Source organism: Leopardus geoffroyi, chromosome C3, assembly GCF_018350155.1.
Source record: "Leopardus geoffroyi isolate Oge1 chromosome C3, O.geoffroyi_Oge1_pat1.0, whole genome shotgun sequence".
NCBI classification, from domain to species: Eukaryota; Metazoa; Chordata; class Mammalia; order Carnivora; family Felidae; genus Leopardus; species Leopardus geoffroyi.
This window is the reverse complement of record NC_059338.1, coordinates 49,769,100-50,057,457: the sequence shown is the minus strand read 5'-3', so window position 1 is coordinate 50,057,457 and position 288,358 is coordinate 49,769,100. Positions and strand designations below refer to the sequence as shown.

The 288,358-nt window shown below is 41.5% G+C and overlaps 5 long non-coding RNA genes across 5 annotated transcripts; 2 read left to right on the top strand and 3 right to left on the bottom strand.

Moving 5' to 3' along the window:
• Nucleotides 1–51,135: 51,135 nt before the first annotated feature.
• Nucleotides 51,136–176,891, bottom strand: LOC123585029. Its single transcript, XR_006705859.1, has 6 exons — nt 176,565–176,891; nt 170,087–170,156; nt 165,677–165,846; nt 82,867–82,930; nt 52,047–52,166; nt 51,136–51,768 (listed from the first exon to the last, which is right to left on the bottom strand). It is a non-coding gene; the product is annotated as an uncharacterized LOC123585029 (long non-coding RNA).
• Nucleotides 176,892–195,450: 18,559 nt separating this feature from the next.
• Nucleotides 195,451–209,154, top strand: LOC123585018. The gene is made up of 8 exons (XR_006705849.1): nt 195,451–195,523; nt 196,118–196,185; nt 197,720–197,773; nt 205,833–205,918; nt 206,035–206,280; nt 206,361–206,429; nt 208,614–208,709; nt 209,060–209,154. It is a non-coding gene; the product is annotated as an uncharacterized LOC123585018 (long non-coding RNA).
• A 13,440-nt stretch (nt 209,155–222,594) lies between these two features.
• LOC123585017 lies at nt 222,595–237,380 on the top strand. The gene is made up of 2 exons (XR_006705848.1): nt 222,595–222,890; nt 236,385–237,380. It is a non-coding gene; the product is annotated as an uncharacterized LOC123585017 (long non-coding RNA).
• Nucleotides 232,240–238,052, bottom strand: LOC123585016. The gene is made up of 4 exons (XR_006705847.1): nt 237,969–238,052; nt 236,761–237,690; nt 236,536–236,628; nt 232,240–232,535 (listed from the first exon to the last, which is right to left on the bottom strand). It is a non-coding gene; the product is annotated as an uncharacterized LOC123585016 (long non-coding RNA).
• A 24,313-nt stretch (nt 238,053–262,365) lies between these two features.
• Nucleotides 262,366–279,177, bottom strand: LOC123586476. The gene is made up of 5 exons (XR_006706816.1): nt 278,925–279,177; nt 277,288–277,381; nt 268,142–268,270; nt 266,131–266,259; nt 262,366–262,693 (listed from the first exon to the last, which is right to left on the bottom strand). It is a non-coding gene; the product is annotated as an uncharacterized LOC123586476 (long non-coding RNA).
• Between the last annotated feature and the right edge of the window lie 9,181 nt (nt 279,178–288,358).

Here is a 288,358-nt window from a genome sequence, read left to right as displayed (position 1 = left end):
CATCAGGCTCTGCACTGAGCATGGAACCTGCTTAAGATTCTCTCTCACCCTCTGCTCCTCTCCCCCCTCACCTCTCTAAAATAAAAAAATAATTTAAAAAATGTTTTTAATGCTGTGGACTGCCTAAGAATGTACTTTCTTAATTACTATATTAGAAAAACATCTCCCAAGCGATATGCTAAACAATAAAACAAAATAAAACCTTAAAGAGATTATGTCATTATATAAAGCCATGTGTCAAAAGGCAACTTCATTAAGTACTCAGAATTGGATGAGCATTAAAGATGATGGAAGGTCTTGGTATGCTTGATAGCATGGAACATCTAACCTGATGTCCTGTTTCTGACCACCAAAAAAAAAGGGAATAGGTCTCTCAAAATAAATATCTAGATTATGCAAGTTAGGGTAAGGCACACAGCATTATTATAGCAAACCAATTCCAAAAATTCAGCACCCTTACAAAATAAAAGTGCATTTCTCACTTAAATAGCAAATCCAATGTAGGGGTTCCTAGTAGATAAACTGCTTTTCTCCATTTGGTGAAAGACCCAAGTTCCATGAAACATCTTATGCATTTGTTATTCCTCTAGAGCCTTGAAACCATCTGTTCTGCTCTGGCAGATGGAAAAATAGAAGGCAGAAAAGCCTCACCTCTTTTTAATATCCTTGGCCTTAAAGTGACATCATTATTTTTGTTTGTATTCCATTGGTGAGAACTAGTACATGGCCTTCCTAGATGCAGAAGAATGGAGACATGTAACTCTCAAATATGGAGCTGCTTTACAGTGACAACCCAACAGTATGGAAGCTCAAGCAGGAATTTTGGTTTAGCTTTTGCCATCTCTGCCACAGAAATACATACCAAAGCAAACCACGATAATACGACTTGGCCAGACTGGAAGAGTAATGGTCCAAGTGTCGTTATTTTGTGTTAGTGAAAAGGAGGTGACTCCAGGGAAGAGGTAAAACAGATACTGAAGTAATCCAACATATTTTAATCGTTTGGCTTTTCCCACAATTCTTATTCCCAAGCTGGTTACTCAATTTTGATAAACTGTTAAGCTAGTAAACATTGTAAGGGGATTTCCACGTAAAGCTGGCAGAGTAAGGAAGGACATTTTTATTCATAATCTCTTTAACTCCAGAAAACAACAACAAAATTTTTAATATTTTTTTAACGTTTATTTTTGAGAGACAGAAAAAGACAGAGTGTGAGCAGGGGAGGGGCATAGAGAGAGGGAGACACAAAATTCGAAGCAGGTTCCAGCTTGGAGCTCTGAGCTGTCAGTACAGAGCTCAATGCGGGGCTTGAACCCACAAACTGTGAGAGCATGACCTGAACCAAAGTTGGACACTGAACTGACTGAGCCACCCTGGTGCCCCACAACAACAAAAAAATTTTAACTCTGGGAATAAGAAAACAACTGTAAACAATGAAGCATACATGCCAAATAGTTGAGAAACCCAGACCAAGATGAAGGAGAATTCTAGGAGCTGGCATAACTAGCTCCTCAGTTCCTCAATAAGACCCTTAAAAGTAATTATACAGGAAAGGCTAGTTAACCAACTACTGGTCAAAAATGTTTGGGGAACTTGAAGAAAACAAAAGCAAAAATAAACTATTGGGGCCACATCAAGATAAAAAGCATCTGCACAGAAAAGGAAACAACAAAACTAAAGACAACCTATGGAACGGGAGAAGATATTTGCAAATGACATATCCAATAAAGGTTTAGTATCAAAAATACATAAATAACTTATAACACTCAACACCCAAAAACCAAATAATCCAATTAAACATGGACAGAAGACTTGAACAGACATTTCCTCAAAGCAGGTATCTACATGGCCAACAGACACATGTAAGGATGTTCATCATCACCATCAGGGAAATGCAAATCAAAAGATATCACCTCACACCTGTCAGAATGGCTAATCAAAAGCACACACACACAAGAGTGTTAGCAAATATATGGAGAAAAAGGAACACTTTTGAACTGTTGATGGGAATGCAAACTAGTGCAGCTATTCTGTAAAAATAGTATGAGTTCCTCAAAAAGTTCAAAACACAATTACCCTACAATCAAGCAGTTGAGTATTTACCCAAAGAATATGAAAACTAACTCAAAGGGATACATGCACCCCTACATTTATAGCAGCATTACTTACAATAGCTAAGATTAGAAGAAACCTAAGTGTCCATCTACTGATGAAATGGATAAAGAAGATGTGGTATATATACATAATGGAATATTATTCAGCCATAAAAAAGAACAAAATCTTACCATTTGCAATGACTTGGATGGAACTAGAGAGTATAATGCTAAGCAAAATAAGTCAGTCACACAAAGACAAATACCATATGATTTCACTCAGTGGAATTAAGAAAACAAGGGGCACCTGGGTGGCTCAGCTCAGGTGGTTAAGCATCCAACTTCAGCTCAGATCATAATCTCATGGCTAGTAAATTCAAGACCTGCGTCAGGCTCTGTGCTGACAGCTCAGAGCCTGCAGCCTGCGTCAGATTCTGTCTCCCTTTCTCTCTGCCCTTCCCCTGCTTGCACTCTGTCTCTCTCAAATATAAAAAAAACATTAAAAAATGTTTTTTTTTTTAAAGAAACAAAACAAACAAGCACGGGGAAAAAAGAGAGAGAGAAATTGAGAAACAAACTATTAACTACGGAGAACAAACTGACGGTTACCAGAGGGGAGGGGGTTAGGGGAAGGGTAATATAGATGATGGGGATTAAGGAGTGCAACTGTCATGATGAGCTCTGGATGGTGTACGGAATTGTTGAATCACTGTATTATACACCTAAAACTAACACTGTATATTAACTAACTGGAATTAAAATAAAAATTTTTAATAAAAAAATAAAATGATATAGAAATGTTTGGGAGAAGCAGATGAATAATACGGTACTCAGGGGAGGAGACATTTAAGGAAAAACAATGCCGACATCTCATTTTATTGTTGCTGACCCTAACCCCTACCGAGGGAAATCACTGAGATGAATCCAGTGAGGAAGACACCATGATCAGTAGTCACCAGATCACAAGACAGAAAGCCTGTAATTTCTGAGACCTTCCTCTAAGCTGAACCAACATCTTAGAAGCTGAAAACTGGGGGCAGCTATGACCCCCAGACCAAAATAAAGAACTGAGTAAAGGGACATGAACAAAATCACATGAAAATTACATTATACATTTGAAAAGGAATCACCAAAAGAGAGGGAATACCATTTTAAAAGTAATTCCTTTTTTAAAAATTTTTAATATTTGTTTATTTATTTAGGAGAGAGACAGACAGAGACAGAGTGCAAATGGGGGAGGGGCAGAGAGAAAGGGAGACACAGAATTTGAAGCAGGCTCCAGGCTCAGAGCTGTCAGCACAGAGCCCAAAATGGGGCTCAAACTCACGAATCATGAGATCATGACCTGAGCTGAAGTAGGACACTTAAATGACTGAGCTACTGGTCACCCCTAAAAAATAATTCTTATCTTCAAAAACTTATATACTACTGACATCTCTCTTACCAAATAATAATTTAAAAAACTGAAACATACATTCAAAAGAGAAAAATAAGAGTTTGAGAAAATATTATAAAACAACAAACACAAAATGTTCTGGGGGGTAGGGATTATGTTGGTGAAGTTCCTCCAACTTAGACCTCATAAACCTCTCATAAAATGTGTTCCAATAAGTATAAGTTCACAATAAAAGTCACAAAATTCAGGGTAAAAAAGCCACCATTTGTGAAAATCAGCTAGGAATAATAGTGACAATAATAAAAGACTTTAGATATTGGAATTATCAGATAGAGAATTATAAAATAGCTATTTTAGTATGTTAGAGAATTAGAAAAGGAATTTATAAAATAAGGAGCAACATGGGGTGCCTGGGTGGCTCAGTCGGCTGAGTGTCCGACTTCAGCTCAGGTCATGATCTCACTGTCGGTGGGTTCGAGCCCCATGTCAGGCTCTGCACTGACAGCTCAGAGCCTGGACCCTGCTTCAGATTCTGTGTCTCCCTCCCACTCTGCCCCTCCCCCACTCACACTCTGTCTCTTGAAAATAAATAAATGTTAAAAAAAAAATTTTAAATAAGGAGCAACAGACTATCAAACATGACCAGGCAGATTTTAAAAACAACTAAATATAACTTCTTGAAATTAACAATGAAACAACTGAGAAGTTAAACAAAAGTAACTGGAAAGAGACCAAGAAACTTTTTGCAGTAATTGTGATGTTTTCTATTTTGTTATGGGTGGTTGTTAAATGATTATATACATTGTCTAAACTCATCAAATGAATATCTAAGAACTGTGCAGCTCATTGTACGTTAATTACACCTCCATTAAAAAAATCTCAATGAAAGGATTAAACAGAATAAATACATCAAAGTGAGAGAAAATAAGAAATATGCAAAATGCCGCTCAGAGATATGATTAAAATAGCAAACATTAAATAGAAATCAATAAACTCAAGAATACAGATTCAGAAGACCAAACACAGATTTAATGAGTCCAGCATTCAGAAGGACACTGAAACTAGAAGGCAAAAAAGAGCCAATATTCAAATGCCAATGAGCAAGAATTCTCCAGAACTGCTGAAAGACATGAAATCTCACTTTAGGAATCTTGACAATTGCAACATTAACCACAGTAAAATTTCAGAACACCAAAAATAAACCAGAGACCTCAAAAGAAACCAGAGATTACTTGCATAGTCATAGTAATTAAATTGATAGCTAATATCCCAACAGCAGCAGTGGATTCAGAATATAATATTGTAATTTCTCCTGTGATGACAAAAAGTAAGTACAGTAAAATCTCCAAGCAGTAATGCATTTCTTCATAAGTAGATACACATATAATACAATTGAAGATAGGCTCCTTCTCTCGCTCCAGTTCTTATCATGTACAGATCAAAGATTAAAGAGGTAAGGAAAATGGAAAAAAGATGATTCTCAATTTCCCCAACTAAATAAGAGATCCTTAGAATCATGGTTACTCTCTTGGAAATCTCAGCCTACCATGGGGCCCAGAAATGTCCCATCAATATTTAAGCTGATAGACACATCTGGCCACCAGACTGTGCCTAAGTAATTCTGAGATCTACACAGATTTGCATCATACAGCTACAACTAGGGAAACCGTAGCCAGTTTGGTTCAATCAAATTGTCTCAACCTGAAAATAATGTGACCCTGCATTTTATAAAAAATGAATATTTGGGCTCATGCTTAATACATCATCCTAAAGTTGTACACTAATATGAGCTATATCTCAGGAACAGAGATGAAATAAAGATATTTTTAGCTATAAAAATCTCTTTACCACTACTAAATCTTTACTAAAGAAAATTTTAAAGTATGTGTCTCAAGAAGAAAGGAAACAGCAAGAAGATCTAACATACAAGAAAGAATATGATTGAAATAAAAAGTAAATATATTGTGTTCATTTTGGCAGCACATATACTGAAATAAAAAGTAAATATATATGTATTTATATTTATCTAAAAACTGACTCTATAAAATGATAAAAAAGTGTCTAATTTATGATCTAATAAAAAAGAGAGCTAAAAGGGTGGACATCTAGACAATGGTAAGAGGTGACTAAAATTAAACCATTCTAAGGCCTTATATTTTGGGGGAGGGAGGTAAAAATATTAATTAAGTTTATATTGTGTTAAGCATATATTTTAAAAATTTCAAAGGTAGCCACTTAAAAGAAATAAAAATCTTCAAAAGCAGATTTTATTCAGATGTGGAATTTAAGAAACAAAACAGATGAACATATGGAAAGTAGGGGATACAAGAGAAGAAAGGGAAATAAACCACAAGAGACTCTTAATGACAGAGAACAAACTGAGGGTTGATGAAGGGAGGTGGGTGGGAGATGGGCTAGATGGGTGATGGGTACTAAGGAGGGCATTTGTTGTGATGAGCACTGAATGTTTTATGTGAGTGATGAATCACTGAATTATACTTCTGAAACTGACACTGAACTGTATATTAACCAACCAAACAAAATATAAATAAAACATATATATACATACACATGGCAGTAGAGAATAAAAAAATACTTGCATCAATTAAAATAAAGGCAAGAAAGGAAGGAAAAAAAGAACACAGCAAAAGCAAAACAAAAAGGAATCATAAGGTAAAATAGAAAAAATAAAGCTAAATATATCAGTAATTACAATAAATAAAATAAACTCTGGTTAAAAGGCACAGATTGTCAAAAAGGACCTTTTAAAAAGACTATGAAGTCTTTATAAGAGATATACCTAAAACATAAAGGCACAAAAGACTGAAAGTAAAAATATGGAAAAATTATATAAGACATAAACATAAACCAAAAGAAAAATCCTATAGCTGTGTTCATATCAGGCAAAGATAGACTTTAAAGCAAAGGAATTACCAGAGATAAAGAAAATAATTTCATAATGGTAAAAGTATTTGCTTCCCCCAAAAGATACAATTTTATATTTGAATATACTGAATAAAACAGTTTAAAATGCATAAAACAAAAAATGAAAGAACTTCCTAGAGAAAGAACATCTATAATGGTATGGCAAAATTTTAACACACCTCTCTCAGAAATTGATAGAGTATGAAATATTTGGACAACACAGTACACAAACTTGGGTTATATAAGACATATATATAGGATATGCAACCAATAATTTGGTAACTTTTTTTTTTTACAAACATACAGGGGATATTTATGAAAACTGAGCACATACTAACTGAGCACATATTTATTTATTTTTGAGAGAGAGAGCAAGAGAGCGACTGAGCATGAGTGGGGGAGGGGAAGAGAGAGAGGGAGACACAGAATCTGAAGCAGGCTCTAGGCTCCAAGCTGTCCTCACAGAGCCCGACGCAGGGCTCAAACTCATGAACTATGAGATCATGACCTGAGCTGAAGTCAGTCGCTCAATTGACTGAGCCACCCAGGCATCCCCCTTTTTTAAATTTTTTTTTTAAGTTTGAGAGAGAGAGAGAGAGAGAGAGAGAGAGAGAAGGGGGGGGGAGAGAGAAAAAGAATGAGCAAGGGAGGGGCAGGGAGAGGGAGAGACAGAATCCCAAGTAGGCTCCATGCTGTCAGCACAGAGCCCCATGTGGGGCCAAAGTCGGGGTCTGAACTCAGGACCGTGAGATGTTGGCCAGAGCAGAGGTCAAGAGGAGGATGCTGAACTGACTGAACTACCCAGGTGCTCCAACATGCAACTGTTCTCAATAATTACTATCACAAAGGCCAGATATCTCTGACCACAATGCAATTTAAAAAACAAACATATGAGGGGCGTCTGGGTGGCTCAGTCGGTTAAGCATCCGACTTCGGCTCAGGTCACGATCTCGCGGTCCGTGAGTTCGAGCCCCGCGTCGGGCTCTGGGCTGATGGCTCGGAGCCTGGAGCCTGCTTCCGATTCTGTGTCTCCCTCTCTCTCTGCCCCTGCCCCGTTCATGCTCTGTCTCTGTCTCAAAAATAAATAAAACGTTAAAAAAAATTTTTTTAAATAAAAAACAAACATATGAATGGAAAACAAAGGTGTGCACATGTATGTGTGCACACACACAAGTTTCTAAATAATTCACGGGTAGAGGACGAAGACCCACAATCAAACTACCAGTCATCAAACTTTGTAGGTCATAGGCAAAGTGATGCTTAGAAAAAATTTTTATATATTTAAATACTTAGAAAAGAGGAAGGGGTAAAACCTCGTAAGGTAAACAACCCAGGAAGTGAGGGAGAATAAAACAAGAGAATAAACCCAAAAAAAGTACAAGAAAGTAATTAATAAAGAAAGGATAAGTTAGGAAACTAGAAACAAAGTTATTAACAAAATTCTTTCCCCACAAGACATCTCACACTCTTTGGCCAACAGTGATATTCAAAGTTGAAAACCCACCAAATGCTGAGAGCTTCTAAATAGATTTTTAGTCTCTGGCTCTCAGTCATTAATATACAACCAATGATTATCAGATATACAAGAAAGCCTCTAACATGAAAGGCAAATAAAACTGAACAAATGGGAGGGGGGGAACTTAAATAAAGCAAAGATTTCTCAGAAAGGGAAGAAAAAAAGTTTTAAGTTACCATTAGTATCTTCAGAGATACAAGAAAAGACAAAGTTTTAATGAAGTAATAGCAGAATGTGAGAATAAAAGGAACATGTAGGAAACAAAACTGAATGTGTAATAGCAGAAGTAAAACTCAGGAAGGGGGACTGCTAAATAAATTTAAGAAATTTTACCATAAAGTAAAAAGATAATAAATTATTCCGAGTAGAAAAAAAAGATAATCTAATTACAAATCCATTTCAGTATGTCCAGCATCCAAACAGAGAGAAAAGATAAAGCAGAATATCATCAATGAAATAATTCAAGGAGATTTATCAAGAATGAAAGACACAATTTTCAAGACTGAAAAGGGTACAGCACAATGGATGGAAGCAAGCCCACTCTAAGGCATATTGCTGTGAAATTTCAGACCACTGAGAAGAAGAAAAAGATCTTAAAACTTCTCTAGGGAAAAAACAGGTAACATAGGTAGGATCGAGAATCACAATAGCTTCGGATATCTGTATACCAATATGGAAAACTAACAGACACTTAAATAATGACTTCAAAGTTCTAAAGGAAAATGTTTTCTACATTCTATTTCTATACCAACCAAATACCAATTAAATGGATGGGAGAAGTACAGATGTCTTCAGACATAGATACTCTAAAATTTTTTCCTGCTACAGACACTTTCTCAGAATACTACTAAAGAATGTATCCCATCAAAGCTAGGAAGTAAATCAAGAAAGAGAAATACATGACACACAAGAAATGAAAGCCCGGTGCAAAAGAAAGATGAAATCATCCCCAAGAGGATATCAGATGAGGAGGTGTAAGATAGGAAACAATTCAAATTGTATCATGTTTGAAATTTCTGGACAACAAAAATTAAGGACTGCATAAAAATAGCTCCTCTTTCTTCTAAAGTATATGAGTGGGCATAATAAAAGTCAATAGAGGACATTGTCCTGGTGAGGTCCAAAGGTATTAAGGCTAAATCTGAAAGACAACAAAGAGATTCTTAAAATAAGTAGATTCACTAAACCTGGTAATTCTTTTTTGGCCAAAATAATAAGCAAAACCTTTTAGATACCCACAAACTGAAACGCAATCTGAAACAGAAGTTATCCTACATATGCATATATATTTGTATATACCTAGAATATCTCTGGAAAGAAACGTGATTGTCTCTGGGAAGAACTTGGCAAAAGGGATATGGGGAAGATTTATTTTTCACCATTTACCCCTTTGTTTCTTTTGAATTGTACACACATGCATATTTGGTTTACCCAAAATGAGTAAAATAAAATATATTCCTGTACCCTTTGATCTAATAATTTTGCTCCTAGGAATTTATCCTAAGATACATCTGCACAAGTGTAGAATGACAAATGTTCAAAGTTAGTAGCATAAGATAGTATAAAATTTAGGTCCTTTGACCAAAAAAAAAAAAAAAAAAAACCCTGATAAAATAAACTACATATATCCATATAGGATTATACTATGTATCCACAAAAGAAAATGAAAGCATTGATCTTTCCCGATATGGAAAATTACTATTCCATATATTATTGAGTGCAAGAGTTTAGAAGAACAAAAGCATATTTCCAATTAAGAAAGTGTTGAACTATTTACTTATATATACTTATTTTTACATATATGTATCCTTATCTAGAAGGATATGCAAGAAATTGATAACAGTAATTAGAGGGTAATTTAATGGCAGAAAAACAAGAAAGAGAGAGAGATTTTCCACTGTATATCCTTCTTGGCCTCCTGAATTTTAACCACATAAATAAATACATTACCTATGCAAAAAGTACAAAAAATAAAATTAAGATAAAGATATAAAAAGAGAGTAATAATATTTGAAAGAGGGATACAACCAGTAATACAGCAAAGAGATAAACGATATCAATTATCATTAATCGTATACCAGTGTATGTTAAAATGTAGAGAAAATCCACAAATTCCTGAATCATTTATCAAAAATGGCCCAAAAAGAATAGAAAAACACTGGTCATACAAGACACTGAGCCAGCAATTTTTAAATATTCTACCAAGTAAACACTGGTCTCAAAATGTTTTATAGGTAAATTCTGCCAAATATTCAAGGAACAACAAAACATAAGAAAATAAAGGTAAGGATTTTTATCTGTTTTGTTCTGTGCTATATCCCCAATCTCTAGAGCAATTTTTGGCATTAGTTCATTTTATGGGATTAGTATGAACTTAATTCTGAAGACACACATGAACAGTACATGTATACAGTATCTTCCTAAACCTAGTAAATGACATCTTACCAAAAACCTGGAAGAAACATCACCTCAATAGAGAATTGTTAGTATTATTTTCTGTAGAATCAGTAACAGGATAAAGTTTCCTAATAAAATAACTCCTATTTAGCACTGGAGAGCCTAATCCATATATTATTAAAGAAAATAAAAGCTATAAAGATTGGAATCATAGAAACAAACTGTCATTATTCACAGATGATATGATTATCTACACAGAAAATCCAAATGATTTTGCAGACAAATTACTAGAATTAGTAAGAAAATACGGCAGCAGCTAGACTAAAATTCATATACAGATATTCTACTTCTCTGTAACAGCAGTAAACAGAAAATAGTTTTAAATATTTGAAGTACCATAAAAACATATAAAGTACCTGGGCATAAATATATCAAAACGTGGGCAATGTTTTTATGGAGAAAGTACAAACCAAAAGTGAAAGACAATAAAGAGTTAACTACATAAATGTAAATTTGTACCATATTCATAGTTAAGGATACTCTCTACCATGAACATATCAGTTGTCCCACATTATATATAGAGATTTATGCAATCTCAATTAAAACATTAGCAGTCTTTCAAGGAATGCAAAAGTGACTCCAAAATTCACACGGAAATGCAAAGGAGAATACAGAAGAGTAGAGACTTCAGACAGCACAGAAAAAATAAAAATCAAGGAAGACTTGAGCTATACTAGCAGCCAACTTGATCTGATATCTACAGAACATTGCAACTCACAAGAAGAAACAGAGACAAGGGAAACAAATACCATATGACTTCACTCATATGTGGAATTTAATTAAAAAAACCAAATGAGCAAAAGGGGGGAAAAAGAGAGAGGCAAACCAAGAAACAGACTCTTAAGTATAGAGAACAAACTGATGGTTACCAGAAGGGCATGGGTGAGGGAATAGATGCAACAGGTGATGGAGATTAAGGATGATCCTTAACGACCCTTGCCATGATGAGCACGGGGGTTGTATGATGTGCTGAATCGCTATATTGTATACCTGAAATATTACACTGTATATTAACTAACTAGAATTTAAATAAAACTTAAAAAAAAAACAAGCAGATTATCAGAGCAGACTTAGTGTAATATATAAATAATGTAAATATAAGCAGTTCAAACACACTAATCACAAGACAGAAATACAGTGTATTAAAAAATTTCCCAACTATATGTTGCCTATAAGAAACTTACTTTTTGGTTTTTTTTTTAATGTTTATTTATTTTGAAAGAGAGAGAGTGTGAGCAGGAGGGGCAGAGAGAAGAGAATGAATCCCAAGCAGGCTCCATGTTGTCATGTCAGCACAGAGCGAGATGCACGGGTCACGACCTGAGCCAAAATCGAGAGTCAGACACTTAACCAACTGAGCCACCCAAGCACCTCAAGTACCTCACTTTACTTATTTAAAAAATTTTTTTTACATTTATTTATTTTTGAGAGACAGAACACAAGTGGGGGAGGGGCAGAGAGAGAAGGAGACACAGAATCCGAAGCAGGCTCCAAATTCCAAGCTGTCAGCACAGAGCCCAACTGGGAGCTCGAACTCACAAATCGTTAGATCACGACCTGAGCCGAAGTCAGATGCTTAACTGACTGAGCCACCCTGGTGCCCCAAGAACCTCACTTTAAGTACAATACAGGTATCTCGAAAGTAAGAGAACAGAAAAAGAGCATGCTAATGTTAACTGAAAACTAAACTAGATGAATCGGTTAAAAGTAAAACAATGAAAAAAGGTATCTATCAATCAGAATAAAATATCTAATGTAGTTAGGGCACCTGGGTGGCTCAGTCTGTGCTGACAGCTCAGAGCCTGGAGCCTATTTCAGATTCTGTGTCCCCCTCTCTGCCCCTCCTCCATTTACACACTCTCTCTCTCAAAAATAAACATTAAAAAATTTAAAAATATATAGCTATATTAATTTCAGAAAAGGGGACTTCAGAACAAGGACTATTATCATGAATTAGGAAGGACTTTTTTAATGGTAAGAACTTGAAGAAGAGAGAACAATCCTAATTGTGCACATATCTAATAACAGAGCTTCAAAATTCATAAAGCAATGACTGACAGAACTGAAAGGAGAAATAGACTAACCTCTATTGGAGTTAAAACTTCAACATCCTGCAAGTGTTTTAAGTAGTTTCTAAATATAAATAAAGAAACTAAGAGAGGAATGAATAGAAATCTTTTAGTAAAATGATTCAAGAGGGGCACCTGGGTGGCTCAGTCAGTTAAGCATCCGACTTCAGCTCAGGTCACGATCTCATGGTTCACAAGTTCAAGCACTGCATCGGGCTCTGTGCTGACTGCTCACAGCCTTGAGCCTGCTTTGGATTCTGTGTGTGTTGTGTCTCTCTCTCTCTGCCCCTCCCCTGCTTGCATTCTGTCTTGCTCTCTCTCAAAAATAAATAAATATTAAAATTTTTTTAAAATGATTCAAGAGTAGCTGATAGCTATGGAAGACAAAAGAGATCAACCATACACATAATCAATTGTTTGTAACAAACAGAATACACCAAATGGTACAGAATACTTTAAAAACTCTCTAATTAATTGGAAAATGCTTGAGCCTGAAGATTGACACTATACAAGGGAGAAAAATATTGAGTTGCCTACAAGGATACTAGAAACCCATATTATCCTGGATGGCTTCACAGCCAACAGTCAGTGCCAGAAGACAACAGAACATAATTCCTGGCTTTTTACTTTGTATTAGTCTGTGAAGCTCAAATTAAAAAACGAAAAGTGTATATCTTATTTACAGCTTTATGGGGAAATAGAATGAAGGCTAGAAGAATGTGCACTCTGCTGAGTAACAGAATTCTGGGGCCCATGTCCCAGATCTCTTTTATACTGTTTGTGTCCTTGAGCAAGCTACTTCACCTGTCCTAACACAAGGTGAAAACTATGAAAAATTACACCCTCAAAAGTATGGTGATGGACTGGCTGCCAAACCTGGTCCTGAGGAGCAGGTCAATGGCTCCATACCCTATGTCCATAAGGAGTAGTTACATCAGGCATGATCCAGGAGAATGCCTGTATTAGGAAGATCCAATCTGGTGAGCAAAGAAAGTGCACCAGGAAAGGTGAGCAGATATGGGCTATGCCTGAATGGCAACATGAAGTAGGTAAGAACATAAAATTTAGGGTTAAACCTTTGCGTATTAGAATCAGATGTCTGCCACCTTACTAGCTCTGTGACCTGGGGTGAATCACAGAGCCTCACTTTCCTCATCTGTAATATAAAAATAATAATCCTGCTCTCATAGAATTAAGTTTCACAGTGTTTGCAAAACACCCATAATAGTGTCTGCTACAGAACTGGCACTTGATAAACCATGACTATCATTATTCAACAAATTCTAGGCCTTCCCAGATGTGAGCCAAAGACTGTTGCTAAGGGTCTTGCCCTAGTTTATACTGGCTTAGAAATGGACGGGGTTGAGTCTGTTCATTTCCTTATGCCTCTGCAGGGACCTAGGTAAGGCAGGAGAAGACACGCTGCCTCTTTGCTTCAATTCTGTCATTCTGCAATAAAAGGACTGAATCAGACAATCTCTAAGGCCTTCATAGCTCATAGCTCTAAAACTCTTTGATCTGTGAACCAAATCTAATGCGTATTCTATGTTTAGAATTGATATATTGTTAGATCAGCTGGGAATTGCTAAAATCATATCATCTATTGATTTATATAAAGGGTTATGGTAAATGACCTTGGATAAAGAATATAATCTAAAATGGTATTTGTAACATCAAATGGAGTGTAAAGATTTAATGGCTTACCCTTTGGACTGAGGACCTCTTAGACTCATATATTCTTACAGTTTAAAGTGATCTCAGAGGCTAACTTGTCAAACCTCCCAACCATTGGAGGAACCACTTCAGCAGCATCTCTACAGTGCTCACCACCTGCCTTGAATATATCTCACGACAGGGACCTTACTACCTCATGAGATGCCTTTTCCATTTCTGGAATTCTACTATTAAAGCACTCTTTATGTTTATCTTGAGACCAAAGCGTTTTATTCCTCAAACTTTTCCTTCTCGGACAAATTGGCCCTTCATGTTTGAAACAACTGTCAGCCTTCTCCTTCACTTCTTTCCCAGGCTAGACATCCTTAACCACTTCAGTCTTTTCTATATATGTTCCAGACCGCACAGCATGCTGTCTGCCTTTCTGGGGACGACTCTGTAGCTCAGTTACAATGCAACCCCTGAATTAAGTACACTATTCCAATGTGGTGCAAGAAGGAACAGTCATCTCTGGTACGTGGAACGCAATGCCCTTTTTAATGTTGCCAAAGCCCTGAATAGACATTTCTCCAAAGAAGACATTCAAATGGCCAATAGGTATATTTTTTTTAAATGCTGTCACTAATCTTTAGGGAAATGCAAATCAAAACCACAGTAAGATGTTACTTCACTCTTATCAGGATGGTTATTATCAAAAAAAGTTAACAAGCATTAGCAAGGATGTGGAGAAATTAGACTATTTGTGCGCTGTCAGTTGGAACAAAAATGATGCAGCTTCTTTGGTAAACAGTATGTAAAATTAAAAATAGAACTATATGATCCAGCAATCCTACTTCTGCGTATTTATCTAAATGAATTGAAATTAGAATATCAAAGCGATAATAGCTTTATCCTATGTGCATTGCAGCATTATTTATAACCACCAAGATGTGGGAAGAAAACCCAAATGTCCATTGACAAATAAATAGATAAAGAAAACTGGGATACACATACAATGGAATACTATTCCACCCTTAAAAAGAAGGAAATTCTGCCATGCGTGACAACATAGATGAACCTTCAGGACATTATGCTGAGTAAAATAAGCCCATCAGAGAAAGACAGATACTGCATAATTTCACTTATATGAAATATGTGAAATAGTCAAAGTCACAGAATCAAGGAGTGGAATGGTAGTTTCCAGGTGAGCCGGGCAGGGAGACACAGGGAGTTACAAATCAACAGGCATAAAGATTCAGTTGAGCAAGAGGAACAAGTTCTAAAGATCTGCTGTATAGCATTGTACATATTGCCAACAATAATGCACTGTACAGTTAATAATTTAAGAGGTTAGATCTCACTTTAAATGTTCTTACCACAATAATTTTTTTCTAAAAAATGGAATCATACTAAAAAAAAAAAAAAGAATGGGTTTTATGTTCAAGAAGGCCCCTTTCACTGTTAGCTCATATTACACTCATTAGTTTGGCCATGGCATCCTCATGAACAATACAAGTGCTTAGGCTATAAGGTCAAAGGCACTTCTTTAAAAGAGTTGTGTAAACTCTTACTTCAAATGGAACCATATTTGTATCCTCAACAGGGAAACAGAACCAATGGAAGTGTGCTGGTTTTGTTTGCCTCATTGGATCTCTGCCCACCCAGTTACTCACCCCACTGCTCTTGGAGGGGACCTATAAAGGCATTGCCCAGAAAGCGCAAAGAATCCATGAATATCCTGATCTCTCAATTTCCTACAAGCCCTGTTATTCTAAAATGTTCGCGTGAACTGCTACCACGGAGTACAGCACAGTAGTTACCAGTGTCAGTTCAACCCTACCTCTACCATTCTGTGGGTATATGACATTGGGAGAATTCTGGTGCCTGTGGAATGGGGAAAATAACTTCCCTTATTCATAGGGATGCTGTTAGGATTAAATGGTTTCACTTACAGAGAGCTCTCAGAATGGTACCTGGTACTTAGTTAGCTTCCTATCAGGTGCCAGCTCAAGCCCCCCCTCCGCAATCTTGACTCACGTAATTAAATTTCTGAACCTACACTCAGGACATTAAGCTTTTCTGCATTTAAATTTTTTCTTCTTGGTGTAGACTCAGCATTCAGGATTCAGGCTCAGGATCATTTTGAATCTTGATTCCTTTGTCTTTTCCCTTGGCTATCTCTCCCAGGATTCTGGCACCTGCATTTTTGATAGGCCTTTATCCAGGTCACCAGTTTCTTCCTAAATTTCAAATTTGACTTTATTGAGTAGCTATGATCATAAAGATAACATGCCAGTATCTAACCAAAATGTATGTGGATATCATAAAGATGATATTTGGGTAAAACGCAGTAAATTCCTATTTGGACTTCCAGAGGTCAGACATTCTGAAAATAAGGTAAAAGTGAGCATATTACTTATCACAGTGAATTAGAAGTACATAAGATTTTAGATACTAGTAATTACCTAAACTTTGAAGTAGCTCAATCAATTAATTTTTTGAATTAGTTAGAAACCAAAGGAAATTTGAGAACCCAACAACTGATAAGCCACAAAGTGTTAAGATAATTTCTTATGGAAGCAATGAGTTTTTGCTTCTTTTCAGTCTCCAAAATTCCATTCAATCCAGAAACCTTTCTTAGCACTGATAGAGTATATCTCAGTTCCCTAACATGGCTCATGGCATTTCTACAACTCACCTGCCTCTCTTAATATTCCAGTCACAAAAAAAATTGTTCTTTTTATGAATATACCATATACTTTTATACTTATGACATCTGATATACTATTCCTTCTGCCTCTTAAATTTCCCTCCTTTTTGAGTGCTGATGTATAGGGACACATGTATCCCAATGCTTACAGCAGTGCTTTTAACAATAGCCAAATTATGGAAAGAGCCTAAATGTCATCAACTAATGAATGGATAAAGAAGATGCGGTTTATATATACAATGGAATACTACTTGGCAATGAGAAAGAATGAAATCATGCCATTTGCAGCAATGTGGATGGAAGGAAGGTATCATAATGAATGAAGTAAGTCAGAGAAGGACAGATACCATATTTTTTCACTCATATGTGGATCTTGAGAAACTTAGAAGATGACCATGGGGGAAGGGAAGGGGAAAAAATAGTTACAAACAGAGAGGGAGGGAGGCAAACCACAAGAGACTCTTAAATACAGAGAACAAACTGAGGGTGGATGAGGGATGGGGGAGAGGGAAAATGGGTGATGGGCACTGAGGCACTTGTTGGGATGAGCACTGGGTGTTGTATGTAAATCAATTTGACAGTAAATTATATTCATAAATAAATAAATAAATAAATAAATAAATAAATAAATAAATATCCCTCCTTTTCTAAGGCAAACTTTCATCCATTCTTACAGACCCACTTCTTTTGTGAAGTTAACTCCAATTCCAAAATCACTCCTCCTTCTTCTGAGCTTCCCACTGGATTCGATTCTGCAATTCCTCTTTTATAGCCCTCACAACACTATACTGTGATCAATTGCTTCCAAGTATATCTCAGTGGCAAAAGCTAGCTAGGGGACATTGTGTGACACCTCAACAAAAGCCCCTCGTTTTAGGCATATTGTAGAACTTAGATTTTGAGCCAATGGCATAGGACTGACTTGCCATGAGTATCATTACTTCTGTGGGAAAATATGAACAATGTTCTCAATAGCAGAATTTCAAATTACCTTTGGGAACACAATCCTATCACTGATTTGCTCTTCCATTCAACAAATGTTTCTTGAGCACTTACTATATCTCAGGCATTGTTTGAGTCACAAGAGCAAGCAAATCAGCCAAATATCTTACCCTCATGGAGCTTCTACTCCAATGGGGAAGATAAAATTTAAAAATAAAATTAGTTTAAGAATATGGTATGTCTGGAGGCACCTGGGTGGCTCAGTTCGTTAAGCATCCAACTCTTGATTTTCGCTCAGGACATGATCTCATGGTTCATGAGATCAAGCCTTGTCTCTCCTGACAGTGCAGAGCCTGCTTGAGATTCTTTCCTCTCCTTCTCTCTCTGCTCCGCTCCCTTCACACTCTCTCTCTCTCAAAATAAATAAATAAACTTAAAAAAAAGTCGGGGTGCCTGGGTGGCTCAGTCGGTTGAGCGTCCAACTTCGGCCCAGGTCATGATCTCACAGTTCGTGAGATTCAGCCCTGCGTCGGGCTCTGTGCTGACAGCTCAGAGCCTGGAGCCTGCTTTGGATTCTCTGTCTCCCTCTCTGCTCCTTCCCTGCTCACACTCTGTCTCTCAAAAATAAATAAAGATTAGAAAAAAATTAAAAAAAAGAATATGTTATGGCAAGAGGGAAAATAAATCATGGTAGAGGGACAGAAAATATCAGGGAATTAATTGAAATTTTTCAATAAGTGATCAGGAAGTGATCAGACATGCTGCACTTAAGTAAAGATATGAGGAAAGTGAGTGAGCCATGTGAATAGCTGGGAAAAGAGCACACCTGGCAGAGGAAACAGCAAGGTCAAGACCTAGAAGGGGAAGACTGCCTGGCATATGCAAAGTGGCTGAAGTGTAAAGAGCAAGAGTACGAACAGAAACAGCCAGGAGCCAGGAGCCAGGTCACACAGAGCCCCACAGGTGATCGTGAGGACTTTGGGTTTCAGTCTGATGACAATGGAATCCAATGACAGTAATAAGCAGAAGGATGATATGACTTGATTTATATTTTCACAGGGTCACTTTGGATGCTTTGGTATGAATAGATTTAGAGGGAGGCAGGAAGAACAAAGACACAGGCAAGACATCAGATAGGGAGTTATGTGATAACATAAGTGAGACATAATGGGAATTGTGACAAGTGGTCAAATTTTAGAAGAATTTGTCAGGATTTTCTGATGGATCAATGACTGTTGTTGAGAAAAAGGGAAGAGTTAAAGCTGAGTATCAAGATTTTTTTATCCTAGCAATTTAAAAACATGAAGTTCCATGAAATGAAATGGAGAAGAGAGTAAGAAAACCTGGTTTAGAGAAAGATCCAGAGCTTAGCTTTGCAGATGTTAAATTTGCAGCCCCTATTAGACATCCAAGTATAGATGTCAAGTGGGGAGTAGGATGTATGAATCTCAGAGAAGACAACTGGGTTGAAGAATTTGGATGACATCAACACAGAGATGCTATTTAAAGCCATAAATCTAGACTAGATCACCTATGAAGTGACAATGGATAGAAAAAAATGAAGAGATCCAAGGTCTAAGCACTGCGGTACTCAGTTCCTTTAGATGAGGAAATAAGGGGTAAAACAGGGGAAAAAGGAAAATAAAAAGACTGAGAAAGAACATTTATAAAAGTAGATGAAAAACCAAGCAAGTGTGATTATCTTGGAAGCCAAGAGAAAGAGTTTCACAGAAAAGAGAGTGAACAGCTGTGTGTCAAGTGCTGTTGAGATTTTAAGTAAGATGAAGACTGAATGTAACCATTGGATTTAGCAACACTGAAATCAAAGGTGACCTTGACAAATACAGTTTCAGGAGAATAGCAGTAGTGAAGGCCTGATTAAGGTACTTTCAGGTGAGAATGGGAGGAGATAAATTAATTTTTAAAACTTAACATGCTTTGAAGTAATAAGAAGGAGATTAAATAGTTACTAGAATGGGAATTGAGGTCAAGAGGAGTTTTCTTTTAGGATGGGAGAAACAATGAATGCAGTAGAGAGGGGATATTCAGTGGAGAGGGGAAGTTTGGTGATGGAGGAGAATGGAAGAATTGCCAGAGTGATGTCCTTGAGCAGGCTTTAGGGAACACAGCAGCATATGCTATCTGAGAGCAGTGATATGAGCAGAATATGGACAATGGTCAGATATTGGGAAGGCAATTACAAATCAAGGATGTAGAATGAAGGGAAGGATCAGGGTTGTAGGTTGAGGTTGGGGACCAAGTCAGGAACATGCAGGCCAAGCACAAGTAAACAAGAGGACCAGAGTCAGAAGAGCAATTTGAGACTAATCCAGGAGGTGACTATAAAGTCAAGGCAAAGGAAACTAGAAAGTATGCACTTATGACTAATGATACTTCACAGAGTGCATTTTGTGCCAACATTCCTTCTGAGGGCCAGTACTCCTTTCCCATGGATCTTCCTCCTCTGGTTCCTGAGTCTCATGGCCAATATATCTTTTCTAAGAGATGGCCTTTATCGTTATTTTAATGAACAGTTATATTTGTATACAAAAAGTATTACTGAATGTGTAATGTACCAAGAGCTCTGAAAATCAATTGGCTATTCCAGAAAGTCTCATCAGTGCTTCCAAAACCCACAGAAGCAATCACACAGTGGCAAATGCTAGGGTGGTCACCAAACTATTTTTGACTTCCTGGGCACTCACCTTGCTATCTTTTCTGCCTATGTGCATCTGTTTGTGGTCATATGACACTGAAATGTTAGAGTTGCAAGAATGAAACCGTTGGGAGTCCCGGAGTCCCTGGGTACCTGGAAGACAGCAGCATGGGGTGGTGGGGGGGTCGGGGCACATTCAACCTGCATCAGATTCTGATAAAAATAAGAAATCAACCTTTGTTGCATTAAGTCAATGACACTTATTTTTTCCCACAGCATAGCCTACCTAACATGACCCTGACTGTAACACAGACACACCATCTTAGAACAGAGACAACCATTTGGCCTATAAATGCCAATGCTTTAAGTCATAGCAAGCATCACAGATGCTTAAATAACAAGTTCCCTTAGGATATAAAATGTAATTTGATCCACAACAATTTGGCTTTCACACAGCACATCTGGTTTTCAGGAATACATCTATGTAAATTGAGTTACCTCCATAATGATATTGTATTTGCATCTGAGGAACTGAAAAGACAAGACTGACTGCAGGTTAAATAAAAAGCACCTAGGTCTATCCTGATTTGCTCTCCAAGCTCCTGTGATAACATGTGTAAATACCCTGCGGGTGATTAGATTTTAAATTCTTCACTGTAATGATCCAGGTGTCACTGGAACGATGGTTTTAAAAAAAGGCATTTTTCCTACAGAAGGTTACAGCATATGATTTTCCCCCCTTTTTAATTAAACCTCTGCATAGTGAATAATGCACCTGATTTAGACGTTCAAGCCTTCCCAACCACCACCCCCACCCTAACTCGGCTAAGAGAGCTGGTCTAGCTGATTCAGTCAATTGTGTTGCCTTATAAAACACTGTCCCCAAAGAATCCTTTATAGCCACTCAGAGCTGACACAGAGTCAATTATTAAGGTTTCTACCTGTATTGCTCAGTCTGCACTTCAGCCCTTAGTATTGTCCTTATTAATCTGCTCAGGAACCACTTTGCTATTTCTGATGCTGAGGTAGGGATTGTTCAGGTATCTGTTTTGATTTTCTTTGGTTGTTTAACACTAGAGGAGAACAGAAATGGTAGCAGCAGGCTGATATGTGGGTTCAGACCATGCCACCTCCTCCAGATGTTGAAGACAGGGTTTCTGGAATGTGTCCTGCATCATGAACCCCTTATTGAAAGTACTTTCTACTCCATTGACAAAATGACAGGATTTATTAACCAGAATTTATCTCTACTGGTTCTTTTATCACCGACAGTAAGTTCCCATAACAGCTTCACTGTCCCAAATATTTGTTAAAGGCTTAAACAGTTTCAAATATGTGCTCCTTTATTTAATTTACAGCTGTTTCTGAAAATACACCATTCAGTATTAGATGAAATTGCTTCTATCTCCTGTCATATTTCACATTTTGTTTTATGGTCTGGTAGATTTCATGGTGATCTCTTTTTAACCAGTAAAATTTGTTTTAGGGACGATGATTCATTTTCTTTAAATAGTCAAGCTGCAGAAAGAGTCCTATATCATGAAGCCTTTTCACTGCCTACATATCAACAGTAAGTCCTGTAGACCTTTAAAAAAATATTTGGGCCTCTTCATTCTCAGGGAGACTGGTTGCAGTCTCTCACGGCCTCATTTCACAAAAGCAACTGTAGTGCAGTAAAAGGCATGCTGGACCTGAGCTCTGTTCACCTGGTCTAAATCCAGACTCTGCCACTTACAAAATTTTTGACAAATTACTTAACTTCTTTAAGTCTCATCACTCTCATCTGTGAATTGGGGCTAATCACACTTGTTCACAGGGGTATTCGAAGCAGTCCATAACAGTACCCATGTAAAAGTGCCTAGCATTGAGCCTGGCCCAAAATAGGCAATCAAGATTCATTGTTAGAATCTCTAGGACACATACAATTCATCTAGTATGAGATCACATGAGTTAATAGCTTCCAAAGAGTCTGCTAAAGGAAAATAATATGGAGCACTCCATGGAAATTTAAGGTGTTCTGGCCATTTTATATTTACCAGATTTATATCCAACCTCTTGTACTTATCCTTCAGTAACACAGGTCTTGAAGTTCTACTATTTTGTTTTGAGAAATTTATTTTTTACTCTCCCCACCAAGGAACAGCCCTGCGGATTATCCACCAGTGTTCTGGTTTCCTGTCTCTCCCTACTGACCTGGCCTCACTCAAGTGTCAGCAGAGCCCAAGAAGTACCCAGCAAGACTTTGCTTTTAACTCAGACATGCAGGTGTCTGGGGCTGGAGTGGACGGCACTAACCTACTTTCTTTTCCTAAGAAAATCTGCTTGGATGAATCCATGTCTGGAGTACAAAGGAGTCTCCTCCAAACATTCCCTGTAAGAATCTACTTGCTGCCAAGCTCAGGGCTGTGGGAAGGAACTTGGGTTCAGGGCCAACAGTGACACTGTGTTCTCTTCCTTTCAACCTACAGGCAAGTCCTTCTGGGGCAGAGAGCACTTCTGTCCAATCTGTACCGAGCTAACATACAATCCCCTAACCCAACGAGTGCCTGTGGGCCTGTATCTAATGTAGCTTAAATAATTCTCTCCTCTCCCTCTCAACATTCTCTGCCATGTAAGTGACTGGCTTTCAAACTTTGTTGACTAACCCACAGATAAGAAATACATGTTACTTTGCAACACAGTATTCACACATACATGTGTGCACACACACAAAGCAATCAAAAATATGATGACACAATTATTCCCCTTGCTGTGTATGGGGTACTTTATCTTCCACTCTATTATATTTTATTTCATTTTTTAAAATGCTGGTCATGACCTATCAAATCAATTTTATGACTCATCAGTGGGCCACAGCTTGTAGTTTTAAAAATACTGATCCAGATATTTAATAAGGAGCTACTAGTCTGGAAGAGGAGAATATGAAAACCATACTTTGAAGTATATGGAAAGTTTAAGTATTACTAAAAGTATATGGACAGTTCTGGTAAGACAGAAAAGATATGTTTTAACCTATTCCCCTAAGTACAACTAAAAACTCTAGAAATTATATATAAAATAAACATAAAATTCCCAATGATGGAAGAAGGGATACTGACTAGGAACTAGAGAACCCAAGGAATGACACACTGTTGTTGAGTTCTCTGGTCTCCTTTTGGCCTCATATATCTCAGAGTAGGAGCTGAAGAAGCTGGCAGTCTGGAAATGCCAGCAAACGCAGACAAAAGTCAACTCTCTCTAAACAAAGGACCAAGAAAGGGGAATACTACAAAGACAAAACTTTTAGACAATTATCACTCTATGCCAAACACAACAGGTAAAACTGTGGCCCCATCCCCACCCATTTCAGCAAAGGCCAAGTGGAAAGCCTAGACAAGGCTATAACTCACTTTAACCCACAGGACACCTTAACCCACTGAATCTGGGGATGTCCAAGAAGTATGAGTAGGGGCTGCAACTGCCATCCCAATTGGATGGTAATGAGTTCCTCTCACCCCTGTGAACAGTGACACCAGAGATATCATAAGGAGTCTGGACTTCAACCTCCACCCAGAAACACCAAGACAGACCTCCCCTTCCCACGAGGGTGGTGTCAGCAGAAGCCTAGTGAAGGGTCAGGACTTTCACCACTGTTCAGTGGTAACAAGGCCACCCCCACTAGGTAGTACAGACCACGTGAGGAACAATAATGGGGAACTTTTATTTCCCACAGCCAGAGAGGTATCAGACCGAAGCCAGAATTCCCACCCCTGCCCAGCATTAACAAGGAGCCTCCACTCTGCTGTCTGTGGAAGGTAAGTGGGAAACCTGAACTTCCACCTCCACATGGTAGTAATGAGTTTGTGAACCTCCCTCACCTTCCAGAGGGGTTTCATAGGACGTCAATTAAAACTCAGAGTTTTAATGAGTTCTAGAGTCTTCTAACTGAATACCCACAAGGTCCAGGTCTAAGTAGAAAATCACTCATCATAACAAGAAACAGCAATATGCTGAACTGAATAATAAAAAAAGATGATACATACCCTCACTGAGATGACAGAGATGTTAGAATTACATGATATGACAAATATTTTAAAGCACCCATCATAAAAAGTGCTTCAATTACAGGTTACAGACATACTTGAAATAGATGAAAAAATATAAAATCTAGACAAAGAAACAGAAATCCCCAGAAAATAAACAAGATACAAAGAAGAACCAACTGGAAACTTTAGAACTGAAAAGTACAAAAACCAAATTAAAAAAATTAACAGCAGAATGAATAGGGCAATGGAAAGAATCAATGAACTGGAACACGGAACAGAAATAAGCCAGTCAGAAAAAGAAAGTCATCCATATGTGGAATTTAAAAAACAAATGAGCACAGGGAGAAAATGAGAGAGAAAGAGAGGGAGGGAAAGAGAGAGAGAGAGAAAAACCAAGATACAGACTCTTAGCTACAGAGAGCAAATTGATGGTCACCAGAGGGGAGGTGGGTGGGGGCACGGGGGAAATAGGTGATGCAGATTAAGGAGTGCACTTGTCAGGATGAGCATTGAGGTGTTAGATTCACAGAATTGCTGAATCGCTTTATTGTATACTGAAACTAATAGAACACTGTATGTTAACTATACCAGAATTAAAATTTAAAAACAATTTTAAAAAAGTTAAAAAAAGAACATCTTTGACTTCCAGTTTTTGGTCCACCATATAATAAGCTTGTAAGTTGCCACTGCATCTTAACAATAAGTAAAAAGGCTGAACAAACCAGAAAATCAATAAATCTTCTTGGATCCAAAAGAGAAGTGAGGTTACAGGACAAACCACTGACCTCAAAACTGCAGAGATTGATGCGTGAATACAGAGAATCATGATTAACCTGAGCAGAAACTCAGGAGTTTAAACCTCCAAAGAAACAGGTGCTCAGAAGGAAAACCTGAAGTGTAGTTGACAACTGCTGGAGGTTCAGTGTGCACAACTCTTGACAGTTAAAAACCCCAAGGAGATGCATTCATAGGAGACCTCACATATTTCTGAGTTTTACCTCCATGAGCTTGACTTCGTTTTCACAGTGAGCAGCAGACAAAATCCTTCTCATGCTTCCAGCAAGGGGCAGAGAAAAGGAACCATTTTGGAAAATGCCAGACGGCTCTATTCTACCTAACAAGGTCTGCCCTCAGGAGAAGTTATTTAACCAGAGCCTAACCTGTTGAGGTTTTATCAGAGCCTAACTCAGTGGGAAGAGAAATATTAAAAAACAAAACAAACGAGAAAAAAACCCAGCCATTTTTAGTCTTCCACATGGAGGAAGGGAAATACTCAACCATCCCCCTTTAACCTTCCCTGTGAGAAAAGAGAAGTATCCAACTCCCAACACATTCTAATCTTCTTGTCTCAGTATAAGGCAGCAGGAGGGAGGCAGAGTGAGAAATACATGCGGGGTTTACAGCCTAGAGAAACTAAGATTCGCTAAAAGGCTGAGACCTAATCATAGGACTTAGAACTCTCCCCCAACTGCACATTACTAACAGCCCATTTGTGGTACTCTCTTTTACCTAGCACATCATGTCACTTATATCAAGAAAAAAATTTTTTTTGAAAAAATTAAGCCAAGCATCAAAACCAGACTCCTATATGGCAGGAATGTTGAAATTATCAGACCAGGATTTAAAACACTATGATTTATATGCTAAGGGCTCCAACAGATAAAAACAGCATACAAGGACATACAGGCAATGGAAGCAGAGAGACAGGCATTCTAAGAAAGAACCAAAAAGAGATGCTATATATAAAAAACACTGTAAGAGAAATGAAGAACACCCTTGATAAGCTTATTAGCAGACTGGGTATGCTGAAGAAAGACATGCCGTGCTTGAGGATATCTCAATACAAACCTCCAAAACCAAAATGCAAACAGAAACAAAACAAAACAAAACAAAAAACACACAGAAAAAATCAGGACAGAATGTCCAAGAACTTGGGATAACTAAAATAGGTGTAATATATGTGCAATGGAAATACTAGAAAAGAAGAAAAAGAAAGGAACAGAAGAAATATTTGGAACAATAGGGACTGTTAATTTTCCCAAATTAATGTCAGACACCAAACCACAGATCTAGAAGCTCAGAGCACACCAAGAACAATAAATGATAGAAAAACTACACCTAGGTGGATCATTTTCAAATGACAGAAAATTAAAATCCTTAAAGCAGAGGGAAAGAACACTTACAGTATAATAGAAAAGAATTATACCTGACTTCTCAGAAACTATGTAAGCAAGAAGAGAATGAAATAAAATATTTAAACTGTTGACAGAAAAAATAAATACCAACCTAGAATTCTGTGCCTTGCGAAATTATCCTTCGAAAGTGAGAAAAATATTTTCTCAAAAAAAATTGAGAGAATTTGTTGTTGACAGGCCTGCCTTGCAAGAAATGCTAAAAGAAGTCCTTTAGAGAAGAAAAGTGATAAAAGTCAGAAACTCAGATCTACAAAGAAAGTAACAGAATCAGAGAAGAAATAAGTGATAAAATAAAAATATGTTATAAAAGCTTTTTTATTCTTGGGCTCCTGGGTGGCTCAGTTGGTTAAGCATAGAACTTCAGCTCAGGTCATGATCTCACGGTTTGTGAGTTCAAGCCCCATGTGGTGCTACTAGCTCAGAGCCTGGAGCCTGCTTCAGATTCTGTGTCTCCCTCTCTCTCTACCCCTCCCCCACCTGTGCTCTCTTTCTCTCTGAAAAATAAACATTGATTAAAAAAATTCTTAAAAAGCTTTTTCATTCTTAACTGATATAACAGATACATTTGTTCAAAATATTAATAGCCACAATGTTTTTGATTATTGTGCTTTATAGTTATTTAATATACATGTTTAATATTAATATATTCAAATATTGGTAAATTTAACATATACAATGAGAACTATGTATGCTTATGTATAAGTGACATGAATGACAACAAAAACAAAAGAAATAAGAAGGAAGAAATCAAGATTATTTTGTTACTATAAGGTACTCACACTGTGAAATGACAAAGTGTTATATGAAAACAGACTTGAATTAGCTGTAAATGTATATTTCAAACTCTAGGGCAACCACTAAAAAAAGTAACAAAAAAAAGAACTAATATGCTAAGAAAGTTAGAAAATTATTTAAAATGCTCAATTAAACAACAAACTTCAGAAAAAAAAGTGGAAGACACAAATAGGAACAAAGAACAAGAGCAACAAATAGAAACATTAAAAATTAAGGCAAATATTAATATAATTATATCAATAGTCACTTTGAATGTCAATGGTCTAGATGCGTCAATTAAAAGACAGAAATCATCAGAGATAAAGCTCAATTACATATTACCTACAAGAAATCCACTTTAAATCCAAAGACATATAGTTAAAAGTAAATGGATGGAAAATGTATATGCCATGCTAACACTAATCAAAAGAAAGCATAAGTAGCTACATTTAATTTCACACAGAGCAGATTTCAAAGCAAGGAAAGTTATCAGGGATAGAGGGGGCATTACATAGTGATCAAGGGGTCAATTCACCCAGAAGACATAACAATGCTTAGCATGTATGGACCTAAGAATAGAGTGTCAAAATATATGAGACAAAAACTGATAGAACTGCCAGGAGAAATAGATGAATCCATTATTATAGTTGGATATTTCAACACCCCTCTATCAGAAGTGGACAGACCCAGCAGGCAGAAAATCAGTAAGGACATAGTTGAACTCAATAGCACCATTAATCAACTGAATATAATGGATATCTATAGACTATTTCATCTCAAAACAGCAGAATACACATTCTTCTTAAGCTCATATGGAACATTCACCAAGATAGAGCCCATTCTAGGCCATAAAACACATTTTACCAATTTAAAAGAACAGAAATCATACAATGTCTGCTCTTAGGCTACAGTGGAATTAAACTAGAAATCAGTAACAGAAAGATGGCTGGAAAATTCCAAAATACCTGGAGATTAAAGAACACATTTCTAAATAACACATAGGTCAAAGAAGAAATCTTAAGAACAATTTTAAAATATTTTGATGTAAATTTAAAATAAAAACACAGCTTATCCAAACTGTGGAATGCAACAAAAGCAGTGCTTAGAGGGAAATTATAGCAATGAATGCATACATTAGAAAAGACAAAAGATCTAAAATTAATCATCTAAATGTCCATCCAAGGAAACTAGGAAAATAGTGAATTAAATCCAAAGTCAGCAGAAGAAAAAAATAATAAATATCAGAGTAGAAAAAAAATCAGAGCAGAAACCAATGGAATTGAAAATAGAAATCAATATGGGGAAAAATAGAAATCAATATGGGGAAATCAATATGGGGAAAAAACTGAAACTAAAGCTTGTTCTTTAAAAAAATAAAATCAGTAAGCCTCTAGCCAGGTTAACTAAGAGAAAAAGAGAGAGGACACAAATCACTAATAACAGAAACAAAAGAAGGGTCATCACTACAGACACCATGGACACTAAAAGGATAAAAAAGAAATACTATGAATAACTCTATGCCCACAAATTTGATAACCTAGATGAAATGGATCAATTCCTTAAAAAGCACATCCTGCCAAAATTCACACAAGAAGAAATAGGCTACCTGAATAGGCCTATAGCTATTAAAGATATTGAATCAATAATTAATAACTTTCTAAAATAGAAAGCACAGGCCCAGGTTGGTTCACTGGTAAATTCCACCAAACATTTAAGGGAAAAAATTATTCCAATTCTCTATAATCTCCTTCAGAAGGCAGAAGCAGAGAAAATACTTCCTAACTCATTTTATGAGGACAGACAGCATTACCCTATGACTAAAAGCAGACAAACAAATTACAAGAAAACTTCAAAATTGTATGAAAACATTCCATAAACCTAGATACAAAAACTCTCAACAAAATGTTGACAAATTGAATCCAACAATGTAAAAAAGTAATTATATACTACAAGCAAGTGTGATTTGCCTCAGGTATGTAAAGCTGGTTCAACATGTGAAAAACAATTAATACAATCTACCATTTCAAAAGGCCAGAGAAGAAGAAAAATCACAAGATCATCTCAATATGTGCAGAAAAATTACTTGACAAAATCCTACATCCATTGATTTTTTTAAAATCTTAGTAAACAAATAATAGAAACCTTCTCAACTTGATACCGAATATCTATATAAAATCTACACAGAACATTATACCTAAGCATTAGAAACTCTAAGCTTTCCCACTAAGTTCAGCAACAAGGCAAAGATGTCTCTGCTCACTATTGCTTTTCAATATCATACTGGGATCCATAGCAAACGCAGCAAAATTAAAAAAAGAAAAAAAGATACACAGACCGGGGAGGAAGCAATAAAACTGTCTTTGCAGGTGATATGACAATCTAGGTTGAATATCCAAAAAGATCAATAAAACATTCCTCAAACGTTGTATACAAAATTAATACACAAAGGTTATTTGCTTTCCTATATATCAACAATGAACAAGTGGAATTCGAAATTTAAAACCCAATATTATCTACACTTGCACTCCTAAAAATGAAATACTTAGGTATAAATCTAACAAAACATACACAAGATTGGTATGAGAAAAACTATAAAACTCTATGAAAGAAATCAAAGACAAACTAAATAGAGATAAATGTTCATGGGTAGTAATATCTCAGTAATGTCAAAATGTCAGTTCTTCCCAATTTTATCCACAGATTCAATGTAATCCAAATCAAAATCCCAGCAAGTTGTTTTCTGAATGTTGACAAATTCATTCTAAAGTTTATATGGAGAGGCAAAAGACCCCAAATAGCCAACACAATACTGAACAACAACAACAACAAAAAAAGGCCAAGGACTGACAGCATTCCATTTCAAAATTTACTAAAAAGCTAAAGTAATCCAAACATGTTGGTTAAAGAACAGACAAGTAGAAAGAATAGAGAACCCAGAAATAGACCTATATAAATATAGTCAAACTAACTTTGACAAAGCAATATAACGGAGAAAAGATAGTGTTTTCAGTAAATGGAGTTGGAATAACCAGACATTCACATATGACAAACTTGAGTCTAGATTTTTAAAAATGTAGAATACCCATCCAATGGAATATCATTCAGCCAAAAAAAATGAATTTCTGATACATGCTGTAAGATGGATGAGCCGTGAACTCAGTCAGACATAAAAAGACAAACACTGCATGATTTCACTTCCATGAAATATATAGAACAGACAAATTCATACAGACCAAAGTAGATTAGAGGCTACCACAGGCTGGGAGGAGGGGGAAAGGGAGGGTGCTTGCTTAATGAATGCAGAGTTTCTGTTTGAGGTGAAAAAAAGCGTTTAGAAATACATAGTTAATATGGTTATACAACACTGTAAATGTAATTGATGCCACTGAGTTGTATACTTAAAAATTATTAAAATGTATTATGCTAAGCAAAATAAGTCAATCAGAGAAAGACAAAAACCATATGATTTCACTCACATGTGGAATTTAAGAAACAAAGCAGATCAACACATGGGAAACGTGGGGGAAGAGAAGAGAGGTAAACAAACCACAAGAGACTCGTAATGACAGAAAACAAACTGAGGGTTGATAGAGGGGGATTGGTGGGAGATAGGCTAGATGGATGATGGGTATTAAGGGCGGCACTTGTGACGAGCACTGGGTGTTGTATGTAACAAATCACTGAATTCTACTCCTAACACCAATATTGCACTATATGTTAACTAAAATTTAAATAAATAAAATTATTAAAGTGGAAAACTTTATTATATATGTTCCACTACAATAAAAAAGAATTAAAGTAAATCCCCAAAAGGATAAACCTAAAGAAAACTACACCAAGGCATGTCATAGTCAAATTCTGAAAACTAAAGACTAAGAAATAATCTTAAGAGCAGCCAGAGAATAATACCTCATCTACAGACAGAAAAAACATTTGAACGACAGCATATATCTCTTCAAAAGTGATGGAGGTGAAAGGAAGTAGCACAATAGTTTTCAAGTGCTGGAAGAACAGAACTGTCAATACAGAATCCTATATCCAGTGAAAATATCTTTTAGGAGTAAACAGAAAATCATGACATTTTCAGATGAAGAAAAACTAACGATTTGGCACCAGTATATCCATCCTAAAAATAGCAGCTAAAGAAGTTTTCTAAACACAAAAGAACTGATAAGAAAGGAAGAAAGGGAGAAAGGGAGAAAGGGAGAAAGAAAGAAAGAAAGAAAGAAAGAAAGAAAGAAAGAAAGAAAGAAAGAAAGAAAGAAAGAAAGAAAGAAAGAAAGAAGGAAGGAAGGAAGGAAGGAAGGAAGGAAGGAAGGAAGGAAGGAAAGAAAGAAAGAAAGAAAGAAAGAAAGAAAGAAAGAAAGAAAGAGAAAGAAAGAAGGAAGGAAGGAAGGAAAGAAGGAAGGAAGGAAGGAAGGAAGGAAGGAAGGAAGGAAGGAAGGAAGGAAGAAGGAAGAAAGAAAGAAAGAAAGAAAGAAAGAAAGAAAGAAAGAAAGAAAGAAAGAAAGAAAGAAAGAAAGAGAGGGGTAGGGAGGTAAGCAAAATACAGTATCACATTGATTACTTTTTTATTGAAGTATACATAGTGGACACACAATGTTACATCAGTTTCTGGTGTACAACATAGTGACTTGACAACTCTATACATTATGCTATGTTTACCATAAGTGTAACTATCACACCATCCATGGATCCCTGGCATGAACTCCATTTTATTAATATTTAATATTTTAATATTAAACCGTCTTATGTATCCCTGGAATAAACTCCGTTCGGTCATAGAATATAATTCTTTTTATATATTGCTAAACTATATTTGCCAATATTTTATTAAACATATTCTCATGAAGGATATTTGTCTGAAGTTTTATTTTTTGTACTTTGTTTAATTTTGGTATCAAGGAAATACAAGCTTTAAAAAATGAATTGGGAAGTATTTCCTCTTTTTCTATTTTCTGGTAGAACTTGTTGAAAATTGTTTCATTCCTGATACTGGTAATTTATTACTTCTCTATTTTTTGTCAATATTGTGAGAAGTGTTACAATTTTAATGATCTTTTTAACCAGATTTTTGTTTCTTCTATTTCCTCTATTATTTTTATTTTCCATTTCATTGATTTCTGCTCTTATTTTTATGATTTCCTTCCTTTTGCTTGCTTTGGGTTTATCCGCTCTTCTTTTTCTAGATTCTTGAGCAGAGTTTTGACGGCTGATTTGAGACTCTTCCTCTTTTCTAATGTATACATTTAGTGCTATAAATTTCCTTCTCAGCAATGCTTTAGCTATGTCCTACATATTTGACTTCCATTACTCTTATTCAAAGTAGTTCAAGAAGTTCTAGCCAATGCAATAAAGAAAATAAAGTTAATTATAAACTTATTGGAAGGAAGAAATAGAACTGTCTCTAATTTTTAGGTGATGTGACTGTCTTCATATGAATTTCCTTTTCATATGAAAACACTCCATATTAAATACTTTTTGAACATTTTAACTCAAAAAATGTTTTAATTCATGTAATAAGTGAGCTCACCAAGGTTGGAAAATACAAATAAACATACAAAAGCAAGTGTATTTACATATCCCAGCAATAAACATGGAGACACCAAAATTAAAAACACAATACCATTTATAGTAACTCAAAAAAACTAACAAAATATATGTACAGAGTTTATATACTAAAAACTGTAAAATTCTAATGAAATAAATCAAACAAGATCTAATTAACGGAGAGACATACCATGTTCACAGATTGGAAGAGTCAACATAGTATAGATTCCAATTTTTCCCAAAGGGATATGTAAGTTCAATGAATTTTCTACCAATTTTTTTTAAAAAATCTGGATATAGAGATTATTGTAAAATTTATATGGAAAAGTGAAGGAACTAAAACAGCTAAAAACAATTGTGAATAGTAAGACTATTCTACTTGATTCTATGACTTAGTATAAAACCCCAGTAGTCAATACTGTGTGGTATTGGTGGAGAAATCAGCAGATGGATCACTGGAACAGAAAAGAAGACCCAGGTATAGACCACATAAATATGCCCAACTTATTTCTGATAAAGGTACAAGAGTAATTCAATGAAGGAAAGAGTTTTTTCAACAAATGATACTAGATCAAATTAAATCAGAATTCAACAACAATAACAACAACAACAACAACAACAACAACAACAACAAAACCCACTTTGACCTAGGTCTTACCCCTTCCACAAAAGTGAATTCAAAATATATCATAGACCTAAATGTAAAATATAAAACTATAATGTTTTAGAAAACAATATCAGAACATCTTTGGAATCTAGGGCTAGTCAAAGAGTTCTTAGACTTGATACCAAAACATGATGCATATAAGGAAAAAGTGATAAACTGGACTTCATCAAAATTTTAAAAATGATGCTCTGCAAAAGATCTTGCTAATAGGTTAAAAACACAAGCTACAGGCTGGGAAAAAAATACGTACAAACCACATATCTAATGAAGAACAAGTATCTAGAATATACAAGTAGCTTCTCAACAGTCAAAATAAATAATAAAAATAAAAACAAACAAAGAGAAGGCAATTAGATAATAAGCAGAAGAAGACATAAAGGGATGTTTCATTAAAGTGGAAATAGAGATGGCAGATAAGCACGTAAAAATATGTTCAACATAATTAGTCATTAAAGAAATGCATATTAAAATCTCAATAAGATCATTACATATCTATCAGAATGACTACAATCAAAAATAGTGACACCAAAGGCTGGGAGGATGTGGAAAAATGGGATCACTCATGAATTGGTGATGGGAACATAAAATGGTACACCCAGCTCTGGAAAATAGTTTGGCACTTCCTGAAACAACTAAACATGCAACTATCATAGAAGCCAGAAAATGCGCTCCTGGGCATTTGTCCCAGAGAAATAAAAACTTACATTCATACAAGAACCTACAGAAATGTTTATAGCAGCCTTATTTTGATATTCCAAACTAAAAACAACCCGCATGTGTCCTTCAATGGATGAATGGTTACACATACTGTGGTGGTACCTCCATAACATGGAATGCTAGTCAACAATTAAAAAAAAAAAAAACTACTGATACATACATCAACCTGGACACATCTTCAGAGTATTATGCTAAGGGAAAAAGCCAATCCTGAAAAGATGAATACTACATTATTTTGTTTATATAACAATTTATGAAATGACAAAGTTATAAAAATGGAGAACAGATTAGTGATTGTCAGAAGTTAAAGAAGGGTTAGGGGAAGGAGGTAAGTGAGATCCACGAGGTGATGGAAATGTTCTGTATCTTGACTAAATCACTGTCAATATCCTGACTGTGATACTTTTGGAAGATGTTACCATTGAGGAAAACTGGGTAAAGAAAGGTAATATAAATCTTTGTGTACTACTTCGTACAAATAATGTGAATATACACTTATTTCAAAATAAAAAAGTTAATTTTTTAAAGCATATTGACAGCATGAGCTTGAGACCTGAATTTTTTAACTTTCATCCATTAGGCATGTCACTTCACCTCCCTAAGCTTCAGTTTTCTTACCTGTGGAGTGGAATGGCAAAGGCCTGCTCAAAGTTCACTTGATGTTGACGTATAAATATAGAAAGCAAAAGCAGGATGAAGGAAGTGTGCACAGAGTGATATTACCAGCCTTGCCTACTTTATGGGGCTGTTTTGAAAATGGTATGACAGAGAGTATCCTGAAGTGAACTGAAAACCACAAAGTACTATGCTAAAATTAGTCATTATTGCATTCTTTCTAGGGGGGGCAGGGGAGGGGATCTGGATACATTCTGAAGGTTAAAATAATAATTGGGTTAAATTGCCTTGGATTATCATGTAGAAAGAGTAACACTTGATATGGCTTTATTGCCTCTTTTCTCTACCCTTCTGCCTCCTGAGGCTGGACAGAGACTCTTACAGCCCAAGGCTGTAAGCTCTGGGAGTCTCCCACATCCACACAGGAGCAGGGAGGACAGGTATTGTAAGTAACAATAAGCAGACTCCCAAAAGTTAACCATAGGTGTTGGCACCCATTCTCAAGACACAATGCACTTCATCCTCTTCCAGAAAAAAAAAAAGAGAATAATATTTTATAGATTGGAGGTGGGAGAGAAGCGGGAATAACAGAGTAAGAACTAGGGACCTTAAGTCATCCAATGACCACTGGCAACCCATAAGATGAGCCCTAGAACACTCAAGAAAGCATTCTCTTCAAGGTCATCACAAAGCCAGGGAGACAGATAAATAAAGGGAGCAAGGAAAGGCAAAGGTAACTGAGCACAGCAGTCTGGAGAATGAGAGGCTTTTTCTGATACCCGGCATGTGGGAAAAGGATAGTCCAACATCAACAGATAAGAAATTAATTTGCCACCCATCATAAAAACACAGCAGCAGCCGCTTAGAAGTACATTTATAACCCCTTAATTTCAGAGAGGTATGTAGCAGAAGACAGAAGGTCCACTCTGTCAAAAAAAAAAAAAAAGGAAAATGGAAGGGTTGGTTTCATTTCTAATAGGGCACCTGAAGTAAAAGAAGAAAGAGAAAAGAGGCCTTAGGACACTAATGAGACAGAAATAATGGAAAGGCCCCTGACCTTCTTTGAAGATGTGAGGTCTTCCTAAGCCTAGGACCCTCATACTTCCAGATAGCCAAGGACAGGGCTTCAGGCAAAAAGAAAAGAACTGGGGCAAACTGGTAGATAATTGTGTACAAGACAAATCCCTTCGTCTCCGTTGGTTGTGAACACTACTATTCAAATAATATCCACAGTTCCTCACTTGCTGACACTTATTAGAACTTTTAGAATTTTATAGAAGTACCCTACAAAAAGAAAACACAATGCCTTTCTAAACAAAAATTAGGATTTGTCAGCAAAGGGCATCGTTTAGTAAATGGCCCATTCCTGGACATAACAGAGTATTCCTAACAATGTAACTCACAGAGAACAAAAAAAAACATTTACTTCCAGATAGAAGATTCTTCTTTCTCCACCCGCTGCCCCATGCTCTGCAGCTTTGGTCTGATGTAATTAGCATATAACACTGCATAAATCTAAGGTATACAACGGTGATAATTAAGTGTACATATATAATGTTAAATGATTACCACAATACGGTTACTTAACAACTCCATCATGTCACATAATTACCCTGGGTGTGGTAAGAGGATTTCAGAACTACTCTCTTAGAAACTCTCAAGCATATAGTATCGTTAACTACTGTCACCATGCTACACATTAGATCCCCCAAACTTATTCATCTTGTAACAGGAAGTTGGCACCCTTTGACCTACAGCTCCCCACTTTGCAGTCCCTGGAAACCACCATTCTATGCTCTGTTTATGTGAGTTTGACTTTTATACATGGAAGATTGTTCTTAAGTTCCATTGCTAAATCACACATTGCTAAATCATACATTGCTAAACAATTAACTGTATCTAAATGCAACAAGTTTATAATTAAGAAAAAAACCAAAGAGCCCTGTGTATAGTGTACAGATGATTAACTTACAAATTTCAATCTATTAAAGTTAACTTAGAGATCACATATATGTATGTGCACAGAATATTTGAAAATGGAATTTTCTCCTTGTTTCCAAATCTATCCATTCAATAAATTTACATGAACTACTGAGGGGTCAAGATGGAGGAACAGCATGGAAGGCTTTTTTTTATTTTGCATCCCTGAAATACAGCCAGATCAACACTAAACCACCCTGCACAACTAGAAAACTGATTTGAGGATTAACACAACAATCGGCACAACCTGAATCACAGAACTCAGAAGGTATGCAGCACAGAGAGGTCAAATGGGGGAGAGAGAAGCCACAAAGAACAGGGAGCTGCTTTTGCTTGCAGAGAGAAGACAGAGATGGGTGGTGGGGGAGGGAGGTGGTGGGATGGGGTATGGGAAATCATCCACCCCTCTGCCCAAAAGCAGCTGTAGAGAAAAGAAAGAGTACATGAGGGACTGAACAAAACAAGGGAAAAAGGAGAAAGAGGATTTAAATTCCAGTGAGACTCTATTAACAGGGGGAGTGCAGACTATGAAACTGCATAGGTCAATACCTGGCAGTGCTCTGGTGGGAAGGGAAAATCCCCAGGAGCAGACAGCGAGATCCAAGGTGTCCTTGGGCCACATGGGAGAGGCGATTCCCCTGCTGGGAGGACATTTGATAGAGGCTGTGCAGCCACCCCACAGGCAAAGGTCCCAGAAGACCCTGGAGAATAACCACATTCACTGGTGCTGGGACAAGAACAAGCCTAGAGCCAGATATGTGTTGTGATTTACCATAATCCCAGAAACTATGCTGCTAAATGATCATGTGAACCTTTTCTGGGGCGGGATGGGACCTAGCCACAGTCTCCACGCATCAGAAGCAGCATGGTCTCATGAACATTCCTGGGGGCAAGGGGACACATGGCCATTGCTCAGTGAGACCCTCCCCCAGGGCGTCTGAACGGGTCAAAGCCGCAGTCCCTCAGAAATAATGGGTTGGGAAACAGCCACATCTGAAGTAAAACTCAGGAGGGAGGTGCCGCCTGACAACCTGATGGCTTGGTCACAGACAGTGTAAAAGCGGGGAATGGACTCAAGCCAGAGACAAAGGAGGGGTGCGTGATTGCTGGTCAGGGAGAAGAGAGTTCTGATACCAGAGACTGGGTGCCACTTTCACCCTTCACGCATGCACATAAAAACCTACATGTGCCACAACAATCCACCCCAGTAAACTAAGCAGCAGCATCTAGTAGACAATGGTTTAGCCGTTACACTAAGCCCTGCCCAGCTGGGCCAACCACACTCTTCAGAAACACCACAAGTCTCTCCACCTGCTTAGTTTATGGACTATAAAGTGCTTCATAGCTTGACTTCTAGGAGAAACTGATGTAATTTCAATGGTATTTCAGTATGTTCGCTGGTCCATCTATTTAATTTTTTTCTTTTTCTTTTCTCATTCTTGAATACAGAAAGAGAAAAAAATTATTTTTACTTCCCATTTTTATTAAAAATATTTTTCTTTAATTTTTTACTATATTTTTTACTTTTTTGTAAATTTCCCACACTCTATTTTACTTCCATTTCATTTTATTTTATTTCATTGTATTAATTTTTTCAAATTTTCAAACATTTTCCTTTTTTTCTTTCTTCTTTTTTTTTCTTTTCTTATGTTTCCCTGTTTTTCTCTAATCTATCAAGCTCCTTTCAATAGCCAGACCAAAACACACCTAAGATCTAGCATCATTTATTTGGTTTTTTTATGTGTTGTTTTAAATTTTTTAATTTTTTTACCTTATCGATTCCTTTTCTTCCTTCAAAATGACAAACCAAAAAATTTACCCAAAAAGGAAGAACAGGAAGAAATGACAACCAGAGACTTCATCAACACAGATACAATCAAGATGACTGAACCAGAATTTAGAATCAAAATAATAATACTAGGCTGGGGTTGAAAACAGATTAGAATCCCTTTCTGCAGACATAAAAGCTAGGAAGGATGAAATAAAAAATGCTAAAACTGAGCTGCAATCTCAAATAGATGCCACAGTGACAAGGATGGATGAAGCAGAGCAGTGTATCAGTGTTGTAGAGGACAAACTTATGGAGAAAAATGAAGCAGGAAAAAAAAGGGAGACTAACGCAAAAGAGCATAACTTAAGAACGAGAGAAATCAGTGACTCATTAAGATGGAACAACATCAGAATCATAAGGATCCCAGAAGAGGAAGAAAGAAAAAAAGGGGTAGAAGGGTTATATGAGCAAATCATAGTGGAAAACTTTCCTAACTTGGGAAAGACACAGTCATCAAAATCTAGGAAGCACAGAGGACTCCTATTAGATTGAGCAAAAACCGACCATCAATAAGGCATATCATGGTCAAATTCACAAAATACTCAGGCAAGGAAAGAATCATGAAAGCAGCAAGGTAAAAAAGTCCTTAACCTACCAGGGAAGATAGATCAGGTTTGCAACAGACCTATCCACAGAAACTTGGCAGGCCAGAAAGGAGTGGCAGGATGTATTCAATGTGCTGAATCAGAAAAATATGCAGCCAAGAATTCTTTATCCAGCAAGGCTGTCATTCAAAACAGAAGGAGAGATAATAATTTTCCCAAACAAAAATTAAAGGAGTTGGTGACCACTAAACCAGCCCTGCAAGAAATTTTAAGGGGGACTTTCTGAGAGGAGAAAAGACAAAAAAAAAAAAAAAAAAAAAAAAAGCACCAAAGACTAGAAAGTACCAGAGGCCACCACCAGAAACTCCAACTCTACAAGCAACATAATGGCAATAAATTTGTATCTTTCAATACTCACTCTAAATGTCAATGGATTCAATGCTCCAATCAAAAGACACAGGGTAACAGAATGGATAAGAAAACAAGATCCATCAATATGCTGTTTATAAGAGACCCATTTTAGACCTAAAGACACCTTCAGATTGAAAGTAAGGGGATGAAGAACCATCTATCATGCTAATGGTCACCAAAAGAAAGCTGGAGTAGCCATACTTATACCAGACAATATAGACTTTAAAGACTGTAACAAGAGATGAAGAAGGGCGTTATATCATAATTAAAGGGTCTACCCACCAAGACCTAACAACTGTAAACATTTATGCTCCAAATGTGGAAAAACCGAAATATATAAATCAATTAATCACAAAGACAAAGAAACTCATTGATAGTAACACCACAGTAGTAGGGACTTCAACACCCCACTTACAGCAATGGACATTTCATCTGAACAGAAAATTAACAAGGAAACAATGACTTTGAATGACACAGTGGACCAGATGGACTTAACAGATATAGTCAGAACATTTCATCCTAAAGCAGCAGAATACACATTCTTCTCCAGTGCACATGGAACATTATCCAGAATAGATCACATACTGGGACACAAATCAGCCCTCACAAGTACAAAAAGACCGAGTTCCTTACTGTGCATATTTTCAGGCCACAACGCTAGGAAACTCAAAATCAACCACGAGAAAAAAAGTGAAAAGATAACAAATACTTGGAGACTAAAGACCATCCTACTAAAGAATGAATGGCTGACCAAGAAAAAGAGGAAACTAAAAGTACATAGAAGCCAATGAAAATGGTAACACCACAGCCCAAAACCTCTGGGACACAGCAAAGGTGGTCATAAGAGGAAAGTATATAGCAATCCAGGCCTTCCTAAAGAAGGAATAAAGGTGTTAGATACACAACATAACATTACACCTTAAAGAGCTGGATAAAGAAGAGCAAATACAACCCAAAACCAGCAGAAGACAGGAAATAAACATTAGAGCAGAAATCAATGCTCTCAAAACCAAAAAAACAGAACAGATCAATGAAATCAGAAGCTGGTTCTTTGAAAGAATTAACAAAAGTGATAAACCACTAGCCAGTTTGATCAAAAGGAAAAAGGACCCAAAGAAATAAAATTAAGAAAGAGGAGAGATCACAACCAACACAGCAGAAATACAAACAATAATAAGAGAATATTACGAGCAATTATATGCCAATAAAATGGGCAATGTGGAAGAAATGGACAAATTCCTAGAAACATATACACTACCAAACCTGAAACAGGAAGAAATAGAAAATTTGAACAGACCCATAGCCAGTAAAGAAATTGAATCAGTAATCAGGAATTTCCTAAAAAACAAGAGTCCAGGGCCAGATGGCTTTCCGGGGGAATTCTACTGAACATTTAAAGAAGAGTTAATACCTATTCTCTTGAAGCTGTTCCAAAAAAATAGAAATGGAAGAAAAAATTGCAAACTCTTTCTATGAAGCCAGCATTACCTTGATTCCAAAACCAGAGACCCCACTAAAAACGAGAACCACAGACCAATTTCCCTGATGAACATGGATGCAAAAATCCTTAACAAGATATTAGCCCACCAGATCCAACAATACATTAAAAAAATTATTCACCACAACCAAGCAGGATTTATACCTGGGATGCAGGGCTGGTTCAATATCCACAAAACAATTAACGTGATTCATCACATCAATAAAAGAAAGAACAAGAACCACATGATCCTCTCAATAGACGCAAGAAAGCATTTGACAAAATACAGCATCCTTTCTTGATAAAAACCCTCAAGAAAGTAGAGATAGAAGGACATACCTCGAGATCATTAAAGCCATATACGAAAGACCCAATGCTAATATCATCCTCAATGGGGAAAAATTGAGAGCTTTCCCCTTAAGGTCAGGAACAAGACAGGGGATGTCCACTCTCACCACTGTTATTCAACACAGTAATGGAAGTCTTAGCCTCAGCAATCAGACAACACAAAGAAATAAAAGGCATCCAAATTGGCCAGGAGGAGATCAAACTTTCACTTTTTGTAGATGACATGATCCTCTATATGGAAAACCCAAAAGATTCTGCCAAGAAACTGCTAGAACTGATCCATGAATTCAGCAAAGTCACAGGATATAAAATCAATCCACAGAAATCAGTTGCATTCCTATACACCAACAATGAAGCAACAGAAAGAGAAATCAAGGAATCGATCCCATTTGCAGTTGCACAAAAAACTATAAAATACCTAGGAATAAATCTAACCAAAGAGGTGAAAAATCTACACACTGAAAACTATAGAAAGCTTATGAAAGAAATTGAATAAGACACAAAAAAATGGAAAAATATTCCATGCTCCTGGATAGGAAGAGCGCATATTGTTAAAATATCAATATTACCCAAAGCAATCTACATATTTAATACAATACCTATCAAATAACACCAGCATTCTTTACAGACCTAGAACAAACAATCCTCAAATTTGTATGGAACCAGAAAAGACCTCGAATAGCCAAAGCAATCTTGAAAAAGAAAACCAAAGCAGGAGGTATCACAATCCACAATATATAGTTGTACAATATATACAACTATATACTGTATATAGTTCAATATACAAACTATATTGAATATAGTTTGTATTCAAGCTATATACAAAGCTGTAATCATCAAGACAGTATGGTACTGACACAAAAACAGACACTCAGATCAATGAAACAGAATAGAGAACCCAGAAATGGACCCACAAATGTATGACCAACTAATCTTTGACAAAGCAGGAAAGAACATCCAATGGAATAAAGACAGTCCCTTCAACAAAAGGTGCTGTGAAAAATGGACAGTGACATGTAGAAAAATGAACCTGGATCACTGTCTTATACCATACACAAAAAGAAACTCAAAGTAGATGAAAGACCTAAATGTAAGACAGGAAGCCATCAGAATCCTCAAGGAGAAAGCAGGCAAAAACCTCTTTGACCTTGGCCACAGCAACTTCTTACTGAACACATCTCTGGAGGCAAGGGAAACCAAAGCAAAAATGAACTATTGGGACCTCATCAAAATAAAAAACTTCTGCACAGTGAAGGAAACAATCAGCAAAACTAAGAGGCAACCAATGGCATGGGAGAAGATAGCTGTAAATGACCTATCAGATAAAGGGTTAGTATCCAAAATCTATAAAGAACTTATCAAACTCAAACCCAGAACACAAATAATCCAGCGAAGAAACGGGCAAAACACATGAATAGACACTTCTTCAAAGAAGACATCTAGATGACCAATCGACACATGAAAAAATGCTCAACATCACTCATCATCAGGGAAACAGAAATGAAAACCATGATGAGCTACCAGCTCACACCTGTCAGAATGGCTAATATTAACAACTCAGGCAATAACAGATGTTGGCGAGGATGCGGAGAAAGAGGATTTCTTTTCCACTGCTGGTGGGAATGCAAACTGGTGCAGCCACTCTGGAAAACAGTGTGAAGGTTTCTCAAAAATTAAAAATACAACTACCCTACGACCCAGCAATTTCACTACTAGGTATTTTTCCAAGGGATGCAGGTATGCTGTTTCGGAGAGGCATATGAACCCCAACGTTTATAGCAACACTATTGACAATAGCCAAAGTATGGCAAGAGCCCAAATGTCCATCGATGGATTAATGGATAAAGATGTGGTACACATATTCAATGGAGTATTACTCGGCAATCAAAAAGAATGAAATCTTGCCATTTGCAACTATGTGGATGGAACTAGAGTGTATTATGCTAAGTGAAATTAGAAAAAGACAAATATCATATGACTTCACTCATATGAGACTTTAAGATACAAAACAGATGAACTTAAGGGAAGGGAAGCAAAAATAATATAAAATCAGGGACGGGGATAAAACATAAGAGACTCTTAAAAATAGAGAACAGAGGGTTGCTGGAGGGGTTATGGAAGGGAAGATGGGCTAAATGGATAAGGGGATTAATGAATCTACTCCTGAAATCATTGTTGCACTATATGCTAACTTGAATGTAAATTAAAAAATAAATTCTTTTAAGAAATAAATAAATAAAAATTTACATGAATGCCTGCTATATAGTTACCAGTGTGCTAGGCACAGGGTTGCAATGATGACTGATATATAGTCAAATAGGAGAGAGAGATGGGTACTTATAATTTCAAAATAATGAGCTGTTTGGGCAAGACGGTAAGAACAAGACAGCATGATTGACAAAAGGGGATGATATGTTCTAGTTGATGGAGAAGGTGCAGTGGGAAGATAGTGTTAGTGGAAGGATAGGAGAAGCACACAAAAAGTCAATGGTCACTCTTTAGTTATGACATATAACTGGCTTGAAACAGAAGAAGGAATTGTGTAGGCACAAACTAAGTGAGTGACTGGTTCTTGATGAACAAATTCCTAAATAATGATTACAGTTATTTCATTGGTATTTCTTGACTATCTGATTTACTTTCCTAAAACATAAGAGCGACATTAGAATGACTTCTTCCATGGGACTTGATTTATTGAGTTTGATGATACTTGTGGTAAATTTTTCACTGTAATTTTCCCCTTCTAGCTTTTCCTAACATAATATTTACCTGAAAGAAATTGCAAAAAAAGATGTAATCACCTTGACTCAAGGCATGATACCCTTGATTTCCTGTCCTTTTATCTCTCCTGTAACGCTGCTCTGACCACAAATACCAGGAACTCTGAAGCAAACAAACACGGTGATGTTTGTGGGACATGTTCTTCTTGCAAGGTCTAAATGCAACTTCCTACATCTGGCCTGAAACATGATTCTTGCTGTTTACTTCTTCTTGTATTTCCCATGACAACTAAGATTCCAGTTTGATTTTAGACCAAACTGCATTAGACCATCTACAATGGGGAGTTCATACGAGAAACAAGGGTAATCTCTCTGTAGCCAGAGATCCATTCATTTTAGAGTGAGGCAAGGGTAAAATCAGAGCCACAGGTTAAAAGCCCCATGCCCATAATTTTCTCCTTTATTCGCTTTTTCTGTGATGCACTTGGAGACATGCTCATGCACTGATGAACAATTGTATTCTGCATTTTGCATTCTGCTTTGTTTGTGGAGACCTGGAGAGATTTGTGGACACTGGGATAAATTATGTGAGGTGATGTGACTATTCTTTACTGTTCTGGGTGATGAGAGCTGGTAGCCCATGGACATCTAGAGAAATTATTTTCAGAAAATGAGCAGTGGTGGTGGATCATGTGATGAACTCTGGGCACAGAAATAAATTATGGTCTGAAACAGCCTGGACATTCGTTATTCCTGATGGAGCTAGGCCCTCATTTGGGTTTGGAGATTGTTGTGATGTATGTACCTCAAGCAGAAAATTCCTCAACCCTTTGTTACAAAATGAACTCACGAGCTGCAGGTAAGGTATGAGCCACTGATCATCCAAAATTTGAGAGCTGTTTTCCTTGCTCTCATTTCCATATTTACAATATACTGGAGAAGGGTTCTGAAAATTAACCCCTTCACTGATCATTAAGCCATAGTAAACTCTTAGACTGCATTACAGGAATTTTAGAGTCCCTCTAAATTCATGAATCCAGTTATGCACAAAAATTTCTCACAAGGATAATTTGAGGGGCTTTTCTTTCAAGGGACATAATAAAAACAACAGATCTTATCTTTCATTGGATAAAGCCATTAAAAAATTGAGCATTTCATTTGGCGCCATGGTAGCTGCATAATGAACCAATTAGAAGATGTCCTGTCTTGATTACATGATAAAAGCCTAGATAATTCTCTGATGTTGACTTTTCATGAATCGTGGCTTCCATCACAGAAAAGCTATTTAAAATATCCAAAATAGAAAGTTTCCGTTTTCTGGCACAGAACAACATCCTTTTCTTTCTTCCTTTCCTGATTACAACAATCTCAAGGCATAGCACATTTTATTTCTATCAATTTGGATTTCATTTCTGGCCTCATGCCCACTGGGCCTGGTTATGTTAAGGGCATTTTGGAATGTGTTAAGCGGCAGGTGTAATCACTTGCATTTTTATACCTCTGAGCATGGTTCAGAAGGGATCCCCAGCATCAGTCTCCTGGATCCTTGGCCCAGGGTTGTGGTATGGCAGGATGTGACTGGCTTGCTCAATAAAGGTCACCTAGCTCTGTATAACTTTGTGTCAGGAGATTCTTAGATGCCAATTTTGACTTAAGAATTTAGCTTTAGGAAATGAGTTGATTTCGTTTTCTGATGTTCTGCTAAAGCTGCCATCCTGAGTCTCTAATATGTTAAAGCAGTGCCTAATAGTCAGCAGAAGGACCACTGTCAGCATCCAACTGTTGTGTCTAATAGGGAAAGCTGGATACTCTCTGCCTGTGGACTCTGTGTCACTTGGGAGGCTTGCCTGACTGCTTCTTTTCCAATTCAAACATGTACCTTATAATGTTTTCCTTGGGAGCCGAAAACAACAGTGAATGAGCAAATCCTCTATTGGGGCTGAGTGAATGGCAAACCTCATAAAGAAAAAGATGATATGAGCCTTATATGGAACACCTAACTCTGAGCTGACTGCTAGCATACTGGGGTGTGTGATCTCTAGAAGCATCTTCCCCTAGCTTATCTGGGAGTACCCATGACCTGGGGCTGGCTTATCAGTCAGTCCTACTGTGACCTCATAGAGATCACTGATAGCTAATGTTAAATACCTAGGTGGTACCCACAGCAATTTGGCCTCAGTGGCCAAGGACTCGACTAGAATGGTGTGATTCACTACCTAAGCTCATGGCAGTGAGCTTAGGAAGTAGCTAAAATCACAGGGAGCATGTACAACAGCGTGGGAAAGAGTTGTAGAGCAAGATGCACAGGATTTGGGTTTTGACTACAGTATTTACCATCTGGGTGACCTAAGGCAAGCCTTCCTAATGTTTGATTTTCTCATCCATCCAATCACTTGTTTGACAAATACACATTTACCAACTACTCAGTGTGATGTGCTACAGTAGTGACCAGGAAGCAAGAACAAAGTTGCACAGAGCCTGCAGTCTAGTTGGGGGAGACAATGAACAAAATAAATAGGCAAAACAAAATATGTTTGGTAAGAATGATATTGGAATAAAGCAATACCTATTTCTTAGAATTGCTATGCAGATTATATGAAATAATATCTGGCCCTAAACAAGCTCTAATATTACAAGAGACACTATCATTAGCAAAGTACTGATAGGAAACAAATTATTTCTGATTGAAGTCCATCTTCTCTAACAAGTTTATAATCTATTAAATTGGGGGAAGCAAGAGTCCAAAAGGACCAAACAGATCACACAAAATATGACCTATATAGGATCACTACTCTGTCCTAGGCTCTCACAACCTTCCTCTTTCTCTCTTTCCATGAACTTGAAGATTCAGGTCTTCTTGAAACCTGCCATAACCCACCCAGGACAAGACAAAGGTTCCTCTTCTCTGCCACTGATGGCTAAGTAGAATGGAGTCTCCTCTTACAACATGATGGATAACAAGCTTTGCATCCTTTTCATTTAATCTGTTTTTCTGCTATTTCCATATAAAATCAGTTATTTAATAATAATTACAAAAATTAATAAACTTGGGGAACTTACAAGGCCTCCAGCAGCATTGTCCCCGATCTGTGTTTCTGACTTCAGAGGTACTCAGGGACTGAACAACCCCAATCCTATTCTTTTTCCTCAACACCCTACCCTCTTTCTCCTTCCATTTTCCGGGTCCCTTAGACCTTTGCTACTCAAACTATGGTCCATGGACCAGGAACACCAGCATTATCTGAGAGCTTGTTAAAGATTCAGAGCCTCACAAAGTATGGAAAGAGCCCAAATGTCCACTGACTGATGAATGGATAAAGAAGATGTGGAGATATATAAACACATAGAGATATAGATAGATAGACAGATATAGATATATATAGATATCTATACACATCTACACACACACACACACACACACACACACACACACACGCACGCACAGTGGAACTATTCTAGTGTCCCTTTGTCTTAGTAAATTGCAGGATTTCCCATCTCAGGATGTCCCTTGTTCCATGTTTCATATGGGAAGAATCACCTCACAGTATAAACTCACAGGAAATCCAGGCATCAGAGAAGCCAGAAGCCTAGCAAGGCACAACTGTGTACAGAGTACTACTCGGGGTTCAAAAAGAAAGAAATCTTGCCATTTGCAACAATGTGGATGGAACTAGAGTGTATTATGCTAAGTGAAATATATCAGAGAAAGACAAATATCATGATTTCATCTATATGTGGAGTTTAAGAAACAAAACAGATGAACATAGGGGAAAGGAAGCAAAAATAAGATAAAAACAGAGAAGGGAGACAAACTATAAGAGACTCTTAATTATAGAGAATAAACTGAGAGTTCCTGGCAGGGTGGTGGGTGGGGGATGGACTAAATGGGTGACTGGTATTAAGAAGGGCACTTGTTGGGATGAGCACTGGGCATTATATGTAAGTAATGAATCACCAGATTCTATTCCTGAAATCATTATTACACTATATGTTAACTAATGTGGATTTAAATTTTAAAAAATTCAGAGGCTCAGAGCTGCTAAATAAAAATTCTCATTTTAACAAGGTCCTCTGGAGATTTGTATGCACACTGACATTCAAGGAGCACTGCTAGGTTTCTCTGTCTTGCAGAGTGAAGACAGGATAGCAGGTGTCAAAAAATGATTATGATGATAATAGTAAAAACAATCACAGCATGACTACTACTACTGCTACTAACAACAACAACAGGATTTACTGAGAGTGTACTACTTGAAAGGACCACACTATGGGCTTTCTGTTCATTAGCTCCTTTAACTACTACCTATTCTAGTGTCCTTTTGTCTTAGTAAATTGCAGGATTTCCCATCTCAGGATGTCCCTTGTTCCATGTTTCATATGGGAAGAATCACCTCACAGCATAACCTCGCAGGAAATCCAGGCATCAGAGAAGCCAGAAGCCTAGCAAGGCACAATGTCCACACAAATTGCAATGGGGAGAGCTTTCAGAGTGACCAGAAAAGCAGGCAGCCATGGGGAGAGTCACCAGAACTAGGGTGTGAGAGCAGGGCCAAACAGGAAGGACAGAGGAAGCTAGGCTCTGGGAACAAGCAAAGGATTGCTAGAGAGGCAGCCTGTTCCAGGTCCACTGCCATTACTATCCCTTACCCTTCTGAGTCCATCTCAAGAAAGCTCAACCTTCTACCTACAAGATAATAACATCTAGATACACACACACCCCACCCTGATTGCAAGTATTTAGACAGAGTCAAAGAAGGGCAGGAAACAAACAGCTCCTTCTGACTGAGATGGGACTAGACTGCAGATCCAGATCCAGATACATGTACCAGCCCTGTAACGATAAAAGCCCCAGGGATTGTGGGATGCTGCAGGAGACTGTGATTGAGCAGATAACTAGGGCCATAATATGAGGAAGCCACGGTTGTATTTCAGGCTTCACATGCATCAGACTGTGGTGGTCCACATCCACAGACACATCCTTGAAAGTCGCTTCACTGTCCTAAAACCAAGAATACCTGGGGACAGAAGAACTGAGTGGGAAAGTGGCCACAAATGGGCACAAGTGCTCCCCAATACTGTGTATGTCCTACCCCTGAGGGCCAGCAGTATTTTCTTCCTATATGAAAGACAATCAAATTAGATCACAGGCTCCCTGAAGTTGGGGAGTAAATATTCTTTCATCTCAGCAGGACCTGGTACAATGACTAACGCATCACAGAAAATGAGTGTCTGATCATTAAACAGGAGAAACAAACTCTCATTTCTGGACTAAGCTGGGTAAAAGGGTTAACTTTGCAATGCCTATACCTAAGTCTCTTTTTACTCAAGATTTTCCCACTGTTCAAATAAAGAAAAATGAAGGGCAAAGAGGACATTATCTCTACCTCCTTGGATCTTGAAAGCTGTTTTCCTACTGCTGTTAGAGCCCTACACAATTGACACGACTATGTCATATATGTATGTTAACTCCTCTTTATACTGTAAGCTCATTATGAGGAAGGACAAGCTTGATCTTCCTTACATCCCATCACATACAGGACAATGTCTAGAACAAAACAGAGACCCAGCAAGTAACTGTTGAAGTGGAATTGACTTTGAATCCTGGACCCTCTGACTAGCTTGAACCTAAAGGCCAGCTGTGATAAACTCCACTCTAGATTACATCTCTTCTCAAGACATTGTCTTCTAGATCATTGATCTCTGCTCATAGATATGAATGGGTTTCAGCAACATCTAATATCAGGACTGTTGCTGGGAGTGAAACCTACACTCATCTGGGCCATCAATCACGATCTCATATGCTTAAACCAAATGATGTATTGATCCTGACTGCCTGGAAATACACTTGACAAGGACTAGGTGACATTTCAAAGGAGGGACAAGATATTTTCAAGTCAATTAGAAGCATCAGAATATTCAATGCACAGAGGAGGAGCTTACCTCAAAGGAGCAGCCCCTGAGAATGTGAATTAAACCCCCTCTGATACACCAAATCCTCCAGTACCCTCCAACATCTAAGAGATATGGTTGCCTGCCCCATCACACATGCCACCATAAAGGTCCATGGGTTTCTGCACCAGATCTATAAAATGCAAAGTGGTTGCAATTGTCAGGAAAAATGTAGAGAATATTCACTCACATGGAATCCCAATCTAAGCACCTAAAAATCTTAGGTTTGGAAGATGGTTGCTTTGACTTGATAAATAAAACATAATCCCTTCTGTTTCTAAAGCACTCTGTACTTCTCAGACAACTTTAGTCTCTCATTTAATCTCAGTGGCACCTACTATAATCCTGTAAGAAAGACCAGGCTATCATAATTATGCTCAGATGAGAGGTGAGGAAATTGGAGTCTAAAAAGATATACTGACTTGGTCAAATTCACCCGATTAGATAGTGTCTGACTTTCAACTAGAATCAGACTATCCCAGGGATCTTTCCATTTAACCTTACAAGCTTCAACTCTGACTAGGGTAGGGGAAGAAAGCTTTAGGAAAGGCAAGATATTCCAGGGGATTTCAATTCTGTACATGAGTTTAAAACAAGGGATTGGAAGGGTCATTCATTAGGTCTGCCTGTAGCTTTAATGCCAGACTTACAGTGAGGTAGACAGAGTCCTGCCCTAGAAAGGAGGAGAACTCCTGAGCCTGGATTTCCAAAGACAAGTCAATTACCCAGCGGCCGATTCAGGCTTTACTGAGCCTAAAGCTTATAAATTTGGGAATTTATGTTTTAGAAAAGAATATAAAATGACAAACTCAAAGTTAAGTGTGAAAGTAAATATCTGTTTAGAATGAGAAAATAAATCACAATAAAGCATATATTTTTAAAAGCTGACAAATACCACAAATAGCAAAAGTTTTCAGATTTTAAAAAGTAAACTAATACTATTATTAATTTCTTGACAAATCTCTGCATTGCTTCTCTTTTCATACATTATTAAATGCAAAATCACCTCTTCATATGGCAGTTGTAAGTTTCTATAGAGAGAACAGGAAGACAATTTAATCTTTCCTCTACATAGTTGGTGAGCATTTATTAATAATTTATAGAAGTTTCTTCAAGCTTCATACTTGTAATTAGCAATGCCGTGTACATTTTTAGTATTGTTGGAAAACTTGGGAAAACTTCTGCCAAGTTTCTCTCATATGTGAATATGTGAGCTGAAAGATTTAAAAGATTTTTCCATAGACTAGCTTCTAACTGTCCATTTCAAAACTTGTTTCTCCTCTACTAACTACACACACCCAGTACCAGGCAAAACAGCACATCTTCATATCATGATAGGACTTCCAGGCCTACAACTCTGGAGGCTGGCGATGGCACAGCAGGTGGCAAAAATATTCCTGGCAGCCATTCCTATACTGGGGCAGCTGGCAATAACATAACTATGCGTGGAACCTATATTATCATACCCACTAAACACAAACGAGATGGCTCGCCGCAGCTTCTCCTTAACGGAATTCCAAAATGCCCACAGACATTGCAACATCTCCCTGCACAAGGGAAGCGAAACAGAGGGGAACTTGGAGTTGAAAGAGACAGCAATCTTAAGCAACTGCACTAAAAACATAAACAAAACAAAAACAAAAACTTTTCTATTCAAAACGTGTAATCACATGAATATGTTACCAAGGTCTCTCCCAGATCCTTTGAAAGGGTCTCTGCTAGAGAGACACTCTGCAAATGTCCCTTTTGCCCACTGGTGTTCTTGCCTATCCATCAGAGGAGGCAGCCACTCATTTCTACTCGTTTAAGAAGATGTAGGACTGACCTGGATTAGAGATGACTTCACAGGGACTAAAGGGGTTCTTACATCCTGGTCCACAATGTCTGGTATCTGCCACACCCATCCTCAGCTGGAGGTGCAGGATCAAATGGGATCAGCTGAATACTGTGTGGGGTACAGAAAGCACTTAGAACTGCTTGAAGACAGAACAAATTAAACACAAGTCAAACACAAAGAATACAAAAAGGTTGTTTTGTAGACTCCCTGGAGTCTGCTATTAAGCCTTCTCCGCTCTGGTACTGAAAGGCTGGTCAATTAATCCCACCGCACCCTGGCATCCTGGCTTCCATGTCTCTCCAGTGTCCAGGCTTTAACGCAGAGCTGGATAATGGCTCTCTCCTCCCTGCAACCAGGCCAGGCAGCCTCATGGCGCTTTACTCCAACAAATCTCCGACAGCGCCAGTAACTGCTGCCACTCACTGCTTCTTTAAGGGTCTTAACAAAACTTGCTTAATCCTCCTGGCATGGAACCCAGCTGCAGCGGGGCAGGTTTTATGGAGTGTGTAATCACAGGATTTTGTACCCATCGTTACAGGGCTCCAGCTTCCTTAGCGTGACGTGTGCCACCCCCACTGCCCTGTGCACTGCAGGGCAGTCTCTAGCACTGCTCTGCTCTGCTCCTCTCCCTACCGCTGCTGCGCAGTGTGGACTGAGTTTTGTGTTATTCTGTGCAGAGTGCAGAACAGGGAAGGAGAGGGAAAGGGAAATAAACAGGGAAGGAAGACAGATGTCGAAAAGACAAAGGCAGAGATAAAGTGAAGAAAAAGTTAGAGAAAACTGTATCGAGTCCCTAAGGAAATCAGATGGAGATGTTCTTTTAGCTCAGCCAAAGGAAAGAGTGAGCTTGTGTTTTTAAGCCCGCAGGCTGTTGGCAAGGAAAATAAACCTCCTAACAGACCCTGAATCTGATGGTAGCAAGGAGGAAAGGATAGGAAAGTGAGGACAGTTGAGTGGGAGAGTTGGGAGAGACCCCTAAAGATCCTAGAAGAATACTTTGAAAGCAGAGTGTTGTTTTACTCAGGAACACTTGGCACTGACTTCAGCCATTGACTTTTCCATTACAGGTTGTGGATCAGTGAAATAAACCAGCATTTACATTAATGTAGAGATCAAATGGATGAATCCTGAGTGTACTGTAGCCTGGGGAGGTAGGAACTTCATGGCATGCCAAACTCAATGGTTATTATTGTCACAGATATCATCAACAATACCACTTTCATCATTATTGCTCTTTTAGATGAGAAAACTCTTCAAGAATAGGCTCCTGTAATTCCAACTTCCCTCCCCACCTTGTGTCTTCTGCTTTAACAGACCCCAGGGCACAGCAGCACAGACATCTTCCCCTTGTAGCTCTCCATGCTCTCCCCTTGCCCTTCAAAGTTCTTCCATACATGTGATTGTGTAGATTCTGGTGTGACATCAAACCATGGAGTTGTAGGCAGAAACAAGAGAAAAGGACAAAGAGAAAAGACCAAGAAAGAAGCAACAGAATTTAAACATAGAATTGCCTGAAACGTACAAGCACTGTTTATCTAGGTCCTCAGAAACCATATGCAGATCACATGCAAATGAACCCATGGCCCTCTTAACTAATTTGCTACACCTGGATGTGGCTCTTGGGGAAAACCTAATGGAGACACCTGCTATGAACACTGAAGGAATAGTCCCCTTGGTAGTATTTCACCCCTTCTGTTTCTGCTACCAATTTTAACTAGGGGAAGTAATGAGCTGGTGCAAAACAATAACTAAGAGCTGGGGGGGGAAATGTAACCATTGAATTTCATTCAAACTGTCATTATTTTGTGCTGAGAAATTACCAGAGGGCATCGACCTACCCATCAAACCTCAAAATGCAAAACACACTTCACATCCTATGCAAGGGACTTAAGGCAAATTAGAGGTACCAGTGTTTCCAGGCTCTCCCTTTCGTGATGGGAGAGAATGGGCCCTGTTTCTGCTGTCTGGGATAGGGGAAGGGAGTGTCAGCCTTCATCTCCCAGCTAGCTCCCAGCAGTCAGCAGGGGGGCCAGGGGAAACAGTTGGACCAAGCCGGCTTCTTGTTTGGAACTTTCTCTGATCTTGGACTGAGCGACAGGTCTGTGATGTTCCCACACTGCGGTAGGAGAAAGCAAATTATGCTCCCTCCTTCATCTGCCTGCCCCACGCTGGAGGGGCTGCTATCAGGGTCTTCTGCACTAACTTCCCAGCTGAGCCCTGTCCTTGAAGTCTCCCACCCACCTGGCTCCTGCGGAGAGGTTGGTCTTTTAGGCTGAGGATGATTCAGGACCAGACAGTCTCAAATTTCCCAAAGATTCAAATGAAGAAGGGGGAGCAGGGATGAAAAGGAGGAATACATGTACAGCAAAGGGGACACTTAATAGGTACTTGAAAGAGGCTTTTGCAACATTAATACATTTTTCATCCTCTAAACATGACTTCCTATATGTGTGGACCATGTAAGATTTGGGGTCCATTTCCCAGAACAGAAAATGGGAAAACATGTTTGTGTGTGTGTGGTCACAGGAACACTATCCTCAAGTCCCCAGGCGGCAGTCTTATGGGAACTCACGGGGTTCACTTCTCTATCTCAATCTGTATCAGGGTTCAAAGAAGCAGAACCACTAGGATTGTTGATAGGCAGGCAGACACACAGAGAGAGGGACAGACAGGTTTAGTACAGGGATTGGACTTTATGCAACCAGAAACCTGGTTAAATAGGTTTCTTCTATCTTCACAGCTGATGCTAGAGCTTGGAGACCGTGGGGCGGGCAGGCAGTCAGGAGGGTGGGGGAAAGTAAGAACCAGCAGGAACTCAGAAACCACAGGATGGGCTGCCTCCTGCCTCTGGCCTTGGTGATGTGGCTCTCCTAAAGCCAGGCTCCTTTATCACGGAACCAAATACACACATCTGGCCTTAGAGTCAGGGAGACTGGAAGATCCAGAAGAGGGTGCGGCACCTGTAGGCCCAGTGGCTCCTTGGAGCTAACAACGGACAGGAGCTACACAATGGCCGCTGCTTCACTTGCACCCCCCAATTCTCACTCATGAATCTTGCCTGTGGCTTACCTTTGCAAGAAACTTACAGGAAAGGGAGTTCTAGGAAATATAGTTCGACCTGCCCAAGTCTACACATTGCAAAGCCACCACACCATCTAAAGTCTCTCTCTTGGCAACGATTAGGCTCCAGGCTTAGCTTCTGCCAGCAGACTGGGTCTTGTCACAAGCAGGAGTTCTAGGCTTGCAGCACTGGCCCCTAAAAGGGCTGGAGGAAGGACACAAGCACATCTGAGCGACCGAGTTTACAGAGTCACCTAAACATGCCAAGGGCCAGAGATGGAGAGGGGAGCCTGGCCTGACACAGCCTTCACTCCTCTCCTTCCCCAGCCCCAGGGCACTTGCACCAGTGAAGTGACTATATACTGCCATCTTGCCAACCTCACTGGCAGATGTTGTGGTCTCCTCCTGGGCTGGGGACTTGTTCATCATTCAACTCTGACTGCTAGAGAAAGAGGCTACAGATTTTCTGGAAGACACAAACAGGAAGGCTCTCTTCATCCCTAATTTTCACTTTGATAGTGGGTTTCAATGCAAGGACTTGCAATCAGCTGGGTTCTACTAGTGCTACTGTGGAAACGAAGGAAAATTGCCTGGGGTTGGATAAAAAGGAGCTAGATGTTCCGGCCCCATGTTGGCATGCACAGAGATTATTAAACTCATTAACTGAACTAGGGCTTTGCCAGGACCCCAGGCAAGTGTGTGGGACTGAGCACACGCATGACTCATAAGAGAATGAGTGCATCCAAAAGGTGACAGTGATGGTTGGAGAAGAGGTGGGTAGCTAATCCCTGACACTCCTTTCAGTGAGGCAGGGCTCAGAAATGCCCCCTTTCCTGGACAGCCCTGTGGGAATGTCAGCCACTCAATCCTAGAGAGGCCTGTTTCAGCACAACAGACATGCACCCCCGTGCTGATGCTCAATCTAACTTACCAGATGGCATTGAAAAGTCACAGCTTCCGTTTATCTTACCCTGACAAGGTTGCAGAAGGGTAGAAATGAAACACTTCTTCCAAGTGAAATAGTGTCTGTTCTGGCCCCGGGAGGCTTCCTTCCAACACGAAAGTGCGGAGGCTTGCATGTGCATGTGTGCACGTGTCTGTGTGCTGTGTGAGCAGGAGGCTGGGGCAGGGATGGGAGAAAGTGTGATCCCAAAACCCTACTCTCTTCTTGTGTCCTTGAAAACTCTAACGCTGAAAACCAAATAGCCTAGGTCACAGAACGGGCACACAGACCAGTCTTCACATGCATCAGGTAAAAAACAAATTAAATGTACAAGTAGTTAATTCAAAATCAGTCTTCACAGTCTAGAATGTCAGCAGTGTATCTTAATCAGGGGCATCAAGAAAGTCAAGCAGCCAGGACAAAGATGGCCCCAGGTTGGAGCTCTGTTCTCACTGATACAGTACCTTCAATTATCAAGTCGTGGTACACTGCTGTAAATTAGGAGTTGCTCTGCAAAAGCAGTTCAGGGGAGCTGGTCAAGATCATCAGAGATGCTGGAGCTAAAAGTGATACTAGGAGAGACTAAGAAATCAGTGAACTGTGGCAGAAGAGGCAGTGAGAGGTACAGAAAGCACAACTAGCTTAGTCTCTACTTCCAGGGAATGACAGGACAGATCCCTAGCCTCGGCTTCCTCACCTGTAATATCGAGATAACCTATCTCTATCCCAGGGTTTCTCCCCAAATAACTAAGAAAGTATGCATAAACATGTATACCCGATTTAAAAAAATAAAGCTAATATTTGAGACCTTCCAAATGTCCATAATAGCTCTCATTCTATTCATTAGTTATTTGATTCTTTGAATGTTTCATTTTACATATGAGGAAACTGAATCTCAACAGGTTAAGAATCCTGTCCAAAGTCACACCAATAATAAACAGAAAGGCTAAGATTTCAAGTCAGGCTGCTGACATCAGAGACCACCTGTTCATCTTCTTCCATTCTGCTTGCCTTTCAATGCCATGATTGGCCATAGTCAACCAAAACCATTTCCCCATTCACACTTCTGGGTTCAGGCTTTCTCAGCTCTGGGACTTTGCAGAAATGTAAGTAGAGTAAGTTTGATATTCACATCACAGTGTTATGAAAGCTGCATCTCTGTTGTAGTTTACCTGAGCCTGGATTTCAAAACTTTTGCCTGCCACAACCTGCTCTTTAACCTTCAATTCTGGACTCTATATGTGCCTCTTGGAAGAATAAGTTCTTAATTATATTCTTGCCTGAGACCTCCTAGACATTCTTCCAGGGGCAGAATCTACTAACACTGACCCATAAGTCTTTCTGAGACTCAGCCTTGCCTCTTAGGGTAGCTAACATCTTGTTTCTTCCAATACCATAGATAAATGCATTCTGGGTCATGCATTCTTTGTGTCTGGCCCAGCAAAAACATTAGAGCCTCTGTACTGGGCTTGGTCCCAGTATAAGAAATCCTACTCCTTCTTCTTGATATTCCATGTAGACTGGCAGGGGAGGTATCCACTGAGCACCAAGCTTGAGCCACTGTGAAGAAAGCTGATCCTTGCATTGGTCAGGGCAGGAGGAGAATGTAGCCAAATTTTGGCATCATTAAACCGGTCAACCAGCTGCAAGACATTACCAGCTGCTGTGTTAATCATTAATGAGGCAGACAGTGCCTGTTGCCTGTGTAGTGAACCAAACATTATGACTTGGGTTTTCATTTCATTTAAAATTAACTCGCTGAAGGAAGAATCGGCCTCCAGCTTGTGAGAGACGGAGCTGTTGGCACCAAGAGGGGACTGGCAGGCCAGAAGCACAAAAGGAACATAAAGTCCTCACTGACATGATCCAACTGTTTGTATGCGGGCCGTGTCTTCTAATTCAATTCGATCTCAGCTCCTCAAACCTGCCGATCAAAATATTTCTGTGTTCCCAAGCAGAGCCTCCACGTGTCACAGCTCCTTTCCACTGTGGCATGTGCTGATGGCTCTCTAAATTACTTTTACTATGGCTTCAAAACTAGGCCAAGTGCGCCCACTTGGGAGCAGTCCCACTCTGTATTTTTGGGTTGTATTTTCTTATTCATAAAAAAGATAAGTGATTTTGAAAACTTTTTAACATGTTTAAACACACACAAAGGCAGAAAGAATAATAGAATGAACACCCACCCACATTTTCCTTCAGTAGCAATCGATATTTTACCAATCTTGTATCTATCTTCTCAGGTTTGTTATTTTTGCTTTCCCTGGAAAATTTTGAAGCAAATTAAAGACTTCACGCCATTCTGCCCCAATTCTTTAGTGTGGATTTCTGACTGATAAGAACATTACCTATCCATCTATGAATATATAACCACTATGCCATTATTAAACCTAAAAAAAACTATTTATTACCATGAAACAATGTAAATATATTCAAATCTCCTGGATTGTCTCAAATCTGTCAGTTTACAATTGGTTGTTCTATTCAGCATCTAAACATGGTCCACACGTTGCACTTGGTTATCAGGTTTTATTTTGTAACACTCCTCCCTTTTCTTCATTCTCATCCTTTTTCTCAGAACAGTTAGTAAAACTGGGTCAACAGTTCTCTAAAATGTCCTATATTCCAAATTTGGTTGATTGCTTCCTCATGGTGTTACTGAACTTGTTCTTCTATCCTCCGTATTTACTATAAACTGGAGGTTAAAGCTGGAGGTTTGATTAGATTCAGGTACATTTTTTTTTAATAAAAAGATTCAGAGTTGGTGCTGTATGCATCTTATTGCACCATATCATAAGGTATATAGTATTTGGGGTCCCATTTTCACTGATGCTAAGATTGAACAATGGAGTCAGTGGATTCTGCCATTATAATATTCTTCACTAACCTCTCTCCTAAAAATTGTGCATCACTTGATCAACGGATGACCCATTGTCTCATTAGAGGTTGCAAATGAGAATTTTAAATTCCATTAACGAATTCTGTAAAAAGGACCTGTCTTTACCAGCCACTGATTTTCCTGAATACAGTTCCTACAGGAAAGGCAAGATAACTGTGTAACTCTTTCCCATTTTTTAACCAATCTTCAGAGTAATGAACTGTGCCCTAGAAGTGCCCTAGAAGTGCCCAACACTGACCACTTTTTATTATCAATTTGAAGTCATGGGTTCTTATATGTTTCATGTGTTTCAACTAAATGTAGTTATTGTTCTTTTTAATGATCAACTTTTCCAATGGAGCCAGCTGGAAGTCTTCACAATTTGGCATCATTTTTCTTTTGACATGACCATTAGCTTTTTAAAAATATTTTTATTGTAGTATAATATATATGACCAAAATTTGCCACTTTTACCATTTTTAAATGTACAGTAGCATTAATTACATTTGCAATGTTGCACAATAATCACCACTATTTCCAACTTTTCCATTACTCCAAACAGAAACTCTGTACCCAGTAAATAATAATTCTTCATCCACACCCCCAGCCTCTAATAACCAATGTCTCTAGGAGTTTGACAATTCCAGATACTTCTTATAAATGAATCATACAATATTTGTCCTTCTGTGTCTGGTTTAGTTCACTGAACAACTTTTCCAAGATTCATCTATTTCCATCATGTATCCATCTATGTTCACTCATTTTTATGGTTTAATAATATTTCATTGTACGGACTACATTTTGTTTATCATCTATCAATGGACACTTGGAATTGTTTCCACCCTTTGGCTGTTGTAAATAATGTTGCAATAAACAATAGCACATCTTCATCTGTTTAAGCCACTGTGTTCGGATATATACCTAGGAGTGGAATTGCTAAGTTAATTCTATGTTTAACTTTTCTGAAGAACTGTTTAACTTTTTAAGCCAAACTGTTTTTCACAGCAGTTGAACCATTTTACCACCAGCAATGTACAAGGGTTCCAATTTCTCCACATTCTCATTGATGTGACCCATAAGTCTTTGATTGCTTGCCAGTTTTCTGGCATAACATGATGCTCAAAATAATCTTGTATATTTATCGCTCTAAACTTAGAGTCAGCCATTTCTCCAAGGATTCCTGGGTTCTTTGAATTAAAAATAGTATTTAGAGAACACAAACTAGGTACTAGGGGTGCTCATAGATGCCGGGTTATTGTTGCTTCTGAGTCATTTCAATGAACAGAGATCTTTACCCTACTGGTGCTCTTTTAATTCCCAGCTTTTTCAGCTGGCAAAAGTTCTTTAAGAATAAATTCAAATTCAGCACAAAGACCAAATGCAGGGCACTGCCAGTACAACTGGCCTCAAGGTAAAGATCAAATTAAGAGTGGCTACAAGACTTCTTGTTAAGAGTTCAGAAGGATTTGTGGCATTGTCTCAAACACCATCAACTAAACAAAAAAACCTTCTAAGGATCTTTTGGGCATTGTACTAAAGCACCCTAACTTGCAGCTCAAACTGGAAAGAGGTCTACCTCAAAGAGATTTATAGGTGCCTTTCTAAAATAGAAGTGAACCCCCAATAAGATTCATAGAATATTTATAAAGTTTTAAAGATAATTTTACTAAAAAGCAACACATGTTTGGACTAAAATGCACAGAAAGAAAGACTTGAATAGACATTTAAAGAAGGCTAAGAAAGTTATTCACTTGAAAAATTAGACCACTTCCTAAGGATACCTCAGAGATCATAGTCCAGATCCCAGAGGACAGAGCCAAAAGCTGCAGAGAACCAGTCTCAAAAAGCAGAACTGTGCCTTCATCATGAAATGTCCCATGGTCTCCAGAGCAGGGGGTACTATGGATATAAGCCCAACTGGATTTTATAATTGCTGTGGGCCACTGACAGCTATATGCCTTCCATTTCTCCCTTTTTAAATAGGAGTGATTAGTACAGTTACTGTATCACTGTCTTATTGTTTATGTTGGATGGGGGAGGAGGGAGCAGTAATTTTTCCTTCACACTGAAAAGAAGTGCGCTTGAGAAGCCCTATCCACATCTGGACTTGATAGAGATCATGAGATGCTGGAGTTGAGCCTGATGCCATAACTGGGAGGGACTTTTGTGGCCTTGGAAGGGAGGTTGTGGTGTAGTTTTCACATTGGAGGGAAGTGAATTATTGTGGCCAGAGGAAAGAATGGGATAGATGGTCTCCAGAATAGCTACCATCAATTCTTCCTCTCCTGTACACACATGCTATTCCACATTCTAAGTGGTGACATCTCGGTCAAACATGAGACTTGCTCTGAACAGGAGAATGCATCAGAAATTATGTTATAGGATTTACCAATCCAGACCTTAAGAGAACTTATAACTTCTACATCTTCTTTCTTGGAAACTAGGCACAGTATATGAAAAACCCAATTACCCTAGGGCCATCATTCTGTGAGGAAGCCAAAGTTAGCAACTTGGAGAGGCCTAAAAGAATGAGAGAAAGACCAGTCAGCTTCCAACTCTTCTGAAAAACTATACTGGTAAAAGAACTGCAATTCTGAGCACCAAATATATGAGTGAAGAAACCAATATGGCAATCTGAGGCCCAGCAGATACCACATGGAGCAGAGCTGCCCAACTAAGCTCAACCCAGATAGCAGAGTAAGAAAAATTCAAGTTGTTATCCTTTAAAGACCCTGCTTGTGGCACTCTGTCATGCAGCAATAGATAACTGAAATGCTGACTGAATTAACTCTTTATTTCGTTTATTTTTTTAATTTTTATTTCTAGCATATCTACTTGGTCCTTTTTTACAGATTCTATTCCTCCTTGAAATTCCCCCATTTATTTCTGCATGTTGTTCACCTTTGTTTTACTAGGTCTATTGACTATTTTAATGTTCTTTGATAATTTCAACATTCTGTTCATCTAAGGGTCTGTTTCTATTGATTCTTTTTCTCTTGATTATGTGTCATATGTTCTTGTTTCTTCCATTGACCGTAATTTTTTACCATGCCAGACACTGTGTGTTGAAAACAAAATGTACTAGAAAAATATTTGTTCCCAGAAAATAATGCATCCTTTCTCCTATCAGGCCACTACTGTAAGGGTCTGTTTCAATCTAATCTGTTTCAAACTGGGCTTTGTTGCAATTTTACTTAGATTAGTTTACAAGGGATTTAAATATTTTGAGAGCAGGATTAGAACATCTCCTTTAGCACAACCTGGGATACAAACACCAGGGAGACTCTGGAGATTTTTTTAATGCTTTGAATCCCAGTCACCAACTTTCAGAACCATGAGCTATCTCTGCTCTGCAGCCTGACCACCAGTGTTTGGGTCACTGGGGAGTTACCTTTTCTTTCTAGCCCCACTTCTAACTTTATGTACTTCAGGAGATCACTCTGAACTCTGATGTTCTCTCTAGTTTTTAGAGGGCTGCAGCAATGGCAAAGACCTGAAGTGTCTAGAAGGGATTTTGTTCCACCTGTGCTGCTCTTCCCTCAGCCTTCAGGGAGCATCTTCAGTGCATTTGGGGGAATATCCAGTGGGAGATTCAGTGAGACTTATGCCAGCCTTCAGTGGGCTATAAATTCTCCTATACTTACGCCAGCCTTCAGGGGGCTATTACTTTGTAGTCAGGAAAACCCCATACATCTAGGTGGAGGATTTGTTCACTTCAGATGCTCTCCTCTAGCATTCATCAGGCCACTTCATTGCACTTGGAGAAGGTCCTTGCCTTTCTCTTAGGAAAGACCCCATGTTTCTCAGGGGAATTTCTGTCAGCTCTCTTGCCCAGTTCCCACCTTTGAAATTTTTTCCCTGTGCCCTTAATAAAGAAAGATGAGGTTGGCAGGTTGATACTGACACATTCCATGACTGAGTACCCACACTAGTCCCCACGTGGTCATTAAAATCCACAGTCGACTTGGTTTCTCTTTAACCCTGTCTATGGTGGGATCTTCTCTTTCCTACTGTTCTCCCAGTGAGGAACACAACCATATGTCTCCTTTCTTCTCAAATATAACTCACACAGGCTTCTTTGCATCTTCAGCTCTCTCATGGATTTTCTTTAATTATGATTTCATACCTTACCCAGCTTATTCTTGTTACTTAGGTTAAAAAAATAAGCTGCATCAAGAATTGAAATTTTCAGACTTTCTACTGAGTTTTAGTTCCACAAAACTCAGCTTCTCCATTGTAAAACAGGTGCCACCTACCCTCAAAAAGCTGTGAAGATTAAATAGTAAACAGTAGTCAAATATCTAAAAATGGGGAAGGGGGTAAAATGCCTGTTTTGATCTAGACACAACTCACCTACCTGTTTGCTTCATCCCCCTTTCTCACTATCCTCCATGGCTCTAATTTCCCTTCAGTAAGTACCTTCAAAGTCTCATGTGCACTAGCCTCTGAACACACTGTTCTTTTTTAGGAACACTTGCTACCTCTTCCCTCATTTTTCCTTCTTAACTCTTACATGTTATTTCTTCTGGGAAAACTTCCCTGACTCTCACCCCTCCAGCTAAATGCTTCCCCATCAGAGCACTTACCGCTCTGTATTACAACTGTGTATTACATGTATACACTCCTCACTGGACATACTAAGTATTTGTTCATAAATAAATAAATGAGTGAATGAATAATTCACTCTGAATAGTGCTTTTCTTTGTTTTGGAAATTTTTATCAGACACCTATGTGGTACACAGCATGATGCTAGATGCTCTTTGAACAACAATGTATATCTATAACACACAGCTCCCAGCCTTAAGGAATATAACATCTATTTGGCAAGAAGGGAGATAAAAGAAAATAGAGGACACTTTAAAAAGCAATCAAATATTCAAAAAAAATAAGGTGGTCATATAGAAAAAAAATAATTTCAATTAGGAAAGATAAGATCAACTTTTAAGAGTACCAAGTGTTGGTGATAGAACAAAAGATATAAAATCTGAGAATAAGCCTTTATGTTTGGCAGTTAGGAGGTTAGCAATGAACCCTGAGAGAAACTTCAGAATTTGGTGACAATAGAAGCCAGATTTCAGGGCATTTGGAGTGAAATAGTGGTGAGGAAGCCCAGTCCGTGGGTGGAGACCACATATTCAAGAAGTTTTTGGCAAGGAGAGAACAGAGGACAATTCTTTTGGAGGCAATAGATCAAGCCAGCTTAAAGGCAGATGGGAATGATCCTACAGGGAGGAAGAGAGATTGAAAATGCCCAGGAAAAGCAGCACCTGATAGAACATCATTCTGAAAGAGGTGACAGAAACTAGCACTACCTAGTGGAGCCAGGAGTGAGCTTAGCAAAGAGTGACTCCTCCTTCTTCAAGACAGGAGGAGAATAAAGGCAGAGACTTTGAGGGAGCAGGTGGAGAAGAAGAAACTGCCAGATGGCTTCCATCGTCTCAGAAAAGCACAAAGCAATACCATTTGCTGGGAGGAAAAGAGGACTGTGGGAAACTTAAGGAGAGTGGAGAAGGTCTGGAAGAACTAATAGGAAGAAGTGTCCTCTCTTGGAACACGGCCTATGTCAGATTGCCCTACAGTCAACAAAACAGTGCAGATACATAAAGGACACATGACATAAAACCTTCCCCTGTGATTGGGCTGGTTTCTCCCAGACAGGCTAAAGAATTCTGATAGGAAAGACAAAGTCATTTTCAAATACCTCCTATGGTAGAGTAGGGGGGAAAAGAAGGAAAATAAAACCCAGAGGAGTGTCGCATCAGATCCCACAGTATAGGAGAAAAATGCTCAGCATCTAATCAAAAAGGTAAAGACCAAGCTGAATAGTGATGACTGAAACAGGAGCTTTGAAGCAAACACAGAAACAGAGATAGGTATCAGAGTTCTAACTAGTGAAGTTCAGAGAACTCTTATTATTTCACAACACCCCAGGCTGTTTGGCTATATTTTTATCAAGCCATCCACAATTGCAGCCATTCTCTTCCTAGAACATATTAAAGGTATGTTTGGCCTTTGGCATCAACAAACAAGCAGGTGGTGGCACAGAGAAATGTGTCACAGCCAGCAGGGCTCAAGGTCAATGTCAGGATCTAACACAAGACAAGTTCACAGTCCTGGAAAGGGCTAAACCACTGAGGTATTACCAAACAGAACTGGCACAAAGGGGCAAGTCAAAAGCTTTACACTAGAATTGAGATTGCATTCTGAAGGTTAAAAAGGTAGGGTAGTCCATGTATTAAAGAATTTGGGACAGAGAAGTGACCAGGACTAAAAAATATGACTAATCTTGGGCTCTAACTAGTTACAAGGGTCACATTAAATTAGTTTCTCCTGCCACCATCAACATGAGTTTGGGAACTCCAAAAGGACTGAGCCAGCAGTGACAATGTATAGGCCCAGGACGTGGTGCAGAAAGATTCCGGAGACAGAATCCAAGATTTGGTTGGCCAGAGAGAAGCTACTACACAAGACTCATGAACTAGGTCTAGAACCACAAAGTCAGGGAAGTGGAAATAATCATCATAACAGCACATAGAAAATAAAGAATACTGGTCTGACATAAGTAGACACTAAGGTATTTCTGAAAAGAGAAATGTAAATAAGATGGGATAATTGTGACTGCCCACAAGGAATTCTGTGCTCCCAATTTTTAAGGCCTGTGTTCAGCCTCGGAAACAAGTAGACCTCCACAGGGGCATATAGTATAGGAACCAAAAAGACACAGGAATCAGCACAAGGAAGCTTCTAAAGTGAGGTCACATGCTATATAAGTAAAGCTGGGCTGAAATCTGAGAGCCTTTCCGATCTTAGGAAATTAGAATTGAGAGAGGACAGTTTGGTGAGAGTGACCACAGGTAACAACTAAAATGTGCAGTGGACAGATTTGCTGCCCAGCATCCCTCCTCTTACCTTATGAGGAAATATCCTTCCACCTGTTTCTCGATGATGTTGGGCATGGGTTTGTATATGAAGGCACAGTGCCTCCAAGTACCATCTTCCATTACACAAGCTGAAAGAACCCAGATCCCAGTTCTTCCTATATTTTACCATCCTAGAAAAGAGGCACTGGTTTCTTCGCTCATCCAATCAGACTCTACGACTTTGAATCCTGAACACATAAGACAAGGAGGTGGGGACTGGTGGACACTGCAGTGGACAGTAAGAGGATCCTTGATTCCTTCTAATTTTCTAAGTCTATGCCTGATCTCATCAATTCTCTGAGCCCCTCATATCTTTCCAATCTATGCCCTTTCTGGGTAAAATTATAACAGACAGTTTCAATCACTTGCAATCAAAACTGCAAATTGATACACACAGTGGTAGACGGTCAGAAGGATGAGAACATATCTAGTTGTTAGCAAGGGCAATATTGATGTAACTGACCTTGAAACAGAGATTACACTAGAAGTCCAGAACACAGAGAAAGAAATTACCATTGAGGTGAAACCGAGGAGTCAAAAGGTAAGAAAGTTGTGGGCATGAGTGGGTTTTAGAGAGAGAGAAACTACGTAAGTTAGCGGGGGCTTTGGAAAGGATGAGAGTCTGGTGGACACACAGAGTTTACTGTCTAGCAAAGAAAAGAAAGTAATATAAATAATTACCACAAAACGTGATAAGTGTCACAGTTAAGAATGTGAGTTTTGAAGTAAAAATAAATGTATTTAAATTCCACCCCTCACGAGTTATATGAATTCTGAGTACCTAAGTTCCTTTATATGTAAAATGTGATAGTATCATATACATGGAAAACAATTCAAATAGTGCAGAAAACCTGGCATAGACTCAAGAAACTGTTATTTCTTTTTATAGAGAATGTACGGTGCTCCGTGGAAGCATAAAGCCATTCACCTAACCTGGTCTTGGAAAAGGAGCAGAAGTTAGTGGTAACAAAGGAAGTGGTATTTAAACTAAGACCTGAAAGATGAATAATAACAACAGTGGCAATAATTACTAACATTTATTGAGCTCTTTCATGTGCCAGGAGTATTAACCTCCTTTACTCTTCACAAGAGCCCTACAAGACAGGCACCAGTATTATCTCCATTTTGCGGATGAAAGAATGTGCTCAGAAGTTAAGTGCCTGCACCAAAATCACTATGTTAACTAGACAATGGGGAAAATGAGGAGCGGGAGAGGGGCAGAGGGCTAACATATTCGAGACTACTCAAAATAAACTTCTGATCTGCAGTCCTGTGAAATTCCTCATTGCCACAGACCCTACCTTCACCCCTTCAGAGTGGAGGTATTTTTCTGCCTACAAACATCCTCAGTTTTACAACATAAGATGTTCAGAGGACACAATTCCTTAGATTAAATTTTGTTTTCCACCATACTTTTCAAGAGTTGTATTTTTCATAATCAAAGAGTAACTGATGTGGTTACTGATCATGATGAAATTAATAGATTTTAATTTGACTCGTGCCAGAGCACGTCTCAAAGCTGGCTCTCAAAATCCTGCTGTTTCCTCCTGCTTCTGATTTAAGAAAAAAACATGCTAAACACTCTCCTTTCTGTCCAGAGAGGCGCCACATTTGTCCTGCACACTCATCAAAGAAAAAAAAAAAAATGTGCTCTCGTCTTTTCCCGATTTGAGCCCCGACTTCATTACTAAAATGTGGTGTCGGCTGAGGTGGGTGACTGGGGCAGCTGTTGAACATATGCCTTGCAACACACAACAGCCCACAAGTCCAGGAAGTGAGGGATGCTGTATCCCTTCAACACTGAAGGGGAAATTGTAAGTAAACTTAAAGTAATTACCCAGTTGGAACCTGTCCAGGCCATGTTCAATGCAATTGAAAGCTTTTGTCCTTGATGCCAACCTTCTCCAGCTTAGGGAGGTCAGAGAATTTGGAGTATTTTCACCACTCTGTGCTGCAGAGACCTGATCTGCTTTGAAGATCTGTCTGAAATTCACTGAGGTCGCTGAGGGGAGGGATTACCGCCTTCCCAGCCAAAGAACATCCTGTCTCCTGAGAGTTAATATCATTTCAAATGCTCTTTGGTTCCTGTTAAATATTGCTGCTTTCTCTCTTCCTGTGTGTAGTGGTGAACAGAGCGCCTTCCACAGATATCATCCTACTGAGCAGCACAACAACCATGTGAGAGAAACAGGGCATGTATTCTCACTCTCAATTCAGAGACAAGGAAACTTGACGACAGAGAGCATAACTGATTTAGTGGGGATGGAGTCATGGTCTTCTGAGTTTTGTCATCTGGGCAGTTAGTGTTCGTTTTTCTTTACCCAATTTCGCCTCTAACACCATGATTCCCAATTATGATGGTTAATTTTAGGTGTCAACTTGACTGGGCCAAGATTAATTTATTTCTGGGTGCGTTTGTGAGGGTTTTTCCAGATGAGATTAGCATTTGAATCGGTGGACTCAGTAAAGCAGACTGCCCTCCCCAGTGTGGGTGCACACCATCCAATCTATTGAGGGCCTGAACAGAACAAAACTTGGAGGGAGGAGGAATTCACCCCTTTGCTTCCTGCTTGCCTGCTTCAGCTAAGACACTAGCCTTCTCATGCCCCTGCACTGGGGTTTACAACACTGGCTCCCCCAGTTCTCAGGCTATCAGGCTCAGACCGGAATTATGCCACCACCAGCTCTCTTGAGTGTCCAGCTTACAGACAGCACATGGTGGGACTTCCTAGCCTCCATAATCACATGAGTCAGTTCCTCATGATAAATCTCTTCCTTTATTTATTTGTTTATTTTGGGTTCTGGTTCTCTGGAGAACCCTTGTTAATACACAAACCGACCCTCATTTGGGCACATCTGAGGTTTGTTTTTTTTTTACTTGCCTCAAAGGTCTTCAAGAAATAGCCCCTCAAAAATATTTTTGTCAAGATAAAAGTCACAGTAAGTAATATTTTTAAAGATAGACAGGCTTCTGGATCTTATGAGGATGATGACCGAGTACTTGCTGACTCCTTCAAATTCAACCTGGAGTATATGAATAAGCAGGAGGAACATGTGACTCTTTGGAGCTAATAAAAGAGCATGTGAATCTCATGGGAGGCTGGAAGATGTTTTGAACTGGTACATGGGGAGTGCACTGCATCCTGAGATAAAAGGCTGTGAGACGTAACAGTGAGAAAGAAGACTGGAGAAAAGCTTTTCACTGTAGCTCTTGACTTTCTCCCTCACTGTTCTGAGAAAATTATCACCAGCCTCCACCCCCCAAAAGTCCTTTTACATTCCACACAATCGTTGGCAGTGAAATAAGCAGTGGCGACACATGCTGGCGTGAGGAGATGCCGAAAGCGGAGCAGCTGACCAGGCCCTCCTGGAAAGCCACTGCCGGAACATGTAATGCTGTGTGTGTGTTAGGAAAAGGCACCCCTGCCTCCAGACAGGCACGGCCTCACACCAGGGTACACAGCTTGAGAGTGGAGGTGGGTGGCAGCATCCATTCCCCCCTCCCATGAATGGGAGCCACCTGCACAATTATGAGCAGCAGCCTTAGCCTTTCAGTATCCTGACCCCCACCAACTCCTCCCCCAAACTCCCTTGCCTGCTAGAATTACACTCTGTGGAGAGTGACTCATCCCAAGACTGCTTCTCCCCAATAATTTGATTTAAAGGAGAACCCCACCCAAGGAAGTTGCCCAGGGGACAGGCAATAAAGACAATGATACAAAGTGCTTTAATGGTGCCCGTTGTGCTACGGCCTAGGGCTCAACACATCCCATTGTTTAAAATGTGTCTAAATAGAGACTAATATTGATAGTTGGCCTTGTCCAACAAATATTACCAGGTATATTAGCTGATATCCACAGCAGAACATGAGTTTATAAACCCAAATAACTAGAGTCTAGTAAAGAGAGACAAAAACAGAACATCATACGCTATCTGAAGCAGCAACATTTCAACAAATGGAAGAATACAACATTAGTAAGATAACTAGGCTTAAGGAGATATGGGATGATATTAGTGAAGAATAAGATATTTTACAAAGCAAGTGAAATACTAGATACAAAAAAAAATATGTAGTTGTAATACATAACAGGTGGAATGGAGCTAGAGAAAGAATTAGTGAATTGGATCAGAATGAGAAATTCTTCATAAAAGCAACAGGAAAGGACAGAAAATATAATTAGAGAAAAATTTTAAAGCTAGGACTATGGAACACACAAGTAGAAGTATCCAGATAATAGGAACCCTGAGGGAATGGGGTGGAGAAATGGAAAAAGCAAAATATTTGAAGAAATAATGTAGATTAATATTCCAGGATTAATAAATGGTAACACCCTTCAGAACGAAAAGGTTCTTAGAGGACCCAATAGGACAGATAAGGAAAAACCCATAAGGAAAAAAACAGGAAAAAAAGGAAAAAAACAGATAAGGAAAAATATTTAAAGCTTCCAAAATGGAAGGGTAAAAGGTTCCCTGTGAAGTAAAGAGTCAGGTTAACACTAGAATTTTCAAGAACAATGAAAACATGATAATGGAATTTTTTGGAATGTAATGGAGTATAATTTTCAAGCACTGAAGGAAAATATAATTTCAAAACTAGAATGTTATTATAATTCACGTATGAGGGCATAAAAATATTTTCAACTTTTTAAGACTTCAGGAGGTTGACATACAAAAATCCCCACTAAAACCACTCTTGCAGAATATACTCAAATAAGAAAAAAAAGCAGAAGTGCTGCATGATATAGGCAAAGGAAACACAGCTGAATAGTCTTGATGTTCAAGTTGGCTCTTTGAACAAATCAAAGCAATAGAAAGTAAACTCTGGTAAAACTGATCAAAGAATATTGGAAATATACCAGTAAATAAAATACAGGGGAAAAACAGCAAATAACTATAAATACAACAAAGATCTAAATAATAATACTGTAAACTACACATATTAATAACTTTGAGACATAGAAGAAATAGAAAATGTCAAGTGCCAAAATTAGTGCAAGGTGAAATAGAAGACATGAATGGGCAGATAAGTATATATTTAAAAGGCAATATTTAAGTTAAAGACCTCTCCTTCCAAAAAAATTTATAATCCCCACGTTCGGATTATAGTGAACTGCCAAAATTCTCAAGATTGGCTATTTCCTAAGTTGTAAAAATTTTTCAAGAGAAAAGAAAAAGCAAAAAAAAAAAAAAAAAAACCCAGCTAACTTAATGAGGCAACAATAACCAATATTTTCTTTAAAATCAAATAAAGATAATATAAGAAATTAATCATGTTAAATGTAGATGAAAAATCTAAATAAAACTCTTGCTAAATGGTTAAACATAAACGCATCTTAATGATCTAGTAATTATGTGGTTTTAAAGATCTTTCCTTTGAAAGGTACATACTGAAGCATTTTTTTATGAAATGGAGAATGTCTGGAATTTGCTTCAAATGATCCAGTCTGGGGGGTGTGAAGAAAGGGCAATAGTTGAAGCAGATGGACCATAGTTGATAATTATTGAACCTAGGTGGTAGGTATATGAGATGGTTATATTATTCTCTGTACTTTTTATTTTTAATTTTGCACAAGAAAAAACAAAAAATGATTATTAGTCATTCCAGTATTGAAAGAGTAGTTTAAAAAAATCAGAGAAATCTATAAATGTAATTTATAATAGTAACAGACTTAAAAATAAAAATATGATTCTCTCAATTAATTCAGAAACAGTATTTCACATGGTTCAATATCTCCATTTATGACATTAAAAAATATATATTCTTATCAAATCAGAAATCCAGACAACTTCCTTAACTTTTTAAAGGTCATATCACAAGAACCTATAGCGACATTATAATTAATGAATAATTTTGGGCATTTTCCCTATAAAATTGACAGCAAGAAAAGAAAGTCATTATTAGCACTAACATTTTTTAACATAGTATTAGAAGTTCTAGCCAACACTATACAGAAAGAAAAAAAAAGACGTAAGACGGAAATAAGGCATTTCAAGAAAGAGACATAACTGTCATTATTTACAGACTGATTAAAAAGAGAATTCAGCAAGTCTGGAAGGTACAAGATCAATTTATAAAAGTTAATAGGATTTTAATATCATAAAGATGTTAGTTCTCCCCCAAATTAATCTATAAATGCGATGCAATCTCATTTAAATTACCAGCTGGAATTTTGAGAAACTCAATAAACTCATTTGAAATCTTACATGGAAAATTAAAGATCCATAAATATTTAAGTCAACCTTGAAAAAATAAGCTTAGACCTTTTGCAGAAGATGGCAGCGCAGGAGGACGCTGGGCTCACTGCGTCCTGCGGCTCACTTACATTCCACACACACCGGCCTAAATAACCCAGAAAACCACCAGAGGACTAGCAGAATGGATTCTCCGGAGCCAAGCGTAGATGAAAGGCCCACGGAAGAGGGTAGGAAGGGCAGAGAGGCGGTGCATGCTACATGGACTGGCGGGAGGGAGCCGGGGCAGAGGGGCAGCCCGCCAGCAAAGCAGAGCCCCCGAGTCTGACTTGCAAAAGCTGAGGGACCAGTCGGAGTGTGTTCTGACAGCGAGCGGGACTTAACATCAGGAAGGTTATAAGTTAACAGCTCTGCTCGGAGAGCGGGAGGGCTGGAGGACAAAGGGAGGGAGAGTTGTTGAGCCCCGGAGGACAGAGCGCAGCTTGGCAGGGAACAAAGGTGCTCACCAGCACCAGCGCCATCTCCCTCACCCATCCCCCAGCCAAAGTCCCAAAAGGAACCAGTTCCTGTCAGGGTACTTGCTTACATCCGCAAACACCCAACGCTTCTGCGGACCCATCCCTCCGGCAGGTCTGCCTCCCTCCTGGTGCCACAGGGCCCCTCCGAAAGCAGACCTCCGAAGGAAAAGCGAGCTGAGCCTGCCCCTCCCACCCCTGTGCACCTTGCCCATCCACCCAAGCTAATACAACAGATCCCATGGAAGCAGCACCACAAGCCTGGCAGGGTGCAAGTAGCCCAGATGGGCCACGCCACCCCACAGTGAATCCCGCCCCTAGGAGAGGGGAAGAGAAGGCACACACCAGTCTGACTGTGGCCCCAGCAGTGGGCTGGGGGCAGACATCAGGTCTGACTGCGGCCCCGCCCACCAACACAAGTTACTCAAGACAGCACAGGGGAAGTGCCCCGCAGTTCCACACCACTCCAGGGACTATCCAAAATGACAAAACGGAAGAATTGCCCTCAAAAAAATCTCCAGGAAGTAACGACAGCTAATGAACTGATCAAAAACCATTTAAACAATATAACAGAAAGTGAATTTAGAATAATAGTCATAAAATTAATTGCTGCACTTGAAAACAGTATAAAGGACAGCAGAGAATCTATTGCTACAGAGATCAAGGGACTAAGGAACAGCCAGGAGGAGCTAAAAAATGCTATTAATGAGCTACAAAATAAAATGGAGACGATCACGGCTCGGACAGAAGAGGCAGAGGAGAGAATTGGTGAACTAGAAGATAAAATTATGGAAAAAGAAGCTGAGAAAAAGAGAGATAAAAAAATCCAGGAGTATGAGGGGAAAATTAGAGAACTAAGTGATGCACTAAAGAGAAGTAACCTACGCATAATTGGTATTCCAGAGGAGGAAGAGAGAGAGAAAGGGGCTGAAGGTGTACTTGAACAAATCATAGCTGAGAATTCCCTGATCTGGGGAAGGAAAAAGGCACTGGAATCCAAGAGGCACAGAGAACTCCCTTCAGACAGAACTTGAATCGATCTTCTGCATGACATATCATAGTGAAACTGGCAAAATACAGGGATAAAGAGAAAATTCTGAAAGCAGCTAGGGATAAACATGCTCTAACATATAAAGGGAGACCGATAAGAGTAGTGACGGATCTCTCTACTGAAACTTGGCAGGCCAGAAAGGAATGGCAGGAAATCTTCAATGTGATGAACAGAAAAAATATGCAGCTGAGAATCCTCTATCCAGCAAATCTGTCATTTAGAATAGAAGGAGAGATAAAAGTGTTCCCAAACAAACAAAAACTGAAGGAATTCGTCACCACTAAACCAGCCCTATAAGAGATCCTAAGGAGGATCCTGTGAGACAAAGTACCAGACACATCGCTACAAGCATGAAACCTACAGACATCACAATGACTCTAAACCCGTATCTTTCTATAACACTGAATGTAAATGGACTAAATGCGCCAACCAAAAGACATAGGGTATCAGAATGGATAAAAAAACAAGACCCATCTATTTGCTGTCTACAAGAGACTCATTTTAGACCTGAGGACACTTTCAGATTGAAAGTGAGGGGATGGAGAATTATCTATCATGCTACTGGAAATCAAAAGAAAGCTGGAGTACCATACTTATATCAGACAAACTAGACTTTAAATTAAAGTCTGTAACAAGAGATGAAGAAGGGCATTATATAATAATTACAGGGTCTATCCATCAAGAAGAACTAACAATTATAAATGTCTATGTGCAAAATACAGGAGCCCCAAATATATAAAACAATTAATCACAAACATAAGCAACCTTATTGACAAGAATGTGGTAATTGCAGGGGACTTTAATACCCCACTTACAACAATGGATAGATCATCTAGACACATGGTCAATAAAGAAACAAGGGCCCTGAATGACACATTGGATCAGATGGACTTGACAGATATATTTAGAACTCTGCATCCCAAAGCAACAGAATATACTTTCTTCTCGAGTGCACATGGAACATGCTCCAAGATAGATCACATACTGGGTCACAAAACAGCCCTTCATAAGTACACAAGAATTGAGATCATAGCATGCATACTTTCGGACCACAATACTATGAAGCTTGAAATCAACCACAGGAAAAAGTCTGGAAAAGCTCCAAAAGCATGGAGGTTAAAGAACACCCTACTAACGAATGAGTGGGTCAACCAGGCAATTAGAGAAGAAATTTAAAAATATATGGAAACAAACGAAAATGAAAATACAACAATCCAAAAGCTTTGGGACGCAGCAAAGGCAGTCCTGAGAGGAAAACACATTGCAATCCAGGCCTATCTCAAGAAACAAGAAAAATCCCAAATACAAAATCTAACAGCACACCTAAAGGAAACAGAAGCAGAACAGCAAAGGCAGCCTAAACCCAGCAGAAGAAGAGAAATAATAAAGATCAGAGCAGAAATAAACAATATAAAATCTAAAAAAACTGTAGAGCAGATCAACGAAACCAAGAGTTGGTTTTTTGAAAAAATAAACAAAATTGATAAACCTCTAGCCAGGCTTCTCAAAAAGAACAGGGAGATGACCCAAATAGATTAAATCATGAATGAAAATGGAATTATTACAACCAATCCCTCAGAGATACAAGCAATTATCAGGGAATACTATGAAAAATTATATGCCAACAAACTGGACAACCTGGAAGAAATGGACAAATTCCTAAACACCCACACACTTCCAAAACTCAAACAGGAGGAAACAGAAAGCTTGAACAGACCCATAACCGCAAAGAAATTGAATCAGTTATCAAAAATCTCCCAACAAAGAAGAGTCCAGGACCAGATGGCTTCTCCCGGGAATTCTACCAGACATTTAAAGCAGAGATAATACCTATCCTTCTCAAGCTATTCCAAAAAATAGAAAGGGAAGGAAAACTTCCAGACTCATTCTATGAAGCCAGTATTACTTTGATTCCTAAACCAGACAGAGACCCAGTAAAAAAAGAGAACTACAGGCCAATATCCCTGATGAATATGGGTGCAAAAATTCTCAATGAGATACTAGCAAATCGAATTCAACAGCTTATAAAAAGAATTATTCACCATGATCAAGTGGGATTCATTCCTGGGACGCAGGGCTAGTTCAATATTCGCAAATCAATCAACATGATACATCACATTAATAAAAGAAAAGATAAGAACCATAATGATCCTGTCAATCGATGCAGAAAAAGCATTTAACAAAATTCAGCATCCTTTCTTAATAAAAACCCTCGAGAAAGTCGAGATAGAAGGAACATACTTAAATATCATAAAAGCCATTTATGAAAAGCCCACAGGTAACATCATCCTCAATGGGGAAAAACTGAGAGCTTTTTACCTGAGATCAGGAACACAACAGGGATGTCCACTCTCACCGCTGTTGTTTAACATAGTGTTGGAAGTGCTAGCATCAGAAATCAGACAAAAAAAGGAAATCAAAGGCATCAAAATTGGCAAAGATGAAGTCAAGCTTTCACTTTTTGCAGATGACATGATATTATACATGGAAAATCTGACAGACTCCACCAAAAGTCTGCTAGAACTGATACATGAATTCAGCAAAGTTGCAGGATACAAAATCAATGTACAGAAATCAGTTGCATTCTTATACACTAATAATGAAGCAACAGAAAGACAAATAAAGAAACTGATCCCATTCACAATTGCACCAAGAAGCATAAAATACCTAGGAATAAATCTAACCAAAGATGTACAAAATCTGTATGCTGAAAACTACAGAAAGCTTATGAAGGAAATTGAAGAAGATATAAAGAAATGAAAAAACATACTACCCAAAGCTATCTACACATTCAATGCAATCCCAATCAAAATTGCACCAGCATTCTTCTCGAAGCTAGAAGAAGCAATCCTAAAATTCACATGGAACCACAAAAGGCCCCGAATAGCCAAAGTAATTCTGAAGAAGAAGACCAAAGCAGGAGGCATCACAATCCCAGACTTTAGCCTCTACTACAAAGCTGTCATCATCAAGACAGCATGGTATTGGCACAAAAACAGACACATAGACCAATGGAACAGAATAGAAACCCCAGAACTAGACCCACAAAAGTATGACCAACTAATCTCTGACAAAGCAGGAAAGAATATCCAATGGAAAAAAGACAGTCTCTTTAACAAATGGTGCTGGGAGAACTGGACAGCAACATGCAGAAGATTGAAACTGGACCACTTTCTCACACCATTCACAAAAATAAACTCAAAATGGATAAAGGACCTGAATGTGAGACAGGAAACCATCAAAACCCTAGAGGAGAAAGCAGGAAAAGACCTCTCTGACCTCAGCCGCAGCAATTTCTTACTTGACACATCCCCAAAGGCAAGGGAATTAAAAGAAAAAATGAACTATTGGGACCTCATGAAGATAAAAAGTTTCTGCACAGCAAAGGAAACAATCAACAAACTAAAAGGCAACCAAAAAAATGGGAAAAGATATTTGCAAATGACATATCGAACAAAGGGCTAGTATCCAAAATCTATAAAGAGCTCACCAAACTCCACACCCGAAAAACAAATAATCCAGTGAAGAAATGGGCAGAAAACATGAATAGACACTTCTCTAAAGAAGACATCCGGATGGCCAACAGGCACATGAAAAGATGCTCAACGTAGCTCCTTATCAGGGAAATACAAATCAAAACCACACTCAGATATCACCTCACACCAGTCAGAGTGGCCAAAATGAACAAATCAGGAGACTATAGAGGCTGGAGAGGATGTGGAGAAACGGGAACCCTCTTGCACTGTTGGTGGGAATGCAAACTGGTGCAGCCGCTCTGGAAAACAGTGTGGAGGTTCCTCAAAAAATTAAAAATAGACCTACCCTATGACCCAGCAGTAGCACTGCTAGGAATTTACCCAAGGGATACAGGAGTACTGATGCATAGGAGCACTTGGACCCCAATGTTTATAGCAGCACTCTCAACAATAGCTAAATTGTGGAAAGAGCCTAAATGTCCATCAACTGATGAATGGATAAAGAAATTGTGGTTTATATACACAATGGAGTACTACATGGCAATGAGAAAGAATGAAATATGGCCCTTTGTAGCAACGTGGATGGAACTGGAGAGTGTGATGCTAAGTGAAATAAGCCATACAGAGAAAGACAGATACCATATGTTTTCACTCTTATTGTGGATCCTGAGAAACTTAACAGAAACCCATGGGGGAGGGGAAGGGAAAAAAAAAAAGAGGTTAGAGTGGGAGAGAGCCAAAGCACAAGAGACTGTTAAAAACTGAGAACAAACTGAGGGTTGATGGGGGGTGGGAGGGAGGAGAGGGTGGGTGATGGGTATTGAGGAGGGCACCTTTTGGGATGAGCACTGGGTGTTGTCTGGAAACCAATTTGACAATAAATTTCATATATTAAAAAATAAATAAACAGAATCATAAATATTAAAAAAAAGAAAAAATAAGCTTAAAAGATAGAAGCAGGGAGTTATTCTATCAGATATTAAATATAGTAATAAAGTCCTAGCAATGAAAATAAGAGGATATTGACTTGAAGACAAAATATGGACAATGGAAAAGCACTGTCCCATTGAGAACAGTAAGAGCTAAGAGAGAGCGAGTATGTATGCATGAGAACTTAATGCATGATAAAGATGGCACCACAAATCAAAGAGAAAAAATGGTGTTTAGTGAACAAGATTGGGGAAGTTAGCTCATTACATGGACAAAAATTAAATGAGACCTCTACCTAATATCTCATATAAAACTGGAAAAAAGCTGTATTAGAGTATCTGTGTGGCCTAGGTATGAAGAAGGGCACAAGTCATAAAGACCAAAAAGAAGAGTGTGCATCAAAATTAAATACTTCTCTATTCAACAAAGGGCATCAAAAAGTTTATAAAGAGATAACAGATTAGGAGAATAGATTTGCAGTGTCTCAAACAAAAAAAAAAATCTACCTGGAACATACAAGGAACTTGTGACAAGTCAACATTAAAAATATATATCCAGGAACGTCAGTTTGCAAATGAGTGAAGTATAGGAACATGTAATTCACAGAGAAGAAATCTAAATGGCTACCAAACATATGAAGATATGCTCAAAATTAGTAGTAATCAGAAAACCATAAAGAGGCACCTGGGTGGCTCAATCAGTTAAGGTCTGACTTCAGCTCAGGTCATGATCTCGCAGTTCATCAGTTTATGAGTTGGAGCCTTGCATCAGGCTCTCTGCTGTGAGCAGGGAGCCCACTTCAGATCCTCTGTCCCCCTGTTTCTACCCAGCTTACACACACACACTCTCTCTCTCTTAAAAATATTTTTTTAAAAAAAGAAAAATACATGTATGCAAAACAATAATTTACATTTTAAGATAATACATCCAAACCAAAGGATGCACATTAGACTTTAGAATGGTTACGTACTGGGGTGCCTGGGTGGCTCAGTCGGTTGAGTGTCTGACTTCGGCTCAGGTCATGATCTCTCAGTTCATGAGTTTGAGCCCCGCGTTGGGCTCTGTGCTGACAGCTCAGAGCCCGGAGCCTATTTCTGATTCTATGTCTCCCTCACTCTCTGCCCCTCCCCCACTCATGCTCTGTCTCTCTCTGTCTCAGAAATAAACATTAAAAAAAATTAGAATGGTTGCCTATTGGTACAGAGAAGGAAATGGGGCAAAAGGAAATGAATGAATGAGTGAATGAATGAGTGAATAACCTTACATGGATTAATGATAATGTATCATGAACAGGGGGTAAAAACAACATTCATTAGGTTTCATAACAAACAAATAAGAATTCATCAGTTCCTGTGTCAGCATTAAGAGAAACAGTGAAGAGATGAGGCAGAACAGTTAAGCATACAAGGCAAAATCAGCTCCATGCAGCAAATCAACAAAGGCTGAAAATTCTTGCTTTGGTTCATGGTTCACACACTTGTTTGGTCTCTGGACCACTTTCTTCATCAAGACCAGAGACCCTAAGAAGCACCAACCCTACCCACTCCTGCCTATTCTCATCCCTCTAAATCTTTTCTGAGTGCCTAGGAAGATGACCACAGCTTTTTATGAGAGGCTGATGAAGACAGACGCAAGCAAATGATGACTCATACCAGGAACGTTACAAAGACCTGCCATGATCCCAAAACATTTCCCTTTAACCCTAAGCTGCAAAATAAAGCTTTGGAATTCTAACATCTACAGAGAAGTAAAAAGGTAGAATCTTTAATGGTGAAATTTGTGACATTACTGACTAGTCAAATATCAAAATAACCTTACCCTTAGCTGTAGAGCCCAACTGTCCCAGGGTTCTTGTTTCTCTTTCTCCTTCCCTTCTGCCCTGCCCTGACACGGTCAGAAAACAAGGCAGGAAGCAAAAAATTATATAACTGGTTTTTGCCTAAGAAGACTTCCCAGTGGACCTCTGCATCACCAGGGTTTATAGCAGCTTGCAGAAGTATCATCTTCACTGCTACAATGACTGAGATCCTGGCACTGACCTTTTCCTCCCCGTAAGGGAAGCCTTTCCACCCCTGCTGTCCCCATGCAGATCCACTCTTAATTATGCTCTACATGACTCTGTTTCCCACAAGTTCCTACCTATGTGTCCTCTGGCTTCCAGTCGAGTTTGGTCAATCAGGAGTAATGGCAGGAGACCAGAATAGTGAGGAATTTCCCCAGTTTCCCTCCTGAAGGGCTGTTACAAGGCTGTCTGTGTTCCAGCAATCTCAACCATAGTCAAATGATGCTCCCCAAAAGCTCTTAATGTCTTAGGGTTCCAGAAACCATACATCTCCCCCGCCCCCCACACACACTCCTTTTTAGACTGAGGGCTGGTACCAGAGCCCACTGTTGCTAGCTCCTGGGTACTGCACTGTTGCTGGTAGTTTTTCTACACCATACCTTTAAAAATGATTCTTTTAATAAAAATCTCCTGAAATGATCCCAATGTAATCCTGCCATCTGTTTCCTACAGCAACCATGACTGCTGCACCCAACCTGTTCCATATTTGGCAAAGGTGGTAGAAATAAGTTCGCCTTTTTTGAGGACCATCTTTAAGCCCTTGTGAACACTCAGAGTTTCAAATTTTGATGTTACTTAGAGGTTGTGAGTCAAAGTTATAAACCATACTGGTTTGGGGCCCTGGTCTCAATCCCCAAAAATATGCCAAGAGGACCTTTGAAAATGACGGACCAAAGCTTTCCTCAATCTGTTTTCAGAGGTATCATCACACCCTTCTGGAAAATTTTGCCAGAGAATACCCTCTGTGCTTTTATAGGTTTCATTATAATTGTAACAGTTTTATGTTTCACTGTTAAGAGTTGAATAAAACTTTACTCATAAAAAGTAAATCGATGCAAATCCCTAGACAAATGGAATGGTCTCAGCATCATAATATTAATTTATATGGCATATGCAGCATAACTTTCATCTGCAGAGCACCTCAGATTAAAATGACTTACAGCGTTAAAGAATAGTTGGGGCAGGCTGAGAAGGAGCTAGTCCACAAGACAAATGTACCAAATGGATATCGATAAGCTAACGGGGGATCACTTCACCACTCTACTGGGTGCCAGACAACTTGGAGGTAAAATACCACAGCTGTTAACTGCTAGAGCAGAGAGTCTCAATTTAAGAAGGAGAATAAAGAAAAATGGTCTGCCGACAAGTACTGCACAAGGGGAGTTTAGAAGGCACAGCACAATGAGTACAAGTAGAGTCACTTGGGAGAGCCACAGAGTTTCTCATCTCCTGCAACGCAGCCTTGTTCACTAACTACACTATTACTTAAGGCAAGGTATTGGTGTTACTTTTTTTGTAAGTTTATTTATTTTTTAGAGAGACAGAGAAAGCATGAGTGGGGGAGGGGTAGAGAGAGGGAGACAGCGAGAATCCCAAGCAGGTTCAGGGCTGCCAGCTGTGGAGCCTGATGGAGGGCTCAAACCCACGAACCATGGAGATCATGACCTGAGCCACCAAGAGTCAGACGCTTAACTGACTGACCCACCCATGTGCCCCTGGTGTCACTTTTTTATATACACTCTCCCCACTGCACACACCATTCAGAGACACACATTTATGGGATACATACACAGAAGAGTCAGTGTTCAAGAGTACCTATCAACCAGTCACTCAACAAATGTGTCCTATGTTCCTGGCACTGTCTGAGCCCTGAGAAACGAACAGTAAACAAAACAGTTCTTGGTCTCATGAAACTTACATTCCAGTTGTCCATGTTGTTGGGTGGAGTGGGGAAGGGGACAGTAAATAATAAACCAATATGCAAGATGGCAAATAGTACAAAAGGCTAAGGGGAAAAAATGATCCAAATGAGAGTGACAGAAGATGCTATTTTACAAAGTTTGGACAAGGGAGCCAATAGCTAGGAAAGATAGACAAATCAGATAAGATCCTCTCATCTAGGAAGGTATTCACATTTTTTGATACAGTGGTACACAGTGGGTGTACTTAGTACACAGTAGGGACTAACCAAATCATGTAGACTGGATGTGACCACAAGTAGACCAGACTTCAGCCTTTCCTAAGTAACTCTGCTGCTGAGGCAGCCCAGTACCTATGGTGTCCTGGAGAAAACAATGCATTGCCAGCACCATCCCCCATGAGCCCGATTTTATACACTCTTTTGATTCTGAGATGCAGTGACAGATAAAGCTCTATAGGAAGGGATCAAGAGGAAGGTAAGTGACAGGTACCAAGTGAGTCCCACAGGCTATAAACCTGTCACAAGGAAAATAAGGATGATAAGAGTTTATATCTGCAAAGCTCTAGCCTCCAAGGAAATCATGAGTCTCTTTCCAGATTGCCCACTGAAGTAATTAAACATCAGGACATCCCTTACTGATACAGGGAAACTCTCCTTGGCTTCATTTCATAGATGGTAAAACTGAGGCCCTGAGACATTCTTTAATTACCCTATCTAAGGTTAACTATGATTAGCAGAGGCAAAACATAGGGCTGGGCAATTGGCTACATTATTAAAAGGGAAAGATAGAGCCCAGACTACTGGGAAACTTCTGCCTGTATTCCATAAAGTGACTACATTTACCTAACAATTGTTTCCCTCCTCCCTTCACTATGCTTATAAGGTCATGTCAGAGATCATTAAGGAGGTTTGAGAAATGGTAAGTCACAGTTGAAAGAACACATTCACATTTGAAAGGCCATTCAAATGAACACACATTTTACAAGAACACAAAAACAAATATAAACAAATAAGCCACTCCTTTACCTGATGCAAAAATCAAACAAATACCCTATGTATGACAGTGAAGCTGACCTACCTTGAAGACTGACCCAGTGGCTCTCTGACAAGTCCTTAGCTTTTCTCAATCCAAGCGTCATGCTCTGAAAAAGGGACATGATAATATAGATAGCCCCTATCATTAGTTTTCAAAATTACTGCACATGCAAAGAACGCCATGGTAGACTACAGTAATGCTTGCCAATATGCAGTTCTTTTCCTTCTTGGTCACATGTAAGATTATGAAGTTTAGTTTGTGAAGCCACATAAAAAGTGATTCTGGATGAGTCAGCAAAAAGTCTCAGTGACATTCTCCAGCCTCCATCTTTCCCTTTGGTCAAGAGTTTGGGGGCTATGTATCTCGACGGTAGGGCCAAAATTACTGAAGAAGGATGGATGGATGGGTGGATGCATCGATGGATGGACAGATGCATGGACGGATGGGTGGGTGGGGACAGCTTCCTGGATAGCTGCAGGAAACCACAATGGATTTTGCAGGAGCAAAAATAAATAAATAAATAAATAAACAAACAAACAAACAAATAAATAAATAAACCCTTGCTGTTAAAACACTGAGATATCAGAGTTGTTTACTACTGCAAAATGGTTTAATCCAACATGATTTATAAACATGCAGTTATCACTGGTGTCCTTTCCTGTATAGCCAGCAACAGCTAACCTCAGATCCTATAGGACAGGAGTGCCGGGAGGAAATCAAGCAATGGTCTGCTAGTCTTTTGAACTTTTAATGTGAGGCTAGGGACTGGGCATGAAGAGCTGGGAATGGGGAAATAAGCCATGGTCAACCACTAGAATTTAGAACACTCAGTTCATGTTCAGGCATCACTGTATAAACCTCACTAGCTTGTCTCTGGGAGGGAGCTTACCCTAATCCATGAAACTGTCCCCTAGATCATCCAGTCCTCTGTGCATTTTTCACTAGGAGCCACTAAAGCCCAGAACAAATCCCCTTATGTGAAGATTTTACAGTAGCCCTTCCCCTGCCTCTGAGTAATAGGAGTTGTCTGTTATCTCTAGCTAGAAAATTAAAGTTTTACTTGGTCACAGCCAAAAGGTAATATAATTCTATAACCTTGTGGTTTCATCTGTTTATTACTTACTGTTTGGGGAGAGGACAATAAATAAAATATCTGCACATGTAATATCCCCTTTCCCTCTAGGGACTCATACAGGTTCCAAATTTCTAAATAACCTCAGTGTGAAGCAATGTTTGTAAACAGTCCACCAGCTTCTTTATGGCTCTCTCATTAACCTTTTCAACCTTCCAATTCCTATTTCTTGGGTCTGATAATTTCTATTTAATAATCCTAGTACAAACTATTGCATAGACTAAAATAACAGAACAGGCACATCCTCACAATACTCAAAGGGTGCACCAGCCCCTGTGTAATTACAAGACAGACTATAAAACATCAAGAGGGGGCCATAAGATACAGAGGAGGCTATACATGAATAATAACGTAAGTCATAGAAAAACTGATCTTGGTCATACTATCCAGCAGCTGGTTCCCCACCCAAGACCTCTATGTTCACTCCCTCCCAGCTGTCTTCAGTAGAAAAATGCAGGAGCCAGCAACTGTGCAAGAAGAACCACCAAAAAGCACGAGAACAGATCCTCACAACCTTGCAAGCTTCTGTTCTTCAGTTTTCAAATGCCCTGGAAAGAGTAAAGGGATCCGAGGATATTGTGGGGGGGATAGTTGTTTACTAAGTACAGTCTGCTCCCTGTCACCCCCACCTCTCCTCCCCTGCTGCTCTGATTTGAGCTTGATACATCACTTCTACAATATGAGCCAGAGGGACACTGGGCCTCAGGCATTTTCATTTCTTAAAGACTCCTGATGACTCACTAAGATTCCAGGGTAAGAGTCACCCTGATGTGGTTGTTTCCAATGTCGTCTGCCCAGTCTTGATCTCCTGGTCCTTCTGCCTTCTCATTGCTTCAGTCAAAAACAGAAGAGGATTCCATAACCTCCAGTCTTTTACAACTTGATAAAACACCTTCATAATAATGCATTAGTTCTCCTACGTAATTTTAAGGCTCTTATCTTTAATTGTAGAATTAAGGATTTTATGTCCCATGAAAGGAATTTCTCACATCAACTAGGAAATGTGCAGGGTAGACGTGAAAGGGAGCTTCCTAGGGCCCCTACAAAACCACACTGAGTCTTGGGGGACCCAAAGCCAGTACTGCTTCAAGAACATGAGGGACGGGGGTCAGAGGAGACAGCCTGAGTCAGAGAGCTGTGACTGCTCTGCTTTCTTCCTCACTCAGCTGTCATCAGTGCACTTATCTGTGTTGCTTCCTAAGAAGCTCTTTTGTACAGTGGCTTCGAGGGAAGAAAATCCTGTAATTACTGGTTTCTGGCATCAAAGCCCCTGGTCTTGGAACCAGAGGATCTGAGCCTCCTTCCCTTCCTTGGTCTTCCAGAATCCTATACCCTGGGCCTATACAGTCCAGTCTTTCTGTCTCTCCATCTCCCCTCCCCAGAGTCACCCTCACTGACCTGTTTGTGCCCCTTCACCAAATGTGCACCCCCCTCACTGCTGTCCCTGTCCCTCTAGAAAGACTGCCCACTTCCTCAAAGCAGAGAGTTCTCTGCCTTGAGGTCTTTAGCAAAAGGATACCTTGGAAGTGTGAGAGGGAAAGAGATGGAAACTTCCTATTGTTCAATAAGTATCAGCTCCAGAGGTAGGAGAGCTTAGGTGATCACAAAGGAAGCTTCAGTCATGGGAGAGGTAGAGCCAACAGACAGAGCGAACCTGACCTGGGATATTTACCACCTTCCCTTCATATGGGCGCGCGTGCGTGTGTGTGTGTGAGAGAGACAGAGAGAGAGAGAGAGAGAGAGAGAACATCAGGGTGTTGAGGGAAAATTGACATCTTTGACAATAATTTTAGTTACGAAGAAACCTTAAAAGTGAGAAAACAACTGAAACTTTGGCTAGCTGAAAGTAATACTAATTACAGCCTTTATGCAAATTAACTCTAATTATCATGCAACGCAATAATACGTCTATCACTACAAAGTGTCAGATTAACTTTCTCGTAAATTTTCCATAACAATTCTGAGCTTTCTTCATGTGCAAGAATTGTACAAGTAAAAACTATAAATTAGCAGGATGGCATCGTCTTTTCAAGTCCTGTGTTCATATTTCTACATGCCTGTTTATCTTTTTCCTTAGTGATTTTTAAATGGTTTTTATGCATTTAGGAGAGAATTCATCTACTACATGTAGATACTTTCTCCAGTTTGGAATTTGTCTTTTAATTTTGATGGTGTATTACATTATGCAGAAAAAATTGGTCTGATTGGATCCTTCATAATCATACTTCATGTGCTCACTTTCCATGAAGCATACTCTCCCACTCACAATTTTTTAAAAATACAGGAAAAAGGGGGCGCCTGGGTGGCGCAGTCGGTTAAGCGTCCGACTTCAGCCAGGTCACGATCTCGCGGTCCGTGAGTTCGAGCCCCGCATCAGGCTCTGGGCTGATGGCTCAGAGCCTGGAGCCTGTTTCTGATTCTGTGTCTCCCTCTCTCTCTGCCCCTCCCCCGTTCATGCTCTGTCTCTCTCTGTCCCAAAAATAAAATAAACGTTGAAAAAAAAAATACAGGAAAAAGTACCCATTATATCCATTTGCTGAAGCCTGAAATTCCTTTGAACAAGAAATAATCTTTCATTCCACAATTAGAGATAAAAGGTTTACAAATGCATGGAACCTTAGAGATAATACATTAATGTGTCTCAGGTAAGTGTATATGATGGTAACAGTCTTGCCTGTTTATGGGAGGGGGGCTCACTTAGAAAGCAATAGAGAATTTGGCGCCAGAATGGGCGAGGAAGGGAGGCCACCAAGAGCAGTTCAGAGTCTGACTACCTCCTAGAACCTTCCCTGACCTCCACATCAGAGATAGATATACCTCTCGCCTGTGGTCCCACAGCACCCATGTATATTCCCGTTATATCCCACGGATTGTACAGCAATACAATTGCTCTTTACTTCTGTCTTGCCCACTTTGCTATAAGGTGCTTAGAGGGCAGGGACTGCACCTAACTAGTTGGCCATCATACCCACAGCACCACGCCTCATAACTTTTCAATAAATAGTCACTGAATGCATAAGCAAAGGAATACATCAATAAACCAATATTATTATTTTCCTCAGGGCTTAGGTGACCGGATCACTATCTCTGTTGTAGAAAGATAGGAAGGAACTGGATATTAAAGGATAAGTTTGAGTCTCTGTAGGATAACCACCACCTTTCCTGGGATTTAGCCCCCAAAGTCCCCAGAAATAAATTCCACTCAAAGACCGCCCTCCCTCAGAATTCAGATTCCAATGTATCAAGAGGAATGGGGGGAATTCCTCCCTCCCCTCAGTCCCCAAGAGAAACAGAGCTTCCCTAACCAGCTGAGATCCTCTAGTACGGGTGGTGAAATCCTGAGGAAGGGACAAAAGGGTTTTGAGGAGCTGCCCGGGAAAGAAGTCTTCACTCAGCAGGGCACTCTGTCCAGGTCAGAGCTCTTTAGCATTCTCCTGAGTATTTTATGATTAACTGGCTTGAACCTCTTTACTTTCTTGGAATTTGCTGAGCTTTCGATCCTCCATTAGCTGACCTCAGATAACACCACATCCTGCTGTCTCCACCTGTGACCATCTGCAACGAATCTCAGAGTCCCATCTAGACGGCCGTAGGCTTTGTCCAACACGCCACCAGGGCTGACCTCTCCTCTGGTCTTCCTGGAAAGTTCTGACTGACTGCCCCTGGGCTCCGCCTAGTTCTGGTGCCTTGTGCAAACAGGCACTTCCCCATTTCCTGGCCCACTCTCTGTTAATACACTTAGCCCTGACCAAACACCTCTGCCTGCTGGACCAGGTCAGCTCTTCCTGGCAAGATCTATGTACGTGCATCACACATCAGGGGGTTGTTTGCTATTCTAGTTTATTCTTGCGTCCAGGGCTGTGTGAGTATCCCCACTTGCTTACCTGTTTCAAAACACTTGCTGTCCAAATGCTTCAACCTGGGCTTCTAAACTCCTATCGTCCTAGCATGGGCTTGGATTCCCCCTCCTGGTTACTCAGTGATCATTTTTCTGGGAACCACCAAGGCTGCCTCTCAGAATTCAGGACTGATCTCTGCTCTGTTGCTGTTAACTGCAGGCACCTTCAGATAGTGCCTGAGTACCCTCCCCACCGCACACACTGTTCTTCAGTCCCAGGGGGCACCCTCCCAGCAATGCTCACGCAGTTCACCATCGTCCAGCTCTGCAAAGGGGATAAAAGTACAACCACCACCTGTGCCACAGAAAATAAAATCAGACTTCTTTTGAGCAGTTCACTGGGAGAATAGCAGAGTGTACGGGTTCTCATCCCAGAGAGAGGCTTCTGAATACAGCAAAGCTCGGTACACCATGGAAAAGGCTCTAGTAGAAAGAACCTATCCCATACTGTTCTAAAAAAAGCTTATAGGCAAAGGGGGCTGAGGAACACCTAGTTGACTGTGTGACCACAAGAGCTTTAGGACTGAAGAGATCAGCCGCTGGTATCGGTCAGGCTTTCTAGGGAGCTGACCCAGATGGTTGATCCAGCTTCTGGCTATACTACCAAGAGCAGGAGGAAATAAGCCTCAAGACCAACCGTATAGGTCTTCCCTCCAGCCCCCACCCCCAACCTGAGTCCCCAGTCTTACCCACACAAACCTATTCTCAGCTCTTACACAGACATCCATAGCCTGCTTCCTTCGTGGGTCCCAGCAAGATGAAAGGTTCACAAATGCACAGAGCCTTCAAGATAATACCAGGTGTTTCCTGAAAAAGTGCGTGATAAGAGTGTCTTTCCTAGGTCTGCAGGAAAGAGTTTTATCTAGAAACCAGTAGAGTTCCATGCCACCATAGGTAAGGGAGTGAAGCCACCAAGAGAGGCACCTGAGCTGCTCCAGAGTCGGCAGTTTTTCTCATTGCGGGGACCCTGTCGCAGTTTATGTCGTTTTGCAATCTCCTGCCCATATCCCACCAAAATTCACCCATCTTCTAATTCATTCTCCCAGGACCCTGCTCTCTAATAGAATTACAGAGTCATAGAATTTTAGGTTCTACCCCAGTACAGGAAAGTCAGAGAACACTTCTCATACAAGGTGGGATTTTTGGTCTTTGGGTTCCCCTCCTTTATTGACTGGTCCCATTTCTTCTCTATAGTGCCCTGTCCCCTATCTTTCTAAATCATCAGCTGTTTAATCCTGGGCAACTGTCTAAATCTCCCCGTGCCTTTGTTTTCACATTCAGCAAAATGGAATTATATTGTACCTTTTTCAAAGGATTGGCCAGAGGATTGGAGATAACCTTATGTGAATCACTTAGCATGGTACCTGAGGCGCTCCATAAATGTTAGCTCTTATTATTCCTTTAAGCCTTTGTAGTAGCTCTTATTCTTCAAGAAAATCAACCCAAGTCAATCCCTCTACTAAACAGTATTTAAGGGCAAGGTATAACCTGAAAGTATGTTTTCATCCAATGAAAGATGAACCTGGAGAATGCCAGGTTTCCTGGAAGACGGAGTAGGGAAGTACTTTGGGGGAAGTGGGATTCACAGATTCCTGAGGTCAAGTGAAGTAGGTAGATGCCTATTGCCATAACATGTAGAGAATGACTTGGGCTTGTTGTCCAGAGTCCTTAAAGCCCCAAATGGAAAATGACAACCCGGACTTACTTTCTTCACATCTCTATTAGAAAAGGAAGTTATGACAGATCATTTCATTTCTCCTGCTCATGCTATATAGTCTCTTTCTTTTTAATTTTGCTTAAGAGTTAAAGCACGACATGACTAATTTAATTTAAATACCCAAACTAACGCTATTTAACAACTATAGCAATGTTTATTTTTATACTTTTATAGATTTTTTTCTACGTCCAAATCAATTCCGCTATTCTGCTAAACACTGACATCAGTTTTGGCAGACATTTATTGCAAAGGTGTTTCTAGCTTTCCAAAGGCTGATATTTTTCCTAGTTTATTTAATTCTACACAAACACCAAAAATTCTCCTCAGGCAAGCTCCCCATCCTGAACTCCCTTCCAGTTTTGATTAGCAGGGCTATTTCCTAATGGAAAGCCAAAGGTGTACCATGTTTCCTTCCCTGCTTTTTTATCAAATGCTCCTGTGGAGGAGTGTTCATTGCCTGTTAATTGTCTGAGTTTACTTCCTTCATCTCTCTTATTAGAGCAGAGTTGGCAGAGGGGGCGACAGGGAATGTAGCTGTACCTCAGCAACTTTCAAAGTCATCTTTAATCTTATAATCGCCTTCATCCATCAGCCAGCCTCTCTTTTCCCTTGCCTCCGTTTTTTCCTGGTTATTCAGAAAAGCCTTTCTCATTCTCATTTGCTCACATTAATTCACCCTGCTCTTTGGCTGCCCTAACTTGTGTTGCATATTCTCATTTGATTCCCTCCTGTTCCTTTCCTTTCCAAGTCAGATTTTTTTTTTGCTCATAGGTTTTTAAGCCACCCTTTGTAAATCCACTTTGCAAAGAGCAAGCAATCTCCAATCTTCTTTTCCAGAGCAATTGTAATCCACTATGCTTTAATTATAGTGTCTATTCACATGTTCAAAATTCCATCCCCTTATAGATTTTAATACTTCTTCCCTCTGCACCATATTTATTAGATTGATTAATTCCCCAAATGTGCTTTTTTGAAGTTTAATACCCTCGGTCTTTGAAGCCACTGCTTAAGGAATTCAAGAAGATCATGGTTACTGGTAACAAGGCAGCTGCCTTGGGTTTAACTACATAATTCAGCTGTTGCTATTCCCAGTTAGCCCTAGTGCTGTTCCGCTCTAAGCTTGAGTTGCCAACATCTCAGTCAAAACACTGTCCTCTTCCTGCCCTGGGACACACTGTGACAGATATGGTTTTTGTCTATAACCACAGACAGATGGAGGATCTGCACCCAGGAAGTTTCATGCAAAGACAAATCAGAATTCGCTTCCTTTTTATTACTGTTCATATTAGATGATTGATAAGTAAGCTGGAGCAACTCACATTTATCTGGACCTTCATTTTCATACAAGTGAAATGAAGAAGGAAGTCTAGATGGTTTGTAACACACCTTCTAGCTCTCGTAAATGCTGTGCTTTCCCAAATTGTGGAGTTGTGTTTCTGGCACAATTAATCTGAGCTATGGAATGATTTATTTTTAAAAATAAATATTTTATTTTAGATAAATTGAGTAAAACCTCTCTGATCCTTTTAGCAGCTTTAAGGTAAATTGGCATACAATAATGTGCACATCTGTAAAGTGTGCAATTTGATAAGCTTTGCCGTATGTATATACTCGTTAACCACCACAATCAAGAGAATATCCATCACCCCTACTTTGGGATTAGTTGAGTATCCCTTATGATTCCATATTATCTACCTTGTCGGATTTTTAGCTAGAATTCTTGGTAGTTTTATTTTGATACTAGACTCTGGTTTACATAATACATAGACATCTTAAAACCTATTGCAACCTACCTTAAAGTGACATTGTATCACTTCACATACAGTTCAAGAACCTAGCAACCAAAAATTTCATTTCTTGTCTCTTAACTTTCGTGATACTATCTTCACACATTTTTAAAAATTTATTTATTTACTGAAGTATAGTTGACACACAATAGTATATTTCAGTTAAACATCACAGTGATTCGACAACTCTAAACATTATGCTGTGCACACAAGTGTAGCTGCCATCTGTCACTATGCAATGGCTATTACTGTACCAGTGACCACATACTTTGCTTCTATGTTACAAACTCCAACACAGCTATGATTTTTGCTTTAAAGGATCATTTTCTTTTAAAGAAATAAAATAATTGTTTAAAGTCTTATATTTACCCATAGAGTTACCATGTCTGATGCTCTTTATTCCTTTGTATAGATTCACATCCATTGTATCATTTTCCTTCTAAGAACATGTTTTCCTGTAGTAAGAATGTGTGGTACCAAGTTTTTTCAGTTTTTGTACATCTCAAAAATCTTTTAGCATTAGCTTCTGAAACATTGTCACTGGGTATAAAATTCTAAGTTAACAGTTACTGTTCCATCAGTACTTTAGATACTGACCCACTCTCTTTTCTTGTATTGTTTCTGATTGACAAATCTGTTGTCATCCTGAACTTTTTTCCTCTATACATAATGTATCCTTTTTCCTTTGGCTGCTTTTAAGATTTTTCCCTTGATCACTGAGTGTTACCCAATTTGATTGTGATGTGCTTTGGTGTAGTTTTCTTCATGTTTCTTGGGCATTGATGAGCCTTGAAATCATGGATCTATAGTTTTCATCAAATTTGGACGTTTGGCCACTATACCTTCAATTTTTTTTTTTTTTTTTTTTTTTTTTTGCTGCTCTGCTCTCCTCTCTTTGAGGACACCAATTACATGTATCTCAGGCCACTGGAAGTACACTACAGTTCACTGAAGCTCTGTTCATTATCTTCCCCCTGGGTTTCATTTTGGATAGTTTCTACTGTGTTTGCATGTTCAATTATCTTTTCTTCTGCATTGTGTAATCTGCCATTAATCCTACCTAGTGTATTTTTCATCTCATAAATTGTAATTTTTATCGCTAAAAGTTTTTTAATATATTTCCCACAATATGATCTTTAATGTGCTCAATCTTTTCTCTAGCTTCTTCAGCATACAAAATGTCTTTGTCTAATAATTTTGTCATCTATGCCATTTCTGGGTTGGCAGTGATTGATTTTTCTCCTGATTATGGATCATATATTTTCTTGCTTCTTTGCATGCCTGGTAATTTTTTATTGGATGCCAGACATTGTGAATTTTATCTTGTTGCGTGCTGGATATTTTTGTACTTCTATTAATAATCTTGAGTTTTGTTCTGCTTCATCATTAATTTAGTTGGAAACAGTTTGATCCTTTTCAGCCACTCTTTTAAGCTTTGCGAGGCAGGATGAGAGCAGCGCTTTGTCTAGGACTAATTTCAACCCACTGCTGGAGAAGGACCCTTCTGACCCATCTACCTGATGTCTCATGAATTACGAGATTTTCCACTCAGGTGGGAGAATATATTCCCAGTCTCGTTTTGAGTTTTGGAGACTGTCCCTTCTAACCCTCTCAAGTTATTCCATCCCCAGCTTCAGGGAGTTTCCTTATAAGCACATGCTGATAAGTACCCAGATGCAGACTGCAGGGAGACTGTCTGCAGATCCCCAAAGCTCTCTATGCAGCTGTCTCCTGACAGCACTCTGCCCTGCAAAATCCAGTCACAGTGGCCTCCCTAAACTATCAACTCTGTCTGCTCAAACCAAGGAGACCCGCAAGGTTCTTCTGCATTTCCCCTCCACGTAGCATGGCCTGGAAAATCTTTCTCTGCAGTACCCTGGAATAATCAGAAGAGTCACATTATTGTTTTCTCCCTTTCAGGGACCACTATCCCTTTTCTCTGAAGCCTAACATCTCACAAATTGTTTGATACTAGTTGTCCAACTGTTCAGTTGTTTCATGTGAGTAGGTAAATCTAACCTCTGTTACTCCATCTTGGCCAGAAACAGAGGTGATACATGTGGACTAGAACTACTGTGGAACTCTCATTTGGATGAGCATCCCTCTAAGTATTCAATAACTGTGTGCCACAGACCACCTATTGGTCTTCCCATACCACAACTTCAAGTCATTCTCAACAACCTTTCTTAGCTCTGCAACTAAATACATATTTATATTTTGTTTCATTAACTTTTTCTTCAGTAAACAGCTTCATAAAAACATCATGAATGCTTGCTTGCTTTCTATCTTGGTTTCCACTATTTGTAAATCACACTCTTCCAGAAGTCTTAGTAGAGGCAAGCTTATCAGTGCTGGTTTCACTTCAGTTCCAAGAACCAGAAAAAAGGTTCAGTCATTTTGGTGGCCTCATTCTGAGTCTATTTTACATGTTTCAGATTTACACATTTGGTGATGACTTCTAAGGACAGGGGAAAGTTTTCTCCTGGGGAAAAAATGGTCTTTGTGCACAAGAAAGAAACCCCCCTTCCAATTACTCACCGTTTCCAAAGTATAAACTGGCCCTGATTTCCCAACAATGCCACAAATGGATTGTAATGATTTGTGCAAAATTGGTTCTTATTTATTCGACTTCCTTCTGTTTATCACGTATTCTCCTATTCCATCTCATATTTAATGGCTGAATTTAATACCAACACATACACACACTTCTATCTAGTGCTGTGTTCATGCCAATACAGACTGTTTCTGAACCCATTTTATCATGTACTATAATAAAAGAAAAAGCTAATGCTACAAAATAAATAAATGATACCAGGACTGAGGTCCTGGGAGAACCCATTCAACTGAAAGCCTCTTAATAGACACTAAAGTGCCCAGTGCCCTAGGGAAGAAAGGTGCTATAAAAACCTATAATATTGTTGCCACAGTTAGACCAGCTCTATAGTACACAAAAGAGCAGAGACATTTCCTTTAATCTAGTTCCTGTGATTTCACCATGTCACCTTGATTTTACATCAGGTGACAGAATAAAAAGTTTTCCGTCCCAACTCCTGTCTTCCCAGTGGGCCTATCCTCCACTCTGACATGCCACTGTTTTCTGTTCTCCTAGCAGCAGGGAAGCATTCAAACACTATGGATGAGATTGGCAACCTATCAGGAGCCTGAGGGCGCAGCCTCATCATCCAGGAACAGAGGGAACCAAGCTGCAGGCTCAACACATGCTCCCCGTATGTGGTCAGGGCAATTAGATCAGTCAGACCATTTCTGAGCTCAGTTGCCTACAGTCACAGAAGGGTCACTCTGGTCCACTGAAGGCCCATTTTTCTCAGACCCTTCTTTGCGGGCCTACCAGATGAGCAAACAAGGAATTGTTAGACCATGCATTTTCTCAAAAGCCATTTTTTGCCTTCAACGTTAGACCCCACAAACTGATACAGTCAATCTTATGAAACAGGTCTTCCAGGCGTTTTCAGGGATGAGTGACCAATAGAGGCTCCTTCCTAACCCTAGAAAGGGGCACAGGGTGTTGGAAAATGCCAATGTCCTTCGGAAATGAAACAACCTTATTTGGTTCTTCTTTACTAACACATTTCCTCCTCCCCAAACACACACACACACACACACACACACACACACACACACACACACACACACACTGCTTATAGTTGAGAAACTCTTTATATTTGCTTATTTAACAAATATGTACCAGACCCCTGTTCTGCACCAGGCACAATGCTAGGAGGTGGATGTGTGGAAATGAGCACGACAGACAGGGCCCTGGCCTTCATGGGGCTCACAGTCGAAAAATTCAGATAAGACAAAAGCACTTACAACAGGGATGCCCAGGATGGAAACACACGTAAGAGGGGCACTGCATCCAGGCTTTGAAAATTTAGGGAAAACATTCCTGTGGAAGTCCTGCCTGAGTTGAAATCTGCCAAATGAGGAAAAACACAGGCTCAAAGAAGTGCAGTGGGAGAGACAAAAGAGTGTTCCAGGCAGAGGGACCATCAGGAAATAAGATCACTGTGAGTGGTTTCTCAAAACTGGAGTCCAGTGTGGACTTTGAGTTGGGAGGGGAATATAATAAGAGGGGAGGCGTGGGGTGGTGGCAGGGGCACAATTAAAGGCTATGGGACTATAACATGCAAGGCGCTTGAATTTTAACCTGCTGGCAGCAGAGTACCACTGAAAGCAAGGCCCGACAGAATGAGGTGCACATTTTAGAAAGATCACTCATGTTGGCAGCATGTGGGGCACAGGGAGAAAGGAAGAGGTGGAAAATAATTAGGAAACTCTTGTTACCTAAACAAGGCACAACTCTGGTCTGAACCAAGCTAGTGGCAGTGGTATTTCAGAAAAGTAGATACATTTGGAAATCCATATGAGGTAGACTCAACGGAAGTACATGAGGGAGAGGTGGAGGCCAGGCAAGATGCTTCCATGAAGGGGATGGCAGAACCATCGGACGAAAGGAAACAGAAGAGGAGACAGAGGTCCACAGTGGGGTCTAAGTTTTTCTTTTATTGATTTGGTTCAGGTGCCTGTGGGAAGTGAGGGAAGTAGAGAGGTCAGATGGTCACCGGGCACCCCTATACCCATCCTCACTTGTGAGAGGAGGGTGACAGGCAGGATACTAAAAGGCAGAGAGGCCGAGACATGAAAAGAAGATGTTCCTTAAGGACTCACAGAAAATTCATGGTTGGGTCCCCAAGTTTTGGTCCAAAGCTCCAACTTTCTAACCTGGCATCCTTATCAAAGGGAATTTCTGATTGCATATTAAATGCCAGATAGTGGTTTGGAGTAGATCCAGAGGCCCCAGAGCTAGAGATATGTATTAAATGAGTCAAGATAGATGAATAAATCTGAGGCTACTGAGACCAGCTTGTTACCTTCGGGCTTGATTGTGCCAACAACTGCCTTGCTTAGGACAAATGGGGACAGTTGAAGGCTAATCCCACCTGCCCCCAAGGCTGTATTCAGCAGGCCCGCCCCTTTCCTCTGTCTCTTACTCCTCCTGTTGGAGATACTGAGCTTCCCGGTCCTGTTATCAGTGCTCTCATCCCCAGATGTGTTTCTTCTCTTTAGACCCTTCTCTCGTTTCTCCTGCCACCTGTATGCCACACACGTTAGAAGAGATCCACTTTCCTGACAACCTGAAAATGCACCATGCCTCCTTCAAGCCCCTAGTCCTGGATTCAGTCTGCAAACAGATCCCTAAGCCACCATGACCACCCTCTGTCCTCCAAACCTGCAAATGAATAACTGGGCTATGATTTTGCTGGGGAACTCTTGTTCCACACAGGCACATCAGACTGTGGAATCAAAGCTCTTTCCCAGAGAGCTGGAAATGTAAATAGAGAGAGAAAAATGACTGTGCCAGTGAAATGCTCCACAGGGCTCCTAAGGACCTAATTATGAATGGACATTAAATATTTAATCTCATGTTTAACCCTCAAGGCCGAGGTCCAGAGTGAGCCTGACTTACTCCACTGGCAGAACTCCATAGGATTTTCCCACATTAATTTCTCTCCCATGAATAGTTTAGCCTCGCTTCCAAAATGCATCCCCTTTTCTCTCCACTTATGGAAACAGACTTCCTCCTATCCTGATGCCTACCTTCCTTCTTCCCAGTGAATCTCTCTCAGCTTAAAAATCAGTGGTTTTACGTTAGCCCCATTTTTATTTCACAGCAACAATGATAATGAAAATAGCTGACATCTACTGGGTGCCCACCATGTAGCAGGCCATGGTGGATGCTTTAGAAACCTTATGTATATTCTCTCATTTAATATTCATAAAACCCTATGAGGGGAATTTTATTATGCCTATTTCACATATAGAAAACTGCAGCTCAGACAGAATAACTGGCCCAAGTTATATTGTGTGTAATTGGCAAAAGTAGGATTCAAACCCAGGTCTCTGACTTCACAGCCCATGCTCATTTACCGTATGATAAAAATAATAATAAAAAACTCACTCCAGAACTCAATGAAATCCTAATATTCCCTTTTTTAATTTTATTTTTTATTTTTTAAATTTACATCCAAATTAGTTAGCATATAGTGCAGGAATGATTTCAGGAGTAGATTCCTTAGTACCCCTTACCCATTTAGCCCATTCCCCCTCCCACTACCCCTCCAGTAACCCTCAGTTTGTTCTCCATATTTATGAGTCTCTTCTGTTTTGTCCTCCTCCCTGTTTTTATATTATTTTTGTTTCCCTTCCCTCATGTTCATCTGTTTTGTCTCTTAAAGTCCTCATACGAGTTAAGTCACATGATTTTTGTCTTTCTCTGACTAATTTCACTTCGCATAATACCCTCCAGTTTCATCCATGTAGTTGAAAATGGCAAGATTTCATTCTTTTTGATTGCCAAGTAATACTCCATTGTGTATATATACCACATCTTCTTTATCCATTCATCCATTGATGGACATTTGGGCTCTTGCCATACTTTGGCTATTGTTGATAGTGCTGCTATAAACATGGGGGTGCATGTGTCCCTTCAAAACAGCACACCTGTATCCCTTGGATAAATGCCTAGTAGTGCAATTGCTGGCTCACAGGGTAGTTCTATTTTTAGTTTTTTGAGGAACCTCCATACTGGTTTCCAGAGTGGTTGCACCAGCTTGCATTCCCACCAACCATGCAAAAGAGATCCTCTTTCTCCTCATCCTCGCCAACATCTGCTGTTGCCTGACTTGTTAATGTTAGCCATTCTGACAGGTGTCAGGTGGTATCTCATTGTGGTTTTGATTTGTATTTCCCTGATGATGAGTGATGTGGAGCATTTTTTCATGTGTCAGTTGGCCATCTGGATGTCTTCTTTGGAGAAGTGTCTATTCATGCCTTTTGCCCATATCTTCACTGGATTATTTGTTTTTGGGTGTTGAGTTTGATAAGTTCTTAATAGATTTTGGCTACTAACCCTTTATCTAATACGTCATTTGCAAATATCTTCTCCCATTCTGTCGGTTGCCTTTCAGTTTTGCTGATTGTTTCCTTCTCTGTACAGAAGCTTTTTTACCTTGATGAGATCCCAATAGTTCATTTCTGTTTTGGTTTCCCTTGCCTCTGGAGACATGTTGAGTAAGAAGTTGCTGTGGCCAAGGTCAAAGAGGTTTTTGCCTGCTTTCTCCTTGAGGATTTTGATGGCTTCCTGTCTTACCTTTAGGTCTTTCATCCATTTTGAGTTTCTTTTTGTGTATGGTGTAAGAAAGTGGTCCAGGTTCATTCTTCTGCGTGTCCAGTTTTCCCAGCACCACTTGCTGAAGAGACTGTCTTTATTCCATTGGATATTCTTTCCTGCTTTGTCAAAGATTAGTTGGCCATACGTTTGTGGGTCCATTTCTGGGTTCTCTATTCTGTTCCATTGATCTCAGTGTCTGTTTTTGTGCCAGTACCACACTGTCTCGATGATTACAGCTTTGTAGTATAGCTTGAAGTCAGGGATTGTGATGCCTCCTGCTTTGGTTTTGTTTCTCAAGATTGCTTTGGTTATTTGGGGTCTTTTCTGGTTCCATACAAATTTTAGGATTGTTTGTTCTAGGTGTGTGAAGAATGCTGGTGTTATTTTGATAGGGATTGCATTGAATATATACATTGCTTTGGACAGTATCGACATTTTCACAATATTTGTTCTTCGTCCTAATACCCCTTTTAAGCATCAATGATCCTGGCTTAACTTTGGCTCTCCCCAAGATCCCATACGGAGATGTGCACTGCAAGTCAAACTAGGTCATTTCCAAAGTACAGAGAAGAGGAAAGGAGTATATAGAGTACCATGTAGGCACCAAAGGCCCAGAAGCATTCTACCCTATTGAACCTTTACCACCCCCCGTGGACAGCTATCATCGTGTTAGTTTTTCCAGTGAGCAATCTTACATGACTTGTACCTACTATCATAGACCAGGAGAGTTGTGGCACAGAGTTGATCTGTATCACTCTCTTTGCCAAGCCCAAGAGTTTTCTGATCCCACCTATCACAACACACAGAAAGCAGAGTCACTTCCCTCCTCGTTAATTTCCAGGAGATGCCTGACATGATGGCCAGCAATGCCTTCTGTCCCTCTGGGGTAGTGACCACCGAAAACTTGATGTCTGACTTTATCCTTTATCTCCTTCTATTCCAACAGGCACATGTTTTATGAGAGACTACAGTGATGTCTGCCCAAAAGTAAAGGTAAATCTCAGAGTGTTACTTCCAACATGGCCCAGGAAACACAGTTCTCCTGTGACATTAACTTTCCCACAAAGAACAATAAACTCTGGGGAAAAAATTCAAAGAAAAGAAACAATAACCTGAAGACTCTGAAGAGTGGAAAATCAAAGCAAGCAGATTTTGGAGGGGTGTCAAGACTTCGAAGAAGGAAATTGCATGGGAGGAGTTTCCCATTCTTACAAGTTTAAGAAAGAGATAGAATTTTATAGGGTGGTTTAAACTTAGGTAGTCAAAACAGAACACCATAATCTTTCTGGCCAGAAGAACAAGAAGACAGAATTTAGCACATTTACAGTCACTGGAAAGCGAGTATCCCAGAAAGAAAAGAGAGTTGGATAGATCGTCCCCCACATTCTGTGAATAAAGTCTACGCTTGCTCAAGCCTCTGGCTCACTCACCCTTAAACTACCCAGTACCAGACAAACTGAAAAGCAGTTCAGCTAAGGATAAAATAACTACATTTGGTGACTGGCCAATAGACAGGATGTGTAGTTTAAATCTAACCAAATTAGGGGCGCCTGGGTGGCGCAGTCGGTTGAGCGTCCGACTTCAGCCAGGTCACGATCTCGCGGTCCGTGAGTTCGAGCCCCGCGTCGGGCTCTGGGCTGATGGCTCAGAGCCCGAAGCCTGTTTCCGACTCTGTGTCTCCCTCTCTCTCTGCCCCTCCCCCGTTCATGCTCTGTCTCTCTCTGTCCCAAAAATAAATAAACGTTGAAAAAAAAAATTTAAATCTAACCAAATTAATTGCCTGGCAAAACAAAAAGGCAATAGTCTTCAAAGACATAAAACTAAGTCTGGAGTGTCCACAACAAAACTGACAGTATTGAGGGTAAAGTCAAAATTATTTTTGACATTCTCAACAGGTCAGACAGGGAAAGACAAATACTGTATGATGCCACTTATATACTGAATCTTAAAAACAAAACAAACAAACAAAATGCAGAAACAGACCCATAAATATAGAAAACTGATAGTTGCCTGAGGGGTAGGAGTTGGGGGGCAGACAAAATGGGTGAAAGGGAGTAGGAGATACAGGCTTCAAGTTATGGAAGCAGTAAGTCACAGGAATAAAAGGCACTGCACAGGGAACATATTCAATGATACTGTAACAGTGACATATCAGGACAGATGGTAGCTACACTTGTGGTGAACACAGCATAACACAGAGAGCTGTCGAATCACTAAAATTCACCTAAAATTAATGTTAACATTGCGTGTCAACTTTACTTCAATAAAAAAAAATATTTGATATTCTCAGAACCATGAAAATTCAAAGGAATGAGAAAAAAAGTTATCAACAGAGATTAACAAGTTGACCCAAATATTGGAATTAGCAGAGAAGGACTTTAAAGCAAGTATTATAACTCTGCTCAAAAATTATGAAGTAAAAATAAGTGCACAATGAACAAAAGATATGAAATCTTGGCAGAGAAACTATTTTTTTTTTAAACTGGAAATTCAGAGACTAAAAACCATGTACTCTGAAGTTTCAAATTCATGATATGGACCTAATGGCAGAATGAGAGGACAGAAGACAGAGTCAGGGAACTTGAAGACAAATAATCCAGCCTGAAGATTAGGGGTAAAACTTATTATAAAATGGACAAAACCTTAATGTGGGGGTACATCAAAACATCTAATGTATGCATAATTGGACTGTGAGAATAGGAGGGACAACAGGGCCAAAACAAACATTTGAAGAAATAATGACCAAAATTTCCCCAAATTTGATGATAAACAGAATCGAGAATCTCAGGGCTATAAGATAATTGTGAAGAAAATTATGCCTAGGCATCTCATAAACAAACTGTAAAAAAAGAAAAAGAAAAGTAAAAAGAGAAAGAAAATCTTGCAATCATACAGAGGAAAGCAACATATTACATACAGAAGAACAAAAAATAACAATTACCATAGCCCTCATTAGAAACTTTGCAATCCAAAAGACAGTGGAAAAACATCTTTAAAGTGCTATAAGAAAAACTGTTAACCCAGGTTTCTGTATCCAGCAAAAGTGCCCTTCAAGAATGAGGCAAAATTCAGGCATTTTCAGGTATTTTCTAAAAATAAGAACTCATCATCAGTAAATCTGCACTATATTAAATGCTAAAGGAAGCTCTCTGAGATAAAACAAAATGATACCAGACTGAAACTCATCCTTAGGAAGGAATGAAGCATACTGGAAATAACAAATATATAAGTAAATAAAAAAATACTGTTTTTCTTTTAATTCTATACAGTACATATGACTATTTAAAGAAAAATGATAATATATAGGGTTATATAATTACAACACATAGGGGCGCCTGGGTGGCGCAGTCGGTTAAGCGTCCGACTTCAGCCAGGTCACGATCTCGCGGTCCGGGAGTTCGAGCCCCGCGTCGGGCTCTGGGCTGATGGCTCAGAGCCTGGAGCCTGTTTCCGATTCTGTGTCTCCCTCTCTCTCTGCCCCTCCCCCGTTCATGCTCTGTCTCTCTCTGTCCCAAAAATAAATAAACGTTGAAAAAAAAATTAAAAAAAAAAAATTACAACACATAGATATAGGGTTTATACAGATTTAATACATATACCGACTATAGCATAAAGGACTGGTTGGGGTTGATGGAGGTAAATGAACCTAAACAGTTGCAAAGTCTCTATATTTTATAAAAATTGGTACAATATTAAACCTTAATTGATTGTGAAAAGTTCAGAATTTATATTGTAGTCTCTAGAACAACCAGTAAAAATGCAAAAAAAAAAAAAAATAACAATTTAATAGATAAATTAATGTGGCATTCTAAAATTATTTGATCCAAAAATAAGGAGGGGGAGGAGAAAGAGCAAAACAAAGTATACAAAGAGAAAAAAATAAAAGATGAACCAAAATCCAAACATATCAATAATTACATTTAACATTAATGGACTAAACACTCCAATATAAATCAGAAATCGTAAAAATGGATTTAAAAAAGCAAGACCCAACTATATGCTGCCTATAGGAGATCCCATTTTAGATAGAAATAGATAGGAGAACCCTCTTACACTGTTGGTGGGAATGTCAACTTATGCAGCCACTCTGGAAAACAGTACTGGGGGGGGGCGTCTCAAAAAGTTAAAAATAGAACTACCCTGTGACCCAACAACTGCACTATTTACCCAAAGGACACAAAAATACTGATTCCAAGGGGCACATGCACCTGATGTTTATAATAGCATTATCAACAACAGCCAAACTATGAAAAGAGCCCAAACATCCCATCAACTGATAAATGGATGAAGAAGATGTGGTATGTATGTATGTATGTATATGTGTGTGTATATGTACGCGTGTGTATTTTTGTATACACACACACAATGGAATATGACTCAGCCATCAAAAAGAGTGAAATCTTGACATTTGCAATGATGTGGATGGAACGAGAGTATACCATGCTAAGCAAAATAAGTCAGTCAGAGGAAGACAAGTATTGCATGATTACAACCATATGTGGAATTTAAGAAACAAATGAACAGAGGGGAGGGAGAAAAAAGAGAGAGAGGCAAACCATAAAACAGACTCTTAACTATAAAGAACTGAGAGTTGCTTGAGGGAAATGGGCAGGGGATGGGCTAGATGGGTGATGGGTACTAAGGAGGGCACTTGTTGTGATGAGCGCTTGGTGTTGTCTGTAAGTGATGAATCATTAAATTCTACTCCTGAAACCAATATTACACTGTATGTTAACTAACTAGAATTTAAATAAAAACTTGAAACAAACAAAAGAGATAGGTTGAAAGAAAATGTATGGAAATGTATATACTAGGCAACAGCAAAACATAGGAAGGCCAGAGCAGCTATTTTAATATCAGATAAAACAGACTTAAAGATAAAAAGTAACATTAAAGATAAAGGACATTTCAATGTGACAAATGGATCAATTCATCAATTGGATGTAATAATCATCAATGTGGCATGTATCTAACAGCAGAGCTACAAAACACTTAAACCAAAAATTTACAGAATTTAAAGAGAAACAGACAATTCCACAACATGGTAGGATATTTCAACACCCATCTATCAACAACTAATAGAACACTTCAGACAACAACAACCATAAAAATCAGTAGAGACATAGGTGACCTAAATTATACTTTCCAACCACCTTGACCTACAACTGAAGAATACATATTCTTTTTAAGTGTGCATGGTATCTTCATCAAAACAGACCATATGCTGGGTCATAAAAGAAGTTTCAATAAATTTTAAACCACTGAAAATATAATAGCTCTCTGTGGAACCTAAAATTTAAACTACATAAGATCAGAGACTCTTTTTGTTCTCAGATGTATCTCTGAATCAGGCAGGGTTCTCTAGAGAAACAGACTAATGGGAGATATATACCTATATATATTACATATATAAAAAATAATATATAGATTATGTTTTATCTTTTAAGTGTGTGTGTGTGTGTAATAGTATATGGACTTATTTTAAGGAATTGGCTTATGCAATTGTGAGAGCTAATAAGTCTAAAATCTGTAGGGCAGGCCAACAGGCTGGAAACTCAAGCAGGAATTTGCTTCAGTCTTGAAGCAAAATTTCTTCTCCAGAAAAACTGTCTTTACTATTAAAGCCTTCAACTGATTAGATATGGCTTACCATCTTATCAAGGGTAATCTCCTTTACTTAAGCTGACTGTAGATGTTAATCACATCTACAAAATACCTTTGAGGAACACCTAGGTATGTGTTTCATTAAATAAATGGGTACCACAATCTAGCCAGGCTGACACATAAAGTTAACCATCACAATCTCTAAAGCCAAGAACAGTGACTGATACTTAGAAATTTCCAATAATTTGTTGAGTGGATGCTGAATATAGAATTATGGGATCATGGAGCCAAAATCTGAAGGTAGAGCATAACTTTAGAGACTAGGCTGGAATTTTCAAGCTTCAGATTCCCCATGCTTCATCTTCCAGAGCATCTATGCCAAGAGCCAGGGTAGAGTCCAGGAAGTAGTTTTTCACAAACATACTACATGGGGATGGGCAAATTATTCAATGTACTACTCAATCCCATTGCCCCACTAGCACCCACACATGACTCTGATGCAAGTAATTCACAGACCACAGTCTGAAAACTCTGAGGTTACTGACTCATCAAATACAATAATACTATCTCTGATATTCCAGGCAATAGCCCTTTAGCATCTTGAAGGAGTGTGTGTTCACTACCTACTCAAGCAGCCTATTTTGTCTTTAAGCAGCTGATTACTAAAAGTTCTTCACTGGGGCACGTGGGTGGCTCAGTAGTTAAGCCTCTGACTTTGGCTCAGGTCATGATCCCACAGTTCATGAGTTCGAGTCCCACATTAGGTGAGCTCAAGCCCCACACTGGGTGAGCACAAGCCCCACAGCAGGTGAGCTTAGGTTCAGATGGTGGTTTATAAGACTTGGTCCCCATGAGGGCTTTTGCTCACCTGTGAAAGGACATACTGTAAGCCTGATATTCTGGCGAGTGTGCTAACATGTGGAATTGTCTGGGGAGAGTCCCCCAAAGGCACTGACTATCTAGGACAGCATCAGGAATACCCAGAGGGCCATGGTGGTACAGTGAGCCATGGAAACCTGCTTCAAAAAAGTAGTTTGCAATGGCAAATACCCAGTTCTGCTTAGTAGAGAACGGGCTACTGGACCTAACAAAAACACCAACTTATAAATCCACAGAAGGAACTAGAATAAAGCTGCTTAAGATGACTGGAAACAGCAAAATAAATTTGGAATTAAGACAATACTGGGGCTTTTCTACCTTAGCTGACACAAGCTGCTATACATCAGTCCTTTGACACCCTTAGCCATTCATTCCGTGATTCACTAATTCGAGAATTCGCTAAGTATCGATTATGTGCTTACTGTAACCCAGTACAAGGAATGGGTGGCAAACAAAACTAACAGGGTCTCTTCCCCCATTGAATTCAGGTCTGGTAGGGGTGACACAGTAAAGAAGCCAAAATGTAAGAACGTTAAATAACAAGCACGTTAAACGAACAGGGTATCTTTGTATAGAAAATAACAAGGCAGACCATGTGTTCAGGGAAAGCTAGAGCATGAGATCTGAGGGTGAAGAGTTTACTGAGTGCTTATAGGCACAGGCCTACGAGACTCAGAGGCAAGAAAGAACACAGCACACACGAGAATCAGAAAGGACGCCAGTGTAGTGGAAGCAGGGGCAAAGGGAGGCTGTGGTTCAAGAGGAGGCTGCAGAGGTCAACACGACCGCCATCATGGTAAATATTAGAAATAGGAAGCTATTAAAAGTTAAAAAGCAGAAATCTGAATAATTCATGTTTGAGGGGATTACTGTGGTTATTTTTGGAGAATGGAAGGGGAAAAGACTGAAGGAGGTTACTTAATAAGTAATTGCCCAAAGGAGAAATTTGGTGGTAAGAACTAGGGTATCTGGGGGAAGAATCTGAGAAAGGCAGATGAATTCAAAATATACGCATCAGTTGGAGTGAGTATATTCCATGAAAAGACAGACCATGTCTATTTTGCTTAGCAGAGTAATGTCACTATCACAGCATCTGGCACATAACTATTAATACAGTCAATCCTCAATATTCACTGATTCCCTATTTGTGAATCTGCCTACTTGCTAAACTTTATCCCAAAATCAGTATTCATGGCACACGTATGCACACATGCAGACATGTTAGGAAATTTGAGTTTCCTAACACACGTGCTCCTAGTTGAGGTCCAACAAGGCAACACTCTGCTTTCTTGTTTCAGCTCTCATGCTGCATGAACAAATGTCTTTTTCCCTGTATATTTAGTGCCACTTTGTGTTTTCATGCTTTCTGCTGGCGTTTTTACCATTGAAAAGAGTCCCTAAGTGTAGTGCTCAAGTGTTTCTTAGGGTTCCTAAGTGACAAATGGCTGTGATGGGCCTTGCAGAGAAAATACTTGTTAGATAAACCTTGTTCAGAAATGAGATGTAATGCCGTTGACCCAAGTTCAATGTTATTGAATCAACAATATATATTAAAGGCATCTTTTGTGATGGGTATTGAGGAGGGCACCTTTTGGGATGAGCACTGGGTGTTGTATGGAAACCAATTTGACAATAAATTTCATATATTGAAAAAAATAAAAAATAAATAAAAAATAAAAAAATAAAAAATAAAAAATAAAGGCATCTTTTAACAAAAACACACATAAAACCTACTGAGCAGCTGATAAAGATGTTGTGACCAGAGGCTCACAAGAACACTGTATTTTCCCTAGGGGCAATGGTCCAGTATTCCTTAAATTTGTGTTCTCTATGACTTTATAGCACAAAACTAACTCAAATAATGAGAACTGACTATAACCGCTAATTGAACAAATGAATGCAATAGATGTGACAGTACTTAATCGTGAATTGAGAGCTTCAGGCTTGAACAATTACGTTGATGTTGGCATCATTTATGGAAACAGGATATTCCGGGAAAGGAGTGGGTAAGAGGGGAAAATGAACAATTCCATTTTTACATGTTTCCTTTGAGATACCTGATGTGATGACACCCAAGTAGAGACATCAAGTAGCCAGGTGGATATAGGAGTATGAATCTCAGAGGAGATTTCTGGACTAGAGACTTAAGTTTATGAGTTATCGGCATTACAGATGGCAGTTATAGCTACAGGGATAGAGGGGATCATGTAGGAAGCAAGTGGAGGCACAGGAGAAGGCCCAGAGCTAAGCCCTCAAGCACAACCCCACTCAGAAAGCCCAGACTGAAGGGAGTAGCCAGCAGGGAAAAGGACCACCAGGAAATGTGTGGATTCACAGAAGCCAAGAGAGGACCGTGCTGAGGGGAAACGTGGCCAGCCCTGGAGATGGTGGCCAGAGACTGATTAACATGAACACTGAAAAGCTGTCCTTGGACAGTGTGAGGAAAGGGTCAGTGAGCTTGAGCCACCTTCTGGACAAAGGAGCAGACTGCAGAATGAATGGAAGAGGGGAGGAAATAAACACAATTTGACAACTTGTAGATGTTTGGTTCTGGGGGCTCCTGGGCGGCTCACTCAGTTAAACGTCCGACTCATGATCTAGGCTCAGGTCACAATCTCAGGGTTTGTGCGTTCAAGCCCCAAGTGGGACTCTGCGTTGACAGCATAGGGCCTGTTTGGGATTCTGTCTCTCCCTCTCTCTCTGCCCCTCCCCTGCCTGCTCTCTCTCTCAAAATAAATACATAAAACTTAAAAAAAAAAAAGTTTGGTCCTAAAGGGAAGCAAAGAATTGAGACATTGGCTGGAGCCAATAAGGGGTTGAGACAGGATTTTTTTTTAAGTTTATTTATTTTGAAAGAGACACAGACAGCACACGTGGGGAAAGGGCAGAGACAGAAGGAGACAGAGAATCCCAAGCAGGCTTTGCGCTGCCAACGCAGAGCCCCAACACAGGGCTTGGACTCATGAAACCATGAGATCACAACCCGAGCTGAAACCGAGAGTTGGATGCTTAACCGACTGAGCCACTCAGGTGCCCCCCAAGACAGGATTTTATTTTGACTGGATGTTAACTTGGAAAATACTACAACATGTGTGCAAACAGGTAGGAATGATGCAGTAAGAAAGGGAGAAATCGGTGATGATAAAGAGAAAAGAAACCGAAAATGCCATGGAAGAAATAATGGGAATATAAAGAAGTACAGAGGCAGACTAAGAAGTGATTGATAATTAGAGCCAATCTTATTCCACTTGATATCCTTTTTTTAACCAGGAGTACAGAGTTAGGTTGCTACAGACCAATTTACACTTTATTCTGTTTTAATAAAGAGGGCTCTGATTTTTTTTTTAAAGCAGATGCGATTTGATTATGTGCTAATCTCTGCCCAATTAATAGTGTTACTCAGACTGTCTCCAAAGTGCATAAAAACAACTAGTTAAAAAGGAAGAATTAAGTAAAATCCATTTTTGGCATTAGCTGGGTGTGTTGGGGGCATACCTGGGGACACCTGATTTTACAACCTCTTTGTGACATTCAAACCACCCTGTGTCCATAGGCACAGGCCCAAGACAATGACAGCCAGATTTTCAAATCTAGCTTCTCATAGACCCCACAGCCCCCACAGAGGCAGGAGAGGGTTTGATGGTGAGGTTTGTCTAATTAACAGCAAAACGTGGGAGTAAAAACCCACACCACGACCCAAATGCTTTATCACCATTTCAAACAAGTTTTGGGAACAAAGAGTTTTGTCAGGTGCAGCTGCACAAGACAGAGGGGGTGAGGGCAACACGACACTCACACAGCCACGTAGATGCATGCGCTACACATGCCCACACACACATGAACGCACACAGAGCCCACGGCACTCGGGAAACACCTATGCTAATGCTGGATATGGTGAAGAAGAGAACCAATACAACGTCAAGAAATGAAAAGGTTAAAATAAACGTCTGGATATAATTGTTACCTGAAATCACCTGTTCCAAAGCAAGATTATTACCATAACTATTACTGTTAATATTAATAACAAAAAACCCTAGTATTTGCATAACAATTTACATAAATTATCTCATTGGGCTTTGAAGATATTTTGCTAACATTTTCAACAAACAGCCAAGTTACAGGGAACGAGAAGAAAAAGAAACCTTTTTATCGGGGCTCCCAGGCTTTCTATCACAAGACCCTTATTTTCTTTTCTCTACAAGGTTTCTTATTTTTTAATATGTTTTTGCCTAATTAGCAATCTTTACTAAAGAATATTCTATTTCCCTATCTTTATTCATCAAAGAATAATCAGTGTGCAATAACCCGTATTACCTGAGTTAATATAATTCCATAAGCTTGGTGTTTGAGTTCCACCCTGATGCCTTATTATCACTAAATCAATTTTAATTTGGCTTTTTGATACACTGAAGATAACTTTAAGGTCTTCATCACCTCTTGACGGACTTCTAAGGGTCTTAGGGCCCTGGGCAGGGAAGCACCGATTGAAATTTCAAATAGTATTTTCTTCTCCATTCTTTTAAAATTAAATACATGCATATAGAGGAAGGGTTTAAAATTTTTAAATTTTTGATGTTTATTTAATTTTGAGAGAGTGAGTCAGACTGCAAGTGGGGGAGGGGCAGAGAGAGAGAGGGAGACCCAGAGACCGAAGCAGGCTCCAGGCTCTGAGCTGTCAGCACAGAGCCTAATGTGGAGCTCGAACCCACCAACTGTGAGACCACGACCTGAGCTGGAGTGAGATGCTTAACCAACTGAACCACCCAGGTGCCCCTGGAAGGGTTTTAAATTTTTAAAAGAAAACCCAGAAATCTCTTATATCAGACATCACAAAGCAATGACATGTGTACGCACACGCACACGCACACACACACACACACACAGCCTGGAAACTGCTTCAGATTCTGTGTCTCCCTCTCTCTCTGCCCCTCCCCTGCTTGTGCTCTTTCTTTCTCTCTCAAAAATAAATAAGCACTAAAAAATAAAAATAAAAAGCTTAACATGGCATCTGGCACATGGCAAGGAGGTGATACATTTTAACTATCATCATCATCATCATCATCATCATCATCATCGTAAGTACACACTTTCAGGACCAGTGGCTGGTTCCCAAGCTATTTCAGGGCCATGAAAAGAAAAACTTGGTCATTCATGAAATCTGTTTCTGTTGAATCCCTTGTTCCCAACATTGTTAGACTAACTGGGCATCTCTGCTTTGATCAAATCTGAAACAATAGGGATAAAAGTCAGGGATGAAGACTGGGAAAACAGAATTGCCTCTGTTCAAAGAATTTCTCTAGCTTCTACCAGCTAAGAAGAGCTGGATATAACCTGGAGTGTATATCTAAACTGGGTATAAACTGGAGTATATTAGTCCTGGAATGCACACCTGGAGTATATCCCTAAGCCCCATGTTTCCCTATCTGTAAAACAGAGATCCCAACTATCTTCTGAAGCATTGGAGATTTAATGAGATGCCAGATCCCCTCCCCCTCAAAAAAAATTAGCTATCATGATTACTACCCGTTAACACATGAAAGTATATTTGCCGAATCTAGTCCCTGGTGCAAAATAGAAGACTTTTGAAATCCAAATACATTCTCATTTACTAAGGCAAAGCACTTAGATAAACCGATAATTAGCCTTGGAAAAGGAAAGCTAAAAAGAAATATCACTAGTAAATCTGTTCACTTTTCTTTTCCCCTCACACACATTAAATGTGGCTTGATCTTGAACTATGTCAATACACATCAGCTAGTTCAACAGTTCTAAGTGATCTACTTATTTTGCCGGTGCCTTCAGTTAAAGGACTGATTAGTAGTCAATTAATAGCTGGCCAATTTAGTCAAAAGCACTGAACCACAGTTTTTCCCTAATGGTACAGTTACATGATAGGTCCTGCTGGAGACCTGTGGAGAGGAGAAATTTTTCGCAAAGGCGACCATCTACTTCCTTGATTCTAAGACAGCTTAGACGACCCCCATGTCTGGCCCCATCCCAGATCCCCTTCCTCTGCCAACATCTCTGTCTCTCTCCAAATCAAATTTGACAGGGAGGGCCCTTCTCTTTCTTCTTGACTCTAAACTGAAGCCTTTATAGACCTTCTCTGTGTTTCTATGGAGAAAACCAAACCGTACCTAAATAATAAAAAGTGGAAAAGTTTCCCCAGGCAGACTGTCTCTTCCGCACCTTGATTAGCCGAGCAAAATGTAGACATAAAATGCAATTGCTTTTTTTTCCCAGATGCTAAAAACGTCAGCCTTGATTTACCCCGACACTCTGACTGACTCACGGCAGACATAAATCCTTCACGCCCAATGCAATCATTTTTTGACCTGCTCAGCGGTGGAGAGAGGGAGGGCTCTGCATTTATCTTCCTGGTACCAGCACCTCAATCCCAATAACTTTTCCTTCATCTACCCTGTGAGAAGCAAGGGTTGGAGGAGTAAAGGCAGGAAGGCCCATGTTTATTGTATTTTTTCTGAAACCTCATGCAACAGGGGTATTTTTAAAAATTTATTAAGAAGGGAAGAGGAAAAAGTTTAAATATTTTTATAGATTTCTTCTCACCTGACCCACCACCTCACCTCACTGCTGCTTCATACCTGATTAGGAAAATGCAGGAATACCCCCCAGCCAGAAAGCAGCTATCTTTCTGCTGCAGGAAAAACCTGATGCCCTTCTGTCAGATACTTTCCTAGGGCGGCACAGGTGACGTTCCAGGGACTCACAGGAGAGTTGTGAAAACTGCCACTGTCTGTAGTCTGCCCAAACACAACCAGGTGGCCTGTCAGTTCGGAAGCACAACCTCCAAAAACTTGGCATGTGAAACACAATGCACTATGCAAATGGGCACTGACTGGTTAATGGGGTCTGACCTCACATCTACCCCTCATGGAAGCCCTGGACCAGTCATTTCTTTCTTCACAATTAGGTCCCTGAATCCCTAAGACGGTCCCATACATGCCTCAGCTCTTCCTCCACAAGTATCTTGTTGCATTTTGAAAGACTCTGAGTTCTCCTGAAACAAGGAGAGATGTATACTGATGACACTGTTCTCTCTGCTTTTCATGGCTGTGAGACAGAATGATGCCCACTGCTCCCAGAAAAGGTGGTCGGTCTCTTGCCTTCTAGATTCACGAATAGTACCACCTCTGAGAGCCACCTGTCTCCTTTTTTTAAAAATAGTATCTCTTAGCCAAAGCATAAGAGACTCTTAAAAACTGAGAACAAACTGAGGGTTGATGGGGGGTGGGAGGGAGGGGAGGGTGGGTGATGGGTATTGAGGAGGGCACCTTTTGGGATGAGCACTGGGTGTTGTATGGAAACCAATTTCACAATAAACTTCATATATTGAAAAAAATAATAAAATAAAATAGTATCTCTTTTTTAATGTTTATTTTTGAGAGAGCAAGTGCACACAAGTGGGGGAGGGGCAGAGAGAGAGAGAGAGAGAGAGAGAGAGAGAGAGAGAGACACAGAATCCATAGCAGGCTCTAGGCTCCAAGCTGTCAGCACAGAGCTGGACACAGAGCTCGAACCCATGAGGCGTGAGGTCATGACCTGAGCCGAAGTCTGACACTTAACTGACTGAGCCACCCTGGCGCCCCAAAGCCACCTGTCTCCTATGTAGCAGGGTGGCATTCTCTCTCCAGCCCCCTCACCCACTCTGCTCCCTAGGGCCATGATGACCACGAGGCCCTTCTCAACACCCCCATTTCTCCTTTTACTCCTATTCTTTGCCAGTGAGGTTTTCTTTGTCCTCTTCCCTTTGAGTTTCTAGCCAGTAAGTTTCTTAATGGCAGGGAATGTATCCCTGTGCCTGGTGTATAGTAGGTGCCTGATAATAAATTAACGAAATGAGACTGTCTTCCCATAGCCCCAGTCTTCCAACACTTGGCCAAACAACCCTCTCCTAAAAAAGACCCTCCTAAATCTTGCCAGAACCAAAGGCTGGAGGATTCTCCTCCTACCCACACACTCCCGCAAATCCTGATTTGCCTCCTTTTGTCTCTCTCTCCTAGCCTACAGAGGTCATTGTGAAATTAATTCCAGGGCCACTGGAGGAATTGCGGGAGAGCAAAGGCACATCTCTCTCATATCTCCATGACCTCCTCAGCAGGCCACCTCTCCATCTCTACCTGCCTACAGCTTACTTCTGAAGGGCCATACCTATTTACAGCCTCTTATTTCTCGGGAAGGTGGGGTGCTCTCACAGTTGAGAGGGCAAAATGCTCTGGAGTTCCACATGCAGAACTGCCTCCAAGCCCACAGTCAAGAGGGCCTCCAACCTGGCCTTCCAGGGAAGGTGGGGTTTTAAGAAAATTGTACATCTTCACATCATCTGGAATAAGGATGTTCCAAGTGTTTAGGTACCACTTGTAGGCATTTTTATGAGTTCTTATTTGTCCCCAAAGGTGGTACTAGAAACAAGTTTTTCCTGACATTGTGAAAGGTGAAGTTGAAGGTCAACAACTTTTTTTTTTAACGTTGTTATTTATTTTTGAGACAGTGCGACAGAGGGAGGGGCAGAGAGGGAGGGAGACAGGATCTGAAGCAGGCTCTGCACTGACAGCAGCAAGCCCCATGCATGGCTCAAACTTAAAAACCAGGAGGCCGTGACCTGAGCCTAAGTTGGACACTCAACTGACGGAGCCACCCAGGTGCCCCTGAAGGTCAGCAACTTCAATCATCCCTCTCTGGTTAAAGCTGGTTTTACTAACCCCTCACCCCAAAACTTTCTCCCAGCTCCAACCGGTCCAACAGAGGAGCAAAGTTACCAGAAGCCCTTTCACTCATGCCCCAGATGGACGGTGAAGACCCAGGCCCCATGTAGAAATGAAAGGAGCTATTTAGGCTCCAGCTCAAAGTATGTTGCCATCCAAGCTCCATTCTGCAAATCCAAGAGGAAAGGGGAAAAAATTAACACCAGCACTAAGATGTTATGGAAACTGTGTGACAGGCTCTGCTAGCCAGCCCCTGGCCTTGGAATCCATACATTATTTAATGGGAAGGAAGACATATTCTAAATGAGCCGGAACAATTGCTTAAAGGGGGGAGAGGGTGGAAAGGGAAAGATTGTGTATTTTTTTTTTAATTCCTCAGACCGTGCCTGTTAGTTTTGTTTCTTATTTAGGATACAGCATTAATCATGCTAATATTTTACAGCCGGGCTTCACTCTTTAGTCATTACTTTAATCAAACCCATCAGCGAACGAAGGAACACGTTACCAGGTGGGAATAACTGCTACCGCTCGCTGTTAATTACTTTGCATTTTACAGCAATCAGCAGCAGGGGCTGAGATCATAATAAATTCATGACTTATGGGCCCATAAAATCATTACTGTAGGAAAATATGTTTTATCGGGGATTCGATGGGCCGCTGCTCAGAGAGAGATTTCTTGAAGGAAATGACACCCATGAAATTAAACTGATCCTTGCAGTCAGCAGAAATGCAAATGCACAGAGAGAGCAAAATTTTACTGTGGGAGAAAAAGGCAGGCGGGAGGCAGAATTCGGTGAAGGTTGAGGGGAGAGGGGCGTGGCTATGAGAGGGGTGGGGCCAAGAGGTGCTACGTGGAAGAGGATGAGCCACTAAGAGGATCCCAGGCAGGGAAAGCATTTAGAGCGGGGAAGGAAAGCAACTTAGTGACCCTGAGCTGATCCAGAGGTCTGAGAGAGCAGTCCTTTTACTATGCCATTGGTTCAACCCTCTCCCATACTTCTTTATTTCAGCCACCTTTTCCCCCATTGCCTGGGGTACTGAGACAGGTGGTCTCAGAGGCCAGGAGGGCGGTGGTGTTAAAGGCAAAAGGACAAGTCAACAAATCATCCCTGAGAGAGTCAGAGAAGGGAGGGAAATTCACTCCTGTGTGTTCTCCTCCTCCTCAGGCAACTCAGGTAGGTTGTTTGATGGATAGGATCACTCCTTAACTGAGGCAACCCTGCTATCTGCAGCTAACTCCCACTGCTACCCCATACATCTCCAGCCTAGCCTGTAGGTCTTCGTGTGCTTGAAAGCTGTTTTTGTCCTGTAGGAAATGCTCTCCAAGGAGGATAATTAAACCCATGGTGTTTGTTTTATTTGGGGGTTTCTCTATCTTCAAGTTTCTCCCAAGATGCATTCATGCCATTTGTTTGAAAGTAACTGTTTCCCTTTTCCTATGCTTCTTCCAATTATGCTAGACAAGCACAGACCCTTATTTAGTGTTATTTAAGCATGAAATTATAACAGATCCTTTTAAATGCTAAGGCACTAAAAATAAGTCCTTTTATCAAAGCACACCAGGTCCAGATCTAGTAGCTCATTAATTTCTGTAACTTAGACAAGATGAAATTCAAACAATATCCAAAAGCTTCCAGTGGAAGGTTTATTCATTCTTCCTGGAATGATCACCATCCTTGTTCATCACTCTCATCATCATTCGCATTCCTCAAGGGCTAGGGAGGGGTTGTCCTCTCAACTAGGGTAAACAGCACAGCTAAGAGGGAACAACATCACCAAAAAGATAAGGAACCACACATGAGTTTGAATCCCATTCTTATCACTTACTAGTTGTGGGTCTTAGAGAATTTATTTAACTTCCTAGACTTCAATCTTTGATTCTGTAAAATAGGGGAAGTAAAGAATTGCTTTGAAAATAAAATGAACTTACTGTGCACATGTAGCACAAAATAAAACATTAGGCAGGTCTTCTGACAAAATTGATCCACTTGTTGGAAACTCTCCAGCACCCCAGCCCAAGGTCAGTCCAGGTAAAACCACCAGATCCTGGAGGAAGTCAGGATGCTCAGGAGCTGGCTGGGACCAGTTGGCCCACAGGAACCCTGCACAGCAGCAGCCTGTTACATGGAATGATGAATGAATGGTGTAGGTCATTTGGCCACATTCCCACCTGTCACTGTGACTTTCAGGAATATGTACTGCACACTTTGGTTCTTAGGAGATTCTGAATCTCATAAGAGAGAGATCTGCTTCAGGAGCAAGAGGCAGGAACAGAAGGCACCAGCCTCCCTGGGACAGATGGAAATGCCCTGACAAGTTGGGCCTGGGCCCTGGGCTGTGTTGTCCACTTTTCCCCATTATAATCTCCTTGTTTTGCATTTACCTTTTTGGTAATATTACCGATGGTAATAAAGGGGGAAAAAAGGAGGCCTCTTGTTATCATTTGCTCCAGTATCCTCTCTCCCCAATCCAAGGGATGGCCCCAGGCAGGCCCCAACCCCATCCCCTGCCTCCTTAGAGGCCGTGCTGGCAGCAAAGTTCAGCAAGGGAGCCTATTCTCCCTAAGCTATTAACTGCCTTCACTGCCAATAAAAGCAAAGCTGGACCTGCCTCCCCCGCCTAGTTCCTTTCCCCAGCCTCCAGCCCAGTCCACCACCTCAGCACTAGGGAAAGAAAAAGAGATAAGGAACTATGGACAAAATTAATTATTTTTAAATAAGAAAACCAAGAAATGCAATAACCCACCAGCATTTCATCTCTCAGGAGATCAGATTTTCAATATGATTTTGAATCACAAGAGAAATGAGTTACATGGATGCTGACCTTTCAGCCATAGATGTGTCCTTGATAAGTTGTCTAAGTGAGCCCCTTACAGTGGGTTAAAATAAAATGAGGGAGGATTCAGAAGTGTATGGGGTTTTCCCCTCAGTTAAGTTTTTTGAAGCCATGTTGGAGCAGCTCTGGTACTGTGAAGAAAAGTACCAGAGTGAGCACAGACAGGTTCAAATCCTCCCTCGGTCACATACTAGTTACCTGACTTTGGATGAGTTAAACTCTCTGATCCTCAGGTTCACCATCTGAATTATTGGGATTATGCATCTACCTTTCAGGATTGTTGGAAAGGAGTAAATGATGAATGTTTATAAAACATCTATAACAGGATAAATATTCACAAATGCTCATGGTTATTTCCTAATTAAAACCTTATTACTAAATTAGCATCTTGTTTCTGAAAAGGCTCCAAGGAGCTATTATAATGAGTAAGAGTGAGGACTCTAACCTGTGTTAGAAACCTCAAAACAGTTTGTACTATAAAAGCCAATATGGGGAACCAGAATGCCTTTATCAATTAGGATCCTTTAGCTACAAGCAGAAGAAACTTACTCTAGACAGTTCCCATGGATGTATTTGTCAAAATAAGTAACAGATAGCTTAGTAACTTAACTTGATACCTCAACTACCATTAGATACCATTATGAGGAATTCTAAAAGAGATTTTACCTAATCACTGTTGAGTGAGCAAAGGAAGAACCAAGAACCAAGGGAAAGAGGAACTAAAGCCCCATGTCTCTGTGTCTTCCATGTCTTCACATTTATGCTTTAAATCTAGACTACTACAAAAATGTCCCATCATACTAAAATAACAGCACAGAGGTACAGTTCTTCAGACGTCATGTATATGTGCCATTTTCTATTTTCCATGTACTATAACACTTAGGAGTTCAATAAATACATTGATACTGATTGTTTCAACAGAAAAACTTTCAGTTATTGACATGAGTTTGAGGATGAAAGATTCCTTCTTTGAAAGGGGAATAGTGTTATCAGATACCTATTTTGTGCTAGGTATTTTCACATATTATCATAATTGATCCTAACAACAACCTAGGAGATAGGGGGGCTAAGATACTAAAGGACTTAATAGCATGCCAAAGTATTTGTGTTACTAATGGGGAGAGAGAGAGAGAGTGAAGAAAGAGAAAGGGAGGGAGGGAGGGAGGGGAGGAGAAAGACTTCAAAAATCAATAGGGATAAATAAATATGTTTGGGTCTTAAGAATAACCATCAAAAATCAAAATTAGAAGTATATCAATAAAACCAACAAAAAGCAGGAAGAAAAAGGAAACAAAAGGACAGTAAATGGAAAAATTAAATGATAGAATTAAGTTCTAACATAATAGTAATTAGAATACAAATTAAACACATTAATTAAAATACTGAAACTGTCTTAATGTTTTTTTAATCCAACAATATATTGACTGCAAGATACATACTTAAAAATACACAGATATATTAGAAATAAAAGGATGGAAAAGATGGATTAGTAAAATATGGAACCAAAAGAACACTTAGTAGTGATATTATCTGGACAAGATAGAATTTAAAGCTAAATAAGTTTTCTAGGGGCAAAGAATGTCACCAGTTCATAAAAGGGGGAAGGAAACAGAGAAGATGTAGCCAACATAAATATTTACGCATCGAAAACAACTTCAAATATATAAAGAAACAACGGTCTATACCACAGGAAGAAAGAGATTAATCAACAACTGTAGGGGTGCCTGGGTGGCTCAGTTGGTTAAGCATCCAACTTCAGCTCAGGTCATGATCTCACAGCTTGTGAGTTTGAGCCACGCATAGGGCACTGTGCTGACAGCTCAGAGCCTGGAGCCTGCTTCAGATTCTGCCCCACCCCCCCTCCCCCCCCCCCCCGCACCTTCCCCCCTCAAAAATAAACAAACATTAAAAAAATAAAAAAATAAAACAATTGTAGTTGTGGTAGATACATTGGAAGCCAATATACCAAACAGAAGAAAACACAGCACAGTTATCAAAAACCTAAATAACAAATTACTATATCCTAACAAATATATACAGAATATATATGGGAACTCCATCCCAATAAATGGAAATACAGTTCTCATTACATCCCAGTTACAAAAGCAGGCCACATATAGATCATCAAAGCAATCTCAATAAATACTAAAGGACAATATCAAACAACGTTCTTCAACAATAATGAAATAGAAATAGAAATTTCTATAAAGGGATAACTTAAGTAACATTTGGAAATGAAATCACATTTTATTAAAAAGTTCTTGGGTGAAACAGGAAAAGATAAGAAAATTAAGAAATATTCAAGACACATGATAATTAAAACACCACCTGTCAAAATCTGTGGGACATTAGTAAGTCCGTGTTTAGACAAAAATTTGTAGTTTTAAATAAATCATAAAACAAGAAAAGCTAGAAATAAATTAGCAAAACACACAACTAAATAAGCTGGAGAAAGAGCCTGAGAGCAAACCCAAAGAAATAAAGAGCAGGAAAATAATAACAGTAGGGCAAAAATCAGTGAAATAAAGAACACACACAACAACAACAAAATTGATACATTTAAAAGATGTTTTGCTTGTTTCCTAATAAAAATGAAATATAAAAATCTAAAACCAGATGAACACAGTGTAAGAAGAGACAATTCTAGTACTATTTCCCCTATCAATTTAGATACTAAGGTACTAACTAAAATAGTACCTAACAGAATCAACAATGGTATATGTACGTGTGTGTATCAAACTCCAGTGACGTTATCCAGGAATGCATCAAAAATCAAACAACCTAATTTACCATATTCAGAATGAAGAAAAATAACAAAGCTGTATCTAAATTATTAAAAGTTTATCAATAAATTATATAATAATACCAACTGATGCAGGGAGAGCAGTTAGTAAGATTTGACATCTATGATGATGCGTTCCGTCATCACTACTATTTTAACCTAACGTAGAAGGTCAGTTCCAAAAAAAGTGGAAGAAAATAAGAGGTATAAGCACTGGAACCAAGCATTTAAATTGTCTGCTATGTGGATGTGACTGATAATCTACCTAGAAGTACCAATATAATTAACAAGTGCCAGATATAATATCAACATAAAAAAAAATCAAAATAATTTCTCTGTACTTGTAAAACCCAACTTAGAAAATTTCATTTTAAAAAAAGGAAAATACCAATCACAATATCAACAATGACTACCAAAGTATCTAGAAGTTAACTTCATCAAAAGTATAAAAAGACCTCTACAAAGAAAACGTAGAACTCAAATAAATAAAGGACACTGGAGAGGACAATATGCACATAACAAATAAATGAAGAGATTCCATGTTCTTAGGATGATTTAGTAGTTTAAAGATGTTGGTTATCTCTGAGTTAATATATAAATTAAAACAACTGAATTAAAAGCTTAAGTCAAATTTCTGTGAAACACAATAAACATACTCTAACATGTATATGGAAAATAACCTCTACCAATCTACAAGTCATCATTAAAATAAATTACTTAAGGGGGGGAACTTTCCCTGCAAAATATTTTTATAAAAGCTTTTTCTAAATGCCCTATGTACATGATAACTATGATTAATATCACTGTCCTGCATATTTGAAAGTCTCTAAGAGAGTAAAGCTTAAAATTAAAAAAAAAATCCCTGTGGTATTACACAAAACAGGTAAATAAACCTAGGGAACAGAGAACACAGAGATCTATGATGTGATAGAAATATACAGTAAATTAGTACTATAAATCAATGAAGAAAATTATTTAGTCATTGGCAGAAATTGACTCATTAGAGTAAAATAAAACTATATTCCTGAAAAATACAACCTAGAAGAAATAGAGTTGAAAATCATTGTCATGTAAGTGTGCAGAACTTTCTAAATAAAATTTCTAGGGGTAAGTCCTAAAACAATAACTCAATTTTATGGCAACAAAATTTATCATTTCTGTGCACTGAATGACACCATGGACAAAGTTAGTTTAGAAGACAGATATTTTCAGTGTTTAAAACTGTACAAAATTAATATCTAGAATCTAGAATGGCTATAAATTAACATCAATGAGAGCATCTCCATTAGGAAAATGGGCAACTAATATAAACACACAATTCATACAGAGGAAATCTAAAACATGAGAAGCATATCAAGAAATGCTCAAACTCATCAGTAGTCAGAAAAATGCAAATTAAAACAACACGGAGATTTCACTCTATACCAATCAGACTAGCAAAAATTAGAAAACTGGATAATGCCAAGCATTGGAGCAAGGAATGCAGGTATGTTGGAATTCCTTTGCATTGCTAGTGGAAATACAGACCGATGCCATTTTCAGGGGAAACAGTCTTGCACTGTCCATACAAACTAAAGGTACATACCTCATGACCCAGAAAGTCTGTTCCTAGATTATATAATTAAAAGAAATTTTTTCACCTAAGTCCAAGATGTGTTCAAGATGTTTGATGTGTTATTTGTAGTCTGTGCAAATGGCAGCTCCTGGAACGGTGGTGAACTAGTAGGATATACACAATGACCTAAACATGGTCATCTGTCACCGGGAAAGTTGCATCAAATGTGGAGGATATGTAGTATTGCGCAGCATTAGATGCAATAGATATTTATATACATAACATGAAGAAATCATAAAGCATAGTTCTTAGTGGAAAAGCCAGAAATATGAGATACATAATACAAGACACATACTTCTTTCAAAAACTAAAACTACGTGCATACAAAACAAAAATAAACATTTTATAAGAACACATATGTATTCAAGTCTGCCAATGTAGCAAGAAAGCAGCCACAGAAAGTATGTAAAGAACAAGTATGGCTGTGATCCAATAAAACTATTTACCAAAACAGGATTTGGCTCACAGGCTATATTTGCTGCATTAATGGATTCTTTCTTACAAAGACTTTGTTTACAAATCCAAAAATCTGGTCACGTGGCCTGAAAAATTCCAGTGTACTTTAGTGAGTAATAGAATATAACAGAAAACCAAAACTGTCTCAAACAACCCTTGGGTTTAGTGTCTCAGACTGCAGTCAAGAGGAGATAGAGTTGAAAAGATCTCTAGCTCGAGTTATTCTTAAACTCTACTAGTTTTTTAAATTGCTATTTTCATGGGAGCTACCAAATCCAAAAAAGAGGCAAAAGCCAGTCAGGGTTCTATTATTATAGAATTCTTATATAAGCATACAATGACAGATACCAGGATTCCATATTACAGTCCTACAATCCTATAAACATTGTTTTCTTCTGGGAAGCATGTCTGACCAAAACATATGAAGCAATGTGACAGGCCAGTAAAAGAGAATGGAGGTTTAAGTTTCAGCTGAGACAATGTTCATTTCCTTAAAAAAAAAAAAAAAACAAATCATTTGCACAGCTCTTTGAGTCACCAAGTGAACCTCTTGCAGTCTGAAGTTCATCTAGAAAATCCTTTTGCAAAATATTTGTTGAAACACTGTAATGTAGGAATTGTAAGAGATTAAGGTTTGTTCGGTTTCTCTTCCCCCACACCTATCTTCCCTAAGCCGACTTCTGCAGCCTAGAAGCTTAAATCCATGTGTCTGAGACCCAGATTCCAAAATCAACATACCATCCTCCCACCCCCACCAAAAACTAAAATGTTACTGAAATGTCTGTCTTCTAACTAAAATTTGCTTAGGTGAGTACACTGTAGGTCTGTATGTCTGGCAATCCTGTTGGGCTCCTAACACCTCCAATAGATCCTTTTTTGTCCTTTACTTGTTCTAGCATCAATAAGATCCTTGCCCTGTAGGGTTTCAAACACAGTGTGGTCCCTGCCTTCAAATGACCACTGAGCTCAGCCACTGAGGCTCACAGAGGGGACAGCTGTATGACAATGACCCCCAAGTGCAATGGTTCAAGGAGGGGAGAAATGAGCGTGGGCTGGAGTGGTCTGGGGAGATTCATGGAGGAGGGCAGAATGTTCTGGGACACAGACATCAAATATGAGGAAATGCCTGGCAAGTAAAAATGGCATGGTGGTTTTATTTTAACTACAACAAATTAGAAGATGCATAGCACCCTTGTTTAGGACATGGAATTTTAAAAGGCTTAAGGATTTTTTACCGACTATTTGCTAACTTTTGTTTTTATCCAGTTTTCTCAATAGAAATCCCTATAGTAAGTACAGATATTGCAATCACATTATTTACCAGTCAGGGATTTTTAAAGTAAAAAGGATTCCAGATTTCTTAAACAGCCATTTCATCAAATTTTATAGCCTCACCTCAGCCATTGGATTCACACTGACCTTTATTCTATGTGAAACATAGAATAGTTTTAAAATGTATAAACCAAATCTTCTCTGCTTCATCCCTTTAACTTTGGCCACATTGTTTTTCACAAAACTTTTTTTTCAAATAAGTATAATGTACAGTGGAAACTGTATTCAAATATGCCCAGTGTCGAGTTAAATTATGGAACACCCAAGTTTCTCCATCCCTATAACTTGTCTTGAACACTGTCCTGCTATACAGTTGTCATTCATATGCATGTGAATGTGTGTGGCACGAATATCTGTGTTAACAATAAGCAGAGTAAGATTCTGCCTCTTTAACCGTTGCCTCACCCACCTACATGACACCCCCACATCCCAACTGTCTATGGAAGCAGAGGACCAATGAGGGGAAGTGTGCAAGCAGAGAGAGAGAGAAGCACTGGGAAGCATGGCATGGAGACCAACATGGTGGTCACTTGTACTGTTGCTAGAGTATTTCTGGTTCTTCTCCCTTTTGGGTATACAGAACAGTTGCCGGTCCTGACCCTTTGGTCAAGATAGGACCATGGGACTAGTTGTAGACCATGTGTCATTTCTAGGTCAGAGTGGAAAATGTCCAGCATGGGGCCTCCCAGAACTCATCTTCCTCCCTCTGGCACAGTGTCTGGCACTATTCAGATGGTATCTTTTTAAATTTTTTTTCACTTTATTTGAGAGAGAGAGAGAGAGAGAGAGAGAGAGAGAGAGAGAGAATATGGGAGAGAGGGGCAGAGGGAGACAGAGAATCCCAAGCAGGCTCCATATTCAGTGTGGAGCCCAACGCCAGGCTCAGTCCCATGACCCAGGGATCACAACCTGAGCCAAATGCAAGAATCGGATGGTTAACCAACTGAGCCACCCAGGCACCCCTCAGATAGTATCTTCTATTCAGCAATGATAAAAAGAGCCTCCCTACCAACTAGTGATAGACAAGTAACTGAAACAAGATTTTTGTACTTGTTGTGTTTAGCTCCCAAGGCTTAGGGGAGTTTGTCACCACAACAGAATTTAGCACATCCTGACTATTCCGTTAAAGGAGGGAGTAAACAGTTTTCCCGTCACTTCCATCTTATGTTCCTATCATCCTCCAAGCCAAAAGTGGGGGCTCAAAGAGAAGTATTTTAAGAGACTGAGGATAGCAGCAAAAAAATGAGAATGGCCTCTTTTCCCTGTTGAATATCTGCTTATGTAACAGATTTGATGCCTATCTGACCCAGAGAAAAATGAATGAAAGGGAGACAGCAAGACAGAGAGAGGAGCAGAAGTTCGGGTAACTAAACATCCACTGTGATACCAGGAATATTAGAGGTTCCTGTGGGTTGAAAGGAAAGACTTTCCAAGTTACCTGGGCTAACTGCAGCTAAATGCAGATCATCGAGACCACTGAATAAGCAAATGTTCACCTGGGACATGTGATGCCAGCCTTCCGTGTACACAGGCTGTCCCAGTTTCTAGAATGGATTCTTTGGGGCCTCTCCCTTATCACCAAAATAACTTCATTTGGCTGAGCAGGATGGTAAGCAACAGTCAGATAGGAGATATGGGTCCATTTATTAATCTTGATCCTCTTCCCAACATGCTGGAAGATCAAAGGAATGCTGAAGAAGGCCCTGCCTCTCCCTCGCAGTAGATCCCTCCACCATGGTCAGTCCAGGAAATGGGACTAGCAAATTCAGTAAGACTGTACTAGACTTTAATAACAAAGTGGCCAAAAAGCTACAGGAAAACATCTTTGATACCATTCTAAGAAAGGAAAGTTGGACAAAAATGGTTAAAAGCAGCGATAAGAGAAAGGAAAATTGCTTCATGCTTGTACTTCAGTGAGTTTGGAATGTTCACTAAAATAATTACATATTTAGCTAAAAATAATGATTAATTTTTTCTAAAGCACTCAAGAACTCATACATCCAAATGAGTACTGTCATTCAAAGTAATCTCCAAGGCTACAACTCTTCACCCGGTAATGTTGCCATTGCTCAAAACACTTTTGAAATTGCCTTCAGAGTCAGTTTATGAACCAAAGAATAAAATGTCTCTTTATAGCCAGAGCTCAGCCTTCCTTGGATTACTTCTTTACTTGCCCTCTCTCCCTCTCTTCTGACTTTATGCAGCCTAACTCCACACTTCCCCCTCCCATTCTATCAAATAAGGTAAGCGAATTTCATTCTTGCTCTAGAAGAGTCCTAGGTTGAACAGGGATATAAAGGTTTGGGGAGATGAAGCAAGGAAGCAAAGGGAGTTTTATGAGGAGGAGCCCATTTGGATTTTGTCCACTGGAAAGCAGTAAATTGCTAACAAGGGCATTGCTGACTGACCGTCACAAATGAGATCCCCAAAAGTTTAATTCCTCTGATTTTAAAAAAGCATTCGGGGCCATAAAACAAGTCTCAATAAATTTAAAAGGATTCAAATCATACAAAGTATGTTCCATGACCACAATGGAATTAAATTACAAATCAATAACAGAAAGATCTACGAAAAATATCCCACAAACATTTGGATACTAAATAACACAGTTCTAAACAACCCATGGGCCAAATAAGAGAAATCAGAAAGAATTTTGAACAGAATGAAAATGAAAACACAACATACCAGAATTTGTGGGATGCTGCTAATATAGTACTCAAGGGGATATTTATAACACTAAACATACACCTATATTAGTAAAAAAGAAAAGTCACAAATCCATGACCTCAGTTTCAAATTTAATAAACTAAAAAGAAATGAGAAAATTAAGCCCAAAGTAAGCAAAAGAAAGGAAATGATAAAGGTCAAACAGCCATCAATGAAATAGTAAACAGGAAAACAATAGGAAAAAAAGCAATGAAACCAAAAGCTAGTTCAATGAAAAAAAAAAAGTCAGTAACATCATAAACCTCTAGCAACACTAATCAGGAAAAAAAAAGAGAGAGAAAGCACTAACTGATATATTGGTTATGAGACGTGACATCATTATAGATTATATAGATACTAAAAGGATAATAAGAATATGTAATTATATGCCTATAAATTCAACAAGTTAGATAAAATGGACAAATATCTTGAAAGACACAATGAATCTCACTCAAAAGTAAATGAGCAGAGTATAATTCAATAAAATAAGGCAATACATATGTAGCCTGAATAGATCTATTTCTATTAAAGAAATTGAATTTGTACTTGAAAACCCTCCCCCAAAGAAAATTCCAGGCTCAGATAGCTCCACTGGTAAAATTCTAACAAATACTAAAGAAATAAATAACATCAATTCTAAAACAAATTTCCTCGAAAAAATTACAGAGGAGGAAATACTTCTCAATTCAGGCTATAAGGCTAATGTTATCCCAATACCCCAAACAAAACATCGCTAGGAAAGAAAACAACAGACCAATATCCCTATGAACATAGGCACTACATTTCTAAACAAAATTGTAACAAATCAACAAATATATAGAAAGGATAAGACATTATGACCAAGGAGAATTTATTCATGGAATGCAATGTTGACATAATATTCAAAAATCAACCAATGCAACTCACCTTATAAACAAGCTAAACACACAAACAAAAAACAGGTGATCATCATCACTATGATGGAAACAAAAGGGAAGGAAGAACCAAGGATGAATCCTAGGATTTGGGCCTTAAAAAAAAACATATCACAGAAAACTCCACTGGGACAAAAGAAATACCAGTCATTTAGGTTTGATATTCAAGAGATCATTTGAAGATTTTCCTAATAGTTTCAGTAGAAGGATGGGGATAATAGGGCTGATAAGTAAAGGGAGAAGGGGGTAAGTATCACCAAGTAAGAGGTCACTGTTATTTTTGAGCAATCCCCAACCTCAACCACAACCTTTGACAGGAGAAGAGAAATATTTTTCCCCACTTCCTATCTGAATATAAAGTGCAACAGATAAAATATTCTGAGTTTTGAGCCAGTATAAATTCAGTCTTGGTCCTACATAAACCCCAACTATACTTAAAAAGAGCTTACTGAAAAATATGCTAAAGAAAGTCTTAGCCACAAATTGTCTTTCAGAACCTAGAGATTAGGGAAAAGGAAAATGTGGTGGAAAAGCACTAGAAACTAACTGACAAATTTAGAAACAAATAAATTAGCAGTAGATGGCACCCACCCAAGGGTCTGACGGAACTCAAGGATGAAACTGTGAAGCTGTTGGCCTCACAGTTGCAAATGGTCACATGCCACCAGTGTGGCAGATTGCCAGAGTGACTTCTCTCCATGACAAGGGCTGCAGGGAGTGCAGGACAGGTCTCTTACTCCCTGAGGGGAAGGCGGGTGGTCCAGTGGAATGAGCAACAGCTAGAGATTGGGAGAACCCCTCTGTTATCTGTTCTGCTCCTCCTGAGATTGTACTAACCTGGTGTCTCATTTTCAACCACAAAATGGGAATAATACCTACCCTGCCTACTTTATAAAATTGTTGGGAAGTTGAGAGGAAGTAACAGAGATTATTGTGCTTCATGTTTATTTTTTTTTTAATTTTTTTTTTCAACGTTTATTTATTTTTGGGACAGAGAGAGACAGAGCATGAACGGGGGAGGGGCAGAGAGAGAGGGAGACACAGAATCGGAAACAGGCTCCAGGCTCTGAGCCATCAGCCCAGAGCCCGACGCGGGGCTCGAACTCACGGACCGCGAGATCTGTGCTTCATGTTTAAACAGAAAGCCTACAACAATCTTTAGGGTTCATGTATTAAGAAGGATAATAATAATAACAATTATTCTGTTCTACTAAATGACTGGAGAAAAGAGGGTGAATCTCCAGTGACTGCTCTTCTGTCACAACACTGTTGGCCATTTACTTTTGTATCTCCTCTCCCTTGATTTTCATTACTTTGAATTTATCACCTTCCACCCAGGCTACCATTTTCAGTTGCCTTTTTGACATCTGTGTGTCCTGTCTGGGCCTCAATCCTCATCAGTTTCAAAACTCATCAGGTTCGTTCCCGGTGCTGTGTCTTCATTGTGATCCTTGTTTCTGCTAATGGTATGGCAATCTTACCCATTACCCAAGCCTTGAGACCTGCTTTTCTCCTCCACTAAACTCCCAAGTGTGCACACAGACACACACATGCTGAAACTTTTGCTAACTCTTGTCAATTCTCTATCACGATGCCTCTGGAATCCATACCTCCGTTTTATTCCTCACAGGGCTAACCTAATGGTGCTCCTGTTATCTCAGGCACTCTCTAAGAACTTACGGAGGGTCTTCCATGTGCCAGGTATCATGAAAGATGCTAGGATGTGACGGGGAATAAGACATGAGTCTCGCTCAAAAGCTTCTAAGGGTCAAGTGCTGTTGGTGGAGGCTTTCTATAAAAAGGAGACCGTCATGTGGCAAGTGTAAGGACCGAGGTAACAAGAGGGTACTGATACTAACAGAGATGAGGTATCTGTGAGAGATGAGGTATCTACTCCAGCCCAAGGTGGTAAGCAGAAGTCTTAGAAGTTAGAAGTTAGAGCTTAGAAGTTAGAAGTCTAACTTAGAAGTTAGAAGTTAGTAGTCTAACTTAGAAGTTAGAAGTCTGAGCTAACTCTTCAAAGTGGAGGCTGTAGGGCCACAGGCATGCAGAGGAGACAGGAAGATGTGTAGGAAGGAAAGAATTCCAGTCAGAAGCTGCAAAAAATATCCAGGAAATTATAAGCATCTCAGGATAGTTGAAATACGATTTGTGAAGGAAGAGGCAAGACAGAAGTCTCAAGTGGGAGGCAGGAGCTGGATGTTTACAGGGCTGATAAAAACTATGGTATAGCACTTTCACTTTCGGATGAAGGGAGAGGTACTGTGCGTGGACGTGACATGAACTTTTTTTTTTTTTTTTTTTTTTTTTTTTTTAGCAAAATCACCCTGTCAGAGCCAAGCCCTACATCTCAAGTCCTGGAATCCTGCCCCAAATGCTCAGAGCATGTCACCCACCCAGTGCATGTGAACCCACTGAATGCCCCTCCACACTGTTGCCACCCAAACACCAGGCCTCCCTCTCAGGCTGCAGATCAGTCCTGAAGGCCAAGCTGCACCTCACCCCAGGCAGGCTGTCAGGACCTCTTGCCTTGGCTAACATGAAGCCACATGACTCTACCTTCCTCAGTTGGCCCCTACAATGGTTCATCTTCTTTTCCCTTATTTCCAAGTAGCTGGGTGTTTCTTCTCCCCTGATCCAACTTCTGGTACTCACATTTCTCCCAAAGCCTTGCCCTATGTTCTCTGGAATCTCCATTCCTTAAATTCCCTTACACCCCCAACTTCACCATATGTCCCTTTACCTCCTTAATCTTGACGTGCCTGTCCTCTGAGAATCCTACTTCTCCTGTAGCCAACTCAGGTGGCTTCTCATTCACCCAACACCCCATGCCACTCAGGATCACCAGCCAGGTCCAAAACCCCGAAACCAGCAACTCCCAGACCATCATTCCACCCTCCTACATAATCCAACCCGGCTCCCTTCCCTGTGGCAGCTAGGCCGTTGTCCTCAGCTTAGTCATCTACTACCCTCATGGACACTGTACTTCATTCACCGAAATCTGCAGTGCCTCCCCCACGTCAGCCACCATCCTGACTGGCCCCAAACTCGACTCCTGAGTAGTTCTCTGACTTTCTAACCCCGGCCCCAAGAACTTCTCTATCCAGTTTCTAATCTCCACCAGAAACTCTTTTGTCCCTGAAAAGTGTACTCTATAATCCTACAACATGTCATCTGTCCAGCTCCTCACTCAGAGACTCTCATTATACCAGCTCTTCCCCCTCACAGAGGTCTCCAGTCCACTGACCTCACTACTCCCTGTGTGTCTTATACTCCATACTCCATTACTTGAATCACTCCTTGGCTGACATGTTATACTGAGTCTTTGTAGAACCAATTCAGTTAGCACATACATTATCAGAAACCCATGCCCTGCACTAAATGGGGTATCCGTGTACTATCAAAAGACTCCTAACCAGTATCTTCCTATTCTAATATTCCATCCACTCTAAGACATCTAGTACCTCCTTTCCTAAATCATTTGCCTAAAGCTGAGCTCTGATTACTACTCTGCTCACAAATTGTCAAGTGACACCCAGTGGCTAGCAAAGTAACTTTACCCATCTGAGACTCATATTCCAGAACCTCCCCAACCCACCCCACTTCTCTGGTCTTATCCTCCTCTGTTCCTGCCCATTTTTAGAACCCTCTGGTCACCCTGATCTCACTTCCCACCCATGTCTCCAGCACCTCATACTCTTCTCTTCTTCCAAAGGCAAGGGTGTGTGTGTGTGTGTGTGTCCCTGTCCTGAATTATTGTTGTAAAGCCTACTCAGTGCCATGCCTCCCCAGAGTCTTCCCAGCTTTTCCTGGAAGAACCCAGAGATACCACAAAGTGCCTGCAACACATGGCGTGGCCAGTGCCTTTTCTGCGGTCCTGCTCAAGTCCTGCCCACAGTGTTGGCCACATGTACCAGGTGCTGACACCTTCCCTAGTGACAGAGCCATTTCCCATGTGTAATCTCACCCCAAGACTCCCTTTGCCTGTACCACTCTGAACCACTTCCTCAGCTTCCCTTCTTCCAATATACCCCAGGAAACCATGATCCAAATTTGTAATTCTAAAAGACAGACTTTGGGTTTTCCCAACATTTCAAAGATGGTTTGTGTGAAATACACATTTCAGTTTGTTTGTTTTTTTTTAAATAGGTTCCATGCCCAATGTGGAGCTTGACAAAGGACTTGAACTCAAGACCTTGAGATCAAGACCTGAGCTGAGATCAAGAGTGAGATGCTTGGGGCACCTGGGTGGCTTAGTTGGTTAAGCGTCCGACTTCGGCTCAGGTCATGATCTCACGGTCCATGAGTTCAAGCCCTGTGTCAGGCTCTGTGCTGGCAGCTCAGAGCCTGGAGCCTGCTTCAGATTCTGTGTCTCCCTCTCTTTCTCTCTCTCTCTCCCTACTCCTCCCCCACTCACTTGGTCTCTCAAATGTTAACAAAAATTAAAAAAAAAAAAAAAAAAAGATTTGATGCTTAACCAACTGAGTCACCCAGGCGCTCCTCAGTTCCTGCTTGCAATCTCTCCTCCTAAGAATCAGTGTTAAGGCCGTAGAGACTGGCTGGCAGAGAAAGTATCTACACAAAGTGTTTTTTCTCTGAGCCCTTCCTCCTCCCCCACTCCCCATCTCTTTACCATATCTCCCCTGGAGCTGATCACAGACCCAGTCAACAAAGGGCTTTCTTTTCATGGTGAGTGAAGTTTTCTGTGAAGTTTGATAGAAAACTCTAGTCAGTAATCCAAAGGCCAGGCTTCACCACCGGTGACCTGGAGAGGGCCACCTGGCTTGTCTGAATGGCAGGCTTCAGCTGCCTCATCTAGAGCAGAGCTGTTGTGAGTACCACCCAAGATGATACAGCTAAAATAATGCGGTAAGTCAAATGTTACAGACATGCAACACTCTCAATGGCAGAGATCTTGGTGTCTAAATTAATTAACTTTCCACACCTCAGCTTCTCCATCTGTAAAATGGGCTAATAAGGATCATCTGATAAAGCTACTTTGAGAATTAAATGTTGTATAAAGGATGACTAATAGTGTATTTGTAACTAGAAGGCAGTCATAAATTCTTGATATGGTATGATGGTAGTGGTGTTATTCCAAGAAACAAGATAAAGAAGATATCTTTATTATACACCTGAAATTAATATAACACTATATGTTAATGGTACTGGAATTAAAATTAAAAACTTACTAAAAAATGAGGCTGTCCCCATCTTGAAACCTGAAGGAATTAGCCTGCTTATACAAAAGTCCAGCTGAATCTTCGCTGACTTGCTGATCCCACCCAAAAGAAACAAAATACCAATTAGCACTAGAAATCATCCAAAGGGAGACTTCCTGTTACTTAGAAAACATTTGAAGATTTTCTAGTAAAGGGGTTTTAAAATTCATCTATATTATAATATTATCCAATATCCATAAAACATCATTATATGTAACGGCATATGTAATTTGAATGTTTCTGAATCTCTTTAAGGCATTACAAAAATTCTATTGCTATAAAAAATATATTTGCAATGTTGGTATATTATACAGACATACTTTTATAACATCAGTATAATTGTTCTGGGCCAAGTTTAACTCCTTTTTTGTCTGGTATATTTTTGTACAAGATTTAATTTGGGGATAAACAGTCCAATATAAGCAGAGTAGAAAAGGCACCACGTGGTAATTTCATCTTTTCAGCACATTGTGTCTGGCCATACATTTTTAATATGATAAAATTGGCTTGTTCTGTAATATTTTGATTGGAGATTTATGCATACTGTTGCCACATTCTTTAAACAGATGTGCAGTAAATTTGATGAAAAAAACAAATCTCTTCCTCCTGAAACTAGGGCACTTGCTCATTTAAATAATAGAGAACAACAGTCACTGTGGATGTTTCAGAAACACAGGATGTTCTACAAAGTAAAAGGCCTCAAAATGTGCGGTCACAGTTTTATTCCCAATGCCCTGCAGGTCTTCAAAACCTCCAGCTGACGTACTGCTCTATTTCCTGCAGTGGTCACTCCTACCCATACTCTCTCAGGGTCAGCAGCAACACAAAACACCAGGAAGCAAGACGACTGGCCCTCTTAGCAACTGCAGCCCCATAGAGGGGGGTTAAACTGATCATGTTAAGGGCCTGATCGAGGCTGCACAGAAAAATGGGAAGGGCCCCGGCTTTGGAATTAGACATCTAGGGTTCTGATCCCAGTTCTAGAACTGTCTATGGAACTCTGCTCTCCTTCAGTTTCCTCACCTGTCAAATGGAGATAACAGACCCTATTTTGCATGAAGGCTCTGAGGGTTTGATGCAACCAGCCATAATGCCTATGGCACACAATAGATTCTCTGTGAATTATAGTCCGTTTAAGTTATATTTTATTATTCTAATCATTATCTTGCTAGTAGGTATCCTTGATCTTAGATGAGCCTCAAGAGATAGGGTGAAAGGATCTTTATAAACCCCCAGCAGCTAGTACAAACAATAGCCACCACCACCACACTATGCCCATTCCTTAACAGCAACAGATCTTATAACAATTTAGTGTAATAACAATTACACTGAAAGCCTCCCCAAACTTACCTTCATCATGAACTTTTCTTTCAAGTTACGGTTATAAGTGGCCTTTGCACACCATTCGGAACCATCTTCCTAATTCCAGAAACCATACACTCCAAAACACCTGAACTAATTTGCATATTCTGTGTGATGTTTTTATTCAATGCTCTATCTATATTAATCCACAACTAATCCCAAACCTCATTTAAATGAGTTGTTTCCAACTCCTCCCCAACTGAGGCTTCTACTAAATTATTTTTGCCAGTATCCAAAGGGACTGATTTGAGTTCTTTCTCCTCGGTAAAGATGCTAATGAACACCGATAGTCAAATGCCAAAACACCAAAGGGAAACCAGGGGGTTTGGACGATCTGCTAAAGATAAATAATTAAATATAAACTATATTTTAATTTCACACATTACTTGGCCTTAGCCAACTTTATATTTGGAGTCCCTCTGTCAATCAAACCCTCCTTTATCTAACATCTCCCTCCAGCGACCGCTCCATTTCTCTGCTTTTCTAACCAGAACTCCAGAGTTGTCTGTCTTCATCATTTTCACTTGTCCCCTCCCTTTATCTCTCAAACCCACTTCAATCAGCTTGCCTTATAAATGCTTCACTGAAAATGCTTTTGTCCTAGTCCGTATTGACAAATTCGGTGGTTAGATTATTGTTTTTCTTTTCATTTAGAATTTCTTAGGCAATATTTACACATACAAAAAGTATAAATAATTCAATGATTATCTGTGTACCTACCACCCAACTTAAGAAAGCAAAATATTACCAATATTTCTGAATGTCTGTGTATCCCTCCTGAATCACTTTCTCTTCCTCCACTCTTAAAATAACTAGTATCCTAAATTTCTTACATTTCATTTTCATGTATGTCTTTGTACTTTTACTATGTAGGTTCCTCTAAGCAATGTTTGTTTTGCATACTTTAAACTTTATACATGGTATTCAACTGCTCACATTTCCCAACTTTTATCCTCACTACTGTGTTTGTGGGATTTATCCACATGACTCTAGCTCATTCATTTTTCAGCAGAATAAAATTCCACTGTGCAAATACAGCACAGTGTGTTTACTCATTCTCCTGTTGATAGATATTTGGGAATGTTTCCAATATTTTGCTAAAAATAAACAACAGTGCTTCTATGGGCACGCTTGTATTGACCCCAATACTCAATTCTCATTGCTCTCCTTATTTGACCTCCCAGAGACATCTGATGCGGCAATCACTCCCTCCCTTGAAATGGACTTTTAACATAACTTGACTTTTAACTCAACGCCACACTCTTGTTTTCTCCCAACATCACCGCTGATTCTCAGTATCCTTTGCTGGCTCTTCCTCTTTCCAACCTCTAAAGGCTGAGGTGCCCCAGACTGAGGCTCTGTCACTCCTCCTTTCTTCCTTTTCACCCTCTATATCTCATCCACTTCTATGGTTTTAAGTCCCATTTCTGGATGATGATTCCAAAATGTATACCATTAGCTCTGTCCTGCCCCTCGACCTTTAGGCTTCTTTTTCCAAGTTCCTATTTGATATCTCCCTGGGATATCTAATTTTTTTTTAATATATGAAATTTATTGTCAAATTGGTTTCCATACAACACCCAGTGCTCATCCCAAAAGGTGCCCTCCTCAATACCCATCACCCACCCTCCCCTCCCTCCCACCCCCTATCAACCCTCAGTTTGTTCTCAGTTTTTAAGAGTCTCCTATGCTTTGGCTCTCTCCCACTCTAACCTTTTTTTTTTTTCCTTCCCCTCCCCCATGGGTTTCTGTTAAGTTTCTCAGGATCTACATAAGAGTGAAAACATATGGTATCTGTCTTTCTCTGTATGGCTTATTTCACTTAGCATCACACTCTCCAGTTCCATCCACGTTGCTACAAAAGGCCATATTTCGTTCTTTCTCATTGCCATGTAGTACTCCATTGTGTATATAAACCACAATTTCTTTATCCATTCATCAGTTGATGGACATTTAGGCTCTTTCCATAATTTGGCTATTGTTGAGAGTGCTGCTATAAACATTGGGGTACAAGTGCCCCTATGCATCAGTACTCCTGTATCCCTCGGGTAAATTCCTAGCAGTGCTATTGCTGGGTCATAGGGTAGGTCTATTTTTAATTTTCTGAGGAACCTCCACACTGTTTTCCAGAGTGGCTGCACCAGTTTGCATTCCCACCAACAGTGCAAGAGGGTTCCCGTTTCTCCACATGGGATATCTAAATTTAACATATCCAGTATTGATGGATTCCCACAGTTGTCTCCCAAGAGCTTTTTTCCATCTGTGTTCTCTCCATTTCACTGAATCAAACCATTCGATCCATTGCTCCGAGAGAGCAGGGAGAAAAGCTCTCCACTTTTCATACTGTGCACCACTTCAAACACTTCAAGTCCATCCAAATACGCTACAGGATCTACCTCCAAAATATATTTCAAAATGAACCAGTTCTATCGCTGCCACCTCTACCAGCCACCAAACTATCTCACCCGGAGTTATGCAATAGCTTCCTGGTCTGCCTACTTTCATTCTGGTCTCCCTGCAAGCCACAAAGCAGCCAGAGACCTTTAAGAAAAGTATTTACATGGAACTATCATATTTATATGGAACATACTTATATTGGGACTCCCCAGTAACTGCCCAGAATCCAATGAATGGGAAGCTACAGATGATCCAGCCCCCTAATTTCTTAGCTTCCTAATCTCTAACCACTTCCCTTTGCTCATTAGGCTCCAGCACAATGGCCTCTTTGCTGTTCTTTAAACATACTTAATACTCAATACCTCAGGCCCTTTGCATTTGCTATTCCTTCTGCCTGGTTGCTCTTCCTCCCCCTAGATTGGCATAACTCGGTTTCTCATGTCATCCACATCTCTGCACAAATGTCTCCTTCATTCACCATCTTATGGAATGTTTCTCCTCCAATACTCCCTATTCCCTTATTCGCATCACTCTCGTCAACATGGTCTACATTCCTTTGGAATTCCAGGTGCCCTGACTTTGCACTTCACATGTTTGGGAACTGAGGTCAAAGCAGAATTTTTCAATATTTCTGTTTGACGTTTACATTACTATGATTCTTCTCCTGGTTAAAAAGAAATGCCTGAAAAGCCTGAAGGAATGTGCTAAGGGATACATTTTTTACTCTGTTTTCAGGTCGCTTAAACTACTGTTGCCTGACCCAAGATTCCCTAGAATATTGGCATAGACAAAAACCGCCAAGTCTGTCAGCTGAAACTTGCCTCAGACTTTCATGGAATCATCATGGAGATCTGGCAACACAGAGCGCTATTGTGGGAGCTGCAGGGATGAATTTATTTAAGTACTGAATACCTATAGGGCACAATGCACCACCATCACCCTATTCTAGAACACAAAAGTGTGAGACCTGGCCTGTACCCACCTATGTGTCTCAGAGGCCCACCCTGAAGCAAATGATGTACTGTGGTATCTGAGAAGTGACATGCTGGGTGCAAGCAACAAGACACATGCTACAGAAGCTCAGAGGGAGGTGGTCACCAAATAACAACAGCCAGCATTTGCTGAACAATTAGTGTGCAAGGCTCAGACTGAAACGATTTACCTATATTATTTTGGTTCAGCTTAAAAATAATCCTTGGAAATAGACATTACTATTATCACCATTGTGCAGACAGAAAAACTGAGGTCCAACATCACACCATTGGAAGGACCTGGGTCTGTTCCATGGCAACATCTGAGTTCTTCACCCCTATGCCTACACTGAGAGGTGAGTGCAATGTCACTCGCTGGGGGTTCTGCCCTCGAAGCCCTCAGGGTCTACCTCAGTCACAGCAGAGCTTAGAAGATGAGAGAACTAGAATGCATTCTATACACATTCATTTAGTGTCAGCATTGTGCCACAAACTGGAGGAATAACGACAGACAGGTCAAGCCACCATCCCCATGGACATCAAAGCTGAGTCAGGACACAGACACCACTCAAGGTTGTGTCGTGGGTTAGATAGATCACCCAGGTTGGAACCCAGGCTCTTCCACTTACAGAGTGGCTTAGACAAGTTGGCTCACCTCTCTACGCTTCAATCTCCTACACTAGAAGATGTTGCCTTGTTCTTGCATTCATTTAGCAAATCATTTTTTGAGTACATATTATTTGTTCTAGCTGTTGGGATAAAGAACTGAGAAAGACAAACAAAGTCCAGCCTTCATGGATCCTTCAGTCTAGAAAAAGATCAGAATCTACCCTACCCCATAGGTTTTTATAAACATAAAAGGATATAGTAAGCATTTAATATATGTTAGCTATTAATACATTTTCAACACATTCATATATTCAACAAATGTTTACTGAATGCCTCTAATGTGCCAGGCACTGGTTTCAGTACTGAGGATATAAAAGTGACCAAAACAGGGGCGCCTGGGTGGCGCAGTCGGTTAAGCGTCCAACTTCAGCCAGGTCACGATCTCGCAGTCTGTGAGTTCGAGCCCCGCATCGGGCTCTGGGCTGATGGCTCAGAGCCTGGAGCCTGTTTCCGATTCTGTGTCTCCCTCTCTCTCTGCCCCTCCCCCGTTCATGCTCTGTCTCTCTCTGTCCCAAAAAATAAATAAATAAATATAAATAAATAAATAAACGTTAAAACTTCAAAACAAATGAAGTCCCTTGCCTCCAAAGAGTTTGCACTCTGGGTGGAAGAGACAGAAAATGAACATGATAAACACATGATACTGTGCTGGGTAAGAACCATGAAGAAATATAAAACAAAGTAATCAACCAAAGGATGACAGGGGCCAGGGGAATAACATGGGAGAAGAAACAGGGCAGTGAAGGCCTCTCAGAGGAGATGTCATTTGAACAAAGGCATCTGGGAGGAAAAAAAGACAGACATGCTGTTATCTGAAAGGAGAGCATCCCTCTAAGCCCTCTATGAGAGCAGAAAGAAGGGCCCAGATGCAGGAATGTGCCATGCATGTTTAAAGAACATCAAGGAGGCTGGAATGTTTGGAACACAGGAACAGGAGAAGAGAGACAGAGGCTGTTCACTCATGTAGGACCAGGTGGAAACATGATGAGAACCCAGTGACATGGCCTGGTATCAATTTGGAGGGTGCTTCCAGATGAAATTAACATCTAAATTAGTGAATCCTGAGGAAGCACATTGCCCTCCATAATGTGGGTGGGCCTCATCCAATCAGCTGAAAGCCTGACTGGAACAAAGAGTCCAGCGTCCACAAGCAAGAATGAATTCTCCAGCAGACTGCCCTCAGACTTCTTTTGTTCTTCCTGGGTCTCTAGACCATAGGCTTTCCGACTAGAACCTGTCAGCCTCTACCATCTTGCGGGCCATACCTTAAAATGAATTTCCTTCTACACAGAGACACATCCTATTGGTTCTGTTTCTCTGGAGAATCCTAATACAGGTGGGAAGCACTGAGAGTTGTGAGCAGAAAAAATTACACAACTTAATTCATCCTTTTTGTCTAGCTTCCATGTGGAAGATACATTGTAGTGAGGCAGATATGGAGGCAAGGAGACCAGGTCAAACAGAGCTTAGTAATCACGATGAGAAATGACAGTGGTCTGCACTGGAGTGGTAGAGGTGGATGTGGTGGGAAGTAATCGAACTTGGGATAGATTTTGAAGGTAGTGCTGACAGGATTTGCTGATGGAATAATTATTATAATCACCGTAGAAATAAATTATGACAGAATGTAGTAAGAGCCATAATTAAGGGACACGTAAGGTCATGTGGGATCAAAGATTAAGGAGAAATCAGTTCCTCCAGGAAGGTGAGGGTTCCCAGTCAGAAGAGCACAGAGATATACTGATGTGACCTCTGGGTTGAGCTTTGAAGAGCAAGTCCCACGTACAAGGTGGGGCAAAAGGACATTCCAGGCTGACAGAGAGACATACCCAGAAGTAGGTAAGAAAACACAGGGCACATCCAGGGAAGGTCCAAGTAACCTCGTGAGACCTGAGCAGCGGTCCTAAGGGGGAAATGCCTGGAAAGGAGTTTGAAAGGAGATCAGGAAAGTAGACATGCGTGTCAGCAGGTGCTTTATCCTATTCTATTCAGATGATGGTACATGAAAATATGCATTTGAATGGGTTGGTAATGGACTTCTGGGGCCTGCCAGGCCAAAGGAAGAGACTAAGACGCATCTCCAACCCCAGCTAAAGTGGCCAGCGACCCTGAGCAGCTCACACGACCTAGGTCCCGGAAGCAAGACCAGTGCTTTCAGAATCACATCCATGGGAGCAGATGTATACTCATTATCTAATGCCAAAGAAAAAGTTATTTCATTCTAAGATGAGAAAAGCAGTTGGGGTATTCATTCCTACAGCTTAAATTTGCCCTCGGTGCCTGCTAAACACATTTTTTACAATCTGGCAGTGATCTTTGCCTATTAAGCATCTCTGGCCACAGAGAAGGGATATTGATTTATTTTATTTTTACGGCCAGAGATATTTATTCCTATTTGCACCCATGCTTCTTTATCCCAGCTTTAAAAATATCTATGGTGGTAGTAGATCCTGGAGCTGATGATTCATACTTTAGGGACATTTTGAGGAAGAGACACTGAAGGTGAATGGATGTTCACCATGACTTCTTCCTGGAGCTATAGCAGGTATGCAGTCTTTCCTGGTTTGGCTAGACAATGTTGAAAAGGACTCAAAATCAGTGCACAAAGAAGGGTCCATGGATTCCAGCCAGTTATCTCATTCCCCTAGATCCCACTATATGCCAACTGCTGTGTTCAGAGCTGATGGTGTAGAGATGGAGGTAGGCAGAGCCTTTGGCCACAAAGAGTTTACAGTGGGAGTCAGATGTGCCGATAAAGCAAACCATTATGACAGAAGATGGGCATTGCTTTAATGAATGTGTGAATACTGGTAGGGCAGTGGGGACCCCAAAGAAAGAGCACTCAGATCATCCCAGGGAGGTGATGGATAAGATAGGCTCACCGGGAGGTGACCCGCAGCTGGGATGTGAGGAATGCAGCCACCAGGCAGACAGGAAAAGGGCATTCCTCACAGAGGCAATAGCAGTAGAGCAAAGGACGCTTCGAATATAGTCTAACAAGAAAATTCTAGCAGTCCCTCTGCTCAGTAAAACTTTACCAAGGACAAAAGTTCAGCTCATTTCACACTGGCTACTCTGCAAAAACGTTAGGATGCTGGTTTTGTAAAGAAATACATGGCAAGCACTTTGTATTTCCAGTTTTAATCAAAGTGTCTCCATAACTGTCTTGAATTCTACAAGCGCTGGGTTTGTGGCCATCCTTCTGTGTGTTGCTCTCACTGGGATCAGAAATGACTTCAATGGCACCAGCAGAGTGGGGCAGGTCTAGGGAAGCCACTGGCTACCCCAGTGATACACAAAACCACAGGCAGGAGAGAAGGTAAAAAGAGAAAGGATGAAAAGAAGCAGAACAGGGGAAAGACAAATGAGGAGGAAGATGGGCCAAGCAAAGAAAGGATCGGTATCATTTGAGACCTGGGAAAAAGCCTCACCAACTGCCTCACAGGTTACCACCCAGGACCTGAATCGACTGTAGCATGGCTCACTAACAGCAGTCCCCAGGGAACCACCTCATCAGATCATCCTCAGGGGTCCTCAAGGTTGAGACAAAGGGTGGGAACTAAGAGCTGGCCAGAGGAAGATGCCTACTGCTGCCCCAAGGCTCCTCCATTCAGAGGCACTGGGCCTCCAGTCTGAGAGCTCCCCAAAAGCCTACACAAATGTCTTACAACTAAAAAAACAAAAAACAAAAAGGAAGTACCTCCAAATACAAAAAACTAAAATTAAATGTTTAATTGAATGTCTACACGATGTAATACTATGTCAACTTCATTAATTGTTCAATTTAGTATTCATCAAAAAAGTCATTATATTAGAAAATCATTTAAGATCTCTCATCCCATGAGAATTCTTGAATATGAATGTAATTTCTAAAAATCACTCATCATAAATAATTTTAAAAAGCAAAATTAGAAAATAATTTTAAATTTAATAGCAAAGAAAAAAAGATAAATTTACTGGGGATATGGAGGCATTTCATATCATATTACATCATATACTTGAGATGTTTGATAAGATCTAGGGTGAGGCTTCAAATGTAAGAGGGCCCAGGGCCTACAAAAATTCTTATAAGAGGCCTGTCTTCCAGGGTCTTTCTTGATCATTTTCTGGGGCTTCCTGACCAGCATCTTTCACCAAGACAACAAAAACTATCTTGAACCACTTTTGAGTGATTCAGAATGTCCTCTAGTAATAAATAATGCTCCCTTGAAGCTATGTTTGATGACGCTGTCAGTGTAGGCTCAGATTCTTGGAATGTTTTCTGGAATTCCCAATAAGTAACAGAATGCCTTTCCAAGATGTCACTTTTCCGGGGGGGGGGGGGGGGATTTACTTGACAAGTAAGTAATTTGATGAATGCCTATCACAGTGCTTAGCACACAGTGCTTAATAAATATTTATCTAACGGGCAAAAACTCCTTCTTTGACTCCACAATGCTTTATAAATCTCCACCTCCAATACAGCACATGTCTACAGTACTGCAGTTTTTGGTGTTTTTCTTTTCATCTTTTGGCACGATTGTCTCCTCCGCTTCGTTGTGCACTCCAAGACTACAGGTACCATATTTCACTCACCAGTGGATATCTAGCATCTAACACAGCGCATACTAGGTGTTCAAAGAGTAGTTGTTGAGTGAATGAGAGATGAAAGGCTAGAGATAATAAATCTAAAAGACGAAGGAAGGTTTTCTCCTAAAGGGTAAGCCCGTGCTAATTCCAGTTCTAACCAGAATTCTGCCTGCCAGTTTTTGAATGGTTAGTGTGCCACTGCATGCTACCTGCTTTTCAGTGAACCCCCGCACGCGTACGAAGAAGGCAGTAGTGAGTTGATGAGACTGAGATTCAGAGAGGTAAAGCCAGTCGCCCGTGGTCATACACCTAGGAAGTGGCGAAGACAGCATTTTCAGCAGTAATACTGACGTCCTCCCAAAAAACAAGCTTTTACTCTGTTCTGTATTACCGTCCTGCTTGCTCTTTCCTGGAGACCCAAGATCTCTCGGATATGACGTGGGTCAGAATTCCTGCCCAGAACGAACACATCCCAGAACAGCTGCCCACCTCGACTGTCCTGATTTCCCAGGCCCAGATTCCAGCCATACCCTTCAGGAGGGAGCCACTGCCCACTAACCCTGCAGGGAGCACAGACAGCAGCCTGTCTGGGGGCCACACACTGTGCCCCTCTGCAGCCCTCTGGGGGCCACACACTGTGTGGGAGAGGGCACTGGCTCAGGACAGGAAGCTAGGGCTCGGGGCTCTACCGCGAAGTGGGTGTGCGACCCCAGCCAAGTCTCCTAGATTTTTCCTGGACCATTTCCACAGCCTCCTCATGCTAATGTCCTCCCTGTCTAAAGGCCCGATTCACCTCCACTTTTTTTGCATTCCAGGGGACCTGCCTCTTCTCAACTTGGTCATCATGTCATGTCTTACGGCACAGGATGAATTACCTCAGGAACTGCAGGCTTCACCAACCTAACTGCCCAAACGGCTGTTATTCTTCCAGCCTTCTGAGAGCCCAGCTCACCGCCTGCCTCAGTTAATAGCGAGCGGGTTAGGTTCCTTCACAGGTTAATTACACATTGAGTGGAGAGCATTTCCTTTCATCAGTTCTAAATTTGCTCCCTTTTAATTTTGTCAAGTGCTGCCTCTTTCTCCGATTAGGGGAAAGGGCAAGAGGGAGCCTGCAATTGGCTTGCTGCTCCCCATTCATTACACTCACCACCTCAGAGAGTGCTCACCCCTTTCCTCTGCTCCTTTCAGAACGAAATGTTTCATCTTTCTTGGTGTGGAAGTCGCCCCTTCCCCCATATCCATCTGTTCTGCCCTTCCAAGGACCTTTTCTATTTCTGCTGTGTCCTATCCAAGATGAGGTGAGCCGCAAAGTGAAGGAGGTGGTCAAGGCGAGGAGAGAGTGCACATTTACCAGATGGAGTAACAATTCCTCCCCAATTGTGCTCCGGTTCTTTCTTAATGCCAACTAATGTCTTGCTCACCTTTTGCCTTACTTTTTCCCTTTAGAAATGAAATCGAATAGTGTATTCAAGATAACTAGTAGTAGATCCTTTTTATCCAAAAGGGTGATAGTAATTTAAGACTGAAACGCAGAAGTTTAAATTTCTCTCTCCAGTGGTACCTGAGACCTTCATTACTTTCTCCTTTGTCAATACATAATGTCATCTTTCCAAGAAAGAGAGAAGTTTGTTCTTTGAAGTAACACACCATACCACCCTCAGGCCCAGGGATACCAGCCCCAGAAGGCATCTGTGCACTTGGCACAGAATCCCTATATTTGGATCTGTATGTGGCATTTAAGGCCATCTAGCAGGACCCCTCATTAGGGCTACCAAGCCCAAAAACGTTAGTAGGTTGTCCCAAGTCTCACATTCTCCACTGGACTATTTAAATATTTCTTGAGCGCTTACTATAAGCAGACACCGTCATGGGCATTGAAAACACAGGGATGGATAAGACAGGTCTAAAGATAACAGCTACCAGTTTCTGGGAATTTGCCAGGCATTCTATGAATCACTTCATATGAGATCTCATGTCATCCTACCCACAACTATGGGAAGAACATGGCTATTCTCATACTCATTTTTCATGTCAGGACACTGAGGCTTAGCAAGGTTACAAGCTTTGTCCTAGGTCCCACGGCCAGTAAGCTGTAGAGCCAGGAGTCAAACCAGCAGGGCATGACATCAGATTGCAGTGGTGATCACCCTCCCTCCTGGCCCTGCCCTGCAGGCTCAGCCTAGTATCTGGCATCCCGCTGAAGCCTTCCTTTAAAGCTGGGCTGGGAGTTTTTCTCTCACTATGGGATACCAATTATTTCTTCCAGCTCTCATCACTCCACCATGTCTCAGCCCATCACTGGCCAAAGTCCCACATTGACATCTGAGCCCTGAATTATACCCAGAGGTCTGGGGCTTCATAAGTGACACCAGTAGTTCTGAGGTTGAAAGCTATGGATTCAAAACCCCACCTCAGCCTGACTCACAATGCTATTCCCAAATTAAATGCTAGAACCCAGAGCAGGGAGTATCAGGGATACTGAAAGAGGGTGCTGAAAGAGGTTCCTGAAAGAGGGTGCTCACCAGCCCTGCTCCTGAAAGGAGCTTCTGCTGGGCTGCCAGAGGCCCCTGAGAGAGGAGCAATGTTCATACGTGCACATATGGGTTCTGGATGATGATGATGAGAATAGCTAACACCCAGTGAGCATTCACTACAGACCAGGAACCATGCCAAGTGCTGCACCCACATTACCTCATTTAGGTACTATTACTTTCTTTAACAGAAAAGGCTGAGACACAGAAAGGTTAATTAACTTGCCCAAGGTTGCACAGCCAGGCAGGATTCACACCTGGGCTGTCTGATTCCAAGAGAGGAATTAAGAGGGAAAGTCTCAACGATGCTTAAAGAAAAAGAAACTCACAGATAACCCATGGAGGTCAGAGGCTCATCGACACAGGTTCCTGGCTCTCCTACACAGAACTAGCATATGGATTTTCTCTCCTGAGCTCAGGCCAGCCATGTGACTGGAATCCAGGAGCATAAAGAGAAGCCTCTGCCCTTCCCCAGTAGCTCTGCCTGCTTAAAGCTGCGGCTGTTTATTACTGACTTCTCTTGATCTAATGGGAGTTGAAATTTCCATTAATTAAGAATATAAATAAATAAATGGGTAGGAAAGAAAGCGAGATGGTGGCGTGGTGCCCGGAAGGCTCTGCTGAAAGCAGCCAGTTCACGCTTCATTAGCATCTTTGCTTCCTCTCCAAACCTGCCAGCACAGCCTTTCTCTGAGACACACTCAGGGAACTCCAGTTTGGGGGGTGCTTTGGTTTCAGCCTTCAGTGCTCCTGCGCACTTCTGGTTGGCCTTTTGCAACCAGCTTGCCCCAATCCCAGGGTACCTCCTCAGTTCAGTCACCCTCTTTCCCACAGTGCCTTCAAAAAGAAAGCTATTTCAGCACCCCACCCCACCCCCACCCCGCAATGGGAGTCTTCCTGCAGCCACACTGCAACATCGTGATGGTGACTCGGCTGGTCATTAGTATTTTTTTGGTCAAGTTTTCCCTTCAGCTGGGTCTTAATGTTCCTCGGGTCAAATCTCTTCTCTCCAACGTGGGTTGAAACAGCGTTGCTAGAAGGGAGCATTTTACCAGCAGGCTGCTGCTGTAGACTAGAAGCAAGAGGTGGAAGGGAGAAATGAAGAAGACAGGACACTGGCAGGAAGTCCATTCCACCAGCAAGCATGCCCGGCCCCCCGGTCCCCCGACCCCCACTGGGATTATGGTCAGATACAAAGTGGTGGGAGCAAGTCCTCTGCCCTCCGTGCGCAGTCCATTGCAGGGAGAAGACAATACTACAGCAGGCAGCATTTTACGGGAATGAAACTGTGTCCTGTAGACTTCATACAGTGGCGCGCCTGAGAGGCAATGGGGGTGGCAGAGGAAGGGAGAAGCTCCAGAATGTCTATATGGTAGGAGCACGGAGGCAGGACATAGGCTGTGGCTTGTGTCACAGCCACATCACGGGCACGAGCACACTGCTCTACTTTGCTGCAGCCTAAATGGAGCTAATGGAGAGGAGGGCGCCATTAGCACCTCCCGACAAACTGTCCTGTGGTGCTGCTCTCATTGAGGGCTCTGTAATCCTGGAAGCGGAGGCTCGTGCTGGGCCAAGGAAGGATGGTAGACATTCCATTCTGCTTCTTCATGAAAAAATAGGATTAGCAGCAAAAATGGGTGAGTGCAGCTGGAATCAATGGAGAACTGTTTCCGAAGAAGAGTCAGAGAACTCAGCCACGTACCAAACAATGAAACTGGACTGCTGTCTTACACCATCCACAAAAATTAACTCAAAATGAAAAGTTAAACTACTGAATGGGAGAAAATATTTGCAAATAATATATCTGATGAAGGGCTAATATCCAAATTATACAAAGAACTTCTAAAATTCAATAGCAAATAAACAATCTGACTAAGAAAGGGGGCAGAGGATTTGAAGAGATGTTTTTCCAAAGAAGACAAACGTATTGGCCAACAGGTACATAAGAACATGCCCAACATTACTAATCATCAGGGAAATACAAACCAAAACCACCATGAGTTATCACTTCACACCCAGTACACTGGCTAGTATCAAAAAGGCTAGAAATAACAATTTTTGGTGAAGATGTGGAGAAAAGGGAACCCTTGTGCGCTGTTGGTTGAAATGCATGCTGATCCAGCCACTACTGGGAAACAGAATGGAGGTTCCTCAAAAAACTAAAAATAAAACCACCATATCATCCAGTAATTCCACTTCTGGGCATTTATCCAAAGAAAAAAACCACAAACTCAAAAAGATATATGTACCTCCAATGTTCACTGCAGCATTATTTACAATAACCAAGATACAGAAACAACCTAAGTGTCCATCACAAATAAGGAAAATGCAGCATATATATCCAATGGAATATTATTCAGCCATAAAAATGAATGAAATCTTGCCATTTACAACAACATGTACGGACCTCGAAGGAACTATGTTAGGTCATACAGAGAAAGACAAATACCACATGATCTCACCTATATATGGAATCTTAAAAAGAAACAAAACAAAAAACAAGCTCATAGATACAGAGAACAGATTGGTGGTTGCCAAAGGGGCAGGGGAAATGTGTGATGGGAGTCAAAGGTACAAATTTCCAGTTATAAAATAAGTAAGTCATGGGGATGTCATGTACAGCATGGCAACTATAGTTAATAATGCTGTGATACATATTTGAAAGGTGCTAAGGGATTAGACCTCAAAAGTTTTCATCCCGTTAGGGAGTGATCTCAAATGTGAGAGTGACTTGCCCACAGCCCTGCCCTGATAACGAGAACAATGAACCCAAAGGGTTCAGACAGCACCTCACCTGTATGTTTTGTCCCAAAAGCCATTAGTAGCCAGTTTCAGATCCCATTACTCATGGACAAAAAGTGTTAAAAAATGAGTAAACAATGTAGGTGATACAAACTTTAACACTTGCTAAAGTGAACAGTCTCCTTTAGGGGAACTGCAAAACTGGGGGTGTGGGGATAAGAAGCTATTATAGGATAAAAAATAAAAAACAAGGACAAGTTAAATAGACGTATAAAAAATATGATTGGCTGGGGCCACAGAGTCAACCTCGTTTGGAGTGAGAAGGCCCAGAGTCATCTTGGTATTTGAGGACTGACTGACCAGATACACTGCCTTTCTAGTCAAGGAGAGCATCTGCAGGGACAAGAAAGTTATGTAATTTCCATTTTCCGAGGTGACACCCTGGGCAGAAGCAGCTCCATATTGAATCAGAAATTTATTTCAACAGACTTCAGCACTATTCAAATTCCTGCCTTCCATACTTGGCTTAGCTTCCATATTTTTTTCCTAAAAACTAAGGATAAGGCAGCAGCTGGTGGTCCCCTAGACCTGTCTCTGGCGTCCCCATAGTTTGGACACAAGTGAGTCAGAGCCGCCCCTTTCTTCCGGCCTCCCACCAGCCTCTAACCTCCTCTCCAGCCGCAGCCGCAGCCTCCGGAACCGTCTTCTCCGCGACCCTCTACCCCGGTCAGCAGCTGTGGGTCACGAGCCGTGGGCCACGAGCTCCCGGGCTCACCCGAACGACTCCACGGCCCGCTCCCCGGCACTTGCGGGCCTCGCACCCACCTGCCTCGGAGCTGCCGCTCGGCCAAGACCTGGTGGCTCCCGAGGACGTGGGTCCCACCGCCGCGGGACCCGAGCGGAGCCGAACCAGGCCCCCTGGACCTGCGGGCCCGGGGCCGCCACGCGGACGCCCGGCTCGGTGGCTTCCGGACGGCCACTTCCTGCACGAGGCCGCGCCGCTCATCGGAAGACGCCCGGCACGCGACTCACCTTCGCAGGCTGCGGGCTGCGCCGGCGCGTTCTCTTCCGAAGGCCCACCCTCCGGCCCCGCTAGGAGCCTCGGAGGGGCCCCGCGGGCCTCCCCCCGGAGCCCGGGCTTCTGCCTGAACCGCTCCGGGCGCCTGCAGCTGGCTCCCAAGCCGTGGGCCAAATGGAAACAATAAGGCTTCTTGCAAGGCGGGGGTGGAGAAGTAAGGGTAAGATTCCCTGCAGTCTGCCTGCTTCACAGGTTAGCTTCATCAAAAGAGCTTCACACTATAATTATTACAAATATTGTCCTATTTTGGATTCTTGGAGGTTAGGTTAAACTTCAGAGCGACTAACTTACTAGTTTGGGGGGATGTTGGGTGTGAATAAGGACAGGAACACATTTTAGGGCATGAGAAAGAGCTCATCAGCATTTCTAGCTTTCTTCCAAATTAAAGTGCAAATCATGTCCTGTTTCATTTCTTCTACCTCTCAGTCCCTGCCTAGTCCGCTCAGAGTTATCGGAGAACAAGCGCACTCACCTTGATTGTTTAAATGAGAAAGGAGCTGCTACTCTTAGCCAGGGAGATTCACTTGTGTTGCTCTAACAACCTGCCTTTCTATCCTTTCCCCTGAGAGCACGTCTCTTTCTCTAACCCAGTGGTTCTCAGCCCAGTTACATATGAGAATCACCTGGGTGTGCTCTTTAAGAAAACACCAACACCTGCCCACCACAGCGATTCTGACTTGACTTGCTCTGCAGAATGTATCTAATATTCTGCCATATTGAGGACAACTGCTCTAAAGTATGAAGTAAATTTATCATCCATTTTCCTACCCTCATCAATGGGCTTTTCCTACCTTCTGATGGGGTGAGAGTCCAGTTCTAATCATGATGTGCCTAGCTTTGGGTAGACTGGGATGTGGTTTTTTTATTATTAGTTTGGGGGATGCTTTTCAATGAATTAGAGGATTATGATCTTTATCTTTCAGAGATCTGTCAGGATATTACATGAACCAACTCATCCCTCCTTTGACCAAAATGAAAGAGGTCAAAAATATTTTTGAAATATTAACTGAAATCTAAGATTCTTTGAGGCTCCTAATTCAGTGTAACACTATGACAGATGACAGGGTCATTTAGTCCAGTATTTCTCAACTCTAGGCTGCATCAGAATCACCCGCACCCTGCTCAGTGCCCCATGTTACTCCAGATTACCAGATCCCATTCACAGAAATTCGGGTTCAGTTAAGTCTGAAGTAGGGACCAGAAATCTGAAGCTAAAACAAGTTCCCCAGAATATTCTGATACATAACTAGTTTGGGAACCACTTATTTCGACAATTTCCTTCTTGCATTAATAGATGTGAATGTCTTAGTTTCTACAGTAGTGTCCTTCAAGTCATCTTCTTTCAAAATGGTGCCCGAACTTTGAACTGTGTTGATACCCCATCCCTAGCATCCCTCTTAACAATGTTTATAGCATGTCCTTCTCACAGAGAAAATTGTGTTGAAGATTCTGAAAAGAAGTTTAGGGCTAGGGTTAGGGTTGAATTAAGATCACAGAACTCCCTTTGGAAATAACACCAGACAGGTCTACTGCAGTAAGAACACACTTGAGTCCAGAATAAAGTGAAAGGGAAAAAAATATATTTGAATAAGAACTTGGCACTCTCCCTGTTCAAAGACCATGAAAGTGTCGCTCTCCTGGGTGTTGATAGGGGTCTATCCCTTCTCCCTAGCCCTGTGTGTACTCTTTTTTTTTTAAATTTTTTTTTTTCAACGTTTATTTATTTTTGGGACAGAGAGAGACAGAGCATGAACGGGGGAGGGGCAGAGAGAGAGGGAGACACAGAATCGGAAACAGGCTCCAGGCTCTGAGCCATCAGCCCAGAGCCCGACGCGGGGCTCGAACTCACGGACCGCAAGATCGTGACCTGGCTGAAGTCGGATGCTTAACCGACTGCGCCACCCAGGCGCCCCTTTTTTTTTTTTTTTTTTTTAAATTTTTTTTTTCAACCTGTGTGTACTCTTGAGTGCAAAGGAAATCAAACAGGAGACTTAAAAGAGAAAAATGGGGGGAGGCTAAGATAGAAAGGAGTATGGGGAAGGAAGGAAAAGAATTCCGTAAGGAAAAGCATTCATAAGCCTCCAAGTAGAGTTTAACATTGGGGGAGAGAAAATTCAGAGAGGAAGTAGGACACACCACATGTCTCAACCCCCGCATTCTAACTACAAGTCCTCAGAATGTTGGTAGATCACTCCCATCTCTGAACACACAAAATAGAGCAGTATTAACCATTCAGATGTGAAATGGGGCTCCACCACCTTTACTACAGCACCTCTCTACCAACTTACAACGTCCCTATACTGCTTCCTGCCTGCAAAAATCTTGGGAAAGTGGAGGAGAGCCAGCCTGCAGGCAGAGTTACAAAAATACAAGTTGAAGTTGAGATCCAGGGAGGCAGTGCTTTGGGCATAAGTCATCAAATCAAATCTCTGACTTTCTGTTTTTAAAAAATCACTGAGTACTTGTTAGGTATCCTGCATTTACACACACACATTATCTCATTTCATCTTCAATAAGGCCCTAAGAAGCAGGATTACCATTTATATTTTACAGATAAGGAAACTGAAGCTTAGGAAGTAGCATAACTGATTCAAGGAGATAGAGCCACATTCAAACCCAGATCTTCCTTTACCAAGAACAGTGCTCTTTCCACTGTCTGCCAGCTGCCTTTAGATTTAAGCTCTTGGTGTTGGTCCAATAGAACTAGAATGTCATTTTTTTCCTATTAACTGCTACATTTGGAATATGAAAAAGCCACTCCTATTAGAGGAATTAATAAAATTTAGGAGACAAATGAATCAGAGGACATTCCCTTATTACTTTCTAGTCTTCCCAAAATTTTCCTCACTCTGTTGGTTTCCTCACAATTGCCCCTTGCTTATCCCCACCTTGCATTCATAATAGTTCTCCAGCAATCTTCCCATCCAGATGGACTATGTCCACAGTCATCTGTAGATGGAAGAATAGTTATTACAGCCATCATTTATTTATTTAGCCATCACTTATTTTTAGTTAGTGCTTATCATGTCAAGAAACTAAACTAAGCACTTCATAGGCCTTATCTCATTTAATCTGTATAATAAACTCTTGAGATCAGTTCAATTAGTATCTCTATTTTACACATGAGAAAACTAAGGCATAGAATTTATGTAACTTACCCAAGATCTCACAGCCATTTAATGATTCCAGAGATTCAGACCCATGTCAAACCACAGAGTTCACACGACTAAACCAACCTAGACAAATCAAGAGAACCCTGAAGCTCTCATGCCAGATCATTCAGAAGTAACATAAAGCCCACATCAGAATTTCACAAATGGGATGAATATGATATTAAATGTTAAGCAATAATTTGAATCCTAAAGTTAATATGCAATCACAAAGACCCCAAAAAGCCAAAGCAATCTTGAGAAAGAAGAACAAAGCTAGAAGCATCATGCTTCCTGCTTTCAAACTTTGTATTGTTACAAAGCATAATAATAAAAATAATATGGTATTGGCATAAAAACAGACACATAGGCTAATGGAACAGATTAAGGAGCCCAGAAATAAACCCACGTATATATGGTCAATTAATTTATGGCAGAGGAATCAAGATTATACAATAGGGAAAGGGAAAGACAGTCCCTTCAATAAATGGTGTTGGGAAAACTGAACAGACAACACGTAAAAGAGTAAAACTGGACCACTATCTTACATCATACACAAAAAATAACTCAAAATGTATTAAAGACTTGAACATAAGACCTGAAACCATAAAACTACAAGACAATATAAGCAGTAAGCTCCTTGACATCAGTCTTGACAGTAATGATTTTCTGGATTTAACACCAAGAGCAAAGGCAACAAAAAAATAAGCAAGTCAGATTACATCAAACTAAAAAGCTTCTACACACAAAGGAAACCTTCAACAAAATGAAAAGTTAACCTACAAGTGGGATAAAATATTTGCAAGTCATATATCTGATGAGGAGCTAATGTCCAAATTATATGAAGAACTCATGTAACTTAACAGCAAATAAACAATCTAATTTTGAAAAGGGGCGGAGGATATGAAGAGACATTTTTCTGAAGACATACGTAGTAGCCAAGAGGTACATGAGAAGATGCTCAACATCACTAATCATCAGGGAAATGCAAGTCAAAACCACAATGAGATATAACTTCACACCCATTAGGATGGTATTATCAGAAAGACAAGAAATAACAATTTTTGGTGAAGATGTGGAGAAAAGGGAACCCTTATGCACTATTTGTGGGAATGTAAATTAGTACAGCCACTATGGCTATATTGTTTTGAGGTTCCTCAAAAAATTAAAAATAGAACTACCATATAATCTAGCAGTTCCACTTCTGGGTATTTATCTGCAGAAAATGAAAACACTATTTTGAAAATATACGTACCCCTATGTTCATTGCAGCATTATTTATAATAGCCAAATATGGAAACGACCTAAGTATCCATCAACAGGCAAATGAATAAAGAAATGCGATACATGTATACATAAAATGGAATATTATTCAGCCATAAAAAGAAAGAAATCCTGCCATTTGTGACAACATGGATGGACCTCAAGACAAATACTCTATGATCTTACTTGTATGTGGAATCTAAAAGAAAAAAAAAGAACTCATAGAACAGACTGTAGGTTGCCAGAGGCAGTAAGGCAGAGGGACGGCGAGGAGGGATAAATGGATGAGGGGGTCAAAAGGTATAACTTCCAGTTATAAAATGAGTCCTCAGAATGTAATGTATAGCATGATGACTATAGCTAATAATACTGAAAGTTTCTAAGAGGAAAATTTCCCATCGCAAGAAAAGAATTTGTAACTGTGTGGTGATAGGATGTTAACTACTTATTTTGGCAACAAAAATTAAGTGAAACAGTAGTTAATAAATACAGAAAATGGAATGAGAGATTTCTAATGATGTACCAGAACAGGTAAGATTTTGAATCTTCCAAAATGAGTAATGCAAAAGTCCCCAAATCAAGACTACTCTCTGACAACTAAGCAAGAAAAATATAGATAAATCCAAAACGGACACTAGTAAACCTGCAGAACATCAGGGAGAAAAGAGAGAAAAATACTTCAGAGCTACCATAAGAAAAGCCAGATGATCTACAAAGGAATGAATGACATTTGGGATGACAGAAGACTTCTCACAAGTGACGAAGAGGATAGATGACAATGGAGTTTTGTCTCTGAAAAGCTGAGGAAAAAATATGTCAGCCTAGAATTACAGACCCAGTTAAAATACGTTCAAGTGGGAACAAAACAAGGGCAATTTTTAGTCACAAAAAAGACAAAAAAATATATTATCTATATCTCCTTACTAAAAGATGCACAAAAGGATATACTTCAACAAAAAGAGAAATGAATACAGAAGGAAATCATGGCAACACAGGAAATTAAAAATGAGAACAGAAAGTAATCTAAGTCAATAAATTTAGTTAACTGCTGGCCATAAAAACTGATAACATTTTTCTGTTTTTAAAAAAACAGGTAAAGCCAAACATTAGACGACAGTAACAAGATAGGGTGCAAGGGTTGGAAAAGGGTGTTAGGTCCATATTATGTTCAAAAGAAGAATAAAATTACTTAACAACTTGAAATTATTTATAAATGCTTATAGTCAAGTGTGATTTTTTAAAGGGTAGAGGAAGCTACCAATAGAACAGTACTACAGTCTTTATTTTCCAAGCCAACAGAAAATATGTAAGAAGTTGATGGTGGAAATACAGAAAATTGATTAATCCACAGAAGGCAAGAAGAGAAAAAAAAGAAAGGGGAAAGATGATAAAAACACAAAATAAAAATATTAAAGTAAGTCCAAATATATCACTATGCATGTATACAGACTAGATTTTCAATAAAACATCAGAGAATATCACATTGGAATTTGTTTTAAATACAACTATGATTGCTTAAAACAGACACACCTAGAGCAAAACACCCAGAAAATTTTAAATAAAGCATATACCACTTAGGAAAACAATTTATCAAGATCTAGGTAAAGTCCAAGATGACCAAAATTCTCACTTCTTCGTAAAACATCACAGAACAGTGTTTTTCAAACTGAACTCTGTGACCCATTCCTGGGTTATGGAATCAATTTTTAGTAAGACACATAAAACAGAATAGGGAAAAGAATAAATAGATTAGGAGGGGATTAGAAAGGATGGGGTAAGACAGAACAGATATCAATGTACATATCACAGTACTTCATGGATAGAAGGATGTATTGTTTTTATAAACTTTTATTTGTGGTGTGTGTGTTCATGATTATGCAAACGTGCATGTTACTAAATTGCAACATAAAATGCATCTCTTCCTTTCTTATTTTATTTTTTTAATTTCATTTTTTATTTTTTTTAATTTACATCCAAATTAGTTAGCATATAGTGCAACAATGATTTAATCTTCCTTTCTTATTTTAAATTGGAGAAACCCTAGCCTAGAGAAATTTTTGCAAGTATACACAAGAAAACATACACAAGGAAGTTCACTGTGGGATTATTTGTAATAAAAAAAAATTGCAAATACCTTGAAAATTCATCCACAGGAGAATGGATAAGTTAATTGAGGTAAATATGCATGTAACAAAGAAAATAAACTAAACCTGATTATGTCAACATGGATGAATCTCAAAAACAAAATATTGCATGAATCAAAGAAAGCTGCAGACATATATGGACCATATGCTAAAGTTTACCCAAAGCTTGACAGTAAAGCAATACTTTGTATTGTTATAAATGCACACATACAGTATATAGAATAATGGTATAAAAACCTATAAGGGATGGATGATAAATACCACATTCAGGAAAGTAGTTCACTCATGAGAATGAGTTAGAGGCAGGTAATGGGGGCAGGGAGGATTACATAAGAGGCTTCAATTATATCCAAAATGTTAAGCAAACAATGGAAGTAAATATAGGGGAAATGTTAAAATTTGTAAGTCTGGGAGGATATATGAGTGTTAGCAATTTACTCTTTATATTTTTCTCTATAATTGAAAAATGTTACGGCCAAAAATTATATACTTTACAAAAATTTCTGATTTTAGTCTCTGGGCTGATTCTGGGATCTGGCTTGAGTTTCCACCCTCCCAAACCTCATGTTTGGCTCATCAATATTCCAAATATTGACCCACTATCTTACTCCTACGCATGTAGACATAGTCAAATTTTCCATGATCACATGAAGCAAAAGAAAATTCTCTAAACTGAGTGTGAACCTCACAAATTTATTTTTACCTGCAGCAGAAGCAGAGTTAGAACTCAGCTCTACGTATAAGAAGAGACCTCTGCATTAACCCTGAGTGCGGTGCAGGTTCCACTGTGCTTCTGATGAGCAAAAGATGACTGTATCACTTTACTCCACCTAATGAACATTTCAATCTTCTAATAAACACCCTAATAAAGAAAAATTGAGACTTAACTCACTTTTATTATCCCAACTGACATGTCGCAAGGTCTTAATTGGGCTGAAAACGGCTTCCAATAATAATACCCTCCTTAATTGATTCATTAAAGGGGCCCCTACTGAGACAGAAGTGCTAGTTCCAGGAAAAGGAATGAAATAGAGCCCCAATTTCCCACTGAGTGGCTATGATCCCTCTGCCATCAACTCCCCAGGCCACTGAAGAGGATGTTAAGAGTGTCCAATGCCTGGAATCATTCTTCTAGTCCCAAAGTGGGCACACACTCACCCCTCCCGTTGTGGGGTAACAAAAGAAAGCAAAAGAATCTTACAGAATTCTCTCTTAGAATCAGATGAATTGGCAAATAAAAAAACCAGGTATTGGTAATTACACTTACCATAGTGAGCACTGAGTAATGTATAGAATTGTCAAATCACTATACTATACACCTGAAAGTGTTATAATATTGCATGCCAACTGCAATAATAAAAAAATTTTTAATTAAAAAAACAGGTGAGGGGATGCATTAATAGCAAGAGATTAAAGCTTTTTCCAAGACTGAACCAAAAATTACCATGTCCTAGCATGGCTGGGCAAGGAGAGTAGGGGTGGGTGTAGCAGAAAGAAAACATGAGGATCAAAAGAAAATTATCTGTTTGAAAGAAAGGGCGTTTTTGACCATGTTATACAGATAAGATAGTCTAGTCATTAAAGGCATGGGATTTGAAATCCAGCAGACCTGGGAGTCTATCCTGCTCTTCCTTCCACTTAACTAGCTCTGTCATCCTGGACAGGTTACCAGACCCATCTACATCCCAGTTTCCTCAGCTATAAATATGATAAACTAATAATCTCCCCTAGCAGCCAAGCAGGTCAGATCATAGCATGCTTTTGCTCACAGCCTCCAATGGCTCCTCATTGCATTCCCCCAGTATTGGTGCCCTCCATTACCTCTCCCATGGCACCTCCTACTCCCCTCCTGCAATTCACTTCCCAGTGCTCTGCCCTCCACACCACCCCTCACTGTTGTTCCTTGGAGTACCCAGCAGGCTCTCATCTCTGGCCTTTGCTAGTAGTGCCCTCCCCTTCAGCTCTCTTTAAACTGTTCACTCCTTCACTTCTGTCAAGCCTTTGTCCAACCTCCTCCATGACCCTTCTATGTAAAATTGCAAACTCTCTCTGCTTATTCCAATACCACTTTCTCTGCTCTACTTTTTTGTTTTGCATAGTACTTATCACCTCTAGCATACCATATGACTCATTTATTATGTCTATTGTTTATTCTCTCCTGCTGTTTTGTTCACTGATCTATCCCAAATGCCTAGAACATTCAAGAGCATATACCAGGTGCTTAATTTTCGTTACATGAAAACCTCATAAGATTGTTTTGATGACTAAATTAGATAATGCATGCAAAGCACTTAGCTCTAGGCAGACCAACAGAAGCATTCAGTAAATATTATCTGTTGTTATAATAGTGGTTACTATTATTGTGATTATTATTTCCCATTCAACAGGAGGGATATTATTAACTAATCAGGTCATGGTTCTTCCAGCCATTGGTTCCTAGAGATGAAAGGCCTAGATTTAATTAACTAGAGTTTTCTTTATATATATATAGATAGATAGATAGATATAAAAAATATATAATTATATAATTATAATATAAAGAGAGACAGACAGAGACAGAGCTTGAGTGGGGGAGGGGCAAAGAGAGAGGGAGACACAGAATCCAAAGCAGGCTCCAGGCTCCGAGCTATCAGCACAGAGCCCAACACAGGGCTCAAACTCATGAACTGAGAGAGAAAGATCATGACCTGAGCTGAAGTCGGACGCTTAACAGACTGAGCCACCCAGGCACCCCCTAATTAACTAGAGTTTTCTAACACTATATGACATCTTGTTATGTACACATAACTGGTCAGGTCCACTGGCCAAGGATTAAAGGTGCCAGGTCATCTATGGACACCATCGCTATCCCATTCACTCTGCCAACATGCACAGGGCTGGGGGCAGCTGCTAAGTCAAGAACGTATATCAAGGTACATTTAGGAACTCGTGCTCTCTCTTGCCCCTGTAGGACTATACTGCATGTAAATACCAACTTGACAGCACCTGCATTATAGCAAAAGGGTACAGAGTGGTTTATTTTACATTTATCAAAGGGTAAAGAAAGAAACAGAGAGAGGGATTACCCCCACTTGCTTGCCGGAGTCCCCAGAATTTAGGCTTCTGCCACGCTCTCCGACACATTTGTGCTTCTGTCCAAGAAAAGAAGAAAACAGTAACCATCTGCCTACCTCATAACCTTCCAGGCACTAATGAGATGCTTTCTTCCTTGTCAAACACTTAGGAGCTTCTATGATAAAACACTGTCCTGGGTAAATAATGAATGGAACAGACCCATGAGCTCAAAGTTCGACTGTATCTTCTGTTTCCTGAACATGAAGGAAGACAGGAGCAGCCAAGGCAATGAGCCATTCAGCCCTCAAGAGCCAAAGCTTGCTCTCTAGTTCTGAGCTGATAAACCATGTGAAGAGTACCCAGCAGCCAAGATGCCACATGTAGGTTTCTGTGTGTTTTCTTTTCCATAGTATCCAGCTCCCTTTGCACACTGCAGCCGGCACCTATGCAAGGAGACATGGTTCGTGTGTGTGAGGGTGCTGATGAAGCCATCAGCTCGGCCATCTACAGGGACATCAGGGGGTAGGACAGGATGGTGGTTCAACGGCACAAGCACCTGAACAGAAACGCACTGTGTTCAAATCCTGAATCTGCCAGTTAGCATCTCTGTGGCTTCCCGCCAGTTACTTTATCCCTCTGAGCCTCAGTTTCCACATCTGTAAAATGTGATGATGTTAACAAACTCATAAAGTTTGTGGAGAACTGAATGATCAATTAGCACTGAGTCTGGAGGATACTAAGTGCTCAGTAAATATTACCCTTTCTTTGGAGGGTAGAGGATCTACAAGAAACAAACAGCTGATGCCAATCATCTACTCGTTCAATAAATATTTATTGAATATCTACAAGTTCAGTCAACTATTTATTGAATGCCTACACGTTCCAAGTTCTAAATCTAGCTGCCAAGGATACAGCAGTGAGAAAAGCAGACAAGACATCCTGACCTCACAGAGCTTACAGTCCAGTGGATAATGGTGGCCAACACATAAGAATAACTATGTGCCAGGCAGCATTCTAAGTGCTTTACCCGTATGAACTATTTAATACTTACAACCAGCCTATGAAGTGCATTAACATTAGTATCCCCGTATGACAGAAGAAGCAACAGAGGCACAAATCAGTGAATTTCCCAAGGTCATAAGGCCACTGAGCATCAAAGCCAGGGTTTGAAGCCAGTTAGACTGACTCCATAGCCCATTCTCTTAAACATTACTTGCAACCGCTAGACAGTGAGCTCTTTGTAGGTACAAAACACATCTCATTCAGTTTTGTATCCCCAGCGAAGCATCTGGCTTGTGAGAATGCTCAGCAAGTACTCACTGCAGGGATGCAGGACGGCTTCTCTTTGAGGCACTTGAGTCACTCTTTGCCAGTCTCATGACATCTCCCTATAAACCCTGAATATATAATGAAAATATACTATTCTTCCTCTGCAAAGAGAAGGTTATCGATCTTCTGTCCATAGGCTATTAAATGTAAGGCTGTTTTTCCAGAAATGGTGATGAATTTTCCTTGAACCACCTACATGCATTTGAGAGGGGTCTGGCAGGGACTGAGCTGTATTTTAAAAGTCCAGAAAATGTGGTGCCAAAGGGACAGAATACATAACACTTCACCTTTATTTTGGAAACCAATACCCCAACCGTACTCAACACATCTCACTAAGGCCTGAGATCTCCTACTCAAACACCTCTAACTCTTCACTATTCTCAGGACTATTTATGGACATACTGGTTGAAATATGAGTGGGCCACAACTGAAGGAGACGACAGAAACAACTACTACTACATTGCGGGGGATGGAGGCAGAAGAAAGAGGAGCTCCCCCAGGAACTAAGATTGACAGTTCAAGAGAGCTCACTAATGTGCACTGAAAATGGCCAGTACTTGATTAGTAGTAGTTCTAATAATCATTACCATATTATATTAATTGTGTTTTGTACATTATATTAAATATGCTTCTATTTTATACCAACCATATCACTAATCTAGTACATTATTATTGTGACAAGTGCCATTTATTCAGAAAGTCTGCTGGTTTCTTTCTTTTTTTTTTTTTTTTCATATTATCTCACTTGATCCCTTCAACAACCATCAATAGTAGTAATATAATCTCTCTTAAGGAACAAACAAAGTTCCTTCACCAAAGACACCCAAAATGCAATGGTTCAAACATGATAGTTTTCCCCCTATTGTGTGACAATCTGGAAGAAGTATTACGTACTCTCTAAGCTGCTGTAACAGGATAGAAAAAAACATGATTTAAACAAGATCACAGTTTCTCTTCCACATAACAATCCAGGATTGGGAAGGCAGCCTGCCATCACCAACACATGGCTTCCATTTGGGGATCAAAGTGGCTCCCTGACTCCCCCTGTCACATTCCATACAGCAGCAGGTGGAAGGAGCAGTGGGAGGACAAGCCCATTTATTTTAATGATACAATCCAGAAGCACACATCACTTGCATCTCACTGGCCAGAACTTGGTCATAAGGTTGTGGTAAGAAGTCAACTGAAAAACCAGATGCCTTGAGTAAGGCATTTGATAAATGTCTACCTCTTTCCTTCTCCTTTTGATGTCAATATCTTGAAAGGGAATCCTAGTTAATCATTTGATTGTTATTTAGCAAAACAAGTCATTCCCTTCCCCTTCCCACTGAGGTCAGAGTAAACTTCCCTGCTCCACTGATGTTAGGCTTGGCACATAAAATGCTCTGTCCACCAAAATGTTAGTAAATATGATGCAAGCACAAACTTTAAATGTGTGGTTCATCAATGGGTGAGTGGATAAAGATTATGTGGTATATATATACAATGGAGTATTACTTGGCAATCAGAAAGAATGAAATTTTGCCATTTGGAACTACGTGGATGGAACTAGAGGGTACCATGCTAAGTGAAATTAGTCAGAAGAAGACAAATATCATATGACTTCACTCATATGAGGACTTTAAGACACAGAACAGATGAACATAAGGGAAGGGAAGCAAAAATAATTTAAAAACAGGGAGGGAGACAAAACAGAAGAGACTCTCAAATATAGAGAACAAACAGAGGGTTGCTGGAGGGGGTGTGGGAGGGGGGATGGGCTAAATGGCAAGGGGCATTAAGGAGGGCACTTGTTGGGACGAGCACCAGGTGTTGTACATAGGGGATGAATCACTGGAATCTATTCCTGAAATCATTGTTGTACTATATGCTAACTGACTTGAATGTAAATTTTTTAAATAATTAATTAATTAATTAATTTAAAAAGCAAAATAATAATAAATGTGTGGTTCAACTTATAGTGCTCCACTGATATGCTGTAGGAAGAGTTTGTCCCTACCATGATCCTGAACTGAAAGCAGACTCCTCTGGAAAAGACCCAAGCCCGGAACAGCCTGGAGCCAACCCCAGTCATATGCAACCTAAAACAAGGCCCCTTGCTGAACTCACCCTAGATCAGCTGAATGACAATTCAACAGCAGACCTGCAAATGTGAGATTAAGTGCTTGTTATTGGAAGTCATGAGTTTTGGGGTAGTTTGTTACACAGCATTACTGTAGCAATAACTGGCCAACACAGAAACTGTTATCAGAAGTGGAGTACTGTCATAATGAGAACCTAAAATATGTGACTGTGGTTTGGTGATTAGGCAGATGATGAGGAAAGTGTTACGGAAAGCTGGAAACATGCCATCCATGTTATTTAGTGATGAAGCTCTTGGCAAAACTCATCTGTGATAGCATGGAGGACAGAAATCTGCCTAATGAACTTGAAGCATTGGACAAGAAAGTGTCAAGGCAGAATGTTGATAGTGTAATCTGGTTGTTACTAGCTAGATGAGGTATTGCAAGACAATGTTGAGTTTGTAAAGGAAACTGACCAGCGTGAAAGCAATACTGAGAGAAAATATAGAAAGCCCAGAAATTTCAGGACTTGCAGGTTTGAAAAGTGAAACTGTCTTTATCTTGCCATCCTATCAGCCTCAGGACAAATCAAGTGTGTGATTGTCACGTCCTTTGTTACAACTTCTGAAAGGACAAAAGTGGTGCCTATCAGTACTTTTCAACCGGACAAAGAGTTCCAAGAAATATAAAAGGCATGATCCCACAGAGGCCTGATAAACCCAAGGCAGCCAAAACGAAGTCTCAAGAGAAGAGATCTGTCTCCAAACGAACCACAGGTGTAACAAACATGGAGTTGACTGAAATCACATGGAGGAAACTCAAAATTTTTGAGATACCTGTACTGGTAAAATGACATCGACCTGACACTACAACTGTCTGAGTTGTAAAAAGAACTCTAGCTCCCAAATTTCTATAAGCAGAGAGCAGGCTGAAAAAGTTGCTGATCCACAAAGAACAGCTTATTCTTTAAAGTTCTCTTCAGAGGTGGCCATGCATGGTGTCTGAAAATACTGGAGCCAAAGACATGAAGAACAGTGGCCCGGTGAGCCATGAGCCACCCGAGCAGAACGAGGGTCTAGTCCAAGGCTCAGTGAAGCATGTCCCACACACCAAACCTTACCTCCCCTGATGTAATAGATAAAGTTTTATTGAAACACAACCTCACCCATAAATTTATATATTGTCTACTGATGCTTTTGCCATAACACAAAGTTGAGACGTTACAACTGATAATGCAAAGGCCTGCAAAGCCTAAAATGTTTACTATGTGGCCCTGTACCATTGCCAATCCCTGGCCCACTAAAAGAACACTCTATACCTACATGATGAGAGGAAATCTGGCTACGCTGGCACAATAGGACTTCAGAATGACTGCAGTCAGTGACTTCAGTCTGCCTACTATTCTTCCATTTTGCAATGAGCCATATTTATTTCAGGTATTCTGTCCCTTTTAATATTGAATATTGGGTGGTTGGAAAGCAAATAACTTATCTCTTTATTTCAGAAGTATCTCAGTCAATAGAAGCCATATGAAGATTTGGTATAATTTCAAGATCTTAGACATTAAGCTAGATATTGACTAGATGATATTTAAGGGTATTGGGATGGGAGTAAGGATATTTTGTATGCACAAAACAATGAATAAAAAGCCAGATTGTGATGATGGCTTGTATTATTATTCACCCCCCTTCCCTTCCCATTGTGGGTGGTATATCCTTCCTCATTGCATGGGCATGACCATGTGACTTGCTCTGACCACTGAAATATCAACAGGTATGGCAGGAATAGGGCGTTTCCCCACTATGTGCTCATGTAGTTCATCATAGATCTTGCATTCCAGTGATCTGCCATGAGAAGAGCATCCTCTTCTCTGGTCCTCAAAATAAATACACATGGCACAGATGTAAACCCAAGGCACAGGCTTAAGCCAAATCCAGCCAACCTGAAGCCTGAAGCAGAGCACCCAGGCGAGGCCAGGCTAGATCAGCTAACTTCAGTCAATCTGTGGACCAATAAGTAACAGCATGAATACTTATTTCGAGCTACTGAATTTTGAGGTGGTTTATTACACAGCATTATTGTAGCAATCACTGATACACAGGACTCCCATAAAACGATAAGGTGGCTGGAACCTAGCACATTGAACTTTCGTTCTGAAATCAAATGACCTCAGTTCAAGTTCCAGATCTGCCACTTATCTGTTATTTAATTGTTCTATACCTTCCTGAATCTCAGTTTGGGTTTTTTTTTTTAATTACAAAATGAGAGTATTCACAACATAAATCAGAAGAAGGTCATTACAAGATTCAATAAGATGATAAATATGTTTTATAAATACATTAAGTACACAAATACAAGATATTTTCATTATTAACTTCAGTTCACAGAAAGCAGCCCTGGTTATTTTTAATTGATGTTGGAGAAATAGTTATGCCTCTTCCGTCCTCTGACCCTGAAAGGTGGCCATGCTATGGCTGGAAAGCTAAGTATCTGTAAGCTGTTAGCATCGCTATGGTGTTTTAATAATTCTTTCTTGATTTTGTTTATCTGGTTGCTTAATGTTTTTTTTTTCTCTAATTAACATGTATAATTTCATGATAAAAATCCAAAACAATATAAAGGCTCTTCCTTTTAAAATTGATTATGCTACCCAAGCCTGACGCTTCTGAGAACTTTCTGCTTCCCCGTGTTCCTCCCACATGAGGAACATACAGTGCCAATGTTAGTAGTAACCTCAGTACTAGAGTGAAAAGAATATTATCTGAGCCTGCATTCCTCTCTCGTTGCAGAATAAGAAGAAAAATCAGAATGTTTTCCTTCCCATACCACCCACAAATCACTGAAAAGCCCAACCAGTTAGCTGGGTTCCCAGGAGACAAGGAACCACCATTAGAAATAAAAGCCCACATCATTCCACCGAAGTATTTTCCATGGACTCCAGCATGCCACACGACCAGAGTTGCGTCTAGGGTGTTGCAACATCATTATCTTGTGCTTATGTCAAAAATTTTTTTCCATGTTATACACATGAAACTAATAGAATATCACATGTTGATCATGCTTCAATTAAAAAAAAAATGTTTTTCTTCCTCCAAAATGCCAAAGGGAAGAGCAGGATTCCTAGAAATGGCTCTAAATTGTCTCACTGCACCAAGAGAATGGAGCAGTGAGGACACAGACACTGTCCACCAGGAGAGGGGAAAAGGTCAAATCAATAACACTGACAATATCCATTTGTTCCACAAAGACAGCCAACACAGGTTTCTGGGGAAGATTATTTGAGAAATAAATCTACCCACACAGTTCCTCTCAATCCTCCAGCCAAAGTAGCAGAACTCACTAGAAATCAGATCACAGCTCTCAGCTTGCTTTCTAACAGAGCAGCCAAGATGGGCAACAACACGACAAAATGGAATCATTGATCAGATTAGCATAGTGCCGAGAGCTGTGGGCATGGGGTGCAGGACACAAGGGCTTTGGTGGAAAGGAGAGACAGGCCCCTGGGGAGAAGTCAGATACTTATGAGCCGAGTCCTCCCTAAGGCAGAGCAACTATGGTGCCTACCACAGGGCTGACTTCTGAGGGCTGCTGTCCTGCTGTGGGCACCCACAGGCACAGGCCGAGAAAGCAACAAGCAGCAGAGGAAGGAGAAGCAGAGGCAGTGGTGCTGCCAGCTAGTCCTCAGGTCCTCATGATGGCCTCTAGACTACAGATAGAAGACAGAACTTCGAGTCACTCGTCCCCCTAGAAATATCTGTTACCCACCTACCACACACTTGCACCATGCTAGGTGCTGGGTACGCAAAGATAAATAAGAGACAGTTCCTGCTCTTAGAGTTTGGATGCCCACTGCACCTAACACGTAACAGGAGCCAAATAAGTATTCACTGTTACCTTCCCATTCAGCTTTATGGGGCCTCTTTTCTCTGCCCTCCGTGGTACGTTTTTAAATCCTTATTTAATGAGTACTTATAGTGCTCTGAATTTTAGTTACTGGTGCGTATTTTATTCCCCCTATAATACAGCAGGATTGCTCAATATAGGATCTGTGTATTCTTGTCATTGCATCACTCAATAAATATTTATTGAACGAATGAGTATGTAATCATAACCAGTGTGTTGCCACCCGCTACTACCATCAGAACAGGAAGGGAGGTCTAGGGTCTGCAGCTGAGGGAGAAAGCATGTTGGGCTAGGAGTCAGGAGACCTGCCTGTCATCCACTGGCTGAGTGACTGTGGACAGCTCCAGGGTGCCTCATGCTCAGTTGTAAGACGATGGAGTGGGCAGATGATCGCTAAGGTGCCTTCCCACCCTTAAGAGTCATCATTTTAGTTGTAGATTACAAATGACATTCACTGAGCCCTTGGCGTGTTTCAGGCACTGTGTTAAGAATTTTGCCTGCATTATCTTAGGTGATCCTCAGAATAACTTTTTGAGGTACCATGACTTTCTCTATTTTCTATAAGAAAGGAGACCTAGAGAGGCTAAGGGCATTTTCCCAGTACCACACAGTGATGATGGACTGGGGATTGGAACCCAAATTTAACTGACTTGGAAACCCATACTGTCAACCACTGAGCCAGTCTGATTCCTCTTCCTTAGCCACGTATCAGCTGTTGGCTACCCTATGGGCCATCACTTCTGAATAGCCTCACTTCCCATCACAGACAATTTTTTTAAAAACTGTTAGAAAGCCTTTGTCAGAGAGGCCCAGCAGGCAATCTTTGCATACCTCACACGGGTGGGTGGTGAGTTTCCTTATGTTTCTCGAGGCTCTGGAGCACCAGTCAAATTGCAAGCGTTCCAACAACACAAGGGAAACTCAACACAAGGGCAACGAGTGACAGGGGGTGCCAGCTGTGGCCCAGGCATAAGGCAGCTTGAACCTCATTGAGGAACCATCTGAGAAGGCAAGAAAAAGAAAAGAAAGGTATTATTTTGTTCAAGGAGCTTTGGGTAACTATAAAGACTTTGACTATCTAACAGATGCTTCTTGTCATTCTCCCCCAATTTAAAGATAGAGAGGAAAGAAGTTTACTCGCCAACAGACAACTGGCAGAATTTGCTGGGAGCCCAACAGTGAGGGCTGCCATGCCCTAGCCAGTTTCAGGAGAACATGGTACCTCACACATGGGCCTCAAAATACCCAGAGGTGGCAGAGATCAATGGCACTGATCAAAGAATTTGGGGCAGAATAGAAAAAAAAAAAAAAAGATTTCTCCAAAGAAACATACTTTTATAAGGAGACAGAAAAGTCAAGTAAAGCTCTAAACCTCTTACAGTTGTATCTGTATTTAAAAAAAAAACGATAGGGGCGCCTGGGTGGCGCAGTCGGTTAAGCGTCCGACTTCAGCCAGGTCACGATCTCACGGTCCGTGGGTTCGAGCCCCGCGTCGGGCTCTGGGCTGATGGCTCAGAGCCTGGAGCCTGTTTCCGATTCTGTGTCTCCCTCTCTCTCTGCCCCTCCCCCGTTCATGCTCTGTCTCTCTCTGTCCCAAAAATAAATAAACGTTGAAAAAAAAAATTTAAAAAAAAAACGATAAATAACAACAGTGAATTCAAGAACTGAACAATAAATGCATGGTCCCAAAGTGATAAGCACATGCTACTCGAAGGAGAAAGGAGAGGAAAACAGGGCTCCTGTTTTAGAAAGCAAAGATACTGAGGAATTTAGCAGGAGGAAAGAGTCTGATTAATTAACTCCCTGCAAGTCAAAGGGCCTCCCTTCTAAACCAAATGACCTTAAACCCAAAGCAGGGAAAGAATATAAGTATGGGATTTGGAAGAAGATGGTTGCATTTTAATTGTCTCAAAGAGAAACGTGCAAAGGCAAAATCCAGGAGTTCTTTGGTGTGTGTGTGTGTGTGTGTGTGTGTGTGTGTGTGTGTGTTTGTGTGTGTGTGTGTGTGTGTGTGTGAGAGAGAGAGAGAGAGAGAGAGAGAGAGAGAGAAACAGAGTGTTTCTCTTGGTGACAGAAAAATAGAAACCAGTGGCACTAGGTGGCTGCTATTCCCACAGTGAGAGGAAGTCCCATTACATCTTGCAACAAACGAGCACAGTGAGACTTCCTATTAGTATTGGGCAAATGATCTTCCAGATATGCCTAAATCCAAACCACACAAAAGGAGCCAGGGCATAGAAAGGCAGTTTGCTCTGAGGCAAAATGACATTTTTCATGCTTAAATTACCAATTCCCTCCTCCACCATCTTCCTTTAAAATGCTGAATTGTTAGAGCAGTGGGCACTCTGGAAAAATAGGCAGGTAGAGATTTAGATTCGTTACCAGACAGCAAAGCCCAGCTGCATTCCCTTGCCTTTGCTGGAGCCTGCACGTCCACCCTGCTTGGCCCCCCACCCTCTCCTGCTCCCTCTCCCCCTTGGAGTTGGGCTCCCAGCAAACTCCGCCACCTTCCTCTGGAGCTGAATGGAAACATCCCCTGTTGATACAGTCTCATGCCCTCCCTAAATGTGGTCGACAAGTCAGTTTTCAGACTTGCCTGGAAAAGCTGAGTGTTCAGCTCTACCTCAACACCTAGGACACATCCAGGAATGGAGGTAGATAGCCAGACATGTCGTGAGGCCATTTTGAATTATTTCCTTGTCTGCTTCTAAAAACAACTGCTTCCTATCTCCCCTTCTCCGAAGATCATAATCCCTCACACCTCCAAAATTTAAATGGAATCTGGTAGAAATATTAAAATTTACAATTCTACACAAAGTGTGTGAGGGAGGAGACAGGGTCTCCGGCCGGCACTGTATCTTTTCTTCAGTGCTTACAATACGCTTTGGTGTTTCAAAAAAAACTGTGAAGAAATTTAATAGATGAAGAGAAATGGAGGTGGGAGGAGCGGGGAGGGGGGAAGAAGAAAGGAGAGAGGGAGGGTGAAAGGGAGGAGGGAAAGACAGAGGAAGAGGAGATGGGAAGGCAGGTACCCTAAGGGATTGATACAATTTCCTGGCCTGCTGCTCCACTCCTTCCCTTTGAGCACAGTAACACTGCCACCTAGAGGCTAAAAAGTGCCTTTCTGAACTCGTGCACCAGCGCGCGCAAGATGTATTTATCAGCGGAAATAAGTCTGTTAAGGATCTTTGAAAAGGGGGAGGTAGGTGATGGGGGACTAGGGGTGCTATCAAGACTATAATATTTCAAAGTGGCTAAAATTTATTACGCACCTACTACGTGCCAGGGACTGAACAAAGGGCTGAGAATACAAATACAGGTAAGACATTCCTCTGCTCAAAGAACTCAGTCTAAGGAGGAAACAGACACATATAGAAACCATGCAGGCTGTGATAATAACCATAACATACAGAAACATTGTGCCCAAGGTATCAGTGACATTAATTCTGACTAGATCTGGAAAGAATTCAGGGAAGAGATGCGGGTGAATGCCGTCATAGGAAATCTGGACAGGTGAGTGGAGCTCCAGGTGAAGGTAATCACCCAACTAGGCACAAATTTCTAGGCACCAGGAATACTCAGCATGACTGGATGACAAGGAATGTGGATATTACCTGCAGCTGTGCAGAGACGATAAAGGCCAGAAAAATGAGTTGAGCCAAACTGTAGGTGACATTGATTGTTAGGCTGAAGAGCGTGTACTTTTGAAGTGGCACAGGGACAGGGCTCTGTGCTTTGTTCACTCTGGTATTCCCAGAGCCTGGAAGAGTGCTTGACGCTTAGCAGTTGCTCAATTAGCATCTGAGGAATGAATAACTAAAACCGGAAGTTAATGCAGAATTTGGAGAAAGAGATCAACTGGATAAAACCTATGTCTCTGGAAAATATAACTTGAGATAATCTGTAGGAATGGAAGAAGAGTAGAGAGACTCCACTAGACAGGTACTGCCAAAGTCAGGTAATGTTGGTCCAACCTAAGGCACGGCAGTGGGAATGGAAAGGCTGGAATGGTCAGGAGCAATTTTGTTGAAGTCAAATCTAGAGGTCTTCACCACCAACACCTGCTCTACGTGTTGAGCTTGAGTCATGGCACTGGCCAAGACAGAGAATGCAAAAGGAGGGACAGTGTTGGAGAGGAGATAGGGAGGTTAGCTGAACATTTCAGAGAGATGAACATTTCCGTTTCTGGGAATATAAACCAGTGGAGATGGCCAGGAGGCAGTTACAGACACATGTGTGGAGCTCTGGGAGGGCTCCTGGCACACACGTACCAGCCCTCACACAGACATGCACATTCTCACCTGAGCTGAAGGCTACTGACATCTCTTTTTTCATCCTGGTGTTAAATATAAGGTAAGCCTGTAACAACACTGAGACTCAACTACAGTCTCTGCTTTGGTAGAGCCAGAAGCTGGAAGGAGCATTCTCAGCTTCCACATCTGGAAAATGGGAATTGTCGTAACCCATGTAAAGCGCTTAGCCCACTGTCTGGCATAAGATAAATACACAATAAGTGTTTACGATCAGTTTACAATCTAATGTTTCATTATGATGTGATAGGAAGACTACAAGATTAAAGTTCAAAGTCTAGCTCATCCACTAATGATCGGTATGGTGTTGGACGGGAAACCTGGCATCTCCAAGTCTCAAGTTGCTCATCTGGTAAACTGGGAAGTATTATTTGGCACATCTGCCTCACAAGATAAAACGAGATAATGCACATAAACAGTCTATAAACTTAAAGTCAATTTATGAATATTATGTAGGGCTTATCAAATGGAAGACTGAAGTAGAAAAATCTGAATTCCTTCAAGATACTGTGCTTCTAGATAAGCATGTATCTTTTTAACACCCTTCCGCCCCAAACAGAGATTCTTCTCTGCCCCCATTTAGCAGGAAATTCTTCATTTGCCACCTTTCTATGTTCCAGACATGCTTTCATCATAGCACATTTCCTTTATCCTATCTTCAATTGAGATTTAAAAGGAAATCTTTGAAACTCCCCGGCTGGTAGAACCACTAGGGAATCAAAGCATATTTGTTCTCTCTTCCACCTAGTCCCCACATGGTTGACCAATCAAACTCATGCTGTTAATCTGAATTGATAGGAAATGGCCTATTATTTAAAGGAGACAAAGATGACCATAGCAGAGAAATAGAAACAAGTAAGATTATTCAGCTTCTGACCCACAAAGCATTTTCTGTTTGTTCTCTGTGCTGTTGATTCCCTCTAGAACATACCTGTAACGAAAGGCCAAGAACCTGGACAGCTGCTGGTTTTAGTCTTGTGGACATCGACCCACCTCTGCACCTGTAGTTAGGCAACAGGAAAATCACAGAATCATTGGGCTGGAACTGAGGGAAATAGAATATGATGTGACTTTCTTCAGCCCAATTTATAGCACAATACAGGAAGTCTTTTTACAGTCAGTGACCAGCAAGCATTTAGTTTCAACTTAATCCCATTTGGGACGAGGCATTCATCACTCTGTAAGGAGCTCATCCCACCAATAGGCAGACTGAATCAATCTTTAGAAGGCTGTCTCCATTATAAGTGGTAGCCTACCTCTCAGACGCCTCCATTCGTGACTCTCGGAGCTGCCCTCTGCTGTCACACAGAATGAACCTCCTTTTCCTCTCAGCCTTCTAAGTAGCCTGTATTCCTTCACAGTGTTCTCGTGTGATGTGTTTTGCTGTTTCAACTCATTGCTAAATAAAATCCTCTGCTACAAAAAAGACTTGAGATCTCCTTGTTGTCCAGCTACCCCCAGGTGCTCATGGTGGATTAACCCTCTGAAGTACCCCAACTGCACTGGGTGACTACTAAGTAGCCCCCCTCCACAGAAGGGCAGCATCCGTGTGTGGTGTTGCCTGAGCTAAGACCGGCCTGGAGGAGGCCGATGAAATACTTCATACTACCCAGCCCTTCGGAGGGGATAACCATGAGGACCACAATTTTTAGAGGAAGGCTGGAGGTATTTTCAACTTCTCTCAAACCAAAGGTAACAGCAATTCCCCTCCCTCCCCCAGTTCTGCTTGTGGCACCATCATGCTCTCAGTCAGCCTGGTCCTAGGGATGTGGACCCAGCTTCAAAGGCTCCTTCTCCATTTCCACATATCCGGTCAGCTGCCCACTTCTGTTCATTCTCCACGTGCACACCATCTCCCGCATTCACTGCTCTTTATTCTTTATACCTCTGCTCAAATCCTTCTTGTGTTCAGAAACACTGAATGATTTCCACGTTTCCAGATAGGGCTGTAAGTAGGGTTTAAGGAACAGCAAGCGGAGGTGAACCCCACAGGAACCAACAACCACTGGAAGGCCATACTGTGGCTAGGCCTGAAGGGGTGAAGGCTAGGAACAGTGTGCCCCGGTCCCTTGGGATAGCCGCAGGTGAAGGAAGAGCCTGAGACAGCAGTGTGGCTCAAGGACTGGTGGACAGTAGCTCTGCCAGAACGCCAGCAGCTTGGGGGTGGGAGGAGGGGGAGGTGAGGAGAAAGGGAATAAATAACCCCACCTCTGCTTCCCTCTTCCTCTGCCAGCTGGCCATGTCTCCCATTGTTGAATTCCGACAGGAAAGCTGAGGGTAAGGAAGGCCATGTGATGGAACCACGGGAGTCTCCCTCCTGGAGCACAGAGCAGGGAGGAGAAAGGCAAAAAATAGATACAAGGGGCATCTGGAGAATAACCCACACACTCCCTCACTAGTATCCTATCTGCAGTCAAATGCATGAGCTCATGATTTCCTAATCACGTACACAATTTCCTGATCTTATGCCTTTGCTCACACCACATCCTCTCTTCCCAATGCTTTTCCCCTGCAGGAGAGACCTGCTCAGGGTCATTCAAGAGTCACTGAGTGTTGTGTGTTCACTCACGAGATGCCTGCTACAAGCCTGGTACACAGAGATATATCTGGTAAAATGAAGGATCGAGCAGGAGGGCAGTACTTGTAGTCAAACCCCCAAAGGTGGGGTTCATCAACCAGGAGAGATGCTCAAAGGAACCCCCATAGGTCATCAATATAAAAAAAAAAGTTTTTTTTAAAGGAGAAGCAGGCACTGGAAATGGAAATATGGACCTGTGTGTGATGACATCTGTCATCGGCAGCTGAAGGCAAAGCCCGTGTCTCCACAGCACCTCTCACTCCCCAGGTCAGGGGCTTATATGGTAGGACTGCTAGGGAAAGTGGGGCTTCAAATCCTGGGCCCTCTTGAGCCAAGCCCCCTGCCCCAGTTGCCAGGCTCCCGGGTCCTCTGAATTGATCAGTGGAACAGTAAAGCCGGTTAGGCACTTAACAATTCTTTCCAGAGTAAAGGTTTCCCTCCCTGCATAGTTCTCGCCTTTTGTCAAGGAAAAGAAAAGAAGAATCAACTCAGAGTGAATTCCTTGTAGCTGGATGTTTGTAGGCAGCAGATGCTGCCAGGAGCACACACAGCGTATTTGTCTGAAACCAGCTCCTGCTGCACAAAGGCGGGGGGGCCCCTGCCTCCACCTCATCAGGGCCACCCTGGGGGCTGCGGCTCAGAATCCAGCCTTCAGGGGGCCAAAGAAGCCACATTTCCTTCTAAGTAGGGTAAGTGGGGCAAGGTGGGGGGCATCTAGGCATTCTACATGGATCTGGAGAGCTGGCAAACACTCCTATCATACAGAACACTTTCAGAGAAAAATCAGGAAAGCTGAGGAGGAAGCTTCTCATTTATGTATTCAATGAACATTTGCACGTAGCCTGGCAGAGAAGGGAAGAGCATGGGCTCTGAAGCCAGACTAAATGGGTTCAAATTTTGTCTATGCCATTAACTAGCTGGGTAACCTTGGGCAATTTGGGCACTCTCTCTGTGCCCCTCTGCTGGGAGGCCTAACTCAATCCATGTTAAATAATGAGTACAGTACCTGGCATAAAGTAATAGCTCTCAAGAAAACTATCTCCATCTTCAGATGAGGTGATGTGGGTGAAAGTTGGTTATATAATTTGCCCAAGGTCATTCAGCCAGTAAGTGCTAGACCTACAATTTGAAGAGTAGCAATGAACCAAAAGATAAATTCATAATTATTACAGCTGGTAAGAAACGCTATGAAGACAATGCAAAGCGTCCAGTGATAGAATATAGTGGAGGACCCACTAGTGAAAGTGGTCAGGGTACCCCATGCTGAGACTTGAAATGAGAGAAGCAATCAGTTGTGCAAAAAGCAGAGGGAGGGAATCCTAGGCAGGGAGAACAGCATAAAGGAGATACTCAAGTGGGAAAGAGATCAGAAACTGAAGGAAGAAGCTGAAAGAAGTTCTGGCCTGGCTGGAATGGGGTGATTAAGGAAGAAAGGATGTGGGATGTGTCTGGAATGGAGAACAGGATCCAGATCATGGCAAGAACTCATAGGTCATTACAGAGACCTCAGATCCAAATGCAGCTGGAAACTCCTAAAGAGTGTTAAAAGGAAGGGCAACCTGATCTGAGTGTTTCCCTGGCATGAGCCAAGAATGAAAGCATAGGGGATTCTTAGAAGGCAACTGTGATAATGTTTAGTGATTTGGACCAGGGACACACCACGCTTATTATGGATGAGGGAAGTACCCTGTGACCAGTATAGAATAAAGATATCACTCACATCCTCAGCCTGGACTTGATACAAATAAAACTTTTTTTATGTTTTCCATCATCACTGTCATCATTACTATTAAATCATGGGTGGATTTTGGAGAGAAGATGGTGATAGAGTAGGAGGACCCTAGGCTTGTCACATCCCAGGAACACAGCACTCAAATCACGGGCAAAGATCAAAGTGGTCCTGGGTTAGTGATGACCCCACTCAGGCTCCTAGGCATGGGTTCTCCCCTCTGGGATCACAGCAAACTGCACCGTGCCCCAGCCACAAAGCATACGCAAACACCTAAAGAAACCCCGAACATAAAAAGCCCAGAAAGAGAACATATATCAACAGCCTCAAGCACAGACATAAGGATGATGAAGACTTAGAGCAATCATGGGAGTTGCATGTTAGATTCAATTGTCCTTTTGCCTGTATTGCCAATGAGGAACCATAAGTACCCACTGCCAATTCTCTGTGTCTGAATGCTTGATACATTCCTGCAAAATATTAGGACTCACCCATTCATCCATAAACCAAAACTGATTGAATACACAATGCTGTATCCCCTGTACCGAGTGTTGGGAAAATACTAAGACAAATTCAACACCATCTTTGCCCTCAAAGATCCTAAGTTTCCTTACTTCACAGACAAGGGACAACTTCAGAGCAATGTGACTGAAGCTAGAATAAAGGGAGAACAAGTTGCCTCAGAAGTACTTAAGATAGCCATTTAACCCAGGGGCAGGGGCAGAATCTCAGAAGGAGGGCAGGGAAGACAAAAGAGGGGTGGGGCAGTATGAAGGGGACTGGAGAATGCCTCAGGGTTACACAGGGACTGGAGACACTTCCTGCGATTTAAGCCCAACATCAAGGAAGTAGTAAAGGGACATGAGGCAGGGTCCCCATCAGGAAGAGCCTTTAGGTTATACTAAGAAATTAGGGCTTTTTCCAAATTCTATGGGAAGCCATTACACATTTTAAGGGAATGTACAATGGTCGTATTTTCACTTCAGAAGAGCATTCTGTGTGCAGTGTGAAGAGCAATGTAGAGGGGGAAGGACTGGCAGGAAAGCCAGGGACAGGTCTCTTATAATTCAGTAATTAGGAGGGTGTGAGCTAAGGCCGGAGCAAAGAAGGTGGACAGAAGGGCCAATCATACCTACCAGGTACATTCAACAGGAGATTGTGACTAATTGGATTTGGTGAAAAGACAGAGAAGCACCAAAGTTTTCTCCCTTGTGTGAGAAATGAGGCCATACATGAGAGGTCCCTGCATGCTAGCCTAGGGTGTCTGGGCTTGAGACGGTAAGCAGTAGGGAGACACTAAATGTTTTTGAGGAGAGGAGAGTTCATGGCTGTTACTTAATATGACTAATATGCCAATAACATGTAATACAGGTTGGAGGAGAGACACCAGAGGGGAGAAAATGAGAGCCCTCTTCTGACATCTACTAAGTGGGTGGAATTAAGGGGCATGAACTAAGGGGCACACCCATGGACAGGAAACAGTGTGGGGTGGAGGCCAGTGCAGGCATGTTTCTTGGCGGGAATACAATCAAGAACAATGACTTGCCTTGACAAGGAACAGAGCTCTTCAAGCTCTGAGATGGGACAAAACCTAGGGAGGTAGTTTCCACATGGAGAAGAGCAGAGCTGTTGAACTCCTATCTGCCCCCAAGCTTGTCAGTGGCATCGACAGCCATGAAGAACCAACCAGCTAAGAGTGAAGGGCATATATTAAAAATTATGTTGAAAGCAGGAGCACCTGGGTGGCTCAGTCAGGTAAGCATCCGACTCTTGATTTCGGCTCAGGTCATGATCTCAGGGTTTGTGGGATCGAGCCCCACATTGGACTCCATGCTGACAGCATGGAGCCTGGTTGGGATTCTCTCTCTCTGTCTCTCTGTCTCTCTCTCTCTCTCTCAAAGATAAATAAACTTTTAAAAAATTATCTTGAAAGCAAATATTGAAAACCTATAAAAAAGTTCAGAACTTACTGTTAAGTAAAAAAAGCAAGCTACAAAATGACACAGGTGTCATAATCCTGACAGTGGTCATCTCTGAGAAGGAGAGTTCTAGGTGATTTTTATTTTCTTCTAGATGCTTTTTGTATTTTCTACAATGAACAAGCATGACTTTTATAATCAGAAACCCAGCAGAGTTTAAAATATATCTGTTAAGCTTATACAGCATGGCTGTCTCACAGAATTGAAGAGAGGGACCTGTTTGTTAACTTCTTTTTCCAGTACATTTATGGTTCTTGAGTCACGGAGTAAATTAAATCCTCCTGATAGGAAAAGCCATGGGTTCCACTTATAACACTCATGGTCCCCCTTATCATCCTGCAGGACCCTCACTGCTCACCAGAGGGTCTTCAACCCCCTTCCCCAATTCACAGGGTATAGGCCCCAGGCCTCTCTCCCAGGAACTCCATGGAGGAGTAGCTAGATCCAGCCAGCTCTGAGCCCCTGATGCTCCCACCCCCATTCACATCCCCAGCCTTCACTCCCTATCTCCCTCCTTCCCTTCCCTCCTCCCCACTCTTTTCTTCCTCCCCAAACACAGACAGCAGTGTTCTTTTTCTCCCCAAGGCTCAACCCCAAAAGCTCCATTTCTGATGACCAACTTGCCTCTCTCATCCCCCAGCTCCCAAATTCTCTCTTTCTGAAATTATTAAATATGTTATTCAGTTCCAAATCCCTGTGGGAGCCAGGGCCAGAATAAAATAAAAGAACTCAAATTTCTTTGAAGAGAAAGGGAGGGTTGGGGGGAAATGGACATGCAAATCAGAACCTGCCAGGTTATATATCCCCACTAAGGCCAGCTGTGTTCACAGAAGCTTCTTAAATATTCTGTATACAGTAGTCCCCCCCCCCAACTTATCCATGGGGAACACATTCCAGGATGCCCACTGGATGCTCCAAACATAGATGGTATTAAACCCTATATATACTATGTTTTTCCTTATATGTACACACCTATAATAAAGTTTAATTTCTAAGTTAGGTATGGTAAGAGATTGATAACAATAACACTAAATAAGAACAATTAGAACAATACGCTATAATAAAAGTCATGTGAATGTGGTTTCTCTTTGTCTCTCTCTCAAAATCTCTGTACTGCACTCACCCTTCTGGTGATGATGTGAGATGATAAAATGCCTATAGGATGAGACAAAGTCAGGTGAATGACCCAGACCTTGTGACCTAGGTAGGCTGCTATGGACCTTCTGACAATTCACCGAGGGAGGATCATCTGCTTCCATACCTCAGTTGAAGGTGAGTAACTGAAACCACGAAAGAGAAACAGCAGATAAGCAGGACTGCTGTACCTATAGCATCTTGGACCCCAGTCACAAGTGGTTGTTTGCAGAGGATTTACAAAGAAAGGAAGGCCCAGGCCTTTTCAGCAGGATGAACTCTACCTGGTGGTGATGGAGGATAGTGATGCAGAAATAAACAGGACAAAAAGAGGAAATCCATGGAAGGTTTATATATATATATATATATATATACACATATATATATATACACACACACATATATATACACACACTATATATACTACATACGTGTTATATAGTTACATATGTATTAATATATAATATATAGTTTTTTATATATATAAAATTCATTGGCAAGATAACTAATACACAGTGTATACAGTGTGCTCTTGCTACCCCTGAATTTTCTGAATTAATGAAATTAGACCTGGGAAATTTAACCAAGGTGTTCAAGGTCACCCAGTTATTTATTTTTATTATTTTACGTATTATACTTTCTTTTAATTATTATTATTTGGTATTTATTATATTTATGAGTACCTCAGGCAGCAGGGATTCGGTCTAGGTGCCATCCTGGGTGCTGGGGAAAGAGAGCCCTGTCCTTAAGGGGCTTCTAGTCTAATTATGACAGAGCTGGGACTTGAACCCAGGATCCAGGCTGGTATTTTCTCCTCTAGGACATAACATTTCCTGAGTTAGATCTCCTTACCTATAAATAAGAAACCATTTTTAATTTTGCCAAAAATTATCAAACATTTCATAAAACCTTTTAATTACAAAAACAATTATTTATAACTCTAAATATACACCATGAAAAAAGTATCCCTAAATTCTGGTGGAGCATTTCCTAGAGACTCTAAAAACAAAGAAACTACTCTTTTGTTACATCAGAGAAATCTTAAAATACTTGTAATTATAGCTTAGATTTATAATAATAATGTTCTTATTATTTCATGAAACACTCAAAAATGTTTCCACCGATGGCATCCCATTTCTTCTTACAATACTGCTAAGACTTTTAACAGAAGACTCTATGAGGAAAAAAATGAGATACAGAATTTGAAATCATACGATTAATGAAAATATTAGCCTACATACCAGTTGCCTGATTTCCTGCCTATATATTGTTTTGGTTCCACAAATCTGAAGAGAAACTTCCTAAAACAAGTATTTACAGAGTCGTAGAAAGTTAGTGCCAAGGGACCATAGGTGTCTTTTAGAAGAGCCCTATGCTTTTACAAATAGGGAAATTGAGGCCATTTAGTGGCCATCCCTAGTTCCCAAGCGGCTGCTCAATATCACATCCACCATTAAAATCCAGCCCATACTTGGCTGCAGGAAATCACAGAGAAAGCCTTTAAGTAATAAAAGACAAAAGGAGGGGTCGAAGGTCTATGCTAAACCGGGCAGAGGAATTAAGAAGTGGAGTAGGCCAAAAGAGCACAATCATTTGGGGACTGTATCCTCCTGACACTCCCAGGATAAAAACCTGACAGAAGGAGGTCTGCTTGGCAAGGTTAACAGAAGCTTGGCTGCCAGGCCCCCCTCCCAGCCCTTGGCCAAATGAAATCCAGGTAACAAGCAGCAGGGAGGCCCTAAGGACCTGCTGGCAAAAGAAATAGGGCACTCTCCAAGGAAAAGTGAAGTGTAACTCGAAAAGGAGCTAGGTTTTAAAACATAACAGGAATGAAAGGAAATGTCTGACATGTTCTGATTTCCAGCTTTGTGTTTTGCCAATTCAGGTCAGCTCAGGGCCACCACCTTGCACAAATCCAGGGGCTCCTCTCACAATGTGCCGGTCCTAACTAACATGGCCAAGGGCACAGTGACCTTAGAGAGGTCTGTTTCTAATATGGAATGAGGAGCCCCTAGTGGAGGGTCTGTAAAGGAGGCGCAGCAGGGAGGGCAGCAAGCCTGAAGGGCCAGAGCTGCTGGCTGGGCTGACGGGGGTCTCTGTGGCCACAGGCCCACTGGGGCTCAAACAATCGACTCTCAACTATCCATGGTAACAGCAAGAAAGGTAGCCCAGCTAATTTAAATCCACTGCTATAATCAAAAAACCCCACTGTAGCTAAAAGTCAGCCTCCCCATCCGCCAAATCTTTTAAAAAGAGCTGCTAATAAGGAGCAAAACTGAGTGGCTTAAGTTTTATTTCCTTTTACATTTCCTTTCTGGTAGAGGTGTTAATGAGGATGGAAAGGCCCAAAGAGCACAGAGAGAGGAGATGAAAATGGTCTGGAAAATATAAACTGTGCAGTCAACCTCCAAATAAGGGTGGGCCGATGCTAACAGTAGTGGTCAGACAGACATTTGCAGACAGTTCAGAGAGTTTCCTTGTAAATGGCTATGGAGATTGTAAAGCAAGTGAGGGGAAACATTGAGTAACAAAGGAGACCTCGCCTGGGAATCAGAGGACCCAAGTCCATGGCTTCTTTTGCCCTCAGCTGTTTCCACTATAAAGCTGTAAGTATGGACATAGTGATTTAATGTTCTAAAAGTCTAGGATACAAATTCCCCTAACTCTGTAATACTGGGTTCTCTATGTAGAATGGCAGCGTAATCATACCTACTCTTCAGGCTCTTAAGATTAAATGAAACCAGATAACATAAATTTATGATGCTCCAGGCATTACAAACACTTAATATGCATCAAATCATTTATTTCTATCAACAACCTCTCCAAATAGGAATTCATATGACCACCATTTCATAGATAAGTGTGTTGAGGCTTGGAAAAGATAGTGGACATGTCTAACATCACACACGTACCAACTGATGGAACTGGGACTTCAAACAGATCTGTTTGAGTTCAAAGCTCATGTTAGTAACCTCTGTGCAACACAGCCACTCCGTCAACATGTGTGCAGGCTCCTGAAACATAATAGATTATCAATAAATACCAGTAATGCCTAGACTATCACCCAGTATGATGCACTATTTTTATAAAGGTTTGTTGAATGGATGTATAAATGAGCAAATAAACTCACACTGAGACAGCCACTTGGGCTTCCAGTGGCCATCCAACCCCATGGTATAACAAATCCAATTACCAGGGGACCTCTAGGGCAGTTGCCTTTTCAAAGAGTTAGAGCCACAGTCAAGGAAGTTGTGTCTATCCAAGGACTAAAATATGGAAGAATCTCAATAAATCACAGCAACCGCATTATAGCACAAAACACCTAAAGTACACTTGAGCACTATGATTCTGGCTTTTGGTGAATCTTGAGAAGAATGAACAGACCAGGAAAGACCACTTCCTATTTAATGACATTTTCCTGCCCAGCCCATTCAAGAAGGAAAGAAGGAAGAACTGGAACTTCGAGAAGGAATTTCCCTATGTTCATACTGCCTTCCTGAAGTTCTTTTGACTTTCTACAACCATATGTAAGAGCCCCATCAGAACAGGGTGACATTTAATGATGAGCTGTTGAGCAGGGTACATGCCTTCACTCACCATCCAGAGCAGACAAAAACAAAGGCTGAGCAAACCTCTCCCAGAGCTACAGTTATAAACTTCTCTCACACCCCCACTCCCCATGGCAATCCCAGTCTCCAACAGCTAATGAGCAGGGTAAGAGGTTGTATAAAAGAAAAGAAGTGGGTTTCTTGGAATCAGGCATCTGTGCAAGCAGCACCCCTGCCTGCCTCTACTTCCTGTTCAAATCAGCCTCATCTCTCCCTGTCTTCTCCTACTTGTGTTGCTGAAGACCTAGGTTACTGGGTGCTAAATGGCCATCTCAGCTCTTGGAAAAACTCTCTCAACCACACACAGCATCCAATCCCAAGACGCGAATTCTCTCTACTTCACCAATACAACCAGCAAATTGTTTGAAAAACAAGAAAGGGGGAATAACATTAGAAGTAAATAAATCACTAGAGCATGAAAGGAACCTTCTCAAGACACACAGATGGACACAAAGGGCAAAGGGAGGGTAGGAAATGAAAAACAATGTATGCTGTCCTCTAAGGCACAGAAGAAGAAACAAAATGTGTGTTGGAGCCCAAAGAATGCGTTGCTTCAAACTGCTGATCAATGTTAGACACCAACACCAGCAACTGCTAATAACGAAGGAAGAATCACCTCTCTTCAGCTGTAATTATTTCTGACGCGGGTATCCAGGAGGACTGTCAAGACTCAGGTTAGCAGCTCAGGGTGATAATAACCCAAGATTACCAGCAATCCGCAATGTCTGGAGAAAAGATGGCTTGGAGGAAGGGAAGTGGCAATTAGAAATACTTGTCATGGTAATTGCATTGTGAATAGCAGGCATCCACTTTTCTTCTGCCTGACTTTAGAAATACCTCTTCCAGGCAGGTAGAGCAATGAAGGAATACATCACATTTTCAGAAATAACAGTGCAGGGGGAAAAAAAAAGTATTATTTCTGTCCAAATAACGGTGTGCTGGGTAATAAAAACTCTTAAAGTCCGTATGGCTGAGAACAGTATTATCTGACCAACCAGTGAAGCTTCCTTAAGCCAACCAGCAGCTTCCTGATCTTTTCACTCGTAATGATAACTCCAGTCCATGTCAACATATTGTCCTCTGCCAAGACCAAGACAGCTCTCTAAGGATAAGGAGTTGAGGCTCTTTGACATTATTCTTCAATCCTTAACTTTGTCAGAAATGGGCACATTAAAAGTTCTCCATGCTGGAGCTGGTCTAAACATTTAAACTGAGAATGGTCAATCAAGGCCTCTCACGTGTCCATCCTGTAGGCTTCATGGCTCCAACAAATGGTACAGTGTTACTCTTCTGTGGGTTTTGAAAAACTATGGAGAAACTAGGAAATGCAACTACTCATTTTAGTCTCCAACAGAGTTCTGTCTGAGCTCTAATACTGAATGATGCAGCTACTGATGAGGTTTTTTGTAGTGGTGAGGGTCCAGAAACAATGACCAAGAAAGAATTCTTGAGACGTCTTTGGTGTCAAAAAGATGACTTTATGAAAACACAGGGACAAGACCCATGGGCAGGAAAATCCACCTCTGGACTCGTTATTTACTTGGGAGTTGGGGGAGGTATAGTCAAGGGGAAGTTTCCAAAGAGATTTTCATATGCTAAAGAAGACTCATAAGATACTGGAGGCCTAGCTATTGTCAAGCTAAGGTTGTTTTTCCCTCTAGCAAAGCATTAAGACAGTAGGGAGTTCCTGGAGAAACATTTTATTCAGCTTGCCTCAAGTATTTGCCAATGGGCTGCAGGTTATAAGGACATTTAATTCTGTCTGCTGTTTCCTTCTGCCTTTGTTTCCCACATCAGCTACTACTAAACTTGGAGCCTATGTGACCAGTGAGCATTCTAAAAAGCAACTCTAACCATGTCAACCCCTGCTTAAAATCGATCAGTGGTATTCTGTTGTTTTTTTGAACAAACCATGGTCTCCTTAACATGAAATCCTTCACTTACAAGGCTCTCTCCAAGTTTCATAACTCAACCCTGATACACTCACATCAAAATTTTGAACTGTAGTAAATTAATGACAATTCTTTGATCACTGTGCTCTCTAAGGCTTCATTCTTTTGTATATGTTGTTCATTCAGAGAATCCCTTTCATCTAACTCATACTTACTGAGCCCACCCCTGGAGTCACCTCCATTCTGAAGTCTTCCTTAATCTCACCCCTAACACTCCCCTGCCAAATCTAGTTTTGGCATCTCTTCCATGTTCTTACTGCATCTAGTGTATTTCTGTATAATCACATCCTATACTATTTACTTGTCCACTTCCCCCACTAGACAATGAGCAGCTTGAGGGCCAGGGCTTGCCTTTCATTCCATTTTCTCTGGAGCCAATTATCATGAAGAGTTCATTTGCCAGACTCAAGCTGAATGGAACCCATAGATCAAGGGGAAAAAAAGAAGGAAGACAGTTAAATAATGAAGATAATGAAGAGTAATATTACTTGACACTATTGGGGAGAAAAAAATTCTCTACCCTTCTAAGTTCTTTGGATGGTCCAATAATTAAATCAACACAAGCCAGATCAACAGGAGAAAAAAAGCAAAAGTTTAATAACATGTATACCTCCTAGAGAGCCAAAAAAACTAACTCCCCAAATGGCTGAAACTATCCCGTTAAATACCACAATCAGCTAAAGAGAAAAGAAGATGTTGGAGGCGGAAAGTCAGTTATGGGAGGTGAGCAGGAAGAGCACAGTAAACAAGGACATTGTTGTTATGCATATTTAAGTTGTTGCCTTCTCCTTTGACAAGAGCTTCTAGAGATTGAGTCAGCCTCCTCTTCCTGGTACAGCGAGAGAGACACCATTATAAGCGGAGATTTCATTTTTTAAATGTAACTATCTCTTACAAAAACCAGTTTCAGAGGTTTTTTTTCTTAACAATAACCAGTTTATAATAATCGCTATGCCAGAGAGGTATATCTTGGGGTAGACAAATCTGCTCCCCTTCAGTACATTCAGAAAGAATTAAACTTTTTTTTTTATTTTTTTTTAACATTTATTTATTTTTGAGACAGAGAGAGACAGAGCATGAACAGGGGAGGGTCAGAGAGAGAGGGAGACACAGAATCCGGAATAGGCTCCAGGCTCTGAGCTGTCAGCACACAGCCCGACGTGGGGCTCGAACTCACGAACCGCGAGACCATGACCTGAGCTGAAGTCAGATGCTTAACCGACTGAGCCACCCAGGCGCCCCTAAACTTTTTTAATAGATAATGGTTTTGCAAAGTCTAGGCACCAGACACTAAACTTCATGGGGCTCGATCTCAGGAATCGTGAGACCATGACCAGAGGTGAAATCAAGAGTCAGACACTTAACTGAGCTACCCAGATGCCCCAAAAGAGTTTTTTAACATGGAAATTTATTAAGGATATTTTTACAAAAGGACTTATTGAGAATTTATAAAGAGAGGCAAAGACTTCTGATATCCTCCTCTGATGCCTCCTCTCTGAAGAACAGCGATGAACAGTGAGCAGCAACTATCCTGGACCTGGGCTCTCTTCTCCTGGCCCCACATGGTTCTGCCTTTATGGCTTCGTCAAGGTTGAACTGTAGTGTGAATTTTGTCTTAGCCGCTTGGCCAACAAATAATATTTTAAGAATTGACTTCAGTTATTTTCTAGAAAGGTGCTGCTCTCCTCTTCTCTGCAAAATTCTGGCTGTGCCTCTATAACCCTACAGCACCAAATTCCCATGCTGTGCTCCATTGCCATGGCTCTGACCAGTAGGTTGTCTGGGAAGCCTCCATATTCCTCTGAGCTGACAGTGGTTTTAAAGTCCGTTTGGTAGAAACAGTCTCCCTGCTCCTATTCGAACTTATTTGGACCACATTTGCATAATGCCACATCATTTACTGAGCCACACCAGTAAATATCCCCTGGGCAAGGCAATTTGAGACTTGACATTAGTTGAATTACTTTATGCTAGGTGATTGTAACCACACAGGCCACAAAGAGCCTGCGTGGGGCCAGAGACACCCACAGCCCTCATGTCAGATACTTGCTTGCATGGGGAGAACATGGCCTACAAGGAGAGAGAGTTGGGGCTCCAGCTATGGAGAGATAAGGAACATAAGGAAGTAAGATCCTAGGTGTAAGATTTCCAGTTGGGCTTTGCTTAATAGTGGCCAGGCCCACAAGCAGAAGCCAAGGCGCCACTTTCATAGGAATACTTGTAATACTTCAGGCACAGTCATGCCACACTAGGGCATAGAGGACAAATTGCAACCCTGATGTACTTTATTAGCATAGTAATGTCAGGAGAGTTTGCAGGTAAGAGTATCAGAAGACAGCACCCCAGTCAGGAAAGCAATTTCCCATGGAGGGTACCAGCCACGGGGTACCCTCTTACAGTGTCTTGTGGGTTAAGGACACCATCAGGAGCCAGAACTAGGAGAATATGAAAGGCCCATTAACGATCAATGATGAGATGCCTCCTGCAAATGCCCAGAAATACCTAGATGGAGGGTGGTGATGGTTCAGACTTCAAACAGGCTGCGATCCTGAAAATGCAGCTGGGGCTAAAGTCTTACACATGCAAATTAGCACTCAAAAACCAGGAAACAAAATTAACATTATTGTTAAAGCAATTTTGGTCATACCTTTCATGTGCAAAATTATCAAACCCACCTAAAACCATTTCTGGCACAAAAAAGGTACTCAGGGGGTGCCTGGGTGGCTCAGTCAGTTAAGCATCTGACTCTTCATTTCAGCTCAGATTGCAATCTCACAGTCTGTGGAATCGAGCCTCACATGGGGTTCTGTGCTGACAGCACAGAGCCTGCTTGGGATTCTCTCCTTCCCTCTCTCCCCCGCTCTCTCTCTCTCTCTCTCTCTCTCTAAATATAACTAAACATTTCTGGGGCGCCTGGGTGGCTTGGTCGGTTTAGCGTCCGACTTCGGCTCAGGTCATGATCTCACGGTCCGTGGGTTCGAGCCCCGCGTCGGGCTCTGTGCTGACAGCTCAGAGCCTGGAGCCTGTTTCAGATTCTGTGTCTCCCTCTCTCTCTGCCCCTCCTCTGTTCATGATCTGTCTCTCTCTGTATCAAAAATAAATAAACGTTAGGGGCGCCTGGGTGGCGCAGTCGGTTAAGCGTCCGACTTCAGCCAGGTCACGATCTCGCGGTCCATGAGTTCGAGCCCCGCGTCGGGCTCTGGGCTGATGGCTCAGAGCCTGGAGCCTGTTTCCGATTCTGTGTCTTCCTCTCTCTCTGCCCCTCCCCCGTTCATGCTCTGTCTCTCTCTGTCCCAAAAATAAATAAACGTTGAAAAAAAAAAATTAAAAACAAAAAAATAAATAAATAAATAAACGTTAAAAAAAATTTTTTTAAATAAATATAAATAAACATTTTTTAAAAATAAGGTACTCAGTAAATGTTATTACACTTAAAGGAAGCAGGATCGTGGAATGTGAGCGCAGGGCTGATATGCAGCTGGAACACACCACAGTGGCCAAGTGCTCACCACTAAAGTCTGCTCTGGATGGTGTCTGTGCTATTCCATTCGTTGTTTTCAATATTGCCCCTGGATAAGACACTAAGAAGTCTGAGATGACCCTGCCTTCTCCTCTAGTGACTGTCAAAGCAGTTCCTGACCGGCTCAAAAGTTTGCAGGTTCAGCAACCTTCCCTGAAAGAAGGTACTGGAAGCTGTTCCCCCCACCCTCCCACTTACCTCCCCATCCACACCACACCAGAACTAGGCCCATCCCAAACCAAGTTCTCTACAGTCCTCTCACAGAAAGACTCAACATCTGTGACTCGGGAGTAACACAGCTCATCTTTTGTAGCATTTTGTAAGTTTTGCCCTTAACGTGGGCGCCCGCCCATCTGATGGTTGTTTTGTGAGGAGCAGGGAAGGGTGTTTTACAGCTCGGCTGCTGGGAAGCACAGATGTTGCAGGCTTTGTCGTGGTGAGGTGGTAAAGGCTGCAAGGAAGGTGGGAGAGCATTAATTATCTTCCCGCAGCTGTTCATTAGCCCGCAGATGCCTTGTCTCCCAGTCTTCAGGACTGACAACCACATGATTCCAAAGCAAAGCAAATCAAGAAATTAGAAGGAGGAAGGGAAAAACTACCTGAAGGTTAAAACAGAAAGCAACATGCAGGACAGCTTGAGAAGAGACCCCCAGTCTCGGCTTTTGGGAGCACCAAGTGATCACGGGGGTCTCTGGGAGACAGCCTAGGGCTCAGCGCATCAGCTAATCCCAACACAGGCTGCCGGTAAAGCTCTATATCCAGATGCTGGAAGACCAGCCATACAGGTTGTCAGAAAACAAGATGCAGGGGCAAAGTTTCTTCTTTTTAAAATTTAACTTGTAAGTGTTGACGGAAGATGCTGCTTTGCCAGCCTTGTAAAGTCCAACACTGAGCCAGTCCGGCCTGAGTACAAGCCGAGTTCGTGCCAGTGATCGGAAGGGCAGCATTTCAGACCTCACTGGATCTTACCTGTGGAGATCTCACCTGAGCTTCTTCTCATTTTGCTCCACACAGAGAAGGCACACGATAGCCTCAAACACCAGTGCAGCAATATTCAAACCAGCAGCCGTGAGTTTTAGCCTGCCGGTCCTGTCTCACGGCGCCTGGTTCTAAGATGGCATAATTATGTCAATATCTTCACTCTCCACATATGATGCTCCCTTGCTCCCAGGCCCTCTTCCCTGCCTTTCTAGCTTCAAAAATGACTTCAGGGGTGCCCGGGTGGCTCAGTTGGTTAAGTGTCCTACTCTTGGTTTCGGCTCAGGTAGTGATCTCATGGTTCATGAGTTTGAGCCTACACCCAGCTCTGCACTGACAGCTCTGAGCCTACTTGGGATTCTCTCTCTCTCTCTCTCTCTCTCTGCCCCTCCCTCTACTCTTTCTCTCTCCCTCCCTCTCTCTCTCTGCTCTTCCCCCCACCTCTCTCTCAACATAAATAAATAAACTTTTTTTTAAAAAAATGACTTCAAACTCCCATCGCTTTGTGAAACCTTGAAGTCAAGGTTGCCTGGGTGGCTCGGTCCATTAAGTGGCCGACTTCAGCTCAGGTCACAATCTCACAGTTTGTGGGTTCCAGCCCCATGTGCTGGACAGCTCAGAGCCTGGAGCATGCTTCAGATTCTGTGTCTCCCTTTCTCTCTCTCCCTCCCCTGCTTGTGCTCTCTCTCACTCTCTCTCTCAAAAATAAACATTAGAAAAAATTTTTAATAAAAAAAAGGAAAGAAAGATGAATACCTCTTCTTATCAACCCCTGTGCCATATATCCTTGTTCCTCGTGTGTCCCACTCAAAAAGGAATGAGAATAATCTTGTATGTGATACAGATTAAGAGTCTCCATATGATTAAGCCAGATATCCCTAAAGTAAAGCATGTAATGTGCTCCCTGCTAAAACAGGTGGGCATCTGCAGCAAGAGGGGGTCTCAAGCAAAGATGAGGGTGAATGAAGCCCTTCTCTGGAATTTTATAGGAATTTCTGCAGGCTGGGATATGGCCCCAACCTGTCAGGCCTCCTGCTGGTTCCCAGCACTGGAGATCGCGCACACTAGTCCCTTGTGTTGAAGCCCCACGGTGAGCATGGAGAAGGGTTCTATCCTGCTCCTACCTCTTCTCCCTTCCTGCAGGCGATCATGCTAACCCTCCTTTCACTGGGACCATCACATCACAGACAGCCATGTGGGTTTCTACCTGCCACAGAGTACCAGTCAAGGGCAGTATGCCACAGTTGTTTCTTTAATGAACTTGTATGTGGACTTAGTCTAAGTGCTGCCACATGCCCTGGAAAGACACAAGTATTAGTTTGGAAACTTGGGAGCATCCCAGGCAAGTGTACTCTTGAAATGAGCCCCTGTACTCAGAGCGTGTAATCTGAAACCAGCCCCTGTACTCAGAGGGCCTGCAGCAAGGAGGAAAGAGGCGGCCACTGTAGGTTGGCAGATGGCAGGTTTAATACACAAAGAGAATTTACATAAGAAGCTTGCCTCTGGGGACCTCAAGATGAGTAGATCTCCACAACTGCCTGCATATCTTCACAGTTCATATGGAGGCCTTAACTGGGTTCGGCCACACACCCCATTCAGATGGTCCTAACATCACATCACCATCTCGGGGCTCTGTCCTTGGGAGTCGGAAAGGCAAATGGAACCCACATTCAAAGGACAGGGAGGGGGTGAGGGGCCTCTGAGTGTTGGGGTCCATCTCATGGGTCAGCCAGAGGTCACACCCTTTCAATGACCTCCCCAAATTAAGACATAACAGAACTCAAGCTGATGGGGATTCCCAGGTGCCATCTTGTCCATCTACCAGCTCAGACCCAGCCTAAGTCATGTGAGGGAACTGACTTTCATTTTAGACACTTCTGGGCATGGGAACTCCATTCTTTCCTCTGCCATCAAGTCACCATTTGGCCTTCTCGAAACAAGTTCTCCCCTCATGTCTAACCTGAACTCTGCTGAAGCTTTGAATCATTTCTCCCAGCTGTGCACATTCCCTGTCTCTACGAAGTTTCATGACTTATTTCACATGTAGGCAATGGGAGTTAAAGGCTGCTCTCTGACAAATTAATATCATCAAGGCCAAGGGATTAAAAGCCTGCTTGCATCCCAGGGCCAGTCACTCAGCCACTTTTCTGGTCCAAAGTCCCTAATCAAACGGACAAGATCCGGGCTCTTTCAAAAGCAAGCGTTGACCCCTGTCCTTGTCCTCTTCTTCGCCCCTAAGTGGTAACTCAGAGCTATCCATTTTTAAGTGATTTTCTTCTTTCTCAGTAGTTCCACTTTGGGCATTTTGCTATTTTTATATTATTTATATGGGTGTGATCCTTTTGTGATGATTATCTGTGATTAATCCTCGCAGCTATGGGAAAATCAGTGTAACAGCTTGTACTGCATCTAACAAGAGTTGATGTCTGTGTAGCTTTTTTGTGTTAAGCAGCTTTGCAAGTTCACTTTAATTGACAAGAGAAAAAGAGGATATGCAATTAAAAAGGTGTTTATTATTTATTTTTTAATATATAATTTATAGAAATTATGTATATAGTAGACAGATAATAAGGCATGCTTTCAGTGGGATTTAATGAAGCCAGGCGGCATATCGGCAGGGCCCTAGTGTCCTCCAGTGAAAGGCTTTGCGGTGTCTCCTCCCTGGGTCCAGGCTGCCATCAGAAGGAAGCCCCCCTCCACCAGTTGGAGGCAAGAGGAAGGAGGATGTTGTGATAGTCCTAGGAATATGATCACAGCATGGATCTCCAACTCCTGTTTCAAACAGGAGCTGTGTCTAAATCATTACACCCCATTTCTGACAATAGGGGACAGGGAGAAGCCAATTCTCCCCCCCCCAAGAGTGGCTGGCTCCCCAGACACTGGCAGGCAGGCAGGAACAACTCAGCCCTTGAGTTTAAAGGGTTAAAGAGGAGATTTACAGTACCATATTTCTTTCCCTGAAGCATCAGGCAGTTCATATGTACACATTTCTTTCCACTAAGACCTAATTTTCCACCATTTTCCTTGATTTGCAGCTCCCTTTTCCCCATTTCCTTGATTTAATGCCCAATTATTTTTTGTCCCATTGCCAGTAAAACAAAATATTTCATAACTGCTTCTGTGAGGTTTTTGGATACTGTTTTAAACACATGACTTACACACCTCATATTGCAAAATTTAGAGAAATCTAGTGAGCGCTTACATATGAATTCTGCATTTTTCTCAACCAGCTGACCTAAGCTTGACATTTAAAGTACCAAGCCTTTCTTTCATCCTCTGCATTCTCCCATCTCTCAGTTTTGACTCAGCATCCTTGGTGTCTACTTGAGAACAGGGACATTGAGACCCCTTTCTCCTCCTTTCCCTCCTCTGGTCATGAAGGGACACAAGTGGACAAGGAACTAGCTGGGAAGTCAGCAGATTGGCACCCACTTCCACACTTGCCACGAACCATCTGTGTAGACTCGGCTGCCTCATCTCACCAATTTGGTTATTAGTTACTTCATGTACAGAACAGGCGTTTTGAGTCAAATCACTTCTAACTTTCTTATGGCTCTAAAAACTCTAGATTCCCTTCTGTGTCCTAGAAACAAAACTTAAACACCCAGACTTACGGGTCTGGTTTTGGTATCTGAAGAGGGAAAAAATAAAACATCAAGAGGCAAGGCTTCTCTACTATTAAAATCTTTTTTCCCTACTTAAGCTTCTTTTGGCCTAATTTTCACATGCCATAGACACAAGGACAGTAGGACAGAAAGGAATCTTACAGAAGTTTTCTCTGATTTGTTTGATAATCCTTTTCTTGATCATCCAGCTTTACACCTTACTGTTCTGTTTTCAATAAAATAAAAGTAAAAGCAACTTTATTTTGAGAATTTCATGAAAGCTATAAAAATACTGGAGACAACCTGGGGTATCCAAAACCATTATTACCAAACTCACTCTGAAAATGTTCACTCTGAAAATGTCACAGAATGTGGCCACTCAATTCCCCACCTACCAATAAGAAGGGACTGCTTATAATTCAAGGCAAAACTCCCCCACGTCAGCCCCCAGTTCTGTCACGTTCACTATCAGGCACCTGATTTCTACCACCCAGAGAGGGCAGAGCTGGCTCCACCCAGGTCCCCAGTCAAGGGTCCAGGACAGGGATTAGGGTCTAAAAAAAGGCACTTTCTACAGGAAACTAGATCTAGTGGGGCAAACACAACAAAGCCCCCCACCCCGCCCTGAAAAGGAGCTTCAAACCCAAGTCCAGAGATGAGAGGGACCAGAGGCAAAGAAATCAGAAGTACAGAGCTGAGTAGAGAAAGCCCAAAGGGAAATTAGACTGGACTAGATAAGAAGAGATTCCTAAAACCACCAAGAAATGAGGGCCACTAGGACAAATACCAGGCCCAGGCTAGGAAGGGGCCAGATTATATTGCATATCAATCGAATCCGCCCTTGCTAGAGGGTTTGATATGTTTTTTTTCCCCCCACTGGGGCCAAACATGCTGTCAAGTGCCTGGGGATTCTAAGGTGATTGCTATAAACTACGACGGTATTTGCTTCTTGGAGACAGACAAGGGCCAGATACCTGATTAGGCTGGAATCCAGAAGATTTTTGGAAAGATGGTGGGCTGACCACACAATGGTTCCCCCACACTTCCATCTCCAACTTACTTCTATTTCCTGAGCAAAGGAGCACCAAGACAAATATGGGGGGAAGCCTTGAGGGACTCTGTGGGAGAAACTAGTGGAATTTTCTCCACTAGTCTGAGACCCAACTTCAGAGTGCCCAGGTCAGAACCTGCAGCTCCTAGCAGAGCTCGATGTACACGGTTGCCCTACACACACACACACATACACACACACACACACACAATGCTCGGGTGGAAGTCTACATCCATCCTGGGTGAAGGTCCTGTTCTCCCAGCCCCCATGGACAGGTGAACTAAGTCCTCCCTGCTCTTGGGGTTGAAAGGGCCCAAGGACACCATGGAAGAAAAGAAAGTCTTCCTAGAGTGTAGCTGCAACACAAGTCCTCAGGGGGAAAGATCCTTTGACCTCTCTCCAGAATACCTTCACTTAAGGTTCTGCAAGTACACCTGAGCCTCAGTGAGGAGGCAAAGAGAGACAGCAACACAACCAGCAGCAAAAGAAGGTGTGATCAATTAAACAACACAGTCCTGCCCTGTTGGAGCTTAATTCGAGGAGGAAATAAGTATCACAGCAAAAGTCGTGCATTTCCATCAATTCTAAAAATAATCCAACGTGAGAAAATCATCTTCTTTTATAACGGCCAAGTAAAGCTGCTCACAGGAAACTTCCACAAGCAGGAAATGGACATTTTTCTCTTTTTCCATATTTTTGGAGGAATTTTTAAAAATTTTTTTAATGTTTGTTTACTTTTGACAGAGAGAGAGAGAGAGAGAGAGAGAGAGAGACAGAGCATGAGTGGGGGAGGGGCAGAAAGAGAGGGAGACACAGAATCCTAAGCAGGCTCCAGGCTCTGAGCTGTCAGCACAGAGCCTGACGCGGGGCTCGAGCTCACAGACCGCGACATCATGACCTGAGCCAAAGTAGGATGCTCAGCCAACTGAGCCACCCAGGTGCCCCTGGAGGAATTTTTAAAATAAAGTAAAGGGATAGGGCCAAGGAAGACTCTCCCTCTTGTGGCTCCTTACTTTTTACTATATCAGACGTATCTATAACACAGGAAGTTGGTCTCCTAATACAGGCAACAGAAATTTATACATCCAAATGAACATAGTTGATGGTGTTTTAAAAGGCTAATAAATAACACCTCTTTCTTTATCATCTGGAGATTAAGGCCGAATGAGAGAGATACACAGGAGTCATACAGATAAAATTCAAAATATTGCCAACATTATTGACCATGAGGTTTTGAATCTACAGCCAAGAGGGCTTTCTAATACTTTACCTCCAAGTTAATCAGACCCACCCACAGACTTCTCCAGGGCAGGTGTCTTGCCTCAGGCTAAGAGATCTGCGGACTGGCAAATCGGAGAGTAGAGCCCAGAAGAGGCTGAGCCACCCACACCCGGTCCTTCTCCCCAACTCAAGGTCAGATTCAGTTATCCTTTGTCTCCAGGAGGAATGCACAGGGGTAGGGAGAGGGTGGTGAATGGTCGGCAGTGTTGTTCTAGAGGATAGCCCTCTACTCAGGTGCATGTAGTCAAAGCAAGAACGCCTCCTCTGCCCCCCAACCCAACAACCATCTCCTTCAAGGCTGACCCCTGGGGAAAAGTCTCTCTTTTTGACGCTACAACTGTCCAGAAGACTTTGAGAATGCTCTCCAGGAATCCTATTCAGAGTCTACAGCTATTCTTTGAATACCTTTGGCTACAGTAAAGTTTCATCTCCAGACAGGAGACCTTCAAACATCACTGGAATAAAGCAGGCAGAAAACTTTGGGGCCAATATGAAGATGACAGTGGAAAGAGGAATGCGGTTTTCTTGTACGAACACAATAGTCCCCCTTATCTGCGGCGGATACATTCCAAGACCCCCAGTGGATGCCTCAAACCATAGAGAGTCCTGAACCCTATCCATACCGTTTTCCCTAAATTAGGCGCAGTAAGAGATTCACAACAATAAAAAGAAAATAGAACGATTGTCACAATATATGCAATAAAAGTTACAGGAGTGTGGGCTCTCTTTCTCTCAAAATATCTTACTGTACTGTACTCACCCTCCTTGTGACGACACAAGCCGAGAAAATGCCGAGGAAAGTGAGGTGAATGACGCAGCATTGTGATGTAAAGTTAGGCTACTATTGACCTTTCGATGATGATTCGTCAGGAGGTGGATCCTCTGCTGGGAGAGAGGGGGAGAGAGGGGGAGAGAGAATCCCAAGCAGGCTCTACAAGTGTCAACACAGGGCTGGATCTCATGAACTGTGAGATCATGACCTGAGCCGCAATCAAGAGTCCGACGCTTATGTCAACTGAACTGCCCAGGCACCCACAGACCGCTGTTAACTGCAGTTTGTTGAAACTGCAGAAGGCGAATCGGCAGATAAGGGGGGGGGGGGGGTGGATTACTGTGTAAACTGATCCTGAAGTCTGATGAGTGTTCTTACGGAACAGCAGCACCGTGGGCCTGAGGGTATGGTTACTGTGGTGAGTGATACTTTCTGAAGCCAAAAATCGGGACGCGTGACCTGACAACGACTTTTTAAGCCACTTTCACGTGGAAGAAGCTATCTTGCCAATATAACTTAGATGCTAAAATTACCAAGCTTTCTGACCTATTTCGGTGGTTTTATGAACAGAACCAGATGAAACTTTGATAGAGAACTGCATCACCATTTCTAAACACACAAGTGGCACATGTGGAGTACTTATAAGCTCACAACTTTGAAGAGGGTAGTTTTCATCTCACAAGATACTGGTATATTTATGTTTTAAAAAATCACACTTAACTGCTTTACAGTGAAACCTCAAATATGAACACTGGTAAGAGGGTTTGGTGGCTAATACCAACCCTCACCAGGAAGGCCAAGCAGCTGTACCAGCTCTTCTGTTGGTGGAGCAAGGGATTGAACTGCAAATGAATAAACCATTTTAACCATACACTTGTTTTAGAAGAGAGATTAATCCTATTTTCTACTACACTTACATTTTCCATTGCTTTGCAATTAATGTTGTGGTATGGCCTCTTTTATAAGGCAGGAAACAAGTAATGGGGTTCAAAAGGTGAATAGAAAGGAGAAGGTGAGGCATTCAAAGGTAATTAGAAGTTAGAAACCGATGAGACAAAAGCAGGTTCAGTGGCCCTATCTGAAAAACCCTGGCAGAGGGGTTTGTCCCTTCTTGGTGGAGAGAAAAGCCTTGCACAGGGATCTAAGGAAGAGAGGGAAAGGCCTGAGGGTTGGGGAAAGCAGGCAGGCACAGCTTGTGATGGTCAGAAAGAAAGAAGGCTTTTGAGGGGCACCTGGGTGGCTCAGTTAAGTATCCAACTTCTGCCTAGGTCAGTCGTGGGTTCGAACCCTGCATTGGACTCTGTGCTGACAGGTCAGAGCCTGGAGCCTGCTTCGGATTCTGCCTCCCTCTCCCTCTGCCCCTCCCCCATTCACACTCTGTCTCTCTCAAAAATAAATAAACATTAAAAAATTTTTAATAAGGGTGCCTGGGTGGCTCAGTCGGTTAAGCGTCCGACTTTGGCTCAGGTCATGGTCTCATGGTTTGTGAGTTCGAGCCCAGCATCGGGCTCTGTGCTGTAAGCTCAGAGCCTGGAGTCTGTTTCGGATTCTGTGTCTCCTTTTCTCTCTGCCCCTCCCCCACTTGTGTTCTGTCTTTCTCTGTCTCTCAAAAAATAAATAAATGTAAAAAAAAATTTTTTTTAATTTTAATTAAAAAAAGAAAGGTTTTTTTCCAGTTGCCTCCTCTTAAGGAAGGTAGGAGGGAGAGAAGGGGTCAGGAAAAGAAAGCAATGGAAAGCTCAAATAAATTACATTTCTTAGGGAATTGTAAGAAATATGGGGCTTATTCCTCTCAGCAAATACTGACATTTAGAAATGCATGGTGCAGGACGGGAGCACAGAGGCCCCCAGGGCCACATTACCACTGCTCTTGGATGGCCATCCTGGAGGACTCTCATCAGAACTTCACACTGTTCTCCCCTCTGCTTAGAGGATATTTCGACTGCTGTCAGGAAGACGAGAGCAGCTGGGCCGTTAAAGTCAACAGGCTCCCACTTCTACACCGGCCAGATTGTGTCATAATTGGCAATGTGAAATATGCCTTCCTCTGTTTAGACTTCCCAGGCGTGGCACAGCTTGTTTGTGTTTCCTCCAAACCCCAGAAAAGGCCAGTCCCAGGCCTGAGTAAATGCTCCAGGCTTGTTGGTGAGGAGAAGGGGCCGCGGCCCCTGCCAGCTCCGGGTGAAATGTATGGGCCCAGTTGGAGGGAGGAGACCGAGGATGCAAAAGAGGCTAGGACTGAAAACATGCCTTCTTCACCAAATTAGTCTTGCACATGAAATGGCCTCACCGATCCCCTCCACCTGTCTGCAGAATCTTCTGGTCCTTTAGGTTCAGTTCAAATCCTGCCTGCTCCTTGAGGCATCCCTGGTGCCTCAAGAAACCCTCCCTTCTCTGAGGTTGAACTCCCATAATGCCTGTAATTGGCACATGGACATTCGCTGGATCCCAAGCCCTCTTTCCTAAGCTGCTTTTTCATCCTTTTCCTTCAGTCCCCATATTAACTTTAGTTATTTATTTTGAGAGAAAGAGTGCATGGGAGGGGTAGAAAGAAAGAGAGAGAGTGAGAGAGGGAATCCCGAGCAGCCAGTCCCCAATCCACAGTGCAGAACCCAACACGAGGGTCGAATCCATGAACCATGAGATCATGACCTGAGCTGAAGTCGAGAGTCAGCTGCTTAACTGACAGCCACCCAGGCACCCCTCCTTCAGTCCCCATCTTATTTAACCCTTTCCTGACGTTCTCCCTTCTTTACCCTCCCCACACACACCCAGAACCCACTCCCTCCCTGCACATATTATGTAGCATCACAACGTCCATTGCTCAGGCTCTGCTGTCTGTGGTAAGTCAACGATAGGTCTACTCTGCCCCCAGTTTCTGCTGTTGGACATGTGTTTGGGGGCTCTGGGTCCATGGGGGGGAGGAAGGACTTTAGGGTTTATCATCCAAGTTTGTAGTTTGCTCTTTCCCCAAATATCTAAATATACCAGACACATCTCAAACTGCAAGGATTCACATCCTGCCAAAACTCATCACCAGGGCTGCTAGAAAGACACACATTTATCCCATTATTGCAATTTTCCCATTAATGCAATTTTGAGCTGATTATTCTACCTTTGTCCCCTCCCAGCCTTCCTGCATGGTGAAAGATACTGTGCCCAGGTCCGCCTCCTCCATTTCTGGGTTTCTCTCTGGCTTGTTCAGGGGCTAAAGATGAAGAGAGAGAACTGTCTTGCTACCCAGAAAGTTAAGATTTTTTCTCCCCAATTAGAATGCAAATTCCTTTTTATTGCCTGCAGGAGGTAACATAGCACCAGGCCCATTTAGTTGCTTGAGAGCTAGCTAAATGACAAAGCAGGGACTCAAACTCAAACATCTCTGCTCTACATCACATGCTTTCCTCTGTTCCATGGTTTCCATGGCTGGGCTGACCAGAAGGTCCTCTGGGGAAAAGTTATTTTATTATTGTTGTTGTTATTATTATTATTATTATTATTATTATTATTGGATCTGGGGATAAGAGGACAGGGGTGTTCAGAACTAACAGATCTCCCCTGCCCCCTGGCCCAACTGCATGGCCTCCTAGCAAGTACACAAACCCTTCAGTCAAGAAGTGGAGTCTAAGGCCATTTAATGTCTGTGGCAATGTTACCAATAGCTCTGTCCTAGCTTTTGCCAAGGAATCTGATCCTGAGCCCAAACTCAGCCCACGGCCAGGGAAACATGGCTGAGGAGGCCAGCCCAGGACCCCGACTCCTCCACAATAATTCGGCTGAGAGTAAGGACAGAAAGCCTAAGTAATTTGGATTCTTTTTTATTGACAAGAGTCATGCCACTGAGTCAGTACAACCTGCCAAGGCCCCACACTCAAACTGAGATCTGATCCTGGGTCAGTAGACAGAGGCTTTCATGCATTTTCTAGCATTACAACCCCTTTTTTCCAGTGACCTCTTACACAGAAACCCATTAGGGAAAAGCGGTGGAGGTGGTGGAGACAGGGGTGGGGGTCCCAGAGCCCATCTACGAGGTCTTCCTCCTTGGTCCTCCTCCCATGTCATCACCCTCATCCAGACACTGGACACCCTGGGTGAGGAACAGTCCAAGAGCAGTAGGGCAGCTGGGGGAGGGAGCGGACTGGCAGGAAGGCGGAACAGCAAATTTGTTCTGCACAGGGCCTCTGTGAGTGGAGCTACTTTTGTTGTTTAGAGACTAAATAATGGGCCGAGGGATCAGAATGAAGCCTGACACAAGACCTGTCAATGTTTCTAGCATTCATCGCCTTTAAATATTCAAACACCAAGATTCTGAAGGATCTTTGACTTTTCTCTTCATTTTTTTTTCCAAATGTCAACAAACACTGCTTCTGCTGAGTGAAGAGTCTGGCCTTGCCTTTCCTGATGAGAAACAAAAGAAGGGGAGTGAGAGAGAAGGTGAGGAGAAATGAGGACAAAGGGTGAGGACGCTCAAGTTTCCTGAAAGACCCAGTTTTAGGGACCGGGGTGGAGGTGGAGAAGCCAGCCCGCTGAAGCCCAGCAGCCCCTCATGTGTTGGGCTGTTCCATCATACCCTTCATTTTACAGATAAGGAAACTGGGGCTCCAAGAAGTAAATGGAGTTATGTTACATCAAAAAGCCAAGTTCAAAAAAAAAAAAAAGTAAATTGAAACTGGAGCTCACAGTTTCTGGTGCCTGCTTTTCACATGGCAAATGTTTTCAAAAGGGAAAGGCTGTTCTCACAGACTCAGGGAAAAAAGGACCCACAGACATGAATTAATTCGGTCAGCAAGCATTTATTGAGCCCCTACTGTTTGTCATCCATTGTCCTGTGGACTGGGGAATAGAGATGAACAAGACACAGTCCCTGCCCCCAAGGAGTCCACAGGCCAGTGGGTGAAGCAGACAGATAATAACCACCACAATACAACCTAATAAGTGTCATGGCTGTGCTGTGTATATGTGGCTGTGGGGGTGTCAGCAGGACCAGATACATAATTTATGGGCTTCGGTGCCAAATAAAAATGCAGGGCCTCTGTCAAAAAAAAATTCTCAGAATTTTAAGATGGTGACAGAAGAGCATTAAACCAAATATGAGGATCTTCTGAGCGTAGGGTCCTGTGTGACTGCTATGTCCATGTCTGTCACATTCCAGTTCACAAAGGAGGTGCTTCTACAGCCTAGTCTGAATGACAAAGAAGTCACCAGCACACGGGAGAGGAAGAACATTCTGGAAAAAGATAACAGCATGTCTAAAGGCAGGAGGAGGTAGAAACACAGCATATTTGAGAAATGGAACAAGTTCAGTTAGGCGAGGGTAGGAGATAGGGGTGGGAGAGTAACAAGAAATGAAGCTGGCAAGGAAGTAGACCCCAAGGAGCAAGATGCTTTTAAACCATACGAGGCAGTTTTCCTATCCGTATTGGTGAGTCGTTGAAGCTGCTTGGGGATAGTATCTAATGGGTACTTTGGGGAAAAGCAAAACAAACCACTTGGGCAGCAGGAAGCATGTGGGTTAGAAGACAGTGGGCCTGGAGTGAGAACCCAAGTTAGGAGGTTGGCGCAATGGCCCTGGCAGGAACTGAAGAAGAATATGCAGATGGCATCCAGATATTGAGGAAAGAGTGTCTGGCTGGAGATGGCGATGGAGATTTAGGGGCCCATCCATGAGGTGGCAGTTGAACTCTTGAGTCCAGAGTTTCCCAGAGTGAGAATGAGAATGGGTACCGGAGGTAAAGATGTAGGTGGAGGAAGGAGACTTCCAAGGAGGGGGGTTGGAGGTGAGAGGATGATCAAAGGAGCAAATCACATGACTCCAGAGACAAAAGAGTTTCAGGGGGCGGATGGAGCAGCCAAACTTGTAAATTAATCCAGGGGTAGGGTAAAGACTACAGCATCTGAGATAGCTGGGGGAGCGACAGAGGGTGAAACGTCTGATGATGCAGACGTAGTCGGTGGCTGTGTCCCAGGCAGTGGCGGCCCAGAAGAGCACAAGGACGTTAAAGGCTCTGGCTCTGCGTCTCCACCTGCCGCGTGGCTGGACGCCTGCCTCCCCCAGGTTCTCAGGGGGCCCCAGGGGCCTGAATCACTGTCCCTAGAACCGGAGCAAAGTAGCCCCTCTTTACACCTGCTCCTTCGTGGCTGCCATGTACCCCCACAAGGGCCAGCAGAGGCCACATCTGAGGTTGGGGAGGACACTGAGGTGTGCAACTGCCCCACGGCCACCCTCCTTCATCTCCACAGACATTGACCCAGTCACTCACCCCATGGCCAGCCACGCCGTGGCCTCTGCAGCTGCCCAAGCTGTTTGTACAGAGGTGACACACACTATTGCCATCAACCTTGATATTCTCTCATGAGGCCCCAAATAGGAAGACCTCCTCCATCTTGCTTGTTAGAACTCAATAGCACTTTTATTTGACTTACTCTCCCAGAATAATAAATGGCTCATCTGTCTTAGAACTTAGTACAAGTTTCCCAGAAGGACCTGCTTAGGTATCAATGAGCAAGGTCCATACGGCATCCCAGGTAAAACCCCCTCTTCTACTGGCCCTCAGGCAGTAAAACTAAGTCCCCCTCCAAGTCTCAAAGAGCTCCTACTGCATTAAGTACATGGCCTAGGAGATCGTGGTCCAACACAAAGTTTTCTTTTGTTAAGTTCCTACTGTGTGCCATTGTTTCACATTAATTATCTCATTTCCCTCTCAGTTCATGCCAATGAGGTAGGTACTAGCATTGTCCTATTTCTCAGAAGAGGTAAAGCAGAACAGCCAATGACTGTATGACAGTACAAAGAACGTTCCGGTCCTCTACTCTGGGGGAGGAGGCCTTTACACACTCTTTTGTACTTTTCAATATCTCAGGCAATAGCTTCTATAAATTCAATATATTCTATATGTTCAATAGCTTCTGGCCTTGCCTCTCTCCAAAGATAGCACTGTAAGATGGATTGACCAATGGGATCCTCTCTCATTCTTGGCTTCATATCCGCGGGCTACCAGATTGTGGAAAGGGAGTGGGACAGGCCAAACTGGCCATGTTCCAAGGCTTCCAAAAGAGGTTTCCCTCCTGACCCTCAACAGAGAATATGTGTGGCCTCAGTCCCATGAAAGTTTCCTGCTGTTCTCTGAGAGCACACACGTGCATGCATGCACACACACACACACACACACACACACAACACCAACCTCCTCCTTACTGAGTAAAAACCCATATCCCCTGCACAGAGATAAACCACAGATGGAACCCACATCGTATTTGAAAATGCAAGCCAGTCGTCCACACTGGCTCTGGCGTATTTACAGCTGGCATTGCTTCTGATTTGGCCTCCATCCATTCTGACAAGCTGATGCCCATGCCGTATCTGTTGGCTAAATATTTTTTATATCAGCCTTGATTCTGGAGACAATGAGGCCCGGACAAGTTAAGTAATATGCCTATAGACCCTCAACTGTCAAATGGCAGAGCCAGCATTCATAACCAGCCTTTATCTAACTGCACATCCCAGTGCTATTAGCCCCAACGTTCCATACATTAGGACTCTCTCTGACTGGATGCCTATTGGGTTGCCATGTAGATGGACCCCTAGTGGTCCACCCAAACATGCTTGATGATAAAAATTCAAAGCAGACCCTGTTTGGAACCTTGGCTATGCAGATTAAAAAATAATAACTCTAAGGAAAGGCAAATGGTGAATCCCATTTCTACAAATCTTATAAATTTCAGAGAAGCCATCTAGGGAGAATGAGCCAGGGTTTTTTCCCCTCTGAACTGGATCACTAGTTCCTGGGAAATGCCCATAAATCAACATGCTTTCAGTTTCCAGGACTTTACTTATGTTACTGTATGCCTTTAAAGTCCTCAGCTTGTTAGCAGGTGACCCTCATGAGTTGAGGGCAGTGCACCAGCCTAAACACAACCCAGATGCGAGACACTACATTGAAACACATGCAAATAACCATCCTTCTGCTCTCCTGTGAAATAATGTTCAGGAAGCACTAAGCAAGCCACAAGTGTTAAGGCAGCATTGCCCCACCAGCACCATGGGCTGGAGAGGCTGGGAACAACAGGTGCCTTGCTTCCCACACTTCCCCAAACCATTAAGACAGTGGTTCTCAAAGTGTGGCCTGTGCCAGTGGCAGCAGGATCACCAGGAAACTTGTAAGAAATGCAAATGCTGTCCCCCCTCCCATAACTGCCGAATACGTGTTTTAGCGGGCCCGCCCACTGATTCTGATGTGCACTAAAATTTAAGAGCCACTGCACTAGAGGTCTCAAAGACTCAAGATTGTGAGAGTCTGTCCCTTTTTGCCTAAGAGAACTTAGGAATCACCCGCCATTAAAGAGAAACATTTCTTTAAAAAAAAAAAAAGTGACTTAGCAAAAGGATGAATTTCAGAGTTCAGAGTATGAACCTGGAATTATATCACAGCTCAGCCACTTACTAGCCATTTGGCCTTGAGGACATCACTTAATGTTTCTCAGAATTAATTTCATCAGCTATAAAATGAAAATCATAAACCTAGCACAGTGCCTGGCATACAGAAGGTGCTAAATAAAAAATAACTGTTACAAATGATGTTTCATCTCAATCAGCAACTGAGCACAATAGCCAGCCGCTATCAAGTACCTCTGTCCCCAGTAGGTAGACTACAGGGAACATCCATGCAAGGAGAGGGATAACTCCCTGGGGAGGGGCAGGACAGATTCCTCCACCCCCACCTGGAGACCCAGGTCAGGGAGTTTCCAAGTTCAATGAGCTCTGTTTGTGTTCAGGGAGAATAACAGGATCACAACGATCTCATCAGCACAGTTGGAGAGCAACAAATATGAAGCCCAGATCCAGATCTTCAGGCACAGAATGTCACCAAGGAAAAGCTGCCTCGCTCCTTCATGACAACATTCCCCCAAGAAACCATTGCTTGGAGAAACTTCAAGTTCTGTGCTGAAGTGCAGTGCAAAGCTAAACAAGACTCTGAAATGCAAATGTCTTGTCAGCACAGAGCAGAGCAAGTTTTTATAAGGTAGATAAACCTAAGGAGGCCCAGCTCCCATCTTCCCTGGAGAGAAGGGATAGAGGACAGGACAGGAGGCAAAGAATCAGGGGCAGAGTGGACACCTGGCACAGCATCAGAAGGTAGGAGATGAGTGAATATTATTTATAGTAGAGCTTCTAACTACTCAGTGATGTGTATAATTCACTCATTAAAATGCAGATTTGTATTTAGCAAATCTGGGATGGTGCCTGAGACTCTGCATTTCTACAAGAGGAGAAAATTGGGCTAGATAACAAGAATTTTTTAAATACTTTCATATACACACACACACACACACACACACACACATATATATATATATATAAAGCTGGGTTTTTTAAACACTTATTCATAGCGGGGTGCAGAGAGAGAGGGAGACAGAATCTGAAGCAGGTTCCAGTCTCTGAGCTGTCAGCACAGAGCCCAATGCAGGGCTTGAACCCACGAACCATGAGGTCATGACCTGAGCCGAAGTCAGATGCTTAACCAACTGAGCCACCCAGGTGCCCCTAAAGTACTTCCTAATTTCAGTTCTTTTTTAAACATTCATTTGTGGGGCACCTGGGTGGCTCAGTTGGTTAAGCATCTGACTTCGGCTCAGGTCATGATCTCATGGTCCGTGGGTTCGAGCCCCCTGTCGGGCTCTGTGCTGACAGCTCAGAGCTTGGAGCCTGTTTCAGATTCTGTGTCTCCCTCTTTCTCTGACCCTCCCCTGTTCATGCTCTCTCTCTGTCTCAAAAATAAATAAATGTTAAAAAAAATTTTTTTTTAATAATAAACATTCATTTGTTTATTTATTTTGAGAGTGGGGAGGGGCAGAGAAAGAGAGAATCCCAAGCAGGTTCCATGCTCAGCACAGAGCCTGATGCAGGGCTCGATCCCAGGACTACGAGATCATGACCTGAGATGAAATCAGGAGTCAGATGGTTAACCGAATGAGCCACCCAAGCATCCCAAGAAAATTATTTTTGATGGGCTGGAGAAAGAGGAAAATTTATCAATGCTGGAAACTTAATAAATTTTGTCTCCTTGCATAGGAACATGTCCTAGCACTATGCTTCATACAATGTATTGCTTAATAAAACGAAGGATGAATTATAAAATAGTTTGTAGGAAAAACACTTGTAAATTAAATGTTACCATCATAATCATCACCATGTTACCCTGGGCTCTCCCTGGCATGTTGTATTTAAGAGTGCCAATCAGTCCTCATCTATTCAACATTCTAAGGCTCTCAGGACCTCAAAATGAGCCCTAATTTTAGCCCAGAATTTACCCTGAGCCCACACTATTGTTTATTCCATACATATTTGTGCCTAAAGCTAAGCAGAATAATTTTTGGCAATGTTATTCTACATATTTTTCATTTCTGGTGATTTGGTGGCTTGTGTTGCCCAGCAGCCCTCCATCCTCATAGACTGAGTTACCCATGACGTGGGGTGGGATGGAGTAGAAGAGAGAACAAGGAATTAAATTTTCCAAGAAGACTTTGACGTTCAAGTTCAATTTTTTAAGTTCACAGAGAAGACAATAATCTTGAGAGCCCTGGTTTTCCAATGCGAGAACTTGGCACTTGAGATGATGAAAGAGTCTTTCTGACTTCTGTAGAGTAGGCAGGATGGAGACATGAGGTGGGAGCAGTTTACCTCCACTGGAGGGGGAGAAGCTCAAGGAAAATCATGGAGTAGAATTTTGTGGCATGAGTGTCCTGATTGGACTCAGCCTATCCCTTCTGGGGCACCTCTCCAGGTGGTTGCTTACAGAAGTCCAAGTGGAAAGAAAGGCCCCCTGTCATGAGTTCATAGGGCATTGGTCAGGGTCCCTTGTTCTGAACCAGAAGGACAGGCCACACATTACATGGCTGCAGATATGGAGGCCACCAATGCAGTGAGAACAGAGGATAATGCTCCCAAACCTGGTAGGACCAACTGCTCCACCTCAGAGGCCAGCCAGGACCAGAAGCCCGAACACAAACCAGACAGGAACCGTCCTCCCTCTCGCTGACATGATTCCATAACTCTTTCCTGCAGGGAGCACCGCCCCAGGTAGGGGAAGAGAGAACACTTGATGAGGGATAAGGATGCCAATAGAAAGTTTGAATTTAAAATAAGTGAGTTTGGGCGTGCCTGGGTGGCTAGGTCAGGTTAAGGTCCAACTCTTGATCTCAGCTCAGGTCATGATCTTGCAGTTCATGGGTTCGAGCCCTGCATCAGGCTCTGCACTGGCAGTGCAGAGCCTGCTTGGGGTTCTTTTTCTCTCCCTCCCTCTCTGCCCTTCCTTCACTCTCACTCTCTCAAAATAAATAAATAAACTTCAAACAAAGTAAAATAAATAAGTTCTTTTTTACTGTCTGGGTAGTGAAAAAAGACTACAAATCGAGACAGAATTTGACTAAGCTACCTTTAATTGTCAGGAATAAGTATTTTCACTATAGCAAAAAAAATGATGCCTAGTGACAGTTTTAAGAAAATAACAGTACAGTTAGCACATCTGAGTTGTGACTAAGTTTCAGACCCACTACATGTCTTGGTTTTGGGCAACAATAAGAGCAAAACAGATCAAATCTGTACTCCCCTATGCAGTCTACAGTTCAGTGGGAAGGCAGTGGTTAAACAGGCAATCCAACAGATAAAATACAAGACAACTGTTGTGCTCAGTGCTATGAAGGGAAAGTACAAGGAGGAAAGGAAGACCGCTGTCCCAAATCCTCCTGCCTGCCCATCTTGATGCCAGAAATTCAGCATCTAGACATGAATTCTATTGGTTCACCATCACTTTCTCCAAAGACTTGTGGAAGGAGTTTCTCGTGAACTTGCTAACCTTTGCATTTTGAGAGTTTAATAATTGTCATTCTGTTCAAAAGATCAAAAAGAGGAAGGCTCCAAAAGTCTAGTAGGGGACGTAGGGAGGAGCAAGCAGTGGGGACCCCGTAGTAGCTGGGAGCAGGAAGTGGGCAGCATATGGGGAGGAGCACGCAGGAGGATCACTCACCGGGGAAACTGCGGAGGAACCCAGGGGGTTTGCGGGGATGGGGATGGAGGGAGGAATAGGGGGAATAGTTGGGGGGGGAGGCAGGGGTTCACAGGCAGGAGCACATAGGGATGGAGGGAAGAATGGGGGGTGGGAGGGGAGGCAGGGGGCACAGGCAGGAGTGCATAGGGACGGAGGTTTTCACAACAAACTTGCTTGGCAGTCTTGCCCAGGGTTGCTCCGCCCTGTACAAAAGCATTTGTAGCTTAGCAGAAGTTTAACATGATCCTGTGAGTATGGTCTGATGCCTGCACTAGGGTAGTATAGAGATCACCTAGAGGTCAGGTTAGCTGGCACACCTGGAAAGAAGTTTAGTCTCTCTTCTAGACTCAAGGGACCTCAGCTTTCATCTTAGGGCCCAGTGGGAAGCAGGGTCCTTCTTCCAATGAGGACAGGAGACCCGGTTAGCCAGAAATCCCTCTCACTTCCAGGAAGGAGTATGGCATTGTGGTTAAATCCATTGCTCTGATGTCCAGCAAAATTCAGACTCAGCCACTTACCAAATGAGGGACTACGGGTGAGCTATTTGACCTCTCTGCACCATCACTTTCTCGTCTGTGAAATGGAAACAATAAATGTAGTTATCTCCTCATAAGATCAAACGAGACACCTTATGCAGCATGCTTTTTACAGTTACCTGCTACTCACTGGAGTTCAGAGAGAGGCAATGGTGTGAAGCTGAGCGCGGCCATCCAGACAGGTGTTCGCCAGCATCAGCATCACCTGGATGCTTGTTACACCTGGGCTCCACTCCAGACCTATGGAACCAGAATCTCCAGGAATCTGTATCTTAACAAACTTTCCAGGTGACTTTTATGAACCTGGGTTTGAGAAGCATGACTCCATGATCACAGATAGGCCTGAAGTCATCCATAGTGTGTGAGTAAAGCACTGGGGGAGGGGCATGGGTGTTGAATTCTTGCTGGCAGAGTATCTTATGCAAGTCTTTTCTTCTCCAGAGGCAGTGATAAGATTGATGAGAGCACCCCATCATGTGCCTGAAAGGGCTTTGCAACACATCAAACAACGTGAGCATGGAAGAGATTGTGATTCTTATCGCCACATTTGTAATAGGGTTTTTTAAAGGGAAAACAGCCAAGTCCTTGGCTTTCCTTCCCCTGCTCTTGGCAAAACCTCCTACTGCTCTAGGAGGATTGCAAGAACATTGACCCAGAATTCCCTGCATGTTTCCTGGGAAAAGCAAGCTAACTCTGACAGCTAAAACTGCTACACGGTGTATCATAAGATCCCTGCAGCTCAGACCCGACAGCTATTCCCTCCGGTTTCTGGCCTGCACAGCTGGCCCACAACGGTGGGGCTTTCTGTGCCTTGGGAGCTTTCTGCTGACGGAGGATAGCTTCCAGGTAGCCCCAGGATTTGAATCAAGACCAATAAGTGGGTAAAAGCTACAAAGAGTCGGGTTTCATGCCCAAGTAAGGAAGAACTTTGCAGGGATCAGAGCTGCCCCAAAGTGGCCTAAGCTTCCCTAGTAGGTGGCAAGTGAGATCCCTGACCGAGGAGACGGTCACTCACGGGCCAGTGACCCTTTGGCGGGGCTATTTTATCCTTTTTCTTCTTACCGAGGTCTAGAAGCAGTGTGCTCTGCCTGATACCTGAGAAGCCTTCTTCAAAACATCCCTAAATCCCTTCTTTCATTCAGCTGGTATTTGCTCATCACCTACCACAAGTCAGGCGCTGGCCTACACACTCAGGATGAAGGGCCTTGCTCTCGGTTTAGACTAGGTGAACAAGGCAGGCCTCTCTGCACAAGTGATGTTGTAGGCAGAGATCTAGATCACAAGCAAGAGCCAGAAGTGGGAAAATTATGTGGACGAGCACATCAGGCCAAGGGAACAACTGGTGTAAAGGAGGTCCTGATGCAGGAGTCCTGGAGCACAGTCAGTGGGGGCAAACCCCAAGAGAAGGCAGGGAGAGACCAGATCCTGTATGGAAGGCCTTATTAGCCAGCGAATGGGGTTTGGAGGAGTTTTTCTTTTGTTTTTTCTTTCTCTACTGCAGCACTTAAACAGGCCTGCTGACTGCCAGCATCATTGAAATTTCTTCGTTGAGCACCTACTTCCTGCTACAAACCTCAGGAAACCAAGGTCCTGTCCTCCCCCAACCAGCTGCTACTTCCTGTAAACACCGAGGAGCCTGGCCTTTGCTTTCAGCATCTTTCTTCACTAAGTATCATTGAAAAACTTGGATCTGACAGCCAACTGCTTACTTTCTGATCCACCAGCTGGTTACAGAACCAACATCCTTTTTCTTCTTTTATCTGTCTTTTCCATGTGATGAAACACAGGTGCAGAGCGGATACAGGTCCAAATACAACCAGGAAAGAACAAACTCAATCTCTCCAGGGGAGGGGGGTGGGTCAGGGCAGCGCCAATGTAGCACAGTGGTTAAGGCACAGGGTCTGAGCCCAAATACAGGTTCCTTCTCACTTGCCAGCTATGTGACCTTAGGCAGGCCATCTCTCAGAGGCTCAGTTTTGCCATATGTAAAATAAAGATAATGATAGTCCCTACTTCACGGGCGGGTGAGTACGGACTGATATTTTACAAGTAAAGAATTTAGAGCAGAGGCTGATTCTTAGTGCTTAAGAAGCATAAGGCCTTATTTGGCCCAGTCATTGGCTTTTTGTGAATGTTAGCATTTGTTCCACACCAAACGCATATTCGTTGAATATCTACTATGGGCCAGGCATTGTGCTAGGCGTGGTTTCACAGAAACAGCTTTGGTCTAGAAGTCATACAACCTGACTCTTTTGCAAGGAGTCAGGTGACCAAGGATCAGTCTCGTCATCTCTGAAGTCCTCAGGTCTCTTGCCCCGAAAGGAGTGCACTGGGATCACATGACTTCTGAGGCCCTTCTGGTCCTGGCTTGACAGAGTGACTGTCCTCAGGAGGATGCAGCCTTCAATCCTGCCCAGATGGGGCTGACCCCCCAGTCACTCACATCCACCGGTCCCAGTGTGAGAGCACATGCCCTGGAGAGAAGCAGGCCTGATCACTGTCTTGTGTTCGCCATAAAATATTGATTAGGGAATTTAAAATTTTGAAATGATTTAGGAGCCCCGAGACGGGGACGTAATGTGCTGTGCCCAGCTGCGTTATGAGCCATCTATCTCCTGTCAGCAAGCAGCACGATACTGACAGAATCAATACAAACGTGTCTGAAGAAAAGCTTAACTCATTTCCTTTCTCCAGGGGCAGTGGTTGGAATGGGTCAGCCTTGGGAGATCAGCACTGAAGCTGGAGCCTAGACACCCATCTGCCAGGTGCAGGGAAGGCAAGACTGTTGGGGTACTGGCTATTTTCACTTTCTCCATTGGCTGCTACATGTATCTCTGCTAATACATCAGGAAAATTAATAAATCTAGAACTTACATTCTCTCCTTTCCTTTTCTAAGGTTTTATTTTTTTTTTTATTTTTTTTTTCAACGTTTATTTACTTTTGGGACAGAGAGAGACACAGCATGAACGGGGGAGGGGCAGAGAGAGAGGGAGACACAGAATCGGAAACAGGCTCCAGGCTCTGAGGCATCAGCCCAGAGCCCGACGCGGGGCTCGAACTCACGGACCGCGAGATCGTGACCTGGCTGAAGTCGGACGCTTAACCGACTGTGCCACCCAGGCGCCCCCCCTTTTCTAAGGTTTTAAATAGGATCTCTGGGCTGTGTCCTGAAGGGAAAATAATAATAATAGCTACCAAGAATCTTTATTTAGCATCAAGAATCTTCTAAGAATCATCTTACTTCTCAGAGCCTCAGTTTCCTTATTTGTGAAAGGAAGAGAATGATCACACGGTCTCACGGGGTTGATGCCAGATTAAAGCAGAGGCGCTGTGATTGTACTTAATGCCACTGACTTCTATATTCTAAAGTGGTTAGGGCACCTGGGTGGCTCAGTCAGTTAGGCATCTGACTCAGTTTCTGCTCAGGTCATGATCTCATCATTCGTTAGATCAAGCCCCGCGTTGGGCTCTACACTGGTAGTGTGGAGCCTGCTTGGGATTCTCTCTCTCTTTCTCTGCTCCTCCCTTTCTGTCTCTCAAAATAAATAAATAAACTTAAAAAAAATTTTTTTAATGGTTAGAATGACAAATTTCATGTTATGTATATTTTACCACTATAAAAAAAAAAAAAAAAGAAGAACCTAACAAGGTTAAAGCAGAGAAACTATAGTGCATAGTACATAAAAGGTTCTCCCAAAATGGCGACTATTGACAAGACTGGGGGGCAAAGTGTAACAAGTGACGTGTCCAAGGTAACAAGTTTCAAAACCACAGAGCTGGCATCTGAACCCAGGTCTCCTGATACTATAACAGAAGCACTGTCCTTCCAGCTACACTGTGCTACAGGAGACAGGGCAAGTGTGTTACAGGAATCTTCTGCATCCTTCTTTGCCAGGTTCTCCTACTTCCTGACCAGCATCCCAGATGCAGGTCCTACATTCCTCAGCAAGGTTAATAAATATGTCACTCCCAGCAAATGGCTTTGCTCCTTCCTGCCTCACACGTGGTTCTACGCACCTGAAACATTTATTAAACCCACTGAGAAGCTTGAATACGAATTTAATTTTTCTAGCTAAACAATGGTGTGTGCAGCAGGCCAAGAGAATCACTTGTTTAATCTTACCTTTGCATGCCTACTCAGTTTCAGGGGGTTGTCTTACCCCAGGAACAGCGTGACATCTCAGAATCTAGGAGACTAATTAGCACATCCATAAAGGACCTATTTACTACATAAAGGAAAAACCAATCTGTAGGTCTTTGTAACTCAGGATTTTTTGTGTGTGTGATAAATTTATCTTCCTAAGGACATATATACACTAAAGCCACTTTTCCCCAAGGCAGTGTTGAGCCCCTCATGGTGCAGAGTACAGACCTACTCTCTGTTTTCTCATCCTAAGGCTTAAATTCTAGAATCTTTGTGTGGCTTTTGTTTATCATATCTTACCTTTTATTCAACCCCTTCCTGTAGTCTATCATTTATCACGATTATTGATTGAAAAAGCACTTTTTGGGCCCCTACTACAGGCCAGGCAATATGTACCATATGGAGAGATAATTAAGACAGAGTTCTTGCCCATAGAGAACTAACAGTCTAGCAGAAAAGACAAACATGAAAAGAAAAGAGCATAACTTAGTATTTGAAGTGTGACTCAGGGGTGCCCGTAGAGGGGACAGTTTATTCTCCTGGAGGGCCAGGAACAACATCAAGACTGAGTAACTTGAAATGCATATTCATGCTAAGCATGAAGGACCCAAGTAGACTGAGTGAGGAAAAGCATTCTAGAAGGCACATGGCCAGTGGCATGGAGCTGAAGAACAGGATGGCTGATTAGAGAACTGAGTGTAGTTTGTCAAAGCTGGAGCATAGAGTGTGGGTATCGATGATGGAGGTGTAGATGGGGGGCCCAAAACTGTTGCTTTGGTTGTTAGCAGCCAGAAGATCTGAGCAGACATTTTTCCAAAGAAGACACACATATTGGCCAATGGGTACGTGAAAAAGTGCTCAACATCACCAATCATCAGGGAAATGCAAATCTAAACCACAATGAGGTATCGCTTCTCACCTGTTAGAATGGTTATTATTAAAAAGATAAGAAATGACAATTATTGGTGATGATGTGGAGAAAAGGAAACCCTTGTTGTTGGTGCAAATGTAAATTGGTGCAGCCGCTATAGAAAACAGTAAGAAGCTTCCTCAAGAAATGAAAAACAGAAGTACCCTACGATCCAGTAATTCTACTTCTGGGTGTATATCTGAAGAAAACAAAAACAGTAATTTGAAAAGATAGGTGCTCCCTATGTTCACTGCAGCATTATTTGCAATAGCCAAGATATGGAAATTACCTAAGTATCCATCAGTGAATGAACAGGTAAAGAAGACAGAATATTATATGTCTATTAAAAAATAATGAGAGCCTGCCATTTGTAACAGCATAATGAAACTCAAGGGCATCATGCTAAGTGAAATAAGTCATTCAGAGAAAGACAAGTCATACAGAGAAAGACAAATACTATATGATCTCACTTAAATGTGGAATTTAAAAAGAAGAGAAAAAACCCACAAATAAAAAAAACCCAAGCTTGTAGATATAGAGAACATATTGGTGGTTGGTAGAGGTGTGGGCAGATGGGAGAAATAGGTGAAGGAAGTGAAAGATACAAACTCCCAGTTAGAATATAAGTAAGTCTTAGGATATAATGTACAGTATGGTTAATGGTACTGTACTGCATTTTTGAAAGTTGCTAAGAGAGTAGATCTGAAAAGTTCTCATCACAAGAAAAATAATTGTAATTATGTAAGGTTACAAATGTTAACTAGACTTATTATAGTGATCATTTCACAGTGTGTACAAATATGGCATAATTATGTTGTACACCTAAAACTAACATAATGTTACACATCAGTTTTACCTCAATTTAAAAAAATGATCTGCTAGATTCTATTATTGTTCTCAATTGTTCCCTCTCCCTTTCTATAAGAAATATGCATCCCTTTCTACCGCCAAACAACATCAATTTACAAAGACTCCTTGTGAAAGAAATATATTCCGTGCCCCCACTGACCACAGGCCACATGAGACTTGCTTTAGCGAACTCAGTGTGAACCAAAGTGACACGTGCCACATTCTACAGAAGAACCACCGTGTGATTCAGCCATGTCTCTTTTTCATTTTCCATATGAACTGTTATCCCAGATGGTGGCTGTTTCTTCAACCTAGTTAAAGGAAGAATATATTTGTTGTAGGAGCAGTGCCCTTCCAACCCACAGACGATCTGAAATGTGATCAAGAAATAAACTTTTGTTGTAAGCCACTGACATGTGGGGGTTGCTTGTTACTGCAATCTAATCTAATGGAAACTGCCTAACACAAGGCTCCAAGAAATAGGCAAATGGAGCTTTAATGTTTAAAACTCTGCCAACCAGAATGGAAGTTGTGGACAAATGACTAAAGGAAAAGGGGCATTCATTCTCCCAAAGTCACAGTCCATTTCAAACATGACACCATTCCCTCTCTTGCATTCACTGCACAAAATCTCAGATTTCTCACAAAAGACCTTTGATCATCATCTTTCTACTAGGGGACAGACACTAGTAGGGTCTCCAAATTCTCTAAATTGAAATTATTCAATTAAAGTCTAATACCAAATAGATCTAGGAAATTAGATGGAGCTAGCTGATTTCGTGCTTCAAGTTTTTTTTTTTTTTTTCATTTCCAAACCTGATGGTTTCCATCTGTAAAACACCAAGGCAGTAGACCATCTGCCACTTAAGTTTCTGCAGTAGTACTTAAAGCAGACAATGCTTTTTGCCTGAGGAAAGTTATCTTCCTTCTTGTGTTAGCTTATCCAAGAGAGACAAAGATAGAGTTCTGGTGTTATTCAGAGGAAGACATTGCTACAAGGGTTTTCACAGATTATTCGAGCTTCCTTTTTAGAGATGAGAAAATTGAAGGCATAATGTGACTTATACATAGCATGTGGCACATAATAGGTACTCAATAAATAACTATTGAATAAATGGATGAATTACAAACTGAATGAATGAATGCTCACCCAAATAGCTGATGGCAGGACTGGTCCTAATTAGGCCTAGTATACCATGTCAAATGCACTTTTCCCTAGGATGAACTGTGTTTTGCCATTCATTCATCCATTCAGTCATTATCCAAATTGTATTTTGCTGCTCCTGTGTGCTAGATATAATGCTGTACATTGGGGAGGAGAAAGATGGCTTGGGCAGGTCACAGCCTCTGCCCTCCAAGAGCCCTGGTCTAATGTGAGCTCCTCACCAGCCTAACTTCCTCACCAATACCACCTTTGCATTCTATTTCTTTAATTCTTCAATCATCCTCCCCTTCACAAAGGAAATGTTTCTACGGGTTTGCTAGTAGTTATGAAGTGGCAATTGTCACACTTTGGGACCTCTGGATCTTTTTACATTCTTAAGCAATTATTGTAGACCCCAAAAGGCTTTTGTTTAATGTAGGGGTTTTTTTGTTCATCTTCCATAATAACTGTTAACGCTAACAATATTTACCATATTTAAAAGTAAAAATAAGAAATTTTTGATATATGTATTGATTTATTCATTTAAATATGACTATAGTAAACCCACATGTTAACATAAATATCATTTTTCTTTTTGAAAAATTGTATTTTTCAAATAAAAATAATTTCAGTAAAAAGAGTGGCAATGTTTTACATTTTGTCAAATATCTTTAATGCCTAGCTTAAAGAAAAGAACTAGATGCTCATGTCTGGTTCTATCTTTCATCTCTTGTGACACCACATGTCTTGTAGCCTTTGGAAAATTCCATGGTACACTAAGAATATGGAAAGTAGAAACAATAAACAATGCCTTAATATTGTTTTGAACATAGTTTCAATCTCAGGGACTCGCTAAGTGGTCTTAAGGACATCCCCCAAATCCCTGGACCACACTTAGAGAACCATTGTCCCAAAGACAATTTAATCTTCCTTTCAATTGGGGATAAGGGGAGGAGGGAAATTGGAAAGTTAAAAGGGAAAGGAAAATGCTAAGGGACCTGGGTGTGTTAAACTTCTGAACAGATGCCCATTTAGGATAGAGAGTCAAGGTGGAACATGGTTCCCCCCGTAACCACTTAATTATTTTTTTAAGGTTGGACAGCAACTCCCCAGGAACATTTAATACTCTTTACATCAGGCCCCATGAAATTTAAGGCAGGGTCATTGCTATACCAGTGTTTCTCCTCCATTAATCCTGTTTCATCCTCTTGAGGACCAAATGACTTACAAGGATAAAGCAAGTTGTTTTAAAGGAAAAGGTACAATCAATTACCCATACAGCAATCCCATGTCAAATAAATAAATGTCACCTTTACACTAGTGAAGACAAGAATAATATACCCCCAAAACATGTCTAAGCCTATGAAACCTTTCTTTTGTGTATATATTACTCAAAGGGTAACTCATTGTAGCAAAAAAGGATTTATGGGAAGTTATAAAAATATGCAACATACATAATAAAAATAAAAACAAAAATAGTAACATTAAAAAAAGAAATAACATCTAACAGTAACATGAAGCCATGGAATGATAGGAGAGAAAAATGCAAGATTAAAAGACACGCACAATGATCTAAATCATTTAAATTTGAGGTCCTGATTCCTATAAACCCGAGCAAAGGCAGAAACACAATTAGCTACAAGAAAATATATGCTAACTTTATCTAACATAGCTTTACTGGCACTGAAACCGTGGGTTCTCATAGAGGTGGACAGTAAATGGCATAGAGAAAATACATTTCTTATAACCTCCCTCAATACAAGCTGAGGCCATAACAGAAAGGCCTTTAGGCCACAAATTTAATATCTGTAATATATTGAGAGTCTCATGATTCTCAGTAATTCCTAAACTTGTACAAAGGTTTCTGGTGGCTTTTCACCTTCAGTGACTCACATCCACACTCCCTAGGCCGGCATTCAGAGCTACAACCTAATTTCCTGAAGTTATCTCTCACTGCACACATACTCAAACCCTCTACCCTAGACAGACTGCTATAGTCACCCCTTGAAACTTGATTCCTGCCTCCACACTTTTGTCTATGCCATGTCTCCCACGGAGTGTGTGCCTGGTAGGTATTTGTTACTTCAGGGCTTATGCCATGATCAGAGAAATACAGATGAGTAACCTGTCTTCCCTTTAAGCTCTTTCTCATTCATTTTTGTTGGTTTGTTTAGTTTTGTTGTTGTTTCAGGAAGAAGAGAATGAAATGGAACAAGTCATGTGGACCAGAGTACCACATCTATGATTCATTTAGTGTCTCCACACAATATACCCACCCACCCCTTTCCCTTTTCCTATCCTATCCCTATCCTATTCCTATCTTATCCCTAGTTCACTGATTAAGTTCCATGAAAAGTCATTCATTCCATCATTTATCCATTCAACAAAGATTTAAGAGTCAGGTGCCGTTCTCAGCTATGGGGATATAGCAGTGAGTGAGGAAGACATAACCCCAGCCCATGCAGACAAAACACAAGTAAACAAAGAAATTGCAAGCAATAATTGATGCTATAAAAGCCAAAACAAGGTACTGAGAATGAAATTAGCACTTGGGATAGGGGAGTCAAGGAAAGCATCCTTGAAGAGTGATATTTCAGCTAAGACTTAAAAGAACAAGAGGAAGTTGTTACAGGAAAAGGGGGAAAGAGCATTCAGATGACTAAGTATGAGTCAATTTTCTCATCTGTTAAATAAAAGAATAACAGTTCTTGTCTTACGTGGGTGATGGGAGAATTTAATGTGTTAATCCATGGAAAGCACTTAGAACTGACTAGGCTCATAATAAATGCCATTAAATTAGTGATGTAAATTACCATTCCTGGCAAAGGGGACAGCATGTGCAAAATCCCTGATGTGTAAGGGAGTATGATATGTTCAATGGATTAAAAGAAGGCTGGCATGACTGGAGCATGGTTAATAAAGATGAAAACATTGAAAACATAGTATGAAAAAATTAGAGAGGTAAAGGCCAGAGCAAGGAAGGTCTGGTATATATGACAGGAACTTGGGTTTTATTCTAGAGTTGCCACTGTGTGTAGGGTGGACTGTAATATAGAATAAGACTGGAAGAAGAAAAACCAATTGGGAGGTGGGTGCACTAGTCCAGGTGGAAGATGATGTAGGCTGGGACTAGGAATAGCAATGGACATTGCAAGGTATATTATCAAATTTGTAGTGACAGGACTTATTGATGGATATCATGTGAAGAGTCGGGAAAGAGGCACCAAGAGTACCTTTCTGGTCTTACTCAGTAAGAAATGTCTATAGGCAACAGTGTCACGTAGACAACAGGATTTATAAGTCTAGAACTCAGGAGAGGTGAGACATAAGATATAAATATTGGGGTGCCTGGGTGGCTCAGTCGACTTTGGCTCGGGTCATGATCTCACAGTTCGTGGGTTCAAGCCCCACATTGGGCTCTATGCTGACAGCACGGAGCCTGGAGCCTGCTTCATATTCTGTGTCTCCTCTCTCTTTGTCCCTTTCCCACTCGCACTCTCTCTCTCTCTCTCTCTCTCTCTCTCTCAAAAATAAGTAAACATTAAAAAAATTTTAAAAAGAAGATACAAGTATTATGCACATCAGTGTAAACATATTTAAATACATGGCACTTGAGTAGGTCAGATAGGACAAGCCTTTGGAAAGAAAAAGAGAAGAAGAGCCAAGTCCAAGCTGTAAAGAATCTCAGTATTTAGAAGTTGGGTGTAGGAGAAAGAGCCAGCCAAGGAGATTGGGGGGTCATGGTCAGTGAGGTCAGAGGAGTCAGGAAAAGAATTTTTATGGAAGCCAGGAAAGTAGAATAGGGAGGAAATAGTCAACATTGTCCCAAGATGTTGAAGGTCCAAACAAGGTGAGAATGAAGAGATGCCATTGTATTTAGTAACTTGAAGGTCACCGGTTATCTTGGCAAAACTGAGTTCAATCAATTGGTAGGGTCAAAAGTTTGACTTGAGTGAGTTGAAGAGAGATTGGGAAGTTAAGACATGGAAACAATGTGTACAGACAACTCTTGAAAATTTTGTGTATGAGTATCAGAGAAATGAGACAGTAGCTGGAGAGCATGTGGAGTCAAGGAAGGAGTTCTGTCATAACATCACTGGTATTTATAGGAAGTGAACTTTGGTTTCCATGACTTTGTCTCAGAAACTCTAAGCTCAGTCACCAAATGGCTTACATCTTTTGTCCCCTAAGGCGAAGCTTGAAGTTGTAGGAAAACACTGACATATGTAAGTAGTCCATCCTGGGCACTCCTCCTACTTTCTTCCCCCCACCCCCAGCTATTATTTTACTTTTCCAAGCCTCAGTAGGATATTCCTAAACTTTCTTTATCCCAATATCAAAATAACCTTATTTCAGAAATTAATTCAAATCGCAACTATTCTTGGCTGGGAGACATGTGTTCCATATGTCCTCACCCCTGCCTGAATGCCACAACATCTCCCTCTCTCACCTGGATGCAGAGTAAGTCATTAAGTTTCAATGCACCAAAGCAGCGTTCATTTAGATAGACACTACAGTGAGCCAAATATACTCATTTAAACATCAATAAACTCGACTTCCAACTGAGTTCATTTGTGCAGAGGGAGGTAGGATAGATTTGAGGAACATCAGTGAACCCCGTTAGCTCTCAAGATGTTATTAAAGCAGAGGAAGCACCAACCTCCCACCAATAGTTCCTAAATGTGATCACTTTCAATTTGTTCAATTCAGCGGATAAGTGATATACAGATTCGAGGCTTGGAATAAATCGTAACAAGAATTCCAATGCTGTAATGTTCTAGCAGGAACTAAGAGCACACATCCCCATCCCACTCTACTGAATTAATTTGGGCCTGTTGTGGCTGGGTAGTCTGCTAGTATCACAAACCAGTAAACTTGTGAAAAGCAAAGTCTGCTTCTATCACCAACTGACTAAAACACTAATGGCCCTACAACCTCCAAATGCAGTTTGATTACTGATTTTTTTCTAAGGGCTGTACTTTATCTAAGGGCTGTACAGTGTCTGTTGTATATAACGCCATAACAGAAGACAATACAAAGCCAATTCCCTAATCAAGATTCTGTTTAAACTCTATATATCGAGGTAATCTTTGGTTGGTTTGGAGATAGAGGTGTTGCCTTGGATGGGTCAAGCACCTTTCATTTCATCCAAGAGCATAAGCTCAATAAACATTTTCATTAAAGCACTTTATCAAGACAGAGGTTTATTCTAACCTAAAAATGAGTAAAACCATAGTTAATTAATGTGCTGGATGTTTATCCTTGGTATAAAGATTAATCATTTGAAAATAATATGGCGGGGAGAGAGACTGAAACAAACCCACTCTTTGTTTGGATGTCTAATGTGGACTAGGAGCTGCGTTAGGGGCTTTCCTTTTAGTAACAGACTTAATTCATGCACCTGTCATATAAGGAAAGTATTATTACCACTGATTAGGAAGTGGGGTCTGGCATGTTAAGTGATTGGCCCAAGGTCACCCACCCAGTAAAAATTGATTCAAGATTTGGCTGATCCCAAAGTCCATATGCTCTTCTCACTCTACTGAGCAACCTCCCCCACAAAATGACCCAAACATATTACAAATGAGAAAGGGGAGGAAGTCAAAACAATTATTTGTAGGGTCAAGACCCTAGAGCATTCACCTTTACAAGAAATAAATCATGTTACCACACTGATCCATGCCAGTGAGTTAACTTCTCATTTATTCATTCCGCAAAATAATCTAATTATTTCAAGCCACCAGAGAACATGAAATTATCGCTCTAGTGCACTAAATTGCTCACCAGTAACTTTAAAAAGCTAACCAAAAGGTCTAAGTTATTCCTGGAAAACCCATCAGCCTATTAATCAGGGAGAACTCATCCACTGCCCACTATAAATTGAGGCATCGCTTCCTATTCAGCTTCTGAAATCTCACACACTCTAAACAGCTAGCCCTGTGCAGCCACAATACCAGGTAGTAGTTTTCTCAGAAGATGGTACTTGATCAGCCCTACTTACCTAAACCTGAAAATGGAGAGGCAGGAAGGGAGGGAAAGAGGAACACAGAAAGAAAGAGTGCCAGTAGGCTGCATATGTGCATGCACATGCGTAGACACTATTTATTTTTCTCTGTGTTGATATGTTTAACCATCTCTAATAGACTCCATAAATGCTTTCAAATCCAGTTTCAATGGTCTATTTGCTGCCTAGTATAGCATATAATCTTTTCCAAAAGTGGTATTGATCTTGTTAAGTCTCCTCATCATCTAGACTTCGAGCATCCCTCTGCAACATCATTCCTGTGGGCAAACCAGGCACTGCTTCCATGCAGCTGTCCATTCCCAGTGTCTGAGAGCTCTTGCCTACTAAATCGGATCAAGAGGCAGGGGATAATCATGATAATAGCCACCAGGTATCGAGACGTACTATGCCAAACACTTCGCATGCATTTTCTCAAACGAGCCTCACGACAGCCTATGGCGGAAGTATTATTATCCCCCTGTGAGGCCAGGTATTATATGTTATCCCTATTTAAGACAGGGAAACCAGGCTGAAAGAGTTTAAGTAGCTGGCCCAAGCCCATTCATTCCACTCGAAGGCACCATCCACTGGCTCCTCCCATCTGTCCTCTCTTTCTCTACTGCTTGCTCATCACTGCCCCCCCCCCCCCAGTTTTTGAAGCGTCTAAGAGAACTATATGATTATTTCCTTACTCATCTCTAAGGGAAGTATCCAATTCCATTGAGAAACCTGAAATGAGAGACAAAATGGAATGTGAAGTAGCATCCTGTCCCCAAAGCTGAATATGGAATGAAATTCAAACTCCTAAGGCTGTGCCCGATCTTTTCTCCCAACCAGACATTCTCTTCTTCTTCCACTTCCTCCCTACTCCACACCACACACACAGTCATATCTGGCCAAGTCCAGACCCCAGAACACTCTGCATCTCTGTTCTGGTTGAATTCCTACTCTCCCCTCTACAGCCTTTTCCCTGACATTTCAACCCATCCAGACCGTCTTCAGCCTTCAAGGCCCTGCCAAATTCCACCTGTTCCTCGAGGATGTCCTTGTTCCCAAGTCAAGGTTAATCTTCCTCCTTCTGTTCTCACTGTACCCCTTTACCTCTTGTTCATGGCTGGCCTTATACTATAGCTACTCAGGCATGTCTATCTTCTCAGCTAAGCTGTGATTCCCCAAATGTGACACGCCATGGCTTATTCATCTCTGCAGCCATTTCTCTGCCTGCCCCCACCCCATAGCCGTCAGCACGTTGCTTTACAGAAAGTAGATCTTCACTACACATTTAATGAGTTGAATTGACTGTTTGGGCCCCAGGTGGCCCATCAGCAATAGATATTAAAGGCAGAGACCCAGAGAATATTTCAGCTCAGAATAACACCTATGAGTAAAGGAAAACTTCTCTTTAGGCAGAATGAAGAAGGAAATTGAAACTGAACCATTACCGCCTCAAATTTAAGAGGAAGGAGTGGAAAGATCCATTGCCCGGGCTGATTGGCAAGGCCTGGGAGGGGTTTCTGCATGAGAGATGAGGTGGTCCTCCTGGGTATGTGGAAGGACTGACGGGACAGTCAAATCGAACAGGCAGGCCTGGAAAAAGATGAGGCTGAATGTGAACCTTTGCCTAGGTCTTTGCCTAAGACCAACTTTCTTTGCGAGGTAACTCAGTTGTCACTGCTGAGACAGCAGGAAGCTCTGCAGACAGCCTTCTTCCTTGCCCTATGCCACTGACAGGGAAGATTCATAAGGCTTGGTGAGGAGCAGTGACCTGCCTGCTATCTCTTTATGATCTCCAGCAACATGCTATGTACGTGGTAGAGAGGGAGGGGGAGCCAGCAGAGGAGCAGACACCACCCTCACCCCCTCGACATTCACATGACCCGATTGTGTCAGTGCCACTTGTCCCCCCATCTGTCACAATGTCAGCTCCTGCTGGGGCCCCGGGATCCACAGAGGTTGCTCCATGTGTCGCCCCATTTATCTTTGCAGGCAGCAGTGCTGATGTGTTTGACACTTCTATTTGTTATCCTACAAAGCAGGGTCCCCACTCTTCAAAGCAAAGGTGGGGGGGTGGGGGGGAAGTCAGGCATGGCACAGGACCAGGACAGAAATAAGCACTAGGAGAAATCTGGAGAAGGAGGTCTGCAGCATCTGTACATCTAAAGGAGATGAGAAGAGACATCAGGCAATTTGGAAAAAGCAAGTCATACGCTTTGCTTTCTGGAGGATGGCTCAACCAGCAGAACATGTGTGTGTGTGTGTGTGTGTGTGTGTGTGTGTGTGTGTGTGTGTGTGTGTAGAGATTGTGGCATGACACTAGGACTCTCCAATGACAAGAATGGTCTGGTGTGCCTTTGTGAGAATGTCCAATGTCTGGTGGCCACCACATTCAAACTCCCCTTCCCCATCTTCTCCTCCCCCACACCTTCTTCAAAGAGGGGAACTAATGGAGACATGGGTCTTCTGCCAGCTGATACCTCAAGCTAACCCTTGCTAGGCTATGGCATTTGTCACAGTCTGTGCTCAGAACACAGACTCTGTCTTTGAAATGATGTTAATCTGGGAGCAGCCCTGGGTCTCCCCAGACTCCTTGGAGCTCACATTGTCATGAAAAAGCCCTCTGCCTGGATAACACACCCCACAGGAAGCTACCCGGCAGCTGTACAGATGGGCCCATGCTCTGTACCAAACGCTGACACCAGAGGGTCTAGTGGGGTCTGGGACAGACTAGACTCCAGAAATAGTCCCCATGGGACTGGGCTGTGAGGTGTTGATTGATGTAGAAAGGAAACCCGGTGTGACTATCAGTTAATGAGACTAATTTCTTGTGGCTCCTTAGCTGATTCCAAATGAATAAATGATCTGAAACTCCAAGAACTGGGAATCCTTAAGAATGAATGGTGCATAAGGAAGGGGGGCGGTGATCGGGCCCCCACATCTGGTCAAGGTTTAGTGGAACAGACGTGGTCTTGGAGTTCAAAAGGATTAGAATAAGAACCTAATGAATTGATGAGGGAAAGCACCAGAACACAGCAGATCTTCTGTAATTGGTATCTATTATGACATTTTTGTCATTATTGTTACTAAAACCATCTGCAGCCTGGCCAAAAGGCTTCTGTCTGGACACCAAATATCCCACACTCTATTGCTTCACACTGAGCCTGGGGAAGGAGTGGGAGGGAATGAGAAAAAGCATCCACATTTGGGAGTGTCTGGAGCCGGCTGGCAAGGCAGACTGTAGTGCATTCAGAGAGCTGAGTGATCGTCAAGGGGACAAGAATGGACAGTTCCTCAAGGAACTGTCAAGGGAAGTCCAGCAGTGAGGGTGTGATAAGGACTGGGGCAGGGTGGGGGACAGCCCAGGGACAGTCAGAAAACAAGCTCTGCTCTGGAGCCTGGGGACCAAGGGGTGGGGTTTTCCCTCATCCTTACCTTCATGCAGCCGCGCTGACCACCATAGTAATATTAAGTATAATGATTGCTGTTTTTGAGTTCTGATTATAGCCAATCACTCAGGTAGGCATTCTCCATATATAATTATTTCATTCCTTATCTTAGATAGGAAATTACTTCTCGACAGTTAAACTGGTTTGTTCAGTGTCACTCAGTCAGCAAAGGAAGCTGAACCTAGAGACTTCTGATGCTAGTTTGGGCTCTTTTCACAAAGCCACACCACCTCTCAACAAAGGAATGGCTTTTCAACTGTTTCAGACCAAGCTAAAAAGAGTATATGGTTTGGAACATCAAAAGACTAGAGCAGGAGCTCCTGACCATGGATCGTGGGCTATAAAGAACCACAGGCCTGTCTCCTGCTGCTGCCCAGTCCATGAAAACCCAGAGGGCTTCAGGGAGAGGTGACCAGGAATCCAGCTGGCTGCTTTGTGTTTCTTCCATCCTTGAGGCTCTTCTTGGACACCATTTGGTAGGGCTTTGAAGCTGCCATGGCTCCCATATGTCCCTCCCCCAGGATGTTCTCAGGTATCCCAATGACATCCCTGCTTGAAAGGGTGAACTACTGAGAAATTGAGATGAGATCATAAAGTAGGCCTATGGCCTAAAGAATACCGAGATACTGGTTCTTTGACTACTGGCTCAGCGGTCCCCCACCTGTCTACTGACAGTCAACCTCCAGGGCTCTGAGGGAACCACTGGGCAGGGTAATATAGGCCACTATCACTTGGCAATTTCTTAAAATGGAGAGGATCTTGCCCCAGAATAAATAACAAGAATGGTACTTTTTCTCATGAGAATATGCCCATTTGTTCATGCTGGAACTTGGTGTTGTATTTTTCAAATGACTTTAATATGACCATCAGTTATTCAAAGAATGCCTCTTGGGAGCCAGTTTTCTATGTGTGTGTGTGTGTGTGTGTGTGTGTGTGTGTGTGTGTGTGTGTACTATAAATATTTTGTATACACTCAACACTCACATTGAACATCCTTTATCTTACAATCACTAAAGTCCTCTAGAATTATATTTCATTGACTTCTCCCCTTCCTTGCTACCATAATAGACTGTCTACTGTATAATACCATTCCCATTATATCACTGAGGACATGGAATTGGCAAGCAAATGTTTGTAACATATCCTTTTATTTTATTTTTTTAAGTTTATTTATTTTGAGAGAGACAGAGCATGAGTAGGGGGAGGGGCAGAGCCTGCCATGGGGCTCAAACTCACAAAATTGAGATCATGACCTGAGACGAAACTAAAAGTCAGATGCTTAACTGACTGAGCCACCCAGGTGCCCCTGTAACATATCCTTTTAAAATATACCCTTTCGCGGTGCCTGGGTGGTTCCGTCAGCTGGGCGTCTGACTTCGGTTCAGGTCACGATCTCACGATTCGTGGGTTCCTGCCCCACGTCAGGCTTTGCTCTGACAGCACAGAGCCTGCTTGGGATTCTCTGTCTCCCTGTCTCTCTGCCCCTCCCCCACTCACTCTCTCTCTCAAAAATAAACAAACATTGAAATAAATAAATAATAAACATACCCTCTCCTGAAAACTGTTTGTAAGTGCAAGGCAGGTGGCACACCAAGGCTCATCAAGCAAGTAACCAAGGAAAGTGAGATATTTTTAGCCCATCCTTTTCCCCTGCTGACCCCTGGCCCTGTTAACTCAGGCTGTAAGTGAAGGGCTACCAAGCTGCCCATCTGCTTTGTCAGTTTCAGACATGGAGTCTGGCCCTTGGGTTAGTGGTAGTACTTGAGTTTCTTTTTTTTTTTTTTTTTTTTTTTTTTTTCAACGTTTATTTATTTTTGGGACAGAGAGAGACAGAGCATGAACGGGGGAGGGGCAGAGAGAGAGGGAGACACAGAATCGGAAACAGGCTCCAGGCTCTGAGCCATCAGCCCAGAGCCCAACGCGGGGCTCGAACTCACGGACCGCGAGATCGTGACCTGGCTGAAGTCGGACGCTTAACCGACTGCGCCACCCAGGCGCCCCGTTGAGTTTCACTAGCTATTGAGCTGGAAAGAAATATGTGGCAAGGAAAAATAGTACCTACACATAAAAGCAGAAAGCTATCATATATATGTGTGTGTGTGTGTGTGTGTGTGTGTGTGTATATATATATATATATATACGCACATATACATATATATGTATATATAGCTAATATAATTTATATGATATAATTATATTATATTATATTATATTATATTATATTATATTATATTATATTATATTATATATTATATTATATTATATTTAGTGCTCCCAAAAGAATTGTAGTGATTCCATTCTATCCAGACAGCCTTAGTAAAGGGCCTAACAGACAAATGCAACACCCAGATGCAGCCTCTGCCCAGTGAAACAACCAAGGATACAATGGGAAAGGCTCAGTTTGGTAGGAGAAGCTGACATCACCTAGGTCAAATCACGACATGCTTATTTAGAAGACCCAATTTCGTCCCTGTGGAACTCACCGTTTCTTGGCTGTTCTTGCCCAAAGAAGGATAAGGTACTGGGACAGAGGGAACATTGGACTTGGGCAAACAGGCTTGGCTGCATGTTCCGGATCTACCGTAGTGGTTAAGTCACACGCTTTCTCAGCTTCAATTTCTTCATCAATAAAATGGAATTCGTATCTTTCCCGTGGATATTCGTGGACTATTGTGAGATACAAATCAGAGTTGTAATTTATAAATTATAAAATGTATAAGGCCATAGAAGGAAATTTCCCTGCACTACAACTGGAAAACTATGTAATAGCTTTCAGGTTTGGAGGCAGATACAGACAAACCCATGCCTCTAATCTGCAGGATGTGTATGCAAGTGTGCTCATCCTGTGTTTGGCAACATTTTATAAATAGTCATTTGTGGATATGCGCTGTACACATGCAGGTCTTTCCAGGGAGGATATAATGCCACGTAGGAGGTGCTAGAGACATGTACAATACTCCATGTGAACATAGAGACTGTTTCGAATACATTTGTCACTATTTTGTTTTGGAGATTTGGATTTTGTCAGGGATAGGGAGGCAGGGATAAAAGCAGACAAGGAGAGAGAGAGAGAATATAGGAATTGGAACAACCCAGAAAATGACTTCAGGGTACACTTTTTCAGGCTAAATGTCTAAGGATCCTCCAACATGGCATATCCTAGGCCAAACTCAGCATTTTCCCAACCCTAGCCTGCCCATCCTTTTCTGTTCGCTGTGTCAGATGATGGCAGGACCAGCCACCCATTGTTCCAAATCTGGGCATCACCCTGGATTCCCCGATCCAGTTAATCCAAATCCAGTGACAGTAAATGTCTTTAAAATGTCCAGTCTCATGACTACACGTGGGGCCCTCTGTTGGCCTGAATTACCACAATCCCCTCTCAAAGCTCCCTGTTTTCTCCCTTGAATCCATTCTCCGCATTCTTGATTCCAACAACCACATCTGATCTCATCCCTTCTCTCAGGCTCCCACCTTCTTCTGTGAATGTATTTCTTGCCTTTCTCCCACACACATCCAGACTTTTCGGTCTTGCTTCCGAGTCTTTCCATATGTTCTTCCCTCAGCCTATAGGCACCTTTCCCCCCTTCCCCTACGTAAGTTCTTCTCATCCCGGTTTCCAGAAAACCATCCCATTCTCGCAGAGTGAATTCAGAGTCCCTCTCCAGTGCTTTCTGTTCACATCCCTGTTGACAGGATCAAGTATGGAGAAACTGAATAGTAAGAATTGGTTTGCCAACAGATTTCAAGACCATGAACACCTCTGAAGCAGGGCCCAGATCCTATTTCAGTTCTGTGTGTTGAGCACCCACAAAAGTGACTGAGCATAGGAGGTGCTTGATAACTCTGTTGATTTGGGTAGCACTGAACTGAAGTGGAACTGGTTTGGTTAGTCTGAAGAAATCAAAAGAAGCCTTGTTCTGACTCTACCCAACTCCAGAGGCATGCCTGCATTCCCCAGCCCAGCAAGTTGGTGACTGACTGGAGCCTTTCCATAAGTCAGCCCTCTCCAAAAAGTCATGAAACTTACTCCAAAGCTGGCCCAAATACGTTGTTTGCCCCAGTGAACCTGGCTTGTCTTCTCCAATATAATCCATCTTCGGAGGTTGGTGTTCCTGGTCCTAGACCCAGAAAGGGACTTGACAATAGTCCTAAAACCATCACTTCAACCTCTTGACAGCCCCATTGAATGTGTGTTTCTCAAATCAATCAATTAATGAATGTAAATAAGGTTTTGACACAGGCCCTATGTATTCTGCAGCATAAAGGAATAAAATTGTTCCCATTCCTTCCAAGCTCTGTTCCTTGCTACTTCAGTGGGGCTTGGGGGGGAGAGAGCATGCCTCTGCTATCAGTAAAGTATATGGATGGCCTTTGTGATAGCTATTTTCTTGACTTTTTTTTATGTGAGTGATAGTCTATATGGCCAAATTTGCCAGAAGTCAGGCCCTATTGTCTATATATATTGTTATATGAAACACAATCATTAAGATTTCTCGGGTTTTTAAAGTGTCACTTCACCTTTCTTACTGACCTGAATTGCCCATGTTAGGAGGTTGCATAATGCAGTAGCTTGCAAACATGGCCACAGGGCCTCATTTCTCCCTTTATTCCAAGCACTTTTCAATGTGACTTTTAGCTCCTTCCATCCAAAGGCAGTCTTTTTCCCCTTCCCTTGAATTGGTCTGGCCTTGTCATGTGCTCTACACAACAGAACACAGTGAAAGTCACAGTGAGCTAGTTTGGAGCCTAGGCCTCAAGAGACCTTTTGTGCATCTGCAGGACCCCTGCTAGTTCCTGCATGCAAACAAGCCCGGTCCAGCCTGCTGAGTGACACTGTAACTCCGTTCCAGTTATCCATTGCTGCATAACAAGCCACCTCAAACTCAGTGGCTTCAAACAATTATCATTCATTTTCCTTACAAATGAGCACTTTGGGCAGGTCCTGGCAGAGACCGTTCATCTCTGCTTCACATGGCATTTGTTGGAGCAGCTCGAAGGCTGGGGGTGACTCATCTGGGAGCTGGTGTCATCTAGGCGTTACTCATTCACCTGTCTTCTGGTTGATACTGGCTGCCGGCTGGGATCTCGGCTGGGACCATGGGCTGGACAGTCCTTGTGGCTGCTGGACTTCCTCACAGCATTGTAGGTGGGCTCCAAGAGTAAAGTCATGAAAGGAAGAAAATGGAAGCTGTCAGTTTCTCAAAGCTAACCCTAGAAATTGGCCCAGCATTACTTTTGACCTATTCTATTGGTCAAAGTTGTCACAAAGCTCTTCCCAGATTCAAGGGAAAGGGATAAAGGAGAAAACCATGATATCCCACTATAAAAAGGACATATAACATAGGATATATTGCAGTGGCCATCTTTGGAACAGTCTTCCATACCTTCGTACTCTAACCAACAGTTAACCAACTGCCAGACACACAAGAGGCCATCCTGAACCAGACACAGATACACACACACACATCAGCCAACTGGCCAACTGGCTGCAAATGCATAAGCACACTCAACCACATTTAGCTGAACCTGACTCAGATCAGCAGGACTATCCAGCTGCCCTGACAACTAATACTGGCCATAGACTTGTGAGCATTACTAGATGGCTATCTTTGTAAGCCATCAAGTTTTATGGTGGTTTGTCACACAGAAATCATCCTAGCTCCACCATCAACCAGCAAGTTAACCACTTTGCGCCTCAGTTTCCTCACTTGTGGATATACCTATGTCATAGGATTATAACTCATTAGTATTCAATGACATAACAGGACTTATGTGCCGAGCAAAGGGCTGGCAATGAATTCATATGTGACAGTTCCCTTCCCTTCCCTTCCCCACATATTCAAAGCTGTAATGAAGGTCACATTCTCATCACTCCCTATGCTGCATAAACCAAGGTCGTAGAATCTTGACTGTATGTCAATCTCAGTTCTGCTCTGCAGAAGGTGACTTTCAAAAATAACTCTCCTTACTAATCAATTAAACTAGTGAGAATTTTCAAAATCACTCAACTATTCCAGGAGAAAGGATAAAGGGCAGGACAAGAGGTGAACTGTATGATCCTCCTAATGAAAATTTCAAGGAGTCTTGGTTTATAAACACTGCAAAAATCCATTCTAAACAAAAACATCAGCTTTTCACTGTGACTTGGATATTAGCCAGCAATGAAGGAGAGATTGACCTGATTTAGGGTTGGTTGCACAATACGAAAAGTGATTTTTTTCCCTTTCCCTAGACCTAGAGCTAATAGCTTTGTTTGTGTCCCTGATCAACAGAACGTTGTGCTTGTCCCCCTTAAAATCGTAAAGTGCACAAATGGAACTTTGCTTATACTTAACTTCACATGCACTTTGGAGCTACTGCAGTTGACATAAACTCAACTAAATCAAGGGGTCCAGAATAAATTCATCACATTCTGATACTCTCTGTGCCTAAACTCCCAAGGGGAAGGAAGTGGAAAATACAAAAGCAAACGATGGTCAGTTGTCTCAACTTTTACCCCTGAGGATAAAAACATAAGCCTATATTTGCAGGGGAATTTGCATTCGGCAGAGGGCTGCAGGTGCATGATTTCCTTTTAACCTGTACAACAGCGCTGTGTGACAGCAGAGTGTTAATATTCTCCTTCTGTAGATGAGGACAGTTCTGTGATTTGACTACTTGTTTAATGGTCACCAAACTTTTAATGAACTCTCAAACTGGGGAGTTGGTTAGAAATTCAGATTATAAGGTTCTATCTCAGAAATTTGGACTTAATAAAGTGTGGGATGGGGCTCACAAATCGGTATTTTGAACAACCTAGATGGCCCGCTGATAACATTGCCTCAGCCTGATACTCTTCGTACCATGAAAAATCAAAGGATGATTTTTAGAACTCATGCATACAAATAAATCCTATTTTTTCATGGCTTGTTACTCTTGAGAATTTGGAAATACCATGGGTCACATCATGCCCTCTTGAAACATAACTATTACCTTCAGTGAAAGCCTCATAGAGCACAGTTAATGCATGAGGTTGGTGCTTGATCTGACTGCCAACACCACAGTATTTGGCTTTGGAATGCAGATTTTTTTTTCCAGTAGATTTGTCTTCCTAATTATGTCTGACTTCAGATAACATTAAAATTAAATTGCTTTTCCTTTTTCTTGGGCTCACACCAGGGCAGGGAAGAAGGAAAGCTGCTCCTTAAGTGTGCTAGATGGCAGAAAAAACAAATGACCAACTCAAAGAACTATAGTGATTATCCAGTCCAGCTTCTCGTTGACTGAGGTTGAGAAACAAAGGAATAGAAATATGAAAGGCCAAGACAATCCAGCCTTGACCAAAATAGTACCCAGCCATACATTATATAGCCCAATTGGCATTTGAAACCTCTGTGAGGGCAGTCTCAAGTTTTTCTTCTCAAAGTTAATCAACATTCTGCCATATTTGCCCACCCTCTCATGGAGCTAATAACTCAAATGGGACACTAGCAGCCATATAGCATAATTATTCCTATAGGACACTGTGTTGTACCTTTACAAATCACTATTATTGAATAGATATTTCTTGAACTGAAAGTTTCTACCCCTTTGTAAAGCTATCTTACTATCTGAAGATATAACCAAAAACTATTCTTATTGTCTTTGCACAGTAGATGCCCAATAGCTGTTTGATGGATGAATCATTGAACGAGGGCAAGGCAAGAACCATTTGGATGATCCAGACAGACTCACGTTAAGGGGAAATTCTAGAGAAGAGATAAGCAATAACAATTAACATCAAGTTGAATTAGATTAGCCAGGGAAAAGGGGTTTCAATGTTCCCTGGAGTTTATCAGGAAGGGTCTTGATGTTATGAGAACATCTAGAAAGCATAAGGTTACCATCACTTCCTCAGCATCTTGACCCTAGGAAGCAGAAAACGAGTTTTGCCTACCCAGTGGATCAGGGGGCATCCTACTCAAAGAGGTCCTCACTCTGCTGTGCATGTTAATGTGCACATTCACATTTTAAAGTACAAAGAGCTTTTGCCTTGATCCAGTGGCAAGGTCTCCAAACTTCCCTTGTTGCAATTCATCCTATAAAGCCTTACCCAATACAAAAACTCTTTTTTATTTTTTTTATTTTTTATTATTTTTATTTTTTCAATATAATTTATTGTCAAGTTGGCTACCATACAGTATACACAGTGTGCTCTTGGTTTTGGGGAGTAGATTCCTGTGATTCATTGCTTACATACAACACCCTTCTTTAATTTCACATCAATGAAAGTCATGCAGCAGAGGCTAACTAAATGCTCGCCAGTCCCCTTTTCCCCTCATGGGAATACAGGAAATCTACATTTCCTAGATTCCCTTGCAGTTAGGGTGGGACCATGTGACCAGGTTCTGTCCAAAGGAATATGAAAATAAATGATGATTGCCACTTCCAAGCCAGGTAAAATATCCCACAATCATCCACATTCTATAGCTTTGCTCATCAGTGAGGAAAGCTGAAGCCCCAGTGGAGAACATCAGAAAAGCCATAGGAAACATGGGAACCACAGGACAAAATGGGTCTAGACCCCCATATCAACACTGGAGCAGAGCCCTCAGAAGATGTATCTGATCTCCAGGAAGCCGTGGCACAAGGGAGAAGTAAGCCTCTGCTAATATAATCCGCAATGAGGTGTGGGGGGTATTGGTTACAACACACAGTTTGTGCTAACTAATATGGGTCACATCTTCATGACTCAAGAATTGAGTCTATAATAGGCATATCTATAAACCATGCAAAACAATATAATCAAAAGATGAAACAATCTTTGTGGAATTTTTTTCTCTCCTGGAGAAAAAGGAGATTTAGTAAACTACACACACACACACACACACACACACACACAAAACAGAGCACACTGAAAGTCACTCCCTCTATTTTGTAGAACTAAACACTTTCTTTGTCACACTTCTGTCTTGTTTGTATCTGAAACTGAGTCAGTTATTTATTTTTGTGACTATATAATCAAATCCAATCAATAAAAAATTTGAACTGCTGTCTGTTATTAGCTTGGATCCACTGGCTTTTTCTTACAGATGCTTTTTATTTGAAATACTCATCTTTGTATCAGACTCTTGGTGCCTCTAGGAGAAAAAAAATTATCACTAGATTTAGTAATACTAAGCATTTACTTTGCATCAAAGACACTGCTAGCATTGTCACGAGCACCCTAGGAGGTAGGTCCCAATTGACAGATGAGAAAATGGAGGCGGAGAAAAGTTCTACTTGTTTCCTGAGGCCACCTAGATCATAAATTATTTAGGCAGATTAGGATCTGTTCCCTCACACTATAGAATCTGCTCTCTTAACCACCTCAGCTTATTTTCTTCTTTGATGAGGGTTTGTGCGCTCATTTTCTCAGGGTTGTCTGTGACTGTCTCATAGTAACCACTTTCCTGGAGACAGAACTCCAAATTGGCTGTGAAGTCAGTTACTTTAATTATGCTCTGGTCACCTTCCTAAATGTAGCTCTGAATTGGCCCTTATTTTATTACTCTAAGCTCTACATATTTATGAACGTAACCGAGGTTCTTTTGAGTTATGAATTCTTCAAACTTTTCCAACTATTTTTCAAAGGCTTGGGGCTACTCATACCCCTTAATGACTTAAAGGGAAATTTTCCTTCCATTACAAATTTCAAGCCTGCTTACCTTTTTAAATATTTAATATTTAGGTATTATAAGAGCAACAGGACTATTTGATGTCCTAATTGCCTCAGGCCTTGTTTTCAATGCCTTTGTAGCAAAGGGTGATGCCAGAAGTAGCATCTATCCTGCTGCTTAGTTTAAAGAGCATCGAGACAGCCTGTCTGATGTGGGACCCAGGGTTGAACTCACGGGAATATGAAGGTGCAGACTAACCACCCTGTGGGGAGTCATACCCTGCCCCCCTCTCCCCACCACCTCCAAACACACACGCACACACTCACACACACCTGCTGGTAAAATGAAATCACAACACACATCCAGGGCAATATTAAAGAGAAAAGAAAGAAGGGCAGTGTGAGGCACAACCCCTTACCTACTTTTTCTTTGTTACTGGGGATTCCGCCAACTGATGATATTTATAGATAAAGGTACATCTGTCTGTCCATTTGTGTGTGTCTGTACAGAATGAGAAAATGGGGCTTTAGGCTAAAGTCTTGAAACACAGATATCACTTTGCAATGGTGTCAAATTTCAAAGGAGGGAAACAAATCTACTCAACCCTTAATCCCTTCACCCACATCAAGGTGTAAGATTGCACCATTAGAGACGAGTAAGCTATACGTGTGTATATGTGTATGTATGTATGTATAACGTAGATATATGCATAAATATGTATCCTATTGGTTCTAATTCTCTTGGAAGCCATGATACAAAGGGAACTGTTAATAACGAGGCCCAGACAACAAGCTACTGGGACCAGCCTGAGTAAATTGGGATGCATGATCTTCTTCATCAAAACCCAAGAGTTGGAGGAATGTGGAAAAAGGATTAGAAGTGCCAGGGAGGAGAGGGGAGAGAGAGAAGTCTGAGAACACTCCTTTTCCCTGACCATGGCCTCCTGCCTGGAATAAGCCTGAAGGGAAAGAAAGGGAGAATTTTTTTTCTAATGTTTATTTTTGAGAAAGAGAGAGATAGTGTGATCAGGGAAGGGGCAGAGGGAGAGGGAGACACAGAATCCGAAGCAGGCTCCAGGCTCTGAGCTGTCAGCACAGAGCCCGACGTGGAGCTTGAACCCATGACATGCAAGATCATGGCCTGAGCTGAAGTGAGACGCCCAACTGACTGAGCCACCCAGGTGCCCCAAAAGGGAGAATTTTTTATTTTACTTCATTTCGTGTCATGTCATGTCATTTCATTTTATTTACTTTATTTTATTTTTTAAGTTCATTTATTTTTGAGAGAGAGAGACAGAGTGTGAGTCGGGGAGGGGCCAGGAGAGAGAGGGAGACACAGAATTAGAAGCAGCCTCCAGGCTCAGCTATCAGCAGAGAGTCCAATGTGGGGCTCGAACCCACAAACTGTGAGATCATGACCTGAGCCGAAGTCGGACACTCAACCAACTGAGCCACCCAGGCGACGCAAGAAAACTTTTTATTTTAAAACAAAATTTGAGGGGCACCTGGGTGGCGCAGTCGGTTAAGCGTCCGACTTCAGCCAGGTCACGATCTCGCGGTCCGTGAGTTCGAGCCCCGCGTCAGGCTCTGGGCTGATGGCTCAGAGCCTGGAGCCTGTTTCCGATTCTGTGTCTCCCTCTCTCTCTGCCCCTCCCCCATTCATGCTCTGTCTCTCTCTGTCCCCAAAAAAATAAATAAACGTTGAAAAAAAAATTAAAAAAAATAAATAAACAAAATTTGAGTTTTAACTATAACATAGGATCAGAAATACTAATTTCCATCCGGAGATGATGCTGGCACCTTGAAGCGATGAGGGAGCCATTTGAGTTACTCTGGCTTGGACAGAAATGTCATAGGGCACGTCTATATTTCACTGGGTGAAGACAAGAAATCAGTCCCACAGAGTGGACTTCGGAAGTCAGTAGAAGAAAAATGCAGGTGACTACCTGACCTCCCTCCCTGGTTACGTGTATGCATATGTCCTTCTCCTTAGTCGGAAGTCCACCTGAGTTACACCCAGCTACCAGCCCCTGCAGGGCAAAGTCGCAACCCTGGAGCCTGGGCACATTCCTCTATTCTCCATACTCCAGGGGCAGCTCAGGTGGGTTCCATGACCTGGGATGAGCTCAGCCACAACTTGGTATTTTGGCACTCAGCATCAATTCTGCTCATACCCCAGTTAACATGATTAGCCCTCAGGGTATATAACTGCAAAATCTGTTGAACACATTCAACACGTACTTTACACATTCAGTACGTATTCATCAAGCATCGGCCTGTGCCTAGTGCTCCTGGATAGAGGTACAAATACAGAGCTCTGACTTCAAGAAACTTGCAATCGCATGTAAATATACATACACACACACACACACACACACACACACACACACACATATATATATATATATATGGAATACATATTCATATATATGAAATATATGATAACTGTCATAAATATCTTCTTATATTCAATATTAATCCTCTTATGTATCTTAGTCAACATATATTTTAAGTTCTAAGAACTCTGAATTTGACTTACTTGCTTTTCCAAACTTAACCCTGTAAGCTCTGTTCCCGACTATAAAAATCAGAGCAAAGACTAGTTATGTGGTTTAAGCGAGAAACCCAACATAAAACACCACAAACTTTAGATTAGGAAGACTTTTCTTTTAGTAGAGCTCAGAATATGTGCAAAACCCTTTTATTATGTATAGTACACAGACACACACACACACACAATTATTATATTTAGATTTTTCAGGTTGCATTTACGTGATCCACTTTTTTTCCCTAAATACTGAAAGAGGGCCTAAGGACTAAAACAAATTGCTCTTCCTAAGATATGGGAGTAGCACTGAAATTATCCTTTTGAAAAGCAGAGGACCAGATGGCCAATGTATACAATTCTTTGAAAACACTTAATTCTACCACTGAGAGCTCATGAAATGGCCTCAGATTTTCTTTCAGGAAGTGAGAGAAGATGAAACCAAGGGCTAATATTCTTAAGCACAAGATCTATGCGGCGAAGGAGGGAAATGAGGGGCCAAAGCTTTGTTCTGAGCTACAAAGTTCAAATGGCAGTCAATGAGGAGAGGACCAGAAGCAGATAGGGAGGTCCCCAGGGCTTCATATCAGATCTGAATGAGACCTCGTGGGCTAAGCCGGGCAGAAGGGACATTGTCCTAACCATGGTACAGGCTTTTAGCACTTACTGACGTATTTGGGGGAACAATGAGCACTGACGCACTCAGTTCCCTGCCACCTGCCCCTTGCTGTTCCCAGTAAGCTGCACTTTAGTTCCTGTTACAGCCAAAGCCAGCTTCCTTGTCACTGAAGCCGTGCTCTGCACCAGCGTTTCCAGAATTAAATCTGAGACCATCCAGAGACTGATTTCATAAAGGAAATGGGAGTGGGGGGTGCTATTGTTTTACCTAAAACTAAATGCATTTCCTTGCTCCCTGCCTGGCCGTTGGCTATTGTCCATAAAAAACCAGCAAATTTCCTTGAACAGATCTTTGCTTACCCCCTGTGAAGCCTCACTACCCCTGGCCCAAATAAACCAAATTACCCTCAGCCAGCTCAATGCCACTAGCAGCTGGCCCTCCCCCTCATCCCCATCACCATGTCTCATGAGAGTTTTCCAGCCTTGATAAGCCTTCCTTCCCTCAGAATTCAGTTAATTCACCTTTTCCCCCTCAAGGATACACATGGCTTCTGTCTCACAGACTATCCTTGGCACATCACTGGCCCACGCCTGTTTTGTACCACCAGAATCTCCTGAACTTTATAAGAGATGATACAGATGTAATTAAACCTGAATTCTACTCTCTCCTTGTGACAACTCAGCGGACAATTAATGATGATAAAAGAGCCTGCCAGCTGCTGTCTGACATACCAATGTGAGCTTCCAGCTCCAATGAAGATGGAGGGTGAAGGGCAGGTCCCTCTGGCTCCATTTCAATCTGTCTTTTATCTCACACTGGCTAAAAATTAACACTCACTTTGGGGAAATTTAGACTCTTTCTTCTCCTTTCTTAAAAGCACCAAATAGACAATCTGGGGTAATGCAATGTCTATGAGATAAACAACAACGCTTCCGGGAAGAGTAATTTAAGCTTTATCGCCAGGGATGGTAGATTCAAGCCTAAAGCCAGACGAGCGGGCCCTCAACCACTGACCCAGTAGAAGAGAGGATGTGCCCACCACCTTTTGGTCATGGTCATGGGAACGTATCAGTTGGGTATGGAGGGATTTTCATAGGGAAGACACTTCGTGGGTTTTTCCACAACAATGCTGTTCCCCCTGAAAACCAACTTTGATGTCATTTGTCCCTCTCTCTCCAAAATTTCAGGTTCGGTCACGACTGCCGCCTGGTGCAATAAAATGTTTGGAGCGAGACCAAGGCTTGAGGGAGACATGGGCTGTGGAGGGAGATGACTGGAGAGAAAATAATCAAAACAAGGAAGATGAGAGGGAATAAGAGAAGCCTGTTCAACACTCACACTTCAAAAACACGTGCTGAGGCTCCGTGGCAACAGAACAGCGCTGCTGGCTTCCCGCGTTGCTCTCTGTTTAACAGTTTGGTGTTTGGGGGACTTGAGAATCCATTTAGACAATTCCCAGAAGAAAAAATGCAAATGACTCATAAACATATGAAATAAATGTTCGACATCACTTGTAATCAAAGAAATGCAAATATAAAACAACAAGATAGCGTTTTCACCTACCAAATTAACAGAGATTAAAAGGAATTCTAGCCGTCAACGGAGGTGGTGAGATGGCCCATGTCTCCTTGCTGCAGTGCTAATTGGTACAACCTTTCTCCTGGGCAGTTTTGCAATAGGTAGCAAAAGTCTTAAAAATATTTATACTTCTTGGCCCAGTAATTCTCCTTCTAGCTTCTACCCTAAGGACATAAGCAGCAATGTGAGCAAAGATACGTACTAATGTATCATTGGGATGTTGTTTACAACAAGAAAAAGAAAAAAAAGTAAAATGTTATTTTGTTATTGAATATATAATATAAATAGGAAATACACAAATATAAAAATAGATTACAACATTCCTTCACTAATATTGTGCCACAGATGATATATTTTAAAGACTATCGATATAATATAAACCAAAAACACCAGTAGTGTATATATAGTGTGATCTTAGTTTTATGAGAAAAAGAGAGAAAAAATACATCAAAATATTAACAGAAATTATTTCTGTATAGGTAATTTCAGTGCATGTTTATTTCTTTTTGATACTTTTCTGTATTTTCAAAGTTCCCCATAATGCACATATGCTGATCAGAAAATGTAAGCAGCATTTTAAATGTGTAAATAAAGAATTAAAAGCACATTAGTCAGTATGGGCTTTGTAACAAACCCCAACGCTCAGTCGCTTGAAACAATAAAGCCTTGCAAGTCCACTAGAGACTTGTCCCCACGTTGTCTCACTCAGGAACAAAAACAAATAGAGCCTCTATCATTGGAAGCATCATGGTCACCATGACAAGGGCAAGGAAATGTGGGAAATTATAAACTGACTCTTGCTGACTTTCATCCAGAGGTGATGCATGTCACTTCCACTTATGCTTCATTGGCTGAAGTCAGTCATATGATGAGTCTTTTCTAACACAGACGGAAAAGCTCAATGCTACAATGTGCCTAGAGGGAAGAGAATCAGAAACATTTGTGAACAGAACCAATATTTACTACCCCCCAAAAAAGATCATTTTTTTTCTTAAGAATTAATTAGATGTCGGACTGAAAGTCTTTCCTCTCTGCTTCATTAGCCATCAAGATGCGACATTATGCATCATTCATAAAACCCTGAACAACTTGGTTCTGCCTATCAATTCAGCATACAGAACTTAGGTTATTTGAGGGCCGTCACTATTGCAGGCAAGAGGCTATTTAAAAAGGTAAACAAGCTGCAAACATACCAGAGCTACACGACAGAAACATCCTTTCTTTCCAGGGCTCATGGAGTAGCCAGGGGAATGTCAGCACTTTCCAGCCAGCATTCTAAACACAGAAAAATCAAAATAAGCCATGTTGGAAATGTCTCCCACCTTTTCTTCAATGTTGGAGAACAGCGCATATATAAATATATATATATACGTGTACACACACACACACACACACACACACAAAAGTTGTTAACCCAGTCACTGGGAACATTTTTCTAGTCAATATAACCTGTTTTCTTTTTAAATCTGTACTCTGCAAATATAAAAGATGAGAACGCACCAATACCAAAACACAACTATCAATGTTAAAGAAAATACCATTAAAATCCCCTGCACATACAGTTTATCATACTCCATTAAGTACCATTTTAAAATGTTTTTGTGCTAACAAAAAAAACTAATACGACTTTATGAATAACAAAAATGGAAGGCAACATCATTTGGACATTAATTCGCATTTGTTTTTTGAGATATATGTTTTTACCATGTTAAAAAAGAAAGCTAATTACATACATAGGTAGGGGCGCCTGGGTGGCTCAGTTGGTTAAGCGTCCAACTTCAGCTCAGGTCATGATCTCATGGTTCATGAGTTCAAGCCCTGCATCGGGCTCTGTGTTGACAGCTTGGAGCCTGGAGCCTGCCTCTAATTCTGTGTCTCCCTCTCTCTCTCTGTCCCTGCCCTGCTTGTACTCTGTCTCTGTCTCGCTCACTCTCAAAAATTAATAAACATTAAAATTTTTTAAAAGTTAATTACATGGAATGTTAGCTTGTAGCTTGCATTGATAGACCTCTCTAAAGGACTCAGGTAATGATAGAAAATCCCATCCAACCTTAGAATTATCATAGAATCTTTTCATCACCCACTATATAACTAATTGGTCTTCAAATGTTATAGATTCTAAACTTCCTAAATATGTGTTTATCTAATTTTTCTCTTCATTGACAATTACTACACTCAGGGCTTCTTCATCTTTCACCTGGGCTATTGCAATCACCTATTTTCTTGTCTTCTTCCTTCAGACTCCCCTCCGTCAGCCACCTTCCACACTGCCACCAACATTTGTAATCCTGATAGTTCTTCTCTTCACATCCCTCAGTGGCCCCCTGCCACCTGGAAGATAAAGTCCAAACCCTTTAGCAGAACAAGGAAAGTTCTTCGCCTTATGCCTCCAGGCTACCTCCCAAGCCTAAAGTGGCCTTCTTCAAAATGAGATCAATGGAATATCATTTCCATGATTATGAAGATGAATGTGGGTTCTATGGTCAAATATAATGGGAAAAGGCAAGTTCAACCTGTTTTGTTTCTTCAGGGATTGTCAGAGTTGAGAATTTAAGGGTGACTCTCCATGACTCTCAGGACTTAGTCCTGGCTCTCTTCTCTTGCCCACCTACACTCATATCCTGGGTGACCTCACCCAGTCTCCTAGCCTTAAGTACTGCATATATGCTGACAACTACTCAATTTGAATCACTGGCTCACACCTCTGCTCCGAACGCCAGACTGCCTATTCCCAACTCTTGCAAGATATCTGAGCAACATCTGAAACTTGCCCTTATTTCAATCTCCTCCCTCAGTCTTGCCACCCCACTTAACAGCAACTTCATCCATAAGTTAATCAGGTCAAAAAGCTTAATGCCATTCTTGATTCCTCTATTTCTCCCATGCCCATATTTTGTTCACTGGCAAATCCCATCAGCTCTACATTCAAACTATTTCCAGAATTCAGTCACTTCTCATAGTCCACTCTGCACCTGGGTTCAGGCCACCATCATCCTTCACTTGAATTCTCTGAAGAGCCTCCTAACCAGCGTGCTTGCTTCTGCCCTTCCCCGATGGCATCTAATCCCAACCCAACACCTAGGTGGAGTGTCTCATGGACTTCAAGAGGTCACCACACCCCTTTCCTGAAACCCTGCAGCTGCTTCCCCTTTTACTCAGAAAGGAAGCCAGAGTCCTATGACCCCAAACCCTAAATACTGCTCCTGCATGACTTTCTCCCCACATCTCACATCTTCTCCCCTCCCTCCTGGGCCGTGGCCACACTGGCCCCCAGGCTCTGTAAACCCTGGGCACTCACAGCTCCTTCTCCTCTGATTGCTCTTTAGCCAGAGATACACCCACCTCCCACCTCACTCCTTCTCTTTTTCCGGGTCCCTCCCAAACATAACACCTGGAAAGAACTTCCTTGACCTCCCTTTCAAAATCCCAACACTCCCCTCCCCCACACCTCCAATATTCTTTCCCACTTTATTTTTTCCTCTGTAAGAGTTAATACTCTTCTCTAAAATACTATATGCTTCAATTTCTCATTTTATTGATTGCCTGTCTGTCACACCAGGTAGAATGTAAGCTCCATGAAGACAGGGACTTTGAAATTTGCTGGTCACTGTTGTGTCTCCAGTGCCTACAACAATGCCTGGAACATAGTAGATATTTAAAATATATTCATTAAATGAAGGGATGAATAAGTAATAATGAATTAATAGAAAAGAGTAAATAGCATTTCCCCAAATTATTCTACCTATTCTAATTGTAATTCTAACACAGATCTCTTTTTCATGGGGCATTCCTTATGAACAAGCATCTGCACCCTGTCTGTCTCCTGGTCTGCTCAAGAGGCCATGGCTTTGTCTGCTTGGCTTTTTCTCTCCCCCACTCTTGCTAAGTGTTCTTCCTTTGGCAGTTCTTGAGGTCCACTAATGCAGATTATGGAGAATGGACCTATCCTACCATGGTAGGTATTTATATATAAAAGATGAAAAACATTTCATTATTCCTTCCTTAAAGTAGAGTCTTTCACTGAATCCACTTCATTTAGTAAAATATCATTCACTAAATGCCAGGTGCCAGGCATGTGTTCGGCCCCGAAGAGCTAAAATGACTAATATAGCCTGGTATGTGACCTCTGGGGAGAGAGGCATAGAATAAACTACTTGGAGAATTAGAGTAAGTATGAAAACAGATATATGACCAGATGTTATGGAGATTCAGAGGAATGCTTCACTGCCTACAAAGGCCAAGGAATGCTTTCCATAGGAGGTGGCCTTTGGGCTACATGTTAAAAGTAGAAACTTTCTGTGAGGGTCATTCCAAGCAGAGAGAAAGGCAGTGCAAAGGCATGGAGGTGTGAGAAGAAACTAATAGCAGCTTACATCATCAGAGGAGAGTGAAGAAGGTTCTGGGAGAGGAGACAGGGATGGTAGTCAAGGCCTAGGTTAAAGAAAGGCCTTGTAGGCCCTGCTCAAGAGTTTGCCTCAAGGGCAGCTAAAACTTTTCTTTGTTCAGACACTCTACGGAGGAGTGAATTCCTCAAGGGGAGCAAGAACTGTAGGACAGGTGAGGGACTGAGGTGGCTGGTGCACATGGGTCCCTAGTGCCCACTCTTCATACTCGGCGAGCTGGGCCACCACATACACATATATAGGACAGGCTCATGTTGCACTGGTATGGGTGGCACACGAGTCTGTTGTGCCTGCTAATGGACGAAGTCTTACTGGATACTCAGTCAGTATGTTACTTCTCCTGATCACGCTGCCACCCTCTCTCCTGCAGCTGAAGTCGCACGCCATGTTTCTAGTAATGCTCAGAGTATAAGTAGGAGAGGAAGACACCAGTGAGGTTCTGGCTGCATCCCTGCCTGTGAAGCCCTGCCTGATGCCCACCATCCACCCCCCCATGTTCTAATTACATCATCTTCTGAAAATCATGCATGCTGCACATAGGAAATAGCTACCATATGCCAGACATGGAGACAACAACTGGTCCAGTACTGAGTCCTAACTCTTTAGCCATGCCTCTGCTAACATAGCACTTAAAAGTCCTTGGGGTTGTAGAATTTCATGGAGTCAGCTTCCCATTCTTCTTCTTTGTGTATAAGTCTGTCTTATGCTTCTTGGAAATCAGAAAGCATGTTTTAGGCATCGGTGAGTCTATCAGGGACCGCCCATGATGTCTGGCACACAGTGGGTGTTCAATAAGCATTTGCAGCATTGCAAGTAATTGTGCAAGGGTGGTCAATCAAAAGTAGCCATTGCGAACGGGCTTCACTAAAACTGTTCAATGGCCCACACGAGCCTCACACCTGAGCTGACTGTCACTCCAAAAGGGAGCACTGAATCCAAAGGAAATTAAGATTCCCAGACTTCCAATAGAGGGCAGCACATTTATAACATCTAGACATAATCTAATGCCTAATCACTGGTCTGTGATAGTAGGAAATGTGCCCCAGCCCGATAGACAGAAGGAAAACTGCAAAGAAAGCATTTATGGTTATAAACAATTTTTCTTTATTCCTCATCTGGGTCCTGAGGCCTGTGATTTGGCTCCAATTTTTCATTTGTGGCTGTTTGTTTCAGATAATAAAACTGTTCCTTTAAAATAACGGAGACTATATTGAACCTAAAAATAACTATCAAAAGACCAAAGTCCCTGAGTGGGAGCAATTATTGCAAAAGGACTGGCCAAGCTCAAAACAGCTGTGAAGGGATCCTGGCCCAGGCTGATCTGGAGTCAACGTGAGCAGGTTGACAAAGCAAAGTAGACAAAATTTTAAAACACAGAATACACACACACACACACACACACACACACACACACACACACACAGCAATGGCAAACACCCCGCCCTATGCACGTCACTCTTACTTGATCATTATTGACCACTAACTCCTTGCAGTATCGTTAGGACACATCACAGAATAGATAGAAAATGAGCAGTCGACATGTGAAGGAAAACAACACCAACCAAGAAGCAGAAGGAGGAGCTACTTGTGAATTTCCAAAAGAAATAGCACCAGGGTCCAATTTTGCTGTTAGATACAAGAAGACCCAGTAAGGAAGCAAATGAGAAGTAAGCCAAACTGATGTGGCTTCATTTCAATACTGTGTGTGTTTGTTCGCAGATGCATTCAGAGAAAAAAAAAGTGACAGAATCATTCAATAAGTTCCAAAGACAATAGTCACCAGGAGCCTGCAGCAATTTTAGAATTGCCTTCCTCCACAAGATCTGGGCCTAACTGGCTCGAAAACACAACCAATATTAATTTTTCAAGAGACCTGTATGTAAAGACAACGCGCTTAGAAAGTACAGCGTCTATTGGCATGCGTCGTCCCCTTCTTAAATGAATGTTTCAATATCTATGTTGTTTAAGGGATGCATTCCAACCAGTAATCACCTGATCAATTCTTTTTAATAACAGATTTTCTCATCATTCATTTATTTAATAAACATTTATTGAGTACCTACTATGTACCAGACGCTCTACTAAATGATACCAGAAAAAAAAGTGTTTGTTTCTGTCCTCAAAGAGCTCAGGATCTGGTGGAAGAGGTTCAACGAAAGAGATATGAAAGATTAAGCCAGGTAAGTATTGTGATACAGGAACACAAAGGCTTGGCACTGAGTCCAGCTGGTGGGCAAGGGCTGGGATCAGAAAGGCTTTCTGGAGAAATCTAAAGAGGGGTAGTAAGGGAGGTATCCCTCAACCAGTTGACCTTGCTAGGACCTGTGGAGAAAATAAGAGACTTATTATCATCTGTTTATTGAAAGCAAAACCAGAAACTAATATTGATCAAGAGCTTACTCTATGCCAGGCATTAAGTATTTAGATTATTAGATCTTGTTGAGGAGACATTATTAATATATATGGAACAATAGGCTATCAACATATGGCTGTGGTAGGAAGAGTAATGGCACCCAAAAACATGTCCACGTTCTTACTGCTGGAATTTGTGAATATATTACATTGGCACAGTATGGTCACATGTAAAAGGGGTTTGCCGATGAAATTAAGGTTACTGACTTTTCAGACAGGGATATGGATTAGCCCAGATTATCCAGGTGGGCTCAATATAATCAAATCACATGGGCCCTTAAAAAGGGACCAGCAAAGCAGAAAAGGAGGACAGAGCAATGCAGTGTGAGAAAGGACTCTCCCAGGTGTTGCTGGCTTTGAAGGTGGAAGAGGGAGGCCACAGGCCAAGTGAGTTGGATGACCTCTAGCAGCTGAGAATAATTCCCCAGCCTGCAGCCAGCAAGGAAGTGGGACCTCAGTCCTACAACCACATGGAACTCTATTCTGCCAACATAATGAATGAGCCTAGAAGCAGATTATCCCCCAGAGGCTGCCAACCCCTGGATTTCAGCCTCACAAAACAGGCGAGAACCCAACAGAGCCCCCTAGACTTCTGACCTACGGATCTATAAGATAATAAATGTGTATTGTTTAAAGTCACTAAATTTGTGGCAATTCACTATGACAGCACTAGAAAACTGATACAGTGGCAAGATCTGATTAAGTGACAAAGTAAAAGGAATGGGAAAATATTACCGCACCTACGATGTACGTGGAGCTTCTCAAATATCATCCCCTTTAATCCTCATAAACATGCAAAGTTAGTGTTAGTCTCCCCATTTCACAGATGACAAACTGAAGCACAGAGATTTTTAAATAACTAAAGTCAGAGTTAATAAATAGTAGAATTAGGATTTGAGCCCGGGTCTGTCAGCTACCAACAATCCTGTTCTTTCCACTCTGCCGTGTGGCTCCCAGGTAATTATTCTTTATATGTGCATGTGCTGGGTCAGAAGCACTTCTCTGTGCATTAACTTAATTGAACCCCACAATGGTCTGCGAGGCAGACAGGACAGGAATAATTTACCCCCTTTTCCAGATGATGACACCCAATGTCCACAGAAATTGCGAGCTGCCTGTGGGAGCTCACAGGTGAGAACACAGACCTTCCAACCGCCAGCTCCACCCTCTTCGCTTCACCACTTCAGTGGCACAGAGATTATATGAATTACACTCTCCTCCAAAGTGACCTCAGACTGGTCACTTTGCCTTGATGACTTGGCCACAAGTGGCAGGAGTGGGTCACTGTGAGGAGAGACAGTGCTGTGGTGGCCTGGGTGATAAGTCAGCATTCTAAGTAAAACAAACCTGCAACTACATTGCTAGAGCTATATAAGCATTCTTTGCTCCACTTGTGATGATAATTATTTTTTAAAATGCCATAATAGGACTTTAGTGCAGAGAGTTATGTCTTCAATGTCCTCCACAACTGTGCTAGGGACCAGCAATGATGCTCCAAATGTCTCATTTTTACTCAATTATTTAATATATGTGTTCCTAGAGTCATTTTGCACCCCTCTGTGCTTTAAAAAAAAATCTTGTTTTTGAGAAGGCTCCAAAGAAATCTGCTTTCTCTGTAGCAGAATCCAGTTACTCGAAGGTCTTTCTGGAATGCCTCTACGGGCCAGGCAGGGTGCTAGGCACCAGCAATGCTGATCCCCGCCCTAATGGACCTTACATTCTGTCAGGAAGACAGACATTTAGCAAGTTAGCAAATGAATAAAAGAATCATATAAAGATACAGTGAAGGCAATAAATAGGACCAAAATAGATGGGAGGTACCTATTTTAAGAGTACATAGGGGCAGAGGCTCTAGCCACAAGGATTAGAAGCCTAGAGCAATAGGGCTTCTGCACATAGCAGTAATCTCTGCCGACCGTGCCCTGAGAGGGGTAGATTCTAAAACAATGGACAGATCCCCCATAGAAAGCCTGGTGTTACAGGAAGCCAGGGATAGAAGGTTTAAGTAATTCATTTCCTACAAAATATATCTGATCTGCTTCTTTTTCCTTATCATGTGAAGTTGGGCTGTTAATTGACCTCTCTGGGCCTCAGTTTCTTCAAAGGATTGTATCAATGCTTGTAAATCACTGAATAGTGTCCAACGCACAGAAAGTTCTCAAAAAATAAATAGCTCCTGGTACATAGTTATTGCTTGATAAATACTGGCTGTCTTGAGGGTGCGTCAGCCTGAAAAGTGAAGAAAAGGGAGCTATTCCCCACACTAGGTCCACAGTGAACATATATGTATACATCTCTCACTATCTTTGTCACCTTCATAAAAGGATGCATATTGTTATAGGTTGAACTGTGTCCCCAAAACACAATATGTGGAAGTCCTAACCCCAGCACCTCAGCATGTGAATCTTATTTGGAAATAGGGTCAGGGTAGATATAATAAGTTAAAACTGTAGCAGAGTAGGTCCCTAATCCAATATGACTGCGGTCCTTATAAAAATTAGGAAATTTGGACACATAGACATGCAAATAAGGCAGACAATATGAAGACATTGGGAGAAGACAGCCATCAACAAGCCTAGGAGAGAAGCATGGAACAGATCCTTCCTACAGACCTCAGAAGGAATAAGTCCCACCAACTACTTGATCTCACAGTTCTAGCCTCCAGAACTGCAAAAACAATAAATTTCACCCATTTAATGGTACTTTATTAAGGAAGCCCTAGCAAACAAATACGTATTCCTTAAGGGTAAGAAGCATATATTGTCACTTAGGAATAAACGTTGCCAAGGAGGTGGGAGACTTGTACTCGGAAAACTATAAAACACCAGTGAAAGAAATTGAGGATGACCCAAATAAATGGAGAAATATTCTACACTCAAGAACCAATACTGTTAAAATGTCCATATTACCCAAAGCAACCTACAGATTTAATGCAATCCCTGTCAAAATACCAACAGCATTTTTCAAAGAATTAGAACAAATAATCCTAAAATGTGTATGGAACCACAAAAGACCCCCAATAGACAAAGTAATCTTGAGAAAGAAGAACAAAGGTGGAGGTATCATGAGCCTAGATTTTTGTAGATCACTACAAAGCTACAGTAATCAAAACAGTATGTTACTGACACAAAAAGGACACATAGATCAATGGAACAGAATAGAGCCCAGAAACAAACCCACACTTATATGATCAATTAATCTATGACAAAGGAAGCAAGATTATACAACAGGGAAAAAAACAGTCTCTTCAACAAATGGCACTGGGAAAACTGGACAGCAACATGCAAAAGAATGAAATGGGGCCACTTTCTTACATAATACACAAAAATAAACTCAAAATGGATTAAAGACCTAAATATGGGACATGAAACCATACAACCCCTAGAAAAAAAATAGGCAGTAATTTCTTTGATGTTAGCCACAGAAACATTTTTCTAGATATGTTCCCTCAGGCAAGGGAAACAAAAGCAAAATTAAACTATTGGGACTACACCAAAATAAAAAGCTTTTGTGCAGTGAAGGAAACTATCAATAAAGCAAAAAGGCCGCCTACTGAATGGGAGAAGATATTTGTAAATGACATATCCAATAAGGGGTTAGTATCCAAAATATATAAAGAACTTATAAAACTTATAAAACTTACAAAAGCAATCTAATTTAAAAATGGGCAAAGGACATAAATAGACATTTTCCCAAAGAAGACATACATACAGATGGCCAACAGACACACAAAAAGATGCTCAACATCACTAATCATCAGGGAAATGCAAATTAAAACTACAATGAGATATCACCTCACCTCATACTGTTAGAATAGCTAAAATAAAAAAGACAAGAAATAACTGTTCTTATGAGGATGTAAAGAAAAAGAAACCCTTGTGCACTGTTGGTAGAAATACAGATTGGTACATCCACTGTGGAAAACTGTGGAGTTTCCTCAAAAAATTCAAAATACAATTACCATATGATGTAGTAATTCCATTACTGGGTATCTACCTCCCTTAAACAAATGAAAACACTAATTTGAAAATATATATGAAACCCTATGTGTATTGCAGCATTATCTACCATTGCCAAAGTACGGAAGCAACTCAAGTGTCCACCCATTATATATACACACATATATATAGAATAGAATATTACTCCACCATTAAAAATAATGAGATCTTGCCATTTGCAGCAACATGGATAGACCCAGAGGGCATAAGACTAGGTGAAATCAGTCACTCAGAGAAAGACAAATACCATATGATTTCACTCATATATGAAACTTAAGAAACGAAACAAATGAACAAAGAAAAAAGAGACAAAAACCAGAGTCTTAAAAACAGAGAACAAATGGTTGGTTACCAGAAGGCAGGTGGGTGGGAGGATGGGTGACATAGATAAAAGAGGATTAAGATTATGCATATGGTGATGAGCACCAAGTAATATATAGACTTGTTGAATCGCTATATTGTACACTCGAAACTAATATAAGACTGTATGTTAATTATACTTCAATTTTTAAAAAAGTCAAAAGCAATAAAATGGGGGGAGGGGAATACATATTGTTTAATTCTGAGTCCCCAGCAGCTGAGGGCCTGGCAGATACTAGGCGCTCAATAAACATGTATTAAGTGAAGGAATAAATGAATAAATATCTAAGTAAATAAATAGACACTTATGGCTCATATTCTCAGCAAGATATGCCAGAGGAGACATATTTAAGGCCAATATCCAGGCCACTGTTAAGAAGACGTGGCTGACACCCATATGTGGGGATCTACCACATATGAAAGTCACTAGTCAAGAGGCAGACGAGTGTTGGACACTGTGGCGAAGAGGAAATTCTTGGAAGCCCTAACCTGTTAGGAGAACACGGACATACAAAGAAGGTCTGTGGCCTGCATCTGTGAGGTCTGTGCCTGAGAGCAGGCACCCTCGTCACAACGGGCTAGGGTGAGGCACCAACCAGGCCCTGGTGAGGGAAGCTGGCAAGAATAAGTATCATCCCCCCAGGTGTAGAGTGAAGAGCCAACAGGGTATGCAAAGGCAATCTCAAAATGAGGGAACATTCCAGAAGCCCAGGTCCACAGTCTGAGAGGCCCGGGGGGATGTGGACTCCCACCTGGGAAATGAGGTGACAGTTCAGGGGTCAGCCTGACACGAAGGGGTTCTCAATTCTGAGCCCACCCTCTCTGGGGAGGACTCACGTGAGGCCTCTTCAGGGGAGGAGTGGAGATGCGTGCAGAGGAGCCCAGGGCATCTAGCTGAGAGTGCTCTGGGGTCAGCAGAGCCAGAAGGATGAGAACGAGGTTCAACACGGGGCAGTTGGAGAAACAAGAGTTAAGGTGATAATTCTACAGAGCAAAAGAAGAAGGGAGAAAAAAGGATTTTTGTAATTGAACTATTCTAATTGACTGCTGACTCTACACTGTTCAGATTCACCAGGTAATTGCTCAATTCCCCATTTCATTTCATCTGTGTAGCCGTAGCTGCAGCCGTTAGTTGGAGGGGGGAGGGCGGGTTTAAGAACTGATTAGGGGAAATCACTCCTTGCAGGCCTTAGGTTATTCTTGTTAAAAATGATGCCAGGAAAATCATAATTAAAATGGGAACATGGTGAATAACAAGTGCCCCTTTCCTTGAATGTGAAATAAATTTTAACAGCTACCTTAGCTAAAGAACCCAACACATTCGACCTTCCAATAAGGGTAAGCAGAGTTTTCTATCAGAGTGAAATAGAAACTATAAATCAAACGTTTCATATCTAAAGTCCAAGCTGGCTCCAGTGAGTAAAATTCCACTCTCCAATAGTCTTACATCCCCCTCCCCACACACACACCCCAACGGCTGGCTATCAGACTTCCTTGACTCTGGAACTATATGGATACTGTTTCTTCATCTTAAATCTGTGAAACTACCTTCAAAAGCTATAGTCTTGACTACTTGTGACATACTATCCAAGATAAAGAAGCTGGTCAATAATAAATGTGCCTGTGTGCGAGATTCTATCAAGTGCATATGGCTGAGATGGAATCATCCAGAGGGAGGAGAGTGGGAGAGAGGTAATGGGGAGGGGGGGTGGGGGTGGGGGTGGGGTTGAAGAAAGATTCCAGAAAAGGAGGCAGCAGCAAGAAGCACAGAGTTTGCTAGAATGCATTGTAGAGAAGGGTTTTTGTTGATAATCTAATTCTCCTGCTTCAAGTACAATGAAAATTTTCCTTCCCTGAGCCTACATTTTCCCTGGTATCCTCAAACTCAGTAAGGGATCCAAGAGCATCCTACGCTGAGGGAGAGTTTACATCTCAAAGGAGACAAGCTGCCCATAGAAACTTCAGGTAGCTTTTCTAGGGTGCTGTTTGCTAACCAGAGGAGTGCTCAGAGCTGTGTGGCTGACGGATACCTTAGTAATGTTGAAAATACAAGTGGGGCACCTGGGTGGTTCAGCTGGTTAAGCAACTCACTCTTGATTTCAGCTCAGGGCATGATCTCATGGTTTTGAGATCGAACCCCATGTCAGGCTCCACACTGAGTGTAGAGCCTGCTTAAGATTCTCTCTCTCTCTCTCTCTCTCTCAGAAAGAAAAGAAAAGAAAAGAAAAGAAAAGAAAAGAAAAGAAAAGAAAAGAAAAGAAAAAATACAAGTGAATCATCCCTCAGCTGTGTGGTTCAGGGCCAGATGAAATATGTTCCTATGGTCACAGTCACACTTTGCAAACTCTTCAGAGGCTCTCACAGCTCTCCAGTGACTCTTTGATCATCTTAATGGGCTTCACAGTAAGAGTCCCAGGTCCTGATGGAGCTGCTGAGGGGAGCCAGATCTCAAGGGAACTTTTTCAGCCTTTCCAAGAGGCAGTGGAACCTTCTGCTGACCCAGCCCAGCTCCTTCAATGAGACAAGGTCTGGGTCCCAGGATACCTCAGTGCCCTTCCCCTTCCTTACATCCCCACACCCCCACCTCCTTCACCAGGTACCTCATCTCAGGCTAAGAGAAATCTCAAAATCATAGCAGTGAAGGATTTGAAAGCCCAGTGCCCCTTCCAATTACTAAAGCTTACCTCCTTTCTCTGCAGCCATCCTTCCAGCACCTTCCCTGCCCCCATGCTGGGCTGTCTTCAGTCCAAGCTCAGAGAGGTCTCTTAGAAATAACCCTGGATGGGAATGCAAGCTGGTGAAGCCACTCTGGAAAACAGTATGGAGATTCCTCAAAAAACTAAAACTAGAACTACCCTACGACCCAGCAATTGCACTACTAGGCATTTATCCATGGGATACAGGCATGCTGTTTCAAAGGGACACATGCACCCCATGTTTATAGCAGCACTATCAACAATGGCCAAAGTATGGAAAGAGCCCAAATGTCCATTGGTGGATGAATGGATAAAGAAATGTGTATACACACACACACACACACACACACACACACACACACACACACAATGGAGTATTCCTCAGCAATCAAAAAGAATGAAATCTTGGGGCGCCTGGGTGGCTCAGTCGGTTGAGCGTCCGACTTCGGCTCAGGTCACGATCTCACTGTCAGTGAGTTCGAGCCCCGCGTCGGGCTCTGGGCTGATGGCTCAGAGCCTGGAGCCTGCTTCCATTCTGTGTCTCCCCCTCTCTCTGCCCCTCCCCCATTCATGCTCTGTCTCTCTCTGTCTCAAAAATAAATAAAACGTTAAAAAAAAAAAAAAAAAGAATGAAATCTTGCCATTTGCAACTACGTGGATGGAACTGGAGGGTATTATGCGAAGTGAAATTAGTCACAGAAAGACAAAAATCACATGACTTCACTCATATGAGGACTTTAAGAGACAAAACAGATGAACATAAGGGAAGGGAAACAAAAATAATATAAAAACAGGGAGGGGGACAAAAGAGAAGAGACAAATAAATATGGAGAACAAACTGAGGGTTACTAAAGGAGGTGTGGGGGGATGGCTAAGGGGCACTAAGGAATCTACTCCTGAAATGATTGTTGCACTATATGCTAACTAATTTGGATACAAATTTAAAAAAATAAAAAAAATAAAACAAGTTAAAAAAAAAAAGAAAGAACCCTGGAAACTTAAGGGGTAGCCAACACACTTCCACTCTCATCCAGGTGAGACCTGCAGTGTACCTCTGGCCAACCACAGACCAGGGCTTCTGGCAGCTGCCTCCAGCCTTCCCATCTCCGGATGCTCTTGTCAGGTGCTTCACACCCCTGGATCCCATTAGAATCGCCTGGGAAGTCCTTGTAAAGAAAAATGCCAACACCCAGGCCCTGCCCTCAGAGATTTTGATTTGATTGATCTGGAGTGAGGTCCAGCCTGGCAGCCATGCGTTTCAAGAGCTCCCCAAGTGATTCTAAGCAGCAGCCAGGGTGGGCTACCAGATGCCCCTCCAAGTCCTCTGGGTCACTCTTTGCAAGGATAGATGACTGCTCTCAGGGACTTCTGACAAAGGTGGTCTCACCGATTCCTTGCTGCCCTGGATAAAACCTCAGAGAGTAAACAAACCCAGAATCTGCAGGTCATAGAGGTTATCTTCAACATGTGACCTACAATATACCCCATTTATTTATTCAGAGTGAACAAACATTTGCTGAGTGCCTGCCACACACCAGACAGGGGCACTGCTGGGAACGAAGGCGTGAGCATAAGCATCAGTTTCGGACCATGTGTTACCCTCTCCTCTGCCCCTTCGTATCCAGAAGCCGAGCCTTCTGTGATGAATTCCTGCTTCCTCTCAACTATGTTGACACATCAACATTGACACATCTACTTCTAAATCTTACAGTTCGTGCTCATCAATCAAGAGCTAATCTCCAACACACTCCTGAGGTTCCATGAAACTGGAAGGTGAGAAAACACCCACAGAGAGTATGAACACACCTCACGCTCCCTTAGCGACTTCATCTCCTGATTAAATTTCTAATATATTAGGGGCGCCTCGGTGGCCCAGTTGGTTAAGTGTCCAACTTTGGCTCAGGTCATGATCTCACAGTTTGTGAGTTTGAGCCCTGTGTGGGGCTGTGTGCTGACAGTTCGGAGCCTGGAGCCTGCTTCAGAAGATTCTGTGTCTCCCTCTCTCTCTGCTCCTCCCTCGCTCATGCTCAGTCCCTGTCTCAAAAATAAATAAAGCGTTAAGTTTCTAATGTATTAGCCTAAGGATCTAACCCATGGTAAATATTCAAGAAGCCCCAATAAAAGACTGGGCTCTACTCTCTCCTCCGCCCTTTAAAGGGCTAAAGGTTTACCATACTGTCAGGAAAAGCACAATCATGAAACTCCCCAACCAGATTTCATAATTCTTGTGTATGCTTGCAACCTGAGGGAAAGGAAAGAAAATCCTGCTGCTGTAAACACACTCTTACCAGAGCCTAAAAGACCGAAGATCTAGGACCACAAGCGCAAATGGCCCTCATTAATCACGAGTCCCTCCGCCTCTGTGCTTCCGCTCTGCCTCCTGCCTGCTTTCACCATTGTTTCCTATTTCAGTAGGTCTGCCTGTCTTCCCCCCTAGACCACAGCTGATCCACGACCTGTGACTTATTTTCTGCTGTACCCCCACCCTCCAAAAGAGACTGCATCTGGTAATAATTCACACATATTGAGCTCTCACTATGTGCCTGCCACTGCCTTACATGCTTTTCATATATTACTTAATCTTCACCTCTGTGAGTTGAATACTTTCTCAACGGAGTACAGAGTTTTAAGCAACTTGCTCACATTTGTGCAGGACCCAGGAGTCAGAATTCTGATTCAAACCCAGGCCATCTACCTACTGATCCAACTCTTAGTCATTACTATACAATACTGGGTCTTAGACCACAAACAAACAAACAAACACAAAACAAAACACAAACAACCCCCCCCCAAAACAAAAAACAAACAAACAAAAAACAAAGAAAAAAACCCATACAGTTGTTTCCAAGGTTTTTATTCAGTAGGAGGCAGCTATAGTAATTATTAGACACATGACCTTGAGAAAATTACTAAGCCTCTCTAAGCCTCAGTGTCGTCTTCTAGAAAATGAGAGTAACACTGAGCTCATGCAGTTACATGATGATGAAATTAGATAATGCATATAAAGTGCTTAGCACAGTGCCAGGCATTCAGTAAATACTTTAAAGCTAGACGTGGCTGCTGCTATGGGTATGTGGCTTTCCATCATTAGGAGCATCTTGGGCTATTCCACAAGTGGAGTGGCACTGCCTCTCTACACCAGCAGTGGACAGTAGCCACTAATCTTTTTATAACTTTATTGAGATGTAAGTCACATCCTATACCATTCACCCATTTAAAGTATACCATTCCGTTGTTTTTAGTATATTCACAGGTCTGTACTACCAAGAGCACAATCAATTTTAAGACCAATTCTCTTTTAGAATCAACTTAGAACCAAATTTAGAATCGATTCTGGGGGGGGTTCATCCCCCAAAATGAAGCTCTGTAACCATTAGTAGTCACTTGCCATTTCTCCCAAACTCTCCCCCCACCATCCCCTGGCAGCCAATCTATTTTCTCTATATTATGGACATTTCATGTAAATGGACTCATGCAATATGTGGTCCTTTATGACTGACTTACTTCACTTAGTACAATGTTTTTGAGGTCCCCGCAGCCTCAGCATGTATCAATACTTCAAATAATATTCCTCTATGGGGGTAGACCCCATCGTATTTATCCCTTCACTAATTGATGGGTATTGGGGTGGCTGCCACTTCTTGGCTATTATGAATAACGCTGCTAGGAACATGAGTGTACAAGTTTTTGTACAAGTTTCATTTATCTTGGGTATATACTTTCATTTATACTTGGGTATATATGGTCAAATTGCTGGGTCATATGGTAACTCTATATTTAACCTTTAGAGGAACTGCCAGACCATTTTCCAAAGTGAATAGTCACTCATCTTGCACTTGCCTTGAGGTGACTGGGAACAAAATCCCGCAACCTCATGAAGCCTCGATTTCCTCATCAGCAAAGTGAGGGCATTGTCTACCAGAGGAGATATTGTAAGTACAGTGCCGTCTACTGACTGACACTCATCAGGTGCTTAGTAACCGGTAAGTACTCTGTTGCCCCTGGCAAATGGTTCCCTGCCTGTCCCTCCCTATTTTGCATTCAAACTGGAATGCCCATAACCATGGAAGTCTTGAGTACAGCCTAATGAAGGTGTTAGGCGGAGAAAATCAGAGTACAAAGTCACATTACCTTCGTAGATCATTCATCCCGCCTCTAACATAAAGAAAATAAAGAAATAAATAAAGGATCGACTCTCCACTCAAGTGTGTGTATGTTCTCTTTGCTTCTGTAAACTGGACTTTTGCCCAGAATTCACAACAAGTAAAGAAGAAATCAATAATCCAAGTTTTATATGCTAATGTAATTTGGTGAAAAATGTACTACAATGAGCTTGGTTAAAACAACATTCTCTTGATTGCCAAAATTTCTTACAGACTGCGTCTCCAGAAGGACCCACAAAAACAAGATTCAGCAAAACCGTTGTCCACGTGGGCCTAAGAAAAGCATTAGAAGTGTGAGTCCCAAGTCCCTTCGTGCTGAAGGCCTGATTAGCATTTCTGTTTCCAGCAGAAAAGACTGACAGTCCATCAGTCCCAAATAACAATAAGATAGCTCTGCAAAAAAACTATTCAGTTCTTAGGGGAGTTAGTGTTTTTTCAGGGTAGAAAATATCCCTTGGGCAGATTCACTTCACTGCAGAAGCTGGTTTCAGAGTTACTCTGCAAAACCTGAGGGGGAGAAGGAAAAAAAAAAAAAGCAAAGCAGAAAAAGTTGTGTGTGCAATATTTCACATTGTGAGGAATATTTTTGCTTTGGGGACAATAGGCAGGACATTTGGAGAGACCTCTCCTAGCATATGGGAAAATAGAAGGAATTGTATCATTAGCCGCAAAGATAGTTAATAGGACAGACTTGAAGATTCAATGCAAGGGGGGCTGCCCCATTAATTGGTGGCTCCACGTGGGTGTGGAGGTCACACACAGGCTGAAGCCATTGTCCCAGGCTTGCTTCCGTGGCTTCCAGCTTCTGTGTCCCTCTGCAGTAATGCTAATTATGGGCTGAGAAAAATTAATCTTTTCTTTTTCTGAAGACATTAATCAAACCTACCAAAGAAGTACAAAGAAAAAACCCTTTCAGCTGGGGATTGCAATGAAAGATTTAAGAGAAAAAACTATGTAGGATTTGCTTACTATTAACCATGTGAAGGTTAAGAGGAAACATGACAATTAAGTCAGTAGAAGCTACCTGGGATGTTCTTTATGTGCCTTATACACACACACACACACACACACACACACACACACACACACACATATGTTAATTGAGTATCTGAGCACTCAGTTGTCACTGAGTATAAATATGTGTCAGGTAAATACAGTGGCAGTTCCCGCACGTGGTATTACTGTTTTGAGACTGAATTCTATAGGGAGCAGGTATGCCATAGAGCCCATCAGTTACTAAAGGACTAACTGATCTCATTAGGAGTCGATGCCCGAGAGGCTGAAACACTACCTCTGTGGGTGGTGAGGAGTGGGGTGGAACATCTGATCTTAGGGCCAGAGAATAAGTACAGTGGCCTTATTGAATGAAATTGAGGCATGGTGGTGGGGGGAGGGGTGGGTTTTTCTCCCCTGAAATATTGCAGCTCTGAATCAAGAGAAAACTTCAGTCTCTAAATCTAAAATATTCTAGGGGCCCCTGGGTGGCTCAATCAGCTAAGCATCTGACTCTTGGTTTTGGCTCAGGTCATGACCTCACAGTTCCTGAGTTTGAACCCCACATCAGGCTCTGCACTGATGGCATGGAGCCTGTTTGGGATTTCTCTCTGCCCCTCCCCAGATTGCGCTCTCTCTCTCTCTCTCTCTCTCTCTCAAAAAGTAAATAAACATTTTTTTTAAATCTTAGTAAAATACATCTAAAATATTCTCTGTGCTCTCTGGGGCTTTGTTTAGGTTGTTCCTCCTGCCCTACCCCACGCTAGCCTACACATCCTATGGTCTTTGCACAAACACGACTTCCTGTAGCCCGAGTTTCCCAGCTCCTCAAAGCTGAGTTTTGTGACACCACCATGTGCTTATCCAGCACCCTATAATCATGTCCTCATAGAAACTCTTTACTTCTTTATCTCTCCTGCCAGATTGTATGTTCCTAGAAGAAACAGAAGAGGTACATCTGATTCATGGGGTACCCTCAGGGTCAACACAACATGTATTTAAGGGGCTTAATACCTGTACTAACTTCACTGAAGTCTCTAGCTGAGTGGGAAAAACAGAGCATCTGAACCCAGGAGTGGAATAAACCCTGAAATAGCCCACATACAAAGTAAACCAGGTCAAGTACTAGGGGTTGGAGGGGTTCTGGAGGGATGGTTATAGAGAAAAACATCTCAAGGACGAGATTTTTCCCCTTGCCAATTAATGTCTGTTGGAGCTTCCTTTTAAGAATCTGTGGCTCCTTCAAGAATGGATTCAAACTTAAGTGACCATCAACTTATTATAGATTACTATGTGCAGATGGTATATACAAACTTAATTGTAGCCACAAATGAAAAACCAGTAATAGATATGCAAAGAATAAGGAGAAAGGAATCTGAGTATATCACTAAAGAAAACGAGCAAACCATGAAAGAGAGCAAGAGAAGAAAGGTTCAGAAAAAAACTATTGAAACAACCACAAAACAAGTAAAAAAATGGCAATAAATATGTATCTATCAATATTTACTTTTAATGTAAGTGGACTAAATGCTCCAGTCAAAAGACACAGGGTGACAGAATGGATAAAAAAACAAGACCCATCTATATGCTCCCTACAAGAGACTTATTTCAGACCTAAAGACACCAGCAGATTGAAAGTGAGGGGATGGAGAAACATTTATCACGCAAATGGATGTCAAAAGAAAGCTGGAGTAGCAATGCTTATATCAGACAAAATAGACTTTAAAACAAAGACTGTAATAAGAGACAAAGACATACACTCTATAATAGTAAAGGGGACAATCCAACAAGAAGACCTAACAATTGTAAATATTTATGCACCCAACATGAGTACACCCAAATACGTAAAACAGTTAATAACAAACATAAAGGAACTAATCAATAGTAACACAATAATAGTAGAGAATTTTAATACCCCACTTACATCAATGGACAGATTATCCAAACAAAATTAATAAGGAAAGAGTGGCTTTGTTTTTTTAAAAAAGTTTTTTTAATGTTTATTTATTTTTGAGACAGAGAGAGACAGAGCATGAGTGGGGGAGGGGCAGAGCGAGATGGAGACACAGAATCCGAAGCAGGCCCCAGGCTCCGAGCTGTCAGCACAGAGTCCGATGCAGGGCTCGAACACACAGACCATGAGATCATGACCTGAGCCTAAGTAGGAAGCTCAACCAACTGAGCCACCCAGGCGCCCCAGGAAAGAGTGGCTTTGAATGGCACACTGGACCATAGACTTAACAGATACAGTCAGAACATTCCATCCTAAAACAGCAGAATACGCATTCTTTTCGAGTGCACATGAAACATTCTCTACAATAGATCACATTTTAGGCCACAAAGCAAGTGTCAACAAATTCAAAAAGATCAAAGTCACATCATACATCTTTTCTGACCATAATGCTGTGAAACTACAAATCAACCACAAGAAAAAACACAGAAAGAGCACAAATTTGTGAAGGCTAAATAACATGCTACTAAACAATGAATGGGTCAACCAAGAAATCAAGGAAGAAATAAAAAATTACATAGAAACAAATGAAAATGAAAACACAATGGTCCAAAATCCTTGGGATGCAGCAAAAGTGATTCTAAGAGGGAAGTTTATAGCAATATAGGCTTACTTCAAAAGCAAGAAAAATCTCAAATAAACAACCTAACCCTACACCTAAAGGAGCCAGAAAAAGAACAACAACAACAACAACAAACCCAAACCAGCAGAAGGAAGGAAGGAATTAATAAAGATTAGTGCAGAGATAGATTATATAGAAACTAAAAAAAATAATAGAACAGATCAATGAAATCAGGAGGTGGTTCTTTGAAAAAATCAACAAAATTGATAACCCTCTAGCCAGCCTCATCAAGAAAAAAAGAGAAGGAGTGCCTGGGTAGCTCAACCAGTTAGGTGTCTGACTTCAGCTCAGGTCATGATCTCATGATTTGTGGGTTCAAGCCCCACATCAGGCTTTCTGCCATCAGCACAGAGCCTGCTTTGCTTTGGACCCTCTGTTTCCCTCTCTCTCTCTCTTAGTCCTTCCCCGGCTCACACACATGCTCTCCCACTCCCTCTCAAAAATAAATAAACATTGAAAAAGATTTTTTTAAAAGAAAAAAGAGAAAGGACTAAAGTAAATAAAGTCACAAATGAGAGAGGAGAAATAACAACAAACACCACAGAAATACAAACAACTGTCAGAGAATATTATGAAAAATTATATGCCAACAAATTAGACAAACTAGAAGAAATGGATAGATTCCCAGAAAAATACAACCTACCAAAACTGAAGCAAGAAGAAATAGAAAATTTGAACAGACTGATTACTAGCAAGGAAAGTGAAAAACTCCCACCAAACAAAAGTCCAGGACCAGATGGCTTCACAGGGCCATCCTACCAAACGTTTCACAGGACAATCCTACCAAACATTTAAAGGAGAGTTAATACCTATTCTTCTCAAACTTTTCAAAAAAAAAAAAAAATAGAAGGTAAGGAAAACTTCTAAACACATTCTTTGAGGCCAATATTACCCTGATACCAAAACCAGATAAAGACGCCATGAGGAAAGAGAACTGCAGGCCAGTATCTCTGATGAATATAGATGCAAAAACCCTCAACCAAATACTGGCAAACCAAATCCAACATTACATTAAAAAAACAATTCACCACAACCAAGTGAAATTTATTCCTGGGATGCAAGGATGGTACATTATTCACAAATCAATCCACATGATACATCACATCGATAAGAAAAAGGATACAAACCATATGATCATTTCAGTAGATGCAGAAAAAGCATTTGACAAAGTACTATATCCATTCATGATAAAAACCCTCAACAAAGTAGGTTTAGAGGGAACATACCTCAACATATGAAAAACCCACAGCAAACATGATCCTCAATGGGGAAAATTTGAGAGCTTTTCCCTTAAGGTCAGGAACAAGATGCCCACTCACCACTTTTATTCAACATAGCACTGGAAGTCCTAGCCACAGCAATCAGACAATAACAAAAAAATAAAAGGCATCCAAATTGGTAAGGAAGAAGTAAAACTCACTATTTGCAGATGACATGATACTCTGTGTATAAAACCCTAAAGACTCCACCAAAAAACTACTAACTGATGAAGTCAGTAAAATCACAGGATACAAAAATCAATGTACAGAAGTCATTTGTGTTTCTATATACTAATAATGAAGCAGCAGAAAGAGAAATTAAGAAAATAATCCTGCTTATAATTACACCAAAAATGATAAAATACCTAGGACTAAACTTAACCATAAAAGCGAAAGGCTTATACTCTGAAAACTATAGAACATTGATGAAAGAAACTGAAGAAGACACAAAGAAATGAGAAGCTATTCCATGCTCATGTATTAGAAGAATAAATATTGTTAAAATGTCTATACTACTCAAAAGCAATCTTCACATTTAATGCAATCTCTATCAAAATACCAATAGCATTTTTCACAGAACTGGAATGAACAATCCTAAAATTTTTATAAAACCACAAAAGATCCTGAATAGCCAAAGCAATCTTAAAAAAGAAAAACAAAACTGGAGGTATCACAATTCCAGACTTCAAGTTATATTACAATGCTGTAGTAATCAAAACAGTATATACTGGCACAAAAATAGACACATAGATCAATAGAACAGAATAGAGAGCCCAGAAATAAACCTGTGACTATATGGTCAATTAATCTTTGGCAAGGAGGAAAGAATATGCAATGGGAAAAAGACAGTCTCCTCAACAAACGGTGTTGGGAAAACTGAACAGCTACATGCAAACAAATGAAACTGGACCAGTCTCTTACACCATATAGAAAAATAAATTTGAAATAGATTAAAGACCTAAATGTGAGACCTGAAACCACAAAAATCCTAGAGGAGAGCACAGGCAGAAATGTCTCTGACATCAGTCATAGCAATATGCTTCTAGATATGTCTCCTGAGGCAAGGGAAATAAAAGTAAAATTAAACTATTGGGACTAAATCAAACTAAAAAGCTCCATAGCAAAGGAAACAACAAAACTAAAGGCAACATACAGAATAGGAGAAGATATTTACAAATGACATATCCAATAAAGGGTTAGCGTCCAAAATATATAAAGAACTGATACAACTCTATGAGAACTGCGTGATGTATGGAATTGTTGAATCACTAGATTATCTACCCGAAATTAATATAACACTGTATGTTAACTATACTTGAATTAAAATTTAAAAAAATAACTGATATAGTTCAACACCCACAAAACAAACAATCCAATTAAAAAATGGGCAGAAGACATGAACAGACATTTTTCCAAAGAAGACAGTACAGATGGCCAACAGACACATGAAAAGATGCTCCACATCACTCATCATCAGGGAAATGCAAATCAAAACCACAGTGGGTTATCAGATTACACCTGTCAGAATGGCTAAAATCAACAACACAAAAAATAAATGTCGGTAAGGATGTGGAGATAAAGGAAACTTCATGCACTGTTGGTGGGAATGCCAACTGGTGCAACCACTGTGGAACAGAGTATGGAGTTTTTTCAAAAAGTTAAAAATAGAACTATCCTATAATCCAGTAATCATAGCACTGGATATTTACCCAAAAAATAGAAAACCACTAATTCAAAGGGATACAGGCACCCCTAGTTTATAGCAGCATTATTTTCAATAGCCACATAAAGAAGCAGCCCAAATGTCAATCAATAGATGAATAGATAGAGATGATGTGGTACGTGTACACACACACACACACACACACACACACACACACACACACACACCCTGGAATATTACTCAGCCATAAAAATAATGAAATTTTGCCATTTTTTTCATTGACATGGATAGAGCTAGATAGTATAATGCTAAGTGAAATAAACCAATCAGAGAAAGACAAATACCATATGATTTCACCCGTATGTGGAATTTAAGAAACAACAAACAAGCAAAGGGGAAAAAATGAGAGAGAGAGAAAGAGAGAGCGAGGCAAACCAAGAAACAGACTCTTGAGAACAAATTGATGGTTACCAAAGGGGAGGTGGGGGGGGGGGGTGGGTGAGATAGGTAATGGGGATGAAGGGGTACATTCACTATAATGAGCACTGGATGTTGTATGGAAGTGTAGAATCACTATATCGTACAGCTGAAACTAATATAACGCCGTATGTTAATTATACTGGAATTAAAATTAAAACTTAATAATAAAAAAAAAAGAATCTGTGGTTCCTTCTTACTCTACCTTAGAGCAAAAAAAGCCTCATGGCTGTTACCTTTAAAAAGTAAAAGCCCTTTTCAACTGTGAAGTGTTGTTATTAAATAGGAGCTTAGATCCTGAATACAGATTAAAAGAACAGAGGCAAATAGACCTGAGTTCAAATCCTGACTTTGCTTAATAACTTAGTGCCTCAGTTTTTTTGTTGAAGTACTGTTGACATGTAATGTTACATTAGCTTCAGTGTGGTTCAGTTTTATCTTGCAAAATAGTGATGATAGTAATAGTTTCATTGCAGAGTTCTTGTAATGATTGTATTAAGTAATTGCAAGACATATTTGCCACTCCCTGCAGTGATATTTGTTGGTGATGGATGTGTGTGTACGAGGATGTGTTTCAGCAACATTTAAAGGTATGAAGTCCTAAATGCTTACTAAATTTGCTCCCGTTGTGTCAAGCACTATAAACAAGCTATATTTCCCACCCTGGGGGAGGTCATAGTGTACGGACTTAAACTGACCCAGGACCAGCTGCAGCAGAGAGGCTGAGACACTTGCCTGAGGCTCCCTGGTGACAGAAGTGGGACACAAATACGGGTCTAGTCATTCCCAGACACTGCTCTTTCCAATGGCTTACATTTCAGGTGAAGGGGAAAGGGCATTTCTTCAGCTTCCATGCCCCCTCTGTAGAAGGTAAGTAAAAGAAAAAAATAGTACTACATCAGATGGTATCTTAGACCACTCAGGCTGCTCTGAGAAAATAGCATAGACTGGCTGGCTATCAGTAAGACATTTATCTCTCATGCTTCTGGAGACTGAAAAGTCTGAGATCAAGGCACCAGCAGACTGAGCATCTAACAAAGACTCACTTTCTGGTTCATAGACCCATCTCTTCCCTGTGTCCTCATGTGGTAGAAGGAAAGAGGGATCTCTCTGGGATCTCTTTTGTAAGGGCACTAATGCCATTCGTGACGGCTTTACCCTCATGACCCAAACACCTTTCAAAGACCTCATTTCCTAATACCAGCTTGGGAGTTAGGATTTCAACATATGAATATTGAGAGGACCAAATATTCAGTCCATAGCAGATGGCAGACAGGGTGTTTCCTACTAAGCATGTAATGAGGTTTATTACAAAAAAGGCAAAAAATAAGTTCGAGTTTTATTTAACAGTGTTGCCTCATGGGTCACTCAGAGCTAAAAACCTGGACCAGTAAAGACCAAGGAGCTGTATTTCAGCAGTAGAAAGAAATGCAGACAGCCTTTCATTTTCACCCCTGCATTTCAATGATTCCTCTCTCAAAAAAAAAAAAAAAAAAAAAAAGAATTGCTTGTTGCAAAAACTCTTCCATACGCTGACAGGGAAAAATTTATGTGTAAAAGGAACAAAATAATTTATTAACATTCTACCTCCCACTTCAACCTGCCACCCACCCAAAGGACTAGATCCTGATAGCCAGAAAGTTCTCTGTTTAATGGGTAGAGTAGGGGTGTTCAGATATGGGTTAGGGGAAATAGATTACTCTGCATAGGAAAGAAAGAGCCACTCCCACGGCAAGCAGCTGCACAGTATACACAGCTTGCAAGAGCCAGGCTGGGCAAACTGACCCTGTCCTTTGGATATTGTGAATCAGTGTTCTGATCACTGAATGCTACTTTTAATCCCAGAGGTGCAGACAAAATGGCGGGCAGTCATTGTTTTTGTGCCTCCCTCCAATGATGCGAGCCTCTGGCCTACAGCAGAAGTGACTTCCAGTGGATTTAAAGGACAGGCACCCTTCTCTCTCTTTTATTTTTCTCTTTTTCCAATTTTTTGGAGCCAGACATCAAAGACTAAGATATTCAAAAGCAACTGTGTATATGGGGGAAATCAGAAAGTCACTGCACGTGCACAGGGAAAGATACAGGCTCAAAAAACACCTGAGAATATCCTAAATTCACAGCTCAGGCTGGTCCTCAGCAGAGGCAGCCGACAACAATCAAACAAAAATTTAGCAAAAACAAAAACAGTAAACCCTAGGGAGGGGAGGAATCTGATTTTTAGAGTTAACACATTAGATTCCAAACGACAAAACAACAACAAAAAAGGAAGAACTATGAAGAGGGACCTTGAGGGGGCACCTGGGTGGCTCAGTGTAGGTTAAGTCTCTCACTCTTAATTTCAGCTCAGGGCATGATCTCTTGGGTTCATGAGCTTGTAAGTTAGAGCCCCTCTTCGCTGCCAGTTTGGAGCCTGCTTGGGATTCTCTGTCTCTCCCTCTCTCTCTCTGCCCCTCCCTCATGTGTGCTCTCTCTAAATAAACAAACAAACTTAAAAAAAAAAAAAGGAGGGACCTTGAGGAAAGTTCCCAACCTAACCCCCTCCAATACATACACACTGGGCATCTACTTTGTATTTAGCATTGACGAGCTGGGTACACACACGGTCCTCACTGCAAGCCACAATGTGCCATGAGCCACAAACTAGGTGTCATTGTTGTGTTTCATTTTTTTTACCTGTGGAAACAGGCTGAGGAGGTGAAGTGATTTCCTGAAGGTGAAACTGTGGCCTATACAGGCCATGGTGGAAATTAGTTTAGACAAAGTTCATGCTTCTAGGGTAACAGAAGGCTGAGCACAGAGCTTAGCAGGAGTGGGAAAGGAGACCCGGACACTGGAGGAGGAACAGGGAGGGAATGGGAGAAGTTCCCGAGAACTCTGTGAAGTTAGGATCACCCGGCATCTGGGGAACTTCTAAAGGCAGCAACGTGAGCTGGGAAAGCAGAGGAAGAGAGGAGCCTTCTGGAGAAAGAACAGCGCAGGAAGGAAGGCCAGGCCTCCGTCAGGATTTTTCCAAAGGCCAAATATGGGTGAGAGCGAGCCTGACTACAACCACAGGCTGCTGCCTTCGGTCCTCACTGTGCTGTATGCCTGCTGCTCCCCCTTAGTCAGGTGGGTCACTGAATCTCCTCGAGTTCTGCCATTTTCTCACCTGCAAAACGGGCACTATTTGCTTCACAGCAATGATGAATGAATCTCATTGAAGGCGGCTTGAAAACTGCCCGGGTCTCAGAAACATGGCCTGTAGTGAAGCATTCCCAGTGGTTCCTCAACCACCATCTCCACTCTGACGCCTCTTCTGGGGACACGGTCTACATCTCGAGCTTTATTTGTTCCGAGTCCAATTATTTCATAATCGTACCTAACCAGAAACTAATGTAACATGGTATTATAAGTTACACTTGAATTAAAAAAAAAAAAAAAAGAATTGTGCTTGACCACATTTATTTCCTTTCCTAGATAAGAGAGATGCTGGGTAGAGAGGAGAGCTCTCACCCACACTGAAGATAATCCTTGTTCTAGTCCCAGGTGTGCGAAGTCATTGTCTCCTTTTGACTGAGTTTCCTTATCCTTAAATGAGAGGGTTGGGACCAAAGATCTCTAAGGTTCCAAAGGTGTGTGGTCGCTTGCAAGACTCCTCCTGAGGCTATCCTACCAGCCCAGTGTTCTAGCACTTTCTATTGCCCAATTAGCAGCATTTATCCAACTTTTTTTGTCAGGTATGTGCTTCTATTCCAGGCATTCTGAGCCAATTCTGCAAATCAGACTTCTTGGAAGACTCAAATGTTTTAACATTCTTCAAACATATGACATCAAACGTGCCATTTTCCCTTCATCCACCAACTTTGTACTTTTATCCAAAAAAAAAAAGAAAAAAGAAAAAAGAAAAAGAAAAAGAAAGAAAAGAGGTACTGAGTCCATCTGGCATGACTTGCTTTGAATAAAAGCCCATCTGCTTATTATTTCTAATTTCATTGTCCTCTAGAATGTTTACAGAAGTTTCTTTCAATATTTATTGCACTGTGTTTCTAATTACTGATCCGGACCATCCAGGCAGACTTGGTGGGGTGCCGTGCTAGGATGTAGGTGTCTGTCTCAGTTTCATCTCCACAGTGCTTTACTCTGGGGGCACCGTGTGGCCCTTGGCCGTCATCATGCCGCCTGGGTGTAATGCTGCAGAGGCGGATTCTGACAATCAGCCCCTTTATCGCGAGTCTCCCCGGGGACTTCCAAAGCCTCCTCTGATGAATTTTTGCCTGCTTCGACACCATTATTGTCACAGGAAGGATGGAGATAATTACCTGGTTTATTATCCTGAGGCTGGCTTCATCTGGGGGCCCCATGATCACTGGAAGCAGAAGGCTCATCTCTGTCTTCACGAGTCCTGAATAGATGGGCAAAAGATTCACATTTCCCAAATTATGGTGTCTCTGAAAGGCAAGGGATGATCTCTGCAATGAAAACACTTCCAACTCGATCCTTTTAAAAATCCCCCCCCCAAAAAACCCAAAATGCTGTTTTAAGTTAAGCTCTTTTTCTCCCCAAATGGGTTCCCATTTCTGATTTCCCCAGTTCTGTTTCGATGCTTTATTCTTCTCGTCTCACGGTACTATCACCCCCACGACCAAGCAAATCCTGTTCCTCTCTTTGTAGCATCTTAATGCCGTCTCTGTCTCTTCCACTGTCTCTTCCAGTGTCTGCCCATATCACATTGACCCCATTCCTGCAGGGCCTCCTTCCTGTCTCTTAGGGTCTCCCCAACCCCGCCCGCCGAGCACCTGAGTCCGGAATAACCGACATAAAATATGAATTGATTTCATCAGTCTCCAACTCAGCAATACTGTGTGAGCGCCCTTTGCCTTCAAGATGTCGTGCCCACACCTGCTGACCGGCAGGGTCTCTGCTGTTGGGCCTCCCACCGCCAGCTGGGCTTCCCACTGAACCCTCCTTCCGGCCACACAGGGGAGCTTGGGCTCTGCAGTCTCACCTCCCACCCACACACCGACTTCCCGGGCATGTGGAAAAGCTGAGAAAGAAAGACGGTATTTGAGGTGATTCTCAGTAAAGACATCTAGGAGTTAAAAGCAAATTCGACCTTATTTTTATATGTGCATATCATGATCCTCCTTATTCTGACACTCCCCCCAGATCCTGGGAAAATATTTCCACCGTATTGTCCACTAAATAGGCCATGGTTCTCCCTCGGCCCTCAGGAATTCAGAGGAAATTCTATCCAAAAAAAAAAAAAAAAAAGGAAAGGAAAGAAAAGAGAAGACATGATACAGGAAAGGCAGCGAGTATGGGTTAAAAAGATGGGATCTGGAATCAAGTAGGACTGGATTCAAACCCCAGCTCAGAGACCTACCAGTGCTTGGCATTGGTTGAGCGCATCAGGTAACCTCCCTGACTGCAGCTGCCTCCTTACCTGCAAACAGGGTTAGTAATCACCTCGCAGGGCGTGAGAGCTAACGTCAACGCACCTAGCCTCCCCCTCTGGCTTACATCGCCCCACTGCCATCTCCAGCCTCGGTGGGTTCATTCCAAGGCTCCTCACATGGAGGGCTCACTCCACCAGCCCCTCACAGTCCTAACTAGGGCGAGAGGGCACAGCCAGAGTCCGGTACCCCGTCCGTGCTCTCGGCTCTTTCTTCACAGATCACAGCTCTGCATGTGCTCCTGCCGAGACTTCCCTGCATCCCCTCGAAAGGCAATGCCCCTTGTCACTCCTAGTGACCGGTTGTCAACTGGGGCTCCTAGAGAGTGAGCAGCACGGACTGTGGACTGTGGCGGCAACCAACAGGCAGGAAGGAAGGGTCCAGGCAGGTTAACCTGAACCTGAGCTCCCAAGTCATGCCGCCTGGGGTCACGCCTGCCTTCGCTATTTCCCAGCTGGGTGATCGTGAGCATATCGTTTCAACATTGTGTTTCCATATCGGTACAACGAAGACAATAGGGGTACGTGCTTCGTGGGGTTGCTGTGAAGATTAGATTCCTTCATACACACGAAGCACTTAGAATACGGCCAGGCAGGTAGTGGGTGCTCAGTGAGTGTTAGCTGTGAGAATTAATGAACAAAGTCCTCCATCATCACGGTCTCGGGAACCTTGCCATCAGGCTGATTGAGATGGTTCTCTGTTTGCCCAGGGGTGTCTTCAAAACTCCCTATTTTTCATCAAAACCACCATGTGCACACTTATGATACACACACTCACACACACACACACACACACACACACACACACAGCCCTCAGCAGTCCCCCGACACAAGAGACAACTAACTCCCTAGAGGCTTTGATAACAAGCACAGCTCACCAGCTCCTCCTGATGAAGCTATGTCGGTCTTCAGAAGCATCCTAGATCTGCTCTGCTCTGGGACCCCTCAAATTCCTCCAGGTGGGCAGGAAAGAGGTCAGAGGTCCAATGGAATCTTCTGGCTTAATCCTTTGTTGAGAGATCATAAACATTAGTGACTTGGGGCCCAAAATGTCTAAATTGTCCATACCACCTCGAATTGCCAGATGTTTCTCAACTTCACACTTGTCTTTGGCCTCTCCCACTCAGAAAGTTTACAAATTTGAATTCAACCTTTCAGAAAACATTCATCAACCATCAGTGTTATGGTAGGTGCTTGGCTGGAGACTGTGGATGTAGAGATGAATCAGAGACAGACTTTAGCTGACAGGTCACAGTCAAGAGGGGAAGGCAGGCAGCTGGACAGATCACTCCCATGCAGTGTATGAAGTGCTGCATCAGAGCAATGCACAGGGAGCTTTCAGAGAACAGAGAGGCATCCAAGCCAGGCACGGAGATCAGGAAAGGCTTCCAGGAGGCGGTGACCCCAGACAGGGGTCTTAAAGGATGAGTAGTCATTAACAAAAGAATGGCGCTCTTAAAAAGAACACAGGCATAAAAAATATAGAGGGTGATTTTGTAACTCCAGTCATTTTTGCAGCACTGGAGGGCACAGGGTCTTCTCAGAGACTGAGAAGATGGGCAGGTAGCAGATCATGAAAGGGCTACAGTCATTTAGATGTTACTCTGGGATGAAAGGGGAAACATTGAACAGTTCTTGCAGGGGAGTAACACGGTAAAAGTTGGCTTTGGATAAAAGCGAGAGAGTTTTCTGGAGGGGGAAAACAGGGGAGAATGTTTAGAAGCAGAAATCATTTAGTGATTATTTGTAATAATCCAAGTGAGAGCTGGTAAGAACCTGAACTAAGGACCTATTGGCAGAATTGAAAGAAGTGAAGCTATTTCAGAACTATTTAGGAGGTAAGGTCATCAGGATATGGCACTGGTTAGGAAGAGAAGGGAGGAAGCAGAGATGAAAGAGTCCCAGATTTCTGTCATCAATGAAAAGTGAAGCTTTGATTTATGAGTTAGAAATTCTAAGAGTATTTAGATTTATATGATACTTTCTCTGGGCAATGTTACAGATATTCTCGATTTTTGGACAATGCTAAATAGAAGATTCATTCATCATACCAAATGGGTAACAAATACTTCCTTTCTAGACCCTGAAGCCTCAGATGGACAAGTTTTTCAGGCAGCAATAGAGCTGGTATTCAACTGAAACATCTACTACTGAAGTCCAGTCTGCTGGAAATGACAACCTATACAAAGACCAGATGGAAGGGGGTGGGGGGGATACATATGGAAGCAAAGGCTCTCATACAGGTACAAGACAAATGCCTGATGTCCTGATGGTGCGAACGTGATCAGAACACTAGAGAAAGTGAGAAAGTGACCCACTGCAACTCGGGGGCGCTTCAGCTAACAAGCACTAAAACCAGAGTGATGAAGGACTATGCCTTGAGATGGGTCCTATTTGAAACTCTTCATTAAAATTTTCAACCCACAAAATAGTCTGACATCAGTTCATTTCCCATCTTAGTCTTTCTGGATTGTTCAAGTTTCTTTCGTCAGGCTCTCCTAACTAGAACCAGAAAGGTCCACATGAGAAAATGGAAGATGGGGGGTTGGAAATGAGCTTTGGAGGGAAGGCAAATGTCAGGATTCGGGATGTGGTCTGCATTTGTGAGCAACAGGGAGCCATTGAAGGCTTTAGAGCAGAGCCATGATGAGATGAAAGCAAATTTTTAAGAAGAATAGTCTGGCACAACTGTACAAAATGAACTGACTTGAAATCCACTCAAATACTGAATTACTGTTGTCATTCTAATTAGACCTTTCACTTTCCCCATTAATTGCATCTTCAAACTCTGGTCTTTCTAACTCCCCTGAAAATATTATTTCTTAAGGGTTCCTAGCTCTCTGACTCAATGGTTTTCAACCAGAGGAGGGGCACAGGATTCGGCAATCAGTTGGCATTTTTTAGCGAGGGTGTCGCTATGTTCACAAGAGGTAGGTAAACTGGGGTTTATTTCCACAAAGGTCAGTGATGCCAAATATCCTCAACAAGCTAAGAAGCCATGTGCAAAGACGTGTCCTGCCCAAAATGCCTACAATGCCCTGGGCGAGAAGCACAGGATCTGGTCTCTTTCACTGCCCCTATCTCTGTCTTCCACAAATTATCTTCTTCCGTCTATCACCAGGCATCCCGCCAGTTGCCTGATTAGCAGGTTAAATGGTCACTCAACTGTCATTGAACTCCTCCCTTTCAGGGGCAACTGGAGAAAAGCCAATATGCATTATTGACCTAGTTCCACAGCACTTAAGATTTCCACAGTGCTTTGCAATGGCTTCTATTAGCTAATTCTCATGTCAACACATCCATTGAGTTTTCTTATTAGGGGTTTGCAAGTGGAGAGATTCAAGTACAGAAGATTTGGAAACTTGTTCATGTCTCTTGCATTAAATTCACAGAACCAAATTGTGGGAAGTTATTTTTCAAAGTCACAATAATTCTCTCATACCTCTAGGACATTCACTTAGTAGGGTGCCATTTGTGACAAAATTTTAATATAAACGTTCCTTGCTTTTTAGAATTTAAATACTTTGGTGGCCTAGTGATGAAAAGTGAATCTCCCTCTCCACTGGTTTTCATTATATTGAAGATATATTCAAGTTTTTTAATCTCTCCTAAAAGCTGAATGTTTTATTGCCATCTCTGTGGACCTCTCTTTTGACATCTGTTACATTTCACTTTGTATCATTGGGCCTCTTCCAGGGACTGTTGTGGCTCCCGAACAGATAGGAAGTGTTTTTTTTTTTTTTTAATATTTGTTTATTTATTTTGAGAAAGAGAAAGGGAGAATGTGAGTGGGGGAGGGGCAGAGAGAGAGGGAAAGAGGAAATCCCAAGCAGGCTCCTTGCTGTCAGCACGGAGCCAGACACGGAGCTTGATCTCACCACCCTTGAGATCATGATGAAATCAAGAGTCAGACGCTTAACTGACTGAACTACCCAAGCACCCCCAGATAGGAAGTGTTTTGAGGGCAAACTGTCTCGTTGGTTGTATTTCTCCCAACACTAGGATAGTGCCTGGCCTACAGTATATTTGCTCATGGATTGGGGCTCAAGTTGTTGGCCAGTTCCACGGTATACAAGGTTTTACCTACTGGAAATCTACTCTCTGAAAAACAAAAGCCTCACAACACACTAGTGTATTTTGCCCCTATGACGTCCCTGTTGCAATTAGTTACCTTCCACCGATGCCCATCTCTAAATTATGGATCTTTCTCTCATGGCCAAGGAGTCCCTGACTCCACAACTGCCACTCCCATCATCTTTTTTCCACCCAGAAATTTACTGTGCCAAATATTGCTAATAACTTACCCAGTGGGGGTGTGGTAGATAGATGGTCACAATGGGCAAAATGATCACAGTTTTCCACTGGCCACTATGTCCTTGACCTTCAAACTGTAACTTTGCATCTACTCCTATCACAGTGTAGGGTCTATTTTTCCATCCCCTTAAATCAAGAAGGAAATGAAAATCCCTTAAGTTGATAAAGGAAAAAGGAGATATACCAAAAAACCCACCGGAAGCCTCACACATAATCAATGCATTTTTTTTTCCAATTTTTTGGAGTATTTTGACAAACAATATTACATTTGTTTCAGGAGTACAACATAGTGATTCAACTTCTCTCTACCTTGTGCTATGCTCACTGGAAGTGTAGCTACCGTCTGTCCCCACTAATCAATGTGTTTTAAATGCATTCCTTTTATTTCTTTTTAAATTTTTAATGTTTTATTTATTTTTGAGGGAGAGACAAATAATGAGCGGGGGAGGGGCAGAGAGAGAGGGGGACACAGAATCTGAAACAGGCTCCAGGCTCTGACAGCTCAGAGCCTGATGCGGGGCTTGAACTCATGAACCATGAGATCGTGACCTGAGCCAAAGTCGGACGTTTAACCGACTGAGCCACCCAGGCGCCCCTAAATGCATTCCTGTTAATACCAGAATAAGACAAAGTTACTTACTATTACTGCCATTGCTTTACATGGTTCTCAGTGTCTTGGCCAATGCAATGAGACATGAAGATTGTAAGGGAACAGCAAAACTGACAATGTTTTCAAATAACAAAGAATACACAGGATTTTATAGAGAAATTTTTAAAACCCATTAAATCACACAATCATTAGTGGAGAAAAACCCAATGCTCTTGAATGAGATTATTCAACACTGTAAAGATGTAAATTATCCACCTAAATTAGTTCATAAATTTAATGGAATTATAAACAAAATTTCAGCAGGGTTTTTTTAAACATTTCATCAAATTGATTCTATAATGAGTAGGGAACGGGTGCCTAGGTAGCTCTGTCAGTTAGGCATCTGACTCTAGATATGGGCTCAGGTCATGATCTGAAGGTTCATGAAATCGAGCCCCTTGTCGTGCTCTGCACGACAGCAAGGACCCTGCTTGGGATTCTCTCCCCCTCTCTCTGTCCCTCCCCTGCTCATGTGTTGTGGGTACATGTGCATGCACACTCTGTCTCTCTCAACATAAATAAATATACATTTTAAAAAGAATTAAAATGAGTATGGAAGAACATATGAATAAACAAAAACAATTTGGGGGCACCTGAGGGGCCGAGTGGGTTAAGCGCCCAACTCTTGATTTCAGTTCAGGTCATGATCTCACAGTTCACAGGTTTGAGCCCCACGTCGGGTTCTGTGCTGTTCGCTTGGGATTCTCTCTCTCTCTCTCTCTGCCCCTCCCCCACTTGCATGCATGCTCTCTCTCTCAAAAATAAATATAAATAAACTTTAAAAAAATAATGAAGACAATTTTGAAAACCAACGGGCAGAAGCCGTCAATATCTAGAATAGTTTTCCAGGGCTGCTGTTAACAAGTTACCACAAACTGGCTTAAAACAACAGAAATCTATTCTCTCAATTTGGGAGGCTAGAAGTCCAAAACCAAGGTGTTGGCAGAGCTGAGCTCCCTCTGCCAGCTCAAGGGGAGAACACATTCCGGGCCTCTTCCACCTTCTGCTGGATGTCAGCATTACTTTGGCTTTCCTTGGCTCGTGGCTACATCACTCCCATCTCTGCCCCTGTCTTTGCATGACCTTCTCTTCTGTATGTCTGCATCTTTCCCTCTTCTGCCTCCGGAAAGGGACGCTTGTCATTGAATTTGGGACCCATTCAGGTAATCCCAGCAAATTTCATCTCAGGATCCTCAGTTTTATGGTGTCTGTAAAGACTCTTGTTCCAAGTCAAGTCACACTCACAGGTTCTGGAGATTTGGCTGTAGATCTTTCTGGAAGCCACCATGCAACCCACAGCACTCACCCTACCAGATATGGAGGTGTGCTGTAAAGCCACAGTATGATCCTATCGTGCCCTGGCACAGTAATGGATTCATGGACCAATGGAACAAAATAGAGCCCAGAAAGAGTTCCAAGCTGAGAATTAAATATATGGGACAGCTGACATGATAAATCGGTGGGGAAGGATTAGTTCAGGAAAGGAATTAAAAAAAAAAAAACAACTATATGGATATACTTCTAATTTGGGCCCTACTTCACCTCTTACACAAAGGTAAAATCCAGATGAATTAAAAGTCTAAAGATTAAAGATGAATAATGTATTAGGTGAGTGTGTGTGTGTAAAGAAGATATAGAATATCTTTGTGGCAAGATTTCTTAGACAAGACCGAAAAAGGACAAGCCATACAGTAAAAAATAGGCAATTTTGGTTCCGTTAAAATTAACAATCCCTTCTTCCTTATGGACTTTCTAATAATATATGTAGATATTCCTCTGTCTAGAAGGTGAAGCTTAATTCCTTCTCCCCTTCAGTGTGAGCTGAACTTACTTACTTCCAAGAATAGAATATGGAAAGGAAAAAATTTTGACCTTACAATGGAGAAAACTAGCAGACGTCACCGAGTGTTCAAGGTTAACATTTACCAGTGATAAGTCATGCTGATATTGCTACATGATGAGAAGCACACTTTACTTCTGGGGTGTTCTCCCAAGAAATGCATAAGCCCAGTCTGATCATAAGAAAATAGCAGTCAAACCCAAATTGAGAGACGTTCTACAGAATGTTTGACCGGTACTCTTCAAAACTAAGAAGGTCATGAAAAAAGAGGAAAGACTGAGAAATTGTCACAGATCAAAAGAGACCAAGAAAAAAAGAGAGAGACTAAGAAGAGAAGGCAATTGACCACAATGTGGTATCCCGACTGGATCCTGGAACAGTAGAAGGACATCAATGGTGAAAAAACGTGTGCAATCTGAATAAATCTGTGGTTAACAGTATTATACCAATGTTAATTTCTTGGTTTTGACAGATGTGCCAAGTTATATAAGATGTTAACATTAGCAGAAGCTTGGTTAAGGGGCCATGGGAACTCTCTGTAGTGTCTTTACAAATTTTAGTAAACCTGAAATTATTCCAAAATAAAACATTTGCCATTTACAAAATAATTTCAAGGAAAGCTATCAGAGTAAACTCGTATCAACTAAAACTGACAGAAATTAATGTCTAAAATATACATGGAACTCTAGGGGTGCCTGGGTGCTCGGTCGGTTAAAGGTCTGACTCTTGATTTTGGCTCAGTTGTGAGCCAATCTCGCAGTTGTGACATTGAGCCCTGAGTCGGGTTCTGCACTAGGCGTGGAACTTGAAGTTCTCCCTCTCTCTCTGCCCTTTCTGCTATTCATGAGCTCTCTCTCTAAAATTACAAAGAATAATAATAATTAATAATAAATTACTCTGAAAAATTATACAGAGTAGAAGCAGTAAAACCAAAAGGCATATACTAAAGTACCCTCATGTAAATCTAAAGATCAGACATTTCGGGGCGCCTGGGTGGCTCAATTGGTTAAATGTCTGGCTTCGGATCAGGTCATGATCTCGCAGCTCATGAGTTCAAGCCCCATGTCAGGCTCTGTGCTGACAGTTCGGAGCCTGGAGCCTGCCTCAGAATCTGTGTCTCCCTGTCTCTCTGCCCCTCCCCTGTTCACTCTCTGTCTCTGTTTCTCTCTCTCAAAAATAAATAAACATTAAAAAAAACTGTTAAAGATCATACATTTCAATGACATATTGTCAACACATTAGGATGCATGTTTACTATACATGAAGGAGACAATAGGCGTACAGATGGGCATGAAGGGGAGAAAGACTATAATAAACTAACCCAAGTGAGAGACCATGAACAGGTGCATGCCATGAGCTCCTCAGGATGATCGCTGCAATTCTTTGCATCTAAGGCCCAAACTAAAGAGAAAAGGGCAGAGGGCAATTCTGAACAAGGACTTGAGGAGATTACCTTTGAGCTAACAGCATGAGTTTTAGTGTGGATAGATGTGGGAACACCTATATTATCTGCTCGGCAGCACCCTTTTATTTTTACAGACTGATTACAAAATAAGTCATTTCTTAATGTCCAGATAAGGAGGGCATCGCAGAACTTGTTTTCATTAGAGTAAGATATACCCCACAGCATAGCCTGACACTCAAGCGTAATTCTTTCCAAGACCTTTACAAATCTCCCCAATTCACTGTATCACATAAGCTCCCCCATAACATGCATATACAATGGGGGAAAAACACTTTCTTTGAGCGGCTGGGGGCAGGGTATTAGACTCATTCACCAACACTACACTCCAGCATCCCGGCCAGCAAGTGCAATTCTAATTCATGCTTCAACAAAAATACAAATCATAATATATTTTGAACCTGGAGGGTCATTTGCAAATAATGAGAAATGCAAATTCTAAATCAATGAAAGTCCAGAGAGTGCTATACCATCATGACCACTCCGGTGCCCTGGAAGAGTTACTGCAGCTTTTTTTAAGTGTTTAATATAATTTCTGAAACAACAGAGGCTGTGAGCAAACCCTGCTCATTTTGATTGACCATTTGGCCTGTGGCTCAGACCACTGCAGCACTGACTCGAAGCAAATCACAGAAGATTGAAATTCTAAAAGAAGCTGTTGATTTCAAAGCTCTTAATGATTCAAATTTTCAATCAGCAGTTTTTTTCCCAGTTCATTACCCACAGACTCTGTGGATCAACCAATGTGTGCAGCCCATCTCCTCCTTAATTCCTCTTGTAATACAATCCTGTCCATCACGTTACCCGGCTCCGAAAAACAAAGCCAAGATATACATGTTAATTTTACCTTCATTTGCTTTGGCAGGATTCCAAAAGCATGAGAAAGAAGGAAAAACACCCCACCATCTCAGAAAGCTTCTAAAATGAAGCTGATCAAGCCACTGATTCCTTAACACAACTGGACTGGTGGGAAATTGAACGTGAGCTGGCAGCTCCAGGTGAGACAGATGAGGAGAAGGAGGAAGAGAGGAAGAAAGAGGGGAAGAGGAGAGAATCTTCAGTCAGAATCGTGTCCATCCCTTGGTGACATCCTGTCTCGGGAGTCTGGAGATGAAAATAACTTGGCTTTGAAACACACACAGGCTATTCAGGAAAGCAGCCGACAATTCCAAGTATAAAGGGGGATACGGGAATGGGTTCCTACTGTGTACATGTTATTGAATTGATTGAATTGTCATTCAGAAAAGGTGATTTTGGAAATGAAGCTAGCGGGGAAATAAATAAAGTAGAAATTCAGATAAGATTCATTCAAGTCTTGCCGCTGGTATCTGTGAAATCAAAGGGTTGCAGCTTGTGAAATAATATGATTAAACAATGGGGCTGAAGGTCATTCCTTATTACCCTTTTCTATAAATTATCCCATTTCCTCTTTGGCTCAGTGACTGTCACCCAGCAGAGCGGCTTGCTCACTGACTCACCTGAAGTTACAACCAGCCAGACCTTGGTAATATTAAGAAATCCCCACGTTGTCTTAAAGGTCTCCTAGAACCCGTTTCCCATGTTCCATCCCCAACCATCACCTACCACGACCTCCAGCCTTCTCAGTGTCCCCCCAAGCTGTCAGGCCCCGTGGGTTGACAGTGAATGGGAGATGGAGGGACCCATGGCCCAGCCTTAGGGCATCTGGTGAGCTAGTCAACAATAGCACACAGCACAGTTTCTAAAGGTGGGTGGCAAACTCCTATTTCAGTAGGATTACCTTGAGAGCCACGGGAAATCAACTCCAGACTGTGTCTTGTATGTAGTAGGTACTCCATAAAAATGAGTTCAGTGAATGAAGGAACTGGTAGTTCCTGAAAAAGCAGGAGTCAAAGGGAAAAGGCAACAATCAGCATCCAATTCTGACAGATTTGTCCAGAGAAATGAAATCCCAGCTGAGGGTGAGAGCAGAAGGAATGCAGCTTAGCTTCCTGGGGGAGAGAACTGGCAAGGAAGTGGCAGGTTTCCAGGACTTTATCCAAGGACCTGAGGGTTGGAGCGGGGCTCTGGTCCCAGTAGGGACTGTGAACGTGGGATGAGGTGAGCTCCGCAAGCTTGGAGGAAGTGCATATGCACACTCATGGTCCGCTGGGGCATTGGGCAGGGCCAACCCGGGAATGAGCAAGGGGCACTGCACAGGAGGGGACCTCAGCGTCTGCCCCAGCTGAGTAGGGCCCAGGAAGACTGCTGACCCAATGCTCCCGTTCACATCTCCACCTTTCACAACTGGCTCTCAGGCTCGTATGCGTTTAAGTCGTGGACTTCCTCCTGTAAGGTATTTAACGCAAGAGGCTTGCTCTCGTGGAAACATCACGAAGGAGGCAGTTCTGCCATGCCCTTCATGTGCCCTCAGACAAAGCCACTTAACTTCTCCAAGTCACAGGACCCTCCTCATAATTGAGGGCAATGATCCAACTTATTGGAGTGTTTGAGGATAAAGAAGAGGCCACTATGCAAGCGCTCTGCAAAGAATGCAGCTATTTGTGTATTTCATGTTGATTTCGATGTTGAATTGGTCAAATTGAATTTTCTGTAATTATAAGAATAAAGCTTTCCTTTCAAGAAATGTGAAGCATCAAGCAAGCAAAATGAGTTTTGGAGGGAGCCAGAGAGGCCTTCTCTGAGCCCCTAAAATCACACTGCAATTGATGTCTACCCAATCCGGCACAACTTAATCAGGCTCTGCTTGAAGCCTGTGATCGGCAGATTCGTAAGAAGTACCGTTAAGTATCTGTTGGAGGGCATGTAAATAAAACCTTCACTGAGGTAAACAGTTGTTCAGTTTTACAGCCTATTCACGTGTAACTTTTACGCTCCATTATGATATACGACTGCTATGCATTTGGAAGTCTTGAAACACCGTTCCGTGTGGTGTCCTTTAAGTGACTGGCTGATAAACGGATATTTTCTCACTAGTTTTCAAGGCTCACGAAAGCCCCGAAACTGGAATGCTGCCCCTAACTACCCATTAGTGATCATGGTAATTCCTCCTAACAGGATGTGAGCCGGTTACCCTGACAGCCTTAGTAGCTCAGGGCAGAAGGTTGGGTGGGCAGAGGAGGGGCCCATGATTCCATCATGTCTAAACCAAAGGCCATGTCTGCCACTGGTGTGTCACATGGTGACAAAACATGGCATGGCTGCACTCTTAGCACATGGCCCGCGTCACAAATACGAAGAGGTTCCAGGAAAGAACTTGGGTGCTATAAACAGCACCTGTTACCGAATCAAGTGACTGAACCCTCAGTACTCACCTTCTGCTGGTTTCACACCAAAATGACTATGCTCAGCTGCTCGACACAATTCTAAGGCACAGACAAGAAAGTCAAGTGTGTTTGTTCCCCTTCCTGCTGTCACCTGTGAATGCTTCTGTGATGGAAGACGAGCCCCTTCTCCATTCTGGGGGAAGAAGCAGTCCATGGCTCGATAACAAGCTGGATCCAAATTTGACCTGCGAGATTGTCGGTTGGAATCTGCAAAGGGTTTTTAATAGAAGTAATGTTATAAATCAGAGTTTGAAATTGTTACCATGTTTATCATAATAACAATCGTCCCCCAAATGTTGAGGGCTTTTTACTTGTAAGAAACTGTGCTAAACTTTTTCCATGTAATATTCATGAGATACAGCAAGCCCACAACATGAAGTTTACCCTTTCCATTCACAGATGAGAATACTAAGGCTCAGAGAGGCTAAGGAACTTGCCTAACATTACGTGCTCTTGAGCACTCCTCCATAGTCAGTGGAGACCCTTGTGTTCTTCAGCCTTCCATATTTCCCAAATTTAAAAATGAACAGTTTAAATTGTACAATCAGGAAGATATTTTGTCAGCTTTCCAGGGTAGCCCTTAAAAATCAGTGTTTATTATATATAGGTGATTTGTGAGGACACGAGTCTGTGCAGAGGACCAAGTGACAGATGAGAAAGAATGTGGAAACCTGGGGTACAGGAAGAAGTCAGAGACAAAGGAAAAGAGAGAAAGCGAATGGAAATGGAAGAGAAGAGCACTTCGTGGAAGAGAACGTGGACACATGACACATGAAGATAAAGGGAAGGGCATTCCAGGCGGGGGCGGGGGGGGGGGGTGGCTGGTTGACCGAAAATGGGGAGAAGAAAGCTGGAGAGTATAGATCATGAAAAGGATCTGCGGAAGGAGGTTGGAGGTGGATGGTGAAAGCTTTGTGTGTCAATTCCAGAATGTGGGTGGGGGGGGGGGGGGCACCTGGGTGGCTCAGTCGGTTAAGCGGCCGACTTCGGCTCAGGTCATGATCTCGCGGTCCGTGAGTTCGAGCCCCGCGTCGGGTTCTGTGCTGACAGCTCAGAGCCCAGAGCCTGTTTCAGATTCTGTGTCTCCCTCTCTCTCTGTCCCTCCCCCACTAGCACTCTGTCTCTCTGTCTCTCAAAAATAAATAAACACTTTTTACAAATCCAGAATGTTGGAGTCCATTCCATCTCCTGACCAGTGCCACTTTCCACCTCATGTGAACTCCGTTAACACAAAAATATAATGAATGTTAGAACTGCTGTCAACAGAAAGACCAAAGAAGAAATCGTTGGCATCTACACAGACCAGATTTTTTTAAATGGTGAAATTACTCAAAAGTTATATTAAGAATCATCTTTTCCTTTGAAGTAATGAAAAAGACGATTTTCACATTCTCCAAATACTGACGGTAATCCAGTACATTAAATTGTTACAAACACTCAGTGTGCGTGGTCACGGGCCAGGTCTTCCGGTGTAATTATTTCTTATTCTGCACGCCACCCTCAACATCCTGACACTGTGCACTCAGCAGGTGCTCAGTAAACACTAGGGACTGGAGTTTCTGGGCAAATCTCCAACCTTAGCAGGTAACTGGAATATTAAGCAGGGAAACTGAGGCAGGAGCCCAATTATGAACTCAGCGGCATTTGGAAAGGCTTCCACTTGGAGCTTTCTCAGGTATTCAGAGCTCAGCCCACCACAACAAAGAATCGAATGCCACAGGGGCTCCTGGGTGGCTCAATCAGTTGAGTGTCCAACCTCAGCTCAGGTCATGAGCTCACAGTTTGTGGGTTTGAGCCCCGCGTCGGGCTCTGTGCTGACAGCTCGGAGCCTGGAGCCCGCTTCGGATTCTGTGTCTCCTCTCTCTCTGCCCCTCCCCCAGCTCGCACTCTTTCTCTGTCTCTCTCAAAAATAAATAAACATTAAAAAAAAAAAGTTTAAAAGAGTCGAATGCCAGGCACTCCTGGTGCCGCAGAAACACACACTTGCTGAGTGTCCTGTATGCCAGGCTCTCGAAAAACTTAGTCTCCTAGCACTTCCTTCATGGTCAAAATTAACCCAGGAGGAGTGGAGCAAAGCTTATAGGTCAAGGGCATCCATGAGGCCTGTGCTAAGAGGCTGATGGGGAAGGAAGGGCGAGGCAGCAGGGACTAGGGCAGGGACCCTCCTAGACAGGACACATGTGGTCGTCACCGGTCCTCCACAACACCTAGTCCTGAGAAACAAGACAGGATGTTTATTTCACCTCTGATTTGTTTTGACCTTGTGCCAAGGGAACATGTGATCACTTGCTAACCCAAAAAGGCCAAGCCCAAACTACTGCCGGACTTCATCCAATCCCGGCTGCGGGAGTCATGGACAACTTCCATTTTTTGTTTTTTGTTTTTTTGGTTTTTTTTCTTTCAAAAACTCCACATTCCTTCCACTTTGGTCCTCTGTGCAGTCTCCTCCTTCTGAGGGACGCATTCTTCCCACCTTTTTCCCCTGTCCACCTTCACCTGGCTTACTCAGTTTAGCATTCGCCTGCTGGCTTAAATAGGACTTCCCAAGAGAAGCCTTTTTCTCCCAGATCAGGTCGAATATCTTACTCTATACAACCCATAGGACCTGTTTCTCTCCTTTTTTGTAACTCTTTGCACTCTTGTAATTATTTGTCGTCTCCCACCCCACTAGACCTTGAGCTTTATAAAGCAGGGCTTGTGTCTGTCTTGTTTCCCACTATATCCTTTGTATCAAGTCCAGGACCAGGAATAGAGCAGGTGCTCAGTAAAATACCTGAATGAGTTTGTGAGTCTGAGTCCCATCTCTGTGGAAGGTCAAGTTTCTGGGAATTTGCATCAGTCCGTTGTGAGTTCCTAGAGGCTGGGACAGAGCCTGATCCACTGTGTAACTACGGTGCCTGGCCTTGCTTATAAAACATTAGAGAAACTCAACTTAAATGTAGGGGGCTGGGGGCCACCTGGATGGTTCAGTTGGTTGGGCATCTGGCTCTTGGTTTTGGCACAAGTCATGATTTCGAGGTTCAGCTCCATGCTGCCAGGGTGGAACCTACTTGGGATTTCCTCTCTCTCTCTCTCTCTCTGTGCCTCTCCCCTTGCTCTTTCAGAATAAATGGATAAACATTTTTTTAAAAAGTGGGGGACAGGGGAAGGGAGGACATAGGATGAGATTTCCACACACCAATGCTCCCCTCTGCCCAACCCCAGAAGACCAACTCGAATTTCACCACTACAGGAAATCTTCCCCTTCCTGCCCCCACCCAGGAGGCCCAAATCAGCATCCTCTTCCCAACTCCTACAGGCTTTCATGGCTGTGCCATATTCGTTTGGCACTTGTCACTCCATCTTTTTATGTCTCTCTCACGAGCTCCTTAAAAGCAGAAGCTGTGTTTTCTCCTCTTTCCTTGGCTCCTAATTCCCTGCACAAAGTCTGTGCTCAATATATGTTCATTGAGAGTTAATGAGAAATTGAATTTGCTTCCAAAGAGATTTTTATAAACTCCTTCCCAGGCAGATTGGAAAAATAAGGTAGATTTTTAGGTGTGTGGGAAAGCTGAGTGAAGGGCTTTCCGGAAACAGAAAGGTGAACTATGTGAGCCCCTCTCCAAGCCTTCAATTCTATGAAAATAAGTGTCCTATCGATACTACAAAAATGAGAAAACGCACTTTTTGTCTTCCTTCATTTTAGACAAAGCCTGGCCTGTTAGGTATGCTTAGGTTTCCAAGCACTCTGGAACAACAGGCCGCATTCTTCACTCTGACTTCAAGTAAACACAGCAGACTCTTGCCCTACTGAAGACAGATGAGCAGCCTACTTGGGAAAGCGGAGGACAGGTTCCCAGTAGCCCAGGAAGGATCAGCAGCACCCCAGAGGTGATCCTGTTGCTTCACAGGTGGGGTTTGGCTTCCATAAGGGTCCTTCCCTGAGGTCCTGTCCCCACACCTACCAACTCGCTGCTCTGGCCCAGGGATGACGCAGGAAATCTTGCTTGGCCTTTGCACCACGGTTCCCCACCTTACAGGGCTCGGCAAAGCTTCTCTCTGCCTTCCCTCATGGGCAGAAACAGGAAAGGCCCCCTCTGGGGGACCCCTGGGTGTGTTGCTAATCCATTCGCTGGCTTCCATGTCACATTTAATTACTCACTCAATACAGAATTATGTGTCCTGCTACTCCAGGCTAATGAGATGCTGCAAAGCCCTCAAATTGAGGATTACAGAGTGCAACGTGTTGTGCCAAGGTCGGCGGAGATTGTTCTAAAGCTCTGATTACTACACGATCGCCTTCTCTTTAACCTGAAAACCTTTAGTTCTCATTTTTCAAATGGATAAAATTATAGAGTACTTTGGAGGAACCAAAGGGTGTTGCCCAGTTGTTTGTTTTAACTACACGAAAGCCTTAGTGATCAATACCTAAATCCTCCAAGCTGCATCGAGATGAACTCGCCCTCATGCTCATCTCCCAATGGGGTATGCTGACCTTTGCCTCAGGAGAGTGAGAAACTACAACCTCTTGATGGCATCCTGCAGGGAAGCAATGCCAGGAGTTGGATAGATGCTGTTGGAAACATATTGAACAACGCCTGCATGCCTACAGAGCTTAATAATCAGAGACCCTGCGCAACCCTTTTATTTCAATTCCTCACCGTGTGGATCTGTCACAGGGGGCAGAACCTTGCATCTTACCCAGAGGACCTTGCGTCTCGGCATATTTGCCCTGCCCACAAAACCAGAGTCGTGGAGAGGCGCCGGGGTTTTACTGTGCACCCCCTACACCTGTGCCTTAGCCACCAGGTACGTGTGACGGTTGAGCAGTTGAGACATCACTGCCCTGCACTGAGATGTATTATAAGCATAAAACACATGCCAGATTTTACAACTTAGGACTTTAAAATGGCAAGCTCTCAGATTCATGATTTTTTAAATATTTGATGACGTATTGAAATGAAACATTTTGGATATATTGGGTTAAATCAGGGTTTCTCAAACTTCGCACTATTGACAGTTGGGGCCACAACAAAGGCTGTCCTGTGCCTCACAGGAGATGTAGCTACATCCTGGGCTTCTCCCCACTAGAGGCCATCAGTACCCTCCCAGTTGTGACAACCAAAAGTTGCCTAATGACATTGTCAAGCGCCATTACTGGATATTAGGAAGTGCCCCCTGGGGGGAAAAACCTTCCCTGGATGAGAACTACTGGGATAAGTAAAATATATTATTAAAATTAATATCTATTTTCCATTTGACTTTTTTTAATGTCATTTCTAGGAAACTTAGAATGGCTTGCGTTTGTGGCTTGCACATGGCTTGCATTTGTGGCTTGTATTGTATTTATGCTGCATAGTGCTGCCTCTAGACGGAGCATTTGGAGAACAAGGCTCTCATCTTTCCATTGCTGCAACACCAATGCTGAGAACAGAGACCCCCCCCCCAGGGCCCACCAGGGGGCAGAGGGGCAGGGGCAGACCCACAGTGGGTAATGCTTCCAGGTATGGTTGGCAGGAATTGGCCCACAGAAGACACCTGGGAGAGTAAGAGGAAGGAAGTGGGACAAACACCAGAAATGTCAGGTCAAGCCTACAGATGATTGAAGGACACATTTGCAACATGTCCTAGAGCTTGAGGAAAACAGAATTCTTAGTAACTATTGTGATATCACTGGCTGCCTCAGATAACATACATCCCACTGGATAAAGGCCACTTCAGGACCCCATGCTCTCTTTTAACTGAGAAAATCTTTACTGGTGTCAAAACAGAAGAAAATAATGTATCATTTGGGGATTAACATCTCATTGAGCACACAAGCTCTCAAGTCCCCTTGCCATGTTTTCATTTTCTGTTTTCCATTTCTGACCCACCTAGCCTGCCTTTCTTCAGCTGTCATTTTCAACTCTGGGTTCCCCTTCCCACCCATCATGGCCTACTCAGACCATGAAGTCCTCAAAAGTGTGTGGTTCTTAAGGCACCCAGCATACCTCTCCACCTACCATGTGCTCCTATGCTATTCTAATATGGCCGGTCACATCTCACAGCCTGTGAGCCCTTCTCTCTCACTGCCTCCTCCCCTCCCTAAAATCGTTCCCTTCCTGACTCTTCTCCTGTTAGAACTTGACATAGGTACATGGCTCATGGATGACTACAATTGCTAGTGCCAGGCACCTCCCATCACCTCTAACAAGGCTCAGCACTCCTGTCACATAACCTACCCGGATGTCCCCAAGAAGGGAAAGAAAGTATAACATCATCACTTTTTCCATTAAGTTCCCTTTGACTGAAAGGAACAGAGAACTCCAACTCAAAGTGTCTCAACAAATAAGAAATGTATAGCTCCAGTTATTTGGGCAACATAATGACATTATTAAGGACCCAGAAGCTTTCTACCTTTTTTGCTTCGTATTCTCAGAGTGCCCACTTTGTCCTTAGGGTTGCTTCCTTCATAATCCCAAATATCTAGTAGTCCCAGGTGTTCCATCCAGAGACAAGGTCCAGAGGTAAAAAGGAAGCCATCTCTTCCCCATATTGCGTTTTAAGAGTGGAGAAACCTCTCCTGTAAGCCCCCAGTGGACTTAGCACACCTCATTGGTTAGCACTGTACCATGTATCTGTATCCAACCAATGACTAGCAAGGAGAATGGGATCACCATGACTGATTTAGACAGTAGCACTCAAAGTATGGTTCTCAGACCAGCCATATCAGCATCATGTGATGCAAATTCTCTCTCATCCCGTCCAGACATACTAAAGCAGAAACCCTGAAGGTAGACCCCAGCAACTGGTGTTTCAACAATCCCTCCAGATGATTCTGGTTCACATTAAAGTTTAGGAACCACTGGCTGAGACCAAGCAAGATTTGCTTCTTAAAGCTCACCTCCCTAGAAACTTGTGGTTATGATGAAGGAGGGTGTATGTGTAAACAAAATCAGGGTTCTTTGGCCAAGGAGAAAGGGGCAAAGAATTGATAGCCATCTGCTATAATCACCAAGGCAATTTTTCCCCTTTGACTGGAAAAGTACCCTTCCTATACTATAAGCTTTAAGTGCACATACCCAGTAACCATTTTATGGGTGGTTCAAAGAACGTTCTTGGAGATCCTGAGAAGAAATTTGACTAACTCTGTTTCTGTACAATATCCAGCAAACCAACAACCCTTTAGCAATGCAGATGTTTCATATTATCCTCAGGACAATTCTCTAAATTATTTTCATTTTCATGTTACAGATGGGAAGACTGAAGATCAAAAAGGACAGAATCACACAGCTGGCAACTTTCAGAACCAGGATTCACTCTGTAGATCTTCTGGCTCGAACTCATTCACTCCTTTCACTGTGACACCAAGTGAGACTTGGTACTTACTCCCAAGTAAACGTTGCTAGGCAGAAACAGCTGTAACCCAAAGCAACCTGGGTCAGAACTCTGAAGGGGAGAGGTCTCCTGCAATTAAGTCTTTTAGAGAGAAAGCATGACTGTCTCCATGACTTTCATTGGTATGGTCTGCTCTGATGCGAGACATTGGAACTCCAACTACAAGAAAATCTGACAGAAGAAATGGCAGATATTTTCCCACCACTGTTAATTGTACTGCAGAGAGATTTTTCATGGTTCTGCCCGAGAAAATGAGCATTTTCATTAATACCATAGATTTGATGAGTGACCTAAAGTTCAGCAAAACAGATGCTGCCTTGATCACATTGAAATTACCTAAGAAGACATTTTTCTCTAGAAAATCCAAAAGATTTTTTAAATTTTATTTCTTTGAGCTACAGATATGGATGATCTTTAAATCCTGAGTCTTAAAAAAGCACACACAATACACATTAAAATAAATTTCAACAGTGGCTTTTCAGCTAGGGGACCCAAGCTGTAGTGTTCTTGACTAGCCATCAAACCAGGAGCCCAACCCCCAAAGATCACATGGGGTTCCTGGGGCAACAGAACCCAAGAAACAGGGCAGTCATGTTTCTCAACCCCAGGGACCCCAATCTCCTCGCACTGTAACCATTCTACAACCTTCTGGGAATTCCCTTCAGACCGGGGAGCACTTTTTACTAGAACAGCACTGCCTGAGACGGAAATCCTATGAACTCTTTTACAGCCTGGATCAACCCTATGCGATCCTCAACAGGCATCCAGAGACCCAGAGAGCACAAAATGCCATGTATTGGGGCAGTTCCAGAAGAAAAGGACTTTCACTGAGAAGACATGTAACAAATTTCAATGGAAACCCTGAATAAATGTCAAGAGTGACACTGTCCTGACGTCCCTTGTCCTAGGGTTCTCAAAGGAAAACGGTCACCTCCAGAGTCTCTAATCCTGGCCCTGCTGCTGATTTCCCTCTTCTTTCTGTGGCCTCAGTTGACCCAACATGATGGTCTCTGAGCTTTGCTGTTCTCTGAATCTGTGCTGGACCAGCTCTCCAGCTCTGGATTCCAGCATCACTCCAACCTGAGGCGGCTTAGATCAAATGCACCTGCTCTCCAAGATGCTGTCAACAAGGAGAACTTTCTTTTTGATAAAGAGAAATCCCTGCTCCAGCTCCACTGGGTCCTGGCACATCTGCCAGGTCCTGTCCCTGACAGAAGTCCAACATCTTCATGCCGGACCCCAGGTGGAGGAGAGCACATTCGGCACCTCAGCCCCACAGGAGCACAGGAGTTCAAAGCCCCAGAAAGAGCTCTGCATAAGCTGGGTTCATGAATGCTTTATCATTGTTCTGCTGAGCAGTTACCCCCATACCAGGCAAGTCAGAACAAGCCTTCTAAGCCGTGGTGATGGATGTTCGCAGGAAGCCCATGGGAGTTATTAATATTCATGTTCCCGTCACACTTTTGCAAGTAACGGAAGCTTGTTTTCTGTAACACATCATTAGGTGAGGAAGACAAGTGACCTCCTAGAGTTTTGAAGCACAAAGTGTGGTCACCCAAGACCCAGAAGGGATTGAGGAGAACGCAGGCAAGGTGAGAAGATTGAAGGTGTTCAACTTTCTCATTTTGGAAACTCCCAAAAGACCCTTTGGGCAAATGCAGACCTTGGTGGGCCCCTGCAGAGCAAGCCCTTGTGGAATCTGGGGCCATTCATGGTCTCTCCCCTCGCACAGAGGATACCAGGAATCGGTACGGGGTGTCTAAGGTCACAAGCTTTGAGAGCACAGAGCGGGGAATTGGAATATCTGGGCTCAGCCATCATCCTGCCTGCTCTAATGCCCCGGAGGGGCCCCAGACTCAGATCAAAATAGCAGGGAGTCACGACGGTCAGAGTAGAGCATTTAATGAGCTCAGGGGAGACCAGGTTCCCACCCCATCCCCACCCCCCGCCCAGCCCCTCAGCAGGAACGGGAGTGCAGGGGAGCAGGAGGGGAGAAGCGTCCAGCAACTAAAGGAGCCAGTCAGTGGAGATGGGCAGCCGAGCGGGGTTACACCCAAGGTCTCTCAGAGCTGCCCGCTGCCCCTCCCCTCCCCATGCCGGGAATGCCTTAAAATGTAAGCTGTTTCCACACACCCATTCCCACCTCACAACACTTCCCACACTGCTCTG